We start from the raw sequence: 230,851 nt of genomic DNA, 5'->3' as shown, positions 1-230,851 counted from the left end.
TCAAGTAAATGCATCTCAAATTTCACTGACATTTTTGCTAAAACAGGAGAAGTGGAATTTCCTGTAACTCTTTTTGGGATATATCCGCGGAAAGGCATCTGCCCTTGTTGAAAAAAAGTGGGAAAACTGTCCATCTGTTTTATCTATATAGACTTCCTTTATAGTTAATCACTCTCCATTTTTCATTCCATGGTAGAGATATTTTTGAACTGCATCTGCAGTAATCCTGCACTAAATATTACCTTGAAAATGGGTACATGAGGCAATTGAGTTATAGAGTTAAATTGTGTGCATGTGTGTGCACATACATGTACGTTTGCTTTTCTATTTGTCTATATGCTCTAGTTCCTTATTTCCTTGATCAGATTGTCTTTCAGTCTGTAATTTTGGTAGAAAGGCAAAGATAAACATCTTTTTTACAAAATTCTACTGGGGAGTGAACACTTGGTTACCTACTTGATATTGGTGGATGTTACCCTTAGGGTGATGGGATTTAGTAGAATTGGCACCTCTCAAAGCTTTGTAACTAACTAATAATTTCTCTAAAATAGACCAGAAGGAAATATTTTGGCTTAGAATTCCTTTTCTAAATTAACAAAGTTTCGGGCAATTCCCTGGCGGTCCAGTGGTTAAGACTCAGTGCTTTCACTGCTGTGGCCCAGGTTTAATCCCTGGTCAGGGAACTAAGATCCTGTAAACTGTGCAGCGCGGCCAAAAATAAAAATAAAAAAATAATAAATTCACAAAGTTTTCAACAAATGATCAACATTAGCGAGAACCTGTAACTATATTGAATATCAACAATTATATTGATGCACAATCATTTGGTATTCTTATATAATAACATATTAATGTTAATATTAGCTACTAACCTGTTATACCATACCTTTTTTAATTAGAAGCTCTGCAAGGGACACTCATTCATTCAAACAGTCAAGAAACACATTTGTTCTAGGCACTGAAGTGTGAAGATAAATAAGGTTTGATTCCTGCCACCCAAAAGAGTTCAGTTTCTAATGAGGAGGGAAAACCATATAAGAAAAAGGTCAAAAACAGTATTATAAGAACTTTGTGTCTTAAAGCTGGATGGGAATTTAGAGGTTAGTTTAATCCCTTCAAATTCCCAAGGAGGACTCTGAAGCCCAGAGGAATTTTAAAATTGCCCAGGGTCCCACACTGATTTGTGAGTTAGAATCCAGTATTCCTTAATTTCAGTTAGATGTTATCTCTACCACACAACACACTTCATTTGACTTTTATCATAAAATCTGAAAACAAATTCATTCATAGATAGTTTGTAGCATAAAGAAATACTATATGATAGAGTCAGAAACAGCACAGATTTCCAAGACAGTGTGTTTTCTTTTTCTCCAAATGTGAAATTGTTTTGTTATTTTTAATAAACTACCTCAGAAGTTCACAAATTTATAATTGAAGCTTCATTTCTTTCATGTCACATTTGCAAATAGATAGTAGGGAAGGACTTAAGTCCTTAAGTATGACCTCTTAGGTAATTTCAGGACGTGTTTTCTTATCATGCCCTTTTGTGAACAACACATCTACCAGTCTGTTTCCTGCAGGACTCTGGGCTAGTTCTTTATCATTCAACAAACATATACTGAAAAATAACTACTAAAATTTATTTAACACTTATTAAATGTTAGACACTGTGCTGAGTGCTTTAAATATGCATTAACATCTAATTCTCACAACAGTTCTATGAGATATGTCTTATCTTTATTTTATACATAAGGAGACTGATGTAGCATCCTTACCCTGGATGAGCTACTCTAGTGGAAGAAACTAAGAGAGAAATAACACATTATGCTATTGTTTGGTAAGATAGCAATTGTATATGGTCAGAGTTGTAATAGCTCAGAGGGAAAAGCTATGAACAGATTGTCAGGAAGAAAAGATTAGAGAAAGCTTCTTAAGGGCAAGTAATATTCAGTGAAGCTTCAGAATTTCTATAAAGGGGCTTGGTGGCTGCAATCTAGTTGGAAGTGTAGGCCAGGCAACTTGACTTGAAGATGAACTTTTATAGGAAGTACTTTGCTTTTCCTTAGATTGTATGTTACAGATCAATAAAAATACAAACATTTTTAAAACATGCTTTTATACATAGTTTACCTAAGACTCAAAAACTCCATCCATACAAAAAAAAATCTTATTTTTTTTAAATTTGAGTTCTTGGTGGAGGACTGATGAAGATTATGGAGAGAGTCTGAAGCCCCTTTGTACCATCTCTTGCAGCAATCAAGTAATAGCTGATGCTGGCTTTCCAGGAGGAGTAGGAATTTGCTTGGTGATAGGGCATTCTAGACATAGGAGCACCTTAAGGAATGGTGACCAGGATGTGTGTTGAGGATGCAGACAAAGAGTGGTAGAAGATAAGACTAAAAAGCTGAGTTGGAGTTGGATTCTGGAAGTTATTAAATACTATGCTTAAATGTTTAAATAGTCAAAGCTCTGGATTTGGTAGGCATCATGTCTCTTTCCATTATGCATTCATTTATTTATTTTTAACTCTCCCTGGACAATCTGTTTGCACATTCTTGGGGAAATAACCACCTACTGCTCACAATGGGTAGTCATCAAACTTGTTTCTTAAGTTACTAGGTAACATAACCAGGTGTTTCAGAAAGATAACTGTCAGCAGTAATGAAGATGGCCTGTTTTGGAGAAGCACTCAGATCTCAAGATGCAATTACAATAGTTCTGTCAACCTTAGAAATGGGGAACGGAAGAGGATTTGGTAACAGAGACATTAGGTAGATTGAGATATGGTGGCAGAAGATAGAAAGGAATTTTTTAATTGCTATCAAAAATAACATTTATTCCACACATATTTGAGGGCCCATGATATTTCTGGGTATTAAAGGATGAATGGCATCGTATCTGTCCTTGAATATCTCAGTTTAGTGAGAGATTGTTAAAACTTTTTAAGTTGTGTCAAAATAAAGCTCTGTATGAAGTGTAATCAGTGTACACAGGAGAGAGAAATGATGGAATGATACTTGGATAGGCTCCTTTACTATTTTAGGACTAGTAAGAGTTCACAAGACAAAGGAAGAGGCATATTCGGCAGAAAAAGAGTTTAGAAGCAGTGGGGAATTCTTGTTCCATATGGCTGAAGAGTAGAAGGGAATGGATGGAGAGGGCAAGAGATGAAGTTGGACAGGGACATATAGTACAGAGAGGAGCATGATCAGATCTGCATTTTAGAATGATCACTCTGGAAGCAGTATGTACAACTGAGTAGAGCAGGGTTCAAAGCAGGTAGACTAGTGATGAGTGTTAAAATAATAAAGGCTTGAACTAGGGCAATGGCTGTGGAGATAGAAGGAGTGGCCATATTAGGTTTAAGATGTGGATTGGAGAAACATTGATTTTGGGTGAGAGGAAGGAGTCATCTTAGAAGACTCAGGATTCTGACTGAAGTGCCTGGGTTGTGGATGACGTCATTAGCCAAAAATTGAAGCAAGCTCAGGAGTGGGGATGAGTTCAGTTTAGGACATACTGCGTTTGTGAGGCCTGTGGGACATTCAAGAGGCTGAAGACAAAATACTGTGGAATAGTCAGAGAAAGAAAAGCCGGAAAAGGAGACTGAAAAGGAATATTCAGAAGTAAGAGAACTAGGAGGCCAAAGATAAGAGGAGACAGTGGTGAATGTATAATCACCACTAATCAGAGAAGGGCAAATCAAGGCTGAGATTCTACTTTAACCTATCAAAGTGGCAAGGATTTTTAAAAGTTTGTAAAAAAAAATTCAACAGTTAGCAAGAGAATGGTAAGTTTGGGATCCTTGTATGTTGCTGTAGGAGTGTAAATTACCTTTCCAGGAAGTAATTAGGCAATCTATGTCAAGAATGTTTATAACTTTATATCCTTAAACTAGTCCTTTCCCCTCTTGGGACCTGCCATTGAGAAATAAGAAGAATCTGAGACAAAGATTTGTCTACAAAAATGTTTGTCAGAGAGCTAGATATATAAGTGAAAACTGAAAACTAGCTAAATGTCAATAGCAGAAAGGCTAAATTATGGTACATCTATATAACACATTATGAAATGATTAAAATTGTTTTCAAAACATCTATTTCATGTCAAGAGAAGATACTTATAAGAAAAAAAACCAGAATATTAATTTATAAATATAACATCCAATTTTCTATACTTAGAAGTACATAGAAAAAGAGACTTGAAGGAAATAAGTATGTATTAATAGTGGTTATGGTTAAGGGGTGATTATTATTTTTATCTTTTAACTCATATTTTTCATGTTTTCTACAAGGCACAGAAAAATAAGTATGTTTGTTTTTAGGTAAGTAGTAGCGGTTAACAGTGTCAAATGCTGTTTGAAATGTCAAGGTTCACACTTAGACTAGTACATTGGATTTGGATATTAGGACTTTATTGGTAGTTTTTGTCAATTGGTGTTTTCTTTAGAGTAGTAGTAAGGACAGAAACTAGACTACAGTGGGTTGAAAGGTGAACAGGAAGTAAAGAAGTAGAACTTGTTCTTTTAAGGAGCCTGACTGAAAAAGAGACAGTGGTAGCTTGAAGTTACTGTTGTTTTTAAGATAAAAGTAACTTTAGCACTTTGAAAATAAGAGGTTGGGAATAATCAATGAATCAGGGGCCATCAAGGAAGAGGCAGGAGAAGGTGGGATCAAGCACAAAGAATACTAACTGATACAGGGCATTGCAAGGAACTTCAGGTGTTTAAAGCACTAAATGCATGTGGAACAGTAGAGGAAGATAAAGCTGGAAAAGTATAGGAAGGCCAGGACATGAAGAACCTGTAAGCCATGCCAAGGACGGGGAAAGCCATTTAGGCAAACATATTAAATATTTTAAATATATTAAATCAAAGGTAAACATATTATAGGACTGTTTTTTGTTTGTTGTTTTTGGGTTATTTTTGGCCTTGCCGTGCGGCATGTGGGATCTTATTACCTGAGCAGGGATCGAACCTGCACCCACTGCATTGGAAGCATGTAGTCTTAACCATTGGACCACTAGGGAAGTCCAGGACTGTTTTGTTAAGATTATTCTAGCTGCATAGTGTGGAAAAGTATCTTAGAGAAGAGACTGGAAGAAAGAAGACCTGTAAAGGGGTCATTGGAATAATTAAGGAGAAAAAGAGACCCAAACTAAGGAAAAAATGGCGAAGATAGAAATAAGAAGATGGATTTGAGAGAAAATTAGGAGGTAGAATGAACAAGATGTGGTTACCAACTGAGTATGAAGACTTGGAAGAAGGGATAAAGGTGATTCCTCTTCATACCCCAGAATTCTAATAGGTAAAAAATGGAAGGCTGATGCTTTGTAGTTGAAAAAAAGATAATTTTCAATTTGGACATGTCACATTTGAAATGCAGTTGAGACAACCAAGGTATATAATATGTCTTTCAAAATTCAGAAACCCAACAAACTATGATATTTCCACTCCCCACTCCATGTACTGCTAGTTTTGTTTCTTTGTGTTTTTTTGGTGGGGGGGAGTAGGGGGGTGGGAACTTGGTTTGTCTCAATTTAGTGGTTTATTGCAGGAGCTATTTTGAGATTGGAATTATCTACATACTCTTCTCCAGTGATATGTATATTATTTATACTATAAATTCCTGTATTAAGACTACTTTGAATCCAGCTAGTTAGATATGAGAAGTATACGTTTCTATCATGTTAATATTGCATGAGTTACTTTCAGTGTTTGTGATTCATCTTACACACAATGGTTTCTTAATTACTTCCAAATTTAGCCAGTATTATCACAAGAATTTTAATTCTAATCTGAGAATTTCAATTCTATTCTGATTCTATATTTTATGATAACAGTATCCCAATCAATTAAATAATACATTTCCAAATCAGGAAGATATTAGGAAAAAATACTTCCACTCCAAAAAATACAGTATTTTTCCCTAAAAGGTTTTCAAATAAAATGTTCTGAAGCTTACCTCTTTTTATTCAATTTATGGTCAACTTTAGTCAGGCAAGAGAGCTAGATAAAAAATTAAAATAGAAATATACCTGCACTTAAACAATTACATGCTTAAGGAAGATGTCTAACACTCTTACAAAATTGTCCTTTTACTTAGATCCAAACTCTCAAAACATGCAGAATCTACTTTTAAAGTCAAGAAAGTAAATAGAATATTTTCCTACAGTCTTCTGATCTGGATAAATTATAGAGAACAACACAAACTCAAGAAGTTAGAAAAATAACATTAAATTGAATCCAAAGAAAGTAGAAGAAAGGAATTAATACAGGCAATAGTGGAACTTAATTAGAAGTCAGAAAAAGAATAAAACTGATAAATCTAAGGGCTAATTCTTAAAAACAAAACCACCCACACACTAGCTTAATGGAGAGAAAAGCATAAGTACACAATATTAGACAGAAAAAACAACAGAAATTAATAAGGTAGTATTTTATGCAACTACATATAAATACAGTAGAAAACCTGGATGAAATGAATAACTTCTAGAGATATATAAATTACCAAAACAGGCTCAAAAAAAGACAGAAAATCTACACAGATTTTTAGCCTTGGAAGAAACTGAGAAAGCATTCAAGATCTATCATTTTGGCATATTGGAGAAAGAAGAAAGCTTCCAGATGCAATTTAAGAAGCCATCATAATATGATCACCAAAATTTAACTAAAGATAGCATAAAAGAGAAAATTATGGAATAATATCACTTATAATAATCAATGCAAAATTCCTAAAAGATCCAGAAATATATTAAAATAATATGTGGCAATTTATTTAAGGAATGTAAGACAATTTAAGGTTGGGAAACCTATTCATATACTATATCCACATTAATAGGTCAAACATAGAAAAATCATCTCCATAGATACCAAAATTTAACTTGAAACAATGATGCCAAAAAGTACTATAAGAAAAGGTGAGATTATTTACAATTGCCAAGATATGGAAGTAATCTAATTGTCCATCAACAGATGAATGGATAAAGAAAATGCAGTGTGTATATATATATAAATACACACACACACACACACACACACACACACAGAGTGGAATATTATTCAGCCATAAAAAAGAACGAAACTTTGCCATTTGCAACAACATGGATGGACTTGGAGGGCATTATACTAAGTGAAATAAGTCAAACAGAGAAAGACAAATACTGTATGTTATCACTTATTTGTGGAATCTAAAAAATACAACAAACTAGTGAACATAAAAAAGAAGCAGACTCACAGATACAGAAAACAAACTAGTGGGCGAGGGGCCAGATAGGGGGAAAGGATTAAGAGGTACAAACTATTATGTATAAAATAAGCTACAAAGATATATTGTACAACACAGGGAATATAGCCAATATTCTATAATAACTATAAATGGAGTATAACATTTAAACATTGTGAATCAGTATTTTGTACACCTGTAACATATAATATGGTACATCAACTATACTTCAATAAAAAGAAAAAAGATAAAAAAGGAAAACGTGTGATACTTTAATATAATCCTGCAGTAAGAAAGCACATGAGGGCTTCCCCGGTGGCGCAGTGGTTGAGAGTCCGCCTGCCGATGCCGGGGACGCGGGTTCGTGCCCCGGTCTGGGAAGATCCCACATGCCGCGGAGTGGCTGGGCCCGTGAGCCATGGCCGCTGAGCCTGCGAGTCCGGAGCCTGTGCTCCGCAACGGGAGAGGCCACAATAGTGAGAGGCCCACGTACCCCCAAAAAAACAAAAAAAGAAAGCACATGAAACCCAGAAAAAACACATGGAACTCCAAAACATAAAATATAAGATTGTTAATTTGATTATTTAAATTTTAGAATGAATATATGCCCCAGATATCATAAACAGAATGAAGAGGCAAAAGATAAACTGGGGGGAATTTTTTTTCTTTTTAACAAAAACTGAAATGCAAATGGCTGGTAAACAATCAAAAGATGTCTAACCAGACTCAAAGAAGCATAGAAAAAGAACCATAAAAGAGTTTTTGAAAATATGAATACATTTAATAAGTAATAAATTTGATAAGTGAGACTATTATAAGTAAATAAATGACTATCCACTAAACATTTTAATTACTTAGGAACTATGAATGAAAACTAATTAGATGCTTTGCCAACATAAAAAATTATTGGAGTTAATTAGATTCAACTAAGCAATTGAAATATATTAAGGGAGAGATACAATTCCAAGTATTATTATACTATACAAGTTTAAATTATTGGTCAAGTCAGTTACCTTGCTTGGAATTCAATTTCACTTCTAATTTTGAAAATCAACCTAAAATTCTGGGCAGGTTACATTAAAATCAATCCAAGAACAGTGTGTGGGTTGACTGTACTTTTCATAGTCAATGAAATAAGAAAATCTAAAAACTACTGAGGAAATGAAATCATTTTGAGCTGTCATGTGCATCACAAATGCCTGAGTCAGTTTATATTATCTCACAGATTTATTTATAGCATGTCAGTGTCAAACAGCTATTACTGCCATCACAAATCCTTATTTGCTGCTTTTTCATTTTTAAATTTTTTTAGAAGCAGGAAATAAGTCATCTTATAAGATCATTGTTTAATTCATTCATTAAAATGATCTTACTAATCATTTTAAAATTTATTTGAACATAATGTTGACCTGACATCTTAGAAACAACAATTCAGTCAGGAGACTCTAAAGTTAGTAATACTGGGCTTCCTGGTGGCACAGTGGTTGAGAATCTGCCTGCCAATGCAGGGGACACGGGTTCGAGCCCTGGTCTGGGAGGATCCCACATGCCGCGGAGCAACTAGGCCTGTGAGCCACAACTACTGAGCCTGCGCGTCTGGAGCCTGTGCTCCGCAGCAAGACAGGCCGCGATAGTGAGAGGCCCGTGCACCGCAATGAAGAGTGGCCCCCGCTTGCCGCAACTAGAGAAAGCCCTCGCACTGAAACGAAGACCCAACACAGCCAAAAAGAAATTAATTAATTAATTAATTTTTAAAAAGCAAGTTAAAAAAAAATAAAGTTAGTAATACTACTACTAAATGAAGAAAAATATTACATAGGTAAGAATTCTTAGGGGAAAAATACTGAGTTTTCTCAAGCACTTGTTTTGGAAAGATATGACTGGTTACCTGACTCATCCGTGGGAATGATGCTTCATTTGTGTATGAAAATAATCTAATCTTCATGTTTCAGTTCCCTTTATTTTAGTCACCAATAATATGATAGTATATTTATTAATTTTGATTGACTGTTTACCCTAAGTGAAAAGTTGAAGTATATATAGTTTCTTTCTTTAAGTAATTTGTATTCTAGAAACTTTATAATAAGAAAAAAGTAAGAGCAAATTAGGAATCATTTACAAGAAAGACAACAATGATTTATATTCTTAATATATAAATACCTCATATATCAATCAGAAGAATGCTAACAGCCCAGTAGAAACCTAGGCAAAAAGTAAAAACAAAATTAACAAAATAAATAGAAATAGTCAATAAAAATACAGTGAATGATATAATGTTTTATATACTAGTTAGTAAAGAGGTAAAAAACAAAATATGGTCATTATTTAATTGTAAAGATAAAATCATGAAACCTAATGTCTAGAGTACAGTGAGACTGGCACTGCATTCATATACGTTAGTGTAAGTATAAATCAGTGCAAACTTACTGGAAAGCATTTTGGCAATAGGAATAAGGGTCTTAAAAATCTTCATAAATGTTGAATCAGTAATCTCACTTTTAGAAAAGTAATGAATAATCAGAAATCGTTAAAAATAAGCACATGTATATAATATTTTAATGTCCTAAAACATAGTAATGAATAAGTTATTTTGATATGTTGGGATATTAAGCTATTTTATTAAATATCATGTTTGATAAGAATATTTGGGGACGTCCCTGGTGGTGCAGTGATTAAGAATCTGCCTGCCAATGCAGGAGACACGGGTTTGAGCCCTCGTCCAGGAAGATCCCACATGCCGCGGAGCAACTAAGCCCGTGCGCCGCAACTACTGAGCCTGTGCTCTAGAGCCCACGAGCCACAACTACTGAGCCTGCAAGCCACAACTACTGAAGCTGGAGTGCCTAGAGCCCGTGCTCTGCAACAAGAGAAACCACCACAATGAGAAGCCCATGCACCACAACGAAGAGTAGACCCCGCTCACAACTAGAGAAAGCCCACGTGCAGCAACAAAGACCCAACACAGCCAAAAATAATTAAATAAAATAAATAAGTGTATTAAAAGAAAAAGAATCCGCCTGCCAATCCAGGGAACATGTATTCGAGCCCTGGTCTGGGAAGATCCCACATGCCACGGAGCAACTAAGCCCGAGCGCCCCAACTACTGAGCCTGTGCTCTGGAGCCCACAAGCCACAACTACTGAGCCCACGCACCTAGAGCCTGTGCTCCGCAACAGGAGAAGCCACCGTAATGAGAAGCCTGCACACTGCAACGAAGAGTAGCCCCACTCACCACAACTGGAGAAAGCCCATGTGCAGCAATGAAGACCCAACGCAGCCAAAAATAAATAAATATTTTTTAATTAACTAAAAAAAAAAAAATTGATGATTTGGGGTATGCTCACAATAAAATGAAGGAGTTAGATGTTAATATGTATGTATATGTAATATATTAATAATAAACACTTTAGTCTTATGTGTCAATCTGGGTGGGCTCTGGTACCCAGTTATGTAATCAAACATGAATCTAGATGTTGCTGTGAAGGTATTTTGTAGGTGTATATAACCTCTACAACCACTTGACATTAAGTAGAGATTATCCTTGATAATGTGAGTGGACCTCATCCAATCAGTTTAAGGCCTTAAGAGCACAAACTGAGGCTCCCTGAAGAATAAATTCTGCCTCAAGATTGAAACATCAATTTCTGCCTGAATTCCAGCCTGCCCTACAAATTTCAGACTTGCCAGCCCCCATAATCCTGTGGACCAATTCCTTAAAATAAATCTCTTAATATATATGTCCTATTGGTTCTGTTTCTCTGGACATCCTGACTGGTATAACTGCTAATATCCCACCCTAAATTCTGGTCTTCTCCTTTTCCTTCTCAACAGAATCCTAAATTTTATAGCAGGGTACTTGGCTACTCAGAATGAAAACTACATTTCCCTGCCCTTCTTGCAGTTAGCTGTAACGATGTGACTAGGTTCTGACCAATGAGGTATAAATAAAAGTGTTGAGTGATACTTCCTGAAAGTTTCTCTATAGAGGATGGTGATTTCTTCTCTTCTTTCCTATATCAAGCTGTCTGAAGCACAAAAGTGTTCTTTTTTTTTTTTTTTTTAATATGGAACGCTTCACGAATTTGCATGTCATCCTTGCACAGAGGCCATGCTAATCTTCTCTGTATCACTGCAATTTTAGTATATGTGCTGCCGAAGTGAGCATGCGCAAATGTGTTCTATCAGCCCTCTTTTGTACCATGAGGATGAGGGCCACACCCTAGAGATGGCAGAGTGGTAACCTATGTACCTGAATACCTCATGAAACCACTATACCAACCCTGGACTACCTATCTTAGGATTGCTATTACATAAGGGAAGAGAACTTTGTATGTTAAACTTAGTATTTCAGACTATTGTTGATTTGGATTTTCTCTTACTTGCAGCCAAACACAAACTTAATTGGTGCATGACATATGAATACATTACTGAAAAGAAATACCTAACACATTGGTAGTAGTTAGCTCTGGATTTTGGAATTTGTTGTTGATGTTATATTTACTATTCTTTCTGTTTTTTATATTAAATATATATATTAATTACTCATATAATAAATTTTTAATAAAAATACTGAAAATAATAGGAATTATTTTTCCTAACAATTTTTGTAATGATTGTAGACATTGTAAGTGAAACATAAAAGATGGGTCTCATTGTGTCTTTAAAAGATAGATGATAGCCTTTAATATGATCATTAAAATGCTTTTGAACACGAAGCAAGTCAAATGAGTTTAAAAGCATAGAATTAGGAAAAGGACCCATTCATTTCCATTATTTTCATCAGAGTTATGCATACAGTTTAAACAGTGAAATAGTTCTGCAAGCTTTAGTAAAAAACAAACATCAGTCCCCTGCCTGGCTCCACCTACCCCAATCCCACTTCCTACAGCAACCACTTTCAAGTCTCTAAGCTATTTCTTGTTTGCTTCTATTTCCCTAAATAACATGAACTCCCTGTGACATAATCTGTCACACATTAACTTTTCAGTTTTAGATATTATCTATTGTCATCTCACTCTGAAAAATGAGAATTTGATTCTCATTTACCCACACCCATTACCCAACATAGATGTATAATAATTTTAGTTGTATCAGAATTTAGAGTTTACATTATTATAATCATGAAAAAACTACTTACTGCTAAGTAAGTTAGTAACATGATTACTTTTCCTTCCATTCAGTTTTTCTTCCCTCTGAAGTTATAACTGTAGTTTTTTTAATTGAAGTATCATTGATTTACAATATTGTATTAATTTCAGATGTACAACAGTGATCCAATATTTTTATAGATTACACTCCATTTAAAGTTATTATAAAATATTGGCTATATTCCCTATGTTGTACAATATATCCTTGTAGCTTATGTATTTTATACATAGTATTTCATACCTCTTAATCCCCTACCCCTATCTTGTCCCTCCCCCCTTACCTCTCCCCACTGGTAACCGCTAGTTTGTTCTCTACATGAGTCTGTTTCAGTTTTGTTATATTCATTCGTTTCACTTTTTAGATTCCACATATAAGTGATAACATACGCTATCTGTCTTTCCCTGTCTGATTTATTTCAGTAAGCATAATACCCTCTGGGGTATTATGGGTCCATCCATGTTGTTGCAAAAGGCAACATTTCATTCTTTTCTTATGGCTGAGTAATATTCCATTGTATGTATACACCACATCTTCTTTACCCATTCATCTGATGATGGACACTTAGGTTGCTTCTATGTCTTGGCTATTGTAAATAATGCTGCTATGAATATAGGGGTGTATATATTTTTTCTAATTAGTGTTTTTGTTTTCTTCAGATAAATACCCAGGAGTAGAATTGTTGTATCATATGGTAGTTCTTTTTTCAGTTTTTTGAGGAATCTCCATACTGTTTTCCACAGTGGCTACACCAATTTACATTCCCACCAACAGTGCACAAGGATTCACTTTTCTCTACATCCTCACCAACACTTGTCATTTGTTGTCTCTTTGATAACAGCCATTCTGACAGGTGTGAGATGATCTCATTGCAGTTTGAATTTTCATTTCTCTAATGGTTAGTGATGTTGAGCATCTTTTCATGTGCCTGTTGCCCATCTGTATGTCTTCTTTGGGAAAATGTCTATTCAGATACTCTGACCATAATTTTACTTCCAAATTTTGAATATATTGTTTCCAGTGTTGCTGTTGTTAAGAAGTCTGATGCTGGGCTTCCCTGGTGGCGCAGTGGTTGAGAGTCCACCTGCTGATGCAGGGGACACGGGTTCGTGCCCCAGTCTGGGAAGATCCCACATGCCGTGGAGCGGCTGGGCCCATGAGCCATGGCCGCTGAGCCTGTGCGTCCAGAGCCTATGCTCCGCAACGGGAGAGGTCACAACAGTGAGAGGCCCACATACAGCAAAAAAAAAAAAAAAAAAAAAGAAGTCTGATGCTATTCTGATTCTTTATAAGTAGTCTGGAGAATTTTAGGATTCTCTCTTTGTCCTCAGAGTTGTAAAATGGTATGAACCTGTGCTCAATGTGGGTGTATTTTCATCCATTGTCCTAAGCATTTGGCAGGCCTTTTCAGTTTGGAAACTCACATCCCTCAGTTCTAGAAAAATTCCCTAAATTAGCTAACAATTTCTTCCTCCCTCTAGTTTCTCTGTTTGTATTTTTGGAACTTCTATTATTTAGACATGAGACCATTAATACCTTTTCCTTCATACTAATCTCTTTGTCTTTGTTCTTTACTTCTTGAGGTATTTCCTCAATTTTATCTCCCAATCTTTCCATTCAGCTTTCCATTTTTCATTATTGCTATTATATTTTCTATTTTGTTCTTTGAAATTTCTCTTCTTAATAGTATTTTGTTCTTGTTCCTTTGATGCAATGTCTCCCCCTATTGATCTGAGGATATAATTTTAAGTTTTACTCTCTGAACAGAGAATTTCTCCAAATTTGCTTTTTTTCTATGTGTTTGTTTTAGTCTCTATTTTTTACATTAGCGGAATTTGTGGGCTGTTTGCTTATACTTTAGGGACTCAAAAGCTTTTTTGAAAACTCTGTGTGAGTGAGTGGGACTTGCTGCTGACAGTGGGCCTCTCTGCAGGGTCAGCTGATGGGGCTCAATTTTTGTAAAACACCAGTGTCAGTATCTTGAGGTCTTTTCACCTGACCTGGTTCAGTGCTTCATAGAGCAATCTTCCTATTGCTTGCCTGGAGGAAATGACCTGGATACAAATATTCTAGGCTGTGACTGTGGAAAGATGGTTGAGGGTCTCACTTTCCATGTGTAACTAACTGTTCTCTTATCCTCCTATTTTCAGCAAACTCCACTTCCAACTGCACTTGCAGTCCCCCAGTCAGAGACCCTCATGTTTCCCTCTTCAGAGAAAGAACCTCCAGTTTTGCTGAGGTGAGAGACATGGAATCACCTGGCCATGAGGAGGGCATCTTGGGTTCTGAGTGCTTCTTAAACAGACTTTCGACAATTCTTCTAAATTTTAGTCACACCTCTGGTACACCAGAACCTCTGGAACAAATTCCTAAGCCTCTGGGAGTTCTGAGTTACTTTTTGACTTTCCCCATTGCTGGCTTAGGCTTTAGCTTTCTTGGATTTATTAGGTTAGTTATCACTCCTTTTGCTTAGAGCTTCCCAAATGTGGTTACCATCTCCTCTACCATTCTGTTTTGTCTTTGCTAATGTACATTTTTATTTTTATTTAAATATCTTCAACATCATTTATAAGATTTACATTTATTCATTTTGTCATTTTGTTTTATATTTTTATGGTTTGCGCTTCTTTCTTGTTTTTTTATCTTTTTTCTCTATAAATCAGATTTTATTTACTTTTCTCTAGTTTTTGAAAAGTCAGTATTCCATTTTTAATTCTCCAAACAGTTAACCCTATTTTCCCTAAAACATTCTTTAACTTATATTTCTCAAATCCACAAGAATCAAATGTGTAATTCTATCTTTTGAGCTTCCCCTATTTAAGATAAGGAATTAGCATACCTCTCCATCACTCGCCTCTGTTATGTCCTTTCTTACTTCTTTCTCTGTTATTGAGATATTTTGAATGTTTGGATCCAGATTATCATTCATAATTTTTACATAACTTCTCTAGAGTAATTCTGACTGTTTTAACCCGGCTCCCCACAAAACAGAGCCTAAGGCAAAGCTTGTGGAACTAATGCTTTGTTGGAGGGTTCAGTCCCAGGGGAGCAAGAGTGAGGGGAAAAAGTAAAACAATGAAGGAAGTAAACAGGAGGTGGCAAGTTGTGCTCGGCTTCATGAGAAACAGCTGGTTTCTTGGTCACACAGGACATCTTTGGAGAAGCCAAGGGAAGTTCTGGATTTTGGAACAATTGGGAGGAAGAAGAGTGAACAACTTATGTGCTCAGTCCTATCTCTTTCCTCCCACTGCTCAAAATATGCTCAATAGGAGTTAACTACCCCACACTTCTAGTTTGTGACATGGGCCCCTACTGGCAGCTACTGGAGAATCCAGAGCCTATGTGGATTCCATTGAGCCATACAGCTCCCACTGTAACATGTATGACAGAGGCCATGCCAAAGCTGGCCATTAATACCTGCCTGGGAAGGCTGAGCCAGCTGGTGGTGTCAGAAGACAAAATGCAGTTGGAGCAATCAAGACTTATTATTGAAGGAAAGGCAAGAGCCTTTGACAAGGTTGCTTGGGCTGGGAAGCAGAGCAAGTGCTGAGCCATAGGGGTCAAGAAATGGAAAGGATCTGAAGACTTGCATAAATGAGTGCATTACACTTGTGTTTATCTTCTGTGGCCATATTTATAGTTCTTTAGATTTATGTCTTCATTTAACTCGTTTAGTGCTTATTGCCAGTCCTTCTTATCTCTCAGTTGACAGAAAAATAGCTTGTAGTAATTATCTCCTGTAATTTGGTGTGGCAACAGAGAAGTACAAGGCTAACATGATTTTTTCTTCTTTCTAGGCAACATCTTTTATTTCCTTCATGGATGTCTGGACTACTTCTTCTATAGCGCTGTAATTTAAAAACAGTGTCAGGGGGCTTCCCTGGTGGCGCAGTGGTTAAGAATCCGCCTGCCAAAGCAGGGGACACGGGTTTGAGCCCTGGGCCAGGAAGATCCCACATGCCGTGGAGCAACTAAGCCCGTGTGCCACAACTGCTGAACCTGTGCTCTGGAGCCCCCGAGGCACAACGACTGAAGCCTGTGGGCCTAGAGCCCGTGCTCCACAACAAGAGAAGCCACCGCAGTGAGAAGCCTGTGTACCGAAGGAAGAGTGTCCCCCGCTCGATGCAACTAGAGAAAGCCTGCATGCAGCAAGGAAGACCCAACACAGCCAAAAATTAATAAATAAAATAAATAAATTTATTGAAAAAATAAAAACAGTGACAGGCCATGTCTAAATGTAGGTCTTTGTCATTTATTTTTGCCAAAAACATGGCTATTCCTTTCTGTCTGCATCTATGGGCTTTTTTCTCATCAAGAAAGTGTTCTTCCCATCAAACATTTGATTTTTCTCCCATTTGTTTTGGTTTCCTCTTCATGAATACCTATTACCTTTTCTCGCCTTTAGCTGTATCACCTACCTCTGACCTTTCTCTCTTTATCCTGGAGTGTCTCAAATAAACCTCATTATGTATTCAATATTCCTCCAGAATCAAGTTTTTCTTCATTGCCAATGTGGATATTTTAATTCTGTGGTTGTATAATTTTTGTATCATTCCATTCCTCCTTTACTTCATTCGTAACATTCTATTGACTTTCCACTTCAGCCTGTTGTCTTACATCTTTCTTCTCATACTCTGGATGCATGTTTATAGAACATGCATGGCTTTTTGTACTCTAAGGATGCAAGTAGCCTCTTAAAGTTTTCTTTTGGATCATGCTTTTCCTTTGAGTCTTTATGATGCCATTTCCTTTCCCTTGCTCTGAAATATTCTGTCATAGGCTCCATGTCAACTTTTTCCTCTACTCATAAGTAAGAGTCCTTAGACTTAGTGTTTATCAGTAGACAAAATGTGTATATTTCCCTTGGTCCTATTCCCTACCCACTTGTATGTATGCCATTTCTTATTTCAATTTCCATGTCTACTAGGCATGCACCTACCATTGTTTGCTCTACTGGCTTTTCCTACCCCACTGTTTGATCATCCGTTACTCTGAAATGATGGAGCACATGAAAAACTACAATATCCTCAGTGTGCACTGCTCTTAGGTTCATCCTCTCTCTGCCCCTACCTACAATGCTGTACTAGATTGGGACATTTCTCAACATGTAGTCCACTATCTTTTTCCTGCCCAGCTGTTTTTTGGAGCTCATCTCTGTGGATGTAGAACAACAGGACAAGGCAATGGAGGTAAAGGGAGGAAGAGAGAAAGGTGATTAATACAATTCTGGCTGCCTCAAAAAGTGGTGCCTACCAGGTAAAGTGATAAGCACAAAATTTCTAGTTGGTGTAGGCCCTTGATCTGAGGCAGAGTGCAAAGAGATAGATACTATGTATCTTATATCCTTTTTCAGACAGTGTCTGAATTATATGATAAAACTTGACTAGGCCTTGAAAGGAAGCCTAGGTAGGAATTTCTTTATCCAGCTCAATATTAAATTTAGGGATTTTTGGAGGCCCTGAACCAAGATGGCAGAGTAGAAGGACATGCTCTCACTCCCTCTTGTGAGAACACCAGAATCACAACTAGCTGCTGGATAATCATCTACAGAAAGACACTGGAACTCACCAAAAAAGATACCCCACATCCAAAGACAAAGGAGAAGCCACAATGAGATGGTAGGAGGGGCGCAATCACAATAAAATCAAATCCTATAACTGGTGGGTGGGTGACTCACAGACTGGAGAACACTTATACCACAGAAGTCCACCCATTGGAGTGAAGGTTCTGAGCCCCACGTCAGGCTTCCCAACCTGGGGGTCCGGCAACGGGAGGAGGAATTCCTAGAGAATCAGACTTTGAAGGCTAGTGGGATATGATTGCAGGACTTCAACAGGACTGGGGGAAACAGAGCCTCCACTCTTGGAGGGCACACACAAAGTAGTGTGCACATCAGGACCCAGGGGAAGGAGCAGTGACCCCAGGGGAGACTGAACCAGAGCTACCTGCTAGTGTTGGAGGGTCTCCTGCAGAGGTGGGGGGTGGCTGTGGCTCACCACGGGGACTAGGACACTGGCAGCACAAGTTCTGGGGAGTACTTCTTGGCGTGAGCCATCCCAGAGTCTGCCATTAGCCCCACCAAAGAGCCCACGCAGGCACCAGTGTTGGGTTGCCTCAGGCCAAACAACCAAGAGGGAGGGAACCCAGCCCCAGCCATCAGCAGTCAAGTGGATTAAAGTTTTACTGAGCTCTGCTCACCAGAGAAACAGTCAGCTCTACCCACTACCAGTCCCTCCCACCAGGAAACTTGCACAAGCCTCTTACATAGCCTATCCACCAGAGGGCAGACAGCAGGAGCAAGGAGAACTACAATCCTGCAGCATGTGGAACAAAACCCACAGTCACAGAAAGATGGACAAGATGAAAAGGCAGAGGGCTATGTACCAGATGAAGGAACAAGATAAAACCCCAGAAAAACAACTAAATGAAATGGAGATAGGCAACCTTCCAGAAAAATAATTCAAAATAATGATAGTGAAGATGATCCAGGACCTCGGAAAAAGAATGGAGGCAAAGATTGAGAAGATGCAAGAAATGTTTCACAAAGACCTAGAAGAATTAAAGAACAAACAAACAGAGATGAACAATACAATAACTGAAATGAAAACCACACAAGGAATCAATAGCAGAATAACTGATGCAGAAGAATGGATAAGTGACCTGGAAGACAGAATGGTGGAATTCACTGCTGAGGAATAGAATAAAGAAAAAAGAATGAAAAGAAATGAAGACAGCCTAAGAGACCTCTGGGACAACATTAAATGCAACAACATTCACATTATAGGGGTCCCAGAATGAGAAGGGAGAGAGAAGGGCCAGAGAAAATATTTGAAGAGATTATAGCTGAAAAATTCCCTAACATGGGAAAGGAAATAGCCACCCAAGTCCAGGAAGCGCAGAGAGTCCCATATATGATAAACCCAAGGAGAAACACGCTGAGACACATATTAACCAAACTGGCAAAAATTAAAGACAAAGAAAAATTACTGAAAGCAGCAAGGGAAAAATGACAAATAACATACAAGGGAACTCCCATAAGGTTAACAGCTGATTTCACAGCAGAAACTCTACAAGCCAGAGGGAGTATATCATGCCGATATACTTAAAGTGATGAAAGGGAAGAACCTACAACCAAGATTACTCTACCCGGCAAGGATCTCATTCAGATTCGATGGAGAAATCAAAAGCTTTACAGACAAGCAAAACCTAAGAGAATTCAGCACCACCAAACCAGCTCTACAACAAATGCTAAAGGAACTTCTCTAAGTGGGAAACACAAGAGAAGAAAAGGACCTACAAAAACAAACCCAAAACAATTAAGAAAATGGTCATAGGAACATACATATCGATAATTACCTTAAACATGAATGGATTAAATGCTCCAACCAAAAGACAAAGGCTTGTTGAATGGATACAAAAACAAGACCCATCTATATGCTATCTACAAGAGACCCACTTCAGACCTAGGGACACATACAGACTGAAAGTGAGGGGATGGAAAAAGATAGTCCATGCAAATGGAAATCAAAAGAAAGCTGGAGTAGCAATACTCATATCAGATAAAATAGACTTTAAAATAAAGAATGTTACAAGAGACAAGGAAGGACATTACATAATGATCAAGGGATCAATCCAAGAAGGAGATATAACAATTCTAAATATATATGCACCCAACATAGGAGCACCTCAACATATAAGGCAACTGCTAACAGCTATAAAAGACGAAATTGACAGTAACACAATAATAGTGGGGGACTTTAACACCTCACTTACACCAATGGACAGATCATCCAAAATGAAAATAAATAAGGAAACAGAAGCTTTAAATGACACAATAGACCAGATAGATTTAATTGATATTTATAGGACATTCCATCCAAAAACAGCAGATTACACTTTCTTCTCAAGTGCACATGGAACATTCTCCAGGATAGATCACATCTTGGGTCACAAATCAAGCCTCAGTAAATTTAAGAAAAATGAAATCATATCAAGCATCTTTTCTGACAACAATTAGAGATTAGAAATGAATTACAGGGGAAAAAACGTAAAAAACACAAACATATGGAGGCCAAACAATACGTTACTAAATAACCAAGAGATCACTGAAGAAAGCAAAGAGGAAATGAAAAAATCCCTAGAGACAAATGACAATGAAAACACGATGATCCAAAACCTATGGGATGCAGCAAAAGCAGTTCTAAGAGGGAAGTTTATAGCTATACAAGCCTACCTCAAGAAACAATAAAAATCTCAAATAAACAATCTAACCTCACACCTAAAGGAACTAGAGAAAGAATAACAAAAAAAAACCCAAAGTTAGTGGAAGGAAAGAAATCATGAAGACCAGAGCAGAAATAAATGAAATAGAAACAAAGAAAACAATAGCAAAGATCAATAAAACTAAGAGCTGTTTCTTTGAGAAGATAAACAAAATTGATAAACCATTATCCAGACTCATCAAGAAAAAGAGGGAGAGGACTCAAATCAATAATGTTAGAAATGAAAAAAGAGAAGATACAACAGACACCACAGAAATACAAAGCATCCTAAGAGACTACTACAAGCAACTCTATGCCAATAAAATGGACAACCTGGAAGAAATGGACAAATTCTTAGAAAGGTATAACCTTCCAAGACTGAATCAGGAAGAAATAGAAAAGATGAACAGACCAATCACAAGTAATGAAATTGAAACTGTGATTAAAAATCTTCCAACAAACAAAAGTCCAGGACCAGATGGCTTCACAGGTGAATTCTATCAAACATTCAGACAAGAGCTAACACCCGTCCTTCTCAAACTCTTCCAAAAAATTGCAGAGGAAGGAACACTCCCAAACCCATTCTATGAGGCCACCATCACCCTGATACCAAAACCAGACAAAGATACTATGAAAAAAGAAAATGACAGACCAGTATCACTGATGAATATAGAAGCAAAAATCCTCAATAAAATACTAGCAAACAGAATCCAACAACAAAACATTAAAAGGAGCATACACCATGATCAAGTGGGATTTATCCCAGGGATGCAAGGATTCTTCAATATATGCAAATCAATCAATGTGATACACCATATTAACAAAGTGAAGAAGAAAAACCATATGATCATCTCAATAGATGCAGAAAAAGCTTTTGACAAAATTCAACACCCATTTATGATAAAAACTCTCCAGAAAGTGGGCATAGAGGGAACCTTCCTCAACATAATAAAGGCCATATATGACAAGCCCACAGCAAACATCATTCTCAATGGAGAAAAACTGAAAGCATTTCCTCTAAGATCAGGAACAAGACAAGGATGTCCACTCTCACCACTATTATTCAACATAGTTTTGGAAGTCCTAGCCACAGCAATCAGAGAAGAAAAAGAAAGAAAAGGAATACAAGTTGGAAAAGAAGAAGTAAAACTGTCACTGTTTGCAGATGACATGATACTATACATAGAGAATCCTAAAGATGCCAACAGAAAACTACTAGAGCGAATCAATGAATTTGGTAAAGTTGCAGGATACAAAATTAATGCACAGAGCTCCGGGGTCAGGCCTGCCCCACTGTCGCGGAGCCTCTCACCCGGCCGCCCGTGGCTGTGCATGCCGTGGCCGCCGCACCGCAGGTCAGCACGTGCACAGCCCCTGCCTCCCAGCAGCGCAGAGCAGCCCCCTGTTCCGGCCCCACAGAGCGCAATGCCCTCCTGGTGGTGGTGCGATGCTGTGCTTCCTGAGGGGAATGGCCTTCATCCCCATCCTCCTGGTGACCTGGTTGTCCTCCACCTTCATCATCTCCTACGTGGTCGCCGTGCTCTCCGGGCACGTCAGCTCCTTCCTCCCCTACATCAGTGATACAGGAACAACACCTCCAGAGAGTGGAATTTTTGGATTTATGATAAACTTCTCTGCATTTCTTGGTGCAGCCACGATGTACACAAGATATAAAATAGTAGAGAAGCAAAACCAAACCAGCTATTTCAGCACTCTTGTTTTTAACTTGGTGTCGTTAGTTCTAGGACTGGTGGGATGCATCAGAATGGGCATTGTAGCCAATTTCCAGGAGTTAGCTGTCCCCATGGTACACGATGGCGGTGCCTTTTTGGCATTTGTCTGCGGTGTTATGTACACACTCCTGCAATCCATCATCTCTTACAAATCATGTCCCCAGTGGAACAGCCTTTCCACATGCCGCATACGGATGGCCACCTCTGCCGTTTCCTCTGCAGCCGTCATCCCCAGAGCTATAGGGACTTCCCTGGTGGTGGAGTGGTGAAGGATCCACCTGCCAATTCAGGGGACATGGGTTTGAGCCCTGGTCCAGGAAGATCCCACATGCTGAGGAGCAACTAAGCCCATGCACCACAACTACTGAGCCTGTGCTCTAGAGCCCAGGAGCCACAACTACTGAGCCTGCGTGCCACAACTACCGAAGCCCACGTGCCTAGAGCCCATGTTCCACCACAAGAGAAGCCACCGCAATGAGAAGCCTGCGCACCTCAATAAAGAGTAGCTCCCGCTCGCTGCAACTAGACAAAGCCTGCACGCAGAAAAGAAGGCCAAACACAACCAAAAAGAAATAAATAAAATTTCTTAAAAAAAAAATTAATGCACAGAAATCTCTTGCATTCCTATACACTAATGATGAAAAATCTGAAAGAGAAATTAAGGAAACACTACCATTTACCACTACAACAAAAAGAATGAAATACCTAGGAATAAACCTACCTAGGGAGACAAAAGACCTGTATGCAGAAAACTATAAGTCATTGATGAAAGAAATTAAAGATGATACCAACAGATGGAGAGACATACCATGTTCTTGGATTGGAAGAATCAATATCGTGAAAATGACTATACTACCCAAAGCAATCTACAGATTTAATGCAATCCCTATCAAATTACCAATGGCATTTTTTACAGAACTAGAACAAAAAATCTTAAAATTTGTATGGAGACACAAAAGACCCTGAATAGCCAAAGCAGTCCTGAGGGAAAAAAAAACGGAGCTGGAGGAATCAGACTCCCTGACTTCAGACTATACTACAAAGCTATGGTAATCAAGACAATATGGTACTGGCACAAAAACAGAAATATAGATCAATGGAACAAGACAGAAAGCCCAGAGATAAACCCACGCACCTATGGTCAACTAATCTATGACAAAGGAGGAAAGGATATACAATGGAGAAAAGACAGTCTCTTCAATAAGTGGTGCCGGGAAAACTGGACAGCTACATGTAAAAGAATGAAATTAGAATACTCCCTAACACCATACACAAAAATAAACTCAAAATGGATTAGAGACCTAAATGTAAGACCGGACACTATAAAACTCTTGGAGGAAAACATAGGAAAAACACTCTTTGACATAAATCACAGCAAGATCTTTTTTGATCCACTTCCTAGAGTAATGGAAATAAAAACAAAAATAAACAAACAGGACCTAATGAAACTTAAAAGCTTTTCCACAGCAAAGGAAACCATAAAGAAGATGAAAAGACAACTCTCAGAATGGGAGAAAATATTTGCAAATGAATCAGTGGACAATGGGTTAATCTTCAAAATATATAAACAGCTCATGCAGCTCAATATTAAAAAAACAAACAACCCAATCCAAAAATGGGCAGAAGACCTAAATAGACATTTCTCCAAAGAAGACATACAGATGGCCAAGAAGCACATGAAAAGCTGCTCAACATCACTAATTATTAGAGAAATGCAAATCAAAACTACAATGAGGTATCACCTCACACCAGTTAGAATGGGCATCATCAGAAAATCTACAAACAACAAATGCTTGAGAGGGTGTGGAGAAAAGGGAACCCTTTTGCACTGTTGGTGGGAATGTAAATTGATACAGCCACTATGGAGAACAGTATGGAGGTTCCTTAAAAAACTAAAAATAGAATTACCATATGACCAAGCAATCCCACTACTGGGCATATACCCTGAGAAAACCATAATTCCAAAAGACACATGCACCCCAATGTTCATTGTAGCACTATCTACAATAGCCAGGTCATGGATGCAACCTACATGCCCAGTGACAGACGAATGGATAAAGAAGATGTGGTACATATATACAATGGAATATTACTCAGCCATAAAAAGGAACGGAATTGGGTCATTTCTAGAGACGTGGATGGACCTTGAGACTGTCATACAGAGTGAAGTAAGTCAGAAAGAGAAAAACAAATATTGCATATTAACGCATATATGTGGAACCTAGAAAAATAGTACAGATGAACCAGTTTGCAGGGCAGAAATAGAGATACAGATGTAGAGAACAAACGTATGGACACCAAGGGGGGAAAGCGGCGGGGGGTGGGGGTGTGGGTGTGATGAATTGGGAGATTGGGATTGACATGTATACACTGATGTGTATAAAATGGATGACTAATAAGAACCTGCTGTACAAAAAAAAACCAAAAAATAAGATGGTATTATATGCATTTTCTTTCATTCTTTCAGAAGAAACATACATATTTACTAGAAGGATGATTTATTTATTTGACCAAATTTATTTATATTCTCTTTCCATTCTTTTAACCTTACAGACTATAGTCAAATTAAGTCTTGATTTTTTGTTGTTGTTGTCCTTGGGTGGGTATTTATTTTTGTTCTACATTGGTTTTTGTTTGTTTGTTTTAATATTCATTATCAGCTATGGGCTCACTGACAAAAAATTTGGAGAAAATTTTAAAAAAATAGAAAAAATTCACTAATCCACACTACTATAAAACAAGAATTTAAATTCCCAGTAAAAGTTCACATATACAATAAAAAATAAATAAATAAAATAAAATAAATTTACGGATTTTTAAGTTGTCAGACTTACTTGTTTGCTGGTGTGTTCAGTTTTCATCTTAGTTGCTTTTACGTTATGACTGCAGACTGAGGCTAAAAATAATCTGTCGAAATATCTAAACCTTGAGGAAGTCATCACTGAATTACAGCTGTGCTCAATAAGCACATTAGACCAACAGCAGCACAAGGGATTACCACGAGAGACAGCTGAGAACCAGGAGAGATTTAGGTCAAAGAGGACAAATAGGACCAGTGAGGTGAGAGAGTGCAAAATTTGTTCTCAGTGCGTAAGTAGAGAACTGAATGTTTGCTTTTATTATCTAAGTCATATAAATTCATACTCAAACCTATTTAGAAACAGAAAAGCTTTGGATGTTTTTAAAACATCCGATGGTTTAATTAAATTGATCCTGTTGTTTCCAAAACAATAAATTGTCTAAATCCAATGATTTTAAGAATTATACCTGGTCAGGGTCTGAGAATATAGTACTGTGTCAGTTTTTCATATCAAAGAAAACTGGTGAAGGGCTATTTGAAAACAGCCACTTTTCTTTCATCCAACTTCCTCTATAATTCCCTGTGTGTGTGTGTGTGTGTGTGTGTCCTTTTGATGGGCTACAACATCAAGGTCGGAACATCAAGAATGAAGCAGATAACATAAAAAATGTGCAGTGGAGCCTCAAAGGAAAATGATTGTTCAACATTTGCAATTGACTAAAAGGGAAAAAATACTGAAATACATTAATTATTTTAGATCTATCCAAGTGTTCAAGCCACTAAGTAGATTCAAGGCTTCGTTGTTGCTTCTGAAACGGAGGCATCTCACAAAAAACATATTTTTGCAGTCTCATAACAGGTTGTCACTCTGCAACTAATGTGGAAGTATGGCATTGCAAGGTTTATGAAATATCTATTTCTTATTGATTCTATGCTTTCAAGTTGAATTTTACATTGTCAATCCAGGAATCAATAATTTATGGAATTAATTTTTCATCGTAACTTTCTCACAGCTGGTGAATTAGGAATGTTCTGACACTAAACAGAAATGTAAATTGAACATATTTCTTTGTAGGCATTCTAGAGAGTAGTGAATCAGGGAGTTGGGCTGTTATAGAGTTGCCAAATATATTTGTGTATTCAGTTTCAATATATTTGGGTCTGAATCTTGTAGACACCCTTAAAAGGACAACTTAAACAGCTTTATCTGTTCCATAAATGACTGAATTGTGGTAATACATAAGCCTCCTGAATAAAAACTCATTATCAGGATTAACTGTTGAACTTTTATTTCTAGCAAATATCTCTCAGACAAACTAGTTAGCCCTAACCCAGAAGACCAAAGCTTGAAATAAATTAGTTCAAGCCTAAAAGTAATAAGGGTAAGAATTTTAATAAAAATAGAGGCCTCCATTGGTACTATTCATCTCATGGCTACTAAAATTCAATGAAGTCTGATATGTTATCATTGAGACATAAGCCCGAAGGAACTTTATAAGTGAGAGTGAATGACACTTCAGTATTTGACTATATTTGTTAGTGCTTAATGGGTACCAGACATTGTTCTAGATGAAAGAGATTCATCAGCGAACAAAAGAGACAAAAATTCCTTTTCTTGTGGAGTTTACATCCCAGTGAGAGGAGAACAGCTATAAACAATAAACATAATAAGTACACACATTATATAGTATGTTAGAAGGTGGCAAATGCTATTAAAAAAACATAGAGCAGGCTAAGAGAGATCAAGAGTGGTTCCAATTTTAAATGAGGAAGTCAGGGTGGGTGGGCTTTACTGGAAAGTTGACAGCTAAGATTTGAAGAGGAGAGTGAGTTATGAATATATCTCGGGGGAGAGCACTTCAGACAGAAAAGCTGATGCAAAAGCCTTGAGGCAGGAGCATGCCTGGCAGGTATGAGAAGCAGGAAGGGGGCCAATGTAGCTGGAACAGTAGAAGCAGGTGAGAGAGAGTAGTAGAAAAGGTTGGCTAGGTAATAGGGAAACTGGATCACATAGTGCCTTGTAGGTCATCATAAGGACTTTATCTTTAATTCTGAGAAAGCTGAGAGCCATTAGAGGATTTTAAGCAGAGAGGAGACAAAATCCATCTTCTGTTTTAAGAGGATTACCCTGGTTGCTATGTTGAAAAATACTTTCGGGAGCAAGGCATACATAAACAAGGAGACCTGTTAAGAGGCTAATGCAATAATCCAGGTGAGAGTTGATAGTGGTTAAGACAAGGGAGGTGGTCAGGCTCTGGATATATTTTGAAGGGACAGGCAACAAGATTTCCTGATGGGTGAGATGGGGTAAATGAGAGGCAAGGTATTTAAATCTAACAATAGGTAAAATGTGAGTTATTAACAGAGATGGGGAAGACTCTGGGTGGTACAGCTCTGCAGGGTGGAAATTAAAAGTTGTCTTGCCATGTGAAATTTGAGATGTCTGTTAGTGGAAATATTAAATAGGCAGTTGTATATACCAATCTGGAGTTCAGGAGAAAAGTTAAGTCTGGAGATAGAAATTTGGGATTTGTCAGCATACAGATTACATCTAAAGCCATGAGTTCATGAGATCACAACAGTGAATACAGTTGACCCTTGAACAACACAGGGGTTAGGGGCACAATCAAAAATCTGTGCATAGGGAGACTCAAGAGGGAGGAGATAATGGGATATATGTATATGTGTAGCTGATTCACTTTGTTATAAAGCAGAAACTAACACACCATTGTAAAGAAATATCTTTATCTCCAATAAAGATATTAAAAAAAATAATAAATATATAAAATATAGTAAAGAAAAAAAAATCTGTGCATAACTTTTGACTCCCCCAAAACTTAACTACTAATAGCCTACTGTTGACAGGAAGCCTTACCAATAACATGAACAGTCGATTAACATATATTTTATATAATATATTGTATTCTTACCATAAAGTAAGCTAGAGAAAATATTATTTAGTAAATCATGAGAAAACACATTTACAGTACTGTACAGTATTTATTGATACAGCAAGTTTCCATCATCTGTTTACAAGATGAGTCACTTGTCAGTACCTACATCAATATTGTCTTACATGATACAAAACACTGTGGATGTTGTATGTATTACTAACACTAGACATCAAAACTGAAAAGATAATGTGAAAAATAAATTAATTTTTATTTACAAGTATAACAATTCATGCATTGGTAAAGAAGCAGCAATATGATTGTTCTATGGTAGCCTAATGTTTTTGATACAATTGCTTCACAGTAACCTAGCCTATACGCTAATGAATGAATCATTAAAAAATGTTTATGGCATACATTATTGCAGTCATAGTCATAATACAATACTGGAAACATTGTTACTTAAAAAGACACACTTACCTGTGATAATAGGCTGATATGCAGTTTCTCCAGCTATGAGAAAGAGGCATACTGTACGGTAATATAACTCTGAAAGCAAAGTTATAGAACAGTAAGAAAACTAACACTATTAATTTTACATTAAATATCACTCATGTCTATGTAAAGATAGACTAATATTTACATATATTTTATGCATTCATGACATGCCTAATTTTTTCTTAATTTTTTCAATATTTCTAGGCTAACAGTTTGTGAGTTTCTTCAAATTGTCACAAATCTCCAAAAAGATTTCCAGTATATTTATTGAAAAAAGTTCATGTATAAATGGACCCATGCAGTTCAAGGGTCAACCATATAGCCAGATAAGAAAAGAGGTCCAAGGATTGCACTTGGGGTGCTTCCAAGAGGTTGGGTATTGAGGGAAAAACAATAACGGATGTTGCAAAGTAGCCTGTGAGGTTAGAGGAAAACCATGAGAGCATGGTGTGGGAAAGCCAAAGGAGAACGTGTTTCCAAGAGGAGGAAGTGATCAACTGCAACAAATGATACTGATTGACCAAGTAAAATTAGTATTGAAACTGCTGAATTTAGCAAGGACCTTGACAAGAGCAATTTCTGCGGCATGGTGGAAATTTTAAAAAGCCTAACTGGCTTTTAAGAAAAAGCTGTAGAGGTAGGGATGTGGCCTAGACAACTTAGGTTTGAAGCCCAGCCCTTTTCTCACTAGCTATATCATCATGCCCAATAACTTAATCTCTATGAGCTCCAGTTTTCTCATTTTTAAAATTAGAATAACATAAATTTTACAGCATCTATGGAGAATATTAATAGAATCATGTATGTAAAGCAGCTGGTATAGTACCTGGTACAGAGTAGGTTCTCAATAAGATTAGTTTTCCTTTCCCTCCCTACTCTGGTGAGTTGCCCAGAACTTCAGTACCCTCCCCAGAATGGACCCTTCTTTGCACTTGCCAGGTTCCCTACCACAACTGGAGTCTCTGCTCTCAACCCAGCCAAGTCTCCTTGTAGTATCACAGTTGGAGAGGGAACTGCTGTCCTGCACTCAGCCCACGGAGACCCTCCGATGCTTAATCTTGGATGTCTCCCCTACCCCTTTGCTATTAGCCTGCTCTGAAACATGAGGACCTTCCAAGGAGAGTCCTCCGGCCCACACCAGCTGCTGACTCAATTCCTTGAGCTCTCAAACCCAGAAGGTGTGGCTCCAGCCAGGTCCTGACTCTTGTAATTAAGTTTTGCCATGACTTAACAAACTGTCCAGAGGCAGCAAAAGAGGGCACCGAATTATAATATCTGTTATAGGAAACTCCACACTTACAAAAGGGCTACCTCGGAATAATTAATCCACATTACAAGTGTGCACCAAAGGACTTTTTCCTGGAGCACTCTCCCCCATATTTTATAAAGTAAGACACAAATAGTTTTGCATTCTAGCCATTAGGCTCTAGGTAAATGGTGGCTTTTCTTTTTCTTTACTTTTGAATTTTTACACCAGTGCCTAATAACTTGCTGAGCTTCAGTTAGGTCTGAAAAAAATGGAGTCCCAAGAGGAAATACAAAGGCCTCTATAAGTTACATTTACGGCCATTAATGAAAATGTATTTTTACCATAATTTGGATAAACCAGAGGTCACCTTGATTTTACGTTCACAGTGGTACTACAAGAATTGAGCCTGAATTTAAGAAAATTGTGAAAAATCAACTGCAGGCAACTCAAACTAACATGAAAAATCCCTCGGCTTTTTCTTACTCTCTTACCGGTTGGAGCAAATTTTACGCTCTAAAGAGCGGGGCACGCCGGGCCGTGGTTCACGGGGTCTGCGGCTGCGCAGAAGCCCTGCGAGCAGACGGGGCCGAGGCAGCCGAGCGCAGAGAACACGCCTGGGCTTCTGGCTCCGCCCGCGGAGCTTCTCGCGAAAGGCTCTGGAAGTGTGGGAGCAGCGAAGCTGTTCTGGACGCCGTGCTGATCAGGTGTGTTTGCAGCCTTGGGGATGAGGCTGCCGAGAACGTGGTTCTTCGCGTTTTTCTTTCTTGGTTCTTTTCCAGTGTGGTTTTTCCTCACACGTGCCGAGATCAGATCTTTACCTCAGGGCTTTGGCGGGTGAGAAAGGATCCTCCCCAGCCTTTTCTTCCTTTGGGAATCGTGTGGAAAGGGGTTTTCTTGGGTTTTTCATGTAGGATTGTAGAAGTGCCTCCTTTTCCGAAGCTCTGTCTTCCACCCCTTGGATTTATATTTGACTTCGGGCGGTGTTCGTAACCTCTCCCCTCCTCCCACTCCCGAGAGCGGGAGAAAGTCCTAAAAAGAATCGAAGAGGGGCTTCCCTGGTGGCGCAGTGGTTGAGAGTCCGCCTGCCGATGCAGGGTACAAGGGTTCGTGACCCGGTCCAGGAGGAACCCACGTGCCGCGGAGCAGCTGGGCCCGTGAGCCATGGCCGCTGAGCCTGCGCGTCCGGAGCCTGTGCTCCGCAACGGGAGAGGCCGCAACAGTGAGAGGCCCACGTACCGCAAAAAAAAAAAAAGAATCGAAGAGGCCATGAAAACCACTGTAGGCCAGACTCCCACTTGATGACGGAGGAGACTGAACGGGTTAGCGATGTACAGGAGGTTGTTGTGCAATGTTAAATTTATTTAAATTTGAAAACTTGGGAAAGACAAAACCGTAATGACGGAAGCCCAGAATATTAGGGCCTTGGACCTGGCAAAGGCGTTAAGAGGCCATTGGGTCCAGACTGATTTGCAGATGAGGGAACGGGCCACCTGGAGGTGTGGTGAGTGGCTCACAATCAGCGATGAGTGGGGCTTGGTTGCTAGTCTAAGAGCGTTTCCCCAGAGAGATTGAGGGAACCTTGCTGCCTCAGCCCTGTTTATCTGACGCGTTCTCAGTCGTTAATAGTACGCTTCTGGGGGTCTGCGACCCCAATTCCTTTCTCACTTATTAGTGCATAAAATTAGTTAACCTTCTAAGTTTAGTTAAATTAGTTAAAATTGTTTATTAAACCTGTATAGAGGGGTGTGAGGATTTAAATGACTGTACAGGTATGCCTTGGAGATATTGCAGGGTTTGGTTCCAGGCCTTAGCAATAAAGCGAGTTACATGAAGTTTTTTTGTTTCCTGGTGCATATTAAAGTTATTTCATACTATACTGTAGTCTGTTAAGTGTGCAGTAGCATTTTGTATCTAAAAAAATAATGTATGTACTTTCATTTTAAAGTAGTTTTTCAAAAGGTAATCATAGTCTGGGCTTCCCTGGTGGCGCAGTGGTTAAGAATCCTCCTGCCAATGCAGGGGACACGGGTTCGAGCCCTGGTCCGGGAAAATTCCCACATGCCGCGGAGCAACTAAGCCTGTGTGCCACAACTACTGAGCCCGCATGCCACAACTACTGAAGCCCGTGAGCCTAGAGCCCATGATCCACAACAAGATAAACCACCGCAATGAGAAGACCATGCACCACAACGAGGAGTAGTCCCCACTCACCGCAGCTAGCAAAAGCCCGTGCGCAGTAACGAAGACCCAAGGCAGCCAAAAATAAATAAATAAAATATATTTATAAAAAAGAAAAAAGCTAATCATAGTCTGACAAGGCAGGGTTGCCACAAACCTTCAATTTGTCAAAAAAAATCAAAACAAACAAACAAAACCCACAGTATCTGCAAATCACAATAAAGGGAAGCAAAATAAAATGAGGTTTGCTTGTATGTTTTGTGGATGTATTATCAGGTGGATTGTTATTAGCTAGACAGTAAATTAAGTTGTATGGGAGGAAATAAAAATTTCAGTCCTTCCCCCAGACAGCCATTTACTCATTCATAAACAAAGTTTGAGTATCTACTTTGTGCCAGGTGTTGGAGGTACAGTATTGGATAAAACAGGTGTCTCTGCTCTCATAGAGCTGTTAACTTGTCATTCATTCATTCATGCAATGAATGAGGAAATTATAGAGCAGCTGGTTTCAACCCAGCAGGGAGAACTTTCTAATTATTAGAATTGTTCAAAAGGAGAATAAAATTGCCTTAGGAAATATTAGCTCACCATCACTGAACGTTACTTTCACTTGGATTAGTTGGTTTCTAAATTTTGCTTTAAACTAATTTTGTATTAAGTAACATGGAGATTATAAATTTGGTTGACATTAAGGAGATTATGATCTAGGGGAAATGAACTACGTTTATAAATAATTTTATGGGGCAAAATATGAGAAGTGCTTAACAGGTGTTGTAAGGTGGATTCTGAGGAAGGAGAGGTCTCATTTAGTTTGTGGGAGACAGAGATAGTTTCTTGCAGGAGGCAGAATTTCTAATGGGCCTTGAAGGAGAGGTAGGATTTTTTTTTAAATAAACTTTATTTTTTAGAACAGTTTTAGATTTACAGAAAACTTGAGATTCTACTTCACATTCCACTGCACATTGTATTACACTGCAATGAGAAGCCCGTGCACCACAACGAGGAGTAGGCCCTGCTCGCTGCAACTAGAGAAAGCCCATGCGCAGCAACAAAGACCCAACGAAGCCAAAAATAAATAAATTAAATAAATAAATTTATTTTAAAAAAATTTAAACAAAAGTATGAGGAATAAAGTAAAAAAAAATGCTTCTATGAACATTCTTATACAAGTCTCCTAGTACACATTGCATGCATTTCTTTTGAGTATATATTTAGGATTGGAATTGCTGGGTTATAATTTATGTGTATTTTCAACTTTAATAGATAATGCCTGTCAAGAACTGTGAAAGGTCTTTTTACTCTACTTGCAACCTAACAAGCTAACCTATTACCGTTTTATTAATGCTGGCAGAAGATAAAAGATGCCTGGATCAGAAACAAAAGATTTTTAAAATTTTGTGGCAGAAGCAGTAACCAAAGTTTCAGGTTCTTGTTCGTTCCTCTGGCCCCCAAATTCCGCAGGGGTGTGGGAATAACATAAGTAAACCTAGGTGAATATACATTCAATTGGTTATGTTAACAGAGAGGAACACTGAAGGGAAGAACACTTGTTAATTAGTAGTAACAAGCCTGCTTGCCTCATTCCTCAATGTTTATTGCAAGTGAAAAATGGCCCGGATAAAGAGTAATCAGGGGCTTATATTTACATACCCAGCAAAAACATGCAGACACTAAAGGCCCCTCACAGATTATCTACCCCAATGATGCCTAATCATCTTCCAAAATGGTTATATCAATTTGCACTCTACCCATGTATAAGAGTTCTTGTTGCTTCATATCCTTATCCTTAGTTTTTTTTTTTTTTAATTCTAAGTTTTGTCATTCTAATGCAGCTATTCTCAACAGGGGTTCTATGAGAGAATTAAACCTGTAGAACATGGTTTGAGTGATTATTTTCTCAATTCTACCAAAGTTGGTAGGTGACTAGCACCATTCTAGATGTACAGAAGAAAAGTAAAGTCATATCATGGATGTCTTAGGGAGGGCTTGGCACACTACGGCCCATGAGCCAAATCTGGCCCTCCACACTTGGAGCCAAGAATAGTTCTAGTTCAAGTGACTGGAAAAAAATCAAAGAAAAATAATACTTGTGACACATGAACATTATATTAAATTTATATCTTAGTGTCCATAAATAAAGTTTTAAGAAATACAGCCATGTTCATTTGTTTACTTATTATCTGTAGCTGCTTTCACACTACAATTGCAGAGTTGAGTCACTGCAACAGAGACTGTATGGCCCACAAAGTCTAAAATATTTACTCTCCAGCCTTTTACAAGAAAGCTTGCTGACCCCTGTCTTAGGGCATTAGAGCTTCATATCCCAGAACCCTAATTAAGAAGGCTGTCATGCGTACAAAATGATATCTCCTTGTGGTCTTAATTTGCATGTAATTTATCATTTTGAGTGTGATGTAAATAAAGTGAGTATTTAAAAGGTAAGTAGAATTTTGGCAGGCAGAGATCAGGGTGGTTGTTTCAGATGGAAGAAAATAGTATGGCATGGTAGTGAGGTGAGAAAGTATAGGGTTTCTTTGGTATAATGGGCAGGACTGACTATATAATTTGCAGGGCCAGTGTGAAATGAAAACATAAGATCTCTTGTTTAAAAATTAACATTTTCAAGACAGCAATAGGGGATAGTAGCAATAAGACAAGTACAGGATCCTTTTAAGTGTGGAGCCTTGTGTGACTCCACAGATTGCATGTCAGTGAAGCTGCCCATGTTAGTGGGAAGTAATTCTGGAAAGGAAACGTGGCATCAGTCTTTGGGGAGAGGAGCTTGAATACTAGGCTAAAGAATTTGGATTTGATTTCTTAAGCCTTAGGGAGCCATTAAAGTTTTCTGAACAGAACAGTAATCTATGGGCTTCCCTGGTGGTACAGTGGTTAAGAATCTGCCTGCCAATGCAGGCAACATGGGTTTGAGCCCTGGTCCAGGAAGATCCCACATGCAGTGGAGCAACTAAGCCCGTGTGCCACAACTACTGAAGCCCACATGCCTAGAGCCCGTGCTCTGCAACAAGAGAAGCCACCGCAATGAGAAGCCCGCACACCACAGCGAAGAGTAGCTCCTGCTCGCTGCAACTAGAGAAAGCCCACGCGCAGCAACGAAGACCCAATGCAGCCAAAAATACATAAATTTTTAAAAAAAGAAGAGTAATCTAGTTATAAATTAAGTTTTAGGAAAATTATTTGGGAAGAGTTTGTAGAATAGATTTGAAAGGAGGCAAGACCAGTTAGGAGGTAAATATAGTAGCTCAGGCAAGAGGTAATAAACATGGTATTAATGAAAAAGGAAGAGGAAAAAGGAATAGATCTAACATTGGACTCATTCACTTTTTTTCTTTTTCTTTTATTGTGGAAAGAAATATAGATCTACCCTTTTAATAAATTTTAAGTATATATTATTGTTGACTATAGGTACAATGTTGTACAGCAGATCTCTAGAGCTTATTCACTCATAAAAGAAAATTACCCGATATAATAAAGGCCATATATGACAAGCCCACAGCTAATATCATACTCAAATGTGAAAAAGTGAAAAATTTTCCTCTAAGATCAGGAACAAGGCAGATGTGCCCACTTTCACTGTTTCTATTCAGCATAGTACCAGAAGTCCTGGCCAGATCAGTTAGGCAAGAAAAAGAAATAAAAGGCATCCAAACTGGAAAGAAAGAGGTAAAACTGTCCCTGTTTGCAGATGACATGATCCTATAAAAAAACTGTTAGAACAAATATATCAATTCAACAAAGTTGCAGGATACAAAATCAACATATAAAAATCAGTTGCATTTCTATATAGGAACAGCAAACTATATGAAAAGGAAATTAGGAAAATAATCCCATTTACAAGAGCACCAAAAAGAATAAAATACTTAGGAATACATTTACCTAAGGAGGTGAAAGACTTGTACACTGAAAACTACAAAACTTGGATGAAAGAAGACACAAATAAATGGAAAGACATCTTGTGTCCATGGATTGGAAAACTTAATACTGTTAACATGTCCATTCTGCCCAAAGTGAACCCATTCATTTTCACTCTGTAGGTGTATATGACCTTTGCCACCATCCTCTCTCAGCCTGAATTTCCTAAAGTGTAAAATTATATAAATACTTTCTTTTCCTTTTCACATTTGTTGCTCAAAATCCAGCCCAAACTGAAGTTCAGTGTGAAATTTCTTGTGTTTTCCTTTGAGCATTCCTCATAAGATATATATATTTAAATATGTGTGTATACACATTCTCATTCCATTTCTAACTGACCTTTTGTTTTGTGATAGTTATGTCTCTACTCTGAGCAGCCTTTAATTTTATTATCAAGTTTGAATCACTTCAGTTTCCTCTCTCTCCTCTTGTTGCCACAAACTGCCTCTGCTGGAAGGAAAAGCCTGGTTTGTGGATGCCAATTAAATCAAATAACAAAATGTTTATAAACTGTCTACTGTGGACTAGTTTGGAAGAAGATCAAAAATTGAAATATCATTAGAGAAGACTTCATGGAAATGCTGGGTCTTCCTTCTTTAAGTTAATGCTCTGAAATGGGAACCATTGCTTTTAATAATTCTTAATAGGAAGCATAATATTGAATGAGCTTAATGTATAACAAGACAGATATTTTTTCAGTGTTAATTTTTTTTTTTTTTTGGCTGTGTTGGGTCTTTGTTACTGTGCGCAGGCTTCCTCTAGTTGCAGCAAGTGGGGGCTACTCTGTTAGAGTGCGCAGGCTTCTCATTGCAGTGGCTTCTCTTGTTGTGGAGCACGGGCTTTAGGCGCACGGGCGTCAGTAGTTGTGGTGCATGGGCTCAGTAGTTGCAGCGTGCGGGCTCTAGGGCATGCAGGCTTCAGTAGTTGTGGTGCATGGGCTCTAGAGCGTAGGCTCAGTAGTTGTGGTGCACAGGCTTAGTTGCTCCGTGGTATGTGGGATCTTCCCAGACCAGGGATCAAACCCATGTCCCCAGCATTGACAGGCGGATTCTGAACCACTGTGACACAAGGGAAGTCCCAATTTAAAAAAATATATATTTATTTATTTATTTGGCTGCACCAGATCTTAGTTGTGGCACATGGGATCTTCGTTGCCACGTGCGGAATCTTCATTGCCGCATGCAGGCTCCTTAGTTGCGGCATGCAGACTCTTAGTTGCGGCATGCAGGATCTAGTTCCCAGACCAGGGATGGAACCCAGGCCCCCTGCATTGCGAGTGCAGAGTCTTAACCACTGGACCACCAGGGAAGTCCCATCAGTGTCAAATTTTGACTTTCAAATATTCTTTAGAATGTCTCCATTACCCTAATTTTATTTCTTTCTGTAATTTACTCATTCATCAAGCAAACATTTCTATGTGTTCTTTTTGTTCTTATTTTTCTCAGATTGTTGGCACCACTAGAAGCTGGTTTGATACAGAGAGATGGCTGAAAGTGATGGAAAAGAAAAAATTAAATGGACAACCACCATTATTATTAGCTCATCGCTTAAGGTAAAAGAGGCATTTGGGCCATTGATCTTGAATTTAAAATGAAAAGCAATAGAACAATATTTTTAAATATCTTTAGCTTGATTATCCAAAGTTGTGTGAATCGGCAAGTACATAATCTAAAATGTGTTTTAAAGACAAATTATGAATGTCCCTGCATCCATTTTCCTACTTCTCTAAATATTTGAAGGTTGGAAATTTTCTAAGTTCCTTTTTTTTTTTTCTCACTAAGCGTATTCTAATAGAGATGTTAAGTGATTACAGAAACAATGCATATGCACATATATATTACTTAAGGTTTTTTGAAAGGTAAACAACAGAAACTGATCTGTCTAGACTTAGTGGCCTTGGGAGGAGGCTGTCTCCCTACAGTTTGGATGGGGAGGGAATGGGAGTTGAATGCCTGAGGGCAGTTGGTCAGTCCACAACTGTTTTTAACTCCTCAGCCAACAGGATTTCTCCATTGCCCTGATGTTTATCTTATGGACACCACCTAATGTCTAGAATGAAGGGGCAAGAAATGATTATTCTATGGTAAAGAGAGAGGCTAGAATAAGACTCTGAATACGATGTGTTTTATTCACCCTATCCATTCACTGCTGCCTCAAGCTGCACTTTGCTCTGTTGGCTTTAGCCATCTAGCACCATACCAAATACCCATTTAAGACAGCCTCAAGGTTCATTGGAATTTTTCATGCTTCTTTTTGTTAGGTTTCTGGAATCCATATTTCTCTCTTGTTTCTTTAGCTTTTCCAGACTGATTTTGAGAGAGGGAGACAGCAACCCATGCTAATGTGCTTGTTTTGTGCTTTCTTTTCTTTTTTCTTTCCTTTTTGTCCCACCTTTTCTTTTCTTATTATTTATTTATTTTTTTATTTATTTGGTTGTGTTGAGTCTTAGTTGCGGGCATGTGGGATCTTCGTTGCAGCATGCAGGATCTTTCATTGTGGTGCGCAGGCTCTTCATTGTGGCACGCGGGCTTCTTTCTAGTTGTGGCGTGTGGGCTCCAGAGTGTGCAGGCTCAGTAGTTGTGGTGTGCAAGGCTCTAGAGCACACAGGTTTAGTTGCCCTGTGGCATGTGGGATCTTAGTTCCCCAACCAGGGATCGAACCTGTGTCGCCTGCATTGGAAGGTGGATTCTTAACCACTGGACCACCAAGGAAGTCCCACCTTTTCTCTGTTTCTTTTTTCTCTTCTTTTTTGCTTCCTTTTGTATTGATTGGTAATTTTTTCTCATTTTTTTCTTAACTAGCTTTGAAACTAGCTAGTTTCTTAACTAGCTTTGAGGTAATTTTTTCTCAACTAGCTTTGAATAGTTTTTTTCTTAGCTGGCTTTAAACAGCTCTATTTATGTTTTTTAATAGTTACCCTAGAAAATTTAACATGTATACTTAGCCCCACAAAATCCAAAGTAAATAATTATTTTTATCTTCCTCTTAAATGACAAACAAATCTTAGAACACTAATTCCAATCACCCTTTTCTGTATTATATCTTGTTATCATATACGGTTTAATTCTATCAATTTTTTAACTCAACAAAGTGCTATTATTTTCTAAAGTTAGCATTTGTTTAGATTTACTCATGTCTTTGTTACTTTCTTTGCTCTTCTTTTCTTCTTTTGGCTCAGACCTTCCATTTTGGATCATTTTATTTTTTATCTGAAGAATATAATTTAGAAATTATCTAAATGAGGATCCTCTCAGTTTTTGTTAGTATCCAAATACAGTTGACCCTTGAACAACGTGGGGTTATAGGCAGTGACTCCCTCACTCCCTCCCTCAAAACTTCACGTTTAACTTTACATTTGGCCCACTGTATCAGCAGTTCTGCATGCGAGGATTCAACCAACCTCAGATTGTATAGTACCTGTATTTATAGAAAAAAATCCACATAGAAGTGGATCCACACATTTCAAACCTGTGTTGTACAAGGATCAACTATATTTTTGTCTTCCCCTTGATCTTGCAAGATGTTTTAAAAATCACTTAAATTCAGGGACAACTTACATACAATAAAATACACACATTTTAAATGTACAGCTTAATGAATTTTGACAAATGTGTATACCTGTGTAACCGTCACCCCAATCAAAATATATAGAACATTTTCATCACTCCAGAAAGTTCCTTCATGCCCTTTTGTAGTCAGTCCTTTTCCAGTTCCCCACCTCAAGCAACCATTGGTCTGATTTATCACTATAACTAGTTTTGCCTGTTGTAGAACTTCATATAAATGGAATGATACAGTTTGTACTCTTGTGTCTGGCTTCTTGCATTAAGCATAATGCTTTTGAGATTCATCCATGTTGTTACATATAACAATAATTTGTTATCTTTTCTTTGCTGGGTAGTAGTGTGTTGTATGAGTGTATGCCAGTGTATCTATTCACTAATAGATATTTGGTTTGTTTCCAGTTTTTGGCTATTATGAATTAAGCTGCTCTGAACATTCATGTATGTCTCTGTTAAGACGTGTTTGAATTTCTCTTATAAATACCTAATAATGGAACTGCTGGGTCGTATGATGAGTGTATGTTTATAAGAGATTACAAACTGTTTTTCAAAGTTCACTACAAATGAACACTGAATCCATTTAACTATATAGCTATACTAAAACTAAATGCAGGGATTATGGTTTTATATTCCCATCAGCAATGTATAAGAGTTCAAGTTGCTCCAAGTTGAAAGATATTTTCCACTAGATTTACAGATATTTTCTCTCAGTGTACTGAAAATATATTCACTGGATTCTGTTGTTTTTTCTTTTGTTTGTTTTGTTTTGTTTTAACTTTTTTTTTAATATCTTCATTGGAGTATAATTGCTTTACATTGTTGTGTTAGTTGCTGCTATATAACAAAGTGAATCAGCTATACATATATCCCCATATCCCTTCCCTCTTGCCTCTCCCTCCCACTGTCCCTACCCCACCCCTCTAGGTGGTCACAAATCACCGAGCTGATCTCCCTGTGCTATGCGGCTGCTTCCCACTAGCTATCTATTTGACATTTGGTAGTGTATATATGTCAGTGCCACTCCTTCACTTCATCTCAGCTTCCCCTTCCCCATGTCCTCAAATCCATTCTCTACGTCTACGTCTTTATTCCTGTCCTGCCCCTAGGTTCTTCAGAATATATATATATATTTTAGATTCCATACATATATGTTAGCATACAGTATTTGTTTTTCTCTTTCTGACTTACCTCACTCTGTATGACAGACTCTAGGTCCATCCACCTCACTACAAATAACTCACTTTCGTTTCTTTTTATGGCTGAATAATATTCCATTGCATACATGTGCCACATCTTCTTTATCCATTCATCTGTCGGTGGACATTTAGGTTGCTTCCATGTCCTGGCGATTGTAAATAGAGCTGCAGTGAACATTGTGGTACATGACTCTTTTTGAATTGTGGTTTTTTCAGGGTATATGCCCAGTAGTGGGATTGCTGGGTTATATGGTAGCTCTATTTTTAGTTTTTTAAGGAACCTCCATACTGTTCTCCATAGTGGCTGCATCAATTTACATTCCCACCAACAGTGCAAGAGGGTTCCCTTTTCTCCACACCCTCTCCAGCATTTATTGTTTGTAGATCTTTTGATGATGGCCGTTCTGACTGGTATGAGGGGATACCTCATTGTAGTTTTGATGTGCATTTGTCTAATGATTAGTGACGTTGAGCATGCGTTCATGTGTTTGTTGGCAATCTGTATATCTTCTCTGGAGAAATGTCTATTTAGGTTTTCTGCCCATTTTTGGATTTTTTTTTTGTTTTTTGGATATTGAGCTGCATAAGCTGTTTGTACATTTTGGAGATTAATCCTTTGTCAGTTGCTTCGTTTGCAAATATTTTCTCCCATTCTGAGGGTTGTCTTTTCGTCTTGTTTATGGTTTCCTTTCCTGTGCAAAAGCTTTTTTTTTTTTTTTTTTTTTTGCGGTACACGGGCCTCTCACTGTTGTGGCCTCTCCCGTTGAGGAACACAGGCTCCAGATGCGCAGGCTCAGTGGCCATGGCTCACGGGCCCAGCTGCTCCGCAGCATGTGGGATCATCCTGGACCGGGACACAAACCCGTGTCCCCTGCATCGGCAGGCGGACTCTCAACCACTGCGCCACCAGGGAAGCCCTGTGCAAAAGCTTTTAAGTTTCATTAGGTCCCATTTGTTTATTTTTGTTTTTATTTCAGTTTCTCTAGGAGGTGGGTCAAAAAGGATCTTACTGTGATTTATGTCATAGAGTGTTCTGCCTATGTTTTCCTCTAAGAGTTTTATAGTTTCTGGCCTTACATTTAGGTTTTTAATCCATTTTGAATTTAGTTTTGTGTATGGTGCTAGGGAGTGTTCTAATTTCATTCTTTTACATGTAGTTGTCCAGTTTTCTCAGCACGACTTATTGAAGAGGCTGTCTTTTCTCCATTGTATATTCTTGCCTCCTTTATCAAAGATAAGGTGACCATAGGTGTGTGGGTTTATCTCTGGGCTATCCTGTTCCATTGATCTATATTTCTGTTTTTGTGCCAGTACCATACTGTCTTGAATACTGTAGCTTTGTAGTATAGTCTGAAGTCAGGGAGCCTGATTCCTCCAGCTCCATTTTTCTTTCTCAAGATTGCTCTGGCTAAAACTTCCAAAACTATGTTGAATAATAGTGGTGAGAGTGGACATCCTTGTCTTGTTCCTGATCTTGGTGGAAATGGTTTCAGGTTTTCACCATTGAAAACGATATTGGCTGTGGGTTTGTCATATATGGCCTCTATTCTGTTGCAGTAAGTTCCCTCTATGCCTATTTTCTGGAGGGTTTTTATCATAAATGGGTGTTGAATTTTGTCAAAGGCTTTTTCTGCATCTATTGAGATGATCCTATGGTTTTTATCCTTCAATTTGTTAATATGGTGTATCACATTGATTGATTTGTGTATATTGAAGAATCCTTGCATTCCTGGGATAAACCCCACTTGATCATGGTGTATGGTCCTTTTAATGTGCTGTTGGATTCTGTTTCCTAGTATTTTATTGAGGATTTTGCATCTATGTTCATCAGTGATGTTGGCCTGTAGTTTCCTTTCTTTGTGACATCATCTGGTTTTGGTATCAGAGTGCGGGTGCCCTCGTAGAATGAGTTTGGGAGTGTTCCTCCCTCTGCTATAGTTTGGAAGAGTTTGAGAAGCATAGGTGTTAGCTCTTCTCTAAATGTTTGATAGAATTTGCCTGAGAATCCATCAGGTCCTGGGCTTTTCTTTGCTGGAAGATTTTTAATCATGTCTCAATTTCAGTGCTTGTGATTGGTCTGTTTATATTTTCTCTTTCTTCCTGGTTCAGTCTCAGAAGTTCTGCTTTTCTACGAATTTGTCTATTTCTTCCAAGTTGTCCATTTTATTGGCATATAGTTGCTTGTAGTAATCTCTCATGATCTTTGTATTTCTGCACTGTCAGTTGTTACTTCTCTTTTTTTATTTCTAATTCTATTTGAGTCTGTTTGAGTCTTCTCCTTTTTTTTCTTGATGAGTCTGGCTAATGGTTTATCAATTTTGTTTATCTTCTCCAAGAACCAGTTTTTAGTTTTATTAATCTTTGCTATTGTTTCCTTCATTTCTTTTTCATTTATTTCTGATCTGATCTTTACGATTGCTTTCCTTCTGCCAACTTTGGGAGCTTTTTTGTTCTTCGTTCTCTGATTGCTTTAGGTGTAAGGTTATGTTGTTTATTTGAGATGTTTCTTGTTTCATAAGGTAGGATTGTGTTGCTATAAACGTCCCTCTTAGAACTGCTTTTGCTGCATCCCATAGGTTTTGGGTCATCGTGTTTTCATTGTCATTTGTTTCTAGGTACTTTTTGATTTCATCTTTGATTTCTTCAGTGATCTCTTGGTTATTAAGCAGTGTATTGTTTAGCCTCCATGTATTTGTACTTTTTAGAGATTTTTTCCTGTAATTGATATCTAGTCTCATAGCATTGTGGTCAGAAAAGATACTTGATATGTTTTCAATTTTCTTAAATTTACCAAGGCTTAATTTGTGACCCAAGATATGATCTATCCTGGAGAATGTTCCATGAGTACTTGAGAAGAAAGTGTATTCTGTTGTTTTTGGATGGAATGTTCTATAAATATCAATTAGGTCCATCTTGTTTAATGTATCCTTTAAAGCTTGTGTTTCCTTATTTATTTTCGTTTTGGATGATCTGTCCATTGGTGAAAGTGGGGTGTTAAAGTCCCCTACAATGATTGTGTTACTGTCGATTTCCCCTTTTATGGCTGTTAGCATTTGCCTTATGTATTGAGGTGCTCCTATGTTGGGTGCATAAATATTTACAATTGTTGTATCTTCTTCTTGGATTGATCCCTTGATCATTATGTAGTATTCTTCTTTGTCTCATGTAATAGTCTTTATTTTAAAGTCTATTTTGTCTGATATGAGAATTGCTACTCCAGCTTTCTTTTGATTTCCATTTGCATGGAATGTCTTTTTCCATCCCCTCACTTTCAGTCTGTATGTGTCCCTAGGTCTGAAGTGTGTCTCTTGTAGACAGTATGTATACGGGTTTTGTTTTTGTATCCATTCAGCCAGTCTACGTCTTTTGGTTGGAGCATTTAATCCATTTACATTTAAGGCAATTATCGATATGTATGTTCCTATTACCATTTTCTTAATTGTTTTGGGTTTGTTATTATAGGTCTTTTCCTTCTCTTGTGTTTCCTGCCTAGAGAAGTTCCTTTAGCATTTGTTATAAAGCTGATTTGGTGGTGCTGAATTCTCTTAGCTTTTGCTTGTCTGTAAAGTTTTTAATTTCTCCATCAAATCTGAATGAGATCCTTGCTGGGTAGAGTAATCTTGGTTGTAAGTTTTTCCCTTTCATCACTTTCAATATGTCCTGCCACTCCCTTCTGGCTTGCAGAGTTTCTGCTGAAAGCTCAGCTGTTAACCTTGTGGGGCTTCCCTTGCATATTATTTGTTGTTTTTCCCTTGCTGATTTTAATATGTTTTCTTTGTATTTAATTTTTGATAGGTTGATTAATATGTGCCTTGGCATGTTTCTCCTTGGATTTATCCTCTCTGTACTTCCTGGACTTGATTGACTATTTCCTTTCCCATATTAGCGGAGTTTTCAACTATAATCTCTTGAAATATTTTCTCAGTCCCTTTCTTTTTCTCTTCTTCTTCTGGGACCCCTATAATTCGAATGTTGTTGTGTTTAATGTCCAAGAAGTCTCTGAGACTGTCCTCAATTCTTTTCATTCTTTTTTCTTTATTCTTCTCTGCAGTAGTTATTTCCACTATTTTATTTTCCAGGAAACTTATCCTTTCTTCTTCCTCAGTTATTCTACTATTGCTTCCTTCTAGAGAATTTTTAATTTCATTTATTGTGCTGTTTATCATAGTTTGTTTGCTCTTCAGTTCTTCTTTGTCCTTGTTGAACATTCATGTATTTTCTCCATTCTATTTCCAAGATTTTGGATCATCTTTACTATCATTACTCTGAATTCTTTGTCGGGTAGACTGCCTATTTCCTCTTCATTTTTTTTGTCTGGTGGGTTTTTACCGTGCTCCTTCGTCTGCTGTGTGTTTCTCTGTCTTCTCATTTTGCTTAACTTACTGTGTTTGGGGTCTCCTTTTCACAGGCTGCAGGTTTGTGGTTCCCATTGTTTTTGGTGTCTGCCCCCAGTGGGTAAGGTTGGTTCAGTGGGTTGTGTAGCCTTCCTGGTGCAGGCGACTAGTGCCTGTGTTCTGGAGGAAGAGGCTGGATCTTGTCTTTCTGGTGAGCAGGACCACGTCCGGTGGTGTGTTTTGGGGTGTCTGTGCCCTTATTATAATTTTAGGCAGCCTCTCTGCTAATGGGTGGGGTTGTGTTCCTGTCTCGCTAGTTGACTGGCATAGGGTGTCCATCACTGTAGCTTCCTGCTCGTTGAGTGGAGCTGGGTCTTAGTGTTTAGATGGAGATTTCTGGGAGAGCTCTCGCCGTTTGATATTACATGGAGCCAAGAGGTCTGCGGTGGACCAGTGTCCTTTACTTGGCTCTCACACCTCACAGGCACAGGCCTGACACCCAGCCGGAGCACCAAGACTGTCAGCCACACGGCTCAGAAGAAAAGGGAGAAAAAAAGAAGGAAAGAAAAATATAATAAAGTTATTAAAATAAAAATTATTAATTAAATAATTAAAAAATAATAGTAAAAAGAAAAGAAAATAGAAAGAAAGAAGAAAGCAACCAAACCAAGAAACCAAATCCACCAATGATAACAAGTGCTAAAAGCTATGCTAAAAAAAAAAACCAAAAATAAAACCAAAAAAAACCCATAAATGGACAGAGAGAACCGTAGGACAAATGGTAAAAGCAAAGCTATACAGACAAAATCACACAAAGAAGCATACACATACACACTCACAAAAAGAGAAAAAGGAAAAAAATATATATATCATTGCCCCTGAAGTCCACCATCTCAATTTTGGGATGATTCGTTGTCTAGTCAGGTATTCCACAGATGCAGGGTACATCAAGTTGATTGTGGAGCTTTAATCCGCTGCTCCTGAGACTGCTGAGAGATTCCCTTTCTCTTCTTTGTTCACACGGCTCCTGGGGTTCAGCTTTGGATTTGGCCCCGCCTCTGTGTGTAGGTCGCCTGGGCGTCTGTTCTTCGCTCAGACAGGATGGTGTTAAAGGAGCAGCTGATTCGGGGGCTCTGGCTCACTCAGGCTGGGGGGAGGGAGGGGTACGGAATGCAAGGTGAGCCTGCAGCGGCAGAGGCCGTCATAACATTGCACCAGCCTGTGGCGCGCCGTTCGTTCTCCAGGGGAAGTTGTCCCTGGATCACAAGACCCTGGCAGTGGCGGGCTGCACAGCCTGGCAGTGGCTGGAGGGGAGGTGTAGCTAGTGACCTGTGCTTGCACACAGGCTTCTTGGTGGCTGCAGCAGCAGCCTTAGCATCTCATGCCTGTCTCTGGTATCCGCGCTGATAGCCGCGGCTCACGCCCATTTTTGGAGCTTGTTTAGGTGGTGCTCTGAATCCCCTCTCCTCGTGCACCCCGAAACAATGGTCTCTTGCCTCTTAGGCAGCTCCAGACTTTTTCCCGGACTCCCTCCCGGCTAGCTATGGCGCACTAGCACCCTTCAGGCTGTGTTCACGCAGCCAACCCCAGTCCTCTCCCTCGGATCTGACCTCAGAAGCCTGAGCCTCGGCTCCCAGCCCCCACCCGCCCTGGTGGGTGAGCAGACAAGCCTCTTGGGCTGGTGAGTTCTGGTCAGCACTGATCCTCTGTGCGGGAATCTCTCCACTTTGCCCTCTGCACCCCGTTGCTGCGCTTTTCTCCATGGCTCTGAAGCTTCCCCACTCCGCCACTCGCAGTCTCTGCCCGCGAAGGGGCTTGCTAGTGTGTGGAAACTTTTCCTCCTTCACAGCTCCCTCCCAGTGGTGCAGGTCCCATCCTTATTCGTTTGTCTCTGCTTTTTCTTTTTTCTTTTGCCCCACCCAGGTACATGGGGAGTTTCTTGCCTTTTGGGAAGTCTGAGGTCTTCTGCCAGCGTTCAGTAGGTGTTCTGTAGGAGTTGTTCCACATGTAGATATATTTCTGATGTATTTGTGGGGAGGAAGGTGATCTCCATGTCTCACTCCTCCACCATCTTGAAGGTCTCCCTCAGTGTTTCCCAGTCTTATTTGAATAAGGAACATTTTTTAATATCTCATGGGACTAATATTTAATGAAACATAATTTGGAAAATCTAGTCTTAGCTCCTTGTTATGTTGAAAACTTAACTCTTGAACTTACCTATTTTTTTGTAATTCAGTACTTTCTAATTTTAACTTTACTATTTTCTTCTATTTTCTTTATACTTCTCTTAGTTGGCTCCTGGATAGGATAGAATTGAAATTCATCAGCGTGGCATACATGGTCCTAATTATCTGCCATCAGTTATTCCTAACACTGTCTCCAAATTAACTGACTCATACACAACTAACACACTTAAAGGAATCATACTTTCAGGTCTGAATGCCTTTGTCTATGTTTTCTGTCTACGTTCTTCTCACATTTGTCTTCTTCTTTCACTTGTCTGCTTAATAAACTGTTTTCCATTTAAAAGATTTGCCTCGGGCTTCCCTGGTGGCGCAATGGTTGAGAGTTGCCTGCTGATGCAGGGGACACGGGTTTGTGCCCCGGTCCAGGAAGATCCCACATGCAGCGGAGCGGCTAGGCCCGTGAGCCATGGCTGCTGAACCTGCACGTCTGGAGCCTGTGCTCCACAATGGGAGAGGCCACAACAGTGAGAGGCCCACGTACCACACACACAAAAAAATTTTGAAAAATAAAATGGTTGAAAAGTTTCCAAATTTGAGGAAAATTATTAAGTCTACAAGAAGTTCAACAAAACCCCAAAGTAAGAAACATGCAGAAAACTACAATAAGGCACCTCAGAATCACTGCTTAAAACGAGGGATAAAGGACTTCCCTGTGTGGCTCAGTGATTAAGAGTCTACCTGCCAATGCAGGGGACACGGGTTCGTGCCCCGGTCCAGGAAGATCCCACATGCCGCGGAGCAGCTGGTCCCGTGAGCCATGGCCGCTGAGCCTGCGCGTCCGGAGCCTGTGCTCCGCAACGGGAGAGGCCACGACAGTGAGAGGCCCGCATACCGCAAAAAAAAAAAAGATTTGCCTCAAATTTTATGAAACTTTCCTGACTCATATCTGTTACATCCTTTTATATAGTTTCTGGTTCTTTGCCAAAATTCTTAACCTTGCCTTTCATCTCCTTGAACATAGTAAACAGCTATTTTAAAGTATATACATGGTATCTTTACTATATGTATCCCCTATGACTGCTTCTATTACCTGTTGTTTTTCATAGTTCTCTTTCATGTAATTTTGTTTTTGAATGTCTGATTATTTTTAACTGTGTGTTGGAATTTATATTTGAAAAATTGTTTGTGGAAATAATTTGAGGGCTAGAATAGTTTTACATTCCTCTAGAGAAAACTTAATTCTGCGAGAGAATTAAACCTCTAATGTCCTAAGCAGGGTTGCCAGATAAAATACAGGACACTCAGTTAAATCTGAGTTTCAGATAAACAATGAATTTAGTGTAAGTTCATCCCAAATATTGCACAGGACATACTTACATCAAAAAATTATGTTGTTTATATGAAATTCAAATTTAACTGGATGTTCTATTTTTTTATTTGCTAATCTGGCAACCCAAGCCCTAAGGCTTCTATTGTATGTAATAAAGAAGCTTATCTCCTGTTCATTTAGAGGATACTAGTTATGTGAGAATTGAGAAAATAATCATTCAGATAATTTTCTTTGTTCTGTAGTTGAAATGAGGAGACCTAATTGAGAAGGGTCCCTCTAGGGAGTGCTTCTGCAAGGTACTTGGGAGCACTAGTAATACAGTATCACTTTAATACAATTTTAAGGATTGAAATGGTTTGAAGCTAGGCGGCAGCCCCTGTGAGAGCTGTTCTACTTTTGTCAAAAGCTCTGTTCAGCCTCTGATCTCTCTTCCTGAACTGACAGATGCCCTCAGGAAAAAAAATCACCTAAGTGCTGATCTCTTATCTTTGAATTTCTGTATAGGTCTTGGTCCTGTAAGTTTTCACTATCCTGCTAACTCTCTGATGCATTCAAGATTTTTTAAACTTTCCAGCTTTTCTAGTTGCCTTCAGCAGGAGGGTTGGCCTAAATTACTTAATCTGCCATCACTGGACTCAATGTGTAATTTTAAAACAGCAGAAGAAAACTCATGCGAAGAGTCTTTATTGAACTCTAGGTCAGGATCTGTTTGAGTACCATAAAATACTCTTTTTAGGAAGGAAGGGAATCAAGTATTCTATATCTAGAATACTTGATATTCTAGATATATTTAAGTATGCTTAAAATATACATGTTCTGAAGCTAAATATAAAGTTTATATAAGGGATTTTTATCTACTTGGAGACTAACAAGCTTGAGTTTTAACCAATTCATAAATAGTATAAACCACGTCTATTTTAGTGCTTTGGGTAATATCTAATTACGTGGGTAGAATAGGAAATTAGATGAATTTTGAAATGCTTAGTATTTAAACCAAAAGTCCTATTGCTGTCTTCATGTTTTCTAACTCACCTAAGGCTTAAAACATTTGAAAAGTATACTAAAAGTAACTGTAATGTAAACATGAATTGGAGAATTGGTTGTCTCCTTGTGGTACTGTGTATGGCACTTCATGGTTCTGTCAACCATCTAAGAAACACACCACCATACACCTTCTATTTATACATTAATGCATGTCAGAATCCATCTTCAAGTTTTCAAAGAGAAGTCTGTGTTTGCTCTTATAGTTTAATTCTTTAATACTGTCCTTATTTTCTTCCCTAAGTAACGTAACTAGTACACAACTCATTTCCAAACCACAGTGTGTTTCAAAACTAAATATTTTTACCTTTTTTTAAAGTTTTTTTCTCCATAGAGAGCACATTTGGTATCTCTGTTGATGATCAAATCTGTAAGTGGTATAGTTATAAAAGAAGCTATTAAACTTATTTTAATTTTTTGATTAGCTTTAATTAAACTCTTTAAAACATGTCTTAAGTTTGTATTTCTGAAAATTTTTTTAAGAGTTATGAAGTTGCAACCGCCCTAGAAAATCGAAGCCATAAGGTTCGGTATTCAGATTCAGTGGAAAATGGATCAATTATATTTTCTCTTTCTGGTACAGTATATTTGCTAACTTCCTTGATTTAAGTTTCTTAATAAATAAGTAAGTGTAAATTCTAATAATTTGGTAGTTCAGTAACTAAGTAATAAGCTTAAGGTGTTACCTTTTGGGAGAGGTAAATGTATAAAACTTTGTTACTGCTGCAAAAGCAGTACATATGGCCAATTACAAAATATATTCCTTTTTAGATTACAATTGTTGAACTAAAGCTGAACCAGTGGAGTCTGGTAGAGGATGGTACAAACTACTTGCTTTGGAACGAAGTTGAAAATAGAACAAAGCCACCCTCTGCAACAGTCAATACTTAAAATATTACCCATATTAACAGAGGCCAACATCACGATATTGGTCAAAATCCATATACAAAAACAATATAGAAGAATGTTTTTCATAATTTTGTACAAGAGTTTGCTGAACATAATATTGATATAAACAAATACTAATTAAAGGAAACAAATGGGGACAAATGTTTCTGAAATCATAAAACTGTACAACTGTGAGTCATGGGCAAAGTACAGGAAGGAATTAGATTAGGATATGAGAAAGCTAGGGACATGGGAAGGAGGCAGCTCCACTTGTGCTTGGAAAATGACAGAAGTGATAAAAAAAAAAAAACATGGAGGTGAAGGATTTTATTAGGATGGTTACAAACAGACCTGTACTCTAGCAGAGATTTTGGAAGACAGGCACTTTCAAAAGCTCCTAGAAATAGACCTCCAGGCTGAAAATGGCCCAACCTCAAATTCATCTTTCCCGGTTGAATAGAGAGCCCTATATGCATTCTCTTATTTAATCCTTTCAACAAACCTATCAAAGAACTATTATTCCAACCTTACAGATGAAGAAATTTAGGTTCAGAGATATTATATAAATTTTTAGCTCAGGTTGATTCAATTAGTATAATCACATAGTAGCTTTCCTCAGATTGTGTCCTCCCCTCATCTTTTAAAGAGCTAAGTAGATTGTTTCCCTTCTGGACCATTCTTATAGGCCTGATACTGTTTCAGAGATCCTAGATATCTGCTTACTGTTTTAATTTATAGTTTATGTTCTGATATAAAAGATTCTCCAAGAAATAACTAAAGGCTTGCTTAAAACAACTTTTCTTTAGTTGATTTCCAGCTTTTAAAAATCATAACATGAAAAATTAACATGTAACTAAAATTAGGCATTACTTTCATTGTGGACAGTGCCTTAGAGTAAAAAAAAAAAAAAAAAAAAGGTTACTGACCAAGAAAGGGTTTTTCCCTTAAATATTTAATCTTTTATATACAGAGCACTTCAAAGAACTACCTAATTATTTTGTCATGTAAAACTTTCATTATGGTAATTTCCATTTGTTATGGGTTTAGGGCCTGGACACTTACAGCTATGTTTTACTTATAGTTATTTTTGTTGATTTTACTGAGTTTACAAGAAAAAATTTTATCAGTATGACGAAGTGACATTTTATATTACACTCACCTTTCCTAGGAGTTGCATTTTTATTGATGGATGCTAAAAAATGCTTTATGTCTGCTGAAGAAACATTTCTAGCCAAAATTGAGAAGTTTATTAACATTCACCGAAATAGTTTTTTGGTTCTGTCTGCTGCCCTGCATGGGCCTGAGGAATGGAAACTGATGTTCAGGATTCAGCAGAGGTATGGACAACAGCACTACAGACCTATTTTCCTGAAATTATTTTATTTACTTCGATTCTGAATTATATTAGGCAAGCGAATTATGTTTTTCCAAAAGGTAAACTTTATAATGTTAACCTGTCCTATTTAATAAAATGCAGGCCAAATAGCTAGTCTGTGAATCAGGGTGACAAGTTTCAGAGTGCATGCTGATTTATGGGATTCTCCAGCAAGACTAAATCAGAAGTGAACACTTCTTAGTCAATTAAGTTCTGGCTGTAAAGCCATATCAAATCCTCTGTGGAATAAGGCAGGCATGAATGAATAAACAAATGACAAACAATAAGACGTTTGTCTCTTCTTTCCACTTAACAGATGTAAGTCATATCAACTATTTAACTTTTGAATTTTTTTTTTCCAGATTCCTGGGTAGTAACCTACGGATACTTCCAGTACACAACACAATAAATGCTATTAATCTTATGTGCACCATAGCTAAGGTAAGTCACCTGAGGAAAATGACATACATACATACACACTGATACACTTTAAGGTTCTTGACTTCAAAATGCACACCCTCTTCGGTAGAACTGACAAATATTCTACTTCTGTTCCCCTCAGAGAAGTTGCTATTTCCAACACATGCAACTCTTTCCCAAGCCTGAACTTAGCCTCTCAAGTCTTCTCAATTTATTTCCAGTACCAACTACCAGGATCACTCATTTAGGGCCAAAAGAGCATTTGGCCATATATATACAGTGTTGGCCCTATTGGTTACTTAAATCTTCTTTCAAATTCTAAAGTATAAATATTGGTAGTCATGAACTGTCAGAGTGCATACATACTATTTTATAACTTCACTGGTTATCCACTTTCTTTTCATACTTATTCTTCTCTGTAAAGTGTGCTCCCAACTCCCACAGGCAGAGTTAGGTGTTCCTTACTCTTATACTTGGAACAGATCTCTATTGAAGCAATTCTTAATAGTATTCTATTTTTTGGCTTGCACATCTGAAATCTCTTAAAGACAGAGATCAGGTATTTTTCTATTACTCTAATAACCCATACACCATACTGATTGATGCTTGTTGAATAAATAATGTTAGGTATTTTATGATGTGACCCTGTAAAAATACCTTATTTCTCAAATAATATTGCATGTTTATATCTTCTTCCAGATCACCTCCAAACCACACATAGATAGCATCTGCTACAGAATGATAACAACTAAAGCTTACATCATTGAGCAAAGTCCAGTTTGGAAAACACTTCAAAAGATAAAACTGAGTAGTGATACATTTAACCCAAATTAAATTATCAATTACAAATGTTCTTTTGGAAGAATATTAAAATAAAATACATACAATTAAAAATGATTTTATTTTCAGGAGTTCTGTTACTTCCTTTAATAATGTTCAGAAAAGAGACTTCCCTGGTGGCACAGTGGTTGGGCAACCGTCTGCCAATGCAGGGTACGCGGGTTCAATCCCTGGTCCAGGAGGATCCCACATGCCACGGAGCAACTAACCCCGTGCGCCATAACTACTGAGCCTGCATGCCACAACTGCTGAAGCCCGCACGCCCTAGAGCCCATACGCCACAACTACTGAGCCCACGCACCACAAATACTGAAGCCTGTGCGCTCTAGGGCCCATGTGTCGCAACTGCTGAGCTCACGTGCCACAACTGCTGAGCTCACGTGCTGCAACTACTGAAGCTTGTGTGCACCCAGACCCTGTGCTCTGCAACAAGAGAAGCCACCACAATGAGAAGCCCACACATCGCAACGAAGAGCAGCCCCCACTCCCTGCAACTAGAGAAAGCCCATGCGCAGCAATGAAGACCCAATGCAGCCAAAAAAAAGAAAATGCAGTATCTGCAAAATGCAATAAAAAATGAGGTATATAAAAAAAAAGTTCAGAAAAAATTGGTACATATATTATAAAACTCAGATGCAGTTTCTTAATGATACAAATTAAGTTGGATGAACAAATATTTAATTGCAAATAAATATACAGCATTTTCTAATTAGCCCCTTAGGTTAAAGGAAAAGTCATATATACTTTTTTATAATACAAGCCAGCCAGTATTTCTAAAATTAATCTTCACAGATGCTTTCACATTGTAACTACTGCTGGAGAGCTGGTGATTGATAGGACTCTGCACCCTAAGACTCCTGAGGCAGGGAAAAAGAAGGAAATTAAGAGAAGTAGTCAGCTGGTCCAAACTCAAAATTTCTCTCTAAGCTCTCTTAGCTCTTAGTGGTGTGATAGCCAGTTTGATACTAGGAGTTCTAAAATGTAACACAGCATCTAACTGGAACACAAAGTGTATCAGTATTTTTATAAACTCACTACAACTGTATGAATGAATAAAGGCAATTCCAGTACATTTTATGAAGTCATAATATAAAATTATTGATTTGTATTGGATTTTCAATAGTAGTATTTAAAATACACATGGGCATTATTTACCATGTAGATATCTTTTTAAAACCAAACACTACTACTGATCCATAATGTGTCATTGCTGAAACGGATAAATGAGAAAAGCTACATTTATTTTCTATCAGTGTGTTTTACAGAAAAGCTTTTATAAAGGTATTAAATAAACATAATGGAAAATATAGTATATTTCTAGTTTTTATTTAGGGGATGGAGCTTTCACTTTATCCCATATTTTCCTCAGAGGTAGACTTTGTTTTTATTTCAATGAGTTCTTCTACTCGAGCCAGAACACTTTCAATCAAATCAAATGTGAAAAGAGCTGAATGTAGGACCTGCAATACCAAGAAAAATTAGTGTTATTAAGGCTGCCTTTAAAGCAAAACAAAGCAAAAAGAAAAGACTTCAGCTGTATGTAGCTTAGGAAAATTTCGTATCTACCTTAAGCTGCATTTCAGGAGGCATATTCGGGATCTCTTCTCTACCTACAGTTATAGAACAAAGATCTTTAGACTTCTGGACTTCTGTAAGAGAAAAAAAAAATCGTGTCACAGTTAATCATTAAAAAAAACTCTCAGATTTCAATAATAAATTTATAAGCTACTTTAATCATTTACTAACTTAAAAAATGCCAGTTATTTGCGTAAATTAAGCCTTAGTGTTTAATAGCTCAGGATATGCTAAAATCAAGCTATGAACAAACAAAAATATTAAAATTCTGCAACATGTGAATAAATGTTTAGGTGAATAGTATTTTGGCATGTACAGGATGAATGAAAATTTTAAAACTTTTTTCTTCAATATAAAATCAGAAATATACCTGTCACACTAAAAATGACAAAATTTTTAGTAATGCCTACAGAAATACCACCATAGTGAAATGGAAAAGACCACAAGATTATTATAATAGAATTGCTGACTTTAAAAAGTAATTCCGGATCTAAGATTCTTTTTCATAATTTGTACTGAGTAGAGGGTGAAGTGGGGGATGGACCCCACAATACTAAAGGAAGTACAATGACATCCAAACAGAAATACTTGTGATACAATTAGATTCTTAATCAGACCTTGAGGTTTGAAACCAGAATATGCTTCAGTTTGGTTTAAATCTTTGTTAACCCAATTTCAGTGTTAACTGGCATACAGATTTGCCAAGAAACATTTTAATTATAAATAAAATGACTTAGCTATCACAGTTCCCTGTTTGCTCTAAGTTAGACAAGTACAAGATAAAGTTCTTTATTTTGAATATAAATGACAGTTCAAAAAAATATGACTAATTTTTAGACCTAACTGAAAATGAAACTTCACATTACCAACCTTGGCTATTTTTAATTTCTGCTTCATAATGTGCTTTTGACATATTAAGACCTGTATGGAGTGGCTTTAAGAAATTATTCTCAATCTTTTCGAGTTCTGTCCATAATCCAGTCTGTTTGGAAGAATTAATGAAACAATTAGTTATTTGGTTCAAGATGTATTGATTGCCTACTAGTATTAAACATGTGCTGACAGTTGGAGAAACAGAAATGAGTAAGACATGATCCTTGCCTTTCAAGGTAGAGTTGACTGTTTAATAATACATTCATTACTACATCTAGTTATTTTATCTAAATACCAGTCAAAACAAAAATGAACTTGTTCATACACTCATTACTGTGCCATTTGGATAGCTCCTGGTTTTGAGATCTGCAACTTAGAAGTTTTATCCATGAGAAAATTATTTGAAAATAATCCACACGGTCTGAGACATCTCTCTTTATTTTTATAAACCATCCCCACAATGACTCTACCTTATAAGTCCCTTCAACTCTTTATCTTTCAAATGATATTCCTGTCACATATCTAGTTCCAGGGGATTCTTCTTCTCTATTGATGGAAACTTTTCTAACACAAAGCTGATACAGACTTTCTTGGGGACCAATATACATGGAGATTTTACCTACCTAGGACAGCTTAGGGTTATTTTGTCATTTGTATTAGAGGTTTTTATTCCAAGAGCATTTCCTCCTATAGTACTACAAGAAGGGAATCATAAAGTCTTAATTTTAAAAAAAAAAGAAAAGAAGGAAGACAAAGAAAATTCACTGGTATTGCTAAGTTTCCAGGTACTTATTACAAAGGAAAGTACCTTAGGCAAAAAAGGGAAACTTAGGAATCCAGTTATCCTTAACTAGAACTGGATCACATGAAAATCTATTTTGTAATGAACTTATTTTGATCCAGGTAGTATATAACATTTAACATATATAGCCCTCCAAAATAAAATCTACACATGTCTGTGTTGAATAATTTATAATTTCACTGTCACATATATCCTTTTAATTTAAATCTGTCCTTTCTCATTATTCCTATATTGCTAGGAAAAGTGGAGTTCTTGAGAGGAACTATCAAGAATCCAAAACCTCAAAAATATGCATACTTTTTCACTCAGAATCTATGAACTTAATCTGGGGAAGAATTAAATATGTATGTTATAATGATTCCACTGAAGAGATGTTTATAAAAATACGTTTAAGTAGTGAAAAGTTGTAAGTAATGACAATTTTTCACAACAGGAGCAGGGTAAATTGTATATCCACACAATGGAAAACTACACAGCCGTTAAAATAGTGTTCTTCAATACATATTGGTGAGTGGAAAAAAGGTTACAGCATGACTCATATAATATGATCTTTTTTAAAAAAGAAGTATGTACAGATTTGCTGGTATAAAGCCTAAAAGGGCATACACTATAATGTCAAAAATAAATGGTGAGATTCTGATTATTACTTTTTGCTTATTTATCCTGATTTTTAAACAATGAACTGTTTTAATTGTATACTTTAAAAAACATTTTTTAATGTTTTTAAACTTCCATTGAAATTGTAAGTTTTCTTGTCCTCACATGGAAATGTGGGTTACGCATTAGTACAGCAGAAACTTCAACCAGTAGTCACACAGGATGTCAAGTATGTTACTCTACCACGCGCACCCACTGCTCTCATTTCTCTTATGTTCCTCCCTCTCTCTCCAGCATTTTCTTTACCTTTCTCTATCCCGCCCCCACTTTTTTAAACGTTGTTTCCCTTTACCTCTAAGCTTAAAAGTAGAACCCACTACTACTGGCCAATATCACGGATGGCTTTCAAGGCTACAGAGGTTACTGATGACCCTCTACAGATTAAAACACATTCAGACATAAAGAATATAGAGAAAACACCTTTTTACTCACACCTAGCTTTGTCAAATGTAAACATCCTACCATATTTACTTTACAAAATACATCAGATATGGTTGAAGCCCTCTTTATCCAAGAGAAAGCCATTAACTAAGCTATGTAACATTTTCTAAAACTTGAGGTTTTAGTATTCTTAATTTATACAATATATCACAGTTTTTCATGTTTAAAACTTATACAAATGATATCACAGTGTACATATCCTGCGTTAGCTCCCTTTTGTTCAATCCTGTTTTTGAGGGTTATTTATGTTATAGCTCTAATCCTTTCATTTTAATTAGTATATAGGCATCCCATTATACTATACCTTTTATCCTGTTACTAGTTTTTTTAGTACTTCAAACAATGCTCCCTGAAATTGCTGCATATGTTTTCCTATTCACATGGAATAAAAGTTTTTCTAGGGTAGCGTTTTTCAAAATATTTTTACCATGGCCCACAGTAAGAAATATAATTTACATCACAACTCACATTTATTTATATAGTTGAAACAAAAGTTTCACAGAATGTCCTTTCTATTTATAACATCAAATATAGCCTGGTCCTTTCCTTTTTATATATTATTTTTTAATGTCTGGTGTATTAAGGTATCATTTACATACAGTAAAATAAACATTTTTTAGCTGTACAGTTCTGAGTTTTGACAAAGATATATAGTTGTATAACCACCACCACTATAGTTTCATGACCCCAGAAGTTCCCTTGTGCCCCTTTGTAGTCAGTTTTCTTCCCCCACCCCCAGAGAATCACTGGTCTGATTTTTGTTTATATAATTTTTGCCTTTTCCAGAATGTCATATAAATGGAATCACTACTGTGTAACTCTTTATAGTACAGTGATATTGTGATTTATAATAAATATATACTGTATTTGGTCTCCATCCTGTTCCTGGCAAAGAGCTCCTAAAACTCTTGAATTTCCTAAGAACAGTAAAACTGTCTTTTGTTATTTATAACAAGCCCTTTCAGCCATGAATATGACTTTTGGAAAGCCCCTAATAAGAATGGGGGCTGGTTGCCAGAGGAATCAACCATGTGATTAAAGGGTTCCAACTTTCAGCTCCTCTCACCACAAACTCCTGGTAGGAGAGAGGGGCTGGAGACTGAGCTCAATCACCAATGGCCAGTGAATTAATGAATCATGCCTATGTAATGAAGCCTCCATAAAAACTCAGAAGGATGGGGTTCAGAGAGCTTCTGGGTTGGTGAACACGTAGAGGTGCTGGGACAGTAGTTTAGGAGAGGGCATGAAAACTCAGCGCTCCTTCCCTCATACCTTGCCTTATGCATCTCTTCCATCTGGCTATTCCTGAATTACATCCTTCTATAATAAACTGGTAATCTAGTAAGTAAAATGTTTTCTTGAAGTTCTGTGAACAGCTTTAGCAAATTAATCGAACCTGAGGAAGGGGTCGTGGGAACCTCTGACTGACAGCCAGTCTGTCAGCAGCACAGATCAATACCTGGACTTATGATTGGTAACGGAAGGGGGATAATGTTGTGGGACCGAGCCCTTAGCCTGTGTAATCTGATGCTATCTCCAGGTAGAGTGTCAGAAGGGGACTGAATTGTAGGACATCTACTTGGTGTCAAAAAAAATTGCTCGCTATGGGAAAATCACTACACATTTGGTGACCAGAAGTGTAAAAAATGAAGTGAAGTACTAAGAGTAGAGCAGAAACACCGGAATGTTTTTCCTCTACAGGTAGAAACTGACAAAATTATTCTAAAATTCATATGGAGAAGCAAAGGATCTAGAACAGCCAAAAATTTTTTTAAAGAAAGAAGTTGGTAGACTCACACTACTTGAGTGTAAGACTTACTATAAAGCTACAGTAATTAAGATAGTGTGGTACTAGTGAAAGAAGAGACATAGGTCAATGGAACAGAACAGAATACAAAAGTATATACCCACACTTATATGATCAACTGATTTTTGACAAAGGTGCCAAGACAATTCAAGTTAAGTATAGCCTTTTCAACAAATAGAGCTGGAGTTGAAACAAAACCTTAACCCATACTTCTTCACCATATAAAAAATTTACTTGAAGTGGATCATAAACATAAATATAAAATCTAAAACTATAAAACTTCTATTAGAAAATTTGTGACCTTAGGTTAAGCAAAGATTTCTTAGAACCCAAAAAAGCATAAATCATTTAAAAGAACAAAACTGATACGCTGGACTTCAGAATTTAAAATTTCTGCTCTTTGAAAAATTCTATTAAGATAATGAAAATACAAGCCACAGACTGGAAGAAAATATTTACAAAAACCAAACCTAATAAAGGACTTATATCCAGAATACAGGAAAAAGTTTCCTTTAAAAAAAAGTTGGTCTAAGTTGAAAAAATTTTCTTTCACTCCTACTTAGTAATAGAAATTATTTGAAATCTTATTCCCAAAATGATAAATTTAATGTCTTATATTCATTCTTTGGTGTAAATGAATAACTAAGCTTCACTAATTAATTTTCTTCAGCCAACAGGTTTAACCTAACTACTGATTCAGGATTTTTAAAAGGAAATGTATCTTTTATCAAACATTTTTCTTGAATGTTTTAAATTTCTCCTTTAGAAAGTAATGATTAAAAGTTTACAACAGAGAAATGAGATGTAACAATAAATCTAATTTTATATTCAGACTGAATTCATTAATAAATTCTATTCAGTAATGTCAGAAACATATATTAGTTAAAGCAATTACATTTAAGCCTTCCTTCTATAACAGTAATGTCTTCTACAACCGACAGATAAGTTTAACATACTGAAATATATAATCATGTCTTCCTGCGGTTTCAGATTTCATTTCTTAGGCATGCCAGAAAATCAGACACATGTCAATTTTGCCACTCAATATTATCTTTGAAAATATCTGCCACATAAGATTGCTTTCCAACTAGAAAAACATGAATATTATTCCTGAGTTCTTATGCCCTACTTAGAACTTTCCATAGGAACAATAAATGAATTTTGATATGATACAATGGTCATGCTTAGCTCTAATCACTGAAAAAAGTTTCAAGAGTTTGGTTAATCAGTGAACCTTTAAAATTAACAATTTTCACCACTTTTACAAGATATTTATAATATCCAGAGGGATTTCCTTGGATACCAAAGCTTTCCAAAAAAAAATACACTGACTTCAAACAACTTTGGTAGTGCTTCTGACAATTTAAAAAGATAATTGCCCATAGTTCTGTTACTTGTCATTCCTGTAAAAAATTTTCTGCTTTAAGTTTTAATGACCCACAGTGTGTTTCCAATTCAGTAAATGTAGGTAATCTTTAGGTGTGTGTAAGGTTGAGCTGAAACAATACAACATCATATTGTTTTGCAAATACCAGCTATCAATTTAAGTGTTGCACAATTTATAATAAGTCTCATCAAGAAGCATCATAACCTTTGCATACATGTTTTGCAATACAGATTTGATAAAACATCACATTACCATTAAAACATACTTCTAAATAAATAAATAGACACAAACACTGTATATGCTGGGAAAATAATCTTTCCAGGTCCAAATGAGCCATTTTCTCATTTGCCAAATAACACGCAATTATATACGCTGATAATAAGGTTTCTTTTCTACCTCTACAGAGACTAAAAGAATGTTGGTAACTTTTCATCTTTCAAAACATTAGGGGGCCTCATTCACAAGTTCAACATGTTGTTTCTAGCTGTCTCTAATTTTGAAGGTTTTATGCTTTCATTTGCAAGAAAAATTAGACTATCATTTTCATTGGGTATTTACTTTTGATGAAACTATCTTAAATAGTCTTAGCTTTAAAGTCTTACATTCATTTTCTTTCTTTTTAGAATGTGGCTCAAATTAAGGCTAAGTTTACTAATTATAGAGTCAATACTTTTTTGAATTTTGTCACTCTTTAGTTTCAGATACAGTTGAATGTTGAACATGTTTCTGTATTTTTCACTTATTTTTGTTACTGTCATGAATTTGAAAAAAATATATCTCCCTCAATAAAAGTTCATTCTGAAAATACAGATTAAAATAATTTGCTTGTAAAACTTCACAATTTTACTGACAGCAGGTACAATTTATTTCCCAATTAACTACATACTGTTACTATAAAGTTAAACTGTACAGTAGCATAGCCTTTCTGCTAACTGACCACTAAATACATCATAAGAGATATTGGTAAGCAACATGCATCTTATTCCTAGCCAATCTGTCATATCCCCTCCACTTTCAAACACCGTTCATTGCAATTGACCACAAAATTTGCTGCAATAACCATAACTCTTACTAAGAATCTGTGCAAGCAACCTGATGTTTCAATTATATTCTATTTCATTTTGTAAAAATTGCCAGTCTGAACCACTAACTTGATTTAATGACTCTAATATGCTTGGTTATGACCAGCAATTTGAAGAACACTGCTCTAATTATATAGCTTAGGAGAGAAGTTGCTGAGTTAAGAGTATTTATTCTTCAACTCCACTGGATAATGCCAAATTGCCCAAAAAGGATTATCCGCTTTGTTTCATCACTGTGCTGGATCCTAACCTATGCTACCCACCGTTTTTAACATTCGCCATTTTGATGGGTGTGCAGTGGTATCTTACTGCAGTTTTAAGTTACACTTCCATAAACACTAGTGATACTGGGAATCTTGTCTTGTGGTTATTGGCCATTTGGGTTTCCTCTTCTGTGAGCTGCCTTACAATGTGTGTATCCTTTACCTATTTTGCTGATTTGTGGTCTTTTTCTTCTTGCTTTGTAGTTATTTTTTTGATACTAACTATTGGATGGAGAAAGGAAGACATTTTTTTTCTCTTTTTGTGGCTTTTTCAATTTGTACACATTTTCTTTTCTTGAATAGGTTTTAGTTTCAATGTTATTATCAATCTACTTTTTTGTGGTTAGTGCTTTTTTACTTAAGAAACCCTTAGGTCACACAGATCTTCTCTTATAATGTGTTCTAAAAATTTCTAAGTCCATTTTCAATGTTAAGTCTTTAATCTGTTTGGAATTTTGTTTTGTATATGTGAAATAGGCATCTAACCCCCCCTTCCCCATACATATGACAAATTACCCAGCATCATCTATTGAAGAGTCCTATTCTTTCCTTCCAATTTGTAATGGCATCTCCATTTCAGACAGGAAGTTCAGTGCAATGGTGTAATTAAGAATGTTAGCTCTTGGAGATTGCCCAAGTGCAAAAACTGGCTCCTTCACTAGCTACGTGACTTTGAGCAAGTTCTACTTACCCTCACTATGCCTCAATTTCCTCATACCTTCCTCATACTAAAAAGTAATACCTTGCAGGAGGATTAAATGAGTTAATACGTGCTTAAAGCACAACTTGGCAAATGGTTCTTAATAAATGTAAGCTACCATTAGCAGCAGCATCATATATATCTATCATATATATTTTCCACAGATATCTATTTTTAGATTCTCTACTGTTTTCTACTAGTCAATCTATCCAGTCCCATGGCAATACTACTCTGAACTACTGTGGCTTTATAATAAATTATGATATCTGGCAAGGCAAGTTCCTGTCCACACACCTTGCTCCTCAAAGGTGCTCGGCCCTTAACTGTTCCATATGAAACTTATAATCAATCATCAAATTCCATTTTAAAAAACTAATGGGTGTTTTGAATTATACTGAATTTTTAGATTAATTTGAGAACTGACAACTTTAAGACACCAAATCTTTCCATCCACATACGTATTCAAATCTCTACTTATATATTTTTTATATCTCTCTATAAAGTATTATAATTTTCCTCAAAAAGTTTTATACATATTTTTACATGTTTTCCTAAGTATCTCATATTTTTGTTGCAATTAAAATAAAACTATTTTCTGGTTGACTAAGAATTTTTATCACGATTATGTATTGAATGTATCAAATGCTTTTTTTTTTCCTGTAACTATGTATTTCCTCTACTTTAACCTATGAATTACATTACCTCACATTACTGGAATAAAACCAACTTAGTCCAATGACTTAAAAAAAATTTTTTTTTGCTAGATCTGGTTTGGTAATATTAGTATCTATATTCATAAGTGAGATGAGCCTGTAACTTTACTTCAGCATACTATCCTAGTCTGTTTTGGTATTAAGGTTATATCTTACTAAACAGATGCATAACATTAAGCACAACTATTCTTTTTCTAGTCTTTTGAACATTTTATATAAGACTTGAGTATCTGTTTCTTGAAATTATGGTAAAAATTATCTGACCTTGTGATTTCTCTTAGTAGATTGTGGCAGTTTTGTTAGATTATATTTTCTAACAAATTCTATTTTATTGAAGTTTCCAAATTTACTGGTATGTTTTCATGTAATTTTCTTCCTGTTTTTCAATCTGTGCTGTATTTATACTTCCTTTTTAATTAACATATTATGTCTTCATGCATTTTAAAAATCAATCTAAACAAGTATGTATCAAGACTTTTTACAAATCGAATTATATAAGATACCCAGCTGATTTTGATTAGGACCATATGCTGAGAAACAATAATCTAGAATGGCCCTGTCCAATGCTAAGGAGGCACTGAATTTTTAATTAAACATTTTAAAAAAATAAAATTTAAATAGTCACATGTGGCTACTGTCTATTGGACAGTGTAACACTAGGAGGTCTTTATTAAGACTTTAGTTATTCTTAATGGCAATAATTTAATACACAGCCCATAATCTAAAACTTATAATAAGGTAATAAAATGTGCCAAAATTAGGCTAAAGAAAATTTGTGCACATTCTGTTCAGCATAATTCCACAAATTTTTCATGTGATGAACAACAGTAATATTTTTAGAAGCATGTAGGAGTGAAGAAGCTATGGAAATAAGAATATTTTCTCTCTCCTACATTAAGATTACTAGATCTTTAAAAAAAAAACAAACACTACGAAGAAAATCATCTTTTTTTTTTTTTTTTTGTGGTACGCGGGCCTCTCATTGCAGAGCACAGGCTCCGGACACACAGGCTCAGCGGCCATGGCTCACGGGCCCAGCAGCTCCACGGCATGTGGGATCCTCCCGGACCCGGGCACGAAACCGCGTCCCCTGCATCGGCAGGTGGACTCTCAACCACTGCGCCACCAGGGAAGCCCAGAAAATCATCTTAACATTTCTTTTATCTTCAGTGTCTAGAAAGTAACAAGATGTTAAAAAATAGTACTAAGGATAAAAATTTGAAATGTTCACAAATGCTTACTTTAAAATTTTATACCCAAGTAACTCACTGGTGGAGTAGTTCTGAGATCTTTTCAGTTCTAGAGCTTAACTATACATTTCAAATTTCACTGCAGCCTGTCTCACAAAAGAGAAAACGCAGTTTTATACCACAGTGAAATTTATTGCCAGAACAGACAGGGACCTTGCAAAGGACACAGTCAACCATGATAATGAAGAAATAAAAAGAAGGAAATGAATAAGACCCAGTTTTCCCTTTTCTAATTTGTGTATCACTTCTTATTTATGAAGTAATATTGTAGAACTTCTATCACTTGTAATATTAAGGAATGTGCATAACCTTAAGTCATTTGGATCTGCAAATAACACACAAGGGATATGTTTTAATCTTGAAGAAAGAAACAATTTAAATGAGAACGTAAAATGTGGATTATATAGAACTATAAGTATGTGTTTGTATGCCAGATATTTGTTGTGTTTTCCTAAATGAAAAGCATATATGCATACATTACATAATTCAATTTTTTTAAATTCCTGATACATACTTCTGGCCTTTACAATCTTACATTGCTTCCCTTGACCCTGCTCCCATTCTACATATTACAATCACAAATTATTTAGGAAAAGAATAGGTAAGCAGGTGGACAGGAAAGGATATGAGCAGATGGGACAGACGGTGAGGGATAAATTATTATGGCCTATGTATCAGAAAAAATTACTATAATTAAACAATTAACACTTACTTAAAGATACCTACCAAATAGTAGGGAACACTAGGTCTAAAAATTAAGTTGGTTTTATCAGTACAGATAGATGGAGGTTCAAGGTCCAAGAAGTTCTGTCAAACTGAAGTGTGGGAGAAAGTGCCTTCAACTTATGCAAAGAGACATGAAATAGTAAGGTAAGGAGGGGAATGATTTATGAAAAGAATAAGTCAGTTGACAGTAACCCAATATAGCAGGGAAAGAAGTGGATTATTATTCAATTATGAATCATTTTTTGTATTTTAATGATCCTGTTCTTATTTAATTTTTCTATACACCTTTCTGATTGCTTTTCAGCTTTTCATCTGACTAGTTACCACCTCAGCACACTTAACTGCTCAAAAATAGGTACTGGTAGGAATCCTTTTGAATAAAACTACCCACAATTCAGCATCACTAGAGTATCATTTTGTTTCTCCTTTACTCACAATTTCTAAAACTCAGAAGGCTCTTATTTTTTGATTAACCACAGCAGACAGATTTGCCTCTCATTTATGTACATGACCTACTGTGACTGTACTTGGAAGAAATGCTTCCATGATGAATAAGCTGCCTCAAAGATGTTAGGTTGCCATCTTGGACTGATTTTTTGGCCAATTTCCTTGGTATGATAATTCTTACAGTAACTTGCATGGCAATACTATGGAATATTTGATCCCTAAGAAAAAATTTTAAAAACCATTAAATAAGAAAGCAATCTTATAAGCTGGTTGTATCCTTTTCTTCACTGTACAATGTTCAAGCCAAATAAATGTGAGGCATTATCTGTGGATATCATAGTAGACATTGCACAATGCTAAAACTGCTTTGCCTTCCCTCTCTAGGCAGAGGCCCGTTTGCTGCCCCTGTAGTACACTGTGCTCACTCTTAATCAAAAAGATTCAAAAAGATTCTTTTTCGTCCTGTCAGGCAAATCAGATCATTTCTAGGTATGGCCTCATCCTGATGAAAGTAAAAACTCATACCATACTCTAAGGGCATCTTCCTGAAGCCTCAGGGCTTCCACTGCCACTGAATTTACTTGTTATCTTTCTCTTTTTATCACAAAAAAGGAGTCAGGATTTAGTTTGTGATTCAAAGGTTCTGGTCACTGCCTGGGGTCATAGCTATTTCTGCCACTTACTAGGTATATGCCCTTGTGCAAGTTAAAGATCCTTCCTGTGCTAACACTGTCTATGAAAAATAAAAACTAAAGAGCACTTATAGCATAGTGAAGAATAAATGATAGGGCTTCCCTGGTGGCGCAGTGGTTGAGAGTCCGCCTGCCGATGCAGGGGACATGGGTTCGTGCCCCAGTCCGGGAAGATCCCATATGCCGCAGAGAGGCTGGGCCCGTAAGCCATGGCCGCTGAGCCTGCATGTTTGGAGCCTATGCTCCGCAACGGGGGAGGCCACAACAGTGAGAGGCCTGAGTACCGCTGGGTGGCGGGGGGGAGAATAAATGATAGCACCTGGCCAGAATAGAGCTGCCACTGGCAGGGGCTAGGGATGGGTGTGGAATGATGACGTCAGAATTAACTGAGAGGATAAAAGGGAACTTTTTGTGATGATAATAATGTTCTATATTTGGTAAGGATTTGGATAACAGATCTAAGCATTTATTAAACCTCAGTGAATGTACAATTAAAATTTGGGCATTTCATTTTATGTAAACTTAACTCAAAGAAAAACTATAGACAAATATTTAACTCTTCTTAATGAAATACATGCTGAAATATTTACGGTAAAGTATGCTGATGTTTGCAGTTTACCTTGAAATGCATCAAAAAATAAGAGACTAATGGATGGATAGAGGGTGGAGAGATGGATAAGTGATAAAAGCAGAGTAAAATGTTAACGGTAGAATCTTGGTGGTGGGTACATCAGTGATCGCTGTAAAATTCTTTCAACTTGGCTTTATGTTTGAGGGAAGGAAACTACTACTTTTTCCATAAACTTTTGATCCCAAATTATGATTTACTTAAATTAAAAAAGAAAAAAAAACCCTCTGGCATTCTTATATAAAAATCAATTACTTGCATTTCATTTATTACTTCCTAAAAAGTTTAACCACGCATGTAATCCAGGTAGTTACAGTTAATAAGATGACACATACACAAAAAGCAACTATTAGAATAAAGTAGGTAGAGACTTCCCTGGTGGCACAGTGGTTAGGAATCGGCCTGCCAATGCAGGGGACACGGGTTTGAACCCTGGTCCAGGAAGATCCCACATGCCGCGGAGCAACTAAGCCCATGCGCCACAACTACTGAGCCTGCACTCTAGAGCCCGAGAGCCACAACTACTGAAGCCCGAGCACCTACAGCCTGTGCTCCACAACAAGAGAAGCCCGCCTGCCCACTCTCTGCAATTAGAGAAAGCCCAAGCGCAGCAACGAAGACCAAATGCAGCCAAAAAAAAAAGAATAGAGTAGGTAGAAAGAGAAGATAAAAAGCAAATGTAATTTTACTGTATGATAAATCTCCCTCAAATAGTTTTCTATTTATTGAATACCTCTAATGGTGCACTATTTTAAAAAATTTCAACTGCCTACACATTATTCAAAAGGTGCTGTTAATGGATTTAGTGCTGAAAATGCTTCAATTTGTCATTTCTGATGAGGGGATATCAAATGATCAGATGATTTTATTTTATATAGCTCAGACTTAAATCATGAGCAATAGATGGCGGTTAATGAACAAGATATGCAAATATATGTTGAGTTTTAAAAGGTTAGTTAAGTTAGGAGCTGCAACTTATCTACCTAACAAGGTTAAGCAATGTTTATAGCAAGAGAGCAGAGGTACAACAGGAAAAGAAAAGGGAAGGCTGGATGTGGGGTGGTAAGCGCTCCTGGGAATTAACTTCAAGTTGAAAGAACTGTTGGCACTTGTCGGAGCTTTACAGCTGGGTAAAATATTAATTATGGCTTAAGTAGGTATTGATAAGAAAATACAAAACGCTCCTTATGCATTTGAATAATAGTTTTTTTCAAAAAATTCACTTACTTGATTGTCATTTTCATTATCTTTGATAACCAAATACCTCAGTAAGTTTAATGAAGCCATTATCCTGTTAATTAAAAATATATAATTTGTTACATACAGTACAGTTTCATATAATCAACAATTTCAATGAATAAAGGTAAGTTAAAACCTTGGGTATATTTCCACAATTATGTTTGCCATTAGAAGCTTCTCCCTTTAAAATACCTTATCAGCAAATGACGAGGTGGCCAAGTGGTTGAGGCGATGGACTGCTAAAATATCTTATCACACATCTCACCCCCTTAACATAACGTATTACTTTTGTTCTCCAAGTTCACAAAATATAATTGTGAAAATTACTATTCGTTTTTCCCCCAAGGGAGACTTGTTATCTTTAATGTTCGAGAGTACCGTCTTTTGTTTCCTTAATTTTAAGATTCCTTTGAAAAATGCTTACAACCGTTTCTCAACGTTCATTCGAGTATACTGAAAGTAAAATTACATGTTGTATATGAAAAAAATTGATGTATGTCCTCGAAATAAAATCCAAATGTATAAGCCTTCTATAAGTTATATACACGAAATTCTTAGTGTTTAGTCACCAGTGCTATAGTCCCAAATCTCTATGAGCTAGGTACATCAAAGGTACAAAATCATACTGTTAGTCATAGTTCTGGAAAGGAGAATTTTTAATTTTGTTTTTATATAATATCTAATTACTTAAATATATGAAAATCTTTATGTAATTTGATGAACTAACCACTGATTATAAAATCACAGAAAAATACGTTTTATTTTCGTTTAGGTTCCCAAAGCAGGGGTTTCACATTTTATTCTGAATTTACTACGTGAACCTTAGTAATGGTCACCTCACCTATCTGAGTTTTGCAGTAGATCTGTTTCAGCACCCTCTGGGAGAAAAAGTACCAAATCTAGAAGGGAAATCAGCTGCGGTCCTGTAAACCATTTGTTATATGTTCTCTGAGAAGCAAAAGAAAAATTGAGAAAGGCTTTAAATAATAGGTTGTTAGATATATGTGTTTTTCTAATACCTTGATACTACAAAAATAAGCTATTACACATTTAAAATATATATTTTTAACTTTAATTTCCATTCTTTCATTCACTATTTCTGGACACCTAGAACAAACTCTGCTAGTTTGAAAGCACTGGTGTGCTCTTTCTCTGTTCTCTATATGGAATTACTGAGTATTCACAAATAGACTTCAGTTTCCATTAACATTTCACAAGTATACAGCAAAACAAAAAAGTCATATTATCAGTTTTAAAAATTAATACAATTTAAATCTATAGTTAACAAATTTCAAAATCCAGGTTTTTAAAAAAGAGTAGAAATGGAGAAAAAAATATACCGGCATACCTCATTTTACTGCACTTCCCTTTACTGCATTTTTTACATATTGAAGGTTTATGGCAACTCTGTGTCAAGCAACTCTATCAGCACCATTTTTCCAACAGCATTTACTCACTTCACATCTGTGTCACATTTTGATATTCTCAAAATTTTCAAACTTTCATTAATATATATTTGTCATGGTGATCTGTGATCAGTGATCTCTGATGTTACAATCGTTAACTCCTTTGGGGCACCATGAACCACGCTCATATAAGACGATGAACTTAATCAAAACGTGCTGTGTGTGTGTTCCAACTGCTCCAATGACTGGCCATTCCCCCATCTCTCTCCTTCTCCTCGGGCCTCCCTATTCCCTGAGACACAACAATATTGAAATTAGGCCAATTAATAACCCTACAAAGTATTCAAGTGAAAGGAAGAGTCATATATGTCTCATTTATCAAAAGCTAGAAATGATTAAGCTTAGAGAGGAAGCATGTCGAAGGCCGAGATAGGCCTCTTGTGCCAAACAGTTAAGCCAAGCTGTGAAGGCAAAGGAAAAGTTCTTGAAGGAAATTAAAAGTGCTGCTCCAGTGAACACATGAATGATAAGAAAGTGAAACAGCCTTATTGCTGATATGGAGACAGTTTTAGTGGTCTGGATAGAAGATCAAACCAGCCACAACAGTCTATTAAGCCAAAACGTAATCCAGAGCAAGGTCCTAACTCTTCAATTTTATGAAGGCTAAGAGAGGTGAGAAAGCTGCAGAAGAAATGCTTGAAGCTAGCAGAGGTTGGTTCTTGAGATTTAAGGAAAGCAGCCATCTCCAGAACATAAAAGTGCAAGGTGAAGCAGCAAGTGCTGACATAGAAGCTGCAGTAAGTTATCCAGAAAATCCAGCTAAGGTAATTAACGAAGGTAGCTATACTAACCAAAAGACTTTCAATGTAGATGAAAACAGTCATACACTGAAACAAGATGCCATCTAGGCTTTCACAGCTAGAGGAGAAAATTCCTGACTTCAAAGCTTCAAAGGACAGGCTGACTCTCAGAGTAATACAGCTGGTGGCTTGAAGTTGAAGCCAATGCTTAAACTTTACCATTCCAAAAATTCTAGGGCCTGTAAGAATCATGGCAAATCTACTCTGCCTGTGCTATATAAATGGAACAACAAAACCTTGATGACAGCGCATATGTTTATAACATGGTTTACTGAATATCTTAACCCTACTGTTGAGACCTACTGCTCAGAAAAAAAGACTACTTTCAAAATATTACTGCTCACTGACAATGTACCTCATCCCCCAAAAGCTCTAATGGAGATGTAAAATGAGATTAATGTTGTCTCCACGCCTGCCAACACAGTATCCATTCTGCAGCCCATGGAAAAAGGAGTAATTTCAATTTCAACTTTAAAGTCTTATTCTTTAAGAAATACATTTCATAAAGCTATAGCTGCCATAGACAGTGATTCTTCTGATGGATCTGCACAGAGCAAATTGAAAACCTTCCGGAATCATTCCTGATTCATGGGGAAAAGGTCAAAATATCAACCTTCACAGGAGTTTGGAAGAAGTTGATTCCAACCCTCAAAGATGACTAGGAAGAGTTCAAGACTTCAGTGGAGGAAGTAACTACAAATGTGGTGGAAATAGCAAGAGAACTAGAATTAGAAGTGGAGCCTGAAGATGTGACCGAATTGCTGCAATCTCAATGATAAAATCTGAACGGATGAAGAGTTGCTTCTCATGGGTGGGCAAAGAAAATTGTTTCTTGACACGGAATGGACTCCTGGTGAAGATGCTATGAAGACTGTTGAAATAACAACAAAGGATTTAGAATATTACATAAACTTAGTTGATACAGCGGTGGCAGAGTTTGAAAGGATTGACTCCAATTTTCAAAGAAGTTCTACTGTAGGTAAAATGCTGTCAAACAACATTGCATGTCACACAGAAATCATTCGTGAAAGGAAGAGTCAATCTGTGTGGCAATCTTCATTGTTGTCTCATGTTAAGAAATTGCCTCAGACACCCCAACCTTCAGCAACCACCGCCTTGATCAGTCAGCTGCCATCAACATTGAGGCAAGACCCTCCACCAGCAAAAAGATTACAAGTCACTGAAAGCTCAGATGATGGTTAGCATTTTTTAGAAATAAAGTATTGTAAAATTAAGGTATGTACGTTGTTTTTTATAGATATAATATTGCACTTAACAGACTAAAATATAGTGTAATTAAGTTTGATATGCACTGGGGAAACCAAAAAATTTGTGTGACTTGCTTTACTGAGATTTTTGCTTTATCATGGTGGTCTGGAACTAAACCCACACTATCTCTGAGGTATGCCTGTACCCTAATACTAGAGATATAAAACGTCCACAGAGCAAAATTCCACATTAATAAATTCCACAAATGAATAAATATATCCTACAAAATAAATTGATAAATGACACCTTAGTTATGCTCTTACCTTTAATGACATGTCAATTTGATTTTTGATATTCTGAATAATAAAGGCCTCCACACCTGAGTGATTACTTGTATTCAATAAGCACCTTTAAAGCAAAATTACAATACATTTGAAATTATCTAGGCTGCATTATAATTAAATGATAATGAAAGTTTTACAAATTCAAATGGGGCATGTGCTATTTCTAGGAATACAAAAACCAGTGCATACAATTAGCAAGGTGATCAACCAATTACAAAGTCACCTATTATGATTTCTGCCCTCACTAACTGGCAAATTCTATTTCAACTGGGTCTTTCCGACACAAAATTTCTATTAAACCAAATTTGAATCTTTTTATGCATATAGTTGCAATGATTTAACATGGCAAGGATGGTCACTAGTGTAATAGCCTAAAAACTCCCCAAATTATTCCCTGTTAGACTAGTCTGGTTAGACTAACTTAATTGCAAAGAAAGGAAACTCAGTAATGAGCTTAAGAAGAAGGGGGAGATTTTGGGGTAGGAATACAGGTAGATCAGAATAGGAAGCTGGCAGAAGACATAAGCATCAAACTGAGGTTTCATAAACCTGCTATGACTCTATCAATAGAAATGAAAAAAAGATAAAATCAAGAGTCCTAGTATTGGCCAATCCCAAAGAACACTCCTTAGCACTCTGACATTGCCCCAATTTGGTTTTAACTCATTTTTATTACCTAGGTATCAACAAACTAAGGTCTGCAGGCCAAATCCAGCCTACTGCCTGTTTTGTTTTATTGGAACACACTTACCCCCACTACAAAGTTGAGCAGCTGCAACAGAGACCGTGTGGCCCACAAAGACTATACTTACTTATGGCCCTTTAAAAAAGTTTGCTGATCTTCAACTCAGAGAGTTGCTAGAATCTTTTCCTCCTCAAACAGTACTATTAATAAGCTCCACTGTTAAAGTGTATATAGCCTGTCAAAAGTTATAACTTCAGGGCTTCCCTGGTGGCGCTGTGGTTGAGAGTCTGCCTGCCGATGCAGGGCACACGGGTTCCTGCCCCGGTCCAGGAGGATCCCACATGCCGTGGAGCGGCTGGGCCCGTGAGCCATGGCCACTGAGCCTGCACGTCTGGAGCCTGTGCTCCGCAGCGGGAGAGGCCACAGCAGTGAGAGGCCCGCGTACCGCCAAAAAAAAAAAAAAAAAAGTTATAACTCCAGAGCCATTAATTTCAACTGTGAATAATGGACATTATTGACATATGTAAAGCTCTAGCAGGAGCCCCACCAATCTCAGTTTAATCTTCTAAGTCTATTTTAATTTTAGAGTATTTCAATTAAACTGAAATATATACTATTATTCATGTAATATATATATATGTAGCCATAATTTTTGATTAACCCTTCACTACCTATCACAGAGAAGAGAATTTATTATGATATGGCTTCCAAGTAGAGAAGAATTACATGTAAAACATACCGAAATACAGTAACCTAGAATAATTAATGGCATTAATTTGGTTTTTAATCAACCACACATTTCGCAATTAACCACTGATACATACCTAAATAAAGTATATTTGCCTTGTGGATCCAACTTGTTAATATACAGCTGAAGCATAGCTAAACCCTTTTTCCTCTAAAATGGAACAAATAATATTGTTATATAAACTAAAGATTATTTATTAAAATTTCTCACTGTAACTCATTTAGTTCCAGACATTTACATACCAGTGTCTCAGTGGGGCAGAGTGTCATTACTTTGACTAAGCCCTGGAAATTAAAAAAATTTTAATTCAAACGTTAGATTATATTGACTACAAAGAAACAACTATATTATCAATGGACACTAAAAATTCAGAGAAATGAGGGCAAGAGATTTAAAGATGAAGTAAATTTTTCCCTGAGCCTTTCATTCTACTGTTTTGTCTACAGGGAGCTTAGTACAATCCATTTTGTAAGTGCTATTGAGTGGGTGTTACAAAGTATATCGTTAGACGTAATTTTCAATTATGTCTAGAGTGGCAAAAAAAATGAAACCGAACATACAGAAATATAATCCATTAATTTAAAATAATTAGGCTTATTATACTAACAAAAGCCATATTTTTCTATTTAAATAGTGGAAAAACAATTTTCTACATTGACATCTACGGTAAGACCTACTTGGCTATGATAACTAACAAACAGTATAACTAATAAACAGGCAAAATAAATCACAGGAGGGAAAAAAAAATGTCTTTGTAGTAATGAGTTATACACGCCTTGATGGAGTTCTGAGGACTTGAGTTATGATAAAAGTAAAGGAGGGCTTCCCTGGTGGCGCAGTGGTTGAGAGTCCGCCTGCCGATGCAGGGGACGCAGGTTCGTGCCCCGGTCTGGGAGGATCCCACGTGCCGCGGAGCGGCTGGGCCCATGAGCCATGGCCGCTGAGCCTGCGTGTCCGGAGCCTGTGCTCCGCGGCGGGAGAGTCCACAACAGTGAGAGGCCCGCGTAACGCAAAAAAAAAAAAAAGTAAAGGACCTTCATTTTCCAGGGTTTCTACAGAACCAAAGTGTTGAGGACACAAGTTATATTTTTCCACTAGATGCTATGCTGTCAACTATAGTAGCCACTAGCCACATACAGCTATTTAAGTTTAAATTAATTTAAATTAAATAAAATTTAGAATTCAGTTCCACATTTCAAGTGAACATCTCAAGTATTCAATGTGGCTAGTGGCTTTCAAACTGTATGGCACAGATAATAGGACAATTTTACTATCACAGAAAGTTCTATTGGACGGCAAGGCACTAGAGTTTTCAAAGGATATGGAGAAGAAAGTGAGAGAGGAGTCTGAAAAGACCTTTACTTAAGTTCAGAATAGGAAAGGGGCTTATTTCGAGATTAGAATACATATTTTACTTACCTGAGGTACAGTAAGAAAACTCTTGATTTCTAAATACTGGTGAAGTAGACTGTTGTCCTCTATTCTCAATAAACCATTCTCCAACAGATACTACAGATGAAAATATACGCAGAGATACATATATGGTAAAGTCAACAGCTGTATTTGTTAACATGACTATGTATTTAAATTATAATGGGTGCAAACAAATCTTACCAATCCTTTGGAGAAAACAGACTCCTCTGTTCTGGAAGAGAATATTAAAATTTATCAACATGGTTTTCTAAATTGCTTCAGAATTATTCTTCATTTTAGGAAAAATAAAGCAAAAATTGAAATTTAAATACTTAAAAAACACATATTAAGGAGAAATTCTATTGAAGAACCTAGTCAAAATTCTTAACCTACCTTTGATCTGTCTTTTGATTTGGCTACTGATATCCAAATCTAACCAAAAGCAGCCCATTCAGGGCTTATTTCCTGGTATCAGATCAGTAGATCTTCAACAGTAACTGCTAAGAAATCAATTATACCTGATATAATACTAAGTATTCTAATTGATTAATCGGTAAGATCTTCTCTTTATATATATATATATATATATATATATATATATAAATGCTTTCCATTTGTGATTATTAAGTTTTACAATCACTGTTAACTAAATATTTAAGATCTGTGGCAAAAAATATTATCTCAGGCTCCAGGTTCTTATTCTAACCATACAAGGAATTAAAAATGTTATGTTTTTTGGCTCAATGACTAAACAGTTTGGAAATCTTAAGACTATAGAACTTAAGATTGAAATCAATACATATTCTCATTTTATGAATATAACAGAAGCTAAATAAAAATGTAAAATCATTAAGACATACATAATACAGTAAATTTACAGAGTTAATAACTACTTGTGCCAGGAGACCCTTGGAAATTCCTGCCTTGTAGGCTGAGGCTTTGGACATTTGCCATGTTACAAATCTTCCTTCACCTGGGAAGAGATGGGATTAATAAACTGTCACCAGTATTCCTAGAGGATAAGGCCCTGACTGATCTCAAGAGATAATTTAAACATGTTACAGAAAAAGAAAACAAAGCATATAGAGTTTGGCAAAATTCTTAAATATCTGTCTGGGAAAACTATGCATACCTGTTACTTGGTAATTTTTTTTAAAAAGGGGAAGTCTTCCTTCTTATTAGTGCCTCAAATGAGAAAAGCTATTGAATGATACCACTATCAATAATCTAAGTTATAAAAGATGGAGTTAAGACACTTCCTTCCTTTTGATGCAGTTCACAGATTGTGTCCATGAAGCAAAACCAAGGATGAATTTCTTTTATTGACCACCCCTCCTTAGATCGGACGAGGCTGCAGTGGGATAGAGGTGGTTTAATTTATCAACTTCTGAAATAAGCAAAGAAACCTTAGAAGCAGATGACTGGAAACCTCCTTAGGAGACAATATTTAAAAATTATCTTTAGTTTAAAATAAGAGGTTTTGTTGTAAAAACCTCCTTGGTTCATTTCTATCTCTGCTGTGAATATCTGCTTCACTATTTTATAAAATAATCAATTAATTAACTAGGGTCTGGCAAAGAGAAAGTAGTCTCCCCTGATCTTGACAAGGACTATTTTAACATTACTATTTAATTCTGAGATGCCATCTAAATGATCTTACCTTTGTAAAAGGACTTCAATATGCCCCATATTAAACTGCAAAAGGTATGATGGGCTAAAACAGAAAAAAAAATGTATATATAAACACACACACATACACACGCACTTTTAGTTTTACATACATAAATACTGTTATGGGTTGAATTGTGTCCCCTCAAAAAAGATATGCTGGGGCTTCCCTGGTGGTGCAGTGGTTGAGAGTCTGCCTGCCGATGCAGGGGACACGGGTTCGTGCCCAGGTTCGGGAAGATCCCGCATGACGCGGAGCGGCTGGGCCCGTGAGCCATGGCCGCTGAGCCTGTGCGTCTGGAGCCTGTGCTCCGCAATGGGAGAGGCCACAGCAGTGAGAGGCCCGCGTACCGCAAAAAAAAAAAAAAAGATATGCTGGAGTCCTAACTGCCAGTATCTCAGCATATGACCTTATATGGAGAAAAAGTCTCTCTTTCTTAAAAAGTTGGGGTAGTGATGGGCAGGGATAGAGCAGGAACCCCCCCCCCACCCTAGGGACAGGATTTTTACAAAGGTAATCAAGATAAACTGAGGTCATTAATATGAGTCTTAATCCAGTATGACTGGTATCCTTATAAAAAAGGGAAATGTGGACAGAGACAAGCACACAGGGAGAATTCTATATGAACATGAAGGCAGAGACTGGAGTGATGCATCTACAAGCCAAAGAACATCAAGGACTGCCAGTAAACCACCAGAAGCTAGGAAAGAAGCATGGAACAGATTCTCCTGCACAGTCCTCAGAAGGAACCAATCCTGACCACACCTTGACCTCAGACTTCTAACCTCTAGAATGATAAGATAATAAATTTCTGTTATTTTAAGCTATCCACAGTGTGTGGTACTTTGTTATGGCAGCTCTAGCACACTAATATACATACCTAAGTCATTTTGGTGGTCGAGTGTGATTAAGGGTATATGCTCTGGGGTCAGACAGAACTATGTTTAAATTCCACCTATCCTACTAACTAGTTGTATGATCCTGGGTGGTATGTATCGTAACTTGTCTAAGCTAGTTATTTTCATCTGTAAAATGAGACAGTGCTCTATTTAAAAGGGTTATTATAAAGATTAGATAATGTATACAAAGCTGTTATAGTGTTTAATACGTGGTAAACATGCAAGTGGTAGCTATTATTGCTATATTTACATACAAATATACTCCCAGGTATATTCATACCTAAATATACAAATTACACAAATACACCCAAGGCCTGCAACACAAATACACAATCTTTATTATCATGGACCTTAAAGTCTAAAAGGTGTTACATTATAGAAATATGTATTTTTTTTTAAGTTTTGATTAAAAATTTAGTTTAAAAACTTTATGGGAAATGAAACACAAGGTCAAGGTCATTGTAACAGGAAGATTCAGCCTAAATTGGGTGGTAAAGAAGGCTTTCCTCAGAAAGCTATATTTAGGATAAAGATGGTTCTAAGCGTGTACAAAGATCTTATAGCAGGAAGGTTCATGACACATGTGAACAAGAAACCAGAAGATCTGTGTTACTGGAGCACAGTAAACAAGAGGAAAGGTGGTAGGAGATGAATCAGGACAATAAAGCAAGGACCAGATCATGCATAAGCTTGTCTCATGGGAAGGCATTTAAGACTTTATTCTTAGAGCCATTTAGGAAGCCACTGAAGGGTTTTCATTAGGGACGACTCTTAAAAGCTTCACTTTCTATGTGTTGAGAATAAATTGGATTAAAAGGGATTGAGGGTAGATATATAAATATCCACTCAGGATTACATTAATAATCCAGTGAAAAGATGATGGCAATTTAGACCACCCTATTGGTAAGTGGCCTAACAGCTTCAAAACCAAGCTCAGTTTAACACTTTGTGACTCTTGTCCCAATCATTCCTTAAGTCTATTTCAACACCTACCCACCCAACCACTTTCACTACTTGATGACTACTGGCTTTAAGGGATTATACACAGTAATATTTAGCATAAAAACAGGTTTTGTTTATACTTCATTGAAAATGTACTAGTACATTAATAAACACATATTGGACATTAGATAAATGAGTTTGATGCTATTCCTTTCAGAATATATAAATAAACAATAACTCCTACCTTAATACCATTGGAAGCTGATCAATACTGATGCCCTGTACAAATACTAGATATGCCAGAGAAGCCATAGAGTCTGATAACTGTTTGTCTTCTTCTTCCTCAAATTCAAGATAATCCCAAGTCTTCTTTTTCCTTCCATGATTAAAAATCATTTTGAGGAAAGGGTGTCCAATTGCTGATAAAAATCCCTGTGAAATGGATAAAAAAGGAAGCTATAGCAGACACTCTACTGTGCCCTCTCCCACCCCATATTCACATCCTATAAAATCCCCATCCTATAAAATCCCCTCCTCTTGAGTGTGGATGGGACCTGTGAGACTTGCTTCTAACCAACAGAATATGGCAAGATGCCACCCCTATGATTAGATTATGTTATATGACAAAAGTGAAGGGATTTTTGCAGATGTGATTAAAGTCCCAAGTCAGCTGATTTGAGTTGAGAAGAGACACTATTCTCCATGGGCCCGACTTAACAGGAAGAACGTTTTTAAACAGGATCCAGGCCCTCCTTAAGAGTCAGAAACTCACCCTTGCTGGCTTTAAAGAACTAATCTGCCAAGTTATGAGGGGGCCTATGAAGAGGGCTGTCTGTCAAGGAACCACAGGCAGCTTCTAGAAACTGAAAGTGTTCCCTGGCCAGCAAGAAAATGGGGACCTCAATCCTACAGGTTCAAGAAGATAAGTTTTTGCCAACAACCTGAAGGAACTAAGTGGGTGGGAAGATGAAAAAGTTCTGGAGATGGATGGTGGTGATCGTTACACAACAATGTGAATGTACTTAATGCCACTGAACTATACGGTTAATGGTTAAAATGGTAAATTTTATATATATTTTGTCACAATTTAAAAAATGCTTCAGAGATATTTGAGAACAATCTAAAAATGTGAGACATACAAGTATCATGAAATGACAGTAAACTACTCAAATGAAGAATATTCTAGGAATGCTCTACTGACCACTGTTTGCCTGGATACGGAATGGGCAGGAGGAACACTGGCCAGTGGCTGAAGAGACAGAGGAAACAGTACTGATACCTCAGGTCATATGGGCTCTTGTAGGAGAAAGAGAAGCATCCCTGCCTGAGTTAACTGACTACAGTTTTATGTTTGTTCATTTGTTTTAAGGGGGGAAGGAAAGAGAAAAAGAGAGCCTTAAGAAATACAAGGTCACTCCTATGCCTCTTATACCATTTCCAATTCTAGTGTGCTGGAAAGCACCTGACCTTCAGTATCCAATGAAATTAATCTGAGTTTTGGCTCTACCACCTATTAGCTGTTAGATACTGGTTTAGTTACCTAACCTCTTTAAAGCTTCAGTTTCCTTATCTAGAAAACGACATAATACGTATGTCAATATTTATTGAGAAGCTCCACAAAAAAGTTTAAGAAAGTTAAGGTCACAACAAACTACTATATAGAAGTCAAGGGAATGACGGAAACAGCTAAGCTAAAGCTGACCTTCCACATATTCACTCATTTATTCAATAAATACTTGAGTGCCAGGCACTGGGCCTGCCACTGTAGAGAATTAGAAAGCCAAATAACACTTTTCTGGTCTTCAGGGAGTTAAAACCTGCCTACTCCAGATGGCTCCATTAGTCATTTCAGAACACAAAAATCAACCATGGAAAATAATCCTCAGTCACAAGAGACTGCTATTCAGCCACCAGATGCTAAATAAATACTGATTTTCGAAGGCTTGCATTCTTGTTATATCCATAAAACAAAAATTTATTGTATTCAGATTCCAAATGTCCTCTTAATCAAGAAGCTCCATTTCTTCATTCAGCCAATGCTAGATGTGTTTTGGGTTTTTTTTCCAGAGGAAGGTTATTAGCCTTTTAAAAAATCATTATATGTAACCAGATCCTACAGTGCTGCTGTAGATATTTGGGGTCCATCTGTGTCCAAATAGGGTCTTCACTATCTATCCACACACCATCCAGCAGCCTTGCTCAGACCCAACATATCTGCGCCTCTACAATTTCTCAAGGCAGTCTTTGCCCTTTCATGAAATGTTCCTATGCTGCTGCCCCTGGGACATTCAAGCAGTTCTATACCAAAACAACTTGTGCCAGAGGGATGGCTGAGGCATGCCACATTTACCTATACTTCTTCAGCATAGAACAGAAGGCACCTCCTCACTTCACTTCCTACCCTGATTTCACTTCTATTTCTTAACTGCTTTGTGCTTCCTCACTGTTGGCTTTACTTGTAATGTGCCTTCCACTGACTGAGACCTTAGAACCTCTTCCCTATACCCTCAACCTCTTCATAGGATGCTGACTCTATCTCACTGCTCTCATTAAACCTGACTGGTTTCTGGTGGGAGCTGCTCATACTCTCACACCTCTTATATTGCACAGCGAGGAAGGCAGCAGTAGGAAAGGGTGGTATGGGTAGAGGCTTAGTATTATCTTGGTTCTTCCTGCACTCTCAGGCAAAAGCACATTTTCGTTTGAGGCAGGTGCCATACTGCCCTTTATCTGTCCTCATCTCTGTCATACGCTGACTTCCTGGTCATTTCCCCATGTTCACGGAAGACTGGTACCTGCTCACATCCTTTTTCTCTATCCAACTCCTGCTATGATCCTAGAAAAATTGAATGTTCATGTAGATAACTCCTGTAACAGGCCAGCCTCATGGTTTTTCTGACCACTAAATTCTAATGACCTTAATTTCTAATCCGTTTTGGCACCTAATTCAATCCTGGATCTCTATCAAAATTTGGAGCTATTCCATATTAGATACCTAAACTCCAGCATCTCATTTTTTGACCACATGCCAACCTACTCATCTACCTCTAACTTCTCTAGTCTTGTTATGCCTTCATTTTAACCTACCCATCTGTCCCCTCTTAATCCCCTTCTTTCCCTAACCAACCAATGCACTATTAGTTATTTGAACTATCTGCACCCTATATTTCCGTTAGCTACGTCTACCCAATAAAATGCCAGCCTTGGAAAAACAGCTACAAACCACCTTCTCTACTTCTACACCCAGGTAGCTGAGTACTGCTTGAGAAAAATCACAGAAAAATAGTATTATCACTATAGTTGTGGTCTCCAACCACAGTCGCCAAGTGCTTAGCACTATTGACTAATGTTTTCTTCGTCTTCTACCTCTCTTTTCTTTCCACTCAATATTCCAAACCTTTACCAGTTTCCTGAAGCCCCTTGTTCAGTCCTCATTTCCGCCTCTCATTCTTTTTTTTTGCGGTACGCGGGCCTCTCACTGTTGTGGCCTCTCCTGTTGCGGAGCACAGGCTCTGGACGTGCAGGCTCAGCGGCCATGGCTCACAGGCCTAGCCGCTCCGCGGCATGTGGGATCTTCCTGGACCAGGGCACGAACCCATGTCCCCTGCATCGGCAGGCAGACTCTCAACCACTGCGCCACCAGGGAAGCCCTCCACCTCTCATTCTTAAGGGATCTGAGGACAGTGGGTCTGATTCCCTCAATTATAATAATATTAATAATTATATTATAATAATAATATAATTCCCTCAATTATAATACTCCATTTCTGCTACAAATTTTTCTACCTACATACCAGCTCTTCCCTCTTCCTCTCCAGGTATCCTCAATCCCATGCCCAGCTGTCTGCTCTCCTTGAGCCACATTATTTCAGTTATCCCATAATACTTCTCTTTCCCCCTGTGATGGTTCCCACCCCTTCAGTCTATAAACATGCTCACACCTCCTGTCTCCCCCAGTTACCTTCCAATCTAAGGCTGTGTCTTCTCTATTGCCTCTCTTCTTCCTTATTCATCCAAACTCTTAAAGAATAGCTTATACTAGTCATCTCCTTTTTCTCATTTTTCATGCACTCCTTTATCTAGTCCACTGATTTTTGTCTCCCACACTCCACTCAAACTGCTCTTGCTAAGATTATCAATGCCATCTTACTTCCTAAATCCAACGGATGCTTTTCAACTCCTACTCTACAGACTATCTCTGCTGCTTTTAACAGTAGCAATCATTTCCTTCTTCCTGAACTCTACTACCCCAGTTTCTGTGATATTTTCATCACCTCTTTGACTCTCCTTTCTTGGTCTCTTTGGTGGGCTCATCTTAAGCGCTGGTACCCTACAGGATTCAGTCCTGAACGCTTTTCCTTTCTCACATTGATCTACCGCTTTGGGTAATCTCATCTACTCTTTTCCAAAATTTGCTCCTTAAAAACCTGTTGTCTCTGGGTATTAGAGATACATATATTAGAAATTATTGTTAATCTTGTTAGGTGTCATAATGGCATTGTGGTTATGTTTTTTAAAAAGTCTTTACCAATTAGAGAAGCATACATAAAGACTCACAGATGAAATGATATATCTAGACTTTCTATAAAATACTACAGCAAAAAAAGAGGGAGGCTGGGGGTGGGGGGGAGGGATGAACTGGGAGATTGGGACTGACATACACGCACTACCGTATATAAAATAGATCACTAACAAGGACCTACTGTATAGCACAGGGACTCTACTCAGTACTCTGTAATGGCCTATTACAGAGTAAGAATAAGAGTGGATATATGTATATGTACAACTGAATCACTTTGCTGTACACCTAAAACTAACACAACATTGTATATCAACTATACTCCAATAAAAATTAATTTTAAAAAATTAAAAAAAAATAAACTAACTTTACATTGCTTATCAACTCAAAATAAAAAGAGGGAGGCTAGATAAAACAAGACTGGCAAAAAGGTTGATAATTGTCAAAGCGGGGCAGGAGGTACATGAGAGTATGTTATATTGTTCTATTTTTATGAATGTCTTAAATTTCCATAATAAAAAAAAATTTTTAAGTAAAAAACCCCCTACTGCTTGCTGTGTATTCTCTATCTTAATTATTGGTAACTTCACCTGTCCTGTTAACTAAGCAAAAAACCTTGTCCATAACTCAACCTTTTTACTATTCTTCTAAATCCAATCCATTACCAAACTTTGCTAATTTTATCTACCTATAAAGTTCTCAAATCTGCCTTCTCTTCTTTCCATACTCAGGCTCTCATCATTATCACTTAACTCCCAAAAGACACCTAACCCATCTCCCTACTTCCACTCTTAGTTAAGTTCATCCTCCAATAAAGTGATGAACTCAAAACAGTTTGATTACATCACTCCCAGGCTTAAAATCCTTAACAGTTTCCAACTTTCATAGACATCTTGGAGTACATATATCACATATGGTGCTGTTTATATTGGATCCAGAGGTTTACACTGTACTCTAGTATTGGCAACAATGAAGAGGCCCCAGGCTTTTATGTGCTCCTGGGAAAATCCCTTCCCCAATCCCTCTTCATCACTCATAACCTCTTTACTGCTACCTTGACCATCAGCATTAACCCCATTAAACTATGTATCTGTTTATATCAGTTACCAAATCATCTCTCATCCTCAGAAGCTATTTCCCCTAAAGTTCTGGAATCTCCTCTCCTAACTCCTCCTATCCCTCCTCAAATTTCTAATTCAGGATACAGAGGGCTGACTGTAAGTTAAACACAGATTTTTGACTGAGCAGAGTTGTGGTGCCCCTACCCCCTGGGCATTGTTCAAGGGTCAACTATATAATATGATAGGATTTTTTAAAAATTATATATGTATATATTTATTTATTTATAAGTATTAGAGCAGAAAAAAGTCTGGAAGGTGTTGTGAAATAACAGAAAAAATATATATATTGGTCTCTGCTAATGGTTGCTGGCACGGGGCTCCTGAAACCCTTTTTTTTTCTTTTTTTCCTGAAACCCTTATAACTTCCTAAGTGATAAGAGCACTAGGAACATCTCTCGTTCTAACGTTTGTCTTTAACCCTGTCCCTGACAAAGAGCTCTAAAACCTCTGTAAATTCTTAAATGATAAGACATTAGGAGCATCTTTTGTTCTATTAAAGTGACTCTGAGTGGGCACTAAGATGGCTCCTGGATGGGGGGTGGTAATGAGAAAGACCAAGCCATGATTAGAAGCTTGGAATTTTGAGCCCCATCCCTCAGTTCTGTAGAGAGGGGAGAGGGACTGGAAATGGAGTTAATATCTTATCATGCCTAAATGAGGAAGCCTCCATAAAATCCCCAAAGTATGGGTTTCAGAGAGCTTCCAGGTTAGCGAACACATCCACATACTGGGAGTGTGACACACTCCAACATCATGAGAACAGAAGCTCATGCACTTGAGACCCTCCCAGACCTTGACCTATGTACAATTATCTCTTCATTTGGCTGTTCTATCTCTTCATTTGGCTGTTCATCTGCATCCTTTATCATATCTTTTAATAAACTAGTAAACATAAGTAAGGGTTCCCTTTAATTCTGTGAGCCGTTCTAGCAAATAATCGAACCCAAAGGGGAGGAGGTCATGGAACCTCTGATTTGTAGCCAAGTCAAACAGAAGTTGTGGGTAACCTGGGGACCTAACACGAGCAATTGGCATCTGAAATAGGGAGCAGCCTCATGGGACTGAGCCCTTAACCTGCAGAATCTGATACTATCTCCAGGTAGTTAGTGTCAAAATTGAGTTTAACTGTAGGACACCCAGCTGGTGCAGCAGAATTGTTTCGTGTGGGAAAGAAACCCAATGGGACTTCCCTGGTGGCTGCATTGGTAGGCTGATTCCCTCAGAGGTTAGGAATCTGCCTACCAATGCAGGGGACACGGGTTCAAGCCCTGGTCCAGGAAGATCCCACATACGGTGGAGCAACTAAGCCTGTGTGCCACAACTACTGAGCCTGCGCGCCTAGAGCCAGTGCTCTGCAACAAGAGAAGCCACCGCAATGAGTAGCACACGCACCACGATGAAGGGTAGCCCCCGCTCGCCGCAACTAGAGAAAGCCCATGTGCAGCAATGAAGACCCAACACGGGGGTTGGGTCAAAAATAAATAAATAAATAAATTTATTTTTTAAAAAAAGAAAGAAAAGATAAAACCCCCACACATTTTGTGACCAGAAATGCCAGAAGTGAAGTGTTCTGAGTGAAAGTAAAGGAAAAAGACACAAAAGGAGAACTGTAAATTTTTCCAATACAGGTGTTAATATTATTTATATCTAGTTATTGAAATTATTGCTGTTCGTTTTTCATCTTTTTATCTATATTCTATAAAAAATACATATTGCTTTATTAATAAATGTATCAATTTACATGCCCATGTGCAGTATATGAGAATACAGCAGGTAATATTTTAGATTATAGCAGATTTTATAACATTAAATTAGCTGTACTTACTATTATTTCAGATGCAAAACACCTTAAAGGATCATCTCCAGTGTCATCAGACTGCTCAAGGAATTGTGCTGTCAGCAAAGGGCATTTCAAGCTTCTGAAACAACTAAAATTTAAGAAATGGGTAACGATGAATACAGCACTTCCTAAGTATAAAATACCTAGTTTTCACATGAAAAATAACATAAGCACCAATAACCCAATGGCCTGTAAAACAGGTGATATAAGATCCTTCTTACTAGTAATGGGGAGAGCATGAGAATACCTTGCTAGATTCAATGCAGAGAGTCACTTCCATGTCTGGACTATACCAATGGATACTGAATATTTATCTTAGGACCAGTGCTAGTGTACATGTAGTTTTCATTAGTTTAAGGAAAATCAGGACAATGCTGTAATTTTTTCATAAAGCTATATTTGTTTAATTTAGAAAATCAAATTTATTCTGTGATTAAGCCTTACCTATTTTAGTTAAAATATGTTTTCTTTCATGAAATAATGGGTTTTATAAATGGTAAAAAATGCTTTAATGTCCTACCCTGACAAAATAGAAAGCTAACAGTGATTTTAGTCTCAAAATTTTAAAATTAAAATTACTGGTCCATATTGTTCAATATAATCCAGTCCAGCACTACCTAAGAGTCTCATATATAATTAAAGCCCCATATATAATTAAAAATTTTTTAGTAGTCACATTAAAAAAGTAGTAAGAGACAAGAAAAATTAATTTAAATAATTTCTCTTATTAACCCATATGTCAGAAACATTATTTCAATATGTTACCAGTATAAAAATTGAGGTATTTTAGTATTTCTTTTAATAACAAGTCTTCGAAATACAGGGAGGATTTTACACTTAGAGCACTAAATTTGGACTAACCATATGTCAAGTGCTTGACAGCCATACTGAACAGTGCATACATAGTCTACAGCAGGGGTCCCCAACCCCTGGGCCACGGACCAGTACTGGTTCTCGGCCTGGTAGGAACCGGGATGCACAGCAGGAGGTGAGCGGCGGGTGAGCCAGCGAAGCTTCATCTGCCGCTCCCCATCACCCCCCATGGCTCCCCATCACTTGCATTACCGCCTGAACCATCCCCCACCTCCTGCCCCTCCCCATCCGTGGAAAAATTGTCTTCCACGAAACTGGTCCCTGGTGCCAAAAAGGTTGGGGACTGCTGGTCTACGGTACCCCTGGAGTGAATGCTACTGGGTTCTCTGCTACTGTTTTTGTTGTCAAATTGGAAGTTCAGCTGTCTGGTGCACCTTCTGCTGCTTTCAAAGGGAGAGTAAAAACATAATTCCCCTGCAGAAAACCAGATTCTTTGCGCTACACCCATCTATTTCCTTCACTGCTATTATTCACTTACCATGGCGAGTAAAGGCAACCCATAGAAGAATATAAGTAAACTAAACAAATGGATTTTGGTTTCATTTTTTTAAAATATCGATGCTTCATTAAATGCCCATGTTATATCAACTGAACTCCATATTCTTCTAAAATTCAAAATTAGAAACTAGATTTAAATTTCCATTGCAAACAAATAAAACAAAGAAACATAAAATAACTGAACTATCACTTAAGTCCATTATGAATTATTCTTTTTTTTTTTTTTTTTTTCCGGTATGCGGGCCTCTCACTGTTGTGGCCTCTCCTGTTGCGGAGCACAGGCTCTGGACGCGCAGGCTCAGCGGCCATGGCTCACAGGCCCAGCCGCTCCGCGGCATGTGGGATCTTCCCGGACCAGGGCACGAACCCGTGTCCCCTTCATCGGCAGGCGGACTCTCAACGACTGCGCCACCAGGGAAGCCCTCATTATGAATTATTCTTAAAATACACTTACAATTTCAGTATTTCATCCTTTAATTTTTCATTTTCCATTGAGCTTTCCTTGTTATCAATGACATCTTCCACAAAAGGCTTAGTGAACTCTATTAAGGCCTTGCAGCACTGACAAAGGCCATAGTCATCTGCTTGTATTTGTTCTTTTGAGTATGGAACAGGAAGGAGAGACAGCTGACTCCAAAGCGTAGACAATGCTAATCCAACTGAATATGCCTTGTTGTTACGAAGTTTCTGAATCACTAAAACAGAGACCAAGTTGTTACTTGAGGCAGCCTCATCAAGTATGCTAAACATGGGAGAAGTCCAATAAATGCAGAAGTACAACACATATTTCCCCCCCATATTTTGACAACTCTGATATCAGGATGACATATCATAGCTTAACTGGCAGTATTTTTTTCCTTCTTAGGGGTTCATAAAATAATGGAGCATCTTACAATCATGGCACTTTACAACAGATGCCATGAAATTTTGTTCAGGTATGTTTACACCACAGGTTACATACTTAAAACGAAAACACTTCTTTCCATATTTTTTGGTTGTTATAAGTATAAAATAGGAACAAGTGTCTTGTAAACTATAAAGCACTGTAAAAATGAAAGGCAGTAGTATTAGATTTTTTTCTAGAAGACTTTAAATATTTCAAGTTATACAAAGCTGTTGGGAATTCACATTTAAAATAAATTTACTCTAGCTTCTGATTTTGGGTCCTTCTACCAGACTCTGAGTTATATGTATGTTATAAAATGAAAAAGTGGTCTCTTCCCATGCATAAATACTGTCTGCCTTGGTTGCCAAAGTCCATTACTTATCAATACTGTTTTTGCACTCAGTTATGGAAACTTTTCTTTCCACACTTGTTTCATTGTTCAGTAGTACCTTTGTTATTCCCAATCCCAACCTCCTAAAGCAAAGGCTGAGCAATGCCCTGCCCGATACTGTTCTTAATTAAGATACATGACTACCACAATGCTATCAAACTGAGCACTGCAGAGGCAATCCTTTAAATATGTTTACAGGAAAAATTCTAAATATAAGCTGCAGATAGGAAGGTTAAGCAAAAACTATAGGTCACAACAAAGCACATGAAAAAGAGCATGACATTCAACAAAATATTTACTGGGTACCATCTCCGTGCCAGGTATTGCCAACTTTCTATGAGTAGCAGGATTCAAACTCGCATTGCTATTACTAGTTTAAGCAGAGTACTAAATAATTAGGCATAAACTATGGGACTTCCCTGGTGGCACAGTGGTTAAGAATCCACCTGCCAATGCAGGGGACACAGATTCAAGCCCTGGTCCAGGAAGATCCCACATGCTGCGGAGGAAATAAGCCCGTGCACCACAACTACTGAGCCTGCACTCTAGAATCCATGAGCCACAACTACTGAAGCCTGTGCACCTAGAGCCTGTGCTCCTCAACAAGAGAAGCCACTGCAATAAGAAGCCCCTGAACTGCATCGAAGAGTAGTCCCCGCTCGCTGCAACTAGAGAAAGCCCACACACAGCAACAAAGACCCAACGCAGCCAAAAATAAAAAAATAAATTTATATAAAAAAAATAATTAGGCATAAACTTTGCTATAGTGTTGACATCTTGGAGTAATATCAAGGCACTTACACAAATAAAACAAGAAACACTTAGATGTCAATATACTCATTACCTGTTTGTAATGGCCGAAGTAAAAGAAGAATAATTTGGGATATCTGTTTTCCAGAGGGTTCTTCAATCAGCTCAAGCAAACCCAACAATAATTCCTTTGGATTACATAACTATAAAAATATTCACAATTGAACCTGTTTAATACAAGTTGTATTTAAAGCCACATGATTATTATTTTTAAAAGGCATATACTGAGACAGTATAATTATTTTTGTTTAACAGTAAAACACCTCATAAAAAGTTTTAAAAAATACACTAGCAGGGAGAATGGATACATGCATATGTATGGCTGAGTTCTTTTGCTGTGCACTCAAAACTATCACAACATTGTTAATCGGCTATACTCCAATATAAAATAAAAAGTTAAAATTAAATTAAAAAAAATACACTAGCAAAACAGAGAGTCTGAGATTCTGTGAAAGCAAGAAGTCAAGGGTCTCCCAATGGACAACTACATTTAAGAGACTTAAATTCCTGACTAATGGAAAAGTTAGAGAAATAGGGGAAAGGAGAGCCTGAACACCAGAGCTGAGGTTTCCTCTGAGCTTTGCCTGTCTACTCTGAAGGCTGCCTTTGTCTCCCAGGGCTTCCAGCAGGTGGGATCTTTCTGTCTCATACTGTTAGGGTAGTTAGATGAGTGTAAAGTCTCTTTTGTTTTTCCTGAACAGACAAAACTTTGCGTTGCTTTCTGACTGGTTATATTTTATCGCCTCACTTGCCTTGTTTTTCTAAAAGCTCTCATAGTTAATAACTAATATCTAGGGAGTTCCCTCTTTTCAAGTACATATTTGTGTCTATTTACAGTGACCTCTAAGTGGCTTCTTATGTCCTTTCTCTTAGAGTTTCTCTCTTGTAACCATCATTTTTGGCTTATAACTCTATTAACCTTTTACTCAGAGTCTACCTAAGGCTGTCAGTCACCACTAACCTATTTCCTACTCTTATTTCCTCTGTTATCACTGGCATTCTAGGTTTTTCATATTCTTTTAGGGAACATACCACAGAAGAAAGAACACTCATATTTGATTTTAGTTCCAGCGTTGCCAAAACATCAGTGTGGTCTGAAACTACCTCTTTAAAGCATGAATTTCACATCTGAACAATAAGCTACTTTTTAAAAAATAGAGCTTTTTAGGCCTCTCTCTGAAGATTCTGAATCAGTGGGTCTAAGATGAGGTCAGATAATTCTTACATCCAGAAAATCTGGGAAAAATGAAATGGGACTGGCCCATCCAGTAAATAAGGATGGGCCTTTTCTCCAAAGAGTTCCCACCTATACTTTCATGAACTAAAAGCTTTCTCACCAAAAACATTAAAGGGAATTATAAAACATTGCTGTGTATTGTGACAAAGAGAATCTAGTTGTGTTAACTTACCTTTACCAATAAATCAAGCATCAGAAAATAATACTTTCTTTTATCATGTTCCTTATCATTCCATAAAAGGTATCGAACAACAGGACCAACAAGATTCCAGCCCATATTCTTAATGATGACCTGTAAAAACATTTTCATAGTACAATAAAGCAAATACTGCCATCTACAGGACTCTCACAGTGAGCTTTCTTAACCTGGAGGAGCTGACAATTTCCTCTAAAACAGGAAAGATGAGGCAAGTGAATCCACGAACATCTCACCATTGACTTCCTAGGGTTGGCTGTTAACAGGTAACAGCATTCTAAAATAGTTTTTAATACTTTCACTGAGGAAAGGCAAATGGGTCTTTACTTTTAACCAGGTAATTTGGTCTTTCCCAGTTTTTAAATAGTTCCTCTAGGGCGTCCCTCGTGGCGCAGTGGTTGAGAATCCGCCTGCCAATGCAGGGGACACGGGTTTGAGCCCTGGTCCGGGAAGATCCCACATGCCGAGGAGCAACTGAGCCCGTGTGCCACAACTACTGAGCCTGCACTCTAGAGCCCATGAACCACATATACTGAGCCTTCATGCCACAACTACTGAAGACCGTGCGCCTAGTGCCCGTGCTCTGCAACAACAGAAGCCACCGCAATGAGAAGCCCGCGCACTGCAATAAGGGCAGCCCCCGCTTGCTGCAACTAGAGAAAGCCCGCGCACAGCAACGAAGACCCAACGCAGCCAAAAATTAATTAATTAATTAATTAATTAAAATGCTGAAGTATAGCAGGAGAATAGTCACTTCTACCTGGGGAAGGCAAGAAAGGCTTCCCAGAATAGGTGATAGCTATGCTAAGGCTTGTTAAGGAAACAGAAGTTTATCAGGCATAGATAGGTGGGAAATACATTCAAGGCCCAGAAACAGCATTGTGCTAGGACTTAACATGTCCTAGAGAACTAGCAACAGAAAAATGTCAGGGTATGTGGATACATAGTTCAGAAGAGGAGATGCTATCTGTTTACATCTTTATTTATCAACTGGAAGTTTTAGTGTTTGTCTTACCAACCTGCATGAGGTCCCTATATGTTAATATTCACTTCACTGTATTTATGACAAATTGTCATTTGGTTTTTTGGTTGTCCTAATTTTTTATACAGCAAAATACAGTGATTTTTTTTCTTTGGTCCCTTTTCTAGTGCTTTTAGGTCTAAAACGGTTTTCCCCTTGAGATACATAAATACTCATTTAAATTAGAAAAAATAAATATATATACACATATACTTATATATACACACATATATACACATATATATACATATATACTCATATACACACACACACACACACACACACACATATATTGCCTTTCTTTTTATTCAGTAAGATTTACATTGGAAACATGGCATAAAATGAAGCCTTAAATTGATTTTTTTTAAACAAATAGCAAAACAATCATGTTTTTTATCTAATGGGATAGCTTCCATTGATCTCTCTGAATATTTTTTTTGCACTAGTTTTTTCTTCTGCCTGGCACACTCTTACCCAGACAGTCCCATAGCTTACTGTGGGGCTGTCTCTGCTTCCTTCAAATTTCTGTGCAATTTCACCCAACACAACCCATCCCCCTGATCATGCTGCATTATTCTCTATAGAATTTATCACTTTCCAACTTACTAAATGATTTATCTGTCTTTGCTAGAATTTAAGATCCATATGGGGCACTGATTTTTGTTCATTACTGTATCTATTCCCAGCATCTAGAGTAGGGCCTGTTACAAAACAGATGTTCCAGGGCTTCCCTGGTGACGCAGTGGTTGAGAGTCCGCCTGCCGATGCAGGGGACACGGGTTCGTGTCCCGGTCCGGGAAGATCCCACATGCCGCAGAGCGGCTAGGCCCGTGAGCCATGGCCGCTGAGCCTGCGCATCCGGAGCCTGTGCTCCGCAACGGGAGAGGCCACAACAGTGAGAGGCCCGCGTACCGCAAAAAAAAAAAAAACAGATGTTCCACAAACACAGGTTGAATTATGTCTATTACTTCTAAGCATGACAAATTATCCTCTCTCCAAAGATCTGATATTATGTCTTGTTTTCTTCTATCTTTTCTGTGGCCTGACTTTTAATATTTAGGTCTTTACTAATCGGGAATTTATGTTATATATTATTATAACACATATAATTTTTCCAAATTACTAAATATCAACAGTGCTGATGTTGAAAACCCCTGCACTATAGTGTCTTAGGACAAACTACCATTCCTGAGACTTAAAGAAAAATTTTTTTACACAAAGCAGATTAATAGTAAATCTTGATCAATCTTGATTGTGTCACCTGCAAGTAAACTAAGGTGCAGTTTTAAACTCTGTCTTATCAATATCTGAACCTTTAAATTTAGAAGACCACATTACAAAGGTGATCCTCAAGCTATCAAGGCTAGGCCTCACTATGCTTAAGTCTATCACAATCACCTAATCTCTAAGAGTGACACACAAATCTACATCTTAATGTTGTATTTCTCTACTGAGCTCTAAACATTACTTTTCGATTGCCTGCTGCATCTTAAACTCAACGTTGCCAAACAATGCCAACTTATTTGTCCTCTGCCAGGGAACTTTCTCTCCTCCTTAAGTTGCCTGTTTCTGTTCAGGATGTATTGTCTTCTCAGAGGCTAGAAACCCCATCACCTTTGCCACCTCACAATCAGTCCTCTCTCTTCTACTCTAAAACTTCCTTTCAAGTGCTACACTGTGCTAACCAGAGGCAGAGCAGAATCGTTAAGAGCTCTGGAAACAGGCTGCACAGGTCTGAATGCCTGATGCCACATAAAAGCTGATACTTTTGTGCAAATCACTTATCATTCAGTGACTCTTTCCTTATCTAGAAAATCCTATCTCACGGGATTCAGGAGAGACTAAGTGAGTTAAAAGATGTAAAGCACCTAAGACAGCACCTGGCACATAGTAGATCTCAATAAATATTATTAACTTTCATTAATTTTATTATTAGCTAAAAGTAAGGTACTCTCAAAGATAATCCTCTGAGAATGCAATTGGGAAAAATCAAGGAGTTAAAGAAAGCATTAAATTTATTTTATTTGGGGCTACAAAGGTATTATAAACATATCAAAAACAAATGTACTAAATAAAATGTGCTAATTTTTATTTTAAAAAAATATAAATAAAAAGGGATAAGACCTTTGAACTAGTAAGAGATTCTATAACAATGTATGATTAAAAAGTTTTAGTAATCTCCTAAATACAATCAAGGTGCCCTGGATATAATCCTAGGCCAGCATGACTAGATTGTGATATCAACAAAGAAAAATTTGTTTGGCCATGCCGCATACCATGGGGGATCAGAGTTCCCTGAGCAGGGATCAAACCTGCGCCCCCTGCAGTGGAAGCGCAGAGTCTTAACCACGGGACCGCCAGGGAAGTCCCCCAAAAGAAAACTTCTGTATAAATAAATAGGACTATAAATGAAGAACGATTATGTTCCTGGAAAGAAGATGATCTTCCCTTATATAAGAAGAGGGGTGGGGATGGGGGAGGGGTTCAAAGACACAAAATTAGGCAGTGTTGTCAACACTGTGTCCCAGCTGTTCCTGATCCCAAAAACATCCTTTCTCATTGTGCAGAATGATTTCTCAGACAATTGTAGCTGGATGATATTGGCCAGTAAGGTCATCCAGCTCTCCCAAAATATGATCTTACTTAATATTTGGTTTCCCATATACACCTGGCTGAAGGAAAAGAATGTGCTGATGACCAAAAATGAATATGTAGCCTGGCTGATACTTATATTTCTCAATGTAAATTGCTAATTCAAATACCACTTTGATCTCTAAACCAGAAGTAATCCCCACTCTTCTAAAGCATTTTACTTACATTTCAACTATAACACTTACTCTGGAGAAGCTAAATGAGTTAACAGATATAAAGTATCTGTTTATTCTGCCTCCTATTGCTAGTTCTTTACATGTTTATCTCTTCCATCAGACTGTAAGCACCTTAAAATATATAATTAGTCCTAATTCCTTTTTATTTTCCACAGTTTTCTACTGTGGAAATTTAAGTTGATTCTTAAATGTTTGCTGAAAAAAATAAATGGATGAATAATAGCATCATGTGGCTATTCTCTTCCTAGTAAAGACTGAAAAGTACATACAAAGATTATACTTACCTTATTCTCTTCATTTTGAATAATTTCTAATAGCTGATCTATGTGTCCTTCATCTATGCATCTTTGGCCTGCTAACTGAAACAGGCCAAAATCTTCCTCTTTGAAGTCTTGTTCTTCTAGGATTTGCTGGCAAAAACAAAATAAACAAAAAAAACAGTAATTTTAGGCAAATGAAAATTCAATAACTACTTGACTTATTTTATCTCTCTCTAAAAAAAGAAATGTTTAAATTCTAGATAAGGTGCACATAAGTGTATATATGAAAATTAGGATAAGCCTAAAAATACTTTAATAAATCATCTTGAAATCCACTGTACCAAAGAAATCTATGAGAAGGATCAGTAAATTATAAAGATTATAAAGATTATTTCTCCAAGTGACATACTCCAATCTGTCTTCCTGCCTTCATGCTATTTATTCATAGGTCAAAAAAAGCAAGGATTAAAGAAGATTAACAATTTGAGTGACTGCAGATGTAATTAAAAGTAATCTGTGCTCTGCCCATATTTTGAAAGATTATTTAACTTCATAAAAAGAAAAAGAAAACATTACTTACACATCTCTTTATTATGGAATTAAGTTCCTCCACAGCCATTCCTTCTTGTTTTTCCTAGTTTTGATGCTGAAATGTACTAACATAAGACAAACTGTTAACTATCAGTAATACTATATTGAAATATTAATAAGTTGTTTCATTCTGATTATTAATAAATACAATAAAGAAAATGGAAAGTTTTAAAGCTGAAATGGTTTTACTGAAAGTTACTATGTTAGCCTAAGAAAATTTAAAGAAAAGCCTCCTGTTTCATCTTTTAAGTTTCCCTGGAGCATAATTTTGAAAGATAAACTCAAGGAAAAAAAAATCCTCTAGTGCAGTCCCAAGAGGCAGCTCAAATTTGGACTACAAGGGCTTAAAAAGGCAGTCTTTTTTTCTCCAAAAGGTGGGCCTGAAATCAGTTCTAATCATCAGGGAATTTTTTATTTTTTAACCCACTTGACAGAAAATGGAGTGCAACACAGCTCACCCGGAGGGGGTGAAAGTTGAGATGTCCTCCACCGCCAAGTGTGACCAGGGCATTTGTACGAGATGTAGTCCCCCCAATATAATCAATCGAGCTAGTGAAATCACTGTATCGCACGGAGGCAAGGCAACAGGCCGCCCTCAGGACAACACCGTTGCCTTCCCACGGGCCATCGTTTCCCCCGGAGGGAAGGCCCGTTCCACGCCCCGCAGGAGGGGCGGGGGGTCGGTAGTATCCTCACAGCAGCGCGCTCCAAGGCGGATAAAACCCCAGCGCGCGTGCAGGCGGCATCCAAGGGAAGCCATTTCTCCCTGTTCCCGCCTGCGTCGGCCTTCGGGCCCCAGACCTCGCGGGGACGCCGGGTTTTCTGAGACTCACCGTCCACCGCGAGCCCCGGCCGCCCGGGACCCCCGGTACACCCACCTACCCGCCAGGCCTCTCGCCGCCCTCCTTCTCCTTCTGCTGCTCCTCCTCCTCCTCCGGCAGAGCAGGCCGCTTTCCTGGCCCCGCCCCACCCCAGCCGGTCCCGCCTCGCGCTACGCGACGGGAGGCGGAGTCTTAGGGGAAAGGCTCCTGGGCCGGTTCCGACGCCGACGACGCTGCCAATGGCCGACTGGGTCGGGAAGGTCTCTGCCGGCCGTAAGTCCCGGGGTCCTCGTGCCTCCCGAAACGTCGCAGGTAGGAAGAAGGGCCTTCCTACGTTTGGAACTGAGAACTGGTCCCCGACAGAATTCCAGACTGAGGCGTGCGGGGCGCTCCCGAAAGGTTGCCCCAGGGGAGGAGGTCTTCGGGGCAGAGAAGGCCGGGAGATTCCCACCGCCGAACTCTGGCCTTCTGGGAAAGACCTTCGGCCAGACCCCCACCTCTTTACACTAGTGTTCCGAGATTTTCCCCAGAATGGGCTGTGCTCCAGGCTCTGAGGGAATGAGAAGTAGAGGTCCTGGGAGCCTGCAGCTGGGGTCGCCAGAGTGGATAAGTGACCAGGGCAGCGTCGGTAGGCCGAGTGCAGCTGACCTCGACTCAGGCACCGGTCCTTCTTCCAGATGTGCTGCTGCTTTGGTGCCCTGGTTCTCTGAGGTGTCAGACCCCTCTTGCCCGGGAGCGAACATTTAGGGGGACGGAGAGCGGTTGCCCCTAGAAGTACCCAGATCTCGGGCTTTCAGGAGTGCTTAGTTATGCGACTGTGATACAAGAAAAATCAGTCCTGAGAGAGATACATTTTAACCAAGAAAAATAATTAGTTTGCAAAACCAAATTGGATTCCCTTCCCATTTCATTTGATTTTCACACAGAATTGGAAGTGAAATGTGTGGAAAAGAAGAGAAGATGGTCTACAGTTTATTTGGGCAAGAATCTGTCCTGTAACCTGGTGTGTTTGTGTAGACTTGACCTACTGTTTTTTGTTTCTTTAATTGTAGGTACTAAGCAGACAAGTGCCTTGAAACAAGAAGATGCTTCTAAAAGGTATGAGAACTACTCAGACAGCTGCTTTCACTTATCTGTTAATCACATATTAATTGAACCATTTTTTAAAACAATAATGGGTGCTACCTCAGAGAAAGTTATTTTGAGAGAAGGGGAAGATCTGGGAAGTACGATAAATTCTATCATAGATTGTTATTTTACCTACTCCACACCTTAAGAAAGTCCAATGGACACTTTTAGATTGCTGGTGAAGGTATGAGTATCTGTAGAAAGATGTCAATGGGAATAAACATTCCTGAATTAACCAGGTACTTTTTTTTCATCTCTTCACATAGTCTCCTTTTTTTGCATTATATGCCAGAGACTCCAAGAAACCTTTTTTGTTGTTGTTGTTTGTTTACATCATGTCCATATTTTCAGCAAAAAGTTGTCCTGTACTGTTTATAGGCATCTCCTAAAAAGGCTTTATCTCCTGTCAAAAAGGTTTTTAGAATAGATATAGTCTCTGAGGATGATTAAAGTATACATATCTATAAGGTATCATTTTATAAAGTATTGGCTTTGGCCTTAATTTACTCATTCTTTCAAAAATTATTTACTAAATGTAAGACATGCCAGATTTGTGTTAGGCCCTGAGGATATGATTTTTAAAAATTTTTTTAATTGAACTATAGTTGATTTACAATATTATATTAGTTTCAGATGTACAACATAGAGAGTAAATATTTTTGTAGATTACACTCCATATAAAATAATATTAATAATATTAAAAAATAATAGCTAAATTTCCCTGTACTGTACAGTACCTTCTTGTTGCTTATTTATTTTATACATAGTTTGTATCTCTCAGTCCCATACCCCAGTCTTGCCCCTCCCCCTGCTGTCTCCCTACTGGTAACCACTAGTTTGTCCTCTATATAAGTGATTTCACATAATATTTGTCTTTTTCTGTCTGACTTATTTCACTAAGCATGATACCCTCTGGGTACATCCACATTGTTGCAAATTGCAGAATTTCATTCTTTTTTATGGCTGAGTAGTATTCCATGGCATGTATAAACCACATCTTTATCCATTCATCTGTTGATAGACACTTAGCTTGGTTCTATATCTTGGCTATTGTAAATAATGCTGCTATGAACATTGGGGGGCATGTATCTTTTCAAACTAGTGTTGTAATTTTCTTCAGATATATACCCAGGAGTGGAGTTGCTGGATCATATGGTAGTTTTAGTTTCAGTTTTTTAGGGAACCTCTGTACTGCTTTCCATAGTGGCTGTACCAATTTACATTCCCACCAACAGTATGGGAGGGATCCCTTTTCTCCACATCTTCGCCAGCATTTGTTATTTGTAGACTTTTTGATGATAGCCATTCTGATAGGTATGAGGTGATATCTCATTGTGGTTTTGATTTGCATTTCTCTGATGATTAGCAGTGGTGAGCAGTTTTTCATGTTCCTCTTGGCCATGTATATATCCTTGGGAAAATGTCTATTCAGGTCTTCTGACCATTTTTTAATTGGGTTGTTTGTTTTTATATTGAGTTGTATCAGCTGTTAATATATTTTTGGGTATTAACCCCTTATTGGTCATAACATTTGCAAATATTTTCTCCCATTCAGTAGGTTGTCTTTTCGTTTTATTGATGGTTTCCTTTGCTGTGCAAAAGCTTTTAAGTTTCATTAGGTCCCATTGGTTTATTTTTGTTTTTATTTCCATTTCTCTAGGAGGTGGGTCAAAAAGGATCTTTCTGTGATTTATGCCATAGAGTGTTCTGCCTATGTTTTCCTCTAAGAGTTTTATAGTGTCTGGCCTTACATTTAGGTCTTTAATCCATTTTGAGTTTTTGTGTATGGTGTTAGGGAGTGTTCTAATTTCATTCTTTTACATGTAGCTGTCCAGTTTTCCCAGAACCACTTATTGAAGAGGCTGTCTTTTCTCCCTTGTATATTCTTGCCTCCTTTATGAAAGATAAGGTGACCATATGTGTTTGGGTTCATCTCTGGGCTTTTTATGTCAAAGAGTATTCTGACTGTGTTCTCTTCTGGGAGTTGTGTGGTTTCAGAGGCCCTGAGGATATGATTTTGAACAGAATACACACAGTTCCTTTCTAGTGGAACAGAGAAATACCAATTAAATTATCACAAATAAATACATAATTACCAATTATGATAAGTGCTATAAAGGAAAAGACTGTGATGGAGGAACTAGAAACCGGGGTCCAGTAAAGCTGGAGGTTGGCAGGAAGGGTGGTAGGTTTTCAGGGAAAGCCTTCTCCAAGGAAGTAATAATTAAACTGAGACCTAAAGGCTAAGTAGGCATTTACCAGACCAAGAGTAGTGAGGCGAGACCGCCAGCCAGAAGTGGCAATATGTGTGACAAGAAAAAGCTTAGTCAATTATAAAAAAAGAGATGCTGAGGGTGGTATGCAGCATTCTGAGCAAAGGAAGAAAGCAGCATAGGAAAAGGTTAGAGGTGGGTTCTATTCAAACAGTGCCTGGTAGGCCATGGTGAGAAATTCAGATTTTCTAAGTGCAAATGGGAAAACTTTAATAAAGTAGAAGAATTTAAGTTTTAAAAGTTGTAAGATGTTAGGGATAGTGATCATTTGGGAGTGGAGAAATCAGATAAATTTGAGATCTGTTTTGAAGAGTATTCTCCTGTGGAGCAGCATGATTATAGTGACTTGGCTTTAGGAAATATTATTGGGTGGGCCAAAAAGTGCTTTCAGTTTTTTAAGTAAAAATAAAAGACACATTTTTCATTTTCACCAAGAACTTTATTGAACATCTTATTCACCCTTTTGTTCCACTACCTTCTGCCTTTTTTTAGGCAACTTCATAATTCCATCTTACCAAAACTTTTAATCTTTTTGAGCAAAGAACTGTTCCAGGTACCTTTTACAGTCTTCCAAGGAATTGAAATTTTTTCCATTAAGAGAATTTTGCAAAGCCCGAAATAAATGGAAATCCAAAGGTGCAATGTCTGGTGAATTGGATGGATGAATCAGAACTTCCCAGCCAAGCTGTAACAGTTTTTGCCTGGTCATCAAAGAAACATGCGGTCTTGTGTTATCCTGATGAAAGATGATGAGATTTCTGTTGGCTAATTCCGAATGCTGCTTTCAGTTGGTCTAATTGGGAGCAGTACTTGTTGGAATTAATTGGTTTTCTGGAAGGAGCTCATAATAGATGACTCCCTTCCAATCCCACCATACACACATCACCTTCTTTGGATGAAGACCGGCCTTTGGTATGGTTGGTGGTGGTTTCATTTCACTTGTCCCGTGATCCCTTCCATTCCACACTGTTGTACAGTATCCACTTTTTATTGCCCATCACAGTTTGTTTTAAAAACAGAACGTTTGGGCTTCCCTGGTGGCACAGTGGTTGAGAGTCCGCCTGCCGATGCAGGGGACACGGGTTCGTGCCCCGGTCCGGGAAGATCCCACATGCCGCGGAGCGGCTGGGCCCGTGAGCCATGGCCGCTGAGCCTGCGCATCCGGAGCCTGTGCTCCGCAGCGGGAGAGGCCACAACAGTGAGAGGCCCACGTACCGCAAAAAAAAAAAAAAACAAACAGAATGTTTTCATTACGTTTCAGTTGAGAATCTCATGCGGAAATACAGTCAAGAAGGGTTTTTTTTGTTTTTCTGAAGGGTATTTTTTTTTTTTTTAATTTATTTTTGGCTGTGTTGGGTCTTCATTGCTGTGCGCGGCCTTTCTCTAATTGCGGTGAGCAGAGGCTACTCTTTGCTGTGGTGCACGGGCTGCTCATTGCAGTGGCTTCTCTTGTTGTGGAGCACGGCCTCTCGGCACACAGGCTTCAATAGTTGTGGCTTGCGGGCTGTAGAGCGCAGGCTCAGTAGTTGTGGTGCACCGGCTTAGTTGCTGCGCAGCATGTGGGATCTTCCCGGACCAAGGGCTCGAACCTGTGTCCCCTGCATTGGCAGGCGGATTCTTAACCACTGCGCCACCAGGGAAGTTCTGGTCAAGAAGGTTTTTTTCACTTAACTTATGTGGAACCCAAACATCAAAGCAATTCACATAACCAAGCTGGTGCAAATGATTTTCAAGGCTTGATTTGGATATTTTGAGTGTATCTTCTATCTCCCGAGTGGTATAATGTTGATTGTTCTCAATTATTGTTTCAATTTGATTGCTGTCAACTTCAACTGGTCCACCCAACTGTGGAGCATCATCCAGTGAGAAATCTCTAGCACAAAACTTCTCAAACCACTTTTGACACGTTTGATCAGTCCCAGCACCTTCTCCGTACACTGCACAAGTCTTTTTGTGTTTCAGTTGTGTTTTTACCTTTCTTGAAATAATAAAGCATGATATGCCAAAAACGTTGCTTTTTTCTTCCATCTTCAATGTTAAAATGGCTACACAAAAATTCACCAATTTTGATAAGTTTTTTTTTTTAACGTAAGCTGATATGACAGCTGTCACATACAATCTAACAAAATTGTTTCGAATGAAGTTAAAGACAACTAAGTGCTACTAGAGCCATCTTATGGAAGAAACCTAATAAACCTTTTGGCCGACCAAATACAAAAGTAAAGTTTAGTTAATAATTATAACAATGTAATTTGCAACTCTCTTCAACATGGATCTGACCACAAGCTTGAGATTATATTTTATTCTAAGTACTATGATTTGAAGAATATAGATAAGCTGAAATGTATTTTGAGCAGATCATGCAGGATGATGAAACAATTAAAAATCCTTGGGGTAGCCAACTAGTTGTTGAAAGGAGTGATCCTTCATAAATTTATTCCAACTGAAAAATACTTCTACATTCAATCCAGGTGAATAGTATTAAGCCAGAAATTAAAGAGCTTTGCAAAAATATAAAACAATTCCTCTCTTCACAATAAATTTTTCATTTAAAAATATGTTAAGCGCTTCCCTGGTGTCTCAGTGGTTAAGAACCCACCTGCCAATGCAGGGGACACGGGTTTGAGCCCTGGTCCAGGAAGATCTCACATGCCGCGGAGCAACTAAGCCCATGCACCACAACTACTGAGCCTGCGCTCTAGAGCCTGCAAGCCACAACTACTAAGCACATGTGCCACAACTACTGAAGCCCGTGCACCTAGAGCCCATGCTCCACAACAAGAGAAGCCACCGCAGTGAGAAGCCCATGCACCGCAACGAACAGTAGCCCCCACTCGCGGCAACTAGAGAAAGCCCGTGCACAGCAACAAAGGCCCAGTGCAGCCAAAAATAAATAATAAATAAATTGATTTTTAAAAATATGTTAAATGTAATGTGTGCATTCCTATTAAATGAATTAATAAATGAACGCTTGAAATTTTTCTCACCTTTAATCCTAGTATGGTAAGTATCAACAGTTATAATCTATATAAGCGAAAGCTAAGAGTATAAAGGAGCACTGAAACCAAAAAGTTTGAGAACCACTGCTGTACACCACACTACCTGTCATTTGGGTTAGAGAGCAGCAGTGAGACAGGGCTATCCATGGGATACAGCTGTAGGTATCCATCAGTTAAGGAGTGCGGCTGTTCCTGCACGTTGAGGTGATTAACTGCTTAAGTTAGCAACTCCTAATGTACATTCTGTTCTGATCTTAGTATATGACATAGCTTTTAGTGGTAGGCAGCAAAATGAGAAAAATAAAATAATGTTTGTCATAAAGCTGAATATATATATTCAATACAAAGAACTGCCTTTTAATCTCTGTCCATGTCTTTTTTACATATTTGACGTAAGATTGGTCTTTCTGAAATGGTGGGAGAACAGGTGTTAATTGCAAGTTTCTTCTTGTTTTAATGTCCCTATTTGTCCCCAGCTGGCAATCTTGTGTCATTTCTCCAAATTGTTTTTGTAAGACATATTGCTCCAGGCCAGGAACTAGAGTCTAAAGTCTTGGAAGTCAGTGAAGGAAGGGAGAAAAGGTGAATACATTCTAGGTCCAGGTATGAGAGCCTAGTCAGTGTCCAAGAGGGCAGCAAATGTTGTTCTGGTAGGCAAGAAGAAAGTAGTGTAGGAAAGGAGCAAATAAGTCACCAAGATAGTTGGTATCTTTGGTCCCATGGCAGTGGTTCTCAGCCCTGTTACACGCTAAGATTATCTGGAACACTTAAGAAAACACCAGTAACCAGGCCCCGTCCTCAAAGATTGTGATTTAATTAGCCTGCAGTGGGACCTAAGCATGGTATCTTTTTAAAAAATCTCATCAGATGATCCTAAAGTGCAGCTAGACTTGAGAACCACTGTCCTAGGGCCATTGTTTGATCAGATAGCCTCTGCTTTTATATTCATAATGTGTATTCATGGGGCCAGCAAAGGCTGACAGAGTCCCACTGGTGCGAGGATAAGGTCCAGCCCTCCTAGGAAGATTGTTGTTTTCCTAAACTATATAGTCATATCAATATAGTTGTTTAATAAGACTTTACAACAAAAGTAAGTAAATACTTCTTTGCAAATATGACTCTGTCCTGTCAGACTGGGCCAGCCACTACTTAACTTTTGAGAATTAGCACAAAGAAATTTTTACTCACAAGAACAGCCGAAATCCTCTTTTACCTCTCCAGTCACTTCTGATTTCTAACGATTTCAGGGGAAAACCTCCATTTTTAGGTACACACAGGAGTGATTGAGTATAAAATCTAACTGGCAAAAAGATTTCCCCTCATTTTCTTTTCTGTAGGAGACTCTAAGTTCTTCCTTGTCCTCTGAGCTCTGGAAGTCAAATAATCCTGTTGTTATGGCAGACATCAATGTGTGCAGTGTAACAAGTAGCTTGTTTCCTTTTTGAAAAGTATTGGATTGAAAGAAACAGCATTTAAAAATATACATTTAACTTAAGTAGCAAAATAGTAAGTTGTTAGTGTTGTATTTTAAAATATAGAAAATTAGCTATGCTAAAACTTACAAGTAGAATAACCTTTATAACCTTTATAATATGTAAAAAAAAATACATATTTTTTTAATTTTAGGAAAGCCGAACTAGAAGCAGTTGTCAGAAAGAAGATTGAGTTTGAGAGAAAAGCTCTACGTATTGTTGAACAGCTTTTAGAAGAGAATATTACAGAAGAATTCCTAAGGGAGTGTGTATGTGTTGATAAATTATTACTTTTGTTGTATAAGATCTTTAAATATGTGTAATGTGAAACGTCTTTACATTATTGAAATCTTTGAATCTATTGTCAGCTACATGCTATAGAATTTATGCATTTAAAAATAATCAACTATTATGCATTCCTTGTTTTATAGTGACTTTAAAATGCACTAAAGAGAGATAACATGCATGTTTTACCCCTTCGTGCTAGTTCTTTTAACCAGTCTGCTAATCTCAACCGATTTTCATTGCTTTGCACTGCTGATCCCCATGTCACTTTTCATATTCTGTATGTTATCCTATTTTAGTAATGGAAGATCGTTATTTTTGTTAATGTAATTTCATTAATTTTGATATTTTAAAAACCTGAAATATAGACCATTTATAGTTTAACACATAAGAGAATTATCATCTGCATTAAAAAACTTTTTTTGTTTTCTTTAATGGCTTATTGCATTAAAAACTTGAATGGAAATGTCTGTTATATCCTCATAATCCTTAAGAGAAAAAAGAAATGGAAAATTAAAGCTCAGAAATTTTATTGCAGAAATAATTCTTAGTGTGGCTTAGAGATTTTCCTAAACAAGAGGAATATAAATATGACAGTATTTAAATTCATATAGGTAACTGCATCAGAATCTCCATACTTGATGACTTTAAAGACAAAGACAGACCAGAAATGGTTTGTCTCAAGAACTGAGATTATTTGAACATGAAAACGTCAAAGGAAAATATCTGGCATTAGCTTATAACTATCACCTCACTGTTCTTTTCAGAAGATAGAAGATTTTGCACAAAAATTTGTTCAGGAATCACAATGACACCTTTAGTATACTTTGTTTTTGAGATTGTGCTTTAAGAAATAGGTTAAATTATATCCTATTATTTTATTTGGTTTATTTTTGAGTAATACTTTTTTTATTATTATTTAATTGTTTTTGACTGTGTTGGGTCTTTGTTGCTGCACACGGGCTTTCTCTAGTTGCAGCGAATGCGGGGCTGCTCTTCGTTCTGGTGCGCTGGCTTCTCTTGTTGTGGAGCACGGGCTCTAGGCGCACGGGCTTCAGTAGTTGTGGCTCGTGGGCTTAGTTGCTCGGTGGCATGTGGAATCTTCCTGGGCCAGGGCTCGAACTGGTGTCCCCTGCATTGGCAGGCAGATTCTTAACCACTGTGCCACCAGGGAAGTCCCAAGTAATACTTTTTTAAAATAAAATATACTATCAATATTTTCCTTTGATATAGCAGTCACTGTAGCATCACTTCTTCCTCCTTTCATGAATTGTATAATCTACAGGGATGCACAGTCTACCATGGCAGAAATTTTTTGGGCTTTGTGGGTTTTTTTTTTTAATAATAGCTAACATTTTCTGAGTACTTAGTATGTGTCAAGAAGCGCTTTTTGAGTACTTTTCCTTTATTTTCTCTTCTGATTCTAACATCAAACCTATGAGATAGGTACTGTTATGATCCCTGTGTTTTCAAATGAGATCGGTAAAGCTTAAAGAGCTGATAAATAAACTTTTCCAATAATCTGGTGGGGGAAATGCCCCTCTCATTTCTTTATAGGGGAAGTTCATCACACCTGCTCATTATAGTGATGTCGTGGATGAGCGTTCTATTATCAAACTCTGTGGCTATCCCTTATGTCGGAAGAAGCTAGGAATTGTAAGTAACTACTTTTTTTTAACATGTAGACTTTTAATTTTTATATTTAGCAAAATACTGTGTAGAAAGAACAATAAATGAAACAGGTCATGAACTAATGATGTGGGTTAGCCAAAGATATGATATGTAGATGACTTACTCTTGTTAACTGTAAAGTTCATGTTTATTATTTGAATTCTTTTGTAAGCTATATGTTCTTTTCTTTAGGTACCAAAACAGAAATATAAAATTTCTACCAAAACCAATAAAGTCTATGATATTACTGAAAGAAAGGTAAGTTTAAAGGCTATTTTCAATGTGGCAGTTAATTTTTAATATTATACTAAATGGAATTCTAAAAATATCTGTTTAAAATCTTGCCTTTTAGAAAATAGCCATGTTAAAAGTTTTTCATTTATAAATATTTCATTCAAGGTGTTTAAAAAAAACCTCTTTGCTTACACTTTACTTAATATGTGAACTTTTAAAAATTAAAAATGCATATTGGCACAAATTCAGGCGAGTGAATCATAGGACAGAGTAGAGAGCCAGAAACAGACTCACTTTTTATGTGGACACTGGACATATGACATCAGAAGTATTTTAGATCAGTGGAGAAAGGATGGATTTTTTTTTAATAAATTGTACTGGCATGATTAGTTATCCATATGGAAATAATGAAAACTGACACCTATTTCAGTGTACATACAAAGATCAATTTTAGGTAGATTAAGGACCTAAATGTAAAAGAGATACCTTTTCAAAGACACTATGAGGGAATATCTTTATAAACTTGGACTAGAGAGAATTTCTTAAATAAGATAGAAAACTATAGACCATAGAGGAAAAATTGATACATTTTTTACATTAAAATAGAAAACATTTGCTCATTAGAAGTTTCTTTAAAAAGAGAGTGAAAAGATAAGCTACAAATCAGAAGGAGTTATATTTCTCACATGTAACTGACCATAGATTCCTAACCAGAGTACGTCATCTATAAGAAAAAGACAAAGACTTAATTAAAAAAATTTTACGGAAGGAACTTGAATGGCTAATGAATATGAAAAGATGCTCAGCCTTATCGGTAATCAGGAAAATAGCAAATGAAAACACATTGAGTTACATTTTTACAGTCCCCAAATTAGCAAAATTATAAAAACCTGACAGCATTAGTAACTCTGTATACTGCAAGGCAAATAAAAATTGGTACAACCTTTTTGAGCAACTGTTTGGCAAAGTCAAATTTACGCATTCTTTGTGACCATTCTTTCTATTCTTTGGTATAAATCCTTGCCCATGTGCACAAGTATATATGTGTATAAATGTTCCTAGTAGGATAAACAAAATATGGTACATACATAGAATGGAATAATTATTTGACCTTGAAAAGGAAGGAAATTCTGACACAAGCTACAACTGAATGTACTTTGAAGACGTTATCCTAAGTGAGATAAGCCAGCACAAAAAGAAAAGTATTATATGGTTCTACTTATATGAGGTAATTAGAGTAGTCAAATTTATAGAGACAGAAAGTAGAATGGTTTTTGTCAGAGGAGGTGGAAAAGGGGACTTATGGTTTAATGGGTGTGGAGTTTCAGTTTTGCAAGATGAAAAGAGTTCTGGAGCTAGATGTTGGTGATGGTTGCAAAACAGTAAGAAGGTACTTAATGCCACTGAACTATATACTTAAAAATGCTTAAGATGGTAAATTTTGTGTATTATACCACAATTTTTTAATTTAAAAAATTGTTATTAAAAGAAGGTTCATAGTAACATTGTAATGATAACAAAAAATTACAAACAACTCAACTGTCCTTAAATAGTAACTAAAAGGCAGTATACTTAGGCAATGGAATATAATACACAGTGTAAATGAATAAGCTATAGCTACACAAATGAGTCTAAAAAACATAATGTGGAACAAAAGAATACAAGAATACATAACAATATGATTCCATTTAGACAGAGTTTAAAAATAGGCAAAACCGAATGATATATTTTATAGGATATGTATGTAAGTAGCAACACTAAAAGAAAGCAAAAGAATGAATAACACAAAATTTATAATAGTGGTTACCTCTGGGGAGTGTGGAGAGTGATACCATTGGGGAGGGATACATAGAAGCCTTCAGAGGTACTAAATCTTACTTCTTACCTTGGGTGGTAGATTCATGGGTTTTCGTTTTTTTCTGTGAACTACATATTTATGTTTTATATTCTCTTCTGTACATAAGTTGTATTTCACAATAAGAAAAAAATAATTTCCTAGTTTTAAAATGTTCTTTTCAGTGTTTTTGCAGCAATTTTTGTTATAAAGCATCGAAATTTTTCGAAGCACAAATTCCTAAAACTCCAGTGTGGGTTCGAGAAGAAGAAAGGTAATTTAAATCATTATGTATACATTTGTTCATAAATTCTAATAATTTCTTTCTATTTTTTGAAATATGCAAGAAGTAGGTATAGTTTTCTTTGGAATGCATTTACTGTACACATTTTAATTGTGGGGAAATGGTTATATTTCAAGCAGAGCTTTTGAGGATTTTACACTTAAAATCAGAAAATTAATACATACAAATGTTATGTGTTTGCTGTTTTAGCTTTAAGCATAAAATCTGAACTTTGCTTCCTATTGTGATAGTTATTTCTATTAATTCTGTTAATATAATCCTGGGATAAGAATTATAAATTTTTTCAGAAGGTACTGGATTTTGGGATCCAACTGAACTCACTTTGTTGTTAAGAAACTATATACTAACGTTAAAAAGTTCAGGTTACTAATTTATTTAATCTGTATTAAAAATCGGTACAATATAAATTTAAAGAAAGCCAATTTAGAGTCATTTTTAGCAAAAAAGTTTATAGACATTCCTGGGATTTTGCCTTGTGAGAAATGTTTAAACATTTATAACATTTTATTAGTTGCTGAATTTGAAAGAGAATTTGTTACTGAGGGGAAAATTACATAATATTAAAAAAGTAACAAAAATTATTCTTATGTAACTGAACTGTATTGTCTAGAAATTCCAAACAAAGGCTTAAATTAATGAGATAAAGTCTCAAGTAATTCATGTTTGATAGAGAATATTGTAACAACACAAGGCAGGGTTATTTGGGGTAAAATAGGATCTATGCTAAATAAACTTAAAGTCTTATTTGATACACAAGTAACGTGACACTATGTTCAACTAGCATTAATTTTACTGATGGCAGTACCTTTGCAGACACCTTTGCCTGCTGCTCCAATTTTGTGTGGTTCAGAATATGTAAAATATACTACAGTATGGCCTTTGTTAATTGAATTCAACATAATGGAGACTAAATTGCTCATCATTTCTCTAGCAGCCTATCCAACTTTCTTGTTTGGAGGATAAAAGATTGTAGCATTGTCCAAAGTGACTGGGAAGCTAAGAGCACCTTTCTAACTATCACTTTTTCTCTTTCCTTAACATTTCTTTCACCAGCGCTGCCCATTATCTCCTCAGTCCTAATGACAGTGACATATTCCATTTCCCAGTGTTAAGACTGGTGTTTCCTTGAGTTGTTCTTAACTTTGCTTCCAGAGATCTCTACTTCTTGAAGTTAGCTCTCTCATTTAGCCCATACTCATATCTGCTTCAAAACCATTTATCAAAGCACCTTTGCTGTCATCTCTGTTTTCTTCAGATATAGTTATTGGTACTTCCTTCAGCTAATTTAAAACAGTTCTTCCCTCTAACCTTTTCCCAAAATCTTACCATGCTCTCTTAAGAATGCCCACTTTTTCTCAAAGCATGAAGCTCTGTCATTTTATATTTGTAGTTCTTGAAATTCTACCGTATCTATATGCCCTTTCTTACCTCACTTAAAAAAGAAAGACGAAAATGACCTTGGTTTCCCTAAACTAATCAATTTAATTTACATTTAAAGTGTATAGCATGCTCTTACTACCCAGCAGGCTACACATGTGTAAAAACCAACCTGTGAGTTTAAATTTAAATCTCATTGGGATGACAAAACAAATACACATGAGTGAAACAAGTTTGTACTTATTCTAATGGGAACCTGTAATGTAAGTTAGTGAGGATAAAGCATTGCATAATGAAAAACTGTAAGCAGAAGTGAGAAAATAAACTCATAGGAATAGGTTGGTATTGGAAGTAGATAGTGAGAACATTAGCTCACTTGAAATAAGGGATATGTTTGGGAAAAAAATAGAAAATAATGATACGTATCAAGGAGCCAAGCTAAGTTTGGTATATCTTCAAGTCCTGGGGAGATATCAAGTGTTTTTGAATAGAATTTAGTTTGGCATTGGTGTATAAGATGAATTAAAGAGAGGATCATAATGAAAGAACTGAAAGGGTCCTTAGAGAAAATTTAATCCAACCTTATTATCAAACAAGCTCAGAAAGACTAAGTGTATTTCTTAAGCTAGTGATAGATTCTGAACAAGGCTAGGATTCTTTCATCATATTCCTCTTGATTGGAAGTAACCAGTGAGTAATCTATAAATATACAATTGTCACATTGTACATAGTGTAACTATAGCCCTTATTTATGTATAATACTTGTTTGTATATAATAACCATGTCAGTATTTTTCATATCTGGATGCGTCAGTGTTACCTTAATTTCTAAATTCTTAGGGGCAAGGATTATGTCAGTTTATCTAATCCACTAGAGGTCACTGTGTTTTCACAGAGAATGTTTGATATTTTTATGTGTGCTAATGATCAGAATTCTGGAATTCAGTATTCGTTTAAAAAGCTTGTCTAGCTATTGTACATATAAGCTCTACAGAAATGTGGTATTTTAAAGAAAGTCTGTTCACATATAGTATGGGGTATAACATTCGTAACCTATCTTCTTTTAAAGGGGAAAAATGGCTTTTTTTTAGATGGCAGCATTAAGTATTTAATGCAGAGATATTTTTATTAGCTTAGAGTGAGTTGTAATAAATAATAAGCTATATCACCATCATAATATTAAGTTATAATTTTATTAATATTACTATTTTTATTATAATTCAAAAATAAGAATAAATTTTAAAATTCACTCATAGAATTAGTTATTTTATTGTAATGACTTGCAAAATCTTTCTTTAATTGAAATATAGTTGACATATAGTATTATATTAGTTTCAGGTATACTACATGGTGATTTGACATTTTCATACGTTATGTAATGATCACCACAATAAGTCTGTTAACCATCTGTCTCCATACAAAGTTATTACAATATTATTGAACATATTCCTCATGCTATACTTCACGTCTCTATGGCTTCTTTATTTTATAACTGGAGGTTTGTACCTCTTAATCTACCCTTCACCTATTTCATCGACATTTGTTTGTTCTCTGTATCCATGAATGATTTCCAAAATTTTTGACCACTGTAATAAATGCATTTTACATTATCCACCACATACATAGAACTGAAGCAAAAGTTTTAGGAAACAGTTTTTATCCTCACTACATGAAAAGCCTCTGATATTTTCTACTCTGTTGCTTTTTTGAAATGCTGGTAGCAACCCCCTTAATTGGTTGGTCCTGATCTGTAGTGTTTGTTTGTTTGTATAAATTTATTTTATTTATTTTATGTTTGGCTGCATTTGGTCTTCTTTGCTGCACGTGGGCTTTCTCTAGTTGTGGCGAGTGGGGGATGCTCTTCATTGCAGTGTGCAGGCTTCTTATTGTGGAGCACGAGCTCTAGGCGCACCAGCTTCAGTGGTTGTGGCCTGCAGGCTCAGTAGTTGTGGCTCGCGGGCTCTAGAGCGCAGGCTCAGTAGTTGCGGCGCTTGGGCTTAGCTGCTCTGCGGCATGTGGGATCTTCCCAGACCAGGGATAGAACCCACGTCCCCTGCATTGGCAGGCGGATTCTTAACCACTGTGCCACCAGGGAAGCCCCCGATCTGTAGTTTTAAGAGCACTGTTTTGTTGGATCTAGCTTAGATTTTTAGTTGTTTTAGTGTAAGAAAGTCTGTTACCAGCGCTGAATCTTATTTTCCTCATTGGTAAGTAGAAAGTTGCATTTAACCTTAGTTCCCTTTAGTTCTAATGTTTTACAATTCTAAGTCAGTCAGTGCTGCTATAGTGAAAGTTTTCTAGATAAGGAAATGTCTCATTGATAAAAATGATGAAAATTAAAATGATCAGTATAAGCCTAGGGAAATTTATACTACCTTGTAGAGAAGTCTGTCTCATTTAAGGGTACAGAATACAGTATTAGAATACAAATTACTGACTAAATAAATTTGAACTCTTCAGTCTGTAAAAGATAAAGACTGATAAAGGATTGAATTAAAGTTTTTAAATTATGAAGAAAAAGCAAGAATTTTTTTTTTTTTTTTTTGGCGGCACACGGGCCTCTCACTGTTGTGGCCTCTCCCGTTGCGGAGCACAGGCTCCGGATGCACAGGCTCAGCGGCCATGGCTCACGGGCCCAGCCGCTCCGCGGCATGTGGGATCTTCCCAGACTGGGGCACGAACCCGTGTGCCCTGCATCGGCAGGCGGACTCTCAACCACTACGCCACCAGGGAAGCCCAACCAAGAATATTTTATATTTTATAGTATGTCCAGAACAACTTGAAGTTTACATCTTTAGGGACACCATGGTCTTACATACCATTTGGAAATAGAATATTCAATTTGACAGTTTAACTCAATTTGTTTTTTCTTACATTATTGTGAAAGCTAATATAAATTTATTCACCAGATTCTAAAATACTAAAAACTATAGTAAAATTTACTATAAGATACTATTTTGTACCATAATAAACTCACTACCTCTTTGGTAAAAACCTATAAATCAATTTAAGAAAAAGTTAGACAAATTCATGAATTCTAGCTCCATACTTCTGTTGAGGCTTTGGAGTCAAAAAGGGTCTTCATTTTCGTTATTAAGGTAAAAATATCTGGAGTATATCTTTAATGTCATGAATAACAGCAATGCTTTACACAAAATGTCTCCTGATGCTCTGTCAGAGACAAAACATTGGCCATGACGCAGTATGATGCTTCTCATGTTGTGAGTTAGAAATTTTTCACCCACTTGGTGGCCAGAAACAGACCACATACAGTTTTGTTCCTCTGAGACGGTATGCTTGTTTAGGTAGTCATATAGTTACATTTATAAATCCTGTTTGGTTGACTGTAGGCTCTGACGTTGTTGAAGGAGGGAAATTTCTTGAATTGTAACATTAAAAAATCAGGAGTTAAAGCTGAGAAGGAAGGGCAAATGTTTAGATTCAAATTTTGATTTAAAAGATGAAATTGGGGTGAATGGTTAATGCTGACAGAGCTAAAAGCGCCATCATGTGGCCCAGAGTAGGGGATTTTCACACATGCTTCTTAGCAATAAACAGTATAATCTTAGAGGTGCGGAAGCCAAAAACCTCTGCAGAACAACTTCTATAACCTCTTCCTGAATAGTGTTGCTTGGTAGACAGAATAAAAACTTTCTGAAACAGGTTTTAACATGTTTCATATCGTATTTGAAAAATTCCCACCACAGGGGGGAATTGTATGTAGCCTGCTGCTTCTGTTGGTTTATATATAATACACATATTCTAAGTGATACACACACGCCAAGGTCTTCTGGTGTGCTATTTCTAGTTTTAGATGTACTCTGCTAAAGTTACAGTTAATCATCTAATTTGTGCTTTAGTGAAAATAATGTGAAAATGCTTATAAAGAAGAGCTTGAAGATATTCTTTAACTAAGATAGTTATTTATTTTTTAAATTGAGCTTATCTGAATTAAATGTCTCAGGACAACGTAAACTTTGAAAGGAATGGAAGATACTTAACATTGATGAGAAATGGTAGTTTTAACAAAGAAAAAGCTTTTGAATTTCATCTAAAAAAGGATAGAAAAGAAAGAGCAATGTAACTTGGTGCCTTGTTTCTAAAACAGCTCATAGCAAAAACAAACTGAATTTTATATTGAACCTTTTGTCCAGTACCTCATTAAATTCAGTTTTGGTTTATCTTAGTGTCAGGTACCATTTTTCCTTTTACAGATTGGGAATCAGAGAGTATTAAAGTCACTCATAAAGCATCTAGAAACAATGTTCAGCGTAGTTTTCTTTATGTGAAGTCAGAGAACTGAAACAAAGGAGAGGAAAATAGTAAAGTATATTGAATTCTTTTGGGAGGGGATAAGTAAAGATGGTATCCTCGCAACTTTTGGGGTTCCTTTTTCTGGCTTTAATTAGAGGCATCATGTTAGAAAGAGAGAACTTAGACTTTGAAAGACCTACATTCAAATCCTAGATTTACTACTCGATATGTGTAGTGATCTTAGGAACTCAGTTAACCCCTCAGAGCTTCAGTTTCCTCATCTATAAAAATAAAGTTGTTAGTTACGTGAAGATTAAATGAAATAATAACCATGTAGCAGAAAGTATGGGAAGATGAAAAAGTCCTAGAGATGGTGATAGTTGCACAACAGTGTGAATGTACTTGATACCACTGAACTGTAGCTAAAAATGGTTTAAATGGTCAATTTTATGTAATGTATATTTTACCACAATTTAAAAAAAAAATTCACTTACCATATAATAAGCAATCAATATATGCTAATTTTCCCCTTCATTAGAGGTTTAATTTTCTTTTAATTCTTAGTGTTTTTCTCAAAAAATATCAAGTTGTATTGCTGGAGATTTCTCATAAAACTACTTAAATTGTATTCATGATTTAGAATAATGTTTACATTTTTATTACCCCTTGATTCAGCCATGCTTGGACCTCATTCTTATTTGGAACCATTCTGCCAACAAGATCTTGAAATAGGAGCTTCCCGTCTCTGACCACAACCTCTATCTCATCTGCATCTGTCACTCCTGAATGTGCTTTGTGACCTCGTTTTGACCTCCTGTCTCTACTTCAGCTCTATTCTTCTAGGTTGGCAGACCCTCATTAAATTTGTTTTCTTGAGTTCCACTGTCAGCAGTTGTAATATCATCCTCTCAAAAGATCCCAGATTCTTTCTCCCTTAACTTCTATTATGTCCACCTTCTAGGCTTCAGTCATCCTTCTTTTCTGTTGCTGAAGATTATTGGGTAAAGTTCTCAAATAAGATCATTAGCACTTTCGATATGCTGTCTCATTTAATTCAGTCCTCACAACATCCCTGAGGAAGTACCGTTACCCATTTTATGGGTGGTGAAACTGAGGCTTAGAGAGGTTTAGTGACTCTCTCAAGAACACTTAGCTTATATATATAGATTTGGGATTTAAATGCAGATTTGTCTGGCACCAAAGCCTGCACTCTTTGCATTCCTGTGGCCCTGTTCCAGTTCATTCTGTCTAGTCTCAACAGTGTCCTCACGTGTTTATTCTTTGTTTCTTAATGACTATGATATATTCAGACCTTTTCTCCTCTCCTTAAACTTTGAACCCCACCCCCAACTCCTAGTAGATATAACCTACTACTTAACTGAAATGATTGAGGGCATCCACCAGAAGCTCCTTCAACATTATTTTCTTCATATGCTTTCTCATTTCTCTGCCTCCTCGTTGCTAATGTAGTACCTCTGTGTTACCGTTTCTGTTCTCCTCTCACCAAGGCCTTGCTGTATGGTTTATTCCTATTTTCTTACTCTTTCAAACTCTCCTTTCATTCTAATTCTTTTTCCTGTACTTTAAAAAGGAAAAAAAAAATCCTGAAAAATATCCTTTAGATTTAGCAGTCCTGTGGTAATTGGTGATCTTAGCAAGAGCCATTTCAGTAGAGTAATGCATACAGATTCCAGGAGGCAGAGGGTTGAGGACTGAATAGGAGATACGGAATTGGAAATGATGAGTGCAGACTTCTTTAAAGAAGTCTGACGATGAAAGGGGGAGGGATTGTATGGCTCAAGGACAGGGTTGTTTTGTGTGTTTGTTTGTTTAAGAGATGGGCTAAGTTTAAGCATGGTAGTTTACTGAAAGGAAAGAGAAAAAAGGGAGAGAGGTTTGTGGAGTAAAACCTCAGAGTAAAATCCATAGGATTAGCCTCCAATGTCTTTATATACAAATTATATTGATCTTTATAGGCCCAGCTGAATCTGAAGCTTTTCTTCATTGGCTCAGCCAGAAGTTTTTCTTTCTTCTCTAATTTTCTGGAGCAGCTCATCTCTCTCTCATGAATTATATGATGCAGGAGTGTAGTTCTTATGAGCGATGCTGGCTGGCAGTGATTCCTGGCTTTACCACTTACTAGCTGTGTGACTTTCGGCACATTAGTCAGTCTTTCAGTACTCGGTCTTTTTATCTGTAACGTGGGATGGTGGTAGTAGCTATATCATTCTTATGAGGATTATTATTTATAAATATCTTGGAACACGTGCTTTCCTCCTACTAAATTGTAATGTCCTTAAAAATAGGAACCTATTCTTTGTATTACTTAACATACCCAACATAGTCCATACATATAATACTTCAGAATTTTATTTTTGAAGGAATTTGTTGAATGATGGAATATGCCATGCATTTGCAGGTTAGCCATTTAGTTAGTATAAGAATCCAGTTGAGAATCACTGTGTCTACACATATTTTTTTTTCCTTACAGTGATACTCAGATCCTGGTGTAAGACCAAATACCAGACAGCTGCATGGTACTGAACCTTGATAATTTTAGCCAGGAAGACTTGGGCGGGGAAGTGGGATAGGAAGAGTGAGAGAACTACAAATGGAAGTGGGAGGAAGTAGTCAACAGGCAATAAAACACTCTGTTGTAAACGTTAGCATATTATTTAGTATGCTAAAAAAGCTCTTAATGGGAGTTATAAATACCCCCTGGAGTAGTCAAGGCTAGTCACCATCCAAGCAGTGTCATTTGTTTTCTTTGAGTAACACCAAACCAAAGTAGCTTCTGTGACTAGAGTTTTCGTGAGTGGGAAGAAGGAGGGTAAACAGGATAATTTGGATGATTGGGAAAGGACACACCTCGATTGGCTGAAGGACTAAGGAAGAAGAAAAAATAGATCAAATTTTTACTGTCAAGGAACTTACTGCCTATTGCCTTATCTTGTCTTTTTCTTCTAGTTTTTTTATTATTGGTCTTGGGGGAATTCCTGAACTGCAGGGAAATCTCTAGAGCAGGGATGTACACCTCCTGATGTGTGGTACTTAGATGTTTAATGGGAAAGAATGCCTTGATCAGTTAGCAGTGCCTCCCATAGCTAAGGAGAGGATTGGCAACAAATCATTCCCTGCAGTGCCTAGTATGCTTGCGACTGAACAAAAGATGAATGGATTATCTAGGCAGTAGTTATATGATTGATGCTGTGATGTTTAATTATATAGAAAAATACTTGCAACTGATATTTTTGATTGGTAGCCTTTAAATGTCATAACTCAAATGGCTTCTGGTTCCATCTATCCATTTAGCTTGACTTTTTTAAATTAATTTTTATTGGAGTATAGTTGCTGTACAATATTGTGTTCTTTCTGCTGCACAGCAAAGTGAATCAGCTATATATATACATATATCCCCTCTCTTTTGGATTTCCTTCCCATTTAGGTCACCACAGAGCACTGAGTAGAGTTCCCTGTACATAGGTTCTCATTAGTTATCTGTTTTATACATAGTAGGATATGTATATCAATCCCAGTCTCCCAAATCATCCCACCCCTTCTCCCCGCTTGGTGTCCATATGTTTGTTCTCTACGTCTGTGTCTCTATTTCTGCTTTGCAAATAAGATCATCTATACCATTTTTTTCTAGATTCCACATATATGCATTAATATACGATATTTATTCTCTTTCTGACTTACTCTGTATGACGGTCTCTCGGTCCATCCACATCTCTGCAAATGACACAATTTCGTTCCTTTTTATGGCTGAGTAGTATTCCATGGTATATATATACCACATCTTCTTTATCCATTCCTCTGTTGATGGACATTTAGGTTGCTTCCATGTCCTGGCTGTTGTAAGTAGTGCTGCATTGAACATTGGGATGCATGTATCTTTTTGAATTATGGTTTTCTCTGGTATATGCCCAGTAGTGGGATTGCTGGGTCATATGGTAGTTCTATTTTTAGTTTTTTAAGGAACCTCCATACTGTTCTCCATAGTGGCTGTATCAATTTACATTCCCACCAACAGTACAGGAGGGTTCCCTTTTCTCCACACCCTCTCCAGCATTTAATGTTCGTAACTTGACTTTTTTTAATCAAAGATTTTTGCAATATGACCTTCATTACAGCCCTATTTTGCCCTTTAAATGGGATTTATGTTCAGTGCCTTAGCTTCTCTTTAGTGCACACCTATGTTCTTGTATTTTTTTCTATTAATTGACTTTGTTTTTTACTTTTATTATTATTATTATTATTATTTTTTTTTTGCTGTACACGGGCCTCTCACTGTTGTGGCCTCTCCCGTTGTGGAGCATAGGCTCCAGACGCGCAGGCTCAGTGGCCATGGCTCACGGGCCCAGCCGCTCCGCGGCATGTGGGATCCTCCCAGACCAGGGCACGAACCCGTGTCCCCTGCATCGGCAGGCGGACTCTCAACCACTGCGCCACCAGGGAAGCTCGTATTATTTTTTTAATTAATTTATTTGGTTGCGCTGGGTCTTAATTGTGGCAGACGGGCTCCTTAGTTGCGGCTCACAGGCTCTTTAATTGCAGCTCACAGACTCCTTAGTTGTGGCTCGCCAGTGCCTTAGTTGCGGCATGGGAACTCTCAGTTGTGGCATGCATGTGGAATCTAGTTCCCTGACCAGGGATCAAACCCGGGCCCTCTGCATTGGGAGCTCAGAGTCTTAACCACTGCACCACCAGGGAAGTCCCAGTCGACTTTGTTTTTTGAGCAATTTTAGGTTCACAGCAAAATGGAGAGGAAGGTTCAGAGATTTCCCATAAACTCCCTGCCCACACACATGCATAACCTCCCCCATTATCAGCATCCCCCATCAAAATGGTACATTTCTTACAATTGATGAGCCTGCATTGACACATCATTACCACCCACATCCATGGTTTACATTAGGGTTCACTCTTAGTGTACAGTTTGGGGTTTGGACAAATGTATAATGACTTGAATCTACCATTACAGTGTCATACAGAGTAGTTTTATAGCTCTAAAAATCCTCTATGCTCCACCTATTCGTCTCCTACCCACAAACCTCTGTAACCCCTTATCTTTTTCTGTCTCCATAGTTTTACCTTTTACAGAATGTCATATAGTTGGAGTCCTATAGTATGTAGGCTTTTCAAACTGGATTCTGTCACTTAGTAAAAAGCATTTAAGTTTCTCCCTGTCTTTTCATAGCTTGGTATCTCATTGCTTTTTAGCACTGAATAATATTTCATTGTCTGAATGTGCCTAGTATTTATCCCTTTACCTATTGAAGAACATCTTGGTTACTTCCAAGTTTTGGCAAATATGAATAGAGCTGCTGTAAACATAGCATACAGGTTTTTGTATAGACATGTTTTCAATTCCTTTGGGTAAGTACCAAGGCATATGATTTCTGGATTGTATGGTTAGAATATGTTTAGTTTTGTAAGACGTCTCTAAGATGTCTTCCAAAGTGATTGTACCATTTTGCATTCCCACCAGTAGTGAATGAGAGTTTCTATTGCTTTACATCCTCACCAACATTTGATGGTGTCAGTGCTCTGGATTTTGGCTGTTCTAATAGGTGTGTAGTAATATCTCATTATTATTTTAATATGCATTTCTCTGATGATATATGAGGTGGAGCATCTTTTCATATGCTTGTTTGCCAGCTATATATCTTCTTTGGTGAGGTCTTTTGTGCATGTCTTTGTCTGTTCAGGCTGCTATAACAAAATAGCATGGATTGGGTAGCTTAAAAACAAGAGGAATTTCTTCTCATAGCTATAGAGGTTTTAAATCTGAAGTCTTAAATCTGTCAGGGTGCCAGTATGGTTGGGTGAACACCTCTTCTGGGTTGAAGACTTCTGGTTATGTCCTCACATGGTAGAATGGGAAGGGATCTCTCTGGCCTCTCTTATAAAGACGCTAATCCCGTTCAGGAAAGATTTGCCCTCATGACCTAATCACCTCCCAAAGGCCCCATCTCCTAATAGTATCACATTGGGTTAGGATTTTCTTTTTTTTTTTTTAATGGCTGCGTTGGGTCTTCGTTGCTGCGCATGGCTTTCTCTAGTTGTGGTGAGTGGGAGCTGCTCTTCATTGCAGTGTGCAGGCTTCTCGTTGCAGTGGCTTCTTTTGTTGCAGAGCACGGGCTCTAGGCCTCCAGGCTTCAGTAGTTGTGGCACACAAGCTCAGTAGTTGTGGCTCACCGGCTCTAGATCGCAGTCTCAGTAGTTATGGCACACGGGCTTAGTTGCTCCACGGCATGTGGGATCTTCCTGGACCAGGGCTGGAGCCTGTTTCCCCTGCATTGTCAGGTGGATCCTTAACCACTGCACCACCAGGGAAGCCCTGGATTAGGATTTAACATATGAATTTGGGGGTGAAGGGACACAAACATTCAGAACCTTTGATCTTGTCAGTGTTCTGGATTTTGGTTATTCTAATAGATGTATAGTGGTATCTTGTTGTATTAATTTGCATTTCCCTGATGACTTTTGTAGAGCAGGGGTCCCCAACCCCCGGACCACAGACCAATACTGGTCCGTGGCCTGTTAGGAACTGGGCCACACAGCAGGAGGTGAGCAGTGGCTGGGCGAGCCAGCAAGCGAAGCTTCGTCTGTATTTACAGCCACTCCCCATCCCTCACATTACCTCTTGAGCTCTGCTTCCCGTCAGATCAGCAGCGGCATTAGATTCCCATAGGAGCTTGAACCCTCCTGTGAACTACACATGCAAGGGATCTAGGTTGCACGCTCCTTATGAGAATCTAATGCCTGATGATCTGAGGTGGATCTGAGGTGGTGAAGCTAGTGCTGGGGAGCAGCTGCAAATACGGATTATCATTAGCAGAGAGGTTTGACTGCACAAAGACCGTAATAAATCAGTTGCTTGCAGACTCTCATCAAAACCCTATCGGTTTAAAAAAAAAAAAAAAAAAAACCGTATCAGTGAGTGGCAAGTGAAGACAAGCTCAGGGCTCCCAGTGATTCTGCATTATGGTGAGTTGTATAATTATTTCACTATATATTACAGTGTAATAATAATAGAAATAAAATGCACAATAAATGTAATGCATTTGAATCATCCCAAAACCATCCCCCCATCCTGGTCCGTGGAAAAATTAACTTCCACGAAACCGGTCCCTGGTGCCAAAAAGGTTGGGGACTGCTGTTGTAGAGCATCTTTTCATATGCTTATTTACCATCTGTTTATCTTCTTTGGTGAGGTATCTGTTAAGGTCTTGGGCCCACTTTTTAATTGAGTTGCTTGTTTTCTTACTGTTGAGTTTTAAGTGTGCTTTGATATTTTGGATAACAGTCCTTTATCAGATATGTGTTTTGCAAATGTTTTCTCCTAGTCCGCGTCTTATCTTTTTATTCTGTTGACAGTATTTTTCACAGAACAGAAACTTTTAATTTTAATGAAGTCTGACTTATCAATTCTTTTTTCATGGATCATGCCTTTGGTGTGTATCTAAAAAGTCATCAAGGTTTTCTCCTGTATTATCTTCTTGGAGTTTTGTTGTTGATGTTTTAAAATATTTATTTATTTATTTATTGGCCACACCAAGCAGTATGCAGGGTATTAGTTCCCCAACCAGGGATCAAACCTGGGCCCCCTGCAGTGCTGCAGTGGAAGCATGGAGTCCTAACCACTGGACCACCATGGAAGTCCCTCTTCCAGGAGTTTTATAGTTTTGCATTTTACTTTTTAAGTCTGTGATCCATTTTGAGTTTTTGTGAAGAGTGTAAGGTCTGTGTCTAGATTAATTCTTTTGCATGTGGAACATCACTTGTTGAAAAGACTATATTTTCTCCATTGTGTTGCCTTTGTTCTTTTGTCAGAGATCGTGACTATTCCTGTGGGTCTATTCTGGTCTCTCTATTTTGTTCCAATGATCTTTTTTGTCTCTTCTTTCACCAGCGCCACACTGCACTGTCTTGATTACTGTAGCTTTATAGTAAGTCTTAAAGTCAGGTAGTGTCAATTCTCCAACTTTGTCCTTCTCCTTCAATATTACGTTAACTATTTTGGGTCTTTGCCTCTCCATAAAAACTTTAGAATCAATTTGTCAATATCCATAAAATAATTTGCTGGGATTTTGATTGGGATTTCATTGAATCACAGATCAATTTGAGAAGAACTAACTTCTTGACAATATTGAATCTTTCTATCAGTGCACATAGAATATTGATCCATTTATTTAGTTCTTTGAATATTTACTTTTATTTAACATGTTTTGTAGTCTTTAGAAGCCACTTTTTCTGAGTACTTCAGAAGCACTTTACAGAGTTTTCCTGTCCTCTTGGATTCATTTGCTATTATATTTGTTCCTCTTTGTATTTGGCTTTTTAAGAGCCTTTTCCTCCCCCTTTTTAATGCCCAGCCATATGTGATTTCTGGTATTGCATAGCAAAATTGTCCCTAGAGTTAAATCACCTGACCTACATACCTCACATCCATGCTACAATACAACTGCTTTCTCAAAATTAGGGCAAAAAGTCTTATTGACCATATAAAGGAAATAACAGGAGAATTATAATATTGAATAAATAATCTCTGACCTCAACAAGCTTGTAGTCTAGTTAAGAAACTAGACTTAAACATACGAAAAGTAAGATATTTAGATAAAATTTCTGTGTTAGGTCATAGAAGAGCACATGATTAATGTGTATTAACTCTACAGACAATGATGACTCTGGAATTTAGAGAAGGGAGAGATTTACTTTAGCAGGTTAGTCAAGGAAAACTTAATTGGGCTAGTGGAAGTTGAACTTAGTCCTGAAATATAAGTAAATTTTGGATTAGAAAGATTAATTCATATTTCTTGTGGATGAGTTTTATAATATGTTGTGGTTTAAGAAAAACATTAAAAAATCTTTATATGAACTATTTCCTTTTAAATTATATTTTCTATCCAAAGTGGTTATAATAAACACTTGAAAGTGTTTGACATATCAATTGCTTTCAGTTTTTTACTTCTGTGTTTTTGTCACAGATGTCCTGATTTTCAGCTGCTACAGGAAGGACAAAGGTATGGTTGAATCAGTATCACTTACCTTCTATGTATTCTTGTTAATAGAAGCATTAAGAGTAAACCAGGTGATATGAACTCTTGGACTTCCTGTGCTAATGCATTATGTAAGTGCCCATTCTAGCCCACAAAAAGAAATATTTGCCTTGTACAGCTTTTTTTTCTTTTGTGATGGTAAGATGATGTGTTTGATCTGTATGATTTACTGTACAGCTGTTCCTACCAAGGAAGTCTAATTGAACCTGTTGAAATATGACACAAACACAGCTTCCATCTGAGATATTGTGCTTCATTGTCAACTAGATTGTGCCAATTACATTTGTTGAAAGGTTTTTATAGAACATCAAAACATTAATGTATCAGTTAATTATTTGAAAGAGTGTCTAAAGCATTAATAGAAATTCCAAGTTGTGATTTTTTTTCTAAACTTTGCTCATGGTATTGCTTGCCCAACCATGATCATCTCTCAAAACATATCCTTTTATCTTCCAGAATAAATTTTCCTAGTTATTAGTCACTACCTTAGTTAGATGGAATTGAGCACAAGTGAGAGATATTTATTATTCGCTATAAATCTTTAACTTACAGCTTCAAAATAGTATAGAAAAATATAATTACCATACAATTCCAAGAGAAAGTATACATGAAAATTGAGTTGTTTTAAGTTTTTTGAAATTGTACTTACTTCAGATACAAGAGACAGTCTGTGGCTATGTAGGCTAGACTCTAACTAAAAAATGGTATAAAATACTGAATGAACTTATCTTTTTTCTCCATTCCCATCTACAACCTTATTTTCAACTGTTTTTCTTCTTCTTTTACACTTCCCCCAAGCATGCTTTTTTGTTTATTGCTGAATTATTTTATTTCATTTTATTTTTAAAAATTGTAATAGGCTTTAGGGGGATAGGTTTACAGAAAATACAAAAAATAGGTTTACAGAAAAATTGTGTGAGAAGTAGAGAGTTCCCATATACCCTTTCACCACCCTCCAGGTGCTTCTTGACCTAGAATCCTTGCCATCCTGATCTTTTAAAGTTGTTATATGTGCATTTGCTTAAGGGTAATTGCTCTCCTATCCTTATTTATCTCAAGTTTGTATAGACAAAGCTCTCTTTGTCTCTGCTCTTTCATATTTTTTAATCTTTTATAAACCTAATCTGAAAATTAAAGGAACATAGGCAAAGGGAAAACTGTTGTCTTATTATTATCATTGTGATTTAACTCTGGGATTTTCAAGTATAAGTATCTTTCATTGATAAATGTTGATTTGCCAACTTTATTTTCTGCTATGACTTTCTTGAATTTTTCATTCAGTGGAATTTTCTGCATAACTATCAACCAGAATTGGAAAATGCTTAAACGTCTCTTTTTATTTTTGTTTCAAAATCTAAACAGTTCCTCTCATTTTTTTTTGAGAAACCAATAATGAAGTTTTCAAAAGAATCCTTTTTTAAAAAAAGATATATAAAGCAGTTACAGAAATGGAGAAAGCAAAAATCAAAATAATTCAGTAGGATAGAATTATCAAATGTTGGTTTGTGGGGTTTTTGTTTTTGTGTGTATGTTGTTTGGTTTTTGTTTTCTTTTCTTTTTTGCTATACTCTTACAACACTTTTAAAATAATCGGCGAGAAAATACAAGGGAAGAAGATGGAAAGAGACTTATAGCAAATAAATAAGATGTAGAGAAATTATAGAATTATAACTTTCTTCTGAAATGTGTATGTGTGTGTGTATATAGGCCTAGGTAAATATAAGCCTATAAATAAGGCCTTGCCCAGGGAATAAAAGTTTCTACCTTGAAAGTTACAAAGTATAAATACTGTGGGACATGTTGCTTTTCTGTTACAGTTGTTTTGTTTCTTTCCCTCAACAGTGGTCATTCTGGAGAAGAAATACAGTTATGCAGTAAGGCCATTAAAACATCAGATGTTGACAGTCCTGGCCATTTTGAGAAGCATGATGAATCTAGTTCTTCTGGCACTCATAATGATAGTAGCAGTGATAATGAGCAAGACTTTGTTTCCTCCATTCTACAAGGAAACAGACCAAGTGCAACGGGTATAAGGCCACAGCTGCACAAAAAAAGCATAATGAAAAAGAAAGCTGGTCAAAAGGTTGACTCCAAACATGAAAGCAAAGAACAGACAGTAATAGATGTCACTGAGCAGTTAGGCAATTGCAGATTAGACAGTGAGGAGAAAGCTGCTGCTTGTGAACTTCCTTTACAGAATGTATGTACTCAGATTTCTTCAGATAGGTCTCTGCAAGAAAAATTAGAAGCTTCAAAAATATCTGAAAATAAATACAGTAGTTCAAAAATAACTCTTGTAGGCATAAGTAAGAAAAGTGCTGAGCATTTTAAGAGGAAATTTGCCAAATCGAACCAAGTTTCTAGGTCAGCTTCTAGTTCAGTGCAGGTGTGCCCTGAAGTTGCAAAGGCAAACTTACTTAAAGCCCTGAAGGAGACTTTGATTGAGTGGAAGACAGAAGAAACTTTGAGGTTTTTGTATGGCCAGAATTATGCTTCTGTATGTCTGAAACCCTCTTCAGCCCCTCTGGTTAAGGAAGAAGAACTTGATGAAGATGATGTGAACTGTGACCCAGACAGTCATTCCCCTGCCTTGCAGGAATCTCAGAACAGCTTGGATGAGTCTTTACCGTTTAGAGCCTCAGATACAGCCATTAAACCACTACCAAGTTATGAGAACTTGAAAAAAGAAACTGAAACATTAAATCTAAGGATCAGGGAGTTTTATAGAGGACGATATGTTTTGAATGAAGAAACCACCAAATCACAAGACTCGGAAGAGGTATGTCTTAATGATAATGATTTTTCCATACTGCTAACATGTGGAACACTCACCATAGTAAATCTTGGAACAGGAAGAAAAGTACTGAAGGAATAATTTTTTTTAATTTTCAGAATTTTCTTTAGTCTTTCAGTCCTTTGGTTTAAAATTTCATCTCCAGTATTGACATTATTATTTTCCAAATAAGTTAAAGTTTGCCCCAGGAAATTTTCATCAATATTTAACATTTTTCTCTAATGTAGAAATAGCCTACAATTGTGGGACAAAGTTTTCTTTAAAACCTAATTCTTAAAAAAAAAAAACCTAATTCTTCATATAATATCTAGACTCTCTGAAAAGGCTTGTTTTTTCTTCGTTGGTATGTATGCTTTCAGATTTCTACAGAGGGTGTGTATCTTTGTGTTTTATTTCCAATGGGACTATATGCAGTGGAATAGACTTACTAATTGAATAGTAAAATATTTGGATAATATTTGGCAAGCATGCTCACTTAAAATATTATGAATGAAAATTATTTAGTAAAGGAGACTTATTGGGGAAAGAGTGGACATAGGAGAAAATGGAAAGAGCACATTCAGGTAACGTAGATTTGATTATCTGCTCTGTCATTTACTAGCTGTATGAAAATTTAGTCTCTTGAGTCTGATTGCTTATCTGTAAATGGGATTATAAATGGCTTCCCTTACTCAATTTTTATGAGTTTTAAAGATAATGCATATAAAGCATTTATCCCAGTGCCTGACATATAATTGGTACTCAGTTATATGTAAATAGTTATATGTAGAAACTGATGTTATGCTGCTGAGATTTCATGAGGTTCTTTCAGTATTTCCATTACCCATTTTTGGTTGATGTGTAGTTTGGGAAAGGAAGTCATTTGGCATGAAGAGGAATAGGTGATAACCTTGTTTTTTTACCATAGGAGTTTGTTTTCTGAGTAAATATGGCTCTAAATTTAAGAACACATTTGGAGATTTAAAAAGAGTGTGAAAGTGGAAATACAGTAAAACTTTAGAAATTTCTTATATTTCTACAGAATGTTACCTAGCCCAACACTATATTTGAAATCACTTCAACTGGATTATTAGACAGCATCCATAACTTTATATGAAGCCTGGAGAAACATTGTTGTCTGTCATTAAGCTGCATAACTTTACTATAGCACTTGTTTTATTGTTTTTATGCTAATAAGCCTTAAGAAGGAAAAAGTAATCCCTGAAATTTGACTGCTTCTCTGTTGCTAAAACTTTTTCATTGCAGAAACTAACACAAAATTGTAAAGCAATTATATTCCAATAAAGATGTTAAAAAAAAATTTTTTAATATATATTAGAAAAAAAACTTTTTCATTGAAGTGTAACACAAATAGTAAGTGTACAGCTCATTGCATTATCACAAGTGAACACACCAATGTAATCACTACGCAGGCCAAGAAATTTGAGTAAACCAGAAGCCCCACTATGTCTCCTCCAAATCATTACCTCTTTCCCAAATTAATGACTATAATAGCATAGATTAATTTTCCCAATTTTGAACTGAATGTAAATGGATTCACTCAGTATATGTTCTTTGGTATCCAATTTATTTTGTGCAGCATTATGTTCATGAGTCATTTGCGTTGCAGATAGTTGTAGTTCATTCTTTCATTGCTGCATAGTATTCCATTATATAAATATACCACAATTTATTAATGTTAATAAGCATTTAGGCTGTTTCCAATTTGGGGCTATTATGAACTATGCTGTTACGAACTTTTCTTGTGTATGTCTCTCTTTTAATGTGTATGCATTTCTGATGGGTATGTACCTAGGACTAGAATTTCTGGGTCAGAGTGTATGCATATATTCAACTCTACTAGATAATGCCAAACAGTTTTCCAAAATGGTTCAGCCATTTTATATTCTACTATCACTGTATGAGAGTTTACATGACTCCATATTCTCACCAATACTTGATATTGTAACTTTTCACTATTCCGATGGTACTGATTTTAGGTTATAATACATTTCTCTGATGATTAATGAGTTGAGTACTGTTTCATCTGCTTATGAACCATTTGGATAGTCTCTTTTGTGAAGTGCCTGTTCAAGTCTTTTTTTCCATTTATCTATTGGAATATCAGGAATTCTTTATGTATTCAGGATTCAAGTCCATTTTTGTGTATTGCAAATATCTTCCACTCTGAGACTTGCCTTTTCCCTCTTATTAATGGTGTCTTGAGTCCAGTTTACTAATGGTTCCCTTTAGTGACTTCTTTAAGAAATCTTTACTTAGCCCAGGTTATTTCATCTTCTAGAAGCTTTGTTTTTCCTTTAACATTTAGATCTGTAATTCATCTGGAATTGATTTTTGTTTACGGTGGGGAGTATCAGTCAGATTTCATTGTTTCTCTCTGGGGAAATGTGTGCACATTAAAGTACTGTTGATTTTTCTTTTTCTTTTCTTCTCTTTCTTTTTTTCCTTCTTTCTTTTTTGTTTTGTTTGTTTGCTCATTCCTTAAGTTACTGAGAGAGATGGGCAAGGTGGGTCAAAATCTCTCAGCATAATTATAAATTGATTATTTTTCCTTTCAGTTTTGTGAATTTTACTTTTAATATTTTGAGACAATGATCTTGGGTGCAAATGTGAGATTATTATGTCTTCCTGGTAAATCTAACCTCTTAGCATATGGAGTGACTTTGCTCTCCATTGATTTTATTTATTTATTTTTGGCTTTACAAGATCTACTTTCCTGATACTCTCATTCTTTTATTAGTATTTTCAAGGACTATCTTTTTTTAAAAAAAATCTAGGTTGATAATCTTTGTCCGTTACGTAGAGAATTTAGTCCATTTACATTTAGTGTCACAATTGATATATTTGGGTTTAAATCTAGCATCTCACTTGTTGCTTTCTGCATGTCCCACCTGTTCTGTGTTCTTCTCTCCTTTCTTGCTTTCTTTGGATCAGATATCATTATTCCATTTTTTGCCCTCTGTTAGCTAGTTTTTATACATTCTTTTACTGATCATTAATTGGTTTCCCTAAAGATTAAAAACTGAATCTGTGTCTTATTAAAATCTAATATAAGTTAATACTTTTATTGCTTCCTGGACAATTAGTACCTTAGAAACTTTAATTCCATTTACCCCATCTTGACTTAACGTGCTCTGTTGTTGTGTACTTTTATTGTCTCTGTATTTTTAAATCCTACAAGATTGTTTATAGTTGGTATTAAGTTGGATTTATCCAATTAATTACTCTTTTACTGTTCTCCATTCCTTCCTGCATCTCCATTCCTTCATCTGGGATCGTTCGCCTTGGGCCTGAAGAATATCCTTTTTTTCCATTAGTGCCAGTTTGCTAATGATGAATCTTCTCAGTTTTGTCAGGACATTCTTTATTTTACTTTCACTTTTGAAAGATGTTTTCCTGGACACTGAATTCTAAATTAATTCTAAATTAGTAGTTATTTTCTTGCAGCCTGTTGAAAATACATATTCATTGTTTTTTGGCTTCCATTTATTTCTCTTATTTGAAAATACTGTTTCTTCCTTTAGCTACTTTTAAGATTTTTTTTTTTTTGTCTTTGGTTACCATCAATTTTAGAATGCTTTGTGTGTGATTATATTTGTATTTATTCTTTTGGCTGTTGTATACTTAAATCTGTGACTTGATTTCTTTTATCAGTTTTGGAATATTCTCAGTTATTATCTCTTCAGGTATTGCTTCTGTCCCATTCTCCCTTTCCTCTCTACCTGGTACTCCAATTGCAGATACGTTAGTCTTTTTCACTGTATCTTCTGTTTTTTATATTCTCTTGTGCTTTGCATTACCCCAAGCCGGGGGGTGGGAGGAGAGGGGTGTATGTCTGTGCTTCATTCTGGATATCTTCCAAATCAGTATTCTCTCTTCAGTCTTTTCTACTATGTTATTAAACCTATCCATTGAGTTCTTTTAAATACTGTTTTTTCAGTTACTGGGAGTTTTGTTTGGTTTTTTTATATAGCTTCCAGTTCTCTGCTAAAATTTTCCATCTTGTTATTTTTCTTTGAATATATTCAGCATAGTTATTCTAAATAAGGTTGATAACTTCATTACATGGATTTCCTAGGGGTTGATTTCTATGAGCTAATGTTTCAGATTTTGATCATATTGTCTTGTTTTCTTATTGTTTTATTATGTGGCAAACATTGCATAATAAAAATTAGAGATAGCTTGAAACCCAGGCTGATGTTATCTTCCTCTAGAACAGATTTGTGTTTGCTTCTGGCAGATGATTTGCTGGTCTAGTTCCCTGACTAGGTTTTGAACCCGGGCCCCCTTCATTGGGAGTGCAGAGTCTTACCCACTGAATCACCAGGGAAGTCCCACCAAATCACTTTAATCCAATCAGTGATTAAGATGATTTGAAGCTGGGCTTCAGTCCCTGCAAGAGCCAGTCCACTTCCTCTTCATTCTTACTCCTGGAGTATGGTCCATCTAAGTCCTGTTCTCAAGTTTGGGGTAGGTTGACAGTACCTCTTCCTTCTTGGCATGCCCTGAACTCTGATGCTCGGGTTCTCATAATCTAAATTGCCTCTTCTGGAATTAGTCAGTGCCTTCTCTGGAATTACTTTCTCCAGAATCTCAGACCATAATTCTTTACTACCTTATTAGCTCTCTGATGCTTTCAAACAATCGTGGGTTTTTTCCCAGTTTTTTCAGTTTTTCAGCAGAAGAAGTGGTTTGAATTATCTTGTCTGCCGTTTCTAGAAGTGGAATTTCCCATAATACATTTATAGCATTTGATAATTTTAGTCCTTTAATCTCCTATATTTATATAGTATTTAGCATTTTACGAAGTCTTTTTATATACGTTTTCTCATTTAATAAAGAAGGTATTAGTATCCCTATTATACAGATGAGAAAATGCTCTCAAAAGAGAGCAGATGGCTCAAGCAAGTTCATACCAGCCTACTAACTGAGCCAATACTCAAATTTAAATATTCTAATTCTGAAGTCTAATTTTTATTCTACCATACCACAGGTATAAACTTTTGTGTTTTAATGTTTGTTGTTCTTATCAAAGAAAGAATGTAAATTTATGATTTTATTTTGCTTTGTTTGAAAATGTGATTCAGCATGATCCCACCTTTCCACTGATAGATTCAAGTTCTCAGAACCAGATTAGAAAACGCATCGTACTTGAAAAATTGAGTAAAATGTAAGTATGTAATTATCATTCCATGTTTATAATATTTAAATTAATTTGGTATGTGTGGGTTCATAACTTATTGGTGTAATCCTTGAATTTTGAACAGAAGAATAACGTGTAAAGTTTATGTGGATTTTGTCACCTGAGAAATTTAGATTTTTAAGATGTCCTACCAAAGAATATTGAAATTGTTTTGTGTAGAAGATATAGAGACACATAATAAAGAGGAAGGTTGAAATTATGGGAGTAGAAAATCAAACTGCCTCACTCCCATTTAATAATCTAGTGAAGTCAGGAAAAAATATCAGAGCTAGACCCATTTAAATACTGATTTGTGGTAAATGTGTCACATCAGTTTCACGTGTAAATAAGATTTTATAAAGGTTTAACGGTTTATTGACTTATTCTATATACATATTCATAGAACCGTTTCACACTCAACAACCTGAATTTTGCAATTTAGTTTTAAGCTTCCCGTAGTGGAAGTTGTTGTTCTTGTAATTAGCCCAGTCATAAATGACATTTGAAAATTGCAATCTTGGTTTCTCTTTCAAAAGGAGCTTGAAAATCTTTTTTTCAGAGGTGTGACGGCTATCTTGAACTTTTCAACCAGCATTTTTTTTCTTCAGCAGAAAAGACAGAAAGGTGTTTTTCAGTCAATATTTAAGGTGCTGTGCACGTGCAGAAGTCTTAATTTTGTAGTAGTTCAAAAATAAGAAAAGCCTATTTTCTAGAAGCCATAGTATTTTGAACAGCTTACTTCTCTAAATGTTACATGTTAAATAAGTGTTTAAATTAATATTTATTGAATGCCTGTTGTGTGTTAGACTCTTCATATATAATAAATCTGTTTTGTCTTTTACCTGCTCTTCATACTTGTACATTTGTTTCTGTTAAATATTAGTTTAGACAACAGTGTAAGTCACCATCTGTCTGATTCATAGAATAAGAAGATATCAGTCCTTGATTTTAGTTACAAAGGTTTTGAAAGTTGGGATAGATTAACTATACTAGCATGTAATTAGTAGGTAGGGATTTATGTGAAAATAGTTTTCTAGACTTTTTATCTAATGAAAGTACCCAGTTTTAAATTTAAGACCACATAGGCATGTCATTGAAGGAATTTGGGCTACAACAGAAGATACCAAAAGCAACCCTGCTAGAAGACCAAGTTATCGATATTAGGGCAGGAACTAAATTTGAGAAGTGGTGGAATAATTTAAGAAGAAGCACAAAGAACACTGAAAACAAAATAATTATAGTGACATAGGGATTTTTTTGGTTGGTTGTTTATGAAAGCAGTTGAGTTTTTTCTCATTGTAAAAGTAGCACCAACTGTACAAAAAACTTTTAGAGAATCAAAGAACATGAAATATGCACTGAGTATTAGATGATATTAAGGAATTGTTAATTTGGTTAGGTGTGATGGTTTTATTATTATATACGGAAATGCACTTGTATTTAGAGATAAATAAGGAATAATTTAGGGGTCAAATGACATGATGTCAGGGATTTACTTTAAGATACTGCAAAAGAAAAGGAAGGAAAAATGAAGCAAATGTAGCAAAATATAGGGAGATTGAATCTGGAAATAGAAATATGGGGTTATTGTTACTGTCTCTATTTTGAAACGTGTTTTAAACTTTTATAATAAGTTTTTTTAAAAAGTAATACATGCTTATTCCAGAAGATTTAGGCTGTAGAAAGTGATATAAATAAGGAAGCGAAAATCACCTGTAATTCCACCACTCAACAGTAACTATTAATATTCTGATGTTTATCCCTGACATATATGTGGTATAGCTGGTGTGTGTATATTCATTCCATTTGGTTCCCTCTGGTATAGTCTAAACCTAGAGAGAATGACATATGTTCGATATATACTATGTGTGATATGCAATTGCATTATAACATGTATGTTTTTATGAAAATGGAACAATACTACATATGCATTTTTCACTTAACATTTATCATGAATATCTTTCCACATTAAAAAATATAGATTTATATTATTATTTTAAAGATTTTATTATTTGGTTATATCATAATTTATTTAACCACCTATTGATGGACATTTGTTACCATTTTTTCACTACTAAAAATATTTCTCCAATAACCATCTTTTTTATGTTTGATTATTTCTTTAGGATAAATTTTTTCATAGTAAAACTATTGGGTCAAAGAGTGTCCACATTTAAAATATTAGTATATATTGTCAAATTGCTCTCTAGAAATGTACCAATGTTTACTCTTACCATAAGGATGTAATAAGAAATATGCCACACTCCCATATTGGACCATTTGGAGGGCAGTTCTTCTGGCCTGTGTTCTTTCCATTTATTTAATATTTGAAAATAAAAAGTTAAGAAATACTAGAGACAAGAATATAGATGGCAGCCAAAATGATATTTTTGCATTTCAGTGCCTCATTCTGTAGCATAGGCTACAAAATAAGAGTGTGGAGTTATTTTGAAATATTTCTTTATGACTTCTTACCAGTTACAACCTTGCTTAATTGTCTCCACCTCAGTGTTTCCCTATGGAAAATCCAGACTTAGGCAAGACCCCCAGAAATGTATCTATATAATTATATTTTAAAGGAAATGTAATTTTTTATTTTCAGATTGCCTGGACTTATGGGGCCTCTTCAGATTACATTAGGAGATGTTCACACACAACTTAAAAATCTTGTCCGAACTTTCAGGTTAGTGTTAATATTAGGATTTTCCTTCTCAGTTATTTTGACTTTATGTAATTGCCTTGCAGAATCCATAGTAGACTAAGGCATGAAGAAAGTAAATGAGTTACCTTTATTGTCTTAAATCCTGTCTTAAATACTGTTTTATTTTCTCTTCCACTAAACATTACTTATATCTTTTGTTTTCGTTTTTGTTTGTTTAATTTTTATTGTAGTTGATTTACAGTGTTAGTTTCAAGTGTACAGCAAAGTGAATCAGTTATACGTATACATATATCCACTCTTTTTTAGGTTCTTTTCCCATCCCTGTGCTGTACAGTAGGAAGGTCCTTATTAGTTATCTGTTTTATATGTAGTAGTGTGTATATGTCAATCCCAATCTCCCAATTTGTCCCTCGCCCTCCAGTTTATATCTTTTGTTAAATGTAATCCCTTATTTGCTCAAACCTTGATATGTTTAGTTTGGGATAGTTTACTTATGGAATAGCCTAAAATTAAGAAGGAGAATATCTGAGACACAAAGGTGGTTAGTCGGTGACATCTTGGATTTTAGTGAATTAGTAAATATATATCAGATGACCAGCACTATGGACAATACAGAAGAAGACTAATGCCCACCCTTGAGGAAGAACTCCTGTGAGAAGACAAGGTGAGCACAGAGAGCAGTGCAAAACAGTGGATAATTTAGCTTTGAGTAGTGTGGAACAGACTTAAAGTGATCAGACAAGGACAGGAAGAATAGAGAATATCAATTACGAAGTGGAGCAGTTGGGATTTTTCTGCAACTATCAAGGTAAAAATATTCAACAGGCTAAGACGAGGTTCTCTACTAAGAAGCATAGAGATAGGCCTCTAAATACGTTATTAGTAGAGGTGTACCAAATACGCATTTTGGCCCAATGCCAGTGACCCAAAGTTAAATTAATAGTTGTCTGTGGCTAAAGCCAGATAGCACCAACATAGGATGAACTTCTAGGGTAAAAGAATCATTTCATCCAAAAAGCAATTATTATTATAGTTTATTGCCAACAGTAGTAGTAAGATTTTTAAAGTTTACAATTATAATACAGGAACAGTTTCTTGACACTGTCAGCAGTTAGATTTCTCTTGCAGTCCCTGTATTGTACATAGGTAATACCAAATAGATATACACTTTCAACCAGCACATTTGAAAACATCACTAACCTTTTTGTGTGCCACAGAGTAATTCAGGAAAATGTTTTCAAATAAATTATTATTTTAATTTATTTGAGGAGCTAGGATTCAAGGAGCTAGGATTCAAAGTTTAGGAGCTAGGATTCAAAGTTTAGGCATGTCTCAAAAATTCTTCATCTTCAGCTACTGAAAAGGATTGTTTGTAACACTTTATGTTTGAATCTTCAGCCTTCATAGACCTAAGACTATATTAAGACATTCTTGTAGAGTTGTTTACTGTGAAGTTTTACTAAACAAAATGTGTTTGGGGTACCCTAATTTTCTCTAACAGGCTTGTCCTAACATCTTAAAAATTATTTTGATTAGAGATTATATTTGAATTATTGCCCATCCTTTATTTACATAGTTTAGGTATTTTTCCATCCCATGGTATTATGAGGTAACATTGTTTTTAATTCATCATCACAAGGTGTGAAGAATTCCCCAGTAGGATGTTTTCTTGAAAAATTTATGACTTAAATGGAAGTAAATAACTGAAATTTAAATACAGCTCTTAAATGTTATTTTCTTTAATGTTATGAATGGTAGTACATTATACAGTTCTGCAAAGACTGAATTATGATAAATCTAATCTCTATGATTTTGTCTTACATTATTTGAATTTTTATAAACATTTTTTCCAAGATATAATGTTCTTGAGGAAGTTATCTGTTTAATGTATGACATATTTGTATTAACTGTCAATCTATTTTGCTAAATAACTGAAAATTTTTACTAATTCTTTTATGCATAAAATTAAGTTTTCATAAGCAACATTAATTACTACAGCATTTTACTCTTATATTGACTGATGAAACAAGCACATAAGAACATTTTCACTCCATTTCATCTAGAATGTTTATATTTGAAAGTGAGTGTTCAGGGAATAACAATAAATCTGAATGACATGATTGTGCTGATTACTGACATTGTTACACTCATTGGATGTCATGGTAACTGTGCAATCACAAGATCATTGAATGCCAGAAATGATGCTCAGATTGGCCTAGGCCTTTGGAAGACTGACTAAATGCTTTGCTAAAAGGAGGGTTTGGGCCAAATACCAAGACGAAAGCTGAACTTCTTTGCATTTCTGTTTAGTTAGGAAGAGAGAGACACTTGTTTTTTAGGTCTAGGTCATATACCTGTCACAAAACCATGCATCCAAAAGAAAACAAAAGTGTTTTTCAACTGTCTACACTCATGATAAAGTTTGAATAGATATGTACAGTGTGGATTTATTAGGAAGTAAATATCATATAAAGAAAGGTTAGCTGAGGGAAGAAGACGACCAGGTGCTACTCTGTTTCATTGATTTTTAAAAGACTTGTTACTCAATTTCTTGCAGACTGTTTATTTAATCACCATTCTGAGCAAACTGGTAAAGTCACTAAAGACACATTAGATGAAATATTAGAATAAAGCCTTTGATCTTGAACTACAAATATGAATTTTGTACTTCATTTTTTACCCCACTCATTTAGAATAGTGGAGTAAATGAACAAGTGATTCAACTTACTCTGCCTATATTTTCTAAAGCTGTTTTTCTACCTAATTGTATGTTTTCTTTCTTTCTTTTTTTTTTTTTAACTATTCTGAGGTTCTCAGAACTTACTGGACACCCATTGGAAAAAAATGTTTGGCTACAACTGCAAGATTGCCACATTATTACTTTCGTGTGCCCTAGAAATTTAGGTATTTCAGGTTGGAAACCACTCACTATCCAGGCTATTTGTTATTTTGGTCTTTTGAAGCAGCCCTGGTAATAATGTTTAGTCCATGTCAATACGTGTATTCAATATAGTACTTACTATCTGCCGGACTGTGCTTGGGACTTTACACGTTTAATTTCCAAAAAATAGTGGTATTATCCTCATTTTACAGATGAGAGATGAGAGATTAAGTAATCTCAAATCACACAACTAGTAGTTAGGTTTAGACCCCAAATCTAAGTTGAGAGGATAGATCTTAAGTGGCCTCACCAAAAAGAAAGAAAGAAAGATAGAAAGAAAGAGAGACAGAGAGGGAGGGAGGGAGGGAGGAAGGAAGAAACGAAGAAAGGAAGAAAATGGTAACTCTATGTGATGGAAATGTTATTTAACTTGATTGTGGTGGTCATTTCACATTGTATACATATATCAAAACATCAACTTGTGTACCTTAAATATATAATTACTATGTGTCAATTATACCTCAGTAAAGCTGAAAAAAAATTTTTTTATACATTTATTTTATTTATTTATTTTTGGCTGCATTGGGTCTTCATTGCTGGGTGCAGGCTTTCTGTAGTTGTGGCAAGCGGGGGCTACACTTTATTGCGGTGTGTAGGCTTCTCATTGTGGTGGCTTCTCTTGTTGCGGAGCTCGGGCTGTAGGCGCATGGGCTCAGTAGTTGTGGCTTGCGGGCGCTAGAGCACAGGCTCAGTAGTTATGGCACACGGGCTTAGTAGCTCCGTGGCATGCGGGATCTTCCCAGACCAGGGCTCGAACCCGTGTCCCCTGCATTGGCAGGTGGATTCTTAACCACTGCACCACCAGGGAAGCCCCTGAAAAAAAATTTTTAAAGGAATCTATTGGTTGTCTCAGTAATTATTAGTATTAAAGGTTTTTTTTTAAGTAACTTCATTTATCACCACTCTAGACCCCAAGTAAGAACTCTACTTGAGAGGATTCTGTTACCTGTGCCTTCTGTGACACATAAGCTAGCCAAGACAAGAGGCACAGTGTTCTTTAGTTTAGTAAGAGGTAGCCAACAGACTGCAGAAATGAGAAGACTCAAATATCACTTTCCTTTTATATTTATAAACTGTTATTTTATCACCTTTTTCTGTCATTCTTATTTAAGTTTTTTCAAGTTACTTTCTGCATTATTTACACTAAATTAAAATAAAGCCTAGATGAAACAATATGATGTGTGGGATTTGCTTCATAATTATCCAGGTTAGGGTGATGTTGAATATGAGGTTGTATAGATGAAACATGATTGACCAGGAGTTGATAATTGTTAAAGTTGTGATGACTGTATGGGAGTTGATTTTATGTTCTATTTTTATATATGTTTGAAATTCAACAATTTCTGCAGAAATAAGCCAAAAAATTCTTCGTTTTGGTGTAGGGGATGCTATATATAAAAATGTTGTTGTTAAGTTATTTTTGAAAATATTTACTCTTTAGTACCTGCAAATCAAAGTCTATAGCTTTAATAAAAATTACTTAAATTGACTTTGCTGCCTTTTAGCAAAATGTCTGTTACTTATAATACAGAAATACCTCTGGTAAGATAATGCGTTTTGGGGTCTTCAGATTGTGGAAGGACAATTTTAACAGGTATGTGACCATAGGTTAGGTCTTCTAGGTGAAGTCTCTGGGAAAACGCCGTATTGATGACAGTGACTAGTGTTGGGAGATCTTTTCAATCAATACTGATGGTGGGAGAGTTGACATAAATAACCATATCTTTCTCTTTGAAATGATAACCAATAATAGGAACTTGTAGAACAGTGATTCTTAAGCCAGTTGTGCATCAGAATTACCTGGGGGAGCTTTTAACAACTGCAGATGCCTGGCTCCACCCCTAGAGATTGAGTTTCATTTGGCTGGGGTTGGGCTCAGACATTAGTGTTTTTCAGAAGCCCCCCAGGTGATCCTAATAATCAGCCAGAGTTGAGAGCCTGTTAGAAGTAAACATGAAGCAGCTTTTTCAGCTCTTTGAAGAATCTTTCCCCAGTGAATAGAGCTGTGCTTTCCACTGAATTACATCTTAGTCATTTATCTGGAATGTTACATTGATTTACCTGTCATAGTGGTTCCATCAGAAGCTGCTTGGTAATGATTCACTGTTGTCATTGTTGAAGCAAGATATTTTTCTAAATATGATTTGAATTAAAATTGTATTTTGACACACAAGTCCTTTTTAAATTTCATCAGTGATGACTCAGTGTATGTTTTCTAAATCTGTATTGAATTTCCAATTATATTTTGGAACTGCTTTTAAAATGTTTTCTATCAAATATTACTGTTTTAATTTTTGAATTATCACTCAGAAAATAGTTAAGTATGATAATTTAGCATCTGTGCTTGAAATTATTTTGGCTCAGCAAAAGGGGAAATATGATAGCAGGTAAAAATTTTGCTGTTCTGCCACTTAAAGTACTTTGAAGTGAAAGCAGAGTACTTTGAAGTGAAAGCAGAGACCTTGTATTTTCCCCAGTGCCTGAAATGGTAGCATAGAGCAGGCACTCACTAGATTTTTTTCTGAACGAGTAAATAAATTCATGAAATCTTAAATTTGTCTTGGCTTTGGGAGATTTGAATACAATAGAAAAGGAAATTCTATTTAACTGTTTTTGACATTTTTTTTTCTTACATGCTTACCCTTCTTTGGCCTTTTTTGGTTATGTGATAGATTCTGTTTTAGTTGCTACAGATAAAACAGTGAACAAAATAAAAAAAATTCCTTCTCTCATTAACTGTTCTAATGGAGAGGATATGTAAAATTTTAAAGACAATATGTGTGTTATTATGTGGTGATATACCTTTTTCCCTTTCCCAGTTCATTCTCCTCCTTTTCTCTCCAGAAGCAGGCAAAAAGGAATGGTACTAAGGAGGAAGTTGTGATTTTTAAATAGGCTGGTCAGGGCAGACCTCATTGAGAAGGTGCCATCTGTATAAAGACCTAACAGTTGGTGAGGGAACAAGCCATGTTGCTATCTGTGAAAATATATCAGACAGGGAACAACAGGTGCAAATGCCCTGAAGCAGAAGCAGGCCTGGTATGTTCACAGAATATTAAGGATGCTGGTGAGGCTGGAGAAATGAGCAGAGGCAAAGGTACAAAGAGATATGGTCAGAGAAGTAAAGGGCAGGGAATGGCTATAGTATAGTTATATAGTCCTTGGAGCCATGGTCATTCTTTGACTTTTACTCTGAGTGAGATGGAAAGCAGTTTGTGGATTCTGAATAGGGGAAGGATGTGATCTGACATATATTTTTAGCAGTATCACTCTGTCTGCTGATTTGAGAAGTATAGTAGATGTTCAGAGGCAGGAAGACCGTTTAGATGTTGTTTAGGATATTGTTTCCATAATCTAGGCAAGAAATTATGTTGACCAAGGTGAAAGTAGTGGAGGTAATAAAAAGCGATAAGATTTTATTTTGCAAATAGAACCATCAGGATTTGATGACTGATTTGACATGGGATATGAAGCGAGTTGAGGTTACCCACAAAATTTTTGGCTTGAGCAACTGGATTCTAGAAGGATTGGGTAGCCATTTACTGAGATGGAGATACCTGCAAGAGGACCCAGTTTGCGGGGGAAGATAAGGAAATCAATTTTGGCTATACTGAAGTTTTGAGATGCCTATTAGACATTCAAGTGGAAATGAAGGTAGATCATTAGATATAGAAGTCTGTAATTCAAGGGAGAGGTACAGGCTAGAGATAATAAATTTAAGAGTTGTGAGCACATAGTTATCTAATATTTAAAACTATGAGATTGGATGACATCACCAAGGGAATGAGCACATATAGAGGAGAGCAGAGACACAAGGGCAGAGGCCCTGGGGTGATCCAAAATGTCAGAAGGGGTGATCCAAAATCTCAGAAGGAGTGCCAGTGAGAGGGGAGGGGAATCAGGCGAGGGGAAACCAAGTGTAGAAAGTGTACCAAGGAGAAGGGATTGATCAACTGTGTCAAATGCTCCTGGTATATTAAGGTGGGAACTGAGAAATGTCCATTGGATTTGGCAACATGGACGTCGTTTGTACGTTTAATCCTCACAAGAACCCTGTGAGGTAGGTAGTACTATTGTCCCCATTTTACTAAATTAAAAAAAAAAAAAGTTTTACAGCCATTGAATGTGTCCAACGTAAAACACTACTAATGACAGATCTGAATATTGAACCCATATCTGTCAGACTCTTTAACCACTATACTGTACTTGCTTTTTATATCATATAGACTTTTAACTATGGAAACATTTGTAGACATTTTAACTATGGAAAAAATTCAGAGTAATGTAACAAAGATACACATCTCCACTCAGAATTAATCAAATCTATTAAGACATACCTTTTTCAATAAAATAAATAAAATGTTATAAGTTAATTCATTCATTCAGAAGAAATTAATTGAATCTCTTCTGACTCTTATTCTGGGCACTTGGAATAAATATGTGAAGAACACAAAGATTCCTGCCCTCAGCCCAGGCAAAACAGAAAATAAACAATAACCGTATGTTAGAAGGTGGTAGGTGGTACAAGGATAAAGAAAAATATATAGCAGGATAAGGAAAGTCAAGAGTTTGGGGCTGGGAGGTAGAGGGAGTTGCACTTACTAATAGTGTGGCCCAGGTAGACCCTACTGCAAAGGTGACATAAGAAAACTTATCTATCATTCAGGCAGATGGAATCACCAATGCAAAAGACCTAAAACATGAAGTCCTCTTTGTCCTCTTCCCCAATCCATTCTCCTTTCCTCCCAGAAGCAACCAGTACTGTGAATTTCGTGTATATCTTTCCAGTCTTTGTTTTTATACTTTTAGTACATATATTTGTGTCCATAAATATGAATATTGTCTGTTCTTGATTTTTATAAATAATGTCATACCATACTTGCTTTCATTCAAATTATGATGAGCAAAATGTGTAAGTTCATTCTTTTTAACAGCTATTTAGTATTCTATAAAAATGCCACGATTTATTATATTTTCTATTATAAGCAGTGTCACATCAAACATCTTCATATACATTTCCTTATGCATAGTGAGAGAGTTTAAGGTTTATATTTAGAAGTTATTCATATGCATTTTCAGTATTATTAGATATTGCTAAATTGTTTGATTACTCACATCAACAGTGTGTTAAAAGTAATATTTCTGGGCTTCCCTGGTGGCTCAGTGGTTGAGAGTCCGCCTGCCGATGCAGGGGACACGGGTTCGTGCCCCAGTCCGGGAGGATCCCACATGCCACTGAGCGGCTGGGCCCGTGAGCCATGGCCACTGAGCCTGCGCATCTGGAGCCTGTGCTCTGCAACGAGAGAGACCGCGGCAGTGAGAGGCCCGCGTACCGCCAAAAAAAAAAAAAAAAAAAAGTAATATTTCTTCATGTCCTCACCAACCCTTGGTATTGTTAATCTTCTGTTTTTGCCAATGTAATGGAGTGCATTTTTATATTAATTTCCCGGATTAATAGTGAGATTGAGCTCCTTTTCAAATGTTTACTGGCCATTCGGCTTTCCTCCTCTGTAAATTGCCTGCTCATGTCCTTTGCTAATTTATTTATTGGCTGTTTTTTTTTCCATAGACTTTATTTAAAATCAGTTTTAGGTTCATAGCAAAATTGGGAGAAAGGTACAGAGATTTTCCTTATGCCCCCTTCCCCCACACACGTAGCCTTTCCCGTTAAAACCATCCCCCACCAGAGTCATACATTTGCTATAATTGATGCACCTATGTTAATGACATCATTAACTCTTGGTGTTGTGCATTCTGTGGGTTTGGACAAATGTATAATGACATCTATCCATTATTATAGTAACAGAGTATTTTCACTGACCTAAAAATCCTCTGCACTCCACCTATTCATCTATCCTCCCTCACCCCACAACTCCTGGCAACCACTGATCTCTTTAAATATTTATTTATTTATTTAGCTAGCTAGCTATTTGGCTGCGCCGGGTCTTAGTTGCCACGCGCAGGATCTTCGTTGCCGCATGCGGGATCTTTAGTTGCAGCATGCGGGATCTTTTAGTTGAGGCATGAGGGCTCTTAGTTGCGGCATGCTAGTTCTAGTTCCTTGACCAGGGATCGAACCCAGGCTCCCTGCTCTGGGAGCTCAGAATCTTAACCACTGGACCACTAGGGAAGTCCCTGATCTTTTTACTGTCTCCATAATTTTACCTTTTCCATAATGTCATATACTTGGAATCATACAGTTTGTAGCCTTTTCAGACTGGCTTCTTACGCTTAAATAATATGCATTTAAATTTCACTTAAATAATATGCATTTAAAATACCTCTATGTCTTTTCATGGCTTGATAGCCCTTTTTTTTTATGGTGTTATTTATTTGGCTGCATCGAGTCTTAGTTTCAGCACTCGGGATCTTTGTTGCGGCATGCGGGATCTTTCGTTGCAGCACATGGGCTTCTCTCTAGTTGTGGCGCGCGGGCTCAGTAGTTGCGGCACGTGGGCTTAGTTGCCCCGCGGCATTTGGGATCTTAGTTCCCCAACCGGGGATCAAACCCGTGTCCCCTGCATCGGAAGGCGGATTCTTAACCACTAGACCACCAGGGAAGTCCCACTAGCTCATTTCTTTTTAGGGCTGAATAATATTCTAGTGTCTGGATGTACCAGTTTATCCATTTACCTACTGAAGAGTATCTTGGTTGCTTCCCAGTTTTTGACAGTTATATTAGTAGAGCTGCTATAAACATTCATGTGCAGGTTTTTGTGTGGGCATAAGTTTTTGACTCCTTTGGGTAAATAAATACCAAGGAGTGTGATTGCTAGATTATATGATAGGACTGTGTTTAGTTTTGTGAGAAATACCAGAGTGTCATCCAAAATTGCTGTGCCATTTTTTTTTTCCCACCAGCAATGAATGAGTGTTCCTCTTACTTCACATCCTTGCCAGCATTTGGTTTTGTTGATGGTCAGGATATTGGCCATTCTAATAGAGTGGTATATCTCATTGTTTTAATTTCCATCTCCCTGATGACATATGATGTGGAGCATCTTTTCATATGCTTATTTGCCATCTGTATATCTTCTCTAGTGAGGTGTCTGTTGAAGTCTTGGACCCAGTTTTTAATTGGGCAGTTTGTTTTCCTATTAAGTTTTAAGATTTCTTTGATATTTTGGATAACAGTCCTTTATCAGATGTTGTTGGCTGTTTTTTTATTGATTTATAAATGATATTTTTAAAATGCTTTCTGAGAAATAAGATGACTACAATGTATTTTATTGTCATCAACTGCTAAGTGATAGAAATTACTTCTGATTTTTTAAAACTTAAGTTTTCTTGAATAAAGACCTAGTATTATAATTTATTAAGTCAACTCTCATTTATGTAAATTATGGATTATGACATCCCTTAATTGCCTGCTGCCAACCTAGCACAAGGTAGAAAGGTACAAAAGGTGAATTAAAATTAAAATCAGAAATTGCTTACCTTGTCAGCTTTAATAAAACATTTGATTAGGGAAGAACATAGAGGATATGGTTACAGGGAGGTGTATGTGTTTGTGTATGTATTTTAGTAAACCATACAATTCAGTTTCCCATATTGTTCTTATATCACCATCTTGTCTAATAGTAGTATTGTTATAAATATATAAAAGTGGGGCTAGAACACTTCCTTTTGAGATGGCCATTATTAGATACTGAATATCAAGCCACATTATTATACTATTAACTCTGTTCTATCAAATATAACAAGAATTAAAAAATAGTGCTCTTTCATGATATCATAAATCTGATTATATCTAAAAATAGAAGGGTTATGTATTTAACAGTCTTTGGGTAAATTTTATCTTACTGTCTTTCAGATTAACAAACAGAAATATTATACATAAACCTGCAGAGTGGACCTTAATTGCTTTGGTGTTGCTGTCATTGTAAGTACTCTTTCATATTTTTAACTCTAAATACTAAATATGAAGAATTTTGATTAGGGGAAAACAAAGTTATTCATTGATTTTCTAAACTTTCTTGGAAAATATTGTACCTCTATTTTGTGCCTATTTTCCTTTCCTATATGATAAAATAACTTTCATGTAAAGTGATATGCTATATTTTGATAAGTTGTAATCATTCTCTTTATATTTTTTACTATCTTCTAAGGGCATTTTTCTTCTCACATATTATCTGTAATCATTTGAAAGGGAAGAACATCTCCATGTGGGATATGATATATACAGGCTAGTCCCTTAATTTCTTGTGTGTTTTTTTTGCTTTTTTTTTTTGCGGTACGCGGGCTTCTCACTGTTGTGGCCTCTCCCGTTGCGGAGCACAGGCTCCGGACGCGCAGGCTTAGCGGCCATGGCTCACGAGCCCAGCTGCTCCACGACCTGTGGGATCTTCCCAGACCGGGGCACGAACCCGTGTCCCCTGCATCGGCAGGCGGACTCTCAACCATTGCGCCACCAGGGAAACCCCCTTAATTTCATTTTTAACAGTACATTTTATTAATGTTGAATGGCCTCATTATTTTACATCTGTATTTTTACCAATACAGCAATGCTATTTCATTTTTCATCAGCATTTTTATCAGTGATATCATCAGAAAAGTTTTGTTTTCCAAATTAATGTACATCTTTAAAATCAAACAGATTTAAAGGAACTAAAGTAGATACTACACAAGCATATATAAAACATTTAATACTCATTCACCTTTTAAGAAATCACTAGTGGTGTCTAAGGCTTTCAATAGAGTTAAAACCATCTAGTAAGTGTAGTGTTTTTCAGCTTGAATTGCAAAAGTCTTCTTTTGAAGACCATTCATTACTGCATTACTGTTGCTACTTGGTACTTGTTAGGTCATTGAAGCCCATAGGACATTGAATACTTACTGGACACTCACAGGTCAAGAAGTGTTATGAGCCAACCTCATAGCATCTCCAGCCCTACTTTTCTTTCTTTGATGTTACTTCAGTCTGACATGTTATTCTGGCCTCACTGTCCCACAGAAGGCTGTGCTGGGAGGCATTAGAGTAGGCTTCAGTGAGCCAGCATCCGTGTCACCCAACGAGATACAGCTCACATGATTCGTTAAATCAGAACACAGAAAATAACTTTACTTGAATGCCCTGACATAAATTTTTTATCAACCATAAGAACAAATCTTTTGTCATTTCTGCTATTCAGTGTTCCAGTTGAATTGGTAATTTGTGAAACAGATCTTAATTTTTTAGAAAGTTCTTTCCAGTTTATGAAATTTGTAAATATTTTGGTCACTGGCAAAAAAAATATCAGTATCTCTGCTCACCCACCATATCCTATGCCTGCTAATAAACCCTCGTAGATAACTGTTTAACTGTACTTCTGTAGTTCATTATACTAAAGGGGAAGTAGCTTTTTTGGTTGACAAGTCAGAGGCCCAGGCTCAGCAGTAATCTCAGAATCTTGCTTTCTAAGCCAGTAACTGGAAGTATTATCTTAATGAGCAGCTGCTTACTGAGGACACGTTAGGTCCTACTTCTTTTTGTATCAGACCACTGCCTCACCTTCTCCAAAATGTATAGCAAGGAACAACAACAGAAAAAAGTATGGAAAATGAAATTTAAAAGTCTACCATCAAAATTTCCTAAGTTTAGTCCATACAGAAGTATACCTCTAGTATTTGATTTTAATAGAGGCACCCATGTGGCCCAAAATACTGAAAACTTTGCTAGTCCTTTTATTTGACTTGCCTAACTTTGGATGTAGTGTAGGTATTTCAAGGGTCAGTGACCCATAAAACGAGTAACTTAATTGAATTCAAGAAACGAAACTGCACACATCTTAGACGTATTGCATATTTCACATTGTGCAGTCAGTCTTAAGGTTGTAGCAGTCAACACTGTTTCCTTTTGTCATTCACCTTGAATCCTTCTCTTCCATTATTTCCCTAAGCCCTACAGTTAGATCTACCCATCCTTCTCCTAGTCTTTGGTCCTTTTGATCCCTTGACAACTAAAAACCTTTCCAGTTAGGGCCCTTTTGGCTTCTTTTAAAATCTTTGGTCACTATAGACACCAAGTTAGCTGGTACCTCTTGGGTTTTGCCTTTCAAATCTTGTTTTCTCATAATTTTCTGTAACTTTTGCAATAAGCCCTCTTTGAACATTCTTTATCTTCCCTAGCTGAATCTCCTTATTGTTTGGTCATCTGATCCTAAGACTTCTGTCTCCTGTCCCCATATTATTTTATTTCTTATTTCCTCATTTCTCAGAAATCCCCTTTAGCTTTTCATATTTCTGCCCCCCAGGGAATCTGTGACTCAACTGATAGACCCTTTCCTTCTCAGCCTGTCCTTTTTTTCATCCTTTTAGAATAAATGTTACTATATGAGATGGGGATAAAATTAAAATACATATCCATTATGTTAAAACTAATCCCATTGGCTTCTGTAAAGTATAATTATACTTTATATTTGCACCCCTCTTTCCTCCCACTTAGAGTTCACAGTTACTTTTTAGGGAAGATATTTTGTTACTGGGGAAAGAAAAAGTAGGCATGAGGGCCAGCATTAGATAAAGAACCTTAAACCCAGTGAAAAATATGGAGACTTTAGACACTCAAAGAGGTATGTGCATATGAAGAGAAAGGAGGTAAACACTCACATGTATTTGTAGAACAGTAACCCCTCATTCAGCTTTTTGATTTATCGCCACTAAGATTGAATGTAGGCATACATGGGATTACCTTTTTTTTAATAATTATCCTATGATTCAGAAAATCTTTGTTGTATCTACTCTCAAATTGCCAATGGAATTTTTTTAGTCATTGTAGACATTTCTGGAATTCATATTAAAAAGTGGACTTCTTATAAATCTTTATAGCTAGGAAAAAGGTTCTGAATGGCAGTTGTAGACACTGAAGATGAATATAGTAAGATAATATGTTCAGTATTATTATAACAATGGTACTGTTCTTTGTATATGAATATTGCAAAGTTTTGTTATTATTAGCATTTGTTTAATGCATGAAAGGTGTTTTCAAAATTCCTCATGAGAACCATTTAGAAAAGGATACATATACACATATATAATTTTATTAGTAAAATAAATGGCTCAAGTCTAGCTCTTGTTAGAGGGAAAAATCAACATTTTGAGCAAAACATGATAGTCCAGATGAAAGAAATCTGAGTCTTGAATTTTCACATCTGTATTCTTAAAAGTAGATAAGGTGTCTCTGTAGCAAATCATCTTTTCCTAGTAACTTCCCTTGCACTTTCACAGATGTATTAACATTTTAAAAATTTGAACCACAATGTGTAATTTATCAGTGTATACTGATGGGAATTTTATACCCATATAATCTCAGAAAGAAATTCATCAAATCAAATTGGTTCACTTGATCTTTCCACACTCAATACATTTATATATAAAAATACAATATGACCCATGCACACTTCATTTAGATTTCTCACTAATTCCATAGGACTTGGATGGCCAGTGTGACCGCAACATTTACTGATATTTATACTATGCATTCAGACCCTAAATAGTTACCAAGATCACACTGAAAGATCTTTCAAAGCTTAAGCAGTATACTTTTTTTTTTTTTTTTTTAAGCTGCGTTGGGTCTTCCTTGCTGCACACGGGCTTTCTCTAGTTGCAGCAAGCAGGGGCTCCTCTTCATTGCGGTGCATGGGCTTCTCATTGCAGTGGCTTCTCTTGTTGCGGAGCACAGGCTTTAGGTGCACAGACTTCAGTAGTTGTGGCTCACAGGCTTCAGTAGTTGTGGCTCACAGGCTTCAGTAGTTGTGGCACGCGGGCTCTAGAGCTCAAGCTCAGTAGTTGTGGCGCACGGGCTTAGTTGCTCTGCAGCATGTGGGGTCTTCCTGGACCAGGGCTGGAACCCATGTCCCCTGCATTGGCAGGCGGATTCTTAACCACTGCGCCACCAGGGAAGTCCCAGTATACATTTATTTAACAGTGAAGGAATTAATGTTCCTTTACTCCTCTCATTTTTATTTAATAAATGTTATAATTAACAAAGGTAAGTTCTCAAGAACTCCTTACACATAGAAGGACATCTATAATAGTGATAACGCTGTTGTTTGTTTTTGCTTTTAGTGACGGATTAGAAATGCAATAAAGTAACCTGGTAGTTGGCGTTATTGCTTAAACTCCTGGCTGTAGTAATTTTTTGTTTTTGTTGAACCTTATCATATTTTATGATTACATACTATATGTTGAAATAATACAAAATCAAATCTGATTTTCTCACATAAATATGCTCTAATAAAGATATTAGGCTCTTTCCACAGTCTTGATGCATGATTTTTCACAAAAATGTATATGAATATATAGTCTGCTGTAAGTATTTTAGTACCTGTATGCTCTACTGTGTAAAGCTTTTAATGTATTTATATATTTTGATGTGTTTATACATCAAATTAGAAAGCACAATAAATTACATTAAAGTGTGTTTTCTGATGCCTCCTCATAGTGTATCATATATTTGTTTTTATATTCCTCATAATTTTCATCTACCCTTACCTACCCTTCTGTATAGGAAAACAGAAACTGAAGGATCACTTTTTATCATGATCGTGTTTTTCAGGGAAGTTTCTCTGAGAATATTTTGACTGGTATTTTGAGATTTTATAGCTGTAGGACACCTGCCTCAGCTCGGTCCTTATCCTCCTTTCCCTCTTCCCTTTGCCCTTAGTCTTCCCAGTGTTCTTTGACCTCTGTCATTATACTTGAGCCTGTAACACGAGTGGGGTCTATGCAGATGTTGACCTAAAGCTGAGAAATCTAGGGAAGGGTCCAGACCAAGGCTGGCAGCCAAAGAGAAGCCATATAGAAGGCTATGGAGAAGCAAACTGACTGGCCTGAGTTCTATGTGCAGCACACAGGCCAGAAATACAATAACTTCTTGTATTTAAAATGTAACTTTTTCACCCAAGTTTACTGTGGAACCTTTGTAAAAAGCCCACTGCTTATGTATTGTGATGATCTATGGTGAATTTTAGCATGGGAGTCCAGAGTCTGTTTGTGGATAGCCAGGGAGAGGTGTGTACTGTGTTCCATGGGAATGATTTGGTTATCTAATGAAGGAGTAAGTAGGTAAATACTTACTTCGTGCTACTTAGAAAGAACGGAGGGTAGAAAGTGACTTGTGGTAGTCTAACATGGATACATGCTATTCCTAGTTTTATGCCCTTGATGTTCTCTAATGGAAAGCTTTCAAGATCATCTCCAAAAATGTCTGCTTTCATTTTATTTATCTGAACTGTCTGTTTTCAGTGAACTGTGGCCCACTTCCTAGACAGAGACCATGCAATAGTTTATTCCCCCTAAAAGCTTTGAGTATTCCCGTCGTTCCAGGAGTAGCATGTAAGTTCTGGGAAATGGTATTTAAATAAGCTCAACTTGACCATGATCACTAAACAAAAGCCTTCACTGGACGTGGGCAGCCACTTTAGGTAACCATCATAAAGATAGACACTCAGGAGAGTCACTTCCCTAGGGCACTAGACATGAATGGAAAGATGTGGCCAAGGCTTTTTGCCTCAGCAGATTGTTTGTTATAGCACGCCCATCACTAATTTCCTTAGAGAAATATGTGAGCACACCATGAAAATGAAGAGATGGTTCCTTAGAAATTTATTGGTTCTCAAAAGTATTCCAAAGCCTTTCTCTTAACATTCCCAATTTAGTTCTCAGTATTTGCGACCATAATAGATAACTGAAATAATTTTTGTTTCCTTATAATTATGGAATTTTTTTATACTTAATTGAATTTTATTGAGATATAATTCCTATAACTTAAAATTCACCATTTTAAAATGTATAATTCACTGGTTTTTAGTATATTCACTATTTTGTGCAACTATCACCACTGTCTGATTCCAGAACATTTTCATCACCCCCAAAAGAAACCTCATATCTATTAGCTTAGTCCCAGTTTCTCCTTCCTCCATCCCCTGGCAACCACTAATCTACCTTCTGTCTCTATGGATTTACCTATTCTGAACATTTCATATAAATGGAATCATATAATATGTGGCCTTTTGTATCTGGCTCCCCTCACTTAATGTATTCAAGGTTCATTCATGTTGTAGCATGTAACAGTACTTAATTCCTTTTTATGGTTGAGTAATATTCCATTGTATGGATATACCACATTTCGTTTATCCATTCATCAGTTGATGGACATCTGGGTTGTTTCCACTCTTTGGCTCTCATGAACATTTGTTAACAAGTTTTTATGTGAACGTAAGTTTTCGGTTCTCTTAGGTATATACCTAGAAGTGGAATTAGTGGGTCATGTGCTAACTCTGTTTAACCTTTTGAGGAACTGCCAGACTGTTTTCCACAGTGGCTGCACTGTTTTAAATTTCCACTGGCACTCCATAGATTGAACTTCAAAGGTCATCTCTTCTTGCCTTACACCCAGTAGTCCCACCAGGCTTATGTTTGCAGTTTTTCCAAACTTTAAATATGCTTGTTCGTATTAAATTTAGGCCTTCATGGACCTGTAACATCAATTTTTTATGTTCTAGGAATTTCTACTACGTATGCAAAATGAGTACCTATGAGCCCCCTCACAAAAAAAAAAAAGATCATAGTGTTGAATATGAGACCATATAAATTAAATGTCTGAACCATAACTAGTGGTATTTATTTTGGATTCCTCAATATCCATAAAATTCCTGTTTTGGTTTGTTTTTTGCTTGTGTAAATCTTGGATTTGTTTATCTAATATTTACTATCACAATACCCTTGTCATTGTGAAGTTTAAGTAAAGTACTTATTTACTGAGGGTTAAATAATAATTAGATTATTTCTAAGCCCCCTATACTTATTGCTGAGAGTTTATCTAAGAAAAATAAAATATTTTTTAATTGAAGTAACTTTATCCTCAGCCAGCAGGCTGTGTGGGAACCCAGATATTTTCTAAAGGAAAAATAATACTTGTGTAAATTTTTAACCAAAGACTGCTTTCTTCAGTGATTTTTTTTTCCCCTCAGAATTCCTCATATTTTTGGCAATTTTATAATGTTGGGTTTTTAATCCATAGGTAGCTAAGAGTCCCCAGCCTCGGGCCAGAATACATATTAAAGTCACCAAGGATCCTCAGCAAAAAGATGTGCTCCCCCGCTTCCCCTTCCCAAGCAGCACAGTAACAGTAGTGGTGACAGCTAGTATCAGGCAGCACTTAGCCCTTACCAGTCACAGCCTCGACTTGAGGAGTCAGTCTCCCTATGTACTCTTGATATCTTCACATCCCAACTGAGTTCAGAGAGCACAGGTCAGGAGAAGCCAGGAAGCATAAGGCGTAAGGGCACTGTTATCCCTAGCCTCAGGGTTCTGCACCGTAAGAGTGTGATAATCATTGTGTGTGGACACCACTGGTTGGTCCCATTTCTGTCTTAGAGCACTGAAAAAGTTGGAGCCACTATGTTGAGAGAATTGTTACATAGCAGTAGTTATGAAGAAAAGTTTTTCCAACACACATCTCCAAAGCTGCTCTATAGAGCTGTCACAAACAGGATCTAGATATAAAGTTTAAAGTCACTACAGCCCAGCCCTTTAAACAAACCTATGTGTAATATATTGCTACTAAGTGAATTACAAAGAACTTGTTTCTTTTCAATCAGAAATATCAATGGAAAGCATCCCTGCTTCCTTATTAATAGGTAATCCTAAAGCATTAAATGCAAACATTATCAGAACATAAACCATCTGTTATAAGAAAAACATTTTATTTTATTTGGCTGTCATGGTCTTTTATATAATCAAAGTTTTTATCTCAGTTTTTTAGACAATAGTTCTGAAATAGAAAGCTCATGATGACATACTTCTTCATGGTATGTTCTTGTCTACTTTGTTTTTCTTGTAGAAGTCCTTAATAGTAATAGCTTCATATGCCTCTGGGTTTTTTCAAATTTGGGGACTTTAGATTTGTGCCTAGGATAAAATTCAATTTATGTAAATTATTATTAAGCATTGTTATGATATTTTTAGTAAGTGTAATTCCCTTAACCCAAAGACCACCTTTAACTATGCAAGGGTGTCTTAAAACCCTAAGTTGAGTCTCATTCTGGATTTTCCCTTGCACTAGCAGTGTGCCTTGCACAAGTTTCTTAACCTCATTGTGCATTTTTTGTCTTGTTGGCAATAAGAGGGGACTAAGTCCTGGTTAAATCAACTTGGCAGTGTGAATTCAACTATGAGATGTTATAAGTAAGAAACAGTTTTAATGCAGTATGTCAAAGGCTACTGAAGGAGACAGTGGAGATGAGTATATTTAGCATAGGAAACAATGTAATTGTGCTGATAGCCATGGTGACACGGCCCAAGTGTTACTAGTTTGTTTGGTATCTTAGTCCTTAAGCTTGGCAAAGAAATACGTTGATAATATTGCTAGCCATTCTTTCTGTGGAAAGATTACACAGTACTCATTTAAGTAAATGGGATGAACACCCCCGAAGATTCCTTAACTCTCTTTCTACTACAGACCTACCTGACATTATATTGCTCTCCACATCAAAGATGAGGGACCTGCCCTTGATATTTAAGGAAACAGTGAAGTGATTTAGTACCTCAGCAATATAAATATTAAAGGTGGTGAAGAGCAAAGTAAAATGTGTAAGTTGATTTTTTTAATGTAAAACTATGTTTTAGAACTCATTTTCTTACAGAATCCTCACTATAACCATGGACCTTTTCTCCCCCGCTTCCATATTATTCTTTTTTTTCTTCTTTTTCTTTTTTTTTTTTTCCATATTATTCTTTACATTTTATTCTGGGAATAAGTCTTATCAACAAATAGGGACATCTAGAAACCTGATATTTTATGTCAGAATTTCTGATTCTTTGTTCAGATCACATTTAAGGAAATTTTTTTTTAATTTATTTTATTTATTTTTGGCTACATTGGGTCCTCGTTGCTGCACATGGGCTTTCTCTAGTTGCGGTGAGTGGGGGCTACTCTTCGTTGCAGAGCGCAGGCTTCTCATTGCGGGGGCTTCTCGTTGCAGAGCACGGGCTCTAGGCATGCAGGCTTCAGTAGTTGTAGCACACGGGCTCTAGAGCGCAGGCTCAGCAGTTGTGGCACACGGGCTTAGTTGCTCTGAAGCATGTGGGATCTTCCCGGACCAGGGCTCGAACCTGTGTCCCCTGCATTGGCAGGCAGATTCTTAACCACTGCACCACCAGGGAAGCCCCAAGGAAAATTTTTAAAGTAGTTCTAGAATAACTTTTTTTTTCTTTTATTGATGAAAAGATCCCAACCATTCATTGATATAACTTCTTTGAACTAGGTATGTTGAAGTAATCTGAGTTTCATCTTGGAGATAATAGATTGTTAGCTATAGGAATGATAAGCTACCTTGCCTGTAGCCCTGATTTTCCTTCTAAAGAGTTTATTTGCACTTTTTTTAATGTTTTTAATATCATGCCACTAAAACCAGCGTAAGTAGAGCCCACATTATACCAGGAAAGGATGAGACTCACACTTTGCTGTAGCATCATAACTGTAAATCAGTGTAGAGACTGACTATACAATAATGGAAAAGTTTTCAAATATTAGAAATCTGACTTTAAAATAACCAACAAATGTTTATTGAGCAGCTGCTATGGGTAAGACTGTATCTTAGGCCTTGTGGGGGATACAGAGATTAAACAAAGATCCTGCCCTGGAAGACTACCAGGGGTTGAGGAAAGGGGGAGATAGATATGTGCACAGGTGACTACAGTAAAAAGTTGAATGTATTATTAAATAGCAAGAAAGAAACACAAACTGTTTGGGTGTTCAGAGAAGCAAAAGAGCTCTACTAGGGAGATCAAAAAAGGTTTCACAGAAGTGGGATTTGTGATAGGCCCAAAAGATAGAAACCGTTTCAAGAAATGGAAATGAAAGGATGCAAGTATTCTAGGAAGTACCTGTGTAATGAAAAAAGCAAAAAGAAGAGATGTAGTGAAGAGTATAAGATAACTGGAAAGAGTGGTTGGGAAGTTGGGTGTATTGTAGAGATAGAACCCTTTAATGGCAAGGAAAGTTATTTTAGTGGACAGTGAAAGTCATTTAAGTTTTGAGCAGAGAGTACCATCATGAAGCCAGTGTTTTAGGAAGATCAGTCTTGCTGGAGTCACATCTGATCCTGTCTTCCACCTTGTGCCAGTCCTTCGAAGGCTTCCAGTTGCTCTTATTGTGGCCTACATGGCCCTGCATCGTCCAGCCCCTTCTCCAGCCTCATCTCACATTACCCTACCTTGTTCTCCCATTCCTACCACTCTGACCTTCTTTCCAGCCCTTCTCATCATACTCTCCCTCAGCATAGGACACAGGTTGTTCCCTATATCCAAAATGTTCTTCCCTCCCCTCTTCCTTTGGTTAATTCCCCTTTCATCTCTCAGAACTTGAGGAAGTGTTTCTTCCTCAAGAAATGTTTCGTGGACTTCCCTGACTAGATCAAGTATCTTTATAATATGCTATCATAACACCATGTACTTATCTTTCCTAGCACTTGCCCTGTTTTCAGTTTTATATTTAATTGTATGATTACTTGATTAATGTCTGTCTCACTCAACTTGAAGATTTTAGGGGCAGGTTCTATGTCTGATTTTACTCACCATTATATATCCAGCACTTCAACATCGTGCCTAGAACATCATAGATTTACAATAAATATCTGGCAATGAATGAATGATTATTTAGGAAGCTATCATTTCTAGCTTTTTGTTGACTCCTTCCCTCCTGCCTTCAAGTGCTTATTCATCTTTAAAGTCTAAAAAAACAAAACAGAGAAAAAAAAACAAACCTATCCTTTGTCCGTAACTTCACTGATCCCCCCAGACTATCATCCTTTCATTTGACAAACTTCTTGAAGAGCTAGTCTGCTGTCAGTGATTCCCGTGCTTTTCATTAATCCCTTGCATTCTGGCTTTTGCCCACAGCATTTATGAAATTGATTTTCTCAAGGCCTCCACTAGTAACAGCCTAGTTAACCAGCGAGCACTGAGGCAGTGAACTAAAATGATTACAATGAAAATGAAATGGGAGAGACAGACGATGAGAGACATTACAGCACCAGAATCTACAAAGTTTAGCAGTGGGGGTAAGAGGAGCCAAACATGATTTCACAAAATTAAGACATAACTGGGAAAAATAGTGGTTCTTTTAGGGAAGAGAGTATGAGGAACTAATTGAAGGATATACTGCATTTGGTTTAATACCTGTTCTCCAAGCACTGAGACTGTTCCTGTTCAGGGAGATTTAAGGTTAAGGCAGATTATCCAGTTGGGCGGTTCCCCAGTAGCAGTTGAAAATGTGGAATTGAAGCTAAAGAATGGCTTCCCTGGTGGCGCAGTGGTTGAGAGTCCGCCTGCCGATGCAGGGGATATGGGTTCGTGCCCCGGTCCGGGAAGATCCCACATGCCGCGGAGCGGCCGGGCCCGTGGGCCGTGGCCGCTAAGCCTGCGCGTCCAGAGCCTGTGCTCCGCAGCGGGAGAGGCCACAGCAGTGAGAGGCCCATGTACAGAAAAAATAAATAAAGAAAGAAAGAATGGTAAGAAAAATCATAGACTCAGATTTTAGAGCCATTATTGAGATGGGTGAGAGGCAGAGGTAGAGGGTATTAAGTGCAGAGGAAAGAGAGAATCTGTGGAGGAGCTGCATCTATGCCAAGGTTGCCTGAGGAATACAAAAAAAAGGCAGAAAGAGGGGAGGAACAAACATTTGTTTTTTGGAACACCAACTCAAACATGCTAGACTCTTTGCCTACATTATTTCATTTGATCCTCACAATTCAGTGAGGTCAGTGGTAGTGTCCCACTTCCCAGAGAAAGAAACAGACCATGGGAAGACAAGCACTTTGTCCAAGGTCATAGCTGGGATTTTGATTTCAAAATGTGTGCACTTGCCACTGCCCAGTGTACCTTAGAAAGGTGTGTGTACAATCAGAACACTGTCAAGGAATCCAAAGCAGGTTTGAGGTTCAAGAAAGAGGTGGTAACTACCTTCCTGAGAACCAGGCAGTTATCCTCTGCTGAACAAAGACAAGGACTGAACAAAGGCTATGGTTTGGGCAACCACAGTTGTGGGTGACCTTCAAGGAAGCAGTTTCCGTAGAATGATAGTGGAGACCAGATTGCAAAGGCTGCTCTAGTAGACAGTTGTGAAGATACTAGACATAGCAAATGTTGACCACTCTTCATATGGTTGGCATAAGAGGAAAGAAGAGAGGGCTTATAATCCAATAGGACATGGTAAATCTTCAGAAGATTCTCAGGATAGTGGAGGCTTGAGCATGTTGGCAGCAAAGGGGAAGGAGATGTCAGACAGGCAGGCTTGGGAGTACTGAAAAGACAGTGTAACTGATGGGATGTGTTCCATGAAGAAACTGGGAATGTCACCAAAGGCATATTTGCCGATTATTTTTTCTTCCCTGATCCCTGTCACCCACCTCCCTTACCCACCTTCCCCCACATGTTTCTCTCTCCTTGCCTTGAATGTCAGAGTTGTTTGTTAACATTTTGCCTCCTGTACTTAATTTCAAAAGTGAATGGACCAAATCTTGTATGTTTCTCTTTCCAAAGACTTGTATTAGTGTTATCATTTCATTACTTGTTCTAGTTTATCCCCGTCCACCACAGGTTAGTGATCTGCTTTAGAATTAATTTAGGGCAGCATTTCTAAGTTTGACCTGTATAGCCACTGTGTTTAATGCTGGTGTCTAACTTTTTTTTTCAGATTTATGATTTTTACCTGCCTTCTCATCTTTTATAATCCACAAATCAGTCTTAGGGACATATACATGTACTTCACAAAAAAATACACACATATACACACACACACATACATACACACACACACACACAGTTTCTACATGTGAATAAGAGACTTTCCATTCATCCAAAAATTGTGTTTGGACAGTGTGTAAACAATACTAAACCAGGAAAGATGTCTACAGTAAGTTAGACAAATTTGAAACTGTTTTCTTACCAAAACATAATCTCCATGCAGCCAAGGACATTGTCTAGATTACTTTTGTCTCCCTAAATCTGGCACTCAATCTGGCATTTAGTAAGCACTAAGTGAATATTTGTAGAATAAATCAAATGAATGAATGGACAGGAAAAACTTGGATAAATTATTGTTGGTGTTACGAACTTCAAAATAGAATTGGTAACACTGGTGAAATTGCACAGGAAAAAACAAATAGTTGCTTACTATCATGAGTAAAAAGGACAGTAACCTTTGTCTTGGTAATGATTCATATTTTCCAGGGTGGATATTGTCTGATAAGGATGTGACTAGCCTAAAAAGAATTGCTGCTTTTAACCAAATCTAGCATTGCTTTTTTGCAAATAGATATTTATAAAATCTTTAATAAAATTAATGAAAAACAAAACTAGATGTAACTGGGAAATTATCTTTTAATTTATAAAATTAGTAAGCATTTTAATTTTTTTAAATGTGTCTTTGATTTTAAAACTATATTTCAAATACTGCTTTTCTCTGATTTCCATGGACTTACTCTTTCATATTCTGTGGACTGATAAATAGAAGAATTGGTTATAGAGCAGTTAATCACCGAGTATGTAGATATGGCACTAAATCTTTTATTTATCTGATGCATCACAGACACAATTCTGGAGAATTCTTTAAATGTTTTACATGTTGGTATTTGTTCGTTGAATTGGAAGCATTTATCAAATATTAATGGGTCTTAATGGAAAATTTCACTCTAGAGGCAAACTTCCTTTAACTAGTCTTACTGAATGTATTTTATTAACTAGTCTTGCAAACTTGCATGAAAATTATAAGGAAAAAAATTATTATTCCTAGGCATATTGAGTGCTTGTTAAATTCAAGAACCAAATCACCTAGTGTGTTTTTTCTCTGTTGTCTTTAAACACTTCCAAACACCTTTTTAATATTTTTCCTGCCTCTGACTTTTCTCATTCTGATAGTTCTAGTTAACAGTAAAGTCATATAGTTCCTGAAGGCAAAACTAAAATACTTCCGATTTACTCCTGGTTTAAATATTTTTACAAAGTTTTAGAGCAGATTATAAAGGCCAAAGGGTAAAACGAGGCTTGCTGTTATCTAGTTCTCACTATTGCTGTTTGTGTCGTCCCATGTCCGCTTTCAGTGAGCAGTCTGAGAGTTGGCTCTTTGTCATTTTAGTACAGCTTAGGTATACTCTGCCTTAAAAGACACAACATACCAAAATACATAGAGCTTAATACTGAAAATTCCATTGGAGCAAAAGTACTCAGGAAACTGCTACAAACTGCTTGAACACCTGTAATTTCTGTGGAGGTGAAATCACATTCCAGTAACTGAATTGTCTGTACAATTTCACAGTTTTATTTATTTACTGATTTTCTTTCCAATGAGTTTTTCAGGCCCCACATTATGATGTTGTTTGTCACATGGAGGTTTCTAATTTCAATGAGTGACAAATCAGCCACACTGCAAAAATGTTTTTTAAGAATAATGCAACTGCCAGGTTATAACTAGTATTCCTGTGGTTTCAGTGCAGAGAAGTATGTTGCTCATCCAAAACACTAACACTTATACAACTTCCACATGCTCCAGAATTCCTCAAACTGTGTAAAACTAAATGCCACTAATCCTCTACAGCTCACATTACAGATTGAGAGATATGGTTATACGTTGAAAGTAGGAATAAAGTTATGTATTCTTTCCCCAAAGAAAAAAAATACACATTTGGAAGAAAAAAAAAAGAAACCTTTTTATGTAATTTGAAGGACTATATGAACCCCAGTATCCCAGGTTAACATGAGGAAGTGGAGTCAGCAAATGGAGGTTTCTCTTTTGAGAAAACTGATGATAAGAGTAGGAAAGAAATTGAACTGCGACAATTTGTTTGGGAGAAAAGAGACTTAAGCATGTTTGTAGGGTATGGAGAAGGAGCCAGTTAAAAAAAAAAAAGAATCTGAAGCTGAGGGCAGGGTTGGGGGGGTAGACATGCATGGTGGAACAGGGTCCCAGAGGAGGTACAAAGAAGTGGGATCATGGTTACAGGCAGCAGTAGCTTGAACAGGAGAGAGATACATCTTCTGGGGCAGGAAGAAAATAAATGAAGAGTAATGTGGCTATAGGTAGGTTTGTAAGTAGAAGGGAGATATTTATGTATGTATGTATGTATGCCTGTGTTGGGTCTTCGTTGCTACGCGCAGGCTTTCTCTAGTTGCAGCGAGCGGGGGCTACTCTTCGTTGTGGTGAGCGGGCTTCTCATTGTGGTGGCTCCTCTTGTTGCAGAGCATGGGCTCTAGGCACGTGGGCTTCAGTAGTTGTGGTGCACAGGCTTAGTTGCTCCGTGGCATGTGGGATCTTCCCAGACCAGGGCTCAAATCCGTGTCCCCTGCATTGGCAGGCGGATTCTGACCCACTGCATCACCAGGGAAGTCCCTAGAAGAGAGATTTTTAAATTACGCCTGACAACTTCAGGTAAGATATGATGTATTCTAAGAGTGAAGAGATGATGGTTGAGTAGGGCGTGAAAAAAAGAGGTAACAGTCATTGAGAGTATCGGAAAAGGACCTAACCAAGTGCCAGAGAAAATTGACAAGTTACCCAGCTGAAGCCAGAGATCATGGATTTGTAGTTAATATCAGTCTTCGAAGTTCCCTTCTTCCTGCCACTTTCCTGTCCTCCAGTAGTTTTCAGCCATCCTGTTGTAGGTGTGAAGAAAGCAGGTTGTAGCACTACTTAGTTGTAGTTTTGACAAATAGGAAAGCTAAGACAAGGATGCAAGAGATTCAGAAGAGTGCTGGTGAAAGATTAGTTTAAGAAATCAGGACAGATATGATTGGTAAAGGGTAATGGAGTTATCTTAGGAAGAAAATTGGTTGTCCTAATGAAATGTTTCTTTTGTCCCTCCCTGCAAAGTTGTGTCTTCAGCTCTGACATCTCTCCTAGGTTGCAAACCAAAATTTTATGGGGGTGGGGGAGCATCTCCATTTGATATCCCTCAAGCAATTCACACTCAGAAATCTGAGACTGAGCTGATCTTCCCTTTCTTTTCCTTTGGTGGCATTTCCATCTTCCTAATTACCCAGAATTGAAGTTTGACTTGGCTTTGGTGCTTCCTTTGCCTTTATCTCCCATATTTAATCAATTGCTAAAGCCTTCCTTCTTCTCCTTTCCCACTGCTACCAACCCACATCAGGCTTTCATTACTTGCCTAGACTGCTGCAATTATAGCCTTCTTAAACACGTCTCTTGCCATGTGTCTCTTTCCTCAACTAGTCCATCCTTCCTCCAGCTACCAGAGTAATCTCACTAAAGCTCAGTTCTGATCAGGGCAGGCCTTTGTTCAGAAACCTTCTAATACCCCATCTCCTATCATGTAATTTTGCTTGAAATTCAAGGCCTTCCTAAAGTGGCCCCAACCTGCCTACCCAACTAATTTCTCTTTTGTGTCCTTACATTGTATCTACTGACTCTTTTCCCCTACAGGCATCTCTGTTAGCTTGTATGTTTGTGGACTCTGCTTAAAATGCCTTTACTTTTCATGTTCCTCGGTCCTAGCATTCAAGACCCACTTCAAATGTCACTACCTCCTTAGAAGTCTTTCTTAACCTCCCCCCGAGGTACAAATAACATCTTCCTTGTACAAATTTCTATAGGTGAGACCTTTCTTTTGGACTGTATTACCTTCTGCTTTGTTACATAGGTATTTATATAGAGATCTCATTTCCTTTGCTATTCAATTTTGTCCAGCAGTATAGTTAACAAGTATAACAAATGATCAGAACTGCACAGATTATCTCAATTCAAAAATTTAACAGTGGTTCTAAACACTGGTTGTCCATTAGAATCACATAGGGAGCTTTTAAAAATTACTAATACTTGGGAATTCCCTGGCAGTCCAGTGGTCAGGACCCCACTCTTTCACTGCTGAGGGCGTGGGTTCAGTCCCTGGTTGGGGAACTAACAACCTGCAAGCCTCGCCGTGTGGCCAAAAATAAATAAATAAAATAAAAATTACAAATACCTGATCCAAAGATTTTGATTGACTGTTCTAGGGTGGAGGCTGGACATATGTATTTTTAAGTTCCCCAACTGTAATTTGTGCAGACAGAATTGACAACCACTATCCTTAATTCTAGTGCAATTATTAGTGTGCTAGATAAAGATATGCTAAATCAGTTAATTTAACTATGTCTGCCAGGATTTGCTTGCTGAGAGGCATGTCTTAGCCTTCTTCTAAAGTCTTCATTAGTTGATGATGTTGGAAGATGCTTCTTGGCTGTCACAGAAAGGATGAATTAATTAGAAACAATAGAATTGTCCGTTTTCATTAGCATCTTTTATTTTGTAATGACAGATTTCAAAAATTATTTGAAGAGCATATAAAAGTGGGCCTTTGAAATCATAAGGTCTACTCAGTTCTTAAAATGAATCAGACATGTGAGCTTGTGTGGTATAGTGGTTAGAAGCGTAGACCCGTGGGAGTACTTCTGGGGTTATTTGCTCATCTCTTACTGGCTACGTGACCTTAAGAAAGTCACTGGTGTCTCACCTTGGAGTTAACACTTGCTGTAACTTCACAGAAAGGTTGAAGATCAACAAGTTAGTTTCATAAAGAAAAATTTCTTTTTACGAACTTGGAAATCAGTGTAGCTTCTTATGTTTGACTCAGTGGTTGAGATCCTGCCACAAAAGGAGTAACTGGGAAAAAGAACTGGTCTTCTTCAAAGGAAACAATTTGCTCTAATTTAGAAAGCCACCCAGCACCCATTTTAAAGTATCTGAATTTTAAACTGATCTCTGACCTCCTGGCATTTGTTTCCTTGTCAAACTGTTTACTCTTTACTGAAAAACAACATCAAGAGCAGCTTAGGAAAATGCCATGAAGGAGTTATCTCTGCACGTGGCCCAGTCCATGTTATTTTATGGAAAAGGAAAAGCTCTTCCACAGGTTGACTTTTTTGGTTCTTTCCCTGTGCCCCCGGGGCTATCGTGTTACTTCAGGGAGGAGGCCAGGGGCCACAGATTAGACAAATATTTTTAGAGAATCACTGACAGAGTTGAATCTTCTTCTGCCTTCTCCCCAGTAAGAAACGCGCAAGGTGGGAAAAGAGTTATATTAAATAAGAGCCCTGAATATACAGATGAAAATCCCTTTTGAAAGTTTACACTAAAAATTTTTTTTATATCTGAAAGAGACGTTTTAGAAAAATGCCTTGGGTTTGTGTGAGCCCTCAAATTTCTGAAAATAGATGACATTTTGACCCTTTGGGTTACTTGTCACAGCTCTCCTTTGTTTCAGTTTTGAGTGTATATTTTCACAGACAGAGGTTATCATTTAGTACTTATTCATGTAGAGAAGGAGGGAAAATCCCAACTCATTTTTTTGAAGAATACAAAGTATGGGTAAAGTGACAGTTGTTACTGCAGTGCATGAAGGAATATCAGACTTCATAGATAAGCAAGATACCCTAGTGATAAAGGTGTCCATTTTTAGCACTGTTCTTAACCAGTGTGATCCTGGATAAATCCCTTACCCTGTCCAAAGCCTCTGATACTTCAGCTGTCAAAAGGAAACTAGCTGGGTTGTTGAGACTAAATCACACTTGAGGAAATTAAGTGGTATAGCCTCATCAAAGAAGACTGTGCAGTTAAACCTCATCGTTCAGATTTTTCAGTTACTCAGGCCAATAGTAATAAAGATGCCTCATCTATCCTGGAAGACTTTTGGTTTTGTTTGATTCTAAGCCCCTGAAGTGTCAGGTCTTGTAATATCTGTTCTGTTTTCACTGGTAAAGTAACAAGCATAGTGCCTGTGCATGTAAACATTGAAAATACTTCTTTTTAACAGAAATACTCCTCCTTCCCAGCCCTAACTTCTGAAGGATGAGAGAGTGAGTGTTAAAAAAATTTCTTTTAAGCCCAGCATTATCTTTTAGCGGTCTGCATATTCATCACCTTTATGTGTGGTAATCAGCAGAACAGGTTTCCCTACTGCAACAGAACTCTGTGGGAACCCAGTAATTTCTCAAATCTGATAGGTACAGAAAAAGAAAAGTGTGGCTTTTCACTTCCTATCCTTTCCTCCAACCCCAAACCATAGAGAAGCATGCTTTCTGGTGACATTTATTCACATAGACATTCTCACAGCATTTTCTTCACTTAAGATTATATTGAATATGAGGAGTGTTGTTCAGTGTCATTTTACAGCAGCCTACCAGTTTGATTGTGCAAGTTTGGAAATCAGTAATAAACCCTTAGGAAACTCTAAGAGTTACTGCTTCTTAGTGTTGACGGACAGGTTAAGGGATGTCTGTGCTATATCATTTAAGGCAAATGCCTGATGTGATCTTCACCCATATTACCCAGATTATTCAGGAAAGGATAAATCAGACCATGCCGTGATTTCCAGTGTTACAAGAGTCGCACTGTATATTCCCCAATGGGAATGAATGCAGTGATCAAAGCAATACCGACCACAATGGGAAGACCATTTAAATATCCAAGTTCATTACTGACTTTTAATGCACTACAGGAGATGGATAACCTAGAGACCCATCAGTTGTTTAGCTCCACTTCTTCAGTAAACCATAACTTTAACTCTTTATATAGCTTTCTCTGTTAATGTGAAACAAACCAGTGACTCACAAAATCATAGGTAACTTTCTTCTGAGCCTTAATCAAGAGTTTGTACAGCCCTAAATCCTTGGATAAAAAGATTTATAAAAAGGCCACTTTTAATTAAAAATATCTTGTTTCAGTTGTCAAACTTCGAAACTCCTCTTAATTCTGTATATAATAATTCCTGTTAACCAGATGTTGTTTGATAGCTCAGTAATAACAAATGGAGGGTACCTGTCCTAACCTGACTTCCAATCTCTCCTTTTGATGTGTAGCATATGTGCAGCAGTCAGCTAAATAAAGGTCTTATCAATAAGATGCAGTTTGACACTTGGCTTTTTTTGCTTTTGTCATCATGCCATTTACCATATGGTAAAGAACTGGTTATAGAAGGCTGCCTTTCTTTTCAGAATAGAGATTTGAATCAGTGGAGTTTTCATGAGAAGTTTCCTCTCTTGTTTGTGATTTATACATTTGCAAGTTATGTCGTTTTTGTCAAATCATATTCTCCAGCATACAGACTTTTTGTGGTAAACCATCCTTTTAGTGTCACCTTTAGAGGTTTTTATTCATATTTAAAAGTACACGAAGGAAATAAATTGAAACATAAAAATATTTTGTTCTTACTGCTAATCACAATTTCTGTTGATTATTTTAAAGGTATTTCCTATATAAAGCACATTGTTAAATACCAACTGTGGTATATTACTATATTATTTAAGTAGAGTAGTTATTTGGGCGCAGTTAATTGTAGTTTTCTTTGATATTCACTATTAGAAGTTGTAGGACTGGAACAGAGGTTTGAGTCCCTTTCCATATATAATAGGGTGGAAGTTGTTCTTTAATTAAAAGGCTAAGCAGGTAAATGATTAGCATACACAGGTAAAGGATTAAAAGGAAAGGAGGAGCCTAGGGACTCTAACAAAAAAGGGGAGAAGGTTAATAATATTCTGAGATTGTACTTCAAAGATAACTTAGATGTGAAAGATTTTACATCATGATATCTTTCTCTGAAGGTATATTGTTCTATGTTTTGAAGTAATGAATTTGAAAAATATTTATATTCTGGGACATTGCATTTTAGGAAAATGAGAAGCTAGAAGTGGGGGACATGGGGAATAACACCAATCTGAATAAGGAGCAGTTAGATGGCATCTATTAGGAAAGATTAAAAGGACTTGAGAACCATTTTCAAGAATATGAAGGAATAACTTTTAAGAGGGGGCCCCCCCAAAATTCTGCAAGGGCCATTTAGATTATATATGAGGAACAATGTCCAGGATTTAAAATGCGTTAACCGTTGCAGCATGCTACACATAGAAGTATAGAATCTCCCTCCTTCATGATCATGGAGGTAGTTTTTTAACTGTCTTGTGTAAAGGGTCCCAATCACTACATCAAGAAAGGATCTTGAGTCTCTTTTCTTAAATGGGAGGAGACTAAAAGGGAGTATAGATTCCAAAAACAACTGAGTCCTCATTTTGTGGCTACATTGTTACTTTCATTGATCTAGAAAGAATAAGAACACACCCCATTCAAAAACAGTAGTAACAGCCAGAAATACACAGAAATAAAGACCTGTATTAGTTGGACTGTGGAAATCCGAAAGTGCTCTTCCTTTTGGCCAAGTGTCATCTCCTTTAGAGTGAAAGGAATTTCCTTTCCTTTCACATTTAACCTGTGAGGCTAAAGTACTTTTGCTCCAGAGGAAGGCACCAAGCAACCACTCAAAGGCCAGCCCCTTGCTCCACAGTTTCCTCTACAGGACTGGAGTGAATTAAGCGACAAATCAAGCCTGCTCAGTGACACTAAGCCAACACTTAGTGACACTCTTGGCCAACACTGAGTTTCAGGACACATGGAAGGGAGGAGGGGAAATGCAGGAACAAGTGATAGGTCTTGATTTAATGCTTGGCCTACCTGATGAATTTAAAGCTCATCTCACCTCACTGATGGATATTCTGAAATATTCTAGCAGGAGGATGCCACTATGTGTGACCAGAAGTCGTCAAGAAAATGTTTCCTCCCTTCCTTCCTCTAAATATGAAAGGAGGAATATTTTATGAAGAAGAAAAAGTATTTCAGTAAGCACAATAAATTAGTGACCTCTTAAGCTATTTCTTCATTCGACAAGTAATTAGTGATCATTTACAATGTGCCAGGCATGAGGGATACAGTGAATGCAGTGAATACACGAGTCATTGTGCTCGTGACATTCACCTTCTTTTGGATGAGAAATAGGCAGTAAACAAGCAAACAAATAATAGAACTAAACAATAGTAAGGACTATGAGACAAATAAAACAAAGTAGGTAGGTAGAGCAGGCGAAAGTGAGGATAGATTTCAGGTGGGAGAGGTGACATTTAAACAAAACTGAATTACATGAAGGAGTCCACCATGTAGAGATCTGGGGGAAGAGCACCCCCAGGAAAGAAAACAGCCAGCCCTTAAGTGAGGACAAACTAAACCCTGGCATAATTGAGGCAAGGTTGGTCAGTTTGGCTGGAGTGGAGTGAGCCAGGGAAAGTTCTCTCTCCACCTGGTAGATTTTATGAGATATTGTTGGTTTTGTTAAGCCTCTTCCATACTGAAGTGATTCAGTGTACAGGAGATCTTTCACAGACCAGACTGAGTATCCTAGAGCCAAGTGGTTCCTTTGGATTTCTCATCTCCTATTTTAATAACTCCCATCATCAGACTTATAGTATATAAAACATTATATTAGTGACTGAGTTATTCACTTTAAATTAAAGTTGGTACATAATAATCTTCTAGTATAAGTGTTGGCAAACTTTCTGTAAAGGGCCAAATTATAAATATTTTCAGCTTTGCTGTCCCTACAGTCCCAACTACTCGACTCTGCTGTTGTAGCACAAAAGCAGCTGTAGAATACATAAATAAATGGGCATGGCTGTTTTTCAGTTTATTTACAAAAGTAAATTATTTACAAAAGCAGCAAGCCAGATTTGGCCCACAGACCATAGTTTGTCCAGGACCTCTTGTAGTACACTGAGAAGTGTTAGTATGGGGTAGCAGCAGTTTCAGTTCTATAATCATTCACCAAATTATGTATTAAGAGAACAAGCCTGTGAGGAATACAAGATGGATGAGTAAAATGTGATCCCAGTCTTCCACCTTTCTGCTTGGTGCGAAAAATATATACAGCCAACAATATATACTTTCATATTATTTGAAATATTTATGAAAATATTCATGTGATAGAAACAAGGAAAATAAAAGGCCCAAAGAAACTTGATTCCTCCTATAAGTAGTTATTAAAGCAAGAGAGTGACTTAATCAGATCTGTGAGAGAGGATTGTGGTGGCAATGTGGAGAGTGGACTGGAGTGGGAGACCACTTAGGCTATAGCTATGGTAGTCCAAGGAGATGATGCATCTGAATTAGGACAGGGACAGTGAGAGTGGGGGAGATGAAATGGATTCAAGAAGCACCTCAGAGGAGAATCAGCAGGACTTGGTAACTGACTGAACAAAGAACATTAAGGGTTAAGATTTAAAGATGACTGAGGTTTCTAATACTAGAAGGTTTTGATGAAAATGAGAGCTCAGAATTTCAGGGTTGAACATAATGTATTTGAGGTACCTTTTGGACATCCAAGTGGAGAAAAATCCCAAGAGAGAACTTAAAGATTTGGATCACTGATGATCAGAGCCATGAGATGGGATGTAGTGCAGAAGAGGGTCAATATGAAACCATAGGTAAGACCTATCATTATTAATGGGCTGATAAAAAAAAGAAATGCCAACAAGAGAGATCATAAAGATTCAGTAGGAGGAGGAGGAGAACTGTGACAGTTCCTGAAAAGCCAAAGAAGGAGAATTCTAGGAAAGGAGGAAATGATTGAGGACATCAAGTACTGCAGTCAGCCGGAAAAAGAACTAAGATGAGGCTTTCAGAGTGGCAATTAAGAGACCATAATTGACCATGTAAAGAATAGTTCCAGTAATAAGTCTTTGTTCATTTGTCCTTGGGCCTGGTTCTAAGCACACGTAGACTACGTTGCTTAGTGCTTTGTGCTTTCCAAAGCCCTCTTCCATGGTCACTGCTAAAAAAAGCAGATTCTGCACAGAGCCCTGTCTCCAAGCTCAGTGTAGTGCTCCTCACACCCCAGATAGGTCCTCACACCCCATTCAGCCGATGATACCTATCATTAGGGTGGCATGTACCCTAAAAAGAATCCTTGCAGTTTATTAGTAGCATCTTTGGCAGTGGCAACAGCCAACTCTTATCATTGACAAAAACCATAACAGTCTGATAAAAAGTTACAATCTTGCCTCAGATTCATCTGTGCAAATAGGCACAGAAGCCTCTTGCTACAGAGATGACATGGAAATTCAGCAGATGTCCAGTAAGCAGTCAGTCTGGTAGAGTGGGCAGGTAGCCAGTTGCTATTAAGTAATAAAACATGTTAAAGTAGATGAGTCAAGGAATCTGGAAAACAAAGATTATATATAGCCCTTATTCAACTTTAAATGTAAATTACTTTGGAGATAAAAGCAAATCATAATTCTTTTGAAAGAATCATTCATAAAATTATATTTTCAGGGTTTAGCATCTTTCTTGACATATTATGACTTTATAACTTGTCAAAACCGTCCTTTTCTTTTTGTATTAGCCTAGTTTCTAGGGAGGATATGTTAAAAAGAAAAACACAATTTTTACATGACTCCCCACTGGATTACTAATGTTTAGAGGTGCACAGGAACTATTAGAGTATTTATTTATTTATACCTCAGCTTATTCCAAAAAGGATTTAAGTCAACTTAAAATTTTTAGAAAGCTAACATATTTCTTATGATCATTACATTCTGTGTTAGGGACTGGGGGGTGGGGAAGAAGTCTTTTCAGTTAAAGATTGAAGGAGAAACACAAGGGAATAAGTAAGGTTAAAGGAAATCTCATTGGCTGACTTTCCAGGAGTATAATTATGCAACAACTCTTAGGGCTCAAGTGTTAAGAGCAGTCAGGAAATCCTGGCTCCAGATGCCTAAGGATTGCTATCTATCTGCTTGATGACTTGCTGCAGAAATCCCCAGGTCCCAAACTGCTATTCCTGTCTCCTAACAGACACCAGACCTTGCGTGATTTCTCTGTTAGCATTTCCTTCTGCCTGCCAGCTACTAGCTATTTTTATATTTGTAGTCCTGTAGTTCTCAAAAGCAAATTTAAAACGTTCTGTTTCGGGCTTCCCTGGTGGCGCAGTGGTTGAGAGTCCGCCTAACGATGCAGGGGACGCGGGTTCGTGCTCCGGTCCAGGAAGATAACACATGCCGCGGAGCGCTGGGCCCCGTGAGCCGCAGAGCGCTGGGCCCGTGAGCCGTGGCAGCGGCCGCAGAGCCTGCGCGTCCGGAGCCTGTGCTCCGCAATGGGAGAGGCCACAACAGTGAGAGGCTCGCGTACCGCAAAAAAAAAAAAAAAAAAATTCTGTTTCTTCTGCATGTTCATTGAGGGCACAGTATACATCAATCAGGCAAGTAAAGATTAAATTTATATAGTGTTCTATAGATTAAAGATGAAATTTATGTAGTGTTTATGTAGTGTTCTACAAAGAATGAAAGCTATAGCCTACAAAGTATGAAAGCTTTCATATTAGCCAAGAGCATGGGCTTTTTGAGATAAGCTGCCTGGGTTCAAAGGCCTGACCTGCTGCTTACTATCTTTGTGACCTTGGGGAAGGCACTTCCATTTTTTGTGCCTTTCTTTCCTCATGGGAACAGTACTATATCCCCCAGCATCATTGTGCAGTTAAAGGAGATAATTCATGCTTAGAACAAGTACATAGTAAAACTCCAAGGTAGCACATGGTAACTGGTATTAAAATCATTATTATAGGGGCTTCCCTGGTGGCGCAGTGGTTGAGAGTCTGCCTGCCGATGCAGGGAACATGGGTTCGTGCCCTGGTCCGGGAAGATCCCACATGCCGCGGAGCGGCTGGGCCCGTGAGCCATGGCCGCTGAGCCTGCGCGTCCGGAGCCTGTGCTCCGCAACGGGAGAGGCCACAACAGTGAGAGGCCCGCATACCGCAAAAAAAAAAAAAAAAATCATTATTATAACTGATCTTTTAAAAACCTGTTTACAGTATCCTACTTGACTTTTGTAATAATAACTTCTAAGGAACTTAAGTATTATTAGCCCTATTTTATAGATAGACCCTAAGGTTTTGATATTCAACTTGCCAGAAATCATAAGTGGTTGCTCAGAGCCCTATTTTGAGTAGTCTCAAAACAGGTCCAAGCTCATTAAGAAAAGAATGATTGATTCACAGTATTTGTCATGGGCTCACGAGCGAGATTGCATTGTTGCTTTCCTTTTTCTTTTCACTCCTAGCTAGTTTCTCGTTAACCCTAATTTTTCTTTATGAACAGAACTTTTGGGTAAATTTGAACATATCTTACAATAAAGTTATTATAGAATAATGTTAGCTTTATAAGTTTGCTAGAGAAGTATCACTATTCCCAAACCATTTTTCTTTTTTTTTTTTTATGAATTTATTTATTTAGTTTTGGCTGTGTTGGGTCTTTGTTGCTTCACGTGGGCTTTTCTCTAGTTGCGGGGAGTGGGGGCTACTCTTTGTTGCGGTGCACATGCTTCTCATTGCAGTGGCTTCTCTTGTTTCGGAGCACAGGCTCCAGGTACTCAGGCTTCAGTAGTTGCAGCACGCAGGCAGGCTCAGTAGTCATGGTTCACGGGCTGTAGGGCACAGGCTCAGTAGTTGTGGTGTACGGGCTTAGTTGCTCCACCGCATGTGGGATCTTACCGGACCAGGGCTCAAACCCATGCCCCCTGCATTGGCAGGTGGATTCTTAAACACTGCGCCCCCAGGGAAGTCCCCCAAAATATTTTCTACCTAGGGTAATTGATAGAACAATTCTCTTACAAACTTTTTATCTACAATGCTTTTAATTTTCTGCTTTCATTAGGCACACAGGTTGAGAAATCTAGTAGTCACCATTGATTTCTAATTTGAGGGTTAAGTTTTAAACATACTAATGGCACTTTGAGAAGTAATTGAGAAAACTTTGTTTTCATATATGAGCCAAACAGTAGTCTCCTTGATAATTGGAGAAATTGTTTTGGATATGTCATATAATTACCATTTTTAAAAAACACAAAAACTAGTTTTCTATGGAGCTGACAGCTGATCTGAAGAAAAAGAAATAAATACAAATTGGAAAAGAAGAAGTAAAACTGTCACTGTTTGCAGATGACATGATACTATACATAGAGAATCCTAAAGATGCCACCAGAAAACTACTAGAGCTAATCAACGAATTTGGTAAAGTTGCAGGATACAAAATTAATGCACAGAAATCTCTTGCATTCCTATACACTAATGATGAAAAATCTGAAAGAGAAATTAAGGAAACACTCCCATTTACCACTGGAACAAAAAGAATAAAATATCTAGGAATAAACCTACCTAGGGAGACAAAAGACCTGTGTGCAGAAAACTATAAAACACTGATGAAAGAAATTAAAGATGATACCAACAGATGGAGAGATATACCATGTTCTTGGATTGGAAGAATCAATATTGTGAAAATGACTGTACTACCCAGAGCAATCTACAGATTCAATGCAATCCCTATCAAATTACCAATGGCGTTTTTTACAGAACTAGAACAAAAAATCTTAAAATTTGTATGGAGACACAAAAGACCCTAAATAGCCAGAGCACTCTTGAGAAAAAACGGAGCTGGAGGAATCAGACTCCCTGACTTTAGACTATAATACAAAGCTACAGTAATCAAGACAATATGGTACTGGCACAAAAACAGAAACATAGATCAATGGAACAAGGTAGAAAGCCCAGAGATAAACCTATGCACCTGTGGTCAACTAATCTATGACAAAGGAGGCAAGGATATACAATGGAGAAAAGACAGTCTCTTCAATAAGTGGTGCCGGGAAAACTGGACAGCTACATGTAAAAGAATGAAATTACAACATTCCCTAACAAACACCATACACAAAAATAAACTCAAAATGGATTAGAGACCTAAATGTAAGACCAGACACTATAAAACTCTTAGAGGAAAACATAGGAAGAACACTCTTTGACATAAATCACAGCAAGATCTTTTTTCACCCATCTCCTAGAGTAATGGAAATAAAAACAAAAATAAACAAATGGGACCTAATGAAACTTCAAAGCTTTTGCACAGCAAAGGAAACCATAAACAAGACGAAAAGACAACCCTCAGAATGGGAGAAAATATTTGCAAATGAATCAACAAAGGATTAATCTCCAAAATATATAAACAGCTCATGCAGCTCAATATTAAAAAAACAAACAACCCAATCCAAAAATGGGCAGAAGACCTAAATAGACATTTCTCCAAAGAAGACATACAGATGGCCAAGAAGCACATGAAAACCTACTCAACATCACTAATTATTAAAGAAATGCAAAACAAAACTACAATGAGGTATCACCTCACACCAGTTAGAATGGGCATCATCAGAAAAATCTACAAACAACAAATGCTGGAGAGGGTGTGGAGAAAAGGGAACCCTCTTGCACTGTTGGTGGGAATGTAAGTTGATACAGCCACTATGGAGAACAGTATGGAGGTTCTTTAAAAAACTAAAAATAGAATTACCATATGATCCAGCAATCCCATTACTGGGCATATACCCAGAGAAAACCATAATTCAAAAAGACACATGCGGGGCTTCCCTGGTGGCGCAGTGGTTGAGAGTCCGCCTGCTGATGCAGGGGACACGGGTTCATGCCCCGGTCCGGGAGGATCCCACATGGCGCGGAGCGGCTGGGCCCGTGAGCCATGGCCGCTGAGCCTGCGCGTCCGGAGCCTGTGCTCTGCAACGGGAGAGGCCACAACAGTGAGAGGCCCGCATACCGGAAAAAAAAAAAAAAAGACACATGCACCCCAATGTTCATTGCAGCACTTTTTACAGTGGCCAGGTCATGGAAGCAACCTACATGCCCATCGACAGATGAATGGATAAAGAAGATGTGGTACATATATACAATGGAATATTACTCAGCCATAAAAAGGAACAAAATTGAGTCATTTGTTGAGACGTGGATGGATCTAGAGACTATCTTACAGAGTCTGACAGTTGTTTTTCTCTTTCTGAAGTAAGTCAGAAAGAGAAAAGTATCGTACATTAATGCATGTAGGTGGAACCTAGAAAAATGGTACAGATGAACTGGTTTGCAGGGCAGAAGTTGACACACAGAAGTAGAGAACAAACGTATGGACACCAAGGGGGGAAAGTGGCGGGGGGTGGGGGGGGGTGCTGAATTGGGTGATTGGGATTGACATGTGTACACTAATGTGTATAAAATGGATGACTAATAAGAACCTGCTGTATAAAAAAATAAAATTCAAAAACTAAAAAAAAAACACACAAAAACTAGATTTCTGTGGAGCTGACATCTGATCTGACTGCTCTGACTTCTTGTTTTTAGCCAGTGCTATCCCATCCCCAGTATCTTTGGTCTTACTGTGGGGAAGCAGCAACTTGATGTTTTAATGTTGACATCACCTAAGTATGAGAAAAGCCAACAGAGTTGACTTCTGGGTTCCACTTTCTCCGCAGGAAAATGCCTCAGGAAAAGCTGGCCACAACTGCCTATAAGTTCACCCAAGTACACAGCTTGAGCTTGGCATTAGAAGACTTAATCCTAAATAAGGATTAATCCTAAATAAGTCTTAGTCCTAAATAAGGACTAAGGATTAAGAAGACTTAATCCTAAATAAGGATTAATCCTAAATAAGATTTAGTCCTATTTTCAAGTATAAAATACCTTTGGAGAATACTTGCAGACAAAGCTCATATGAGAACCTGGTACTCCATCCGCTGGCTGTAAAGAAACAGAGGAGAGATGGGGAAGGAATAAGTGGTTTTCTTGGGTAGAACTCTAGATTTCACTGGACTATTAGAGTTACCTAGTCTCCAATTCTTGCTAAAATACCTTCAGGAATACAGAGAATCTACCACCTCCTCAGAGTCTAGGGCATCTTTGGACAATTCTAACAAAATTTTCCTTTTATTTCTGTTTTCTGTATGAGATGGCTAATAAGCAAGGAAGAAATCTGTCTCAGAAAATAACATTTCTCATTCTACACTCACTACTGTGGAATTGTTCTGCTCTGATTTCTTGAGCATTATTGATTTAAATCAGGGTTATTTTATTTATATTTGATGTGCCCACTGGCAACGACCAAGGTTAAATAAGCATATGTAAGAGGTTTGTGTGGGAAGTATAGACTATTTGGGGAAAAAAGAATTTTCTTCCAAAAACCTTTCCAGAATGTTCTTGCAAAGGCTCTGTGAAGCATGCTCTCTGGAGATACAAAAACTTATGAAAAGGAATGGTCTGCACAGTTTGTGATTAGATATTGTTCACTTTTTAAAAATCATGTTTACTAATCACATTCAGTGAAAATTACTTTTAAGAATCTATTATGGGCTTTCTTGGTGGCGCAGTGGTTGAGAGTCCACCTGCCGATGCCGGGGACACGGGTTCGTGCCCCGGTCCAGGAAGATCCCACATGCTGCGGAGCAGCTAAGCCTGTGCGCCACAACTACTGAGCCTGTGCTGCTGAGCCCATGTGCCACAACTACTGAAGCCCATGCACCTAGAGCCCATGCTCCACAACAAGAGAAGCCACCGCAATGAGAAGCCCGCACACCGCAGCAAAGAGTAGCCCCGCTCACCACAACTAGAGAAAGCCGGCACGTGGCAACGAAGATCAAACACAGCCAAAAGTAAATAAATAAATGTAAAAAAAAATAATCTATTATATGTAATCAGTCTTTAAGGATATTTACTGGAAATGGTTAGAGAAGAAAGCATTGTGTTCCTTGTGAAGTTTGTATTAAGTGCCTTTTAAGATGTAATTCATGTGTTTAGTGTTACAAAAATAAAAATGTTAAGGTTTCATCCAAAAGGTAATCTTGTTCATTGTCTTTTTTTTTCAGGAGATATAATCTAAACAGTTGATATAAATTTTTTTTTAAAGCAGTTCTCACCTCTAAGCTTCTCTACACAACCTCCTTTCACCATGTGGAAAGACTTCATTAATTTTATTTTCTGGGCAGAATTTTGGTAGTTTTTGCTGGCATAATGAACATGTTTTGGATTAAGGCTTTTAGGCTTCTTTCCTTATGTAACAATACGTTTGATTTTTCAGTCTTTTCCTGAGATTTCTCTTCAGCTTTAGTAAAGCCTTCTCTCTCTGGGAATTTTGTTAAATCAGATAGACTTCATTATCCTCACAGAAATCCCCTCTGCCATGTTAGAGACTGGAGCCCCTTAGTCCTTCCAATTTCATGGATATATTTAATATTTTTGGTGTTTCAGACTGACCTCAATTCTCGGCATTCAGAAGCATTCTCAGGAAAATGTAAAGTTTACACAGTTTTTGACCACCCTGCTTGAAGAATTACATTTAAAGAATGAAGACCTTGAAAGTTTAACCATCATATTTAGAACCAGCTGTTAACCACAGTGGTGAGTTTCATTGTGTTTTACTTTAGTTTGTTGTTGTTGTTTTTTTGTTTTTTTTCATTTGTTGCCTGTTTGGATTCTGTTTTCAAATTGGACATTTTAAAAATCAAGTAGAGATCTCCAGATGACTTCAGCTTGCTATGGTAGAACACAATATCCCTTAGTTCTCAGCTGCTCCAGTCATTTCCTGTCCACTCTTGTTACTTCATGCCCCATCTTCGTTTTTTTTCCTTTATAGGCTACTGTCCTATAACAGAACTTTATAGGTTCTGTTTCTTGCAATCCAGGAAACTCGTTGCTATCAGCTTCATACTCAAATCTAGACCATCCCATCCTGCATGTCCCATCTGATGTTTCTTCCCAGCAAGTAGCAGTTTACTTCAACCAAACTGCTGCAGTGATCTTTGAGAATATCCTCATCCTACTTCCCTCCTCAGCCCAGCCAATACCTTAGTCATCTCATGTGCAGATAAACAGGTGAATTTTCAAGTCTGGCTTTGTTGAATCCTGACCTTGCTCCCAGATACATAAGCCCTCTTCTACTATCCCAAGTTTTTGCTTCTTTTTAAGAACTACCCCCCCTCAAAAAGAAAAAACTGCCCATCAGAATGTCCCCTCCCTGATTCTGCCTTAATCACAACTTTCCATCTCTTCCTCCCTTTACTTCTTACTTCACATACTCTGAAGTGCTCAGATAGGTATTGATTTAATGTTATGATTAACAAAATTCATTCTGAACTACAAATGCGATCCTCTTAAGGAGGATTTCCTCTTTTTTAACTTTCAGTTATTCTTTAAATTATAAAAGCAATACAAGCTTGTTGTAAAAATTAAACAGTACAGAATTGCATGTATAATTTTAAAAAGCAAAATTCCCAGGCTTCCTTGGTGGTGCAGTGGTTGGGAGTCCGCCTGCTGATGCAGGGGACATGGGTTTGTGCCTCGGTCCGGGAGAATCCCACATGCCGTGGAGCGGCTGGGCCCGTGAGCCGTGGCTGATGAGCTTGCACTTCCGGAGCCTGTGCTCTGCAGCGGGAGAGGCCACAACAGTGAGAGGCCTGCGTACTGCAAAAAAAAAAGCAAAATTCCCCCCTCACTTCTGCCTCCAGTCCTGTCTCCTTCCCAGAAGTACACTACTGATCTATATCATTTTACATTTTATTATTTGAATATTTGTTTTAAAAAAACAGCTCTTCAAGTAAATCTGTAAATATACGACAAGGATATTTGAGAGCCATATTTGGCAGGCAAGAAAGAATGCCATCATCACTTTATTGAACCTGCTAGAGAATAGAAAATAAGGAATTAGCACTGTAACTGCCTCCAGACTTATACCTAGTGACCTTTTCATGCAACCCTGCTCCCCTGAGGACCCTGTAAAATAAAGGCTTTTACTTAGGCAGTGTGCTCAGGTTGGCCTGTGGAAGCACCAGTTCAAAGGCCCTTCTAAGAGTACAGTAAGTTTGGAGTTTTTTTGTTTTATTGACCTTCAGTTACAGAAGACTGAATTAATCATACCCCTCAGGGTTCACGACACCCTATCTCCATTGGTTGAAAGGTTGCTTTTCCAGATAGACTGAGAACAAAGAGCGCCTGCCTAACCAGAGGTCCTTCCAGACCTGCTTTAATGAATAGGTATCAATTAAGAACCATTTTTAATTAGCATAGTTAATGCTTGTATATAAACAAATGGTGTTAAAGTACTTTTTGTTTTAAAGCTGAAAGTTCAAATTAGTCTTTTTTATGCAGTTCATCATTTTTTAACATATTTATTGGAGTATAAATGCTTTACAATGGTGTTAGTTTCTGCGCTATACATATACATATATCTCCATATCTCCTCCCTCTTGCGTCTCCCTCCCACCCTCCCTATCCCACCCATCTAGGTGGTCACAAAGCACCGAGCTGATCTCCCTGTGCCATGCGGCTACTTCCCACTAGCTATCTGTTTTACATTTGGTAGTGTATATATGTCCATGCCACTCTCTCACTTTGTCCCAGCTTACCCTTCCCCCTCCCCGTGTCCTCAAGTCCATTCTCTACATCTGCATCTTTATTCCTGTCCTGCCCCGTGTTCTTCAGAACCACTTTTTTTTTAATATTCCATATATATGTGTTAGCATATGGTATTTGTTTTTCTCTTTTTGACTTACTTCACTCTGTATGACAGTCTCTAGGTCCATCCACCTCACTACAAATAACTCAATTTCATTTCTTTAAAGTACTTTTAAGGATCAAACCCACGCTGCAGCAGTGAAAGCACCGAGTCCTAACCACTGGACTGCCAGAGAATTCCCTAAACAATAGATGTTTTAAGTGGACTTAACAGTTGCCCTGTGATCATTGTTTTTTTTACATTGTTCATTTGTGTAAGTAATCAAAGGTAAATCTTTGCCCGGACTTTGTCAGTATTAAAAGGGACACTGAATGAATGAGGCCTTATTACATAATTTTCCATATGAGAAATGGAGATGGTTGTGAATAGGTAGATGGGTTTTTTTTGTTGTTGTTTGTATGATATTTGTAAACCATAAGTTCACAAAATTATTTGTGTATAATATGGCCTACCCTTTTCAAGATTAGATTACTAATAGCCAGGATATGTTAATATGCTTTCAGTTACAAATAACAGGGAAGAAAAAAAAAAACCCAGCTCAAACTAGCTTTTCTTATGCTAGTATATTAATTATCTTTTGCAGCTTAAAAATTACTGTAAAATTTAGTGGCTTAAAACAAACTTTTTTTTTAATCTCAGTTTCTGTGAGTCGGGAATCTGGGCACAATTTGGCTTAGGGCCTCTGCCTCAGAGTCTCTCATGAGGTTGCAGTTAAGCTCTCTGACAGGGCTGCAATGTCATCTGAAGGCTCAGCTGGAGGAAGATTCCCTTCCAAGCTCACTCATGTGGTTATTGGCAGGATTTAGTTCCTCACAGGCTGTTGAATTCGGGGCCTCAGTTCCTCATTCTCTGTTGCCTAGAGACCTCTCTCAGTTCTTTGCCACGTGGGCCACTCCAGAGTGTGCCTTGCTGCTTGGCATGTTGCTTCCCTCAGAGTGAGCAAGTGAGATGAAACCCAAGATGAAAGCCACAGTCTTTTTGTAACTAATCTCAGAAGTAACATCCATCACTTTTTCTGTATTCCATGACTAGTTAGAAACTAACCACTGGACTCAGCCCATATTGAAGGTGAGTGGATTATATAAGGGGATGAATACCAGAAGGCAGAGTTCATTGGGTGTCATTTTAGAAGCTGTCTACTACAGATGGCAGAATCATTCAGTAGTTCCCAGCTTTACAGCATACCTCACTGTCCTACTGAGAGTCTTAAACTTTTCACACTAATTGAGGGCACTTCTGAACTAATCCATGTCATTCTAGCAAGGAATGGAGGAGAGAGAAGAGGATTTTCTAATTGACCTAGATCTATCAGGGCCTACCCCTCAAGCTGAATATGAAGCTGGGTTTATTCTACCCAACCCACTGTTGCTACATAATAGGGGAAAATGGAATGTATATTGGGGAGACAACAGTGTTCCCCAAAACTGGTAAAAATATTTTAGGTGTCTTATTCAGGTGTCCTTTTTTGTTTCACAGGTAATCCGTGAAGACCAAATAGATGAACTTACATTGACCATTTCTGGAATTCTAGCCACAATAATTGTACAGTTAGAGCTACTTATCAGTCACCACCGGACAGAGTGACTTCACCAGATAGAGGAGAACCATTATTCCAACAAGGATAAGCAAGTCCTTGCATCCTAGATAGAAGATATAGTATTTCTACTTATTTGAAAATGAAAGCTGAAATCTTAAGTTGAAACTTCAAGAAAATATAATGATGACCTGTTTCTTCTGGATTATTACAGCCATCATATCAGTTGACCAGAAAATTGAGAAAAGTCCCATTTTAGCCTCATAGTCCAACTCTGGATTCTAAAGAACAGTGAAGAATTAGGTCAATAAATACAATTTAGGGCCTCCCTGGTGGTGCTGTGGTTAAGAATCCACCTGCCAATGCAGGGGGCACAGGTTCGAGCCCTGGCCCAGGGAGATCCCACACGGAGCAACTAAGATCCTGCAGAGCAACTAAGCCCGTGCACCACAACTACTGTGCCTGTGCGCTAGAGCCCGCATGCCACAACTACTGAAGCCCGAGTGCCTAGAGCCTGTGCTCCACAACAAGAGAAGCCACCGCAGTAAGCCCATGCACCACAAAGAAGAGTAGCCCCTGCTCACCACAACTAGACAAAGCCCGCAGGCAGCAATGAAGACCCAACACAGCCAAAAATAAATAATTTATAAAAATAAATACAATTTAAGATGAAACCTTTTGGAAGTCTAGTCTTTATTCTTTTAAAGAAGCTGGCTATGCTATAAAGTGGTCCTGAGCAATGTACATCTGAAACTTACATAATAGAAAAAGAAAAACATTAAGAAAACAAATTGACAAACCACAGACTGGGATAAAATATTTTCAAATCATACTTGATAAATGACATCCAGATTACATATTCTTAAAACTCAAAAATACGGCAACTCAATTTTTAAGTGGGCAGAAATGCGAATAGACATTTCAGAAAGAAGATATCCAAATGGCTTGGCATATGAAAAGATGCTCAACATCACTAGTTGTTAGGGAAATGCAAGTTAAAACCAAAATTAGATACCACTTCACAGCCACTAGATGACTATAATAAAGACAAAGATAGTGTTCTTGAGGATGTGGAGAAACTGGAGTGCTAATACACTGCTGGTGGAAATGTAAAATGATTCAGCCACTTTGGAAAGTGATCTGGCAGTTTCTTAAAAAGTTAAGGGCTCCCCTGGTGGCGCAGTGGTTGAGAGTCCACCTGCCGATGCAGGGGACGCGGGTTTGTGCCCTGGTCTGGGAGGATCCCACATGCTGCGGAGCAGCTGGGCCCGTGGGCCATGGCCACTGAGCCTGCGTGTCCGGGGTAAACAAAACATTCATAGAATATACTGATATATGCTACTACATGGATGAACCTCAGAAACATCATGCTAGGTAAAAGAAGTCTGACACATAAGCCATATAAGGTATGATTCCATTTATAATGAAATGACAGAAAAGAAAAATATGTAAAACAGATGATTCTAAATTGGCAGTTACATGGGAGTGGGGATCATCTGCAAATGGCCACAGGTATCTCTTTGAGGTGATGAAACTGTTCTACAATTGTGGTTTTTGCACAATTTTATAAACTTTAAAAGTATTTGTGCACTTAAAACAGGTTGAATGTAATGTATATAAATTACATCTTAATAAAGCTATTAGAAATAATAATGTCCATACTACCAAAGCAATCTACAGATTCAGTGCACTCCATATCAAATTCCAATGGCATTTTTCATAGAACTAATAATCCTAAAATTCCTATGGAACTACAGAAGACCCCAAATAGCAAAATCAATCTTGAAAAAGAACAAAGCCAGAGACATTACACCCCTGATATCAAACTACATTATAAAGCTATAGTAATCAAAACAGTGTGGTACTGGCACAAAAGCAGACATGTAGATCAATGCAACAGAACAGAAAGCCTAGATATAAACCCATGCATATATATGGTCAGTTAATTTACAACAAAGGAGCCAAGAATATACAAATGGGGAAAGAACTGTCTCTTCAGTAAATGGTTTTGGGAAAACTGGACCACTATCTACATCTTACACAAAAATTAACTCAAAATGGATTAAAGACTTGGACATAAGACCTGAAACCATAAAACTCCTAGAAGAAAACACAGGCAGTGAGCCCCTGACATCAGTCTTGGCAATATTTTGGATTTGACAAACCAAAAATAAATGGGACTACATCAAACTAAAAAGCTTCTGTACAACAAAGAAAACCATCAACAAAATGAAAATGCAACCTACTGACTGAATGGGAGAAAATATTTGCAAATCATATATCTGATAAGGGGTTAATATCCAAAATATATAAAGTCATACAACTCAACAGCAAAAAAAAAAAAAAAATCATTTAAAAATGGGCAGAGGATCTAAAGAGACATTTTTTACAAAGAAGACATACAGATGGCCAGCCAACAGGCACATGGAAAGACGCTCATCACTAATCAGAGAAATGCAAATCAAAACCACAATGAAATACCACCTCATACCTGTTAGAATGGCTGTTACCAAAAAGACAAGTAACGGGGCTTCCTTGGTGGCGCAGTGGTTGAGAGTCTGCCTGCCGATGCAGGGGATGGGTTCGTGCCCGGTCCAGGAGGATCCCACATGCCGCAGAGCAGCTGGGCCCGTGAGCCATGGCCGCTGAGCCTGCGCGTCCAGAGCCTGTGCTCCACAACAGGAGAGGCCACAACACTGAGAGGCCCACGTCCCGCAAAAAAAAAAAAAAAAAGTAACAAGTGTAGGCAAGAATGTGGAGAAAAGGGAACCCTTGTGATGTTTTGGTGGGAATGTAAATTGGTGCAGCCACTATGAAAACAGTACGGCAGTTCCTCAAAAAATTAAAAGTAGAACTACCATATGATCCAGCAAATCCACTTCTGGCTATTTATCCCCCAAAATGAAAACACTAATTGAAAAAGATATATACACCTCTATGTTCATTGCAGCTTTATTTATAATAGCCAAAATATGGAAACAACCAAAGTGCCCATTGATGGATGAATGGGTAAACAAGATGTAGTATATATATTTATGCAATGGAATATTATTCAGACATGAAAAATAAAATCTTGCCATTTGTGACAATATGGATGGAATTTGTGAGCATTATGCTAAGTAAAATAAGTCAGATAGAGAAAGACAAATACTGTATGATCTCACTTATAAGTGGAATCTGTTTTTTTGGAAAAGGTCATAGATGGAATCTATTTTAAAAAATAAGCTCATAGGTGCAGAGAACAGATTGGTGGTTGCCAGAGGCAGGGTGTTGGGGGTGGGCAAAATGGGTGAAAGGGATTGAAAGGTACAAATTTCCAGTTATAAAATATGTCATGGAGATGCAATGTAAAGCATGGTGACTATAGTTAATACTGTATTGCATATTTGAAAGTTGTTAAGAGTAGATCTTGAAAGCTCTCATTACAAAAATGATATGGTAATGGATGTTAACTATACTTACTGTGATGATCATTTTGCAACATATACAAATATCAAATCATGTTATACACCTGAAACTAATATAATTTTAAATGTCAATTTTACCTCACATACAATTATATCCCAATAAATGGGACAAACCAGAAGAAATGGACAAATTTTGAGAAACATACACCCTTCCAAAACTGAATCAAAAAGAGACAGTATGGACAGAACAGTCACTACTAGTGAAGTTGAATTTGTAACCAAAACAAAACTTGCACCAAACTAAAATCCAGGACCAATTTCACAGGGGAGTTCTACCAAACATAAAAAGAAAAGCTAATACCTATCCTCAAACTATTCCAAAAAATTGAAGGAGAGGGACCACTCCCAATTTCATTCTATAAGACCACCATATTACCCTGATGTCAAAACCGAAGACACTGAACAAAAGGAAAATTACAGGCCAGTATCTCTGATGAATATAGATGCAAAAATCCTCAACAAAATATTAGCAAACTAAATCCAACAATATATAAAAAGGATCATACTCCATGATCAAGTGGGGTTTATCCCAGAGATGAAAGGATGGTTCAGTATCCACAATCAGTGTGATACACCACATTAACAAAAGGAAGGATAAAAATCACACGATCATCTCAATAATGCAGAAAAAGCATTTGACAAAATTCAACATCCATTAATGATAAATTCTCTCATCATTGTTGGTATAGAGAGAACACATCTCAATATAAGAAAGGCCATTTGTGACAAACCCACAGCTAACAGCACACTCAACATTGAAAAACTAACTTTTCCTCTAAAATCAACAAGACAAAGATACCTACTCTCACCACTTCTATTTAACACAGTATTGAAAGTCCAACTGACAAGAAAATGAAATAAAAGGCATCCAATTGTAAGGGTAGAAGTAAAACTGTCACTGTTTGTAGATGGTGTGATACTATATACAGAAAACCCTAAAGTATCCACAAAAAAACTATTAAAAGTAATAAATGAATTCAGTAAAGCTGCAGGATACAAGATTAACATACAGAAATCTGTTACCTTGCTATATACACTAATAATGAACTGTCAGAGAATTCCAGAAAACAGTTTCATTTACAAGTGTATCAAAAAGAATAAAATACCTATGAATAAACTTAACCAAGGAGGTGAACGACCTATACTCTAGAAACCATAAGATACTGATGAAGGAAATTGAAGACAATACAAATAAGTGAAAAGATAGCCCATGTTTATGGATCAGAAGAATTAATAGTTAAAATCTCCATTCTACCCAAATTAATCTACAAATTTAATGCAATTATCAAAATACCCATGACAGTTTTCACACAACTAGAATAATCCTAAAATTTATATAAAACCACAGAATACCCCAAATAGCCAAAGTAATTTTGAGAAGAACAAAGCTGGAAGTATCACACTCCCTGACTGCAGACTATACTACAAAGCTACAGTAGTCAAAACAGTATGGTAGACCTTCAAGATGGCAGAGGAGTAAGACGTGGAGATCACCTTCCTCCCTACAAATACATCAGAAATACATCTACATGTGGAACAACTCCTACAGAACACCTACTGAACGCTGGCAGAAGACCCCAGACTTCCCAAAAGCCATGTGGCTGACAGGGTCTTGGTGCTCCAGCTTGGTGTCAGGCCTGTGCCTCAGGTGGGAGAGCCAAGTTCAGGACGTTGGACCACCAGAGACCTCCCGGCTCCACATAGTATCAAACAGCGAAAGCTCTCCCAGAGATCTCCATCTCAATGCTAAGACCCCGCTCCACTCAACAACCAGCAGCCTACACTGCTGGACACTCTATGCCAAACAACTAGCAAGACAGGAACACAACCCCACCCATTAGCAGAGAGGCTGCCTAAAATCATAAAAAGGTCACAGATACCCCAAAACACACCACTGGATGTGGTCCAGCCCACCAGAAGGACAAGATCCAGCCTCATCCACCAGAACACAGGCATCAGTCCCCTCCACCAGGAAGCCTACACAACCCACTGAACCAACCTTAGCCACTGGGGGCAGACACCAAAAACGACGGGAACTACGAACCTGCAGCCTGCGAAAAGGAGACCCCAAACACAGTAAGTTAAGCAAAATGAGAAGACACAGAAACACAGAGCAGATGAAGGATCAAGGTAAAAACCCACCAGACCAAACAAATGAAGAGGAAATAGGCAATCTACCTGAAAAAGAATTCAGAGTAATGATAGTAAAGATGATCCAAAATCTTGGAAATAGAATGGAGGAAATACAAGAAACGTTTAACAAAGACCTAGAAGAACTAAAGAACAAATGATGAACAACACAATAAATGAAATTAAAAATTGTCTAGAAGGAATTAATAGCAGGATAACTGAGGAAGAATAACGGATAAGAGAGCTGGAAGATAAAATATTGGAAATAACTACCACAGAGCAGAATAAAAAAAAAAGAATGAAAAGAATTGAGGACAGTCTCAGAGACCTCTGGGACAACACTAAATGCACCAACATTCAAATTATAGGGGTCCCAGATAAAGAAAGGGACTGAGAAAATATTTAAAGAGATTATAGTTGAAAACTTCTCTAATATGGGAAAGAGTCAGTCAAGTCCAGGAAGCACAGAGAGTCCCATACAGGATAAATCCAAGGAGAAACACACCAAAACACATATTAATCAAACTATCAAAAATTAAATACAAAGAAAAAATATTAAAAGCAGCAAGGGAAAAACAACAAATAACATACAAGGGAATCCCCTAAGGTTAACAGTTGAACTTTCAGCAGAAACTCTGCAATCCACAAGGGAGTGGCAGGACATATTTAAAGTGATAAAAGAGAAAAACTAACAACCAAGATTACTATACGCAACAAGGATCTCATTCAGATTCGACACAGAAATTAAAACCTTTACAGACAAGCAAAAGCTAAGAGAATTCAGCACCACCATACCAGCTTTATAACAAATGCTAAAGGAATTTCTCTATGCAGGAAACACAGAGAAGGAAAAGACCTACAATAACAAACCCAAAACAATTGAGAAAATGGTAATAAGAACATACATATTTATAATTACCTTAAATGTAAATGGATTAAATGTTCTAACCAAAAGACATAGACTGGCTGAAAGGATACAAAAACAAGACCTGTATATATGCTGTCTACAAGAGACCCACTTCAGACCTAGGGACACATACAGACTGAAAGTGAGGGGATGGAAAAAGATATTCCATGCAAAGGGAAATCAAAAGAAAGCTGGAGTAGCAATTCTCATATCAGACAAAATAGACATTAAAATAAAGACTATTACAAGAGACAAAGAAGGACACTACATAATGATCAATCCAAGAAGAAGATATAACAATGGTAAATATTTAGGCACCCAACATAGGAGCACCTCAATGGATAAGGGAAATGCTAACAGCCATAAAAGGGGAAATCAGCAGTAACACAATCATAGTAGGGAACTTTAACACCCCACTTTCACCAATGGACAGATCATCCAAAATGAAAATAAATAAGGAAACAAACACAAGCTTTAAATGATGCATTAAACAAGATGGACTTAATTGATATTTATATGACATTCCATCCAAAAACAACAGAATACACTTTCTTCTCAAGTGTTCATGGAACATTCTGCAGGATACATCATATCTTGGGTCACAAATCAAGCCTTGGTAAATTTAAGAAAATTGAAATCATATCAAGTATCTTTCCCGACCACAACACTATGAGACTAGATATCAATTACAGGAAAAAATCTGTAAAAAATAAAAACACATGGAGGCTAAACAGTGCATTACTAAATAACCAAGAGATCACTGAAGAAATCAAAGAGGAAATCAAAAAATACCTAGAAACAAATGACAATGAAAACATGAGGACCCAAAACCTATGGGATGCAGCAAAAGCAGTTCTAAGAGGGACGTTTATAGGAATACAATCCTACCTAAAGAAACACCTTACACCTAAAGCAATTAAAGAAAGAAGAACAAAAAAACCCCAACGTTAGCAGAAGGAAAGAAATCATAAAGATCAGATCAGAAATAAGTGAAAAAGAAATGAAGGAAACAATAACAAAGATCAATAAAACTAAAAGCTGGTTCTTTGTGAAGATAGACAAAATTCATAAACCATTAGCCAGACTCATCCAGAAAAAAAGGGAGAAGACTCAAATTAATAGAATTAGAAATGAAAAAGGAGAAGTAACAACTGACACTGCCGAAAAACAAAGGATCATGAGAGATTACTACAAGCAACTATATGCCAATAAAATGGACAACCTGGAAGAAATGGACAAATTCTTAGAAAAGCACAACTTTCTGAGACTGAACCAGGAAGAAATAGAAAATATAAACAGACCAATCACAAACACTGAAATTGAGACTGTGATTAAAAATCTTCCAACAAACAAAAGCCCAGGACCAGATGGCTTCACAGGCGAATTCTACCAAACATTTAGAGAAGAGCTAACACCTATCCTTCTCAAACTCTTCCAAAATATAGCAGAGGGAGGAACACTCCCCAACTCATTCTACGAGGCCACCACCACCCTGATACCAAAACCAAAGATGTCACAAAGAAAGAAAACTACAGGCCAATATCACTGATGAACATAGATGCAAAAATCCTCAACAAAATACTAGCAAACAGAATCCAACAGCACATTAAATGGATCATACACCATGATCAAGTGGGGTTTTTCCCAGGAATGCAAGGATTCTTCAATATACGCAAATCAATGTGATAAACCATCTTAACAAACTGAAAGAGAAAAACCATATGATCATCTCAAAAGATGCCAAAAAAGCTTCTGACAAATTTCAACACCCATTTATGATAAAAAACCCTCCAGAAAGTAGGCATACAGGAAACTTACCTCAACATAATAAAGGCCATATATGACAAACCCACAGCCAACATCATTCTCCATGGTGAAAAACTGAAACCATTTCATCTAAGATCAGGAACAAGACAAGGTTGTCCACTCTCACCACTCTTATTCAACAAAGTTTTGGAAGTTTTAGCCACAGCAATCAGAAAAGAAAAAGGGAATAAAGGAATAAAAAAATAAATAAATAATAAAAGGAATCCAAATTGGAGAAGCAGCAGTAAACCTGTCACTGTTTGCAGATGACATGATACTATACATAGAGAATCCTAAAGATGCTACCAGAAAACTACTAGAGCTAATCAATGAATTTGGTAAAGTAGCAGGACACAAAGTTAATGCACAGAAATCTCTTGCATTCCTATACACTAATGATGAAAAATCTGAAAGAGAAATTAAGGAAACACTCCCATTTACCACTGCAACAAAAAGAACAAAATACCTAGGAATAAACCTACCTAAGGACACAAAAGACCTGTATGCAGAAAAACTATGAGACACTGATGAAAGAAATTGATGATGACACAAATAGATGGAGAGATATACAATGTTCTTGGATTGGAAGACTCAACATTGTGAAAATTACTATACTACCCAAAGCAATCTACAGATTCAATGCAATCCCTATCAAACTACCAATGGCATTTTTCACCAGACTAGAACAAAAAATTTCACAATTTGTATGGAAACACAAAAGACTCCGAACAGCCAAAGCAATCTTGAGAAAGAAAAAAGGAGCTGGAGGAATCAGGCTCCTTGACTTCAGACCACACTACAAAGCTACAGTAATCAAGACAGTATGGTACTGGCACAAAAGCAGAAATGTAGATCAATGGAACAGGATAGAAAGCCCAGAGATAAACCCACGCACATACGGTCACCTTATTTTGGATAAAGGAGGCAAGAATATACAATAGAGAAAAGACAGCCTCTTCAATAAGTGGTGCTGGGAAAACTGGACAGCTGCATGTAAAAGAATGAAATAAGAACACTCCCTAACGCCATACACAAAAATAAACTCAAAATGGATTAAAGACATAAATGTAAGGCCAGACACTATCAAACTCTTAGAGGAAAACATACGTACGACACTCTATGACCTAAATCACAGCAAGATCCTTTTTGACCCACCTCCTACAGAAATGGAAATAAAAACAAATGGGACCTAATGAAACTTCAAAGCTTTTGCATAGCAAAGGAAACCATAAACAAGACAAAAAGACAACCCTCAGAATGGGAGAAAATATTTGCAAATGAAGCAACTGACAAAGGATTAATCTCCAAAATTTACAAGCAACTCATGCAGCTCAATATCAAAGAAAAAACCCAATCCAAAAATGGGCAGAAGACCTAAATAGATATTTCTGCAAAGAAAATATACAGATTGCCGACAAACACATGAAAGGATGCTCAACATCCCTAATCATTATAGAAATGCAAATCAAAACTACAATGAGGTATCACCTCATAACGGCCATCATCAAAAAATCTACAAACAATAAGTGCTGGAGAGGGTGTGGAGAAAAGGGAACCCTCTTGCACTGTTGGTGGGAATGTAAATTGATACAGTACTATGGAGAACAGTATGGAAGTTCCTTAAAAAGCTAAAAACAGATCTACCATATGACCCAGCAATCCCACTACTGGGCATATACCCTGAGAAAACCATAATTCAAGAAGAGTCATATACCACAGTGTTCATTGCAGCTCTATTTACAGTAGCCAGGACATGGAAGCAACCGAAGTGTCCATCGACAGATGAATGGATAAAGAAGATGTGGCACATATATACAATGGAATATTACTCAGCCATAAAAAGAAATGAAATTGAGTTATCTGTAGTGAGGTGGATGGACCTAGAGTCTGTCATACAGTGTGAAGTAAGTCAGAAAGAGAAAAACAAATACCACATGCTAACACATATATATGGAATCTAAAAAAAAGGTTCTGAAGTACCTAGGGGCAGCACAGGAATAAAGATGCAGACATAGAGAATGGACTTGAGGATACGGGGAATGGGAAGGGTTGACTGGGACAAAGTGAGAGAGTGGCATGTACACTACCAAATGTAAAATAGCTAGTGGGAAGCAGCCGCATGGCACAGGGAGATTAGCTTGGTGCTTTGTGTCCACCTAGAGGGGTGGATAGGGAGGGTGGGAGGGAGACACAAGAGGGAAGAGATATGGGGATATACATAGGAGATTATTCCTATGTATATGTATAGCTGATTCACTTTGTTATAAAGCAGAAACTAACACACCATTGTAAAGCAATTATACTCCAATAAAGACGTTAAAAAAAGAAAAACACAGTATGGTACTGGCACAGAAAAAGACACATAGATCAATGGAACAGCATAGAGATCCCAGGAATAAACCTACATACCTATGTTCAATTAATCTGCAACAAAGGAGGCAAGAATATACAATGGAGAAAAGACAATGTCTTCAATAAGTGGTGCTGGGAAAACTGAACAGCTACATGTAAAAGAATGAAATTAGAACATTTTCTCACACCATATACAAAAATAAGCTCAACATGGGTTAAAGTCCTAAATGTAAGACCTGAAACCATAAAGCTCCTAGAAGAAATCATAGATAGACACTCTGACATAAATCATAGCAATTTTTTTTTTGGATGTGTCTCATAAGGCAAAGGAAACAAAAGCAAAAATAAACAAATGGGACCTAATTAAACTTAAAATCTTTGGCACAATAAAGGAAACGATCAACAAAATGAAAGGACAACATACTGAATGGGAGAAAATATTTGCAAATCATATATCAGATATGGGATTAATATCCAAAATATATTAAGTCGTCATACAACTCAGTAGCAAAAAAAAAAAAAATTATTTTAAAATGGGCAGAGGCTCTGAAGAGACATTTTTACAGAGACATACAGATGGCCGACAGGCACATGAAAGGATACTCAACATCATTAATAATCAGAGAAATGCAAACCAAAACCACAATAAGGTATCACCTCACACCTGTCAGAATAGCTATCATCAAAAAGTCTACAAATAACAAATGTTGGTAAGGACGTTGAGAAAAGGGAACCCTTGTACATTGTTGGTGGGAATGTAAATTGATGCAGCCGCTATGGAAAACAGTATGGAGGTTTCCCAAAAAACTGAAAATAGAAATGCCATAGGATCCTGTAATTCCACTCCTGAGTATATATCCGAGGAGAATGAAAACACTAATTTGAAAAGACACACGCACCCCAATGTGCTGGAGCATTATTTACAATAGCCAAGCAACCTAAGTGTTCATCAACAGACGAACGCATAAAAAAGGTATGGTGTGTATATATACAATGGAATATTACTCATCCATAAAATATAATGAAATTCTTCAATTTGTAATAAAGTGGATGGACCTATAGAGTATTATGCTTAGTGAAATAAGTCAGAGAAATACAAATACTGTATGTTATCACATGTGGAATCTAAAAAATAAAACAAATGTATATAACAAAAGAAACAGACCCACAGATATAGAGAACAAATTAGTGGTTACCAGTGGGGAGAGGGAAGGCAGGAGGAGCAAGGTAATGGCAGAGGATTAACTGGTACAAACTACTACTATGTATAAAATAAGCTACAAGGACATATTGTACAGCACAGGGAAATATAGCCATTATTTTATAACTTTAAATGGAGTATAATTAATCTATAAAAATATTGAATCAATATGTTGTACACCTGAAACCAATATTATAAATAAACTACAATTAAAAATAAAGTGAATTAACATTTCACATTTCTAAATAATTTAATTTGCTCTCTATATTATTTATGAGAACTTACTTTATACTCTGCAAAATAATCAATTATGACTCCACTGGAATACTATGGTTTATGAACACATTTTTCTATGCATTTAAACACAACTACACTATTTTTATAAGAGTGTTAATTCAAATAAACCTCAAATTGCAAAACAAATATATATGCCTCAATTTTTTAAATTAATAATAAATTTTTAAAAAATCATAGATGACAGGGCCCCTCCCTCTGACCTATTAGTGACAACTCTCCAGGAAAAAGAGGGGAAGAAGCTGCAGTATCCCACTGCTCCCCTCCCTGTGCCCAGAAACACCTCTTTAGTTATCTTCCACACCCTGCAGGTCTAGGACCTCAGGTGAAGGGCCAGTAGCTCAATAGAAACATTAGGAAGCCAAATGGACTGATGCCCAAGTGGACCACTACTGCTTCTGCCACAAGGTCACTGTGGGGCCAGCAGCTTTTCTGGGTGCTGCATCTGCCTCCCTCACACTCCTGCCAGGTTTATGTTAACTTGGAAGGACTTGAGCGGACTTCAGTTTAGCTCAGAGAACTGTGCTAGATCTTGATTTCTAAATGTCATTAAAGGAACTAAATGTCATAAAAGGAACAGAGATCCTGGGAAAATAGCTAGTTCTAGGGCTGGGGCAGAGAAAATACAAGTCTGGAGCACCTTATAGTACCATAAGTTTAAGCAAGTGCTCAAAAACCAAAATGAACTATGTCAAAGGGACACAGGAACCAACCTGAAAGCACCCACTGGCCAAGGCCGTGACAATTTCAGCAATAAAATAAATAACAATATAGTACGGAATTATGACCCAAAGTATAAAATAAATACACATACTGATATAAGTGATTGAAAAATAAATGAGGTAGAAGAGACACACCTTCCTTACAGAAGCACTCCAAGTGATATATGTAGAGCCCTTCTGCGCTACCCAGAAAGGGATCCATATGGCATTGTCCTCCGTTCCTGTAACAAAGGGGAATTTTCATGACGTCCACAGTTCTTGATGTCCTGCAAATGAAAAAGGAGAATGTCCTCAAATTACTTGCAGCGGGAACCCACTTAGGTGGGACCAACCTTGAGTTCCAAGTGGAACATTTCATCTACCAAAGGAAAACTGATGGCATCTATATCATAAATCTAAAGAGGACTCAGGAGAAGCTTCCACTGGCAGTTCATGCCATTGTTGCCATGAAAAACCTGGTTGATGTCAGTGTCATTCTCCAGGGACACTGGCCAGCAGCCTCTGCTGAAGTTTGCTGCTGCCACTGGAACGACTCCTGTTGCTTGGTGCTTCACTCCTGGAATCTTCCCTAATCAGATCCAGACAGCCTTCCAGAAGCCTCGTTCTTCTGGTGGATATCACCCCAGGGCTGACAAACAGCCTCTATGTTAACCTGTCTACCATCAAGAGTCTCCCTTTTTGCTATGTGGACACTGTCATCCCCTGCAGTGACAAGGAAGCTCACTCAGTGGGTCTGATGTGGTGGAGGCTGGTCCAGGAAGTTCTGTGCAGGCTTCTATGAACACCCATGAGAAATCATGTGTGATTCTACTTATACAGAGATCCTGAAAGGACTGAAAAGGAAGAGCAGGGTATGCTAAAAAGGCTGTGACTGTGGAGGATTTCCAAGCGAATGAACTGCTTCAGCTTCTGACTTTACTGCTGCTCAACCTGAGGTTACAGGCTGGCCTGAAGGCAAGCAAGTGCCCTTTGTGCCTATCTGCAGAACACTGGAGTGCTCAGCCTGCCACTGAAGGCTGGCCTGCAGCTCCCACTGCTCAGGACACTGAATGGGTGGGAAAAACCACTGGGTGGTCTTAAGCTGTTCTTCCACAGGCTGTTAAACAGAAAACAGAGATAAGGTTGCCAGAAAATAATCAGTTTTGAAATAAATAAATGAATAAAAATATATGTAGATACTATCCCTTCCAGAAGGTAGAGTTAGAGGTTCTTCCACCCTTTGAGAGGAGATTAAACTTAGTGACTTGTTCCCAGTGAACAGAATAGGGAAAGGAAAAACACATTCCCCAAGTGATGAAGGTTCACATCCCCAGTGATGTCATGTGCGTAATGTGTGTCGCCTGATACGTATGATGAAAAGGGCACTTCACCTCTGTGGTGTATTTCCCCCAAACCCATAACGTCAGTCTAACCATGAGAAAACAGACAAATCAAGTTTGGGGGACATTTCTGCAGGAAACTTTGCCAGTACCCCTCAAGACTGTCATGAAAAGGGAAGGCTGAAAAATTGTCACAGACTAGGGGAGACATGTAAACCAAATGCAGTATGGTATCCTGGTCTGGACCAGAACAGAAAGAGGACATTAATGGAAAAACTGGTGAAATCCAAATAAAGTCTGAAGTTTAATTAACAGTAATAAACCAATGCAGTTTCTTAGTTTTAAAAAATGTATCATGGAAATGCAAAATGTAAACGATGGGGGGAAATTGGGTGAGGGATATACGGAACTCTGTACTACCTTTGCCACTTTCTGTAAATCTAAAATTATTTCAAAATAAAAAGTTTATTCTTTAAAAAGTATACTAACTGGGCTTCCCTGGTGGCACAGTGGTTAAGAATCCGCCTGCTAATGCAGGGGACAAGGGTTCAAGCCCTGGACCAGGAAGACCCCCATGCCGAGGAGCAACTAAGCCCATGCGCCACAACTACTGAGCCTGCACTCTAGAGCCCACAAGCCACAACTACTGAGCCCGCATGCCACAACTACTGAAGCCCATGCACCTAGAGCCCGTGCTCCGCAACGAGAAGCCACCACAATGAGAAGCCCACGCACCACAACAAAGAGTAACGCCCATTCACCACAACTAGAGAAAGCCCGCATGCAGCAACGAAGACCCAACGCAGCCAAAAATAAATAAATTAAATATATATATATATATATATATATATATATATATATATATACACACACACTACTAACTGGACATGAGAAGGGATGCAAAGATGAGACAGTCATTGCCCTCAGAATCTTCAGCCTGCCTATGGGAGAGGCAAGACTACAGTAAATGCCCTGAAACGGAGCATCCATCCTGGTTTGCCTGAGACTGTCCCTAGTATATAACTGTAAGCTCTGCATCATTATTAATTACAAGTACCCCCTTTTACTTCCAAAAGTATTCTAATTTAGACATTAAATTATATGCTCATACCACCTAAAAAGCACAGGGTATGCTGTGGTGGTCAGAGATAGGAGGGGACATTAGGGAAGGCATGGAAGGATGGATGGGGAGCTATGAAGTGGAGATAGAAGTCAGAGAGATAGGAAGGGGGAGGAATGGCCCAGGCAGGGGCAGCTTCAAGAAGAAAGTCCCAGAGGCAGGTAAGACCCAGGGTGTGTTCTTTTCAAGACACAGATATCCGAATTTGGAGAAAACTCTGATTAAGAAGAGGGGGTTAACTGGGGTTTGGAGCAGGCTAAATGGACTAGAAATTTATTGGGGCAGTAATATATTTTCAAGCACATAGGAGGGAAAGTGACCAAACCACCCTACAAATGAAAAACCTACAAAATTAATTTTCTTGAGAAAGATCCTTTTTTTCCCCTTATGTATCCACTCTTTCCCTAACTTTTCCTATAAAAACTCTCTAGGCCCTTGATATACACTGAGCTCCAGCTCACCTAAGCTAACTGTCAAAGGTATCGTGAGATCCCTCTAAACACTGATATTGCCATTTACTAAGCTCTCAACCTATACAAGATTAAGCAGCTGCTTCCCTAGGCCTCTGGTGTCTGACCCAATCTGTGGTTCAGTCATGTGCTCTGCTACCTCAGAGCCTACACTGTCTTCTCTCCAGGACACCGCTCCCTGACCACGTGGCATTCTTCATTATTGAAGTAAAGTGTTGCCTTCAATAAAGCATAACCCCCAGGTTTTAATATAAACTCCAAATTTCAAAGAATGGGAAGAAATATTTTACAAAAACCCTGTTGCTCTTTCAGGGAAGAAGATTTGAATTCTCAATAGCTTTTACTCTGAAAAGTAAACAGTATGATTCAGTTTCACTTTCTATTTAAATACTTCAGGAACTCATATGCTGTTATATTCAGAGAATGGTGACCTTTTTTTAAATCTTGTCCTTTGAATAATTCCATTCCCTTCAGATTCTCAAACACTTAAAATCCCCATCAGGCTTAGTATATTTAGTGGAGTCTCTTTAAGGTATTATTTAGCATCTTCTGCTTATGGTCATGTCCAAAAGCCAGGTAATCTTCCTGCTCATTAGGGAATAGGGTCAATTCTTTAAAGATTTACCTGGACTCAAGGTGATACCATTGTGAAGTTTGAAAATGTTTACTAGCTTTACATTATAAGCCCTGGCAGAAAAAGAAGAAGGATATCTGGAAGGCCACCTCTGCTGGGCTGAGGGTGGGGTAGGGAGCAGGGGTGACTTTCATCTGAAATGTGCCTAGAAAAGCCTGAGTGAGGTTGGGACTGGCTCCCGGGTCCTCTGATGTCCAGGTTCTCCTCTCACTGCAGCACAACCTGGAGCTAAGAGATACGGGGCAATGACTGTATAGGGATGCCCAGTGTGATTGCTGATGAAATACCTGATGAAATTTGTTCTTCTGCAATAAAGCTCGTTTTCTTTGGGAATTCGTGTGTCCTTTTCCAAATTAAACTAGCAAAATAGGAACTTTTGTAACATCTCAGCCATCTAGCTCTCTTCTCTAAATTTTCAAGCTTTGTGTCTCCTACCTTCAGCAAAAATACTTGTGTTTTGGATACCAGTGAAGGAACCAGGAGGTGGAATTGGATCACAGTACTTTAGCTGGAAGCAGTGGCACCAAGCCCTTCCCTCTAAATGAGCTGGCCTCGCCTCTGGGGGGCCTGTGGAGAAAAGCCCGCTCCAAGGTGCTAGTTTTCAGTTTGCTTCTCAGCACCCGTGCAGTCATAACTAAAGCAAAGGAAAATACTGCATGACTTCAGAAGAAAGCCAGCCACCTTGCAACATCTTCAGGAAATTCTGCACTCCCCTAGGGCTTGCAAAACTCCCTATGTCTTGCAGACCAAAGGCAAGATCTCAGTCACCTAGCTCTAGTTTGCATAATTAAAGAAAGTGGAAGCTGGTTTTTTTCTGGGTGACCCTTGACCCAACCAAGCTCACAGGGCCTATCACAGAAATAAGATAGCATAAAATGAAGTGTTGTAGTAATGAAAGCTGTTATCATTTAGATGAGCAGGAAAAGCCAGGTCCCTGGGTGACCATCCTGACTTACTACGGTCATACAGCCAAGACAGTGTCCACTTAAGGTACTATAATGTTATTCTTTTGAGTTGGCATACGTACAACAATATAATTTCAATATAATTTCATATATATATAATTTCAATATAATTTCAATATAATTTTGTAAGACATTTCAGAGAAACCATGTACTAATATCTTCTATAATGCCTTTTATCGGGACTTCCCTGGTGGCACAGTGGTTAAGAATCCACCTGCCAATGCAGGGGACACGGGTTCGAGCCCTGGTCCAGGAAGATCCCACATGCCACAGAGCAACTAGGCCCGTGTGCCATAACTACTGAGCCTGCACTCTGGAGCCCACGAGCCACAACTACTGAGCCCATGTGCCACAACTACTGAAGCCCACACTTAGAGCCCATGCACCGCAACAAAGAGTAGCTCCCGCTCTCTGCAACTAGAGAAAGCCCGCGTGCAGTAATGAAGACCCAATGCAGCCAAAAATAAATAAATAAATTTATAAAATGCTATTGTTCATTGGCAGCAAGTTGTGGGAAACCACTGTACTCATATGTTTGTGGTAAATAGCCCCTTGTGAAATATTAACATTTATCCATAGTCATTACCATTTGTGTCCATGCCTGGAAATTTATCATAAGTCACTAATTCAATAAAGGAAAAATCTGTATGCTTGAGGCTGTCTATTGAATGAAAAAAATCTAATGTCCAAAAATAAAATTATAAAAAAAAAACCTTTTATATCCATTTTTTATATGGAAGCATAGCCAATGATCTGTTAACTCCCTCCCTCCCACATCATTACCTCTTTCTTGTCTTTCTCCCATTGTCCTATTAACATATTATCCATCTTTGGGGAAAAAAATTAAAACAATTTTAAAACCACATTCAGTATGGCCACATAATGGGGGAGACAGTCCACTTTCAAGTCAAGCAGTTCTACCTCTTTTCCATATTGGGCATCCAGACAGATTTCCTTTGTACAAAGAGTCTTGCAACTAGGGGAAAGAGTTTGAAAATCACTGGGCTGGTCTAAATCCCTTACCGTAAAAAAGCACAAACTAAGACCCAGAGTGGTTACCTGACACGAGTTCAAGCGACTTTTAGCAGAGTGATTGCTAGAAACGAGGTCTCAAACTCCTAGTCTTGATTGCTAGAAACGAGGTCTCAAACTCCTAGTCTTGATTGCTAGAAACGAGGTCTCAAACTCCTAGTCTTGATTGCTAGAAACGAGGTCTCAAACTCCTAGTCTATGGCAACAAAAAAGCCCGATGAGCTTTGAAGAGAGAGAGGAACTCAAAACAGGACTCTTTCGATCAAAACCCACCTGGTATCAGGGCAGCCACCCTGTCTGGGTGAGCTAAACTGAGATTCCTCCACCTCCGCCCCCACTTCCGTTGCAGAACAAGGGTCATTGCCACAGGAGAGCTGAACTTGTGGACTGGGTTTGGTTTTGAGTCAGAACAATTTGGTTTTAAGGCTCAGAAATTTTTGTTTGAAGCCTCCTCCAAGCTTGAGTAGAGGTAAAAGATCATGGGGCCACCGAGCAGCCCTTGGCTTTCTAGAGTTTGGGAAAGCAACTCAGTTGCATTAGAAGTTTCTCAGGCGGGACTTCCCTGGTGGCGCAGTGGTTAAGAATCCGCCTGCCAGTGCAGGGGCCAGGGGTTCGATCCCTGGTCCAGGAAGATCCCACATGCCTCAGAGCAACTAAGCCCGTGCGCCACAACTACTGAAGCCTGCGCACCTGGAGCCCACGTGCCACAACTACTGAAGCCTGTGTGCCTAGAGCCTGTGCTCACAAGAGAAGCCACCGCAATGAGAAGCCCGCGCACCGCAATGAAGAGTAGCCCCCGCTCACCGCAACTAGAGAAAGCCCGCGACAGCAACGAAGACCCAACACAGCCAAAAGTAAATAAATAAATAAATAAATTTAAAATATGTACAGGTTTAAAAATAAAAGAAGTTTCTCAGGGTAAGGCCTCTAGGACAGAAAAGGAATATTCACTAAGTGGGAGAGTACTAGTACTTAAGATCTTTCTAACCCATTTCTGTGAGGTTCAACTCAATAAAACCAGCAAACACACCTATCACAACTTTGTTTTCTCTGTGATTAAAGCCTTGAGTTGTTTTGTGGAAAGTGACACACCAAGAAAGCCAGCTTGCTCATGTTGGTGACAGAAGCAAGGATATCTACACAAGTAGGGTTCTGGGCCATTTGGGGTGGGGGGCAGAAATAAGTTAGCATTAATATGAGGATCTGTGAAGGTTTCTGGGTTGATTTTTTAGGAATATATGGAATTCACTGGCTGGGTAAATGCAGTCACACTCAGTCTTCAGCTTGTTCAGCTCCAGGCCCTGGGATGGGGGTGGACAGGCCTGAAAAGCAGCGTGGAGCTTTTAGAGTCTCCCCTGAAGCTGTTTCCTCACTCCCCACCCCCCTCAGCCTGCATTCCTGGGGAGCATCTTAACATCTTCCCAGGGCTTCAGAACCCTGCACACTCATTCATTCACTCAACAAATATTTGTTCAGTACTTACCATGGGCCAGGCCTTCCCATCAGGAACTACTCACTGAGTGTCTTCCATGATGCCCTGTGCAATTTCTCCACTAGGCATGTAGGACTACACCCTGCTCACTCCCTCACTTCCCACAGGAGCTTATGATCTAGCTTGGGCTGTGAAACATTCAGTAAACCATGAGCATAGGAGGCAAATGGGAAAAGGCTAGGATCTGTGGCCAGATTGGCCCAACTGAAATCCTGACATTAAGGGAATTGGCAATAACTAGCTGGTTGATCTTGGGCAGGTGTTTAACTTCCCTGAGCCTCAACTTATTTAAAAATGGAGACTAGGGACTTCCCTGGTGGTCCAGTGGGTAAGACTCTGTGCTCCCAATGCAGGGGGCCCGGGTTCTAATCCCTGGTCAGGGAACTAAATCCCACGTGCCGCAACTATGGGTCTGCGTGCCACAACTAAGACCTGGCATGGCCTAAATAAATAAATAAATTTTTAATAGAGAATAATAAAATATATTCCTTACAGGGTTATTGATTTAATGGGACATAAAGACATAGAGACCACCAATATTAGGTAAATACATAAAGGCCACCAATATTAGGTAAAACCTTTTAAGATTCGCACAATTTTTGTTTTTATTTTCATTTTAATACTTTTCAAAGTAATGCCTATACATAATTATAACAGTAACTCACAGCACTTACTTTGTACTGGACACTAGTCCAAGTATTTTACATAGATTAAATTAGTTCACTCTAAAAACAGCTTTCTGAGGAAAGCACATTATCACACCAATTTGCAGCAAAATATGTAACCAAGCAACAGAGAGGTTAAGTGACTTGCCAAGGTTACACAGCCAGTAAGTGGCAGTACCAGGCTTCAAATCATGTTCATATGCACATAGTTCAACAACACAAAAAACTCTACAAGACTTATTATGAAAAACAGCCACCCTCTTCATTCCCTTCCCTGCCCTTCCCACTCTATATTCAACTAATATGCTTACAGAAGATAAGGACTTAAGTCTCTTTTACCACTACTGGAAACCACCACATACCTGTGACACTCCACATTTTCCCTCTTCCATCCTTTCAATATCATTTCTAATTAGATTAATATTCAATGTTTACATTATTATCATCTGTAATGCTATTACAGGCAAGCCCTGCAGTATGCTTTCTCTTTCCTCCTTATACAAATAGTAACAAGAATTAATACTGGTCTTATTACTTTTCTTACTTTCTATGCATCTTCCACTAATCTATCACCGAACTCTCCATCCTGGTCATCTCCACTCCTTCTACTTAAACACATCAAAAGTTTATCAATCCCTTGAACTCATCTTTCCCAGAGCCTTTCTGCTCCAATCTAGACTGGATGACTCTAGTTCTGCTGCACAGCCATATCTTAGGAGCTCCTTTCATCATCTCTATAATTATATTTGCTTCTTTCTTGGGCTAGTTCACCCGGGTTCTTTAAATCTTGATGAAGGTAAATTTCAATTTTCTTTTCAGTTGTGTTTTTTGTGTCCTACTGAAGAAATCCTTGCCTACTCCAAAGTTGTGAAATTTTTCTCTTCTAAAAGCTTTATAATTTTAGCTTTTCTGTTTAGGTCTGGATCCATTTCAGTTACTTTTTGTGCATGGTGTGAGGTAAGGGATAAGATTCTTTATTTCCATATAGCTATCCAGTTGATCCAGTACTTGAAAAGATTTTCCTTTTCCCCATTGAAATACCTCAGACGCTTTGTCAAAAATCAATTGCCTATATGTGTTTGGGTCTATATCTGGACTCTATTATCTTCTATTGACCCATATATCTATCCTTATGCCAATACCTAGAATGTCTTGATAACTGTAACTTTATAGTACGTCTTCAAATTAAGTAGTGTAAGACTTCCTTCTAACTTTGCTCTTTTCAAAATTGTTTTGGCCATTCTAGGTCTTCTGCATTACCCTATAAATTTTAGAATCAGCTTGACTGTGATTGCATTGAATCTACAGGTCAATTTGGAGAAACTGATATCTTAACAATATTAAGTCTTCCAATTCATGAACATGGCATACCTCTCCATTTATTTAGGTCTCCTTTCATTTATCTTAGCAATGTTTTGTACTTTTTAGTGTACAAGTCTCACATAAATCTTGTAAGCTATGTCCCCAAGTACTTCACATGTGTTTTTTTAAAAATAAACTTTATTTTTTAGAGCAGTTTTAGGTTCATGGCAAAATCCAAGTACAGAGAATTCCCATATGCCCCCCACCCACACATACACACAACTGCCCCCACCTCAGGTGTTTTTTATGCTATTATAGTAAGTAGTATTTTTTAAATTGCATTTCCAATTGTTCATTGCTGGTATAGAGAAAAAGAACTTTTATATATTGACCTTATCCTGTGAACTTGCCAACCTACTTATTAGTTCTAGTAGCTTTTCTGTAGAATTTTAGGATTTTCCACATACCCAATCATGTCATCTGCAAATAAATATTATTTTACTTCTTCTTTGCCAATCTGTATGTTTTGCCTTATCGCCCTGGCTAGGACCTTCGCAAAAATATTAAAAAATAAGTGGTGAACAAAAAAGTGGTGAAAGCAGACATCCTTACATCTTAGAGGGAAAATAGTCTTTCACTGTTAAGAATAAGATGTAGGTTTTCAGATGGGAGGGATTGGGGAGTTGGGATTGACACATATACACTACTGATACTGTGCATAAGATAGACAACTGAGGGAAACATACTGTATAGCACAGGGAACTCTACTTAATGTACTGTGGTGTCCTAAATGGGAGGGAGATCCAAAAGGGAGGGGATATGTGTATGTATATGGCTGATTCATTCTGCTGTGCAGTAGAAGCTAACACAACATTGTGAAGCAACTATCCTCCAATAAAAATTAATTAAAAATAAATTTAAAAAAATTTTAAAAACTGAAAAAAAAAAAAAAAAAGATGTAGGTTTTCATGGAAGGCCTTTATCAAGTTGAAGAAGTTCCCTGGCACTCATAGTTTACTGGAAGGTTTTCATAAATGGGTGTTGAATTTTGCCAAAGGCTTTCAATGCATATCTATAAAGATATATCTTCACTTTTAATGTTGTAAATTACACTTATTGATTTTTTTTTAAAATTTATTTTATTTATTTTTGGATCTGTTGGGTCTTCGTTGCTGTGCATGGGCTTTCTCTAGTTGCAGCAAGTGGGGGCTACTCTTTGTTGTGGTGTGCAGTCTTCTTATTGCAGTGGCTTCCCGTTGCGGAGCACAGGCTCTAGGTGTGTGGGCTTCAGTAGTTGCAGCACACAGGCTCAGTAGTTGTGGCTCGCGGGCTCTAGAGCCAGGCTCAGTAGTTGTGGTGCACAGGCTTAGTTGCTCTGCGGCATGTGGGATCTTCCTGGAGCAGGGATCGAACCCATGTCCCCTGCACTGGCAGGTGGATTCTTAACCACTGCACCACCAGGGAAGCCCCCAATTATTGATATTTAAATGTTAAATGAACCTTGCATTCCTGGGATAAGCCCTACTGAATCATGACATATTTACCTGTTAGTATATTGCTGCATTCATTTTGCTAATAGTTTAAGGATTTTTCCCTGTTCCTGATGGATATTGGCTTATAATTTTTTTTTGTAGTGTCTTTGTCTGGTTTAATATCAGCCTCATAAAATGAACTGGAAAGTATACTATCCAATTCTATTTTCTGAAAGTTCTTCAGGGCTAAAGGATTGGTATTATCGCTTCCTTAAATGTTTGACATATTCATCAATAATACCATCTGGGCCTAGGAATTTTCTTCGTGAAAACATGTCTTAATATGACTTTAATCACTTTTATTGACATATGGATATTCAGAAATGTTTGTTCTTGAGTCACTATTGGAAAATTGTGTCCTGCAAGGAATTTTTCCATTTCATCTAAGTTTTCAAATGTATTTGCAGTTATTCATAATATCTTTTTATTATCCCCTTAATTAATGTAGGATTTTAGTAGTGTTTTATCTTTTCCCAGATACTGATAATTTATGTCTTTTTTTCCTTGATCTATTTAGATGTTGTCAACTTTATTGATTTAAAAAACCTAAATCTTTCATTTCATTGATTTTCTCTATTTTTCTTTTCTTTTTTTTTTAATTTTTGGCTGCCTTGGGTCTTCATTGCTGCGCGCGGGCTTTCTCTAGTTGAAGCGAGCATTGCAGTGTGCAGGCTTCTCACTGCAGTGGCTTCTCTTGTTGCAGAGCACAGGCTCCAGGAGCGTGGACTTCAGTAGTTGCAGCACATGGGCTCAGTAGTTGTGGCTCACAGACTCCAGAGCGCAGGCTCAGTTGTTGTGGCACATGGGCTTAGTTGCTCCACGGCATGTGGGATCTTCCCAGACCAGGGCTCAAACCCGTGTCCCCTGCATTGGCAGGCGGATTCTTAACCACTGCGCCATGAGGGAAGCCCTCTATTTTTCTGTTTTCTGATCTTTATTTTTTCCTTCCTTCTACTTCCTTTGGACTCAAATTGCTCCTCTTCTCCTAGCTTCTTAAGGTAAAAGCCTCAATCACTGTGGAGAACTGTCTTCTTTTCTAAGCTATTAATTATCTTCTGAGCACTGCCTTAGCTGTATCCCATGAATTCTGAACACTTTCTTCACCTTTATTCAAAATATTTTAAAGTTTCCTTTATGATTTCTAATTTGACCATTACGTTATTTAAAGGTGCACTGTTTTTACCAAATATCTGTTACTGATTTTTAATTTAATTTCATTCTTATTAGAAAACATACTCTGTATGATTTTAATTGTTTTACATTTATTGAGATTTGTTCTATGACTCATAATATGGCCTAATGCTATTGTTGGCTAGAGTGTTCTATAAATGTCAATTAGGTCATGTTGGTTGATAGTATTATTAATATCTTCCATATCCCTACTGATATTGTCTGTTTGTCCTGTTAGTTACTGAAGAAGGAATGTTGAAATCTCTAACAATAATAGTGGGTTTGTTAATTTCTTTATTAATTTTTGTTGCCATGTATTTTGAAGCTCTGTTATTGGATGTACACACATTTAGAATGTTTATGTCCTCCTGATGAATTGTACTCTCAACTACTATGAAATGACCTTCTTTATCCCATATGAAATTTCTTGTTCTAAGACACCCTTTGATATTAACATGGTCATGCTAGCTTATTTATTTATTTATTTTTGCTGGGTTGGGTCTTCGTTTCTGTGCGAGGGCTTTCTCCAGTTGCGGTGAGTGGGGGCCACTCTTCATCGTGCTGCGCGGGCCTCTCACTATCACGGCCTCTCCCGTTCCGGAGCACAGGCTCCAGGCGCACAGGCTCAGTAGTTGTGGCTCACGGGCTTAGTTGCTCCATGGCATGTGGGATCCTCCCAGACCAGGACTCAAACCCATGTCCCCTGCACCGGCAGGCAGACTCCCAACCACTGTGCCACCAGGGAAGCCCATGCTAGCTTTTTTATGATTGGTGTTTGCATGGTATTACTTTTCCATCCTTTTACTTTTCATCTACCTGTGTATATATATTTAGATTCCCTCTAGAAAGTGCATAGTTGGGTTTTGCTTTTTAATCCAGTTGGTCTATCTCTGCCTTATAATTGGGGTGTTTAGAACCTTTATATTTGATAACAATTATTAATATGGTTGGGCTTAAATCTACCATCTTCATATTTTGTCCTGTCATTTTTCTCTTTTTGCTTGTCTAATTTTGTACTGAGTATTTTTAGTACTCCAATTTATCTCCAATACTGATTTATTAGCTATAGCTCTCTGGGTTTTTGTCTTTGGGTTTTTTGTTTTTTTGTGTGTGCGTGTGGTTGCTCTGGGGTTTATAATATGCATACTTTATTTGATCCAAAATGTACTTCCAGGTAAAAGCCTAAGTGATGATAGAGCTCACCTCATTTGCCTCTCTTCCCTTAGGGATCACAGTCCTGTACTACCTCTAGTCCAACATCAGAAAACAGGTGTTTCATACATTTTGTACAGTTTCTAATTGTTTCCAGTGGTAGGGTAAATGTGGCCCCTATTACTCTATCATAGATTAAAGCAGAAGTCCACTTATGCTTTTTTAAAAATCCATTTACTAACAATTTTGAGGAAGTAATGGAAAGTAAACACATGTGTTCAGTCTACCACATTTAGTTGAAAACCCACTTCAATTTTTAAAATTATAAACAAAACATAATACTTTTCAAATTAATAATTATCCCAAAACAGTGAGAAGGATAAAAATTGTTTTCAACTTTTCACCAAAGTGTCTATATAGTCAGATCAGTGAGGACTGACTTGAGCCATAAGTCAGGTTCCACATCTAACTGTTTTCTTTACTTACTTTCAGAAGGATCTCTTGATAAAAATAATTGTGCCCAAAGCTTGTTCTGCTTTCTCTCCAAGCCCAATACTTATCATTAGCTCAGCTTAAGCTGGTTATTCAGGTGTCTTCACAGCAATATGACTTGTATATGATTTTGCTCTAAGAAGTACAACTTTGAACAATATTTTTGTAGTTTTGGTCTCCTCCCTACCTTTACTGACAAAATTAATCAGTTTCCTATACTTACTCTGGAAAATATAATTTGTTTTGCCAGAGACATAACCATACTTTGTTTAAAAATTGTGGGGAGTTCCCTGGCAGCCTAGCAGTTAGGATTCCAGGCTTTCACTGCCATGGCCCAGGTTCAGTCTCTGGGTAGGGAACTGAGATCCTGCAAGGCATGTGGAGTAGCCAAAAAAAAAAAAAAAATTGTGTCAGAATTTGATGGCTTTGTGCCACTACAGGACAAAGTCCTATAGGAACAATATCCTTAGGGACCATTACAATAAAGTCCACTTTTCAAACATTCAGCACTACATTTCTTATTTGAACTTCCCATTTTCAGCTACTGTGCCAAAACAACACTCCTATAAATTATTTTGTCCTAGCTCATACAGATTCATGGTGTATATTCATACTAGAGCCATATTTAATATTTATACTTACAGAGTTATCCTGTATTGCACTATTGATAATATTATCTTCATCATTCATTTTACTCTTTAATGAACTACTTTGGAATCATGAGAAATTTAATGCAACACAACAGTAACAACAAAAATGTAGATTTTTACAATTAAGAATTATAACACTGCCCTGATATGAAACACATTATCTAAAATAATCTATAATTGATAACTGAAATTAGCTATGATAAACTGACCAATGCAGTCCTTGCAGTGAATATGATGAAACAATTATTAAGAAAGTAATAGGGCTTCCCTGGTGGCGCAGTGGTTGAGAATCTGCCTGCCAATGCAGGGGAACGGGTTCGAGCCCTGGTCTGGGAAGATCCCACATGCCACGGAGCAACTGGGCCCGTGAGCCACAATTACTGAGTCTGCGCGTCTGGAGCCTGTGCTCCGTCACAAGAGAGGCCTCAATAGTGAGAGGACCGCGCACCACGATGAAGAGTGGCCCCCGCTTGCCACAACTAGAGAAAGCCCTCGCACAGAAACGAAGACCCAACACAGCCATAAATAAATTAATTTTAAAAAAAAGAAAGTAATAGACTTTCTGTGGAAATCTTAATTAACCTTTCATTTTAGATTAGTTAAGTGTATGTGAACAAAATTGTTCCATCAGTTTTTCCTCTAAAACCATCAAATCACTTGCAAACTCATTGATAGATCACCAGTTTGTGGACCACCTTTAAGAAACCCTGTTTTAAGGATAGGCACTTGTATCTCTAATCAGTGGTAGTAATTATTGATTTTCAGTGCTTTACACAAACAAGATATTTAATACCCACATAATAAATTTTTAAACAATATTTTTTGGTTTTGTATGTGTTAAGCACTATTCTAAACTCTGAGGATAGAGCAGTGAACAAGACAGGTATTGTCTTCCTCTCTACTGGAAAGAAGCAGACAATATAAAGAAAACAGGTAAGTTCAGAAAATGTTAATGATATAAAGGAAATAGTGTAATGAGATAAAGTGTGACTTGAGGAGGGCAGGAACTACTTTAGATAGGGTGGTCAGGAAATATCTCACTAAGGAGACCACAGTCGAACAGAATGCTGAGAGATGAGAAGGAGGTAGACATTGAGGAACTGAGAACATTCTAGACAGAAGGCCCAGAAAGTGCAAAGATCTTGAGGGAGTGGTAGTGGTTTGGCCTTTTGGGGGAACAGAGAGAAGGCTGAGGTGCCTGAAGTGGAATGAGCAAGAGGAATGACAGGATGAGAAAAGGCTGGGAAGGCACTCAAGTGCCAGATTAGCAGAGCCTTGTGAGCTGTGGTGAGGAGTTTGGGTAGCTACTAGAAGATTGTAAGCAGGGGAGTGACAGGAGCTAATTTATCTTTACAAAAGATCGTTGGATGCTCCACAGAGTATGGAAAGGTTGGGGAGAAGCAGAGCAAAAGCAAGGAGACCAGTTACAAGGGTATTTAGTAATCCAAGCAAGAGGTGACTAGGGTGGGAGCAGTAGAGATGGAGAGAACTAGATGGATTGGGGAAGTATTTTTCATAGAGAATGGGCAAGACTTGCCAATGCATTGAATAAATCAATGAACGAGATAATTAATGAATAGTCACTAAAATGGGGAGATCTACAAGGAGAAAGCTCAGCATGTGCTGTAGAAGAAGTTAAGGAAAGCTTTCTGGAGGAGGGAGAATGAGAGCTGGGCTTGAGAGATGATCTAGCTATGGCTAAGAAGCGAAGCAGTAGGGATCCAACTGCAAACAAATCACTGAAGTGGGACTGACTTTCTATGTGCTTGGAGACTCATGAGTTGCTAGCTTGGTGTAGGTGTTGACTGTTGAGGAACAAGCAGGATAATGGGGTAGAATGGGATGGGAAGGGGCTGAATCATGGAAGATCCTGGAAAGCCCAGAGGGGTGAACTGTGTGCCTACACCCTACCTAATCCCCAGGACAGCTGTACCTTAGACCAAGCAGACTAGCAATGAGCCCTTTTGCCAAGTTCCATGCCTGGACCCAGGCACCCATCTTACTGCCTCCCAGGAAAGGCCCAGAGCACTCACTGATCTGCCCAACATCAAGGTGACCTGTGAGTCAGTGGGCTGGGAGCTGGAACAGGTCCCTGGTACATTTACTGTCCCTGGCACATTTACTGTCCCTGGCAAATATGGCAACTCCTAACACTCTATAAATGTCTCAGATAACAAATAAATTATACCTTTTATTTTTTTTTGGCATCAGTCTGTCTCTGCCAAAGGTGGTGGGTTTTTGCCAACACCAGATAGGAAGCTCCCCCAGGTCCACCTTGGACACCCCCCACCCCCTCCTCTCAACAGTCTGGCAGCCCAGTCTTTCCTGTCTCCACCAAGGAAGGGGTGTGCTCCACCACTCCATAATAAGAATCTGTTACACCTGGAGAGAAGGCCTGACTCTGACAGACCCCACTGGTGAGGATTAGATTCCCAGATTCTGCCCCCTCTATGACTGTACTAGATATTTCTCTGCCACGTGGTTCCAGCTCAACTGTGAGCTCCATATGGGCAAGGACACTGCCTGTCTTGTATATGTTTGCCCCAGCCACTGGCAGAGTGAGTGAGTGGAACACATTTTCTGAACAAATGAATAAATGATTGACTTTGTTGTGGATTTGGGGGAGGGGACACAAAAACTACTCGATGCAGAAACAGCTCTCCTGGAGGTCTGCTCACTCCCCTCATGGAGACAACAGCTGCCTTTTACTCGGTTGTGTACAATGTACAACACAGGTGCTAGGCACACTTCCCACATTAGCTCATTTAATAGTCACAACAACATCCCCCCTTCAGTGAGCTCTTATCCACATTTTACTGATGAGGAAACTGAAGGTCAGACAACTTAAGGTCATACTGTTAGCAAGAGGCAGAGCCAGGACTCCTACCTAGAGCTGACCAACCCCAAAGCCCTCATCCTTTCAGATCATAGTCCTAGAGCGATTCCATGGGCAAAGGCACCGGAGTCTCCCACCTGCCACTCTGGAGGGTAATTCAGCAGATCTTCAGCTCACCCTCCCACCTTAGCAGGAAGCCGTTTATCAGATTAACAACCCACCTGCTCCCACAGCAGACAGCAGGGCCCTGAGGAAATAGAACTCGGATTGGCTGGAACTTCTGTGAGGACAAAAGACACAGGGACACTTCAAGCCTTGGAGCAGGGAAGCAATCTTGTGCTTTTCCCCTTCCCAGGGGGAGTCTGGGATGTGTCCTTTGACTTAAGTGTCAGCATGAAGTAATGAAAAGAACACAGGATTTGGAGCCAGACAGATGTGGGTTTGAGTTCTGACATGCTGAGTGACCTTGAACAAACCACTTAGCCTTTCCATGTCTCAGTTCCTTCAGTTGAAGAATGGTTTAATGCCTACTCCTTCATGGGATTGTCTTGGGTATTAAATGAAATGGCATATTTAAGGTGCTCACTCCACAACTCAAGCGAGAGCTGTCCTTTTCTCTCTCAACTGGATAGGGTACCCATTACTGGTCCCACTTGTCAGATGAGCAAACTGAGGCTCTAAGATATTGAGTGGCCTACATTAGGAATAGAGGCCATCCCCTAACTCACAAAATGAGGTTCTTTCCCCTGCTTTTTTTTTTTTTTTTTTTTTGGCTTGCTCCTCAAAAGCAAAAACAGTAAACTTCTTAAAACTGGTAGTTTCACCTTAAATATGTAACTGTCTGGATCCTCCTCCTCTTCTTGCTCCCCTTCCCTGAATTCTTATCTCACCAGTCTCTTTGCACACAAATCAGACTGATCATCATAAAGCAATAGAGAGGCTCACGGGCAGGATGGGGATGGGAGGTAAACACAATTCTCTCCACAAGCAAGACAAGCCCTCTCTGTTGGTGCAAAATCATGACTCACTGAAGGCCTTTTATGAGGGCCAGATGCTGAGCACGTCTAAATTGCTTTAAATTGCTTCTATGCTGTGTGTTGGTGGTGGGGAGGGGAACAGCCAACATCTATATATATTTATACATTTACAAGGAAATGTGTGATATTGTTTTCCAATCAGGATTTACCATAAGCCAGAAGTCCCACACCTATTGAATAGGTCAAACCCAGCCCACTGTCAACAGAGAAAAGTTTATCTCAAACATAAAAGATTTTAAATCAAAATGGATGTTAGAAGAGCAGGATTCCCAGCATTGTTGGGCAGACAGGGCTGTCTCTAGCAGCTGACAGGGTGAGTGATGGCTGTTTCTGAGCTCAGACTTCATCCTGGGAGCCCTAGAAGCTAGGCAAGGGAAGCTTCCAAGGAAGGAAAGGATCTCTTTTTGGACAGCAACTGCTCTACATCTAGGTCTTTGGAAATTCCTGGTATGGCCTCTGACCACCCAGAGCCTATCTGTGGGTTGGCCCGCTGTCAGCAGCCCCGCACCAGCCCGAGTCTCTATGGAGCCACAGCTTGGGTGTTCCACAAGGCAACCTGACCCCAGAGATCTGCGTGGACCCCCCATGCTTAGATGTTACATCTTGTAGACTTAAGTCACTGTCTAACATGTAAGCTTTCTCCTTTTTTCTCTCTGGCATTCTCAACCTCACACTCTTCTATGTCTCTTCTCCCAAATGCCAGCTGCCCCTCTTCCCTGCAAAGCTTTCCTCTGTGCCCACTGGACTCCTTATTCCATGGCAAATCAATGCCCTTCATCCTTCACCTCCTCACAGAAGGCTCTCTTCTCTTCTTGGACCGCACTGAGACCTGGTCACAGGCACCTCCTGCAGCCATCCTCAGTGATGACTCTGCTCTCTCATACATGTTTATCTGCCTGACTCAGCAGATGAAGCCAGATGGTGGGGCCAGTGTCCTCACACCCCCGTGTGCAAGACCATTGCTCCCCACCAGCATAACTCCCCTGGGGCTCACACTGTCTGGCTGCACCAGCTTGCCTGTGTTCCTCTGTCTCCCTGCTCCCACCATCGTCCTGGAGTAGTTCAGCGTGCAGGGGGAGGACCCTCCCATGCCATGCCTTACCCTTTGCATCGAGTCATCCTGCTCTCCCACGTCCATCACCTGCTGCCACAGACACACTGTTCATCTCTTCACTGCCAGATATGCCATTCGCTGGCTCAGGCTCCCAACCCTCTGGCTGTATATCTGTTTGATACCTCCTCTTTCTCCCAGTCCATCATCCTCAGATGGCCTTCTCTCCTTTCGAACCAAGCTTAAACTATTCTCTCGCCCACACCCTCCATGCCTGGCACCCCTATTCTTCTGCTGCCCCCCAACCCCAGCCCAGTCCTCTGCACCACGTGCCATTCACCTTCTCTTTCTCCCACGGAGCGGCTGGGCCCGTGAGCCATGGCTGCTGAGCCTGCGCGTCCAGAGCCTGTGCTCCGCAATGGGAGAGGCCACAACAGTGAGAGGCCCGCATACAGAAAAAAAAAAAAAAAAAAAAATCATAACTTTATTCTATTGGAAAATAGTAGCAAAAGAAATAAGGAAAGTATTACATTTAAGCAACCAAAATTATAACACACTTAGAGATCTACATAATAAGAAGGAGACAGGACTTAAATGAAGTAAACGTATTGGAATATATAAAAATGACATCTGGATAATGGAAAATTATACTATGTTTTTGGAGCAGAAGAACTAAGTAAAAATTTCAGTTTCCTCAAATTATTAATATATACATTGAATTAGTTCCAATTAGAATATAAACAATGTATTTAATGGAATTTTATAAAATTATCTTCAAATTCATGTGAAGAATAAATGACTGAAAATAGCTAAGAAAATTGTGAAAAAAGAAAAGTTAAAGGGTTTTGCCTCACCAGAACATATTATAGAGTCAAACAGAAACTGAAAAACAGGTCAGTAAAAAAAAAAAAAAAAAAAAAAAGAAAATCCACAATCAATAGCAGTATTTATGGAAAGTAAACATGGGCATCTCCTGGTAGTCCAGTGGTTAGGACTCCTCATTTTCACCGCTGAGGGCCAGGGATCAATCCCTGGTCAGGGAACTAAGATCCCACAAGCCATGCAGAGGGGGAAAAAAAAAAGTTAGCACATGATACACGTGGAAGTTCAATTTGGTAGGAAGAGAACAGACTATTTAATAAATGATGCTGGCACAACTGATTATCCATGTGGGAGGAAGTAAAAAGGGATTCTAATCTTATACATTATACAAAAAAAAAGAATTCCAGACAGATAAAAAAATAAAAGTAAAACAGTGAAAAAAATATTGCAAGAAAACTTTGGAGACTATATTATAAACTGAAGATAGGGGAGACCTTCCTAACAAAGACTGAAAACCTGGAGACTCTAAAAAAGATGAAAGATTATTTTAACCATATAAATGTTTACAACTTTCGTACCATAAACAAAAGCCATAGAGAAATAAAGTATCTGGGAAAATATTAATTTGTATTTTTTTATAAAAGTAAGCAACTATGATGCAAAGAGTACATTAAAACGACCCCAAGATCATGTGTATATATGTGTCTGTATGTGTATCTGCAAAGATTATATTGGGGCTCCAAGAAGTTCTCTATGAATAGCACCCCTCTTTCTTGCTCAAGGTTCTGAAAAAGTTGAAAGTAAACAAAGTAAAAATGGGGACCAACTGCCTGCTGATGCAGGGGACACGGGTTCGTGCCCCGGTCCAGGAAGATCCCACATGCCGCGGAGCGGCTGGGCCCGTGAGCCATGGCCGCTGAGCCTGCACGTCCAGAGCCTATGCTCCCCAATCTCAAGGTGCTCACAACTGCCAAGAAGCACCTAAAACTCAGATACCAAAGGGCTGGGGCCCCAGACTCCTGAGCCTCCAGAGATAACTCTGCCCCATAGATGTGCTCTGGCTGGCAGGTCCTGAAATGACAAAGTAATCAGGGCTAATCTGGACTGGGGAGGGGCCAGGAGGAGTCCAAGGAGAGTCATAGCTGCCTGAGGGAGATCTGGGGAGGGCTGGGCTGGGTGAGACTTCTCAAAGCCTTTGTTGGCCTCCTCTGGGAAGCCTGGGAGACTAACTCCCTCTAGCAGGAACTGTAGAGCCTTAGCACCCCTTTCAGGGCCTTTGCAAGTAAAAAGGCTTACCAAGTCTGAATATCTGGACACTAGGTCTGTCACTCATATCTCCCCAGAGGCTGAAGGCCTTTAGGTGTCTCTGTTCAGAAGCTGTTGGACACAGACTTTTTCCAGGTACTCCTGAAGGGTCTAGGGAAATGGCAGGTGTTGACTATACGATACCTACTTGATCACAGATATGCACAGTCTGTAAAAGCTTCAACTTTGAAGTCACACAGAACTGGGTTTGAAGCTCAGCTCTGCTCCTCACTCACTGTGTGACCTTTGGGAAAGGTTCTTTACACCCTAATCCTCAATTTTCTCATCTGTAAAATAGGGAATAGTACTGTTGAGAAGATTAAATAAGATAACATATGTGAGGTACTAGATATGATCCTTCATAAATCAGTTCCTATACTTCCTTTGATGCCACCAGGCTTCTTTCCCCACTCTTGGATCCTTTCTCTTATTCTTTAGCCCCTATCTTATCTCCTATCCAAGTGGAGCTGCCCAGCTGGTGACCTGAATATACGGGTCTGACATTTACAGAAAGACAGACAGTTAGGAGAAATGATGTTGAGAAACACCAGCATGTAAATCATTAAAACTATGGGGACAGATGATGGCTATCTATCCCCAGGAAGAGTATGGCAAGGGAGAAAAAGAGAGGGTCTGGGGTGGACACCAGCCTTAAAATCAGGTGGAGAAAGAACTCATGCAGGTATCAGAGATGGAACAGCTAGAAGAGTAGGAAGAAAATCAAGAGGTCATGGTGCCTTAGAGGAAAAACAGTTTGGAAAAGGGAATGAATAATGGTATCAAACAGTTCTGAGAGGTCAAGGAAGGTGAAGACTCAAAAGTGACCTTGGGGCTTCCCTGGTGGCGCAGTGGTTGAGAGTCTGCCTGCTGATGCAGGGGACGCGGGTTCGTGCCCTGGTCTGGGAGGATCCCGCATGCCGCAGAGTGGCTGGGCCCGTGAGCCGTGGTCGCTGGGCCTGCGAGTCCGGAGCCTGTGCTCTGCAACGGGAGAGGCCCGCGTACCACAAAAAAAAGAAAAAAAAAAAGTGACCCTGACATGCGCATCAAGATATCTGGGTTTCCTGGGAGGTGCCACTCAGAATGATCCTAGATAGGAAGGGCAGGCAATGGAGCCTCTGTCCTGCTTATGGCTGTATCTGAGCTGACCTTTGCCCTTTGCTTTCTAGTTCCAACAGTGCAGGACCCAAACCTTGTCACTACACTCTCTCAGTCTGGCCTGTTACATTTTGAGTTCTATAAAGTCTCCTCAGATGGAAAGGGCTACAAACCATGAGTACAGCACACATAACACACCTGGGAAAGGCACCAGTCCTGGTGCATCTCTAATTTTCTCTTTGATCCTGAGCAAGCCATAGTTCCTCAATGGACCTCAGTTTTCCCATCAGTAACTTAGAGGATCAGAGGGGATTACCTTTAAGGGCTCCTTCCAACTCTCATATTCCATGATCCAATAAGCCACATGAAGAGACAGACTCTTGCTTAGCTTTTTCTGAGCAGGGACCATTTTCTGATGTAAAAAGCTTGCTCAGAAATCACAGGCTGTGTGTTAATTAGCTATGGGCAAGAAAGCATAAGCCCGCCTGAGTGACTCCCTCACTCTGCATCCAACTGCAGGACCTACAGTCATGTAGATTTCAAACACAATGAAGAAAGGATATCACACTGAATAGATGTTTGACTTCAGAGAAAGCCCTGCTCTTTAAGCCCTTCTTTGGTGCTTGTGTCCAATGAGGGACAGCATAAGATTGGTGACTAAGCCCAGCTTCAAATCCCTACTTATGAGTTGTGTTAACTCAGGCAAATTATCTAGTCTTTCTGTATATTGTTTTTCTCTACTGTTAAATAACGATAATAATATACCTATTTCGTAAGATTGACATGCTGATTAAATGAGTTAATATTTATAAAGCACGTAGAACAGCACCTGGCACGTAAGAAACATTACACATGACTGTTAAATTAAATAATAATAATAATACATACATGCATGCATATGCTGACTCACTCTGTGTCTCTGCTCTGTCCTCCAGGATGCCAGCTTCATCTTCCACACAGCCTGCAGGCAGCTCCAGGCACTCCTTCGTGCTAGCAAAATGGGTAAACAATTCTACCTTAAATCTTTATGATACAACATGTAGGGGAAGAGAAACACATCTTCTAGCAGCTGTTACAGAACTAAAAGAAAGCTTTTCTTCTAAAAAAAAAAAAGTTCTCTTGTCATTTGCTATAATTGGGTAATATGGCCAATAAGGACCTACCCCTTCAATAGGGAATAGGTCAGTCCCACCCAAACCTATGGCTCAAGAGTAAGGCAGTGGAGAGGTCCCCAGAGGAAGATCAGAGTATGATTTGATTAAGGGATGGAAGATGTTTCCTACAAGTCTCTACTCGACAACAAGTACCATGCTATGCTCTGGGGATACAATTCTCAAAGTCACAATTCCTGCCCTCTAGGAGCTCACAGCTTAAAGGAGGAGACAGGCAGTTATAACACAGTACAAGGAAGGAAACACAAACATGAGAGTATAGAGAAGGGTCACCCTAGTCAGCCAGGCCAAGGGGCAAAGAGGCATAAAAGAGTGGAAGTGGGGGGTTGTCAAGGAGCTTCCTAAAAGAGGTGAATTTTGAAGGATAAGTAGAACTTCATCAAGTGAAGAAGGGGAGAAGGAATTTCTAAGCACAGCAGGATCAAAGGCATAGTAAATGCAATTAGTTCAGAACGACTGGGACATATATGGATGGGGAGAGGAAGCTGTCAGGGAAGAGCGGTGAGATGCGAGGATGGAGAGGCCAGCGGACCCCAAATCAGGTCAAATTTATGGTGAGATCTATGTGGCAGTGGCATGAACTCAATAGTTGAAAATCTCAAGCAAGAGGAGAGAATAAGTAAAAGATCAGGCAGAAGAAAAGGAACCAGGAAAGAGTCTGAAAATGTATTACCAGAGAAGTCAAAGGACTCAGACAAAATAGTAGGAAAAAACATGTTTAAAAGAAAAGCACAGAAAGTGGCAGTTGCTGAAAAGAGATTAGGCCAGATAAAGCCTGGGAAGACTTGTGATTAGTAATCGATGTTGACCTTAACCTCTGACAGAGCAGCTTCAGTGATGGTGGAAGGGCCAGCACTGCTTGGAATTTAGTGAATGGGAGTTAAAAGTTGAAGGGATGATAGTAGGCTACTCTTTCAAAAATGTTTATATTTTGCAATAAAATATGCACTCAGGAACTTCCCTTCAGAAATTTGTACTAAAGAAATAATCGGGAATATGTGAAAAGATTTATTTGCAAAGGTTGTACTATAATGTTAATTATAGCAAACAGTTGGAAATAACCCTATGATTGTGGTTTAAAATGGCTAAATTACAGGGCTTCCCTGGTGGTGCAGTGGTTGAGAGTCCGCCTGCCAATGCAGGGGACAGGTGTTCGAGCCCTGGTCCGGGAGGATCCCACATGCCGCGGAGCGGCTGGGCCCGTGAGCCACAACTACTGAGCCTGAGCGTCTGGAGCCTGTGCTCCGCAACAAGAGAGGCCGTGATAGTGAGAGGCCCGCGCACTGCGATGAAGAGTGGCCCCCACTTGCCACAACTAGAGAAGCCCTCGCACAGAAACGAAGACCCAACACAGCAAAAAAAATAAAAGTAATTAATTAATAAACTCCTACCCCCAACATCTTAAAAAAAAAAATGGCTAAATTACAATGCATCCATACAATGGAAATTTTAATGCAATAATTAAAAATCATGTAGAAGAATATTTACTGACAGAAGAAAAGTGTCAACTTACAAAATAGAATATCCAGAATGCTCTCGATGTTGAAATAAATTAATATTATAAGTGCATAGAAATAATATTGGAAGGATAGAAACCCAAATGTTAACACTGGTGATTACTTCCAGAACTGTGATTATGAGTGTTCAAAATATGTTCCATTATTTCTACTTCCCAATTTTTCTACTACTATGTTACTTTTATAATGAGGGAAAAAGTTAAGAACTTGCCAGTAATGAAAGGAGAAATAAATTAACTTCAAGGGAAATATGGTTAGGCTTCTATACGTTGAGGAATATTTGAGCTTGTTCATGAGTGAAGGAAAAAGAAGAGGAGAGACTGAAGCTAGGAGACAGGGAGTAAATGAAGGAGCCAGGTCCTGAAAGATAAGGGGGGACTTGGGGATAAGAGCCCCAGGGAGATGAGGAGAAGATGAAGGAGGACCCAAAGGCAGTGGGAAAGAGAACTGATCACAGAGGCACAATCACCTGCCGCTCAGTGTATGGAGAGCAGGGAGAAGATTAAGGGGATGGAGGAGTGGAAGAGGTTTACTTATAACAGCTGCTGTGGGGAATTAGGAAATCAATTAGCAATAAGTGAAGGGATTGTAAAGAGGCTCCAAGGGAGGGCCAGCTGCCACTGAGGAGCAGGAATTGACCCCACTGTCAGTTAATTTATTAGCTACAGCTAAAGAGAAATCCAATGAATGTCCAAATAATATCCAGAAAATCTGACCCAGAATAAGTACACCCACTAAGGACTATACTAATATATTGGCTTATATAAGCCCTGCTTGCCTCTTCTAGTTTGGTCTCAGGCAGTCTCTTCACTGTAATCATTATTTTAAAAAATAAATAAAGGAAATGAGTAAAGGTAATAAAATGAAAAAGGGTTTAAGGAAATGGCACTTTATCACCCAAAATGATGAAGTGTTAAAAGATCACTAACACACTGGACCAAAACACATAGCCAGCTGTTTCCAAGACTGCTGGTGCTTGTTCACTTCCCAGATGAGTGACTGCAGAAGTTGTCCTAGTGTCTGATAATAAATAGTCTCTGCTTTGGCCTTACAGGTAGGTGATTACAAGATATCCCTGTCTCATAAATAAATGGTATCAGACTTTCCTATCTGACAGTATAATCATTACTATTCACCTTGAAGGGGCAGTATCAGGAAATTCAAGATTGTTAGAAACCAAGCAGAATCCTCATATTATGTAGTTTGTGTTTACTGGAGTCACTTCCTGGACTGAAGGAAAGGAGCTACCATCCGTTAAGCATCTATTATGTACATAGTCTTTGCTAGGCCCCTTACATTTACTATTCTCATTTAATACAACAGTTCTGCAAGGTAGATATAATTTTCTTCATTTTATAGACAACAAAAGAAGCTCAGGGATGGTTAAAGTGGTGAAAATGATAGCACCTACTTCATAAGACTGTTTTGAGTATTAAGTGAGATAATACATGTAAAACATTTAACACACAGCAGTACTTAGTACTCTCCTCATAAACATTAACCACAATAATGACTATTAGCCATAATAATATTCCAGCATTTATGCCATTGTTTGGATTCTTCTTCTCATTATCCCCATTTCACAACAAATGAAACTGGCTTAACTGAGGTTCCAGCAAGGCTCTCTATAGTCAGTATTTGAACAATTGCTTTCACTAGGCTCTGCTGAACCACCATGATTCAGTACTAGATTTGAGTTCATCATGTCTTCATTTTTTTCACAGTTAAATAACTTTACAATCCCTTGAGCACATACCTGTGAGGGTGAGGAAACCTCAGAGAAGCAGTCTGGCCTCCAGCCAGAATAAGTCTGGCATCAGAAAAGCACTACTCATAAGGAAAGGAAAGTCTTTTCAACAAATGGTGCCCATAAAACTGGATATCCACATGCAAAAGATTGAAATCGGACTCCTACGTTACACCATACACAAAAATTAACTCAAAACGGATCAAAAACCTAACGGTGAGACCTGAAAAACTATAAAACTCACAGAAGAAAACATACGGAAAAGTTTCATGACATTGGATTTTCTTGGATACGACACCAAAAGCATAGACAACAAAAGAAAAAAATAGATAAACTGGACTTCTTTAAAATTAAAAACTTTTGTGCAAAGCACACTATCAATAGAAAGAAAAGGCACATTACCGAATGGGAGAAAACATTTGCAAATCATATATCTGATAAGGGATTGATATTAAGAGTATACAAAAACTCCTACAATGCAACTACAAATATAACCCAATTAAAAAGTGGACAAAGGATGGGAATAGACATTTCTCCAAAGAACATATACTAATGGCCAACAGACACACAAAAAGATGTTCAATATCACTAGGGTAATGCAAATCAAAGCCACAGTGAGATTTCACTTCACACCCATTAGGATGGAGATTTTTTTTTTTTAAGGTAAATAACAAGTGCTGGCAAGGATATGAAGAAATTTGGAAACTTGTGCTAGTGGGAATGTAAAATGGTGCAGCTGCTGTGAAAAACAGTGTAGTGGTCCATAAGAAATTAATCATAGAATTAGCATATGATCCAGCAATGCCATTTCTGGGTATATACCCAAAATAATTGAAATCAGGAATTCAAACAGATATTTTTACACCAATGTTCATAGTAACATTATTCACAACAGCCAAAAGGTGGAAATAACCCAAATGTCCCTTGATGGATGAATGAATAAACAAAATGTACATATATACAATGGGTTTTTGTTCAGCCTTAAAATAATGAAATTCTGATATATGCTACAACATGGATGAATCTTAAAAACATAGTGCTAAGTGAAATAAGCCAGAAACAAAAGGACAAATATTGCATGATTTCACTTATATGAGGTAACTAGTTATATTCACAGAGACAGAAGGTAGACTAATGGTTGTCAGGACCTGGGGGAAAGAAGAATGGGGAGTTATTGTTTAATAGATACGGAGTTTCGGTTTGGGATGATGAAAAAGTTCTGGTGTTGGAAAGTCATGATGGATGTACAATAATGTGAATGTACTTAATACTACTGAATTGTACACTTAAAAATGGTTAAAATGGTATATTTTATGTTATATATATATATATTTTATCGCAGTAAAAGTTCTATTTTAAAAAGTGCTGAACATACAAAAAAGATGGGAAAGTTACATTTAAAGGTTCATAGCAGTTACCTTTAGGGTTTGGGATTACAGGTTTTGTGTTTTTTTCTTTACACTTTTTTCTTATTTTCCACATAATGAACTTCTGAAATGAGAAAAAGGTGTTTATTTTTTTAAACTGCTGTACCTCCACTGGGATAACAGTGAAGGTGATAAAATATTTCATCAAGCACCAATTTTTAAAATGTCAATAATGATTTTCTCCAGAGCAAACATGGAGTTTAACACTATGCATAAAATAGTTAAAAGTAGTCTGAATAGCAGAGAAGCAATTTTGATACTTTTTTTGCAGAGGCTGATTTGGAATTTTTTTTTCAGATGATTATTTACTGTGTCAGCAATAAACTTTAAACTACCAATATATACTGAAGATAAGATGCAGCTTCTTAGTCAATTCATCATACATTAGTTGAACACTCAGGGTGTGTTGGACCTGAGCCATGGTGCTCAAAAAACCCTTGCCTTTTGAGCCTAAAATATAATGGGGTGATCTTGATTGACTGAAAGTTCTCTCACCCTTTCCTATCACTACTTCTACTGCTGGGGGTAACCATGGTTAATAATTTGGAGTATATGCTTCCAAACCTTTTTCAATGCACACCATATAAAAATATTCTTTTTACAAATATAGTTTTAAAAATTACTTTTTAAATTCCACACTTACTAACATCTTTCCTTGTTAGTACATGAAGAACTACCTTTTATTTTAAGTTACAAAGTATTTCAAAGTAAAGATACTTCATTATTTATTCAGTCATTTCCTCACTGATGTACATTTAAATTGCCTACAATTTTTTGCACAATTACAAAAATGATACAACAAAAACCCTTGAATATTTATCCTTGTAAGCGCCTGTAATTATTTTTGAAGCACGAATACCTAAAAGTGAAATTGCTGGATCATGTTATACACTTTTAATTTATGCTACTTTATTTATTTTTTTTACTTTGGTTTTGGTTTTTTTTTTTTGAGGTACGCAGGCCTCTCACTGTTGTAGCCTCTCCCGTTGCGGAGCACAGGCTCCGGACACGCAGGCTCAGTGGCCATGGCTCACGGGCCCAGCCACTCCGCGGCATGTGGGATCCTCCCGGACTGGGGCATGAACCCACGTCCCCTGCATCGGCAGGCGGACTCTCAACCACTGCGCAACCAGGGAAGCCCTACTTAATTGTATTTTATAATCCACATGAGTCACCTTAAATCTTTCCTGGAACAATGTATAAACACATAGGGTGGGGATTTACTTTCAAAAGACACAAAACTGAAAATATTTGCAAACGAAACAACTGACAAAGGATTAATCTCCAAAATATACATGCAGCTCGATATCACAAAAACAACCAACCCAATCCAAAAATGGGCAGAAGACTTAAATAGACATTTCTCCAAAGAAGACATACAGATGGCCAACAAATACATGGAAAGATGCTCAAGATCACTAATCATTAGAGAAATGCAAATCAAAACCACAATGAGGGGCTTCCCTGGTGGCGCAGTGGTTGAGAGTCCGCCTGCCGATGCAGGGGACACGGGTTCGTGCCCCAGTCCGGGAAGATCCCACATGCCGCGGAGCAGCTGGGCCCAGGAGCCATGGCCGCTGAGCCTGCGTATCCGGAGCCTGTGCTCCGCAACGAGAGAGGCCACAACAGTGAGAGGCCCGCGTACCGCAAAAAAAAAACCACAGTGAGGTATCACCTCACACCAGTCAGAATGGCCATCATCAAAAAATCTACAAACAATAAATGCTGGAGAGGGTGTGGAGAAAAGGGAACCCTCCTGCACTGTTGGTGGGAATGTAAATTGATACAGCCACTATGGAGAACAGTATGGAGGTTCCTTAAAAAACTAAAAATAGAACTACCATGTGACCCAGCAGTCCCACTACTGGGCATATACCCTGAGAAAACCATAACTCAAAAAGATAACATGTACCGCAATGTTCACTGCAACACTATTTACTATAGCCAGGACATGGAAGCAACCTAAATGTCCATCAACAGATGAATGGATAAAGAAGATGTGGCACATATATATAATGGAATATTACTCAGCTGTAAAAAGGAACGAAATTGAGTTATTTGTAGTGAGGTGGATGGACCTAGAATCTGTCATATAGAGTGAAGTAAGTCAGAAAGAGAAAAACAAATACCATATGCTAACGCATATATATGGAATTTTAAAAAGCAGTACTGATGAACCTAGTGGCAGGGCAGGAATAAAGACACAGACATAGAGAATGGACTTGAGGGCACAGGTGGGGTGGGAGGAAGCTGGGATGAAGTGAGAGAGTAGCATTGATACATATACACTACCAAATGTAAAATGAATGGCTAATGAGAAGCAGCAGCATAGCACAGGGAGATCAGCTCGGTGCTTTGTGACTACCTAGAGGGGTGGGATAGGGAGGGTGGGAGGGAGGCAAGAGGGAGGAGATATGAGGATATATGTATACATATAACTGATTCACTTTGTTGTACAGCAGAAATTAACACTACATTGTAAAGCATTTATACTCCAATAAATATGTGGAAAAAAAAAAGACACAAAACTGAAAGAGGGAACTTTGTGTCTTTTTAGGAAGCCCACAGAACTGGAAGTGGGTCAGGAATGTTTGGTGGAAGTAGGGTAGACTGAGGGATTTTATTCTTTGTGGTCCTCACTCTCCTTTTTACCTTTCTTCTTATTTAGACAATAGAAAACCATTTTGGACAACTGCCTATAGCTTATACCAACAAACAAAAAGAAGACATTCTAGGGGACTTCCCTGATGGCACAGTGGTTAAGACTCTGCGTTCCCAATGCAGGGGGCCCGGTTCGATCCCTGGCCAGGGAACTAGATCCCACATGCATGCTGCAACTAAGGAGCCTGCCTGCTGCAACTAAGACCTGGAACAACCAAATAAATAAATATTTTTTAAAAAAGAAGAAGAAGACATTCTAACTAATGAAGCTGCCCACCAACAGACTGGAGATCCCCAAGAAGCTTCCCATTACAGGAACTGTTCAACCTGAGGTGAAATGGTCTACAAGAGAGGCCAAGACACTGTGCTGTTTAAAAGCACAGACCCTGGAGTCAGGATGCCTGGATTTGAGTCCTGGTTCTGTTACTTAGCTGGGAGACATTGGGCAAGTTACTGAAACTTTTTATGCCCCAGTTTCTTCATCAGTAAAACAGGAATAATAACAGTACCTACCTGATAGAGTTGTTATACATCACTTGTTCTCTCCATGTTTAAAAATATCTTTCAAAAGAAACAAGGAGGAAATTCACTTTCGAAGATTATATACCTTGTGGCAGTTAAAAAAAAAAATCCCCATAGAAGTTAAATCATCCAAGATGGGGTTGGGAGAGGGAAGATCTTGACGATAAGACACTGATGAAGAATTCTGGCTCCCAATCCCTCAGAAGTGGGTGAATTCCAGAGCTGTTTGGGGAGCAGCATCATAATGAGGAAACTAGCAAAACACAGGAGTTGGAGAAACCATTATGAGAGAATATTCAAAGTACTTATAGGAAATTCTCTGGAGGGAAACAGGAAGTTAGGCATCTTATCTCATTATGGTGAGGTGGAAAGAAAACTGGATGGCAGCCAGAGGATGGGGTTTAGCACAATATCAAATTTTTAAATAAAGACAGAATTGGACCCTGCACTTGTGCAAACCTGCCTCACCCATCTCATCCTATTGGAACCCTGGTTCCAATAAAATTTTGTTTACAAAAGAAGGTGACAAGCCATAGCCATAGTTTGCACATTTGATTGTTTATCATATTGCATTAAAACATGATTTATCTTTATTTCTGACCTTTTTGATGCCGCCCCGCCACTCCCCCCCCCCGCCCCCCGCTTAAATTTTGTGCCCATGGGGAAATGCCTTACTTTCTGCACCCTAGTCCGGCCCCTGGGCAAGACAAGGAATGTCCCTGTCCTCAGGCCCAGAGCATGCTATACCTAAAATCTAAGGTTTCCTGACCTGGGGTGGACAGCTCCCCCAAGGCAGTATGTGGATAGGTTCTGGGGATCCACGAATCTCCTCAGATTATAGGCAAAATACTGTGTTCACATATCATTTCCTGGGGAAAAGATTTCGTTCCCATTTAATTGGTTTATTTGTTGTTAATAAATTGGCAACACAGGAAGGGCGAGGGTGTGCTCTCAGGCAGGCTCCTGCGCAGGGCGGGCTCAGGCAGGAGACGCTGCCCTGGGGCGTGAGCAGGGCAGGGCTGGGCCACCCTTTGCCACCGGGATGGAAGGAAAAGCCCGCCTCCCCAACTTCTAGGGGAACCCCCTGGGATGAACACAGCGACCACACAGCAAAGGGTCCTTACCTTTCACTGAGTCTCAAAAGGACCCCCAAAAGATTAGGAAGCCCAGCCACAGAATGAGGCAGGAAGTTTGCTTCTAATACACACCCACCCTACCCGCCCCTCCCCCCCATTTTCCTGTCTCCTCATTCCTCCTTTATTATTCTTCCTGCATAAAATGCCCCTCTTTAAGAAAAGGCTTCTCACTGAAGTGCAAATGACTTGACAAGGCACAAAGCCCAGTTTATTCATTTAGCTCAAATGCCTTGGGCCCATGTTAGGAGTCTCTTAAGACAGCAATTTAAGTAATAGCAACAGGCTTTAGTAGGCATTTCCCCGGCCCTTCCACCTCAAATCTCGTCTGTTACCACGCGTCCTCAAAGACTTCCTAACCCTTCTCTGGTGTGTCTCGACACTTCCAAATGGCCACAACCAACACCCTTCGACGAGTCGTGGAGTGTAGGCAAAAAGCAACACCTCCTGAAAAAGAAACGATCTCTGAGAAGGAAGCAACTCAGCACACCGGCCACCCTTCCTCCCTGCGCTTCGCCGGCACAGGCCTCAGAAGGGATCCGGCCTCAAGCACGCAGGACAGGAAGCGCGGGGCAGGGGCCGCGCGGGGGCTCACGGGAAAGGCCGGGGCCGCTACACCCTTAAGGCTACGCGGGCCCTGATGGAAAGTTGGTTGATGGCGACCCGCTTGAAGCTACCAATGTTACTGCAATCGAACTGGCAAATATTTACCTTGGAATCCGAGTGACTGAAAATATTTGGTTGGAGCCAGATGCGTCGCGTGTCTGTCACAGAAATATTAGCTAAAGGAGTGATTTAAGAAAATAAAATGGTGGGTGGGGTGCCGTCCTGACCGAGATGTTTACTTTCCTTTGGCTCCTACGAAGCAAGGGGAGCTTCTGACAATCCCGGAGGGAATGTGAACAGCTGGGAAGCAGGCCAGACTGGGGGGGGGGGGGGGTGGCGCGGGGAGAGAGAGAGAGAAAGTTTTGGTTTGGGGCGGATAGTTTTACATGAATCAAAGATGTGGGAATTACATCTTCCTTAAAGGCTCTTAGTAATGCTCTCAAAACAACTGACCCTGGAGACATAAACTGTTAAGTGGTTTCGTTATATTTTCAGTTCTAGAGTTCATCTAAAACAAGGGCACGGTGCTACTATTTGGGAACCAACAACTCCTATCAGAAATGCTGTTTTCTGAGCGGTTTGTCTGTCCTGAGGTGCGGGTGAGCCAGTTCATATAGCTTAACGTTGAAAAGATGCTTTCAACATGCCTGCCACCGTGGTCAACTACACTGGCCCATTGCCTAGCAATTCTCACAGCCAACACAGACCTGGGATGAGTTATCATTAGCTAGCTCCATTTTACAGATGAGAATCAGCTACAGAAACATTGTATGACTTGCCCACGATCTCACGACTCACGAGTGGCGGAGCTGGAATTGAAACCCAGACAGCCTGACTCTGCTCTTTGCCTCCCCTTGAGAGCGTCAGTGATCGTGAGGTGCATCTCTGGCCTGTAATTCTACAGGTGAGGGGAATGAGATTCCTGCTGCTGACTGGGAGGCTTTGTGTGTCTGTGGCCAAAGGTAACCTCTTTTATTGATCTCTGTTGCTATCCTGTGTGGTGCTAGGAGATGCTGCTAGTGAGGAAAGTAAAATTTAAATGTAACTAAAATAAGCCTCTAGTAAAGAATTCCAAAAAAGGAGTCAATATTTGATTTATTTTTCAAATGTAAAGAGAATACAAGGTATATGGTGGTGTGGACTCAAGTGATAGTCTTCACCTCTCAAGGGAAGAAACAAATAGTCAGAGGAGGCATATTGAGTACCTGACACCGATTACAGATTGGACCCACTTTCTCCAACCATCCTTAACATACTCTTAAACTAGAATCTGTGTCTAAAGACATGACTTTTTAAAAGAGGTTACATTCAATCAAATAGTTACTTTACATTCAATCAAACAACTGATTTTTGGGGGGGGGGATCAACTGATTGTTTTAAATTGAACTAAGCACTGTTTTTCTAGATCTAATTCTGTGTTAACAGAAACCCTGTGATATGAAATTAGAGTTACCAAAATATAATTTCCAGATTCCCAGTCTCTTAGCCTAGAAACCTTCAAATCATCTTAGCCCCTGTCACGCCTTTGCTACTCACATCTTCCTCAAAACTTTCAGCGACTCCCCTCTGCGTTGAGATGACCACCAAGCTTTAGCCTACCATTCTAGGCACTCCTTGATCTGTCCCAGGCTAACTGGAAGCACAAATGTGGGAACCAAGAGAGCTTGAGGTTTAATTCCATCCCTACTACTGAATAACTGAGGAGACTTCCTTTCTCTGTGGGCTTTAGTGCCTTCATCTGTAAAATGAAGATGTTGGGAAAAATGATTCACTGGCCCTCATTAGTGGAATACTCTTGGCATCTGCCCCTCTAGCCTTCTTTCCTGTGTCTCCTCTTCATGTACCACAAACCTGAGCCCCAGTACACCCAAGAGCCTGCACATTCCCATCTCTGCCTTATCTGGAATGTCCTTCCTCCCTCTTCTCCAGATAACCAAATCCTTTGCTTAAAGACTCAAATGTAATGCCATCTCTCTCATGAAGCTTTCTTGATTTCCTTGGTGGGAAGTCATTTTTCCGGTCTAGCAACTGCATAACCTAGTAGCTGACCCTCCTTTTGAGCACAGAGCCATATTTGGATCATCTGTATACCTTCAGGGTCCAGGTCATCTTTGTATCCTCTCCAATGCCAGGCAAAAAGAAGGCATTAAAAGCAGCAGGTAATAAATGGGAATTAAATGTTAGCTTGTGTTAACTACCAGAAATGAGTATATACCTATTAAGTGTATGCTATTCTTTTTTAATGTTGATAATAATAGATATGTATTGAATGAGTGAATGAATGAAATAAATTGCAAACAAAAAAACCCTATGAAAATATGCCAAGTTTTGTTAGACTGGGTCTCTAGACATGAAGTAAAAGAACATATATTTTTCCTGGAAACATCCAGTAAACTGAGGCAATATTTGGGGTCAGAATTTCCAGTTGTGCATGTATAGACATGTTTAAAATTTAAAGAGCCATAGGAACCTTAAAATTTTGAATGGGTAGTCTACATCAGATTTTATAAATTTATTTTATTTATTCTTTTTTTTGGCTGCATTGGGTCTTCGTTGCTGCACACAGGCTTTCTCTAGTTGCAGTGAGCGGGGGCTACTCTTCATTGCGATGCACAGGCTTCTCATTGCGATGGCTTCTCTTGTTGTAAAGCATGGGCTCTAGACATGGGCTTCAGTAGTTATGGCACACAGGCTCAGTAATTGTGGCTCTCAGGCTTCGCTGCTCCGTGGCATGTGGGATCTTCCCGGACCAGGGCTCGAACCCATGTCCCCCTGCATTGGCAGGAGGATTCTTAACCACGGCGCCACCAGGGAAGCCCCTACATCAGATTTTAATCTCAGCACCTTGAAATTCTCCATTCTTTCTGTTGCAATAAATATCCTCATAAATTGAGTACTTTTTAAAAAAGTAAACTCTAAAATAGAAATAAATGACTTTATCAATTTAACCAAAAGTGATATATAAATAAATTTCAAACTCAGTGGTCAAATACTACAAGTATTGTAATATATAAATGCCTACTGGTACAACATGTCCCGTTGAGAACAGAACCATTGCAAATGAGTGAAGGCAATAAGCTGCTGGCTGTTGCGTGCTGTGGAATAAAATCTGCAACTATGGAAATAGAGTGCCTCTGTCTTGAGGAAAAAGCATTTGACCATGAATGCAACTCAGCACCAATCCTCATCTTGGCTAATGAGAGGGTACAACATCAAGACCCGGGGTCCAGGGAATGAAATGTTTCTAACACTGCCTTTCTTTCCTTCCTTCTTTCCTTCCTTCCTCACTTCTTCTCTTGTTTTGATCCAAAAGGAATACAAAGTTTTATAAAATTGAAACATTGTAAACACAACACATACAGCGAAATCTCCCAAATTCCATCCCACTTCACCCCATCCCCAACTATCACTGTTAACATTTTGGCCCACATTCCTCCAATTTTTTCCCTACATATACTAAAATTATTATTGTTACCATTGATTTTTATCACAATAGAATCATACTTTATACACCACTCAGTGACTTGCTTTGCTACATGTCGAATTCCTAGCTTTACAATATATTGCCCACAACTCTGCTGATGGGTTTTTACTGATGTTCCACAATTTTAAACAGTGCTCTGGTGAACATCCTTGTACACATACTATTTTGCTTATGACACTGCTTTCAGGCAGGGCAGATTCCATCTTCAAAAGCTGCAAAGGAGGAGCTTTAGTTCAGTAGATTTTTTAGTGATAAAGCAGTCAGTCAATGGAGCAGTTTCAAGGCAGATTAGATAAAACGATTCTTGGGAACAGAAGGAAATCACACCACACCTAAATTAAAGGGAACTTCCCAAGAGGCTCTCTGCCCTCCTCCCTCAGCATCCATCACACAGGCCCGGTTTATCTTTGGAAGCTGAGCCAGTTATCTTTGATACCTGAGTTCCCTTGGCAACACCTAGATCTGAAGGGCATCATCATATCACAGTGTATGTAAAATGCATAAAGGGTAGGCATTTGCATCTGTGAATTAGGAGGATAACAGGTAGGGGGATTCAAGAAGTTCAACAATCAAGGCTTTCAGACGACAGGGGTGCATTTGAAAAGTCTTTTGTAATTAGGGGTAAGGAGAGTGGGTTTGTTTGATAGCTTCTTGCTGTCTGGCAGCCCAACCCCAGTGCTTTGGTGCAGAGCTCTGAGCCTGCTGGCTCCTCTGAGAGCCTCTGGAATCCCTTCCATCCTGGCCGGGAAGGGTAACTTTGACAAGTCTCTTCTGAGTGGGGGCTTTCCTTTGTCCCTGGTCAGTGGCCTCCAAGCTTGTCAGGTTCTGGTATGGGGTAAAAAGACCTACTGCTTCCTACTCTGTGGGGACCGAACTTCTTGTGTCTGTTATGAGTGTTCTGAAATGGCCACTCACCCAAATAAACTATTTCTGAACACCCTCCCCCCCCTTTTGTTTGTTTGTTTGTTTTTGGTCTGAGTCAGGAGATTTCCTCGTTCTTTAGGTTAATGAGGATTTAAAAATACAGAACCATCCAATTTGAACTTGCCTTCCAACCCCTCCGACTGCCTTGTTTTATAGATGAGGAAATGACTGGCCTAAGGTTATAAACCTTGAGAATCATAGAGCTTTTAAATCTCTACAGATTACTGTCTTTTAATTAGTATTATTGACTTGTTAACATCAAGGAACTATGAGAACTAGTAGAACATGCTTGTTAAAGGGTCCTTGTCTTGAATGCCACAGAGAGGTTTATCAATACAGAAATAACAGTTATAATAATAACAACAAATTATTATATTATATAATAAGTATATCTTATTCTTTAATAAAAGAATTATTATTATTATTAAAATGATAATGTCAGGCACCATTCTAAATGCTCTAGATCCTGTTACTATCTGTTCCTTTTTTTTCTCTTTCTTACTTTGCCTCCTCTTGAATTGATTTTTTTTTCTACTTCCATTTCCCTCTAATTGTTTGGAAAGCATATGCACTGTTTATTATTTCAGTGATTACACTAGCTGGTTTAGCATGCTGACTTAAAGTCTGAAGTAACTGTCTTTACCTCTAAATAATCAAGGACTTTGGACAATTTTAATTCTACTACAAGCCCAGTATTTTTGTTTTTGCTTTGTTTTGTTTTGTTTTTTGGCTGTGCCATGTGGCATGCCAGATCTTAGTTCTGCGACCAGGGATCGAACCTGTGCCCCTTCATTGGGAGCTTGGAGTCTTAACCGCTGGACCACCAGGAAAGTCCCCCAGTATTTTTATTCTATTTCCCCTCCAAAAATTAGACACTGTTATAGTATGTTTTTCCATAGTCCATATTTGCTGAGATATGACCTCATATTTACCAATATGTTTATTCAGTGGTCCTTTTTGCACCTCACGCTTTTCATTTTTTATTCTGCTAAAGTACATCCTTTAGGATCTCCTTTAGTGAGGGTCTTTGT

The 230,851-nt window shown here is 38.0% G+C and overlaps 4 protein-coding genes across 4 annotated transcripts; 3 read left to right on the top strand and 1 right to left on the bottom strand.

The window, feature by feature from the left end:
• Positions 1 to 22,073: 22,073 nt before the first annotated feature.
• Positions 22,074 to 22,628, top strand: LOC309828726 (DNA damage-regulated autophagy modulator protein 1-like; the record flags this gene model as incomplete). The annotated part of the gene is made up of 1 exon (XM_082664250.1): positions 22,074 to 22,628. One exon carries the CDS (start codon positions 22,074 to 22,076, stop codon positions 22,626 to 22,628), a length of 555 nt encoding a protein of 184 aa, XP_082520376.1.
• A 14,760-nt stretch (positions 22,629 to 37,388) lies between these two features.
• LOC309827908 (protein SPO16 homolog) lies at positions 37,389 to 53,072 on the top strand (the record flags this gene model as incomplete). Its single annotated transcript, XM_082662824.1, has 5 exons — positions 37,389 to 37,457; positions 50,039 to 50,132; positions 51,612 to 51,780; positions 52,181 to 52,259; positions 52,938 to 53,072. The coding sequence occupies 5 exons, from the start codon at positions 37,389 to 37,391 to the stop codon at positions 53,070 to 53,072; spliced, it is 546 nt and encodes a 181-aa protein (XP_082518950.1).
• A 727-nt stretch (positions 53,073 to 53,799) lies between these two features.
• Positions 53,800 to 96,572, bottom strand: GLMN (glomulin, FKBP associated protein). The gene is made up of 19 exons (XM_082666273.1): positions 96,489 to 96,572; positions 95,596 to 95,671; positions 95,040 to 95,165; positions 90,883 to 91,002; positions 89,508 to 89,616; positions 87,841 to 88,081; positions 86,001 to 86,103; positions 78,780 to 78,967; positions 76,686 to 76,739; positions 75,227 to 75,257; positions 75,032 to 75,121; positions 73,855 to 73,896; positions 73,689 to 73,762; positions 72,159 to 72,243; positions 69,202 to 69,308; positions 68,349 to 68,412; positions 55,524 to 55,635; positions 54,645 to 54,727; positions 53,800 to 54,538 (listed from the first exon to the last, which is right to left on the bottom strand). The coding sequence occupies exons 2-19, from the start codon at positions 95,632 to 95,634 to the stop codon at positions 54,428 to 54,430; spliced, it is 1,779 nt and encodes a 592-aa protein (XP_082522399.1). The 5' UTR covers positions 95,635 to 95,671; positions 96,489 to 96,572; the 3' UTR covers positions 53,800 to 54,427.
• Positions 96,573 to 96,661: 89 nt separating this feature from the next.
• RPAP2 (RNA polymerase II associated protein 2) lies at positions 96,662 to 180,232 on the top strand. Its single transcript, XM_082676702.1, has 13 exons — positions 96,662 to 96,739; positions 97,480 to 97,525; positions 104,454 to 104,568; positions 106,142 to 106,240; positions 106,448 to 106,513; positions 108,509 to 108,597; positions 123,251 to 123,286; positions 125,165 to 126,101; positions 131,204 to 131,286; positions 133,901 to 133,981; positions 144,715 to 144,783; positions 175,811 to 175,960; positions 179,550 to 180,232. The coding sequence occupies exons 1-12, from the start codon at positions 96,667 to 96,669 to the stop codon at positions 175,950 to 175,952; spliced, it is 1,836 nt and encodes a 611-aa protein (XP_082532828.1). The 5' UTR covers positions 96,662 to 96,666; the 3' UTR covers positions 175,953 to 175,960; positions 179,550 to 180,232.
• Positions 180,233 to 230,851: the final 50,619 nt, after the last annotated feature.

Source organism: Grampus griseus, assembly GCF_964374135.1.
Source record: "Grampus griseus genome assembly, chromosome: 1".
Classification (NCBI taxonomy): domain Eukaryota; kingdom Metazoa; phylum Chordata; class Mammalia; order Artiodactyla; family Delphinidae; genus Grampus; species Grampus griseus.
The sequence above is the reverse complement of the archived record's forward strand: the minus strand, read 5'-3'. Positions and strand labels throughout refer to the sequence as shown.

Bases quoted from the DNA above. Each gene is read 5' to 3' on its own strand.
- RPAP2 (XM_082676702.1), top strand. From the start codon at position 96,667: ATGGCCGACTGGGTCGGGAAGGTCTCTGCCGGCCGTAAGTCCCGGGGT. The intron at 106,514-108,508 runs GTAAGTTTAAAG...TGTTCTTTTCAG, and splicing joins ATGATATTACTGAAAGAAAG to TGTTTTTGCAGCAATTTTTG. The intron at 133,982-144,714 runs GTTAGTGTTAAT...ACTGTCTTTCAG, and splicing joins AATCTTGTCCGAACTTTCAG to ATTAACAAACAGAAATATTA.
- GLMN (XM_082666273.1), bottom strand. From the start codon at position 95,634: ATGGCTGTGGAGGAACTTAATTCCATAATAAAGAGATGT. The intron at 91,003-95,039 runs GTAAGTATAATC...ATGTTTTTACAG, and splicing joins TTCAAAATGAAGAGAATAAG to GTCATCATTAAGAATATGGG. The intron at 88,082-89,507 runs GTAATGAGTATA...TCTCTGTTTTAG, and splicing joins ACTTCGGCCATTACAAACAG to TGATTCAGAAACTTCGTAAC.